Source organism: Desmodus rotundus, chromosome 1 (assembly GCF_022682495.2).
Source record: "Desmodus rotundus isolate HL8 chromosome 1, HLdesRot8A.1, whole genome shotgun sequence".
In the NCBI taxonomy this organism is placed as follows: domain Eukaryota; kingdom Metazoa; phylum Chordata; class Mammalia; order Chiroptera; family Phyllostomidae; genus Desmodus; species Desmodus rotundus.
The window spans coordinates 87,554,157-87,842,514 of record NC_071387.1 but is presented as its reverse complement, the minus strand read 5'-3'; the positions used below and the strand labels follow the sequence as shown (position 1 = coordinate 87,842,514).

Sequence of the window (288,358 nt, the reverse complement as noted above, 5' to 3'; positions counted from 1 at the left end):
TCTCTTTCCTACCATAAAGGGAAGGAGGATTTTAAGGCAAATTCATGGATGTGTTTTGCCATCTTGGGGAAGCCTGTGGTCCCACTGGTGAAGAACATGACCATTGGGTCTGTGGTCTTTGACAATACAGGTGTGATATGGGGATGCTGATCTACAAAAGGATTCAACAGAAAAGGAGAGAAGACATGTCTCCTGGCTCCCATCCTCAGGAGAGTCAGAGGAGACATGTGACTCCAGGTCAGAAAACTGGGGTTTTGCAACACAGGAGGTAAAACTAGTTCTCTGGGTCTGTGCTATAAAATGAAGTTTATGGGTGACTTGGATAAGAGGACTGACATTTATTCATTTAAAAATGGGGAAAATACAGTGGGTTACTTTTTAACTACAGAGTTTATTCCATCATATTTGTTAAGATATCTTTGTTCATTAAAGCTAAAAAAGATAGGAATAACTGGTTTTCACTTTCTGGACATTATGGTCTAGGAAGTTAATATTGTTCATTACCTGATGTTCTTGAATAAGTGATGTGGTAATAAGAGCCCTTTTAAAACTTAACAAACATTGAAATAGCATTTACTATGTTTCAGAAAATGCTCTCAAATGATTTACAAATAAGAGCTCATTTAATCTTCAGAGCAATTCTAAGAAATGAGTATGCCCACTTTGTTATGCTCACTTTGTGAATGAGGAAGCTGAGGCCCAGAGAGGTTAGGTAACTTGCTTGAAGACACACAGCCAGAAAGTGGCAGACCCAGGGTTCACACTCAGACTGATCTATAGACTGCTCTTAATCACACTGCTAAGCTTGCTTTTCACACAAAGTAACTGTACAGTAATTTAACTCCCTAACTTTGGGAATGGCGGGGGAAGGTAGAGAGAAAGAGAGGGAGAGTGAAAGTGAAAGAAATATATGAGTACATCACCCTGGTGTAAGCTTGAGATCACAAATGAAGTATGCATTTCCCTCAGTTGGCCATGATTCTTGGGAACTTCTAGACTCAGAGTCTCCTGGGCCTGCAATGATGGGAAGTGTGAACTTCCTGTGGTGTTTAAATAAACTGTGGATAAATCAAATGCTGGAGGAAACATTGGCTTTTGTGAGAAATGCTACCATCTTGACTCTGGGCAATTTAAGGAATATTTAAACAGTATTATTTATTTAAGCTTTTTAAATTTAACCCTCTGACTTTAGAATCTACTATATGACGTGATTTCACTGTAGTGTTTGCCTTTTGGGGTTGAAGTAACTTTTCACTTTAAAAATGGAACGGTCACTTTAAGGAAACAAACCCACTGAAATTTATATAGTGTTATAAACCAATGTCACTTCAACAAAATAAAAAAAAGAGAAAGGAAATAAACACTGCATATATGGTCTGTGTTGTGGATGGAAAAATAAAGGGGTTCTATGGAACTAACCTCACAAGGTGATATGATCATAAATTTTTGACTGGGCACATCATAGTGGGTCGTTAAGACCAGGCATATAATTTCCTCAGTAAAAAGTTTTAAGCCAGTCATGTCTGTTATTCCTGTGCATCTAGGATAATATGACCTTGAAATTTGAAAAGTAATACCCCTTTAAGGGAATATTAACCCTCAAGGCCACACATAATCTTAACTATCCTGTAATCCATTCCTTGTTGCTATATCACATGGGATATTTTTTCTGATTTCTGTTTCTGATGTTTCATTGTTGGTGAATGCCTTTGATTTCTGACTATTGACTTTGTATCCAGCTGTTTTGCCAAATTCATTTATTAGGTCGAGTAATTTTTTGGTGGAGTCTATAGGATTTTCCATGTACACTATCATGTCATCTGCAAACAGTGACAGTTTCATTTTCTCCTTTCTAATTTGGATGCCTTTTATTTCTTTTTCTAGTCTGATTGGTGTGGCTAGGACTTCCAGTACTATGTTAAATAGGAGTGGTGAGAGAGGGCATTCTTGTCTTCTTCCTAATCTTAGTGGGAAAGCTGTAAGTTTTTGTCCATTGAGTATGATGTTGGCTGAGGTCTCTCATATATGGCCTTTAATATGTTGAAGAGTGCTCCCTCTATTCCAACTTTGGTGAGTGTTTTTATCATAAATGGGTGCTGTACCTTATCAAATGCTTTTTCCACATGTATTGATATGGTCATGTAATTTTTTCTTTGCTTTTGTTTATGTGGTGTATATGTTTATTGATTTGAAAATATTGTACAATCCTTGCATCCCTGGGATGAATCCCACTTGATTATGATGTATGGTCTTTTTATTGTATTGATAAATGTGGTTTGCCAATATTTTGTTGAGGGTTTTTTCATTTATGTTCATCAGTAATATTGGCCTGAAATTTTCTTTCTTTGTTATGTCTTTATCTGGTTTTGGGATTAGGATGATGTTGGCTTCATAAAACGAGTTTGGGAGTCCTCCATCTTCTTGAATTATTTTAAATAATCTGTGGAGAATGGGTGTTAGCTCTTCCTTAAATGCTCTGTAGAATTCTCCTGTGAAACCAAGGCTTTTGTGTGTAGGAAGCTTTTTGATTACTGTTTCAGTTTTATCAGGTGTTATTGGTCTGTTCAGGTTTTCTGCTTCTTCTTCACTGAGTTTTGGAAGGTTATATTTTTTCCAGAAATTTGTCCATTTCATCTAGGTTTTCAAATTTCTTGGCATATAGTTCTAATTTCTTATAATCCTTTGTATTTCTGTGGTATCAGTTGTAGTCTCTCCTCTTTCATTTTTGATTGTGATTATTTGGGTCCTCTCTTTTTTTTTTTCTGGATGAGTCTGCTTAAGGGCTTGTCGATTTTGTTTATCTTTTCAAAGAACCAGCTCCTGGATTGATTGATCCTTAGAATTGTGCTTTTAGTCTCTATGTCATTTAATTCTGCTCTGATCTTGGTTATTTCCTTCTTTGTACTTGCTCTGGGTTGTCTTTGTTTTTGTTCCTCGAATTCTTGTAGGTATAGGGTTAGGTTGTTTATTTGAAAGGTTTGTATTCTTGTAGGTAGGCCTGTATCACTGTGAACTTCCCTCTCAGGACTGCCTTTCCTGTGTCCCATAAGTTTTGGGTTGTTGTGAGTTCGTTTTCATTTGTTTCCAGAAAGTTTTGATTTCTTCCCAAATCTCATCCTTGATCCATTCATTGTTTAATAGCATGCTATTCAATCTCCATGTTTTTGAGTGTTTTGGGTTTTTTTCCTTGAGATTTGTTTCTAGTTTCAGTCCCTTGTTGTCAGAGAAAATGCTTCATATGATTTCAATTTTCTTGAACTTGTTGAGGCTTGTTTAGTATCCTATCATGTGGTCTATCTTTGAAAATGTTTCATGTGCATTTGAAAAGAATGTATATTTAGCTTCTTTGTGATGAAAGGCTCTATATATATCAGTTATGTCCATTTGATCTAGGGCGTTGTTCAATGACACAATGTCTTTGTTGATATTTTATTTGGATGATCTGTCCATCTTTGACAGTGGGGTGTTGAAATCCCCCACTATAATTGTGTTGCTGTCAATATCTTTCTTGAAGTTCTCCAAGATTTTCTTTATTTATTTGGGTGCTCCTATGTGTGTGTATATATATTTACAATATTTTTGTCTTCTTGGTGGATTCTTCCTTTGAGTATTATGAAGTGACCTTCTGGGTCTCTCTTTATGATATCTATTTTGTCTGATATGAGTGTTGCTATCCCTGCTTTATTCCTGTCCATTTGCTTGAAAAATTTGTTTCCAGCCCTCACTTTCAGTCTGTGTAGGTCTTCTGTCCTGAGGTGGGTCTCTTCTAGGCAGCATATGTGTGGATCATGCTTTCTTATCCATTCAGCTGTTCTATGTCTTTTGATTGGAGCATTTAATCCCTTTATGTTTAAGGTTATTATTAATAGGTACTTATTAACTGCCATTTTTTTGTACCTCTGTTCCTCTGTCTTTCTTTCTTTTCCTTCATTTCCTTAAAGCAGTCCCTTTAGCATCTCTTGCAGAGCTGGTTTGGTCGATGTGCATTCTTTCAGACTTCTTTTTGTCTGGGATGCTCCTTTTTTGGCCTTCTTTCTTGATTGAGAGCTTTGCTGAGTAAAGTAGCCTTGGTTGAAGGCCTCTGGTTGTCGTTACTTGGAATATTCTTTGCCATTCTGTTCTGGCTTGAGGTGTTTCCATTGAGAAGTCAGCTGCTACCCTTATCGAGGTTCCCTTGTATATTACTTCCTGTTTCTCCTTTGCTGCCTTTAAGATTCTCTCTTTGTCTTGGAATTTCGCCATTTTAATTATGACGTGTCTTGATGTGGGCATCTTTGGGTTCCTCCTGATTGAGATTCTCTGTGTTTCCCAGATTTGCGTGACTTTTTCTGTCATCAAATTAGGGAAGTTTTCCATCATTACTTTTTCAAACAGGTTTTCTATCTCTTGCTCTTCTTCTTCTCCTTCTGGTACCCCTATCATACGGATATTATTTCTTTTCACGTTGTCCTTTATTTCCCTTAACCCCTCTTCTTTCTTTCTGAGCCTCTTTTGCTTTTCTTGCTCATTCTGGGTGTTTTTCTCTACCTTGTCCTCCAGTTTGCTGATATGATCCTCTGTTTCATTGAGCCTGCTTTTGATTCCTTCTACTGTGTTCTTCATTTCAGAAATTGTATTCTTCATTTTCTCTTGGCCGTTGTTAATAGTTTCTGTATCCTTTTTTGTGTTGATATAGTTTGCAGTAATTTCATTGTAGTTTCCCTGTAGGTTTTGGTAATTTTCTGTGTGCTCATTAAGATTCCTTATTACCATTGCTTTGAACTCAATATCTGATAGTTGACTTGCATCTTTTTTATTTAGCATTGTTTCTGAGACTTCCTCATTTTCTTTCATTTCAGGATTGTTTCTTTGTTTTCCCATTGTTTGTGAGACTCTTCTTATTAGCCTCTGCTTCTTAAGTTTCTCTGTTGACCCTCTGGATTTATGATGTAAATTTCTGTGGTACAATACCTGTGAGATTCAGTGGGACAGTCTCCTTCATCTCCTGAGGTTACTGATTTTGGGTTGTGGTTTATGTCGGGTCTTGTATGTCTTTGGTTTTTGGTTGTTTTGGGGTCTTTCTTTGGTGGGTCCTTCCCACCAGCTGGTTATCTGAGGGCCAGTCTGTCTACCACCTCTTGTTTTTTTGTTGTGCAGGTGTGGGCAGGTTGTGTTGGAACTTGTTCTTCTGTGTGTACAAGGTTTTGAGGCTTTTCTCTTGCTCTTTTTCAGCTGTTTGTTCTGAGTAATCTCTACACTATTTAGTTGTATTTCCAGATTGGTCTTGGGTTGAGTCGTTGTGGCTTTGACTCTCTTCTTCACCTTCTTCTGTTGTTATCTGTTGGTGGTTCCTTTGTTGGTTGGTTTCCTCTTCCAGCAGGTATCTTGGTGTTCACAGCTTCTACGTATTCACCTGTTTTTTCAGTTCCTCTATAATTTTTGGTGTCCTATCTTCATAAATGCTGGGGTCCTGTTGACTTATTTCTTTTTTCCTCAGTAGAACAGCTATGTGTTTCACCCGTGTGCATGGGTAAGTGGATTCTGCTTCCACCTGTCCTGTTGCCATCTTCCACTCTTCTGCTTCTACTCTTGAATTGTGGTTATCTCAGAGGGCTCAGCTCATGTCTTGGATTTCTAAAGGGCCATCTCTTAGCTCTCTAGATGTCACAGCTTCTTTATACTCTCTCTGCTTTTGCTGTTAATTTTTGATTCCATGTGACCTTGATGGATTAATCAACTATTTTATTTGTGGTAGCATATGAGAGAGTATGAGAGAGATGAGAGAGAGAGAGAGAGAGAGAGAGAAGGATATGGAGATAATGGATAAGCAAGAACATGAACAGATTGTTATGTGGCAACTGAAGTGGTTCAGAAATGAATCCATAAGTCCCATACTGATTCTAAATTTGATAGATAGGCAATTAAAAGGGAAAGGTGCCTCCTCACACAACCAGAACTGACAGAGAATCGAACAGCAAGGGGGACCAACACCAAGGAAATAGAAAATAAACATTCATCCAGACTGGTAGGAGGGGCGGAGACGGGCACCGGGGTGGAGAGGACTCGCGTGGCTGTGGTGGGACTGAGACTGGCGGAGTGTGGGACAAATGGTGCAGGCAGTCTGAGCACTAGCAGACCCTGCGGCCCCACATTTGCACAGATAAACCCAGAGGGCCGGATTCAGAGTGGCGGAGAACGGGACAGGCAGAGCAGCGGGTAGCACCCCGCAGCACCACATTCGCCCACAGATAAACCAGATGAACGGCGGGGAGTGAAACAGAGGGTGCAACCCAGGGCTCCAGCTCGGGGAAATAAAGCCTCAAACCTCTGATTGAAAGCGCCCCTGGGGGTTGGGGCGGCAGCAGGAGAGACTCCCAGCCTCACAGGAGAGGTTGTTGGAGAGACCCACAGGGGCCTAGAGTGTGCACAGGCCCACTTACTCGGGAACCAGCACCAGAGTGGCCCAGTTTGATTGTGGGTAGCGGAGTGAAAGATTGAAAGCCGGAGGAGAGTGAGGCAGGCGCCATTGCTCCCACTCAGCCCCTCCCCCACATACAGCGTCACAGCCCTGTGACCAGCATTGCCCCGCCCTGGTGAACACCAAAGGCTCCGCCCCTTAAAGTAACAGAAGCTCCAAGACAAACAAAAAAAAATGGCCCAAATGACAGAACACTTCAAAGCTCCAGAAAAAATACAACTAAGCGAGGAAGAGATAGCCAACCTATCGGATGCACAGTTCAAAGCACTGGTTATCAATATGCTCACAGACTTGGTTGAATCTATTTGAAAAACAGATGAAAAAAATGAAGGCTATGCTAAGAGAAACAAAGGAAAATGTACAGGGAACCAATAGTGAGGCCAAGGAAACTGGGACTCAAATCAATGATGTGGACCAGAGGAAGAAAGAAACATCCAACCAGAAAAGAATGAAGAAACAAGAATTCAGAAAAATGAGGAGAGGCTTAGGAACCTCCAGGACATCTTGAAACGTTCCAACATCCGAATTATGGGGATGCCAGAAGGAGAAGAGGAACAACAACAAATTGAAAACTTATTTGAACAAATAATGAAGGAGAACTTCCCTAATCTGGCAAAGGAAATAGACTTCTGGGAAGTCCAGGAAGCTCAGAGAGTCCCAAAGAAGCCGGACCCAAGGAGGAACACGCCAAGGCACATCATAATTACATTAGCCAAGATTAAACGCAAGGACCTACGTCCAAGATTACTGTATCCAGCAAAGCTATCACTTAGAATGGAAGGGAAGATAAAGTGCTTCTCAGATAAGGTCAAGTTAAAGAAGTTCATCATCACCAAGCCCTTATTATATGAAATGTTAAAGGGAGTTACCTAAGAAAAAGAAGATAAAAAATAGGAACAGTAAAAATGACAGCAAACTCACAGTTATTAACGGCCACACATAAAACAAAAATGAGAGCAAACTAGGCAAACAACTAGAACATGAGGGTTGTCATTAAGGGAGTGGGAGCGGGAGAGGGGGGGAAGGTACAGAGAATAAGTAGCATAGATGATAGGTGGAAAATAGACAGGGGGAGGGTAAAAATAGTGTAGGAAATGTAGAAGCCAAAGAACTTATAAGTATGACCTATGGACGTGAACTATAGGGGGGGAATGTGGGAGGGAGGGGGGTGGGCAGGATGGAGTGGAGTGGGGGGGGAAATGGGACAACTGTAATAGCATAATCAATAAATATATTTAAAAAAAACAAAGCAACTGGCTTAGACACATCAAAATGTCATTGTAATGCAGAAAAAGCTAGAGAATCATTCTATATTAAAGGAGACTGATAAGACCTGACAACTGAAGACAATATATGATCCTCAATTGGATGTTGGACTGAGAAAAACAAATGACATGGGAAAAGAAAACATCAACAAAATGGAAAGGGAACCAATGTGTATGGGAAAACACTTGCCAATGATACCTCAGAGAAGGGTTCGATCTCCAAAATATATAAAGAACTCACAGGATTCCACACCAACAAGACAAAAAAAAATCCAATTAAAAAATGGGCAAAGGACATGAACAGACACTTCTCCGAGGAGGACATACAGAGGGCCCATAGACACATGAAAAGAATGTTCAACATCACTAGCCATCAGAGAGATGCAAATTAAAACCACAATGAGATATCAGTTCACACCAGTCTCAATAGCCATCATTAATAATCAACAAACAACAAGCGCTATCCAGGTTGTGGAAAAAAGGGAATCCCAGTACAACTGGTGGTGGGAATGCTGACTGGTGAAGCCACTGTGGAAGACTATGGAATTTCCTCAAAAAAACTAAAGATGGAACTGCCTTTCAATCCAACAACCCCAGTGCTGGGACTATACCTTAAGAATCCTGAATCACCGATTTTAAAAATCTATGCACCCCAATGCTTATAGCAGCATTATAGACAATAACCAAGTGCTAGAAACAGCCTAAGTGCCCCTCAGCAAATCAGTGAATTAAAACACTGTGGTACACTGCTGGGATTGTATCGTAAGAACCCTGAAACACCAATGCACAAGAACCTATGTGCCCCAATGTTCATACCAGCACACTTTACAATAAGCAAGTGTTGGAAGCAGCCTAAGTGACTATCAATAAATGAATGGATCAAAAAGCTATGGTACACTTACACAATGGAATACTATGCAGCAAAAAAAGGAGCTCCTACACTTTGTGACAGCATGAATGGAACTGGAGAGCATTACGCTAAGTGAAATAAGCCAGGCAGTGAGGAACAAATACCATATGATCTCACCTTTAAGTGGAAACTAATCAACAAAACAAACAAGCAAGCAAAATATAACCAGAGACATTAAAATGAAGAACAAACTGACAGTAACCAGAGTGGATGTGTGAGGGAATAATGGTGGGGAAAGGGTGAACGATTTTCAGAAACAACTATAAAGGACACATGGGCAAAACCAAGAGGGGGTGGAAGCAAGGGAGGTGTGGGGATGGCTGGGGTAGGGGGGCATTGTGGGGGGTAAAGGTGGACAGTTGTAATTGAAGAACAATAAAATAATTTAAAAAATAAATTTAAAATAATTAAAAATAAAGATATTGAGGGGAAAAAATAAAAATCATAATTTAGTCCCTTAAATAACAGCAATAATTAAAACATCTCTTGATCAGAAACATTTTTCATTCATTGTAATTGAGAAAATTATGATACATTCCAATTCAGTACAAGTGACCATATTTTAAAGATAAATATGTAGCAATTAAAATAATGAATAAATTTTATATAATAGGAACAATGGATTGTATGTAAAGTTGTTAAATAATAAAAATTTAAAAAATCATCCAAAATAAAATAAAATCGTCACATGAGAATATATTTTTATTTATTTAAGAAAGGAAGGGGGAGACAGAGAGAGAAAGAGAGACAGAGACAGTGAGACAGAGACAGAGAGAGAGACAGACAGAGTAAGAAACATCAATGTGAGAGAGAAACATTCATCAGTTGCCTCCCATACACACCCCTACAGAGGACTGAACCTGAAGCCTAGGTATGTGTCTTGACTGGGGATTGAACCCACATCTTTTTCTTGTACAGGATGACACTCCAACCAACTGAGCCACCTGGTCAGGGCTGCAACTGATTGTTAAGTAACTCAGTGTGGGGCTCAAATATAGCAAAATTAATTGATGAATCTTAAAAAAGTAATAATATCTGAGACCATGGAAGAGAAAGTTGTATGTGTGCATGTATGTGTGAATGAAAGAGAACTATGATATTTTGCATTTGAGTATGTGTGACTGAGGGAAAGAGTAAGTGATAAGGAGTAAAAATATTTGAGGGAATCTGAGAAAGAGGAAGACTATGAAGAAGAAAGAATGTAGGGAAGAGAAAGCACCTAATATCCCAGGACCAATTGGCTCTGGGACATTCCTGAGGTCTCTAGAGGTCTCTTTGAGACACTGATCTGTTCGGATGCAGCCCAGGGCCACCAGCCACCCCTCAGGCACTAGAGGCAGAATCAAGGTTAGCCAGTCTTCCTGCTGCAGGTTACAGGTCTGTGTGAAGACATTGGCTGCATGGCAGGTTAAATCTGTCACCTCTCTGAAACTCCACTTTGCTTTGTCTCCTGGTCATTTCACCCACCACAGGCTGGGTTTAGGCTTCTTTTGCTTTCCTGCTCAAGATCACATATCATGTGTTACTTCCTGCTTCAAAGGAAAAGGGCACCTTTTCCTCCAATCCACTGTCATAGTCACATTCCAGTGTGAACATAGCTCAAGGACTGAGACTCCATTTTAAAGTATTTAAAAAGCCAAAGAGAAGTTAAAGGTGGTGTGTGATCCAGCCAACTTCTGGTCTACTGTAGCCACCTCCTCTTAAGCCACATAAACCATGAATAGCCTTCATGTCACCAACTGAAGATTTAAAGCTCCATTCTCTCATGTGTCTGCTTGAGTTCCATATAAAAAGTGGGTTCCTCTTTGTGCCTCAGTTTCATATCTACAAAATGGGTGCAATAATATTACCTATAAGGTACTCAAGTTTAAATTAGTTATTTAAATGAGTAAAGTGTAGACCACCTCCAGCTGGGCTAAAAAGGTTGGTGTAGCTGTTCTGGTCAGTGTGGAGACAACCTGGTTGGCCTGGCTCCAGCTCCCAGGCCTGGTGCACAAAGGGAGCTGCTCCTGGCTCTCATTAGCCACAGAATGCAATCTTCATTGAGAAATCAAAGTCTCAGGACCAGGACATGAATGCTGCTTTCCCTCCATTGACATTCCAGTGTTGGAAATACCAAATAAGGAATTAGTGTATATGATGCTGGAAATCATCATATGTAGAGATGAAAAAATCATGACTCAAAGGCCTAAAACAGGTGTATCTTTCCAGTTCTTATCAGAAATATGACAGTGAAGAAGATGATGGGCCAAGGCAGCCAGTGGGAAGCACCTTAGCAGAGAGCCACAGAGACGTACACTTCAGAAGAGAGATGTGATCGGAGAACTCAGAGAAGGATAGTGTATTGTGTGCACCCTCAGAATGGTCTGAAGATTTTTATTCATGTGCATGAGCTCACTCAAATAGATGATCACATATATCAGTGCCTTGAACGTGAGCAAAACTATGAAAACTTAGCTCTTATTATGTGTGAGAGAACCCACATTGGAGAGAAACCTTATTGATGTGTTATGTGTGAGAAAACCTTCATCTAATGCTCAGATCTCATTTCACACTAGAGGACCCACAATTATGAGAAACCCTATAAATGTAGAAAAAGTGAGAAGAGCTTCTGGCACCACTTAGCTCTTTCAGGACACCAGAGAACACATGCAGGTAAAAAATTCTATATGTGTGACATTTGTGGCAATAATTTTGGACAGAGTCTGATCTGCTTGTCCACCAGTGAAGCCACACTGGTGAGAAACTGTATCTGTGAAGTGAGTGTGATAACTGCTTCAGTTGAATTATGAACTTCATTCAGCACCAAATAACTCATGCCAGTGAGAAACCATTTAAGTGTCTGGTGTATGAAAAAGCTTTTAGTGGGAAATCGGATCTCATTAGGCACCAGAGAACTCACACTGTCAAAAGGCCATACAAATGTAGTAAGTGTGAGAAAAGTTATTGACACCACTCAGCCTTCACTGTTCATAAAAGAGTTCATACCAGAGAGAAGCCCTACAAGTGTGGTGCCTGTGAGAAGTGCTTCAGCCAGAAGTTAGACCTTATTGTCCACCAGAGAGTCCACACAGGGGAGAAGCTTTATGAGTGCTTGGAATGTATAAGAAGTTTCACTCACAGTGCCAACCTAATCAGGCACCAGGCAACTCACATGCACACTTTTAAATGCCTTGAATATGAGAAAAGTTTCAGCTGTGGTTCAGACCTTATTGTGCATCAAAGAATTTACATGGAAGAGAAGCCCCATCAGTGGTCTGTCTGTGATAGTGGCTTCCTCCTAGTTATGGGCTTTTTTGCACAGCTGAAAATGAGAACTCAGACACAGGGGCTGCGTTATCCATACAGTGCGTGTGACAAAGGCTTCCGCTAGAGCTCAGCCCTCCTGCAGCATCAGACAGTCCACAGTGGCGAGAAGCCCTGTATCTGTAATGCAGGGGAGAAAGGGCTTGAGCTCAGCCCTCCCCACGCACCAGAAGCCTCAGAAATGTCTTGGCCAGACAAGAAGTTATAACACCATAAAAAAATTTATGAGTCAGAGAACTCATTAAAATGAGGAACTTTAGGCAAAGCTTAGATTTTTCTAAGAGTTCAGACTTCAGTGGGTACCAGAGAATCTGCAATTGTAGGAAGTTGGGAAGTGGTTTGCCCAGAGAGCTGCCCTTACAGAATCCTACCAGTCACTCCAATGAGAAACCTTCAAAGGCACTGAGACTTGGAAAATATTTAGTCTGAGCTCCAATCTGGTCACTCACAGGAGGACTCATACCAGTGGGAAACCTTGAAGATGCTGAGAGGGAAAGAGCCTCCTAGCCAAGCTCACTCCTTTCCCTCCGAGGGAACTTGTATCAGAGGACAATGCCCTTGGTGTGCACAGCCCACCTGTTGGTATGCACAGCTTGCTGATGTCAGAGAGCCCACACAACCCCATCAAGTGTGGTAAAAGCTTCCAACAGAACTATGACTTTCCTAACCATCAAAGAAGCCGTATCAGTGAAAATTGAGGTATTTGTCTTGAGTGTGGAAAAAGCATTAGATGGAGAGACTTCTTGGGTTTGCATCAACAACAAAACCAATCTGAGAAGAGACCTTTTGAAGTCTGAGGGAGAAGAGCTGTCAGCGATCAGCTCCTTAGGTTGGCACACCAGAGAACTCACATGTGTGAAAACCCCCATAAATATCTTGAGTCTGAAAAAGCCTTACTAGAAACCTCCACCTCTGGGCCCCAAAGAACCTACTCTGCAGAGAATTGTGCTCTAGTGTGAGATCTAATTGGGGGTGGTGTACATATAATAGGCCTGACAATAACCATGCTCTCAGTTAGGTGACCCATGTGTAGAAGTGACTTTCATGGAATCCATACATGTATGGTTCTTAGATGCTCAGAAGCTTGTTGTGGGAGGAGCTCAGCCTGCAGTTCAGAGCAGGCCTGATGGGGAACACACGTAAAGATCCTTTTCTTTTATCTGAACCACTTATGATCACTTTACTTTCTCTTTTTAAAATGTGGAAATCCAATAAGTGAAATGACTGTGTCCTGTGGGGAAAAAATGAATAAGTGTATATAACAGTGCCTGACACAAGTATATGCTCAGTAAATATTACTGAGGAGGAGCAAGATGGCAGTGAAGTAGGTGACAGTGGAGCCCATTTCTCCCTGTGACCAGCTGGAACTTCACCAAGCTGATCTTCTGAGGAACATAGTGAACAGCCAATGGAAGCCCAGCTTATATGAAGTTTAGAGGCCAAAAAGTGTAGAGGACATTGAAAAACAAATGGTGAGGAGATTGTGCTGGGATGGTAAGGTCCCTGGGATCTGTGCAGGGAACTAGGCCACTGTGGCCCCTGGTCCAGTGCCTGCCTCAAGATAAGGGGAGGAGAGTTAGATCACCAGCTCCCTCCCCTACCAGAGCAGGGAGGGCAGCCGAGCACCAGAAGGAACCTGGATGCTGGAAGTTGCTGGGAGAATAGAGATCAAGTGGGAGACTCACAGAGGTGGTATATATCCCCTGGGATGGTGGATGCCAGCTAGGTCATTACCAGAGAAATTGGGGTGCCAAACAACACCTAGAGAAGGGAGAAGAGTTGGGCTGTGTCAGACACTGACCCATACACTCTCCAGACTGGTTAGAAAGTTGGGCTATTTGAAAAGCTGTGTGCTTGTTAAGAATGGTTGGCAGCTACTTTGTAAGGAACTCTCAAGCACCCAGCTGGCTCACCCTGAGGGTGATTTGAGCCATGCCTGAGCCTGACCCATGCTGTACACCCAGAGACTGAGTGGCTGATTGGAGCCTGGCAGCTCACGGAGGACCTGGGCTGGAGGCTGGGCAACTGTGAATATTGTGGCCCATATCTGGTCCCCATTCTCTCAAAAACATAGGAAGGGAGAAAAGCGAAGCCCAGTCTCCCTCTTCCTGTGGCATCCAGGAAGACCAGCCGAACTCGCTCAGTGGATTTAAGGTCAGCAGGAGGCTTATTTTTTCTTTCCTCTCTCTGTCTTTTTTTTTACTTTTTTTTCTTCCCCCATGTGAGACAATAAGATGTGGAGTTATGAAAGATCCAAAGGGGGAGCATAAGGCTAACCATTGAGAAACTGAGACAAATGTCACTTTGCTATCCCATAGAGCCGGCATTTTATTCTTTATTTGTATTATTATTATTTTTCATTATTTTCACTACTTTTATTTTATTAGTGTTTTTCTACTTCTCTTCCTTAGGTTTAGTTTTCTTCATTTTATTTCTCTGTTTAATTGCATAGTTTTACTGGTTTTCCTTATTCTCTCTTTATTGTATTTTAGTTTTCCTTCTTTCACTTCACTCATGTTCCAATAACAAATTACTCTTGATTGTGTACTTTCTATTCTGGTTATCCAAATCATATATTTATTGTTATATTATTGCTGTTCCAGTACTATTGTAAATAATTGTTGTTCCATACAATTGTAAATACTACACAGCAACCCTCCCTGATTTTGCCCAATTCACTTTATTCCTGAGCTTTATTGCTGCTATGGTTAACTCTATTCTCTCACACACTATGCCTACTTTCTATCCTTTACTCTCACTGTATCACATCATCTAAACTTGCATAAGTGCTCTGTTTTCTGGATTCTGTTCACAATCTTCTCTACCTCTAACAAGAGTCTTATCTCTCTTCCCCCTCTTATAAAAAGTGGTTAGCTGGGTAAAATGTCACAGTTAATGCTATTCTTATCCAAAGAATCTCCTATGTCTTCTGTACTTGCTGGTACCTTAAATCCCATAAAATACTCTTGCACTGTCTTAATCCATTTTGCCTATCCCTTCCCACTGATCACATATAAGAAATGGTGGGAGCTGTGAACATCAGTAACCTGTTGGAGGAGAGAAACCACCAACAAAGGAACCACCAAAAAGTAAATACCCAAGTACAACAAGAGAGCCCACACAAACAGACAAAAGGGAAAACCAAGAGCATCCAGACAAGGAGATCAAAGAGACCACACCACTGAATCCCATAGAATTACTACCATAGAAATGCACCCTACAAAGACAGCTAGCAAAGCAAAATATCAGGAGGCACAGAAAGAAACTAAAAGAGTCACCTAAAATGGGCAGACAAAAAAACCAACATACAATCAAAAGGAATGGCAGACTCCCCACTAAAAGAGCTAAATGAAATGGAGGTAAGTAAACTATCAGATATAAAATTCAAAGTAATGGTTACAAAGATGCTTAAGAAACTCACAGACAATTACAAGGAGCTCAGTGAGAACTATAACAGTAAGAAAAGGAAATAGAAACTATAAGCAAAAAAAAAAAAGAGAAATGAACAATAAAATGAATGATAAAATCTAAGAAATAGAAAACACACTAGAAGGAATTACAACCAGGCTGGATGAAACACTGGATTGAGTCAGCAAGCTGGAGGACAAGGTGGAAAAAAAACAAACAGACATCTACATAGAGCAAGAAAAGAAAAAGAGACTCAGAAAGAATGAAGAGGTGGTAAGGGAACTGCAAGACAACATGAAAAGTAATAATATCCATATAATAGAAATACCAGAAGGAGAAGAAGAAGAGCAAGGGATAGAAAATCTGTTTGAAAAAGTAATCATGGAAAATTTCCCTAATTTGATGAGAGGAAAAAGTCACAAAAATCCAGAAAACACAGAGAATCCCAAGCAAGAGGAATCCAAAGAGGCCCACTTCAAGACACATCATAATTAAAATGTCAAAATTCCAAGATAAAGAGAGAATCTTAAAGGCAGCAAGGGAGAAACAGGAAGTAACATACAAGGGAGCTCTGATAAGACTAGCAGCTGACTTCTCAGTGGAAACACCTCAAGCCAGAAGATAATGGCAAGGAATATTACAAGAATGAAAAACAAAGGTTTACAACCAAGACTACTCTATCCAGCAAGGCTTTCAATTAAAATGGAAGGCGAAATAAAGAGTTTTGCAGAAAAAAGAAACCTCAAAGAATACTCCTCATCCAAATGAGCTCTGCAAAAGATGCAAAAGGGTATGCTTTAAGAAAAGGGGGAAAAAAAAGTGTGTGTGAGAGAGGAACACAGGTACAAAAAAAGAGGCAATGCATAAGTATGCATCAACAATAATCTTAAACATAAATGGACTAAATGACTCAATCAAAAGACAGAATGGCTGAATGGATAAGAAATGACCCACACATATGCTGCCTACAAGAGACCCACCTCAGAACAAAGGACATACACAGACTGAAAGTGAAAGACTGGAAACAAATGTTCCAAGCAAATGGACAGGAAAAGAAAGCCAGGGTAGCAATACTCATATCAGACAAAATAGGATTTTAAAAAAGGGCCATAAAAAGAAACCCAGAAGGTCACTTCATAGTACTTAAGGGAAGAATCCTTCAAGGACATATAAACATTGTAAATATATATGCATTGAACATAGGAACACCCAAATACATAAAGAAAATCTTGGAGAAGTTGAAGAAAGATATTGACAACAACACAATTAAAGTAGGGGATTTCAACACCTTATGGTCAAAAATGGATATGTCTTCCAAACAAAATATCAACAAAGATATAGTGGCATTGAACAATGTCCTAGATCAATTTCACTTCACTGTTATATATAGAGAGAGCCTTTCATCCCCAAAAAGCAAAACACATATTCTTTTCAAATGAACATGGAGCATTTTCAAAGATAGACCATGTGATAGGACACAAAACAAGCCTCAACAAATGCAAGAAAATTGAAATTATATCAAGCATTTTCTCTGACCACAAGGGACTGAAGCTAGAAACTATCCTTAAGGAAAAAACTCAAAAACACTCAAACTCATGGACACTGAATAGCATACTATTAAACAATGAATGTGTGAAGAATGAGATCAAGGAAGGAATCAAAAAGTTTCTAATGAAAATGAACTCACAACAATCCAAAACTTATGGTATACCATGAAGGCAGTCCCGAGAAGGAAGCTCATAGCAATACAGGCCTACCTGAAAAAGACAGAAAAATTTCAATTAAACAACCTAACCCCACATTTACAATAACTATAGGAACAACAAACCAAGCTGAAAGCGAGAAGAAGGAAGGTAATAACCAAGATAAGAGCAGAATTACATGACATATAGACTAAAAGTACAATTCCAAGAAGCAATAAAACCAGGAGGTGGTTCTTCGAAAAGATAAAGAAAATCAACAAGCCTTTCAGGTGACTCATCAAAAAAAAAAAAAAAAAGAGAGAGAGGACCCAAATAAACACAATCAGAAATGAAGGAGGAGACATTATAACTAATATCACAGAAATACAAAGGTTTGTAAGAAATTACTATGAAGAACTACATGCCAAGAGATTTGAAATCCAAGGTGAAATGGACAAAAGTCTAGAAAAATGTAATCGTCCAAAACTGAATGGAGAAGAAGCAGAAAGCCTAAACAGAAAATAACAGCAGGTGGAATTGAAGTAGTAACCAAAAAACTCCTAACACACAGAAGTCCTGGACTGGACAGTTTCACAGGAGAATTCTACAAAGCATTTAAAAAAGAGCTAACCCCTATTCTTCACAGACTATTCCAAAAAATCCACAAAGACGGAGGACTCCCATACTCTTTTTATGAAGCCAGCATCATCTTAATCCCAAAACCAGATAAGGACACAACAAAGAAAGAAAACCTCAGGCCAATATCGCTGATGAACATAGACGCTAAAATCCTCAACAAAATATTGGCAAATCGCATCCAGTAATACATTAAAAAGATCATACACCATGATCAAGTGGGATTCATCCCACTTGGGTGTATCCCAAGGATGTGAAGATGGTACAATATTTGCAAATCAATAAACGTAATACATCACATAAACAAAAGTAAAGACAAAAATCACATGATCATAGTAATAGATGTGGAAAAGGCATTTAATAAGGTACAGCACCAATTTATCATTAAGACACTCAGCAAAGTGGGAATAGAGGGAGTGTTCCTCAATATAATAAAGGCCATATATGAGATACCTACAGCCAACATCATACTCAATGGGCAAATACTAAAATCTTTCCCACTAAGATCAGGAACAAGATAAGGTGGTCCACTTTCACTGCTTGTGTTCAACATAGTATTGGATGCCCTAGCCACAGCCGTCAGGCTAGAAAAGGAAATAAAAGGCATCCAACTTGGAAAAAAGGAAACAAAAGTTTCGTTGTATGCAGATGATATGATACTGTATATAGAAAATCCTACTGACTCCACCAAAAAACCTGCTGAACTTAAGAAATGAATTGGGGAAAACAGCAGGATACAAGGACAATATTCCCAAATCAAAGGCATTTTTGTACACCAACAATGAAACATCAGAAACACAAATCAGGGAAAAAATCCCATTTGACATAGCAACTAGAAAAAATCAAGCACCTAGGAATAAACCTAACCAAGGAGGTAAAAGACCTGTTCTCAGAAAACTACAAAACACTGAAGAAAGAAATAAGGAAGACACAAACAAATGGAAGCATGTACCATGCTCATGGATTGGAAGAATTAACATCATCAAAATGGCCATACTACCCAAAGTGATTTGTAGATTCAGTGCAATCCCTATTAAAGTACCCATGACATATCTCACAGATATAGAAGAAACATTTCAGAAGTTTATATGGAACCATAAATGGCCCTGAATAGCTGCAACAATTTTGAGAAAGAAAGACAAAGTAGGAGGGATCACAGTTTCTGATATCAAACTGTATTACAAGGCCATTGTAATCAAACAGCCTTTTACTGGCATGAGAACACACACATGTACCAGTGGAACAGAACAGAGAGCCGAGAAATAAACCCAAGTCTCTATGGTCAATTAATATTTGAGAAACAGGGCACAACCATAAAATGGAGTAAAAATAGTCTCTTCAACAAGAGGCTTTTTTTGCAGACCTGGACAGCTACATGCAAAAAAGTGAAACTCACACCATACACAAAAAGAAATTCAAGGTGGATAAAAGATTTAAATATAAGTCATGACACCATAAAAGTCCTTCAGGAGAACATAGGCAAGAAAATCTCAGATATTCCATTCAGCAATATTTTCACTGATATGTCCCCTAAAGCAAGGGACATAAAAGAAAGAATAAACAAATTGCATCTCATCAAAATAAAAAGCTTCTGCACAGCTAAAGGAAACAGCATTAAAATGAAAAGGGAACCAACTATATATGAAAGCATATTTGCCAATAATACTCAGACAAGGGTTTGGTCTCCAGAATATATAAAGGACTCACATGACTTCACTGTAGGAAGACAAACAACCCAATTAAAATGGGCAAATGACTTGAACAGACACTTCTCCAAGGAGGATATACAGAAGGCCCAGAGACATGAAAATATGCTCAGCATCGCTCTCTGTCAGACACATGCAAATTAAAACCATAATGAGGTACCACTTCATACTGGTCAGAATGGCCATCATAACCAAATCAACAAACAGCAAGTGATGGAGAGGATGTGGAGAAAAGGGAACCCTAGTGCACCGTTGGTGGGATTGCAGACTCATGAGTCCACTATGGAAAACAGTATGGAATTTCCTCAGAAAACTAAAAATGGAACTGCCTTTTGACCCAGCAATACCACTGTTAGGATTATACCCTAAGAGCCCGGAAACACCAACCCAAAAGAACCTATGCACCCCAATGTTCACAGCAGCACAATTTACAATAGCCAAGTGCTGGAAGCAACCTAAGTGCCCATCAGCAAATGAGTGGATCCAAAAACTATGGTACATTTACACAATGGAATTCTATGCAGCAGAGAGAAATAGGAGCTCCTACCCTTTGTGACAGCATGGATGGAACTGGAGAGCATTATGCTAAGTGAAATAAGCCAGGTGGTGAAAGACAAATACCATATGATGTCACCTTTAAGTGGAACCTAATCAACAGAATAAACAAGCAAGCAAAATATAACCAGAGACATTGAAAATAAGAACAAACTGACAGTAACCAGATGGGAGATGGGAGGGAATAATGGGGGGAGGAAGGATGAAGGGTTTTCAGGAACACCTATAAAGGATACATGGACAAAACGAAGGGCAGGTGGGATCAGGGGTTGGAGCTGGGGATGGCTGGGGTAGGTGGAGAGCTAGGGGGAAAAGACAGAAAACTGTACTTGAATAACAATAAAATTTAAAAGTATTTAAAATAAATAAATATTACTATTATAATTGCTATATAACAAAAGAGGCTAGTTTAGGTTCTGGAATATTTTGGGTAATTTTTCAAATATATTTATTGATTATGCTATTACAGTTGACCCATTCCCCCCCTCCTCACTCCACTCCATCCTGCCCACCTCCTCCCTCCCACATTCTCCTCCTATAGTTCATGTCCATGGGTCATACTTATAAGTTCTTTGGCTTCTACATTTCCTACACTATTCTTACCCTCCCCCTGTCTATTTTCCACCTATCATCTATGCTACTTATTCTCTGTACCTTTCCTCCCCTCTCCCCCTCCCACTCCCCTATTGACAAACCTCCATGTTATCTCCATCTCTATGGTTCTGTTCCTGTTCTAGTTGTTTGCCTAGTTTGCTCCTGTTTTTGTTTTAGGTGTGGTCATTAATAACTGTGAGTTTGCTGTCACTTTTACTGTTCCTATTTTTGATCTTCTTTTTCTTAGGTAACTCCCTTTAACATTTCATATAATAAGGGCTTGGTGGTGATGAACTCCTTTAACTTGACATTATCTGAGAAGCACTTTATCTGCCCTTCCATTCTAAATGATAGCTTTGCTGGATACAGTAATCTTGGATGTAGGCCCTTGCCTTGCATGACTTGGAATTCTTCTTGCCAGCTCCTTATTGCCTGTAAGGTCTCTTTTGAGAAATCAGCTGACAGTCTTATGGGAACTCCTTTGTAGGTAACTGTCTCCTTTCCTCTTGCTGCTTCTAAAATTCTCTCCTTCTGTGTAATCTTGGCTAATGTAATTATGATGTGCCTTGGCGTGTTCCTCCTTGGGTCCAGCTTCTTTGGGACTCTCTGAGCTTCCTGGACTTCCTGGAAGTCTATTTCCTTTGCCAGATGAGAGAAGTTCTCCTTCATTATTTGTTCAAATAAGTTTTCAATTTTTTGTTCTTCCTCTTCTCCTTCTGGCACCCCTATAATTCCGATGTTGGAACATTTCAAGATGTCCTGGAGGTTCCTATGCCTCTCCTCATTTTTCCGAATTCTTGTTTCTTCATTCTTTTCTGGTTGAACGTTTCTTTCTTCCTTCTGGTCCACACCGTTGATTTGAGTCCCAGTTTCCTTGGCCTCACTATTGGTTCCCTGTACATTTTCCTTTGTTTCTCTTAGCATAGGCTTCATTTTTTCATCTGGTTTTCGAACAGATTCAACCAGTTCTGTGAGCGTCTTGATAACCAGTGTTTTGAACTGTGCATCCGATAGGTTGGCTATCTCTTCCTCGCTTAGTTGTATTTTTTCTGGAGCTTTGAAGTGTTCGGTCATTTGGGCCATTTTTTTTTGTTTGTCTTGGAGCGTCTGTTACTTAAAGGGGTGGAGCCTTAGGTGTTGGGGGGGGAGCGGGGGGGTGAGTAACGTTGGTCTCTGCGCTGTGAAGCTGTACGTGGGGGAGGGGTCAAGAGGGAGCAATGGCGCCCGCTCCATTCTCCACCGGATCTCACTCTTTCACTCCGCTACCCACAATTAAACTGGGCCCCTCGGGTGCTGGTTCCCAAGTGGGTGGGCTTGTGCACACTCTAGGCCCCTGTGCGTCTCTCCAACGACCTCTCCTGTGAGGCTGGGAGTCTCCTGCTGCCGCCCCAACCCCCACAGGCGTTTTCAATCAGAGGTTTGAGGCTTTATTCTCCCCCCCCACCTGCGCTGGAGCCCTGGGTTACTGGTCTGCTTCGCTCTGGGCTGTTCGTCCAGGTTTATCTATGCGAGAATGTGGGGCCGTGGGGTCTGCTACTCACTGCTCTGCCTACCCTGTTCTCTGCCACTCTGAGTCCGGCTGTCTCGGTTTATCTGTGTGCGAATGTGGGGCTGCAAGGTCTGCTAGTGGTCAGACTGCCTGCCCTGTTTGTCCCACACTCCGCCAGTCTTGGTCCCGCCAAGGCAACTCGAGTCCTCTCTGCCCCGGCTGCCCATTTCCGCCCCTCCTACCGGTCTGGATGAATGTTTATTTTTTATTTCCTTGGTGTCGGACTTCCTTGCCGTTCGATTTTCTGTCAGTTCTGGTTGTGCGAGGAGGCGCAGTGTGTCTACCTACGCCGCCATCTTGGTTCTCTCCGGGTAATTTTTTTAAAATTAAGTTACCTATAAAGGTGAAATTCATAAGAAGCAGACTAAGAAATTCTCAGCCCCCATCCCTTCTTAGAAATATCAAGTATACAATAGGCGAAAATAGCTTTCTGGGAGCTCTTAAAACAGTCAAGGATCTGCAGCCACTAACAAAAGTTCAAACATTAAATGGCCACACTCAGATCAGTAGAGAAACCAGGAAAATGACTTGCAGGTCCAACTGCCTGCTGTCATGAAAGCCAAACTTGTGAGGCAGGTTCTTGTTGGGAACCACCCTGCCTGCTTTCAGAGGCTATAGCCCCCAATGGTTAAGGCTGAGTCAGAGTTGGGACCATAAGCCACTAAGGAGACAAAGCTTATCTCCCTGGCAGGTGTGCCACCTCTGCCCACTTTACCCTGCTTGGCCCTGAGCTTGTCCAGTTAGCCAATGACGCGTAAGAATCCTCAAGGGAGGGTCAACCTAAGACAGGCTCTGGTCACCAGGAATAAGCTCGCAGGGAAGGACTCAGGGGGCTGTGGCAAAAGGGGGTGATGGACCCTCGCCCCTCGGCTTTGAAATAGCCTGAGTCCTCATTCTGTCTTCAAGAAGTCCCCTAATCTCTTGGCTGCCTTACTTCCCTTGCCTGACTTAAGCCTGAAGCAATAACAGAGGGCAGTGCAGTCCTGTGCTGGGAGGGGTGGATTCCCTGGGGAATCAGGCCTAACAAAAATACATACATTCCTGTGAAACCTACTTAATTTGTACCTTCAGTTTAAGAGATAAGGGTCCAGACCTGAGATGAGTCTGGCGCCTAAAGTTTTATGGTCCTCTAACTAATTGGCTGTAACTCAGAATAAGCCCTCAGAGTTCTCTGTAAATCATGTATTGTTTAACCCTTACTGCCTAACAATGATTGATGAGCTTTATCTGTATTCCTGTGCAAAATGAACCTAATAAAAGCCCATGGAGGGAAAGGCTCTGGGCCCTTCTCCTTTGAGAGATCAGCCACCTCTCCTCCCCAAGCAGATCATGTCTTGGTAGACTTATTCTTCATCCATGGCAGACAGGGGGACTGCGTTAAAGCCCCCCAACAGGTTCTGGCCGGAAAGAAAAGGGTTTTATTCAGCAAACAACAACATGAAAAGATTGTATGCTCATCTTAGCATCTCAAGCATCCTGGCTAGGTTATATAGGGGAACCATGGGAAGACGGGAGCTAAGGAATTTCTGGTTATGTAGTTTCTCATCTCTGCTCTAAGGTGGTTTCATTGTTGTCTCCTTCTTGTGTCATAATGTAGTTCCATTGCTTTATCTACAATTTTACTGCTGATGTTCAGGAGCAGGATGTGCAGGCAACATTTTTGCTGCTTCTGATATAAATTTCTAATGCTTGTCTAGGTCCTGTGGTCAGTGTCATTCCTTGGTCAGGCAGGAACTGCAACTGCTTATGTCTACAAAATACTCATAAGGAAACAGTTAATGCATGATTTTTCTGTGAGTCTGTTAGTACAACTTATTCTATAATTACTATTTGATCAATATATTATGTTTTTATCCTATAATAATTACTTCATTAGTATATTATTTTTTTCATTACTGTTAGAAGTCCCCCTGTCAATTATCACTCCATTTCTATGGTGCCTCTTATTTATTTTTTTAGAGATTTTATTTACTTATTTTTAGAGAGAGGAGAAAGGAGGGAGAGAGAGAGGGATGGAAACATTGGTGTGTGAGAGAAACATTAAGTGGCTGAGTGTTTCACATGCCCCAGCAGGGAACTGGCCTGCAACCCAGGCATGTACCCTGACCGGGAATCAAACTGGTGACCTTTTGCTTTGTGGGACAATGCTCAACCAATTGAGCCATGCTGGTCAGGGATCCATGGTGCCTTTTAAATGACTAGTTTCTTTAACTTGCTGTGGAATAAAAGCTCTTGATAAGAAGTAAAGTTCTTTGCATCACAAAAAGTCATTTTTAAGGGTTTATTTTATTTTGTAATTTATATTTTATTGTTTATGCTATTACAGTAGTCATAATTCCACCCTCCCCATTTTCCCTTCCATCCAGCCTCCCCACTCCCTCAGGCAATCCCCATACTGTTGTTCATGTCAGTGGATCATTCATGTATATTCTTTGGCTACTATATTCTCTATGCTGTACTTTATATCCCCATGACTACTCTATAACAACAAATTTGTACTCTTCAATCCCTTCACCTTTTTCACCCATCGCCCGATCCCCCTTTCATCTGCCATCATCAAAACATTCTCTGTATCTATGATTCTGTTCCTGTTTTGCTTGTTCATTTATTTTTTAAATTATTGATAGATATGTATTTATTGTCATTTTAGTGCTCATATTTTTTATTGTTGTTAAGTACAGTTGTCTCCATCCCCTACCCCCTTGCCCATATTTTTAATTTTTTTCTTCTTCTTAAAGAGGACCTTTTAACATTTCATATAATACTAGTTTGGTGGTGATGAACTCCTTAAGCTTTTCTTGTCTGGAAAGCTCTTTGTCTGTCTTTCGATTCTAAATGGTAGCTTTTTTGAGTAGAATAATCTTGATTGTAGGTCCTTGCTTTTCATCACCTTGAATATTTCTTGTCAATCCCTTCTAGCCTTCAAAGTTTCTCTTGAGGAAACATCTGACAGTCTTATGGGGGCTCACTTATAGGTAACTGTTTTTCTCTTGCTGCTTTTAAGATTCTCTTCTTGTCATTAACCTTTGGCATTTTCATTATGATGTGGCTTTGTATGGGTCTCTTTGGGTTCATCTTGTTTGGTATTCTCTGTGCTTCCTGGACTTGCAGTCTATTTCCTTCACCAAGTTAGGGAAATTTTCTGTCATTTTGTCAAACAGGTTTTCAATTTCTTGCCCTATCGCTTCTCCCAGTACTCCCATAATAGTACTCCCATAATGCAAATGTTAGTACACTCGAAGTTGTCCCAGAGGTTCCTGACTTATCCTATCTTTTTAAATTCTTTTTCTTCTTGCTGTTCTGACTGGGTGCTTTGTTTTGTTTTGTTTTTTCATTTTTTCTTCCTTATATTCCAAATTGCTGATTTGATCTTGGCTTTATCCACTCTACTTTGATTCTCTGCAAATATTTCTACATTTCAGTTAGTGTATCCTTCATTTTTGACTAGTTCTTTTTTATGGTTTCATTTTTTGTTGCTGAAGTTTTCCCTGAGTTCATCCGCTCTTCCCCTAAGTTCACTGAGAATCCTTATAATCAGTGTTTTGAACTCTGCATCTAGTAATTGCTTGCTTACCTTTTGTTTAGTTCTTTTTCTGGAGTTTTGTTGTGTTTTTTCATTTAGGTCATGTTTCTTTGTCTCCCTGTGTTTGTTTCTATGTATTAGGTAGAGCTTCTATGACTCCTTGGCTTGTATGACTCATGGCTTAATGTAGTACGTGTCCTATATGATCTAGTGGCACAGTCTCCCCTATTACTCAAGCTGGGTACTTTAGGTACTCCCACAGTGTGGACTGTGTATAACCTCCTCTTGTAGTTGAGCCTTGATTGCTGCTGGCAGTCAATAAAAGGTTTTTATCTAGGCCAATCAGCTTCAAGAACTGGCTGAGGCCACTGACCACAAACCCCTGACCACCATGAGGATCAGCTGTGCAGGGTTCTGCTCCACAGAGCAGGACTTAATTCAGCAGGGCTCTGGTGACCACTGAGTCCATCCCTTGAGGGTGTTGTTTATGAAGATAATTGAGTGGTGGTGCTCTGATATGGTTGTTAGCTGTCTACTGAGAGCACAGGCTCTGGGGCCTCCTGGGAGGCACAAGCCAAGGTCAACCAGGGCCTGTGTTCTGTCCTGGGCCACTGGCATAAGCTAAAAAGTGATCTGCAGATGGCTGCTATTTGTGCTGGATTTGGAAGTGCACAAGCAAGGACAAGCTGTGAACCAAGGCCAGCTGCTGCTTGTGCTGGGCATGGGGCGACTTAGCAAGAAGTATGGGTCTCACTGAGGCCAAATGCTGCTTGTTTGAGAGAATTTAGGAAAATCTGAAGCATGAATCAAGACAAGTCATTCATATGGAAAAGCTCCTGGATGTTGGGCCTGATGGAGTGGGGCCTCAGGGAATTACCAGGGTGGGGAAAACAGTGTGAGCTAGGTTGAGGGAGTCTCAGATATGGTGCTTGCCTGCCAACTCTGTGGCTCTGTATGGGGAGGGTTCAGAAAAGGAACAGTGGCTACTGCCAACATTCTTTCTGGGAAAAAGCTGCCCCTCAAGCTCTTGGCCTGATGCTACTTCCTCCCAGTATGCCTCTGGTGCCTTTCAAGCTGCTGCTCCAGCACCAGAGCTCAGAGGGATTTAGTCTGAGTAAATCTGTGCTAGGTCCTTTAAGAGGAACTGCCTGGGACTCCAGAAGTTTCTGTCTTCCACAGCTCAATCCCCACTGATTTTTACCACCAGAAGTTATGGGGACTTATCTTCCTTGTACTAGAACTTTGGCTGGGGGCCTGGTGTGGAGCTGGGATCCCTCACCCCTGAGATATCCCTCATGATTTTTTTCTACCACATGTGGGTGTGGAACCAACCCATTCTGCATCTCTGCCCTTCCTACCAGTCTTGATGTAGTTTTTACTTGAGTTCCATAGTTTTTGGACTTCCATATAACTACAGCTCAATTTCTGATGGTTCTGGATGATGGTTGTTCTATAGTTTAGTTGTTATTTTGATGTGGTTGTGTGAGGAGGCAAGCTGTGTTTACCTACACTTTTTGGCATTTCTTAGTGTTTAGATACTGTCTTTCCAGTTTTGTTAAGAGAACAAGCAATTTTATTTTTTTTAATATTTTATTTATTTTTAGAGAGAGGGGAAGAGAGGGAGAAAGGGGGAGATAAATATTGATCAGTTGCATCTTGTATGCACCCTGGCCAGTGACCGAATCCACAACCCGGGCGTGTGCCCTGACAAGGAACTGAACCAGTGACCTTTCATTTTGCAGGATGAGGTCACGCCATCAGGGTGCAAGCAATTATTTTAATTAAACAATATATCAAAAGAACCTTAAGAAATATAGTTAAACCAAGTTTTAGGATTCCTCCTGGAACAGACTTGATTCCATCTGTTATCCATGAAAATAAAGAAGAAAACCAATCTGTGATATTTTCATCCATCCCTTAAGTAGAGGGGTGTGTGTGTAGCAACCATGTAGTTTGTTGTTAAATCTCAGCAACACTGGTTTCTTCCTGGGAAGAGGTATTGATATAAGTACAACAAGAAAAGTTAATAATCATGCAAACACCCTCTTATTTGGCTAAAATATAAGCTAATACTATTCAATTGTCTCATACACATTTAGTTTAAAAATCCAAAGATTTATGTAGGTTGGCAATTGAAGCAACAGCTTCATTGGCTATAATTATTAATTCTTTAGAGAGAATCCAGAGGATATGTTGGTGGACTTCCACTCCCCACAAGGGTAAAAGAGCATATCCAAAAAGTAATCGTCCATCTGGTACGCCTGCTAGGAGGTCTCTTTTGATTCTTTCAAATAAGTTGAGAGAGCCAGTCCGATTTGGTGTTTCATTTTGCAAGTGAACAGAGAGAGAAGTTACTAAAGTTCCTAAAAAACATTGTTTTTGATCTGTTTTATTCCAGAGGATATTGTAAGCCCATGGAATACATTGTGACCCACATACAAAAACATAGCCCTCAGGTATACATTGCATAAAAGAATTTGTACCCACAATGGCTAGAGCCATGCTAATTAACCAAGGAAGGAAAGTGTAATGATATGTAATTATCTGTTGCCAAGAATATGGTGATATAGGAGTTATTGCAAATAGGTTCATCTTCAGATGAAGATGACATCAGGTGGCATCAGGGTCAAGGTAGTCCCATCATTGCCCATAGTGATCAAGATAGAAAAACAGAATAATGCTGGGGTGTGGGGAAAAGTAACAACATGTACCCAATAACCAGTCCCGGTCTTATGGTGAGAAAATTAAGGGCTGAGGTTCTTGGTGGTGCAAGATGCCATAGCTGAGTAATCTAATACTGGGGAAACCAAGAGGTCAGTGTGATATAATTATGATCATGGTTTTGGGTGGAAAATCCAACATCTAATGAAGTTAGCAATTGAGACTATGGTTTGAGAAATTCTAAAGAAAGCACTGTCTATCTATGTGAATGTGGAGTTAGAGAATATGTGATAAATAGGAAGACTAGCCTTGTTACTTAGATTTAGCAGGGATCTGCCTTTTATTTTATTTATTTATCTTTCTTTCTTTTTCTTTTTTTATTATTTATTTATTTATTTATTTATTTATTTATTTATTTTTATTGTTATTCAATTACAGTTGTCTGAATTTTCTCCCCATCCCTCCACCCCACCCCAGCAGAACCCACCTCCCTCCCCCACCTCTAACCTCCCCCTTGATTTTTGTCCATGTGTCCTTTATAGTAGCTCCTGTAAACCCCTCTCCCCACTATCCCCTCCCCACTCCCCTCTGGCTATTGCTACATTATTCTTAATGTAAGAACAGAGACCAATGTCTCTGGTTATATTTTGTTTGCTTTTTTCTTTTGTTGATCAGGGCTCTGCCCTTTAAAAAGGTATCAAAGGTCTCCTTCAGGGATGCAGATAAAATTCTCTGGACTGGGGTGGGTGTCCTCTTCAGGTGGGTCTCTCTTTATTCTGGTATGATGTATCCAAGGTTTGATTCCTGCTAATTTTGCAGATAAATGGGTGATGAGTAATGTGTTCCATGGGCAATTCTATGGCTCAGCAAGTTCTTGTTCTGGTTCCTGGATCTTCCACGTCTTACATAGGACTCTGTTTTTCAGTTGTAAAAGGTGCAATGGCTCTTATGTGGAGAAGAAAGAACTGGAAAGGGCAAACTTATGAAAGGTTACTAAAACTTTCCCTAAGTACCACACATATTGCTTGATTTTACCCGATATGTGCCCTAGAGGAAGGGACATAAAGGAAAGAATAAACCACAGTTCTTGGATAATTGGTTTTTTGTTATGATTTTTAGAGTCAACCTGTTTTGAATTCAACTGCAAACACTCTAAAGCAGAACAAAGCTTGGCTTGAAGCTTCTATACAGATTATAATCCAAAATGCTCTCCTATACCATTTTGGGAAATCTTAATACATATTATCATAAAAGAGTATTTTGTGGGAAATGTTTTTAATTGAATTCAAGTGTACACATTCACAATGCATATAGACAGGTGGCAGAGATTAAGCTAATCATTCATAACTGGGAATATATGAGGTCTATCCAGAAAGTATCCAGCCATGTAATATGAAAAATAGAAACATTTATTGAAAAAGATGCAAGTAACATTGTACATAGGACAATGATTCCTCAGTCCCCTTCAAAGTAGGCAACATAGGACCTCACACAGTTCTCCAAATGACCATCAGCAGTCCCATTGTATTTTCCTTAATCTCATCGATGGTCTGAAATCTATTCCCTTTCAAAGATGATTTTAATTTTGGGGAAATCTATAATATGCATGGTGCTAAATCTGGGCTTTAGGAGGTCTGAGTCACCTGAGTGATTTGATGTCTCCCTAAAAAACTCTGCACGAGATGTGATGCATGAGTGGACATATGGTTGTGATGAAGCTGCCAATCACCTGTTATCCAGAGCCACAGCCTTTGGAATCATCCACATAGTTCCTGTTGATAAATGTTGATGCTTTATGCAAAATATGATGCAGATTCATTGCTCTACTTACTCAGTCATTTTGAATGCAATGGCCACACAGTACATATGCTCAATCAATGTCATCTTCTGCTCCCACTGACTACTAGTACAGTAAAGCCAAGTATGTGCATTCCAGTCCACTCTCCTTGGCAGCCAGGATACATCAATGTCACACAAGCCATTCTCATTATATTAACAATGGCTGGACTTTTTCCAGACAGACCTCTGTAATTATGGAACTTTTACTTCAAGTAATGGAGTAGTATCTTCCACAAGACCAACTCTCTGACAGACACCAACTATAAACTATGAACAAAATATAATAAAAACAATACAAGAATGTACCATAGAGCAACCAAAAGCTGTCAGAAAATGGAGAGTATACCCTCGAAGGAAATGAATGGCATTAGGCATGTTCCCCATTTTTTATAGAGCAAATTCAAGAAAGAGAGAACTGGAGAAGAGGATAGACAAATTCATGGCTTATCTATCAACTACACAGAATCTTTTCAGCTTCAGTGTAAAAAAACTGAAGAGAGGTTCAGTTTCTGGAAACAGACGAAATAACTACCAGTAAGGAAAAGAGAACAAAACCCAGAATCTTTGCAGCATATTATAGACAATGTTCAGCATAAAATCCAAAATTACTAGACACACAAAGAAACAGGAAAACATGACCCATTTTCAAGAGAAAAAGGACATCAATAGAGAATATGGATGACACATACTTCAGAATTAGTAAACAAGGATTTGAATAACTATGGTATAGCTTTAATAACTGTGCTCAAGGTCTAATGTAAAATATGCTCGTAATGAATAAATAAAAACATTGAGTGAAGAAATAGAATTTTTTTATTTACATTATTTTATTTACTGATTTTAGAGAGAGAGGAATGGAGAGAGAGAGGGAGACAGAGAGAGACAGAGAGAGAGAGACATACACACATCAATTTGTCATTCTATTTACTTATACACTCTTTGGTTGATTCTTGTATGTGCCCTGACCAGGGACTGAATCCTCAACTTGAAATATAGGGTTGATGCTCTAACCTGCTGAGCTATCTGGCCAGGGCTCACTCAGTGTAGTTTTAATAATTATTTTTCTTATTATTGGTGGACATTTGTATTTTTTTTATATATTTAAGGGTTGCTCACATTGGTATTTCTGTGAATAGTGTATATCCTTTGCACGTATTTTCTTTTTTAAAAATTAAATTAAATTTTATTTTATTTTTTTTATTGTTATTCCGTTACAATTGTCTGCATTTTCTCCCCATCCCTCCACCCCACCCCAGCCAATCCCACCTCCCTCCCCCACCTCCCCCAACCCCCTTGATTTTGTCCTTGTGTCCTTTATAGTAGCTTCTGTAAACCCCTCTCCCCACTATCCCCTCCCCACTCCCCTCTGGCTATTGTTACATTGTTCTTAATTTCAATGTCTCTGGTTATATTTTGTTTGCTTTTTTCTTTTGTTGATTATGTTCCAGTTAAAGGTGAGATCATATGGTATTTGTCCCTCACCGCCTGGCTTATTTCACTTAGCATAATGCTCTCCAGTTCCATCCATGCTGTTGCAAAGGGTATAAGCTCCTTCTTTCTCTCTGCTGCGTAGAATTCCATTGTGTAAATGTACCATAGTTTTTTGATCCACTTGTTTGTTGATGGGCACTTAGGTTGCTTCCAGTACTTGGCTATTGCCTCAGACAAGGGCCTGATCTCCAAAATATATAAAGAAATTTTGTTTTTTAATTGAGAGTCTTTAACTGAAAAACCCATTATGTTAAGTCAAAAATTCACTGAATGTCCTTTAAATCAGATTGGAGATCACCAAAGAACTTGGAAAATGTGCTCCCGTCAGGAGGATATACTTCTGCTGGGGAAAACCTATACAAACCTGGGCAACTGCTTCAATGAAAACAATCAGGTAGACCCAAAGAAGGAGAAAACTACCAATGTGAATATTAATCTGTGAATGTCATGTATATTCTGTTTCATTAGTGATTAGTTTGATGACATTGGGAAAGTAGCTTAGATTCTCTGAGCATCTAAAAATGAAGTGAACAGATAACAAGCCTAAAAATAATACCTTTTCACAAGTCTTTATGGGCAGGACAAGGAGTTGGCTCTTTTCTGTGCCTTTCAATGACTCAAGATGACATTCCAGTGGCTTATTGAACAGTTCCCAAGGAGGTAAAAGTGGTGGTGGGATTTTATTGTAAATCTTTCAGAAACAATCAAGAGTATATGGTTCTATTTATTCCACTCCAGATATTTTCTATCCCTGAAAGTAGAAAAAAAAATGCAATCACTTTGATTCTTACCTACTCAATTTTCTCTATACCATTTACCACAACCTATCATTTTCTATATTTTATCTTGAATACTGTCTGCTTCTTTCTTACCCCCTCTCACAACAAACTAGAATGTGAGTTCCATGAAAGAGGAAACTTTCTTTGTTAAGGCTATATTCTCCTTGAGTGGGACAATATTAATCCTAGGAATCACTTAACAGCTAGTTGTTGAATAAATGAATGCAAGACTTCAGTGCCATCTGGTAGAGAGACTGGTTATTATTCACATGCAATTGAGCTTTTCTGTTTTCCCTTTGCATCACTTTTGGTTCCATGTGCCTGGGAATCTTGTGGGAAGAGTGGGGATGATATCCAGGCCACGCACTTATCTTGAAAACTGAGCCTTATTAGATCATTTAACAGGTCTTGCTGGGCCCAAGAAGCTCAATCTTTGACTAGTTCCATCTCAAGAAGGAAATGGAGAACTTAAAGATATAGTCAAATCTCAATTCTTGATTGTCTTCCACCTCAAATAATTAAGTTCTTAACCAATTCATTCACAGAAAAAATGGCTTGGTTGTTGAACAAAACTTTTGTTCAACAATTGTTTCATAACGATACCTGTATGATCAGTGACACATCTTTCAGATGACAAACAGAGGAGAGAATATGTGAGTATGAGTCAGTTTACCATTAAGCCTTGCATTATTAACATCTCACGAAATTGTGCTTTGAATGCTTTCATGTTTTTTGCTTTTGTTTTTACTTATTATTACTAAATATGTACAGTAAATCACCATGGGTCCCAAGAAGATTAGTGATATAAACAAAGGGAAAAATGAGAGTTGTAAGAACAATGATAGAGCTTAAAAAAGAAATAATTACAAAATATGATAAGGTGTTCGCATGTCTGATCTAGCTATTTAGTATGGCATGGTGAAATCATTGATTAGCACAATTTTAACACATAAAGAGGCCATCAAGAGTGCTGATGTTGCTGATGTTGTTCTGCTCACAGAACAACAATCTCAGGCAATTGAAGATATAGAAAAATTGTTGTTGATTTGGATAAACAAAGAGGAGTTAGCTAGTGATAGCATTTTGGAGGCAATAATACGTGAAAAAGTGAAGATACTGTATGCTGACCCCCTGAAAGACATCCCTGGAATGAGTTCTGAATTTAAGGGTAGTAGGGAGTGGCTTGATACGTTTAAGAAAAGAAGTGGCATTCACAGTGTAGTGAGGCATGGGGAGGCTGCCAGTTCTAAAAATGTGGCTGCTGATAATTTTCTGACAGAATTTCAAGAATGCATAGAGGCTGAGGGATTTGTTCCCAAACAAGTATTTAATTGTAATGAGACAGGCCTCTTCTGGAAGAAGATGCCAAAGAAGACCTACAGCACAGAGGAAGAGAAGTCACTGCTAGGACACAAGCCAGTGAAGGGCAGGCTGACACTAGTGTTGTGTGAGAATGCAAGTAGGGATTTTAAACTGAAGCCTCTATTCTTCTGCCATTCTGAAAACTCATGAGTTTTCAAGAAAAATAATGTCATGAAAAACAAGTTGAATGTGATGTGGAGGGTTCGTACCAAAGCTTGGGTAACCAGGCAATTTTTTACTTAGAGGATCCATGAAGTGTTTGTTCCCGGTATGAAGAAATACCTCGAGAAAAACAACTGCCACTCAGGGCACTTCTTGTAATGGATAACCCCCTTGCTCACCCTCTAGGCCCGTAGGCCAAGTTGGTGGAGGTGGACAGCTTGATTACTCTTAAGGTTTTGCCACTTAATGCAACTCCTCTCATCCATCCCATGGTCCATTATGTCATTTCTAATTTTAAAAAGTCTACACAAAGGCACTGTTCCAGAGGTGTTTTGAGGGGACCTCTGAAACTAATTTAATCCTCAAGGAGTTCTGGGAGAAACATTTTAACATCTTCACTTGCTTGAGGCTCATAGACAAAGCATGGGTGGAAGTGTCTTCCAGGACCAAGCAGTCACCCTGGAGGAATTTGTTGCATGAGTCTGGTTTTTTTTTTAAATTTTTTATTGTTATTCAATTACAGTTGTATGCCTTTTCTCCCCATCCCTCAACACCACCCCAGGTGAACCCACCTCCCTCCCCCACCTCCACCCTTCCCCTTGGTTTTGTCCATGTGTCCTTTATAGTAGTTCCTGTAATCCCCTCTTCCCACTGTCCCCGCCCCCACCCCCACCCCCCCGCCCTGGCTATTGTTAGATTGTTCATAACTTCAATGTCTCTGGTTATATTTTGTTTCCTTTTTTCTTCTATTGATTATGTTCTAGTTAAAGGTGAGATCATATGGTATTTGTCCCTCACCTCCTGGCTTATTTCACTTAGCATAATGCTCTCCAGTTTCATCCATGCTGTTGCAAAGGGTATAAGCTCTTTCTTTCTCTCTGCTGCGTAGAATTCCATTGTGTAAATATACCATAGTTTTTGGATCCACTCGTTTGCTGATGGGCACTTAGGTTGCTTCCAGTACTTGGCTATTGTAAATTGTGCTGCTATGAACATTGGGGTGCACAGGTTCTTTTGGATTGGTGTTTCAGGGTTCTTAGGGTATAATCCCAGCAGCGGAATTGCTGGGTCAAAGGGCAGTTCCATTTTTAGTTTTCTGAGGAAATTCCATATTGTTTTCCACAGTGGCCTCACCAGTCCGCATTCCCACAAACAGTGCACTAGGGTTCCCTTTTCTCCGCATCCTCTCCAACATTTGTTTGTGGATTTGTTTATGTTGGCCACTCTGACTGGTGTGAGATGATACCTCATTGTGGTTTTGATTTGCATCTCTCTGATGGCTAGTGATGCTAAGCATCTTTTCATATGTCTCTGGGCCCTCTGTATTTCTTTCTTGGAGAAGTTTCTGTTCGAGTGATTTGCCCATTTTTTAATTGGGTTGCTTGTTTTCCTGGAATGGAGATGTGTGAGTTCTTTATACATATTGGAGATGAGAACCTTGTCTGAGGTATCATTGGCAAAGATGTTTTCCCATACTGTTGGTTCTCTTTGTATTTTAATGCTATTTTCTTTAGCCACGCAGAAGCTTTTTTACTTTGATGAGGTCCCACTTGTTTATTCTCTCTCTATGTCCCTTGCTTTAGCGGACATGTCTGTGAGGATGTTGCTGCATGGAATGTCTGAGATTTTCCTGCCAATGTTTTCCTCTAGGACTCTTATGGTGTTATGACCTATATTTAAGTCTTTCATCTACCATGAATACATTTTTTTCTGTTGTGTAAGTTGGTGATCGAGTTTCATTTTTTTGTACGTAGCTGTCCAGATCTCCCAACACCATCTGTTCAAGAGGCTGTTTTTGCTCCATTTTATGCTCCTGCCTCCTTTGTCAAATATTAATTGCCCGTAAAGACTTGAGTTTATTCCTGGGCTCCCTATTATGTTCCATTGGTCTATGTGCCTGTTTTTATGCCAGTATCCCACTGTTTTTTATTACAGTGGCCTTGTAATACAGTTTGATGTCAAGTGTTGTGATCCCTCCTGCTTTGTTCTTCTTTCTCAAAATTGCTGCAGCTATTCAGGGTTGTTTATAGTTCGATATAAATTTCTGAAGTGTCTGTTCTATATCTGTGAAATATGTCATGGGTACTTTAATAGGGATTTCATTGAATCTATAAATTGCTTTGGTAATATGGCCATTTTGATGATGTTAATTCTTCCAAACCAGGAGCATGGTACATGCTTCCATTTGTTTGTGTCTTCCTTAATTTCTTTCTTCAGTTTTGTGTAGTTTTCTGAGTACAGGTCTTTTACCTCCTTGCTTAGGTTTATTCCTAGGTACTTTATTTTTCTTCTTGCTATATCAAATGGGATTTGTTTCCTGATTTCTGTTTCTGCGGTTTCGTTGTTGGTGTACAGGAATGCCTTTGATTTCTGAGTATTGACTTTTTATCCAGCTGTTTTGCCAAATTCATTCATTAAGTCAAGTAGTTTTTGGGGGGAGTCTATAGGATTTTCCATGTACACTATCATGTCATCTGCAAACACTGACAGCTTCATTTCCTCCTTTCCAATTTGGATGCCTTTTATTGCTTTTTCTTGTCTGATTGCTGTGGCCAGGACTTCCAATACTATGTTGAATAGGAGTGGTGAGAGAGGGCATCCTTGTCTTGTTCCTGATCTTAGTGGGAAAGCTCTAAGTTTTTGTCCATTGAGTATGATGTTGGCTGTAGGTCTCTCATATATGGCCTTTATTATGTTGAGGAATGCTCCTTCTATTCCCACTTTGCTGAGTGTCTTTATCAGAAGTGGGTCCTGAATCTTATCAAATGCTTTTCCCACATCTATTGATATGATCATGTGATTTTTGTCTTTGCTATTGTTGATGTGATGTATTATCTTTATTGATTGGGAAATATTGCACCATCCTTGCATCCCTGGGATGAATCCCACTTGGTCATGGTGGATGATCTTTTTAATGTATTGCTGGATGCGGTTTGCCAATATTTTGTTGAGAATTTTAGCGTCTATGTTCATCATCGATACTGGCTGAAGTTTTCTTTCTTTGTTGTGTCCTTATCTGCTTTTGGTATTAGGATGATGCTGGCTTCATAAAACGAGTTTGGGAGTCCTCCATCATTTTGGATTTTTTCGAATACTCTGTGAAGGATAGGGGTTAGCTCTTCCTGAAATGCTTTGTAGAATTCTCCTGTGAAACCATCTGGTCCAACGCTTTTGTGTGTTGGGAGTTTTTTGATGACTGCTTCACTTTCGTCTGCTGTTTTTGGTCTGTTCAGGTTTTCTGCTTCTTCTCCATTCACTTTTGGAAGATTATATTTTTCTAGAAATGTGTCCATTTCACCTAGGTTTTCAAATTTCTTGGCATACAGTTCTTCATAGTAATTTCCTACAATCCTTTGTATTTCTGTGGTATCAGTTGTAATCTCTCCTCTTTCATTCCTAATTGTGTTTATTTGGATCCTCTCTCTTTTTTTTCTTGATGAGACTACTTAAAGGCTTGTCGATTTTGTTCATCTTTTCAAAGAACCAGCTCCTGGATTCATTGATCCTTTGAATTGTGCTTTTAGAGTCTCTATGTCATTTAACTCTGCTCTGATCTTCGTTATTTCCTTCCTTGTACTTGCTCTGGGCTGTCTCAGTTTTTGTTCTTTGAGTTCTTGTAGGCGTAGGGTTAGGCTGTTTGTTTGAAATTTTTCTATCTTTTTAAGGTAGGCCTGTATTGCTATGAACTCCTCTCTCAGGACTGCCTTTGCTGTGTCCCATAGGTTTTGGGTTGTTGTGAGTTCATTTTCATTTGTTTCCAGAAAGTTTTTGATTTCTTCCCTAATCTCGTTCTTGACCCATTCATTGTTTAATAGCATGCTATTCAGTCTCCATGATTTTGAGTGTTTTGGGTTTTTTCCTTTGGGGTTGGTTTCTAGTTTCAGTCCCTTGTTGTCAGAGAAAATGCTTGATATGATTTCAATTTTCTTGAATTTGTTGAGGCTTGCTTTGTGTCCTATCATGTGGTCTGTCTTCCAAAAAGCTCCATGTAAACTTGAAAAGAATGTGTATTTTGCTTCTTTGGGATGAAAAGCTCTATATATATCAGTTAAGTCCATTTCATCTAGGGTATTGTTAAGTGACACGATATCCTTCTTGATATTTTGTTTGGAAGACCTGTCCATTTTTGATAGTGGGGTGTTGTAGTCCCCTAGTGTAATTGTGTTGCTGTCAATATCTTTGTTGAAGTCCTCCAACATTTTCTTTATGTATTTGGGTGCTCCTATGTTGGGTGCATATATATTTACAATGTTTATGTGTTCTTGTTGGATTCTTCCTTTGAGTATTATGAAGTGACCTTCTGGGTCTCTCTTTATGGCCCTTCTTTGGAATTCTATGTTTTCTGATATGAGTATTGCTACCCCTGCTTTTCTTTCTGTCCGTTTACTTGGAAAATTTGTTTGCAGCCCTTCACTTTCAGTCTGTGTAAGTCTTTTGTCCTGAGATGGGTCTCTTGTAGGCAGCATATGTATGGGTCATGTTTTCTTATCCATTCAACTATTCTATGTCTTTTGATTGGAGCATTTAATCCATTTACATTTAAGGTTATTATTGATAGGTAGCTATTCATTGCCATTTTTTCCTACCTGTGTTCCTCTGTCTTTCTCTTTTCCTTCCTTTCCTTAAAGCAGTCCCTTTAGCATCTCTTGCAGAGCTGGTTTGGTGGAGCTGTATTCTTTTACTCTCGGAAACTCCTTATTTGGCCTTCTATCATGATTGAGAGCCTTGCTGAGTAAAGTAGTCTTGGTTGCAGGCCTCTGGTTGTCGTTACTTGGAATATTTTTTGCCATTCTCTTCTGGCTTGGAGCGTTTCCATTGAGAAGTCAGTTGCTAACCTTATTGGGGCTCCCTTGTATGTTACTTCCTTTTTTCCCTTGCTGCCTTTAAGATCCTCTTTTTGTCTTGGAAATTTGCCATTTTAATTATGATGTGTCTTGCAGTGGGTCTATTTGGGTTCCTCTTGATTGGGACTCTGTGTGTTTCCTGCATTTGTGTGACTTTTTCTCTCCTCAGATTAGGGAAATTTTCCATCAAAACTTTTTCAAACAGGTTTTCTATTCCTTGTTTCTTCTTCTCCTTCTGGTATTCCTATTATATGGATATTGTTACGTTTCATGTTTTCCTGTGTTTCCCTTGACTCTTCATTCTTTCTGAGCCTGTTTTGCTTTTCTTGTTCTTTCTGGGTGTTTTTTTCTACTTCGTCCTCCAGGTCGCTGATCCGATCCTCTGCTTCATCAAGTCTTCTTTTCATTCCTTCTACTGTGTTCTTCATTTCAGGAATCGTATTCTTCATTTCCTCTTGGCCCTTGATGATAGTTTCTATCTTCTTTTTCATGTTGATATAGTTTGCAGTCAGTTCATTGTAGTTTCCCTGTAGTTTCTGGTAGTTCTCTTTGAGCTCGGAGAGCTCAGTGAGCTTCCTGATGACCATTGCTTTGAACTCAGTATCTGATAGTTGACTTGCCTCTTTTTCTGTTAGCGTTCTTTCTGAGGTTTCTTCCTTTCCTTTCATTTGGGAATTGTTTCTTTGTCTTCCCATTGTTTGTGAGACTCTTCTTGTTAGCCTCTGCTTCTTAAATTGCTCTATTCTGACTCCCTGGGTTTATGGTATGAACTTCTATGGTAGAATGCCAATGGGATTCAGTGGTGCTGCCTCCTTAATCTCCTGTGCTCACTGGTCTTGAGCTGAGGTTTATGGGTGTAACACGGTCTTACTCTGGTCTTTTCAGCACTCCAGGTTTTGTTGTCTCACCTGTGGGAAAAAGAGCAATGGGGGCAAGAAAAAAAAATGGAAGGAGGGAACAAGGGAATAGAAAAGGAAAGGAAGGAAAGGAGTAGGAATAAAGAAAGATCGGGGGCAAGATCAGAAGGAATTTTTTAACAAAAGTTAAAACAAAAGAATAAATAAAAGAAGGCAGGAAGAAGAAATAAAAAAGGGAAAGGATGGAAGGAAGAAGGAATAAAAAAAGAAAGAAGGACCGAAAGGAAGAGGGAATTCAGGGGGAAAGAAGCAAAGAAAAAAGAAAAGAAGAAAAGAGAGAGAGAAAAAAAAGAAGGTCTTCTGCTGGCTTTAAACTGGTCAGGTTAGTTCTGCTGGTCTTCCTGTCTGTGGAACGGGTGGGGGTGGTTGGAAGGATTGGTTTCACTTTTCTCCCTTCCTGAGCCACACTCTTTGCTGTTGTTCAGCCTTCAGTCTAGTTCCTCCAGGTCCTTCTGCTCCCCAATAGGCCTTTAGTTTACCAGCTGTGCTGTCCTTGAGTTGCAACAATTAGGGGCAACTCACATTCCACCTTCTTGCTCTTTGCTGTCTTAGATGCTAGGGGCTCTCGGTGCTGCTATGGGGTATTTCAGCCTCCTACTGGTAGTGTTTCCGGAGAATGCAGTCTCTCCTAGTCCTGCAGCTCTCCTCTGCTGGGCGTTCTGCCTTCCTCCTAGAGAGCCAGTAGGCCCTGCAGAGTTCTATGCGCAGGGGCTACGTAGGAGTTTTTTAGAACCAGTGCTTTTGTCTGTGGTAGCCTGCAGGCAGCCAGGCCATTGATCAGGTTGTGTGGCCGATCTCTGATTTGGACTTCGGTTGGTTGCTGATCCCTGCTTTGTGTCTGTGCACGGGGGCAGCCAGCCACTGATCCGGTTGCGTGCTCACCCAGGAGCTTTTCGTCTGTGCTCCCAGGCAGCTGGGCGCTTATCAGGGCTCCCGCTCACCCGGGGTTTCAGGTGTGACCCCCTAGACACACGCCAGCCGGGCTTCAGGTGATTGCTGGGGCTGCTTTTCAGCGCTCACAGTCCAGGGCTGAGGGGGGAGGGGCACCAGAGGCCGCGGCTGCTGCGGAGAGTTCTCTAACTAGCTACTACGTGCCTCTATTTTCTTTTCCTTTTTGAGAAATTCTTCCTATTCAAGCCCCCCTGGTCCATACAAGCACCTGGCTGCTCACACAGCCCAGCCTGGCTCTCTCCGAAGAATCCTGCAGCAGACCTGTGCCCGGGCGGGGGCTTCAATTGCCCTCATTCCCACGCGGGTCCGGGGATCTTATTGTCCTTAAGCACTCTTCTTACTGTCTGATCTTTCGATGTCCTCTATCTTTGGTCTCCGATCTTCATAGATGCTGGAATACTGTCGGCTGTTCGCTCTGCTCCTCAGATCAGCTAGGTATTTCACTGGCGTTGAGGGGAAGTGGACTCCACTCCCACCTATCTCGCTGCCATCTTCCAAGTCCTGGTTATAATTTTGATATGGTTGTGTGAGGAGGCAAGCCAGGTTTACCAGTGCTACCATCTTGACTGGAAGTCCACCACAAATTGCTTCTTGAATGGCCTTCCTGAATGAATTAAATTTGAGAACTGAGGGGCAACTGGAGCCTCCTCACTTATCCCTTGTCCTTGGACTATGCCTCTGTCCCACCGTTTCTACACCAAGAGCTATTTCAGGGAGGTAGACTTGGGAGATAAGGTGATGTTGAGACCTCTTGCATGGAAGACTGAAACTGTTCCCAGCTTCTATATAAACTGTAAGAGTTTGTTGGGCCATTGTGAAGGTCTATTGTTTTTGCAGCTCCCAAAGACAAGTTCATGTAGGCACTGCAATGATGACTGCTCATGGGTGATCAATCAAGTCTCTTAAATCCTTGGTGAATCAGGAGAAGTATAGAGCTGTTCATTGTTTAAAGAAAAAAAATCAAACAACTGTTGGAATTTTCTTCATAGACTATACAATGATAGCAACTTTTTATATGTGGTGAAGATACAGACATAGGTACAGAATGCTAAGAGTTTAGGAGGTTGTGGCCAAGATGGAGGCATAGGTAGAAATGCTTTGCTTCCTCACACAAACAGCAGAAGGTAAAAACCAATTTAAAAACAGGAAAACAACCAGAACCGCCAGAAAATCAAACTGTACAGAAGTCAGAAAACCAAGGAGTTAAAGAAATGTGAATCCAGACTTGTAGGAGGGTGGAGATGGGCAGCAGGGCAGAGAGGATGTGTGGCAAGGCAGCAGCTGGAGGACCAGGTGGGAGAGGTTGGGGCTGGTGGACCGGGATTCCCACCTTCATGTGTGGATAAGCTGGGAGGAACAAATGGGGAGTGAGACAGATCATGAAACCCAGGGTTTTAGTGTGGGAAACTAAAGACAAAACCTCTGGCTATAAACATCTGTGGGGGTTTCGGTGGTGGGAGAAACTCACAGCCTCACAGGAGAGTTTGTTGGAGAGGCCCACAGGGCCCTAGAATGTTCACAAACCAACCCGCCTGCACATCAGCACCTGAAATGCACAATCCACTTGTGGGAAGTTAGGGAAGTGACAGAAAGTGGGGTGAGAGCCCAATAAGCTGCATTGTTTCCTCTCTGACCCCTCCCCCACAGACAGTATGACAATGAAGCAATCACGGTTGTCCCACTCTGGTGAATACCCCTAAGATTCTGCCCCTTATGACATAACAGGTGCATCTAGACAAAGAAATATGACCCAAATGAAGAGCCAATCAAAACTCCAGAAAAAGAACTAAGTGATGAGGAGATAGACAACCTATTTGATGCAGAGTTCAAAACACTGGTAATCAGGATACTCACAGAAATAATTGAGCTCAGTAGCAAAATGGAAGAAATGAAGGCTATACAAAGTGAATAAAGGAAAATATACAGGGAACAAATAATGAAGGGAAGGAAACCAGAACTCAAACCAACAATTTGGAACAAAAGGAAGAAATAAACATCCAACCAGAACAGAATGGACTAATAAGAATTCAAAAAAATGAGGAGAGGCTTAGGAACCTCTGGGACAACTTTAAATGCTCCAACATCAAATCATAGGGGTGCCAGAAAGAGAAGAACAAGAGCAAGTAGTTAAAAACTTATTTGAACAAATAATGAAGGAAAAAATGCCCAATCTGAAGAAGAAAATAGACTTCCAGGAATTCCAGGAAGCTTAGAGATTCCCAAACAAATTGGACGTAAGGAGGAACACACAAGGACACATCATAATTAAGTTACCCAAGATTAAAGATAAGGAGAGAATCTTAAAAGCAGCAAGAGAAAAGGAGACAGTTACCTATGAAGGAGTGCCCATAAGGCTATCAGCTGATTTCTCAAAAGAAACCTTGCAGGTAAGAAGGGGCTAGAAAGTATTCCAAGTCATGAAAGGCAAGGACTTACACCCAAGATTACTCTACCCAGCAAAGCTATCAATTAGAATGGAAGGGCAGATAAAGTGCTTCCCAGATAAGGTCAGATTAAAGGAGTTCATCATCACCAAGCCACTATTATATGAAATGTTAGAGGGACTTACCTAAGAAATAGAAGAAGATAAAAAAGATGAACAGTAAAATGATAATAAACACAACTATCAACCACTGAACCTAAAAAACAATAAAAAAAAAAAACCCTAAGCCTACAACTAGAACAGGAACAGAACCAGAGAAATGGACACCACATGGAGGGTTATCAGTAGGGAGGAGGAGGGGGAGAATGGGGGAAAAGGTACAGGGAAGAAGAAGCATAATAGGTAGGCACAAAATAGATGGGGGACGTTAAGAATAGTATAGGAAATGGAGAAGCCAAATAACTTATACGTACAACCCATGGACATTAACTAAGGGGAGTGGGGAATGCTAGAGGTTGGGAGTGTGCAGCGACAAGGGTGATAAAGGGGAGGAAAAATGTCACAAATTTAATCACATATTCAATGAAATATACTTAAAAATAAAATAAATAAATTTGAGAACTGAGGTCCCACTGTAGTCTGATGCAAACAAGAGGCTTATAGTAATAGGAAATTCACTACTTCCTAAGCAGCACAGAACATTGGGGGAAATATGTCATTTTCAGAAAATTCTGAGATTGTTCAAGTTGTGATCTGCTTTCACTTTTCCTATATCATTCCTGAAGCCATGCAGGACCAATTTGCTATCTAGGTACTTAGGTGTCCCATCCTGAGTTCCTTGGGAAGTAAGTGTCCCTCATCCTGAGCCCCTTGGGACGTAAATATTCCTGGACTTTTGCCCTCCCAAGTGACCATGACCAAGCAGGAGGACCAGCTGCTGAACACCAGGATAGTATCTGGCTTTTAGGGTAATGTTGACTGAAATACTGACCCACAAGCACAGTCAAGACCACAGTGATGTAGATTCCTGAGGCTTTTCTTTTTCCACCCACCCTACTGGGGATATAAAGAAAGGACCTAAGGGACGGTGAATTCTATTATAGGGGTTGGCCAGATGGAGCTCCAATGGGGTGCAAATTTTAACACAACCTGAGTGAGGAGGGAGAAAACCAACTAAGTTGTCTACCCTCTGTGTCTCTTCAAATACCCTCAGATATCTTTGATAGGATCCACAAAAAGAATTGGCATTATTTTCCTTTAGGGAGAAGAATTGTGATTGCAGTGTAGGTGATTTTTAGTGGATACCTTTTATTCCAGAACATTTTTGGCATTACCCTATTGCAAAGGTAAGTAACATTTTAATTTTTAATCTTTTTAATGCTTTGTAAAATTCTCCTGTGAAACCATCTGGTCCAGGGCTTTTGTGTGTTGAGAGTTTTTTGATTACTGCTTCAATTTTATCTGCTGTTATTGGTCTGTTCAGGCTTTCTGCTTCTTCTTCATTCAGTTTTGGAAGATTATATTTTTCTAGAAATTTGTCCATGTCACCTAGGTTTTCAAATTTCTTGGCATGTAGTTCCTCATAGTAATTTCTTACAATCCTTTGTATTTCTGTGGTATCAGTTATAATCCCTCCTCTTTCATTTCTGATTGTTTTTTTTTTTGTGGGGGGGGTCCTCTCTCTTTTTTTCATGATGAGTCAGCTTAAAGACTTGTCAATTTTGTTTATGTTTTCAAAGAACCAGCTCCTGGATTTATTGATCCTTAGAATTGTTCCTTTAGTCTCTATGTCATATAATTCTGCTCTGATATTGGTTATTTCCTTCTACTTGCTCTGGGCTGTCTTTGTGGTTGTTCCTCCAGTTCTTGTAGTTGTAGGGTTAGGTGTTTATTTGAAATGTTTCTATCTTTTTTTAGGTAGTCCTGTATTGCTATGAATATTTACTCTCAGGATTGCCTTTGCTATTTCCCATAAATTTTGTATTGTTGTGAGTTCATTTTCATTTGTTTCCAGAAACTTTTTGATTTCTTCCTTGATCTCATTCTTGACCCATTCATTGTTTAATAGCATGCTATTCAATCTCCATGAGTTTGAATGTTTTTGAGGTTTTTTTCCTTTAGGTTGGTTTCCAGTTTCAGTCCCGTGTGGTCAGAGAAAATGCTTGATATGATTTCAATTTTCTTGCACTTGTTGCGGCTTTTTTTGTGTCCTATAATGTTTATTTTTGAAAATGTTCCATGTGCATTTGAAAAGAATGTGCATTTTGCTTCTTTGGAATGAAGGGCTCTCTCTCTCTCTATCTCTATCTATATCTATCATATATATGATAGATATAGATATAGATATACATAAAATATATATCTATATATATCTACATATATATATAAATAGCTATATATCTATATCTATATCTATATCTATATCTATATCTATATCTATATCTATATCTATCTTCTTGAAGGATTCTTCCCTTGAGTATTATGAAGTGTCCTTCTGGGTCTTTTTTATGGACCTTTTTTTGAAGTCTATTTTGTCTGATATGAGTATTGCTACCCCAGCTTTTTTTCCTGTCTTTAAAAAAAATCTTTTAAAAAAGATTTTATTTATTTATTTTTGGAGAGAGGGAAGGGAAAGAGAAAGAGAGGGAAAGAAATACCAATGTGTGATTGCCTCTTGCATGCCCCAAACTAGGGAACTGGTCCACAACACAGGCATGTGCTCTGACTGGGAATTGAACCGGTAACCCTTTGGTTTACAGGCCCGCACTCAATCCACTGAGCTACACCTGTCAGGGTGGTAAATAGCATTTGAATGATAAAAGGAAATAACAGAGGTTCTTTCAGGATGGTGCCCTCTTATAGGGCCCTTTTGTGCATTACAAGTTTCTGATATCACATTCTTTCACATCATCTGTGAAGCTTGCTGGGTAATCTGAAACTCCCAAAAACAATTTCAGGGAGCGCTTTTTATTCAGCTCTCAGCCCCAAGGGTCTCTCTTTCTCTTATCCCAGGACCCTCTTCTCCTTAGAATACCTAGATATTAGAGGGTTGTGGGCAATGGAGTGGTACCCATCAGTGTATAGAATAGAATGACAAAAAACCAACAACTCATGACTCTGTAACCACAGAACCAGCTCAGACTGGCCCTATCCTGTTTCATACAAGAAGCTGAGTTGTTTTTCAGAGACAACACATCAAAACTGCAAGTCATGCATCAGAGGAAAAATGTTGCAAATTATACCTGGAACCAAAGTCCACTTCACCCCACCACAGGATCAAAGGACAGGGACATGACCAGAACCTGAAAGCACTCCAGCTTTCAGGATCCATTGTCCAGAAAGATCCAGTGCTGACCCCTTAAATCATGCCCCAAACCCTAGATCTGGGAGGTTGAACCATGCATTGTCTCCTGTCTCCTTGTTGGTGACTTCATAATAGAGTTTTTTTCTTCTTTAAAAAGCTGGTGCCATGGTATATTGATTGGCTTTAAGCACATTGGACGTTGGACAGCGAGTCCTTGTTTGGTGACAGCTCCATCACCCAGCTGTATCTTAGTTTCTATAAACACCCCTGCTCTTCTGAGAAAACACTCCTTTTCTGCTCACTTCTCTCTTCTGTCTCTCCTGTGGGCATACTGGCTCTCTTGGTGAACTGAAGTTTTAGTAAAAGTAACTCAAATTAAATCAGATGTTACTTTTGCTCAGAGTTCATGCAGCCAGTTTGCTATGCCCAGACTGACTGCACCTCTGATTGTGCAGGCAGTGGTCATTCTTCTGGCCCCATCCCTGGCCCTCACATTAATATCTTTGTAGTTGTCTCTCTGAACCCTGAGAGTTGCTTCCACAGGCATAATATCTGCAAATCACTGCTTCATCCCTGTGATGTTGTTGGAACACTCCCATTTCCCAGATGAAGAAACTGAGGCTCAGAGTGAGCAGGGCACTCCTCTGGAGTAACAAAGTAGAACTCAAACTCATAGCCTTCAATTCCAAAGATTAGCCACTTTTCTATTTGATCCTTGGCTACTTCATTTTAGGTAAAAATTACACAACTTGCCTTTTCTTTTGGGTTTTCATTTGGGTCGCAACCTTACCCTTCCCTTTGTAATTTTGTCCCATTCTTCTCTAGTGTCTCTCAAACTCCAGCCATACATGCTTCATCATCATTTTCTTTTTCTTTTTTTCAATAACTAGCTGTTACCTGTAGTCTTACCTGATTTTTCTTTACATCGATTACTTTAAAAATTAAATAAAAAACAAAAATATATTAATTATCTAAATGAAACTGTACCACTGCTATAATTAAAAAAATAAATTTAATTGCCACAACAGAATAAACAAAAAATGAATACAATGAAAGCACAAATTGTTAGTTTTTAAAAAGATTTTATTTATTTATTTTTAGAGAGAGGGGAAGAGAGGTAGAAGGAGAGGGAGAGAAACATTGATGTGAGAGAGAAACATTGATTGGTTGCCTCTTGTATGTGCCCTGACTGGAGACTGAACCCGCAACCCACACATGTGCCCTGACCAGTAATTAAACTGGTAACCTTTTGCTCTGTGGAACAATGCCTAACCAAGTGAGCCTATGTGAAGTCCTGTTCAAGGTCGTGAGATGGGGAGCCATAGCCTTTTAATTGTTTCCTAAAATCTAGTTTTCTGTTTGATTTGATCACTGTCTGTTCATCTGTCCACCTGTGGGAGTAACCATAAGTTTTCCCCCTCCTCCTTCTCATCCTTCTTGTCTTCCATTATTTTTATTTATCAGTTTCTATTTTATCAATTTCTTTCGTTTCTTTTTCTTATCTGCTTCCTTCCTTCCTTCCTTCCTTCCTTCCTTCCTCCCTCCCTCCCTCCCTCCCTCCCTCCCTCCCTCCCTCCTTCCCTCCCTCCTTCTTTCTCTTTTTTTCTTTCCCTACAATTCATTTTATCTTTCCTCCCTGCCTCCATCCCAGTTTCCTTCTTTTTTTCTTAATTGCTATTTTAATCCTTCTCTCTCTCATTTTATTCCTTTTTTTCTGTTCCCCTCTCCTTTCCTCACTCCCAGTCCTGCCCTCCGTTTCTTCCTTCAACATCTAACAATGCAAGATTTTGAGCTAATAACCAGGGAAAGACAAAAATCAGATGTCTTGTTATAAAGAATCTCATATCTCCATAGGAAGGCAGATCACCCAAAGGGAAATGGAAGATGAATAAGGAAAAGGCCCAAAAGAAAAGCTCCTTGCAGTTTTCACTGGGCCCTGGCTGGCCCAGACCTCTTCCACTCCTTATCTTGAAGCTTCTTCCGTTGGATTTTCCCTGAGACAGTTTTGGGCAGGTCCAAGACAAACTCTATCTGTTGAGACAAATCAGTCCAGGGTTGGCCATCCATGACCTCAATAGGGTTGAGAAATTTCTCTAGGGTAAGGGGAAGCTCTTGAGGTTGGAGGCTCCAGGTGACTGACTACTGAGCCTGGAAGACTCCTGGGGAGTCCCCTGTGCAAATAAGAAAGTTCAGAAAGTGCTCTTGGACAGAAAAAGGAGAAAATGATCAGAATAGGACATAAAAGTCAGTCAGCTGGTCTCTGACACACTCTAGGACAGGGGGAAGCAGTGCAGTGTACTGACATAATAGAGTAGTCACACACCTAAGCTTTGACATCAGACTCTGAGCTCTATTCTCTTCTCTACCATTTACCTGGTTTTGAATGGTCACTAGGCTTTTCTGAGACTCAATTTTCCCACTGAGTAAACTGGAAAATAACAGCAACTTTGTTGAGTTGTTGTGAGGATAGAATGAGGTTATGCAGGCTGAGTTCTTGGCATGGGTAAATGCTCCAAAATATTCGCAGTGGTTATGAATATAGACTACACACAGTAGACAGCTAAGAGTTAGGAAGCCTGGTTTTGAATTTTCTCCATTACTTCCTATTGGTATGTCCTTGGCAGAACTAAAAATCCTCTCTAATTTCACCTTTCTCACCTGTGGGAAGGAATGTTTGATTCTGAGGACCCTTCCATCTCTAATATTCTTGAATCCTAAGATACGGGTAACAAAGAGAACTCACTGAGGCTTCTGGTTATATGGTCCAGCTTGCCAGAGCATTGCTCTGGAAGTCAGATGATTTTGGGTTCAAAATGAAGAAAAATGGTAACATTGGGGTTCATAGGTTCTTTGGAACCCCAATGTTCATAGCAGCACAACTTACAGTAGCCAAGTGCTGGAAGAACCTAAGTGCCCATCAGCAAATGAGTGGATCAAAAAACTATGTCACATTTACACAGTGGAATTCTATGCAGCAGAGAGAAAGAAGGAGCTTATACCTTTGTGACAGCACAGATGGGACTGGAGAGCATTATGCTAAGTGAAATAAGCCAGGTAGTGAAAGACAAATACTGTATGATCTCACCTTTAAGTGGAACCAAATCAACAAAACAAGTAAGCAAACAAAATATAACCAGAAACACTGAAATAAAGAACAAACTGACAGGAACCAGAGGGAGGTGGGAGGGGATAATGTGGGTAAAAGGGGAAGGATTTTCAGGAACAACTATAAAGGACACATGGGCAAAACCAAGGGGGTTGGGATCAAGGGAGGGAGGCTGAGGTAGGGAGGAGTGGAGGGGGGGAAAGGCAAAAAACTGTACTTGAACAACAATAAAATTAAAACAAAATAAAAATAAATACATAAAATATATTTTAAAAATTAAAAAAAAAAAGAAATGCAATGACAATAGGGATACTGACATGGAAAAAGTATCTTCTTAGCAGCTTCCTTGCCATGAGGCAAGAATAACTTTGTTAAGGAAAGAGTTTATTAAAATCATAGTGGGATAGAATAGTGGAGTTGGCAAACTAGCTTGTGGGCAAAGTCCAGTCCTTCTCCTGTTTCAAAATTTTATTGAAACAACAACTATACCTATTCATTTACAGTTGTTGCTGGCTACTTTCTCATTGCAAGGCAGATTTGAGTAGTTGCCACAAAGACAGTGTGACCTAAAATATATACTCTTTGGTCCTTGGGTATAGGAAGAGAGTAGTAGAAAACCACAGAGGAGATCCAGATTTAATTCTAAGAAGAAAACAAATATGCATATCATGAAGAAGGGAGCAAAACTGTGTGGTTTCTGGGAGGAGAGGGGGGTGGGAATAACCTGCTACCCAGGCCATTCTAGAGGGGAGACTTATGAAAAAAGACACATCTATTGAGTAATAATATACTGTTATACTGTATGATAGGACCTCTCCACTGGATCTTCAGAAATATTCAGTTGTAATTCAAAATTCATAATATACTTGGTGTGATTGGTTTTCTAGTCTCTTTAAAATACTTATTAAATTCTTATTAAGGTACCTTACAAATGTTAACTGTTTTATTAACAATCTGTGAAGGAGTAACACCATGATCTCCATCATATGGATAAGAAAACCGAGGCCCACAGTGATTGTTAAGTGATGGAGGTGAATGCAACAGTCTGTTTCAAGAGACTGCTAGACTGAGCCACTATCACTTTGAGGATGAAGTCTGTGTGATGGACTCTTTGATGTCCTTCCCAGAACCACCCCCCCACACACACACACAGGAATGAAAGACTAACTCTCCCAATGCCAGGCCCCTTTGGGGAATGCAGCTGCTATGGTGAGTTGTCTCTCCCACAGCCACATCCCATGGACACAGGGTAGGCTGTGTCCATGTCCGACCTACATAGGCTGTAAAGACCCTCCTCCTTGCTGCTGCTTAGGAAACTCTGAAAGGTTGTCCTAGTTTCAAAACTCCCCATGGGGTTGACTGAAGCCCCCACTGAAACTACATCACATTGAAACTTTACCTTCTGCTCAATGCTGCTCTTTTCCTCACCTTCTCTCCTCTTTCATTCCAAAGAACTCCTTAATAAACCTCTTGCACGTTTATCTCCTTCCCAGAGTATGCTTCTCAGAAACCCACCAGTGTCAAATAGCCTGTGCTGACAAATTCTCAGTGAGTATCTGGGTTACATGAGAATCTGAGGTGTTTTAGGCTTAATGTGGTTGCTCTCACCTTTGAAAGAGAGAGAGAGAGAGAGAGAGAGAGAGAGAGAGAGAGAGAGAGAGAGAGGGAGAGAGAGAGAGAGAAAGGAAGGAAGGAAGGAAGGAAGGAAGGAAGGAAGGAAGGAAGGAAGAAAAATAGATGAACTCTTTCCTTGGGATAAACTCCTATCCTGTACCCAACTCCAAAAACTGGGTCCCTCTTTCATGTTCACCTCTCTGCCTTAGTTCCCCACCCCACAGTGAAAATAGCTGAAAACATATGTAATAGATTCTATGGTTTTGTCTTTTCTGATAACAGCACTTGCATTTTCCTACAGGGATCCACCCTTCCCTCACTCAGTCCATGTCCTGGATGTAGGGTAGCTCTTCCTCCCATCTTCCTGCATTCTATCCAGGGGTGATCATATGACCCAGAACTGGACACTCAGAGTGTTTCATCCCTTGGTTACAGGGATTGGTTTAAAAATGGACACATGACCTAAAGTGATCCAATGAGAATCAACTTGAAGATTTTCTGGGACATTTGAAGGAAAAGCTGTTCTTCTTCTACTGGGATTTGCTTAAATGCTAAAAAAATATATGTGTGAAGCTATTGGGAGCCATCACAAAGAGAGAGCACTTCAAGAAATGAAGTCAATACAGAAAGGAGAATCAAGGTGTGAAAGAGCCATCCTTGACCACATCATTTGAATACCTGTTACTAGCCATGACTAAGGCTTCATCCATCCTGGACTCAACAATTGTGTGAGCAAGGGACTTTAAGTTGGATTATTTTCCCCTGAAGGTGAGAGAATCCTGAGTAATATAGCAAGACCTTGGTGCAGAGAGTAGGAATATAAACCTGATACTGGATAGAAGTTGTTTTTATGGGAGCATTTGACTTTCAAGGAGAGTGAGCTGAATGTTGAGGCCAACTTTCAAGCATCTATAATAGTTGCTGGATTGTATTTTGGGGCTTTCTTGGTCATAGGCAGGCAGATTTGAAATTAGAGTCCTTATCCACAACCAGAAGAGGGAAATATGAGAAGAGGTCATCTCTGCTTCCTCAGGTTTGGGGAGTCCTGAATCTCACCTTCCTTGGGTACTTGTATGGGGCTGTCACTGACTTCACATGCTGCTGCAGCTTCTTGGTGAGCTGGCCTGGGTCATAGGACAGAAACTGTGGTGCCAGGACCACAAATGCTTTCACCACCTGTGACAAGGATCAGGGTCAAGAGAGAAGGGATCAGAGTGATTATCGTCTCCTGGGATATGTTAAGTGTTAACACTTCCACTATAACCACCACCTGTATAACCTCGCAAATGTACCTCCAGATATTGGGGGCCAGGGAAAGGGAGAAACTGGGGATAATAGTGGTCAACAGTCCAATTCTCTCTCAAGTAGGTTATTGGATGAGTATGCAAGATTGTAGGGTGAGACCTGGATCACCTTATAGTCCAGGAACAATAGGGAGTTATAGGGAGAAACTAGATAAAAGTGAAGAGAAGAAAAGAAAGGCTGAAGACCATAAATCAAATGACTTCTTTAACCTCTTCAAAGCACAGTTTGCACATTTATATTCTATAAAATGGAGATCCAATTGTGGTACTGAATTCATGGGAAGTACAATGAAATAATAAATGGCCTGGCTTAGCTCTATGCTTGGCACAAAGAATTTTCCCAGTACAGAGTCCTCTCTGAGTCCAATTTGCCTAGTGGATCCTATGATTTCTATGGTGATATGTTATAGGAGATCGTTCTGTGTGACATGGGCCCAGCTCCCACTCAGGAAGGATAGTGGAAAGTGAGGTCCAGCACACAGGACCCACACCCATGGATAGGTTCTCCCCTGGGGAATCAGGCCTGCATTGTACCTAGGCCACTTTGAGACTTGCTTTTTGCTAAAACTCCCTCACCCTAAATTGAGGCAGCAAACCCTTTACTGCATATCTTTGAAGAAACTTCCTAAAATCTATGCTAAACCTTCCAAGGACTAGTGCAACCAGTTCAGCCACCTTTCCCTTTACATTTGCAAATATCCTTCCTTCCTTTTTGATGTAATTAGCAACATCCTCTCTTTTGTTTTCTGTAAAAGGTAACCACCTAAGGTGAACCTGTGCATAGTAAATGAGGACCATCCTCAATGTAATGTGCCCAGAAAAGCAGTAAGTCCCATACCTGACACAGACATGATATTGTCAACTTGCACCCTGCAGAAATGTACTTGGACATTGACTCACACCTCTGCACCTTCACTGTTCTCCACACATACACCAAGCTCCATTAGACTTTCTCTGGATCTTTTTCTATGGCCCTGGCATTATAAATGGTCCTTTATCTTTCTCATATTCTAAGTGTAAACCCCATGGCTTAGGGGCTCTATCTCTTTTCTTAAATCCTTCCTCTATTCTTCTGGTCAGGGATCAGATTTTGACTGATGTGCCAATAATACTAGACCTTGTGAGGTGCTTGCTATGTGCTAGATCTTATTCCAAACACTTTACAAACATTCATTGACTTAATCATCACAATAACTGCTAACTTACAGATGGGAAACTGAGGCTCAGAGGCTAAGTAACTTGCCCAAGGTCACACAGCTAGTAAGGAGTAGGGTAAAGATTTTGACTCAGGCTGTCTAGTCCTCTGAGTACATACTCTTAACCATCATACTAAATGCCCTTGTTTCCCAAATCTGCCCTCCCCCAGGCTGCTGCTCCCCATCACCTCTCCTCGGATGGGGTCTGGACTGCTGATAACAGCTGTCTCCACCACAGCAGGGTGCTCCATCAGTGCATTCTCCACCTCTGCGGGTCCAATCCGGTACCTGTAGAAGAACCGGCCCTTCAGAGAAGACTGGACCCAACCTCTAGGCAAGACGCAAGGTCTAGAATCAGTCAGTATAGAGATCCAGATTACCCTTCCCATCCCAGAAACCAAGCTCACCCACTGGAGTTAATGATCTCATCTGCCCGCCCCATGAACTGGAAATATCCGTCTTGATCCTTGATGGCCCGGTCTCCTGTGAGCCAAAAATCCCCTCGTATGTTGGCTGCTGTCTTCTCCAGATTGTCCTGGTGACCACAGAAAGACAGTCATTGTAACTACAAAGCCTAAATCCTCTGTCCCAGGGCTTCTATGAACAGATGTGCAGGTTGTGCCCTTTACAGCTTGAATCTGTCAACCCCAGCCCCCAAGTGGAACTGGATTTTCCCCACCCTTTATTTCAGTTATTCCTCCCAGGGCTTCTTTCTTCCCTGCTCCCCTGGTTCCAGTCTAAGGGATAATATTAATGCATTCATTCACCCATGCTCTAGGGCATGTTTCCTGACTGATTCCACCTTTCCTTCAATGATCAGCCTAACTCCTGCTCCATTCCATGACACAGTTTAAGGGGACCAAGTTTTATTAGACATTTTTCTCGGCTTTTTGTTAGATTTGAAAGTTCTAGAAATATACCAGCAAGCCGCCAGGGCCCCACCAGTGGGCATATTTCTGCAATGGCTGGGACCCTCCATTCAACCATAGCACTTGTTTTTGAACAGTGAGAAGGTTGGGGGTTCACCCCTTGTTAGTGCATCCCTGTATCTTGTTCAAGTGCAGGAGTGTGGGCTCCCTGATGGATACTCAGTCACTGGGTTTGAAGGTGGCATAAGTTCATCAGCTAACTTCTTCATTTGGAAAATAAGGGTATTGAAGACCAGAGAGATCAAGAGATGTGTCCAAAGCCAAATAGCCATTGCAAATGACAGAGGTGTGACCTAAAGTCAAATCTCTTGACCCTCACCTTGACTCTTTCTCCTGGTCACCATTCAGCCTCTGCTGGCATTATCTCTGTGGGCCATAAGTCACTCTGCTTTCCTGTACTGTCAAATGGGGAGAATCCCATGCCTTAGCTTCCTCACTGGCATGTAAAAGTGGAATGGGACAGCACCCAGGAAATACCTGCAGAAGTGCGTGGTGTGGCTGTGCCCTCATCTCTTGGGCTCATTTTTCCTCATCTGTATAATGTGAGTGATAATTGACATCTCCAGTAACTCTTTTCTTTTACATACTCTTACATAGCACTGTTCTAAGTGTTTCACAAATATTAATACCTTTTGATAGCCATAGGAATGCTATGAGATATTATAGTACACATTTTACAGATTAGGAACTTAAGAGAGATCAGTCACTTGCTCACACATTAAATAGTGGAGTAGGGTTGGGAGGATTAAATGAGTTTAATGTATGCGAAGTGCTTCAGGACTGTGCATATCATGTATTAAGCATACAATAAATGACAGTAACTATTATTAGTGAATTTATTATTTGAACTGGGTTTGAATGAGTCTTATAATCTCTGATTCACCATCCTCACCTCTGAAGGGAGGACTCAAGAATTGTCTATTTCTAGCAGTCCAAGCTTTGAAGATAGGAATGCCTCCAAATATATGGTGAAGCCTCAATGTGACATGTCTAACATGGCTCTAAAGAGGATCAATGGCATGGAGTAGACAGATGATACTTGGTAGAGGCACAGGGCTGCCCTTTGGAGAATGCTGCCATATATAGTTCAGGGTCAATAAGCTTTCTGTTATGAAACATTTCTTGTGGGTGGAAAGATGTATCTAACTGAGGATAATTCTTCAAATGAGATCTTAGTGATAGGCTGAGGATGGCAGGGGTGAATTGCCCATCTTTTCTGTTGGAAAAGCGCCCATTCTTAGACACTGGATACTCCTCGCCAATGCCTCTTGGTAAGTTCATGACTTTGGGGCCTGCTCCCACTCATCTTAGAGCCCCATGTTTCCACCAGGGAACAAAGGTAGAGGAGCACACATTTCTTACCACGTAGCCAGAGAAAATGCCTATGGGCTTTATGGGTTTGATCCTGATGCCCAAGTCTCCTTCTGCACCAGGGGGCAGGACATGGCCCTTGTCATCTATGACCTGGAGGAGGAAGCAGGTTGGAAGAATGATCAGAAGAATGATCTAGATAACAGGAGGTGCCTTGGATAGCACCATGGAAGAGCTGAGGTGGTCAAGTGGAGACCTTCTTGCTCCTGCGGTGACTGAAAACAAGAACCAGACAGCAAAGAAAGCCAAGAGATTGAAGCCCAAATCTCTAATCCCTCTGCCTGGAATGGTTTAGGTGAAGCCCTTATTGAGGCTGAACCAGATGAACTCGGGAAACTTCTGGCTTTAGGAGCTCAGGAAACATAACACTGTCCCATTGTCTTTGAGGCCCAGGGAATCGAATATCGGACAGGTCAAAACACAAATTACGACTCTGCTACTACCTTACTTGTTGTCTGTGAGCTACTTAAACTTTATGAGGGGGTAACCCAGAAGAAACTGGAATTTATTTATTAAAAATTGTGCATTTATTCTTTCATGTTTAAACTTCAGTCACCTTCAAAGTACTCTCCATTGGATGCAATACACCTATCAAGATGTTTTTGCCAAGGATAAAAACAGTTATTTGAACTCATCAATTTTTTTCATTTTTAATATGCTTTATTGATTATGCTATCACAGTTGTCCCATTTTCCCCTCTTTATTCCCCTCCACCTTGCACACACCCTCCCACTGCATTTACCATGTTAGTTCATGTCTAAGGGTCATACATATAAGTTCTTTGGCTTCTACATTTCCTATACTCCTCTTGACCTCCCCCTGTCTATTTTCTACCTACCATTTATGTTATTTATTTCCTGTACCTTTTTTCCCACTCTCCACCTCCCCTTCCCTTCCCCACTGACAACGCTCCATATGATCTCCATTTCTGTGAATCCATTCCTGTTCTAGCTGTTTGCTTAGTTCGTTTTTGTTTCTGTTTTTTTTTAGGTTTGGTTGCTGATAGTGGTGAGTTTGTTGTCATTTTATTGTTCAAATTGTTGATCTTCTTTTTCAACGCCCTTTAAAATTTCATATAATAAAGGCTTGGTGATAATGAACTTCTTTAATTTGACCTTATCTGGGAAGCACTTTATCTGCCCTTCCATTCTAAATGATAGCTTTGTTGGATAGAGTAATCTTGGATGTAGGTCCTTGCCTTTCATGACTTTGAATACTTCTTTCCGGCCCCTTCTTGCCTGCAAGGTTTCTTTTGAGAAATTAGCTGATAGTCTTATGGGAAGTCCTTTGTAGTTAACCCTCTCCTTTCCTTTTGCTGCCTTTAAGATTCTCTCCCTCTCTTTAACCGTGGCTAATGTAATTATGATGTGCGTCGGTGTGTGTGTCCTTGGATCCAACTTCTTTGAGACTATCTGAGCTTCCTGGACTTCCTGGAAGTCTATTTTCTTGGCCAGATTGGGGAAGTTCTGCTTCATTAATTTTTCAAATAAGTTTTCAATTTCTTGTTCTTCCTCTTCTCCTTCTGGTACCCCTATGATTCGGATGTTGGAATGTTTAAAGTTGTCCTGGGGACTCCTAAGCCTCTCCCCATTTTTTTAAATTCTAGTTTCTTCATTCTGTTGTGGGTGAATGTTTATTTCTTCCTTCTGCTCCAAATTGTTGATTTGAGTCCCAGTTTCCTTCCTTTCACTGTTAGTTCCCTTTATTTTGCTTTGCATATTCTTCACTTTTTCCTCTATTTTGCAACCATACTGAACCAATCCTGTGAGCATCCTGATTACCAGTGTTTTCAAGAGTTTTGATCTGTTCTTTCATTTGGGTCTTTTTTTTTTTTTTTTGGTCCTGGCAAGCCTGTTACATAGTAAAGGGCAGAGTCTTAGGTATTCACCAGGGCACGGCAACCTACGTCACTGTGCGTGGTGCTGTATGTGGGGGAACAATGAGGCCCACTCAGCTCTCCGCCAGCTTCCAGTCTCCTCCACCACTACCCACAAGCAAATTCGGCCCTTCTGGTGCTTATTTCCATGTGGGTGGTTTTGTATACCTTCTAGGACCCTGTGGGTCTCTCCAACAAACTCTCTCGTGAGTCTGGGAGTTTCTCCTGCCACCTCAACCCCCACAGGTTTTTTCAGTCAGAGGCTTTGAGGATCTATTTCCCTGCACTGCAACCCTGGGTTGCTCAGACTGACTCGCTCCCCAGTTGTTCCTCCCAGTTTATCCGTACAAGAATGTGGTACTGCCCACTCCACCAGATTCTGTCTCACCTGCCCCAGTCCTCCAGCAGCCACCTTGTTGTGAATCCTCCCCACTCGGCTGCCCATCTCCACTCCTCTTACTGGTCTGGATGAATGTTTCTTCTTTAATTCCTGGTCATCAGACTTCCATGCAGTTTGATTTTCTGTCAGTTCTGTTTGTTTCTTGTTTTTAAATCTGTTGTTGTCCTTCTTTTGGTTGTTGAAGGAGGCACAGTGTATCCACCGATGCCTCCATCTTGGCCAGAAGTTGGAAGTTTTCTCTGAACTCATTGATTTTGATGCCTTTCAGTGTTTTTGCTTTTTTTTGCTTCACCTCTTCCACATAGGCAAAACATTTCCCTTTCAGGCCTTTTTTCATCCAGGGAGACAAAACAGAAAAAAGTCTCATGGGGTGAGATCAGGTGAATAGAAAGGGTGGGTCATGGGGGTTATGCCATTTTGGGCTACAAAATGCTAAATACTCAGTGCGATGTGGGCAAATGTGCTCATAAATCATGAAATGGGCAAATGTGTTAAAAGAGTCTTCAAAAAAAATTCGCTGAAGCTGAATGCAGTCTCTCACAACAATGCCAGCTGGTATGCTGATATAGATGGGTTCCTAGAACACTCATCTAGCACGGGAAGCCTGTACTACAACGGACCTGCTGCCCTCCAGAAGGCAATCCTGTTTTTCCGGGTCCCCCCTCATACATCTCAATGCCTTCATCTGGGAACCTGAAATAATATCAGCCTATTTCACAGAACTGTTATCAGAATGAAATAGAGTACTACAAAAAGAGTTCCATAAAGTCACCGCAGTTGGTTACCATAGTTAGAGCAGGCAATCATAGGTAACACTGAATAGAATATAAATTTTTATACTCTAGGTCTGCATATCTATACACAGAACCATAGATACACATACACAAATTCTACTTCTTGGAATTTAGCTTAAAGAAATAATAAAGGAAGGGAGCAAAATTTTAGCTACAACATCTTTTTTTATAATTTCATGTTTTTAATATAAAAATTTCAAAGCAATTCAATGGAGGATTAAAATCTATTAAATAACGGTTACTGGATATCTATAGAGGAAAAAAATAAACATCAAACCCTACCTCAGGAAATACACAAAATATACCTAAATAAGAACCAGTTAAGATGGTTCCCAAATCTAAACATGCAAGCTAAAATCAGAAACCTTTAAAATAACAAGTGGGGCTTCCTCAAAACTATTATCATTTGCTCAAATCAGACACTGTTAGGGATAGAATTAGGCAAGCTACATAGAAAATTGTTGCAAATCATATTTGTGTCAAGGACTGGTATCCAGATTTATAAAAACCTCTACAACACAACAAACTGAGTTAAAAAAAAAATCAATAAAGTAGGTAAAAGTTTTTCACAGAAAATTTTACAAAAGATGTTATAAAACACCATCTATGAATGGAAAATAAACACATGAGGAAATGTTCAAAATATTAAGTTGTCATAGAACTTAAAATTAAAACCAAGATTTGATACCCTCCATATTAGTTAAATTCAAAAGACCAACAGTACCAAATGTTGTCTAAATTGTGATGCACCTGGAAATCTCACACACCGTGGGTTAGAATGAAAAATGATACAATCACTTTGTAAACTATTGGAAGTTTCTTTTTCTTTTATTTTTTAACATTCTTTATTGTTGTTCAAGTACAGTCTTCTGCCTTTTCACCCCAGCCCTCCCCACCACCCCAGCCCTCCCCACCTCCCTCCTGTTTCCACCCCCCCCCCTTGTTATTGTCCATGTGACCTTTATAATTGTTCCTGCAAAACCTTCACTCCTTTCCCCTATAATCTCCTCCCCTCTTCCCTCTAGTCACTGTCAGCCTGTTCTCAATTTCAGTGTCTTTGGTTATATTTTGCTTGCTGGTTTGTTTTGTTGATTAGGTTCCTGTTAAAGGTGAGATCATATGGTATTGCTACAACATCTTCATTGTAGTGTTGTTTTTACCAGTGAAAATCTTAAAAATCATCTATTGATTAACAAAATGCATAAACAGTGGTGGAAGCACACTATCAATTATTATATAGTCATTAAAAATCATGGCACATGTCAGCATTAATTGACTCAGGAAGATGGTCACCCAAGATTGTTCAACAATAAAAGCAAGTAACAAAATGATATGCTAAAATTTACCCCTATTTTTGTTTTAAAAATGTATATATTTATCAGACTAACTAGCCAACTAATTTGCTGGCTATTCAGAGTGTTTTTCTCTGCACAGTAAGAATATAAAAAGGTCCCTTTTCTTTTCTTCCTTCTTCTCGCCTTTCCTTCCTTCCTCCCTTTTCATATTGTTTTAATATCTTTCTTTTCATTATTTTTCCTAAATGAAAAATGTAATAAATAAGTTACTGAAAAATTTGTGTTTTCCCCCTTCTCCCTCCCTCCTGAGTGCACCAAACAAACCTGCACATCGTAATGGGGAATCGCAGTCCCCAGGCAGCCAGGCTTGACTTTCATTGTCTTGGAAACTCTGCACGTGAGTCCCTGTGGGAAGCAGTAGACAGATGGGCAAACTTCAGGAGGGTTATGAGGTCATAGGAAAAAAATTCAGCAGAGCAGGTCCTGACACAGTCTGAAGATGGCTCACATTTGGTGGTTCCCTTCCTCCCCTTTCCTGGGCTCTCTCCCCTTTACTGTAACCCCCATCCGATGTGTTACACTAAATTGTTTGGAAAGCAATCTGATTGACTACTCCCCAGGAAAAAGGAACTAACAACCACATTATAGACCTTTTAAGGGGAGCCATACTTTTTTAAGGGACCATGGACACCAAAAGTTGTTTAAAACCACGTCGGATTAAATTACCTTCCATAAGAGGGCCAGTTCTGTTTGAATCCTGAAATAAATTCTCCTACAGAGATGCTGGTGTCCAAGGGAACATGTTCTAAACAAGGCTCCCTCTGAAAAGCTGCACTCCTGCCATGACTGCATTGTCCTATGCCACATTTGCAAAGTTCCTCTATATCACAGCACTGCCATGAGCCCTCTTGGGAGTTCTGCAGGGGTACTGGGGACCCTTAGCCATAGAAGGATGTGGAGTAAAAGAGTGCAAGGAGGAGGAAGAAGACCCGAGAGTCACAAGTAAGAGGCACTGGGGAAATACTCCCCAGGTTGTTTTGATAAGTGTCACAATGAATCCACATTGTGCTCAAGCAGCCCCAAGAGTTCCAAGAAGATATCTCAGCAGGTGAGGTGGGGGTCTAGTGGGTTCTTCTCCTAACTCTCACTTCAGTATGAGCAGCTTAGTATAGTGCCTGACACATTTGATAAACTCAGGTCTCTACTAAAATGTTACCCCACTACAGAGGACTTTCCTGACCACCATTTTTGAAAGTCCAGGCTTTCATCTCACCTCACCTCCTCTCACTTATCTTTACTTTTCTCCATAGAAGTTCTCACTGTCTTCCATGTCATATATTTACTAGTCTATGTCTCTTTCCCCCACTTGCATGAGAATGCAATCTCCATGAGAGCAGAAGTTTGGCCTGTTTTATTCCCTGCTTAATTTTCAGTACCTGTTCCACAGATAGATAAATATAATAGAATAAATAGCTCAATGAATATTTACAGAATAAGCACATGATAAAAGGTAGCTCTTTTTTAAAAAAGAAATTCAAGGAGACTTTTGAAGCCCACCAGGCTGAACAGCTTATGGTTCCCCCTAGGAGCTGGTACCGTTTCTGTCTGGCCATAAAACTCTCGAATGTCCAGTCCTGTCTGAGACTTCCAGTTCTTCAGAGTGTCTGGGAGGAGGGTCTCTCCTCCACTGAAGCAGTTCTGTAGGTGTGGGAACTTATAACTGAAGAAGAGAAGAGAAGTAATTGTTCCCCCGCTTATCCTCCTGGAACCAAACTCTGCCCATGCCTAGATCTGGATTCTGGGTGCTTTGGTAATGATGTTGACTTCATTCGGTAACTCAGATAGATGAGAATGTGTGTAAGTAAGGGAAGCAGGAGGAAATATCAATAGATCCAGAGGTTCTTACCAACCCCCAAAGCCCTATCACCTGGAAAGGTCCTGTTGTACCAACATTCGGTAAACAATGGGTGCTCCTACCAGGTTGTTGATTGGGTAGCTGGACAGCACCTGGAGAAAGAGAGCCAACTGAGATGCCGATCACCAGGTCAAATGCTGAACTTACCCATATGCATAGTGGTTATGAGCATGGACTGTGACACTGCAGTGTCTAGATTTAAATCCCAGTTTCTTTGCTATGTCTATTTCAGGCCAAATGAGCCTCAATTCTCATGGACCCTTAAGCCAAAAGTAACAGAGAAATGACCACCTATCACTTTCTCTGTCATTATAGAGAAAAGGTCCAGAATTAATTTGGGACATTTTTGTCAAATCGAGCTGCCTATTCCTGGAAGTTCAATGACTAGTTTTCATAAACATACCTTTAGGACACAGGTGGCAAACACAAGGCCTGCGGGCTGACTATGGCCCTCCATCTTGTTTTATCTGGCCCAGCACCTTGTTCCCACCCGGCAGCAGCGCTGAGCTCCTTGCCCCTCGTTAAGGAGTAGTTACACTTATACAGTCCTAAAATTATATTCAGCCCTTTGAAGGCAACCTCCAGGCTGATGTGCCTCCGGTGAAAATGAGTTTGACCCTCCTGCTTTAGGATTATGTAAATCCCCAGTCACCAAGGGAAGGAGATCAACTGCTGTTGCAAATTGGCTATGTGTTTTGGTTAAGTCTTTTAATCTCCTGTGGCCAGCTTTATAATAGATTAATTTTGGTAGAAAAGTGCTTTCAAAAGTTAAAAGTGCCTTATAGACATCCCAGAAGTACTATTAAAATTTACCCTACACCAGAAGATCGCTGGTCAGGGCACGTAAGGGAGACAATTGATTGCTGTTTCTCTCTCTCTCCCCCCTTTATTCCTCTTTCTCTAAAATCAATAAACATATTCAGATGAGATAAAAAATATTTAGCTAGTACCAATACCTCCCACACCCTGTGCTATCTCATTTAACGTTCACAATAACCTCATGGAGTTTGTATTATCATCCCCACGTTACAGAAGGGAAAATGGTGACCCAGAGGATTAAATAACTTACACAAGGTCACAGAACCAGCCAGTTGTGCATCTGGAGCATCTGCAGCTGGTGCTCTTAACAGTTATGTAACACAACTTTTGCCCCGTGCTTTGTTTTGTACAGAATTTATTTAAGTATAGAACTTATTAGAAAAATGACTTGATAAAAATGTCTAGAAAAAATGATTAACATTAGTAAATCATGCAATTATTTCCTCCAGGTATTCTTGATGAACTGGTATAAGCTATGAAAATCAGGCCATTTCCCTTATTGCCTTGCCTTACAGGAAGTTCAGTATGCAATTAACTATTTTGCTTTCTTTCTTACTCTTATTAGTCTCCCCACTCCACAACTCCAATCTATATTTTCCTAATAGATTTTATAATTTTTTTTATCTGTTTTTCCTGTTGTTTTATTTTTGTTCTCATGGCACTTAACAGAAGCCACATCAAATCATGTTTGGAAAGAGGCAGAGTAAGAATTTGTTTAAATCAGAGAATGACAATCATTTGAAGAGAATCACCTGAGAGATTGCAGACGATGCCTGACTTTTTTGACATTGAGGATGTCATTCATGCCTCACTTTGCTCCTGAGGTGTCTGTTGCCAGCCAAAAAGAAGTCTGGGTGGGCCCTGAACTTTTACAGAGATCTGGAGGCCCCAGGATGTCAATGGTCCAACTCTACATTACACATATAGTTCAACATTGAGTGTGCTTTTGCAAGCAAAATGAGCCCATTTCCACTGTTTTGTTTCTCCCAGGTCAAGACCATTTTTAGATTTTATTTAATGGCTTGCAGTCTCTTTCAACTCATCTAATTTTGACTTACCCTTGCCCTATGGATAGACAGTGTTCAGTAAGCAAGATGGAAATGGTCCCTGGCCTTATAGAGCTCATGGTCCAGGGAAGTGGACAAACCCACATACAGCTAAAAAGAATATATCAGGAGACAGGCATCATGGGTAATTGGTTCAAGTTCTACAAGTAAAAGACCCTATTTATTCTTCAAAACTCTTCATAGATTATAGTCCCAAACTGGCAATAACCCTAATGTCCATCAACAATAAGATAGAAAAAAATTACGACTGATACACAGAATGAAACACTACAGGATTTGAAAAGAGCAAACTTGTCATATGTGCAACAATAAGGAGAGTATTAACAGAGAATATGTTGAGTGAAAGAAGCCTGGTGCAAAAGTTTACACGTTGGATGATTCCACTTATATGAAGATCAAAAAGAAGCAAAATTAATCTATGGTGATGGAGGTCAAAAGAATGGTTAATTTATGGAGTGTAGACAATGGCATGAGGTGGCATGAGCACTTTCTGCCGTAAGTGGGAATGTCTTATATCTTGATAAGGCTGTGGTCACATGGGTGTCTTTTATAGATTGAATGCTATGTCCTCTGCCAATTCATATGTTGAAGCTATAACCTCCTTGTGATGGTATCTGGAGGTGGGGCCTTTGGGAGATAATTTGGTTTAGATGAGGTCATGAGGGTGGAGCCCCTATGATGGCATTAGTGCTCTTATAAGAAGAGGAAGAGACACCAGAGCTCACTCTCTCCATCATATGAGGACACAGAATGAAGTCAGCTGTTTGTAAATCAGAAAGAGAAATGTTACCTGATCTTAGACTCCTAACCTCCAGACCTGTGAGAAAAAAAATGTCTGTTGTTTAAGCGTCCCAATCTAAGGTATTTTGTTATAGCATCCCAAACGGGCTGATACAGTGTATAACATAGATAAATTATTTACAAGCTGTACACTTAAAATAATTGTATTCAATGCACTTTACCTTAAGTCTGTGCTGTACTTCAAATTAAAAAAAGAAAAAAGAAATGATACACACACACAACATCACCTCCAATAGTCCATCTCTCCCTATAGATGGACTATATAGATGGTTCACCACCATCTGTCTGATACTTGGCACCAGAGCAATAGTCCATTAAGTGTGTGTCGAGTGAACCAATTATGCATGATGCCTGTCTCCTGGTATATACTTTTTATCTGTATGTGGGTTTGTCCACTTCTCTGGACCATGAGCTCTATAAGGCCAGATTTCCATCTTGCTTACTGAACACTGTCTATCTATAGGGCAAGGGTTAGTAAAAATTAGATGAGTTGAAAGAAACTGCAAACCTTGGACTGACTCTGACCATCTGGTGTAAACTGGATCTTCTCTTACCTTTAGAATGACCACTGGGTCAAACTTAGGCAAGAGATGGATAAATATGCATGCTCCTGATGTCCAGGGTTCCAGAAATGAGCTCAAGATGTTCAGTATCCAACCTGTGTCTGATATGGTCCATACCAGGTCCGAGGCTTGCAGGCCTGTCCATAGGCTGATAAAAGAGAGGAAACACACATACGTATATGTCAGGGCATGCTGGGGTGAATGGAGCTTGAGCATGAGTGTGTATGTGTGTGTGAGTCAGGGCAGATATGTGTGCTCAGGAGTGTGTGAGCCTGAATGTTTGAATACCTCGTAGAAGTGTATATAAGTATAAACTGGAGTTGTTCTCTATCCATACCTTCTGTCTCAAGAAGAGGAGAACACTCTGAAGGTGTGACCCTAGTGGACACGACTGAGCAGATAATTGGGTCTCATTTTCACTTTATCCCCAGAACATAGTATAGTTTTCGATATGTGGTAACTAGTCAGGAAATGTCCACTATGTTTATGCATAAAGGAAACTCTTAAGTGATTATTCTAACAAGTAGCTTTGCTAAATTCAAGTTCATTTGAATAGACCACTGGTTTTCTATTCTTTTTTTCTTAGTTTTCTTTCCTTTTTTTTTTTTTTAATTGTTGTTCAAGTACACTTTTCTGCCTTTCCTCCCACCCCTCCCCACCATCCCAGCTCTGCCCACCTCCCTCCCCTTTTCCCACACCTCTTGTTATTGTCCATGTGTCCTTTATAATTGTTCCTGAAAACCCTTCACCCTTTTTCCCTGAAATCCACTCCCATCTCCCCTCTGTTCTCAATTTCAGTGTCTTTAATTATATTTTGCTTGCTTGTTCATTTTGTTGATTAGATTCCTGTTAAAGGTAAGATCATATGGCATTTGTCTTTCACTGCCTGGCTCATTTTGCTTAGCATAATGCTCTCCAGTGCCATCCGTGCTGTCACAAAGTGTAGGAGCTCCTTCTTTCTTTCTGCTGCATAGAATTCCATTGTGTAAACATACCATAGTTTTTTTAGCCATTCATTTACTGGTGGGCACCGAGGCTGCTTCCAGCACTTGGCTATTGTAAATTGTGCTGCTATGAACATTGGGGTGCATAGGTTTTTTGGATTGGTATTTCAGGGTTCTTAGGATATAATCCTAGCAGTGGAATTGCTGGGTCAAAAGGCAGTTCCATTTTTAGTTTTTTGAGGAAATTCCATACTGTTTTCCATAGTGGTTGCACCAGTCTGCACTCCCACCAACAGTGCACTAGGGTTCCCTTTTCTCCACAACCTCTCCAACACTTGTTGTTTGTTGTTTTGTTTAATGATGGCCATTCTGACAGGTGGGAAGTGGTATCTCATTGTGGTTTCAATGTGCATCTCTGATAGCTAGCGATACTGAGCATCTTTTCATATGTCTCTGGACCCTCTGTATGTCTTCCTTGGAGAAGTGTCTGTTCAAGTCCTTTGCCCATTTTTTAATTGGGTTGCTTGCCTTCTTAAGAGTGGAGTCCTGTGAGTTCTTTATATATTTTGGAGATCAAACCCTTGTCTGAGGTATCATTGGCAAATATGTTTTCCCATCTGGTTGGTTCTCTTTTCATTTTAATGCTGTTTTCTTTAACCGTGCAGAAGCTTTTTATTTGATGAGATCCTATTTGTTTATTCTTTCCTTTATGTCCTTTGCTCTAGGGGACATATCAGTGAAAATATTACTGCGTGAAGTATCTGAGATTTTCTTGCCTACGTTCTCCTCTAGGACACTAATGGTGTCACAAATTATATTTAAGTCTTTTATCCACTTTGAATTTATTTTTGTGTATGGTGTAAGTTGGTGGTCAACTTTCATTCTTTTGCATGTAGCTGTCCAGCTCTCCCAACACCATTTGTTGAAGAGGCTGTTTTTACTACATTTTATGCTGCTGCCCCCTTTGTCAAATATTAATTGACTATATAGACTGGGGTTTATTTCTGGGCTCTCTATTCTGTTCCATTAGTCTATGTGTCTGTTTTTATGCCAGTACCAGCCTTTTTTGACTACAGTGTCCTTGTAATACAGTTTGATATCAGGTATTGTGATCCCTCCTACTTTGCTCTTCTTTCGCAAAATTGCAGCAGGTATTTGGGGTCATTTGTGGTTCCATATAAATTTCTGAAGTGTTTGTCCTATATCTGTGAAATATGCCATTGGTACTTTAATAGGGATTGCATTGAATCTATAAATTGCTTTGGGTAGTACGGACATTTCGATGATGTTAAGTCTTCCAATCCATGAACACGGTATATGTTTCCATTTGTTTGTGTCTTCCTTAATGTCTTTCTTCAGTGTTGTGTAGTTTTCCGAGTACAGGTCTTTTAACTCCTTGGTTAGGTTTATTCCTAGGTATTTTATTTTTCTTGTTGCTATATAAAACGGGATTTTTAGCTGATTTCTGTTTCTGTTGTTTCATTGTTGGTGCACAAGAATGCCTTCAGTTTCTGAATATTGACTTTGCATCCTGCTGTTTTTCCAGATTCATTTATTAGGTCGAGCAATTTTTTGGTGGGGTCTATAGGATTTTCTATGTACACTATCGTGTCATCTGCAAACAATGACAGTTTTGTATCCTCTTTCCCAATTTGGATGCCTTGTATTTCCTTTTCTTGCCTGATTGCTGTGGTTGGACTTCCAATACCATGCTGAATAGGAGTGGTGAGAGAGGGCATCCTTGTCTTGTTCCTGATCTTAGTGGGAAAGCTCTAAGTTTTTTTTCCATTGAGTATGATGTTGGCTGTACATCTCTCATTTATGGCCTTCATTATGTTCAGAAATGCTCCCTCTACTCCCACTTTGCTGGGTGTTTTTATCATAAATGGGTGCTGTACCTAATCAAATGCTTTTTCCACATCTATTGATATGATCATGAGGTTTATGTCTTTCCTTTTGTTTATGTGATGTACTACATGTATTGATTTGCAAATATTGTACCATCCTTGCATCCCTGGGATGAATCCCACTGGGTCATGGCGTATGATCTTTTTAGTGCTGGATGTGGTTTGCCAATATTTTGTTGAGGATTTTAGCATCTATGTTCATCAGTGATATTGGCCTGTAGTTTTCTTTCTTTGTTATGTCTCTAACTGGTTTTGGGATTAGGATGATGCTGGCATCATAAAAAGAGTTGGGAGTCTTCCCTCTTTGTGGATTTTTTCGAATAGTCTGTGAAGGATAGGGCACTTAAGCTCTTCCTTAAGTGCTTTCCTTAGATGCTCTCCTGTGAAACCATCTGGTCCAGGGCTTTTGTGTGCTGGCAGTTTTTTGATTACTGCTTCAATTTTGTCTGCTGTTACTGGTCTGTTTAGGCTTTCTGCTTCTTCTTCATTAAGTTTTGGAATATTATATTGTTCTAGAAATTTGTCCATTTCTTCTAGGTTTTTGAATTTCTTGGCATATAGTTCATCATAGTAATTTCTTACAATCCTTTGTATTTCTGTGGTATCAGTTGTAATCTCTCTTCTTTCATTTCTGATTTTGTCTATTTGGCTCCTCTCTCTCTTTTTTTTTTTTTCTTGATGAGCCTGCTTAAGGGCTTGTCGATTTTGTTTATCTTTTCAAAGAACCAGTCCGTGGATTTATTGAGTTTTACAACTGTGCTTGTAGTCTCCATGTCATATTTAATTCTGCCCTGATCTTGGTTATTCCCTTTGTTCTTCTTGCTCTTGACTTGGTTTTTTGTTGTTCGTGGAGTTCTTGTAGGTGTAGGGTTGGGTTTTTTATTTGAAATGCTTCTTTCTTTCTTTTTGTCTTTTTTCTTTTTTTTTTTAGTTGGGCCTGTGTCACTATGAACTCCCCTCCCAGGACTGCCTTCACTTTTTCCCATAAGTTTTGGATTGTTGTGAGTTCATTTTCATTTGTCTCCAGAAACTTTTTGATTTCTTCCTTGACTTGCCTCTATTTCATTCAGTATTCTTTCTGAGGCTTCCTCCTTTCCTTTCATTTGGGGGTTGTTTCTTTGTCTTCCCGTTGTGTGTGAGACTCTTCTGGTTAGCCTCTGCTTCTTAAATCGATCTGTTCTGACTCCCCGGGTTTCTGGTGTGAAATTCTATGGTAGAAGATCTGCGAGATTCAGTGGTGCAGTCTCCTTAATCTCCTGAGCTCGCTGGTCTTGGGCTGTCGTTTATGTTGGGGCTCTGTATGTCTTTGGGTTTTGATTGTTGTTGGGTCTTTCTTTGGTGGGTCCTTCCATCCCGCTGGTTAACTGAGGGTCACTACATCCACCCCATCTTGTATTCTGTTGTGCAGGTGTGGACAGGTTGTGTTGAAGCTGATTCTTATGTGTTTACTGGGTTTTGAGGCCTCTCTCTCCCTCTCGTTCAGTTGTTTGTTCTGGGTAATTTCTCCACCATTTAGTTCTATTTCCAGATCGGTCCTGGGTTGAGGTTATTGTGGCTTCCACTCCCTACTTCAGCTTCTTCTGTTGTTATCTGTTGGTGGTTCCTGTGTTGGTGGGTTTCTTCTTACAGCAGGTGTACTGGTGTTCACAGCTCCCACCTACTTGTCTGATTTTTCAACGTTCTCTACAATTGTTGGTCTCCAATCTTCATATATGCTGGGATACCATTGGCTGTTCGCTCTGTTCCTCGGAAGATCGGCTAGGTGTTTCACCCATGTGCAGCGGGAAGTGGACTCCACTCCCACCTGTCTCGCTGCCATCTTCCTCCCCTGGTTTTCTATTCTTGAAGCATCACAAATTGCCTTGTTTCATTTCTTTTGGGGGGCAAGAATAAAAGGTATGAGGCCATTCTTTCCTTTTTATTGAATTTAATGGGATGACACTGGTTAACAAAATTATACATGTTTCAGGTGCACAATTCTATAACACATCATCAGTATATTATATTGTGCGTTCACCACCACAAGTCATGTCTCAGTCCATGCCATTTATCCCCCCCATACCTTCCTCCACCCCCTCCCCTTGGCAATCACCACACTGTTGTCTGTGTCCATGAGATTTTTCTCTTTCCCTTTTTTGCTTAATCCCTCCACTCCCAGCAGCCCCCTCCCCTGCCAATAGCTGTCAGCCTATTAGGCTTATCTTAAAGCAAGAATGATTTAGGCTAAACATGAAGAACTTCCTTGTGGCCGGGAATCATCATAATATGTGTCCCTTGCTGAAAATGATTTATACTTTCAGTGCTGTAAGAGAATTAGGTCATAGCTTATTAGAAACAAATTTAGAAGGTGGGGTAGGGATTTATATCTTAGTTATATTTAAGTGATTTGCCTTACCCGATTTTAGAAACTGTATTTTACTATAGCTTTTCTATTCAATTGTTTCTGTTAAATAATTTAATTTTATGTTAACACAGATTCGCAGATGGGACACTTGGGTTTTTGTGGTTTGCTTTTGCATTAAGATATTTTTCCAGTTCTAATAATAACATGAACATGGTAAACAGGATCCACTGAAAAATCCCCTGAAGATCTCTTGTTATAATTGCAAAACAACATTGGCACAGTATTTTTTGATTCCACTGATGGGGTTGATGTAGAGCAGAAGGAAATTCTGAATTTTGGCATCTGAGATCTCATTTCATCTAATTAATCCAATTATAGCTCCCACTTCAATGAATTTGAAAAGTAATTTTCTGCTGACAAAAGTGCCCTTGTGGAATGTGGGTAGCGTGAAAGCAGATTACCAGCACCTCAAAGGACAAGAAAGATATGGATCAGTATAGGATGAAATTGCATATAAATCTTGTGCGAATCATTAAAACTAGTAGGCATGCAGCTCAAAGCCCTAAAGAGGTTTCCGGATTTCACATTATCAAAAATAAAAATGTCACATTGAAGGTCACTGAATACCCAGTATGCTGACATATGCTCCCTCTTGCCCCCCTTCCCAACTGTCTTTTCAGAAGTACCAGGTTGTAGCCAATCTCAGGAGAACTGGGTTTGAGTTAAAAAAAAAAAAAAAAAAGTCTCAAGGTCTGGTCATGTAGTTGTCTGTAAAGAGAAAGGGGTCTTCTTACCCAGCATCCATCTTGGCCTTGATGCCCAGGCTTGCATGGGAATGTTCTGCCATTTTGGGAAGGCCAGTGGTTCCACTGGTGAAGTAGATAGCAGCTGCTTCTTGGCTTCCTGTCTCCACACAGTGATGAGTGGTAGACGCTCCTCTGACAGAGACAGAGTGTCACTTTCTCAGATCTACACTGGTACCAGATGTCCTGGTGGTTGGTGGCCTCTCCTTCCCACCTTCCCTTATTCTGGCAAGGGCAAGTCAGCCAACCCACTCCAGAAAGGAGGCTTATAAATGATTAAGATCATGAGATTCTGAGTCACCCAGACCTGGGCTTAAAAGCCACTCAGATTTGATACTTTATCAACTATGTAACTTTGGGCTACTTATTTAACACCTCTGGGTCTCACTTTGCATATCTATAAAATGGGATGAGGACGTTAACTGTAACACAAAGGAAACACATGACTTGCTTAGCAAGAATCCAACAAAAGTTCATTTAATTATTTAGATCCCTAGCACAATACTAGATAAAGAGGAGGTGATCAATTAATCCCTTCAAGCATTTGCACCTCTCTCAGCACCTCCTCTAGTGTCCTGATTTCAAGCCTCTTGGAGCTGGTCTCACGTTTGCTTCTCTGACAATTATCTTAAACACCGTGCATGTCATTAGAAAGAAAAAGCTTGTGTTCTCCCTAGGAGTTTCCTAAAGTATGTGTCTCCAGTGGAGGGATTTCAGACATGTGACAGCAAACGAATTCCTCCAGCTTGTGCTGTCATGGGCTGCAGGAAGAAACCTGGTTTAGTGACCCAGAGGGTGGGGAGAGGGGCCTGGAAACTCAGTATATGAACCATCTCTCGTTTTATCTCACATGCTCTTAGCCTCACTTCTGATTCCATTCATTGAACATCTCTGGATGACTTTCAACCCACATAGTGTTTTTTATAGTGTGGGCCATGGGTGATTCTCTGTAAGCCCAGGGCTTCTCTGTTGCCACCATTGATGGAACTCTGGGCCTACTCTGCATGCATGTATGCAGACAAGAAGTGTGGGGTAGATGATATCTCCTGCCTCAGCAATGCTCTATCAATGGGAGTCAGGTGCTTCTCAGTTCTTCCTGGAACAATCCTGAGAGGCATTCTCTGTGCTCTCAGAAGGTCCCACTTATTCCCTGCAGTAACTCTTGTTGTATTAATCTTTTCTTCTTCCCTCCACAGTTCCTCTCCACAGTCCCACACTCTACTCCCCGGACCTCCCAAATAAAGCACCTGCACATAAGTGTTTGGTTCAGTTTTCACTTTTGATGAAAATCCATACAGATACTCACTGTAATAATGTCTTGAATTCCAGCCACCCATCCTGACTTTTTTCAGACACGAGTATCTTTGTTTTCAGAGAAGGGCAGTCAGGTGCCACAGTGTCCACTGCCTGGGCCACTTCATCCCCAGCCACAATGGCCCTGGCCTTAGACACCTGCAGCCTGTAGAGTATGTCTTTGGCTTTCAACTGGATAGTCCCAGGCATGAAGACGAGGCCTGAAGAAGTGAAATGGCTTAGAGAGAACTGGAAGATGGGTTGTCTCCTTCCCTAGAGAAGTGTGATGTAGCAGCCAGTGGGTTCCAATGTGGGAAGAGAAGCTGGGGTAGGGAGTATCAACAGTGACAGACCATTGACCAGAGAGTGATTTAAACACAGATTTCTCTGTATTGTCAGAGCTATGAGGAGTTTGATGGCACACCGTTGACAGTCTAAGGCCAACAACCCCTCTTACCCTCCTGCACGCACACACACACACACACACAGAGTCCTTCAGGAGTTTTCTGTATCCAAACACTTTCCTATAGTAATTAAAATAAGAAGGAAAGACACTTGTAACTGTCCGTGGTACTGCAATACCACATTGACCACAGTGACCTAACCGGGGACCCTAGATGCATTTTCTTAGGCCAGAGTGCCCTTAGCTCTTGTTTTCTATCTTGATGAGACTCCTGTGGATTTGTTTTGTTCTTCTGGAGAATAACAACACTTGTAACACTTTTTATGAAGCTGATTTCACATGTTCCTCTTGTTAAATAGCTTTACCTCTGGTTCACTTTCTTCCCACCCTCAACACTTTAGGATCCACACTGCAGACCTGTTGACTACATCAGATGTGTCACTATCATGACAGCCCTACTGAGTCTGAGTTCTGCTTTTCTTCAGACTATAATCTATCATAATATCTCATAGCCTGTTCACTCTTTCTCTCATAGCCTGTTCACTCTTTCCATAGGGCTTCAAGATCCTACTATTGTGCTCAAATTCCTCTGATTACTCTTCCTTTTTGACCACATGTATGTCTTCCCCCTTACTGATGAGAATACCTGTTTTGTGTAAGGAAGACCATGAAGGGTGGCATGTGCATAAGGGTTGATATGCTGGAGTTTCTTGAGGCTCTTTTTTACACCTCTTCACTTCCTATTTCTTGTATCTAAAGGTTGACGATTCTCAAATTTCTGACTCCATCTTAGATGTTGTGTCCTTAAATCCAACTTCTTCTCACTTTTTTCCATGCATATTTTTAATGAGATATAATTGGCATATAACATTGTACTAGTTTAAGGTATATATGTCAAATATACATAGGTATATATATATATACATATATATATATATGTATATATATATATCTCACATATATCAAATATACTAATTTGATATGTGTATATATTGTAAAATGATTACCACAACAATTTAACAAAATTGCAATTTTTTCTGGTGATGAGAACTTTCATGATCTATTCTCTTTGCAACTTTCAAATATACAACACAGTATTGCTAACCATAGTCACCATGCTTTACACTACATCCTTATGATTTATATGTTTTATAACTGGAACTCTCATCCCTCTTGAATAGAAATGGGTACCCCTGACTCAACAGTTACCAAATTGAACTTCTTATTTTCCCTTGACAACCCATATCTGCTTCTCCCTGTGTTCCTCACTTCAGTGAAAGGCAGCCGTGTCCACACAGTTGCTCAAGCATCTGTGACTTCTTCAACCCCCTGGCTTTCTTCCTCTACCATATGTCATCCATCAGAAAAAAAACAAAACAAAACCCTGCTATCACCTTCCTCCTAATCATGTCTCAAATCTATCCACTTATCTCCATGTCCTTCACCTCATCCAAGCCAACATCATCCCTCCTCTCTTATCTGGGTTTCACACCTTGGCTCTTGCCCTCTCGATTTCATTCTCTAAGCACTATTTACATTGACTTTTATAAAAAACATATGATCATGCCACTCGGTTCACCCATGGTTTTCTATCCTTCATGGCATAAGAGTCCAGAACCCTTATCATGGCCCCCCAAGTTTCTGCCAGTTTACCACCTGCCCATCTATTCAGGCACCTTTGCCACTATTTTCTCCTTGCTGCCTAGATGCCAGGCACACAGACATCCTTTTAGGTTTCCTCATAATTTTCAAGCTTCCCTACTCCCTGTGCTGTTCACTGTGCTTGGAGCACTGCTCTCTGCCTTCTTTCCTGGCCAAATTGAATTCATCCTGCTGTTCTCAGTCCAACTATCACTTCTGCTGAGACATCTATGACCCCTGTAGATCAATCAGTTCATTATACTAGTGCAAAAGCAGGTGTGGACTGTATGTAACCAGGGCATGGTTGTGTTCTAATAAAGCTTTATTTACAAAAATAGGATGTAGGCAAATTTTTAATAGGTTCTTATAAAATTCACATGCTACTTATCAAAATTGTTATTAAATAATTATGTGTACTATTAATAGTTTAGTGGCTGTCTTTCTCCAAGGATGTGTAAGTTCTATGAGTACACAGGCCATGCTGTGTCCACCCTGTACTAGCCACCTCCATCATGATGCTTAGTAGATAGTTTGCTTAAATAAATAGAAAGGTGGTTTCTGCACATGAGGAAGGAGAGCACGTTGTGTGAAGGGGGCATCTTTGGAGAGGAATGGTTGTATTTCTGCCATCAGTTTCTTTCACAACAGAGACAGTGCCAGCCCAGGTGGTGAATTACCAACCTGCTCGCATGCAGCCCAGAGTCACCAGCCACCACTCAGGAACTCGGGGCAGCACCACTGCTACACGGTCCCCACGCTGCAGGCCACATGCTCCCGAGAGGACATTGGCCACCTGTTGGCTGAGTTCACTCAGTTGACTGAAGTTCCACCTCACTTCATCCCCATCACCACTCACCCACCAGAGGGCTGGGTCCAGGGGTCTGTTGCCAGCCTTAAGGAAGAGAAGACCAGAGACATTGAAATAAAGAACAAACTGACAGTAACCAGAGGGGATGGGGGAGGGACAATGGGGGAAAATAGGGGAAGGTCTATCAAGTAACATGCATAAAGGACACATGGACAAAGCCAGAGGGTGTAGGTTTGAGGGTGGGAAGCAAGGCTGGGTGGGGCGAGGGAGTGGTGGGGTGAAAATGGAGACAATTGTACTTGAACAACAATAAAAAAAAAGAAAGAGAGAAGACCTACTGTTTGGTGGGGGCTGGTGTGTAAGTATGGGGAAAATTCCAAGTCTAAGAATTGCCACAACTATGCTTAGTAAGCTTTTTTGACCTCAGGATCCTTATTCACTCTTAAAAAGTATGAAAAACCCCTACAGAGTTTTTATTTACATGGGTTCTCTATAACAATATTTAAGTTAGATTTTATAAAATAATAATATTGCATATCAATTTGGTTGTGAATGTTGGAAAAATGAAATAATCATAAAGCATAAAGCTAAAGTGGCCCTCCTGAACTTTCACAATATTGCTGTGAAATGTCTTCTGCTTCTTAAAGAACAATTGTGATACACAGTCGGATTGGTATTTCTTTCTCAGCTCTCATGCATAAAAAAAAAAAAAAAAACTGCCAATGGAACTGGAGAGCATTATGCTAAGTGAAATAAACCAGGTGGTGATCTCACCTATAAGTGGAACCTAATCAACAAAGCAAACAAATGGGCAAATGGGACCAGGGACTTGAAAATAAAGAACAAACTGACAGTGACCAGAAGGGAGGGGGGAGGGGCATAATGGGAAAAGAAGAGGAAGTTGCAAGCAAAAGAACACAAACAGAGGACTCCTGGGCACAGACAATGGGGGGGGGGGATCGACTGTGAGAGTGGGGGAGTGACAGGATAGTGGTGAGCAATGGGGAAAAAGGTGGGACAACTGTAACTGAACAGGAGTAAATAAAAAAATAAATGAATGAATAAACCTCCAATACATAATTAATGTAAATAATGAAAATGAAATCTATGGTGTGGACCAGAAGGAAGAAACAAACATCCAACCAGAAAAGAATGAAGAAACAAGAACTTGGAAAAATGAGGAGAGGCTTAGGAACCTCCAGGACACCTTGAAACATTCCAATGTCCCAATTATAGGGGTGCCAGAAGGAGAAGAGGAAGGACAAAAAATTGAAAACTTAATTGAACAAATAATGAAGGAGAACTTCCCTAATCTGGCAAAGGAAATAGACTTCCGGGAAGTCCAGGAAGCTCAGAGAGTCCCAAAGAAGCTGGACCCAAGGAGGAACACACCAAGGCACATCATAATTACATTACCCAAGATTAAACGCAAGGACCTACATCCAAGATTACTGTATCCAGCAAAGCTATCATTTAGAATGGAAGGGCAGATAAAGTGCTTCTCAGATAAGGTCAAGTTAAAGAAGCTCATCATCACCAAGCCCCTATTATATGAAATGTTAAAGGGAGTTACCTAAGAAAAAGAAGATCAAAAATAGGAACAGTAAAAATGACAGCAAACTCACAGTTATTAACGACCACACATAAAACAAAAACGAGAGCAAACTAGGCAAACAACTAGAACATGAGGGTTGTCAATAAGGGAGTGGGAGGGGGAGAGGGGGGGAAGGTACAGAGAATAAGTAGCATAGATGATAGGTGGAAAATAGACAGGGGGAGGGTAAAAATAGTGTAGGAAATGTAGAAGCCAAAGAACTTACAAGTATGACCCATGGACATGAACTATGCGGGGGGGGGGGGGGGGGGGGATGTGGGAGGGAGGGGGGTGGGCAGGATGGAGTGGAGTGGCGGGGGAAATGGGACAACTGTAATAGCATAATCAATAAATATATTTAAAAAAAATGAAGTTTATTGTTAAAAAAAAAGAAAATGAAATCTGAGGCCTTCTTCTATTAAATTTCTATTAAATTTTGATTGTCCTTAATATCTTCCTATTTAAGCATTTTAATCTAAAAATTATAATACAGTTTGAATTTAGGCATTCTCTTTGTGCTTATAATGTTAAAGTCAGAAAATTTGTTTGAGGTTTCTACAATTAGGCTGGAGGCAACTTGAATAAAGTTGTTAGTAAGTAATGAACAGTCACTGTTAATATTAATTTACATATACTCATCAATCTCCAAAGGCTATTTTTATTCAATTTTAAATTTCAAAGCTAACTGGAAGTCATGGAAGTTGATAAATATGGGAAATAAGGCTAATATTGTCATAGCATTCATTCCTTTTTATCTGTTTACTTACTTACTTATTTACTTATTTATTCCAATTGTGTAATGAAGAAGTATCCGAATAATTTCTCTCTGTACGTAGTACATCTTTTATTACTATTCATGGCTGAATCACAATATTTATAGGAAATCGGCCACTATTTAAGTAGTATCTCTATTTCCTTATAATTAAAATTCTGCTCATAATTATAATCGAAAGAACCATTCATTTTTCAGGAGTTATAATGTAAAAAAAAATTGGGACTAAACAAAATAAAATGTTAAAAAAATACCACATGATCTCACCTATAAGTGGAATATAATCAACAAAACAAGTGAGAAAAATAGAACCAGAGGCATGGAGATAAAGAAAAAACTGAAAGTGACTGGATCGGAAAAAGGAGAGAAATAACAGGGGAAAGAAGGGGAAAGGTCAAGTCAAGGAACATGTATAAAAAAAAACATGGACAAAGACAACAGGGTGGGGGAGGATGAAAGTGGAAGGAGGGAGGTGGGTACGGCAAGGGAGAGTAATGGGAGGAAAATGGGGGCAACTGTACTTGAACAACAATGAAATGAATAAATAAATAAAGAACATTTCCATCACTCTAAAAATTAAAAACAAAAACAATACTTACTATGTGAGAAATTAAAACTGGGAAATTTTATAAATGTGTGCTTTAAAAAATAACAGCCATAAATCCATTATATATTACCAGAAATAAAATGTGGTTTAGTAAGGAAGTATACTTTCTGAAACAACAAAAAATGAGTAGAGTGGCATTGTTTCACAGTTTTGCAAGTCTCTTTAATGTCTTCTTTAATAGAAAACAAATTCTCTTTCTATGTGTGCATTCATTTCCTTTTGTATCACCTGTGTGTAGCCTCTGATAAATGTCACTGTATACTTATAAGAGAGTGAGAATGAAAAAAAAGATAAATGTTATCATAGATTGATCCATCTATCATATATATATATATATTTATATATAATCATCTACCTATATCTATCGTCTATCCATCACCTTTGTTTTCCTTTTTTATTGTGGCAAAATATATATAACATAAAATTTACATTCTGTTTCCTTAGTGTATAGAGTTCAGCATATTCTTATTGTTGTACAACCATCACCACCATCCATCTCCAGAAATTTTTCATCTTCCAAAACTGAATCTCTGACCCCATTATACAGTAACACCCTTGGTTTCCCATCTCCCAACTCCTGGTAACATCTTTTACTTTTTATCTAGGGATCTCATCTAAGTGGAATCACACAATATTTGTTCTGCTGTGTCTGGCTTATTTCACTTAACATGGTATGTTCAAGGTACATCTATGCTGTGGCATAAATAGAATTTCATCCTTTTTAAGGCTGAATAATATTCTATTATGTGGATATGACACTTTCTGTTTATTCATTCATCCGTTAATGAACATTGGGTTTTCCTACATTTAGTCTATTGTAAATAATTCTGTTATGAATAAGGGTGTACAAATATATCTTCAAGACCTTGCATTTGATTTTTTTTTGAAATAAACACCCAAGAGTAGATTGCTGGGTTATATGGTAATTCTATCTTTAATTTTTTTGAGAAACTGCCATCTTGTTTTCCACAGAAGCTATACCATTTTACATGCACACCAGTGATAAACCAGGGTTCCCCTTTGTCTTAGTTTTATTTTAAAATAATTTTGATTTTAAAAATTCTCCTGAAGTTTCAGGTATCCTTGGGGGTTCCCATATTATACAATAGTTTGAGAGCAATAATGAAAAGTCAAAAAGAAAACTTATTGGTAATGGTGTGAGATTTTTCCCAAGTTCTCAATAGGAGTTGCATCATTTTGCATTTTGACCAGTAATGTGTGAGAGTGTCTATTTTTTCATAGCCCTGCCAACAGAATAGGTTGTCAGACTTCTGTATTTAACTAAATGGGTAGGTAAAAATATGATTTCAGTGAAGTTTTAATTTGCTTTACTCTTATTATGAATGAGGTTGAGCATTTTTATTATATTTAAGGGACATTTTAATTCATTCTTCTGTGAACTGTTCTTACACTTCACCTGTTTTTCTAATGGGTTGGCTTTTTATTCTTGATTTCTAGGGGCTCTTTTTGTATTAAGAATATCAACTATTTTTCTATGGTGAGTTGAATAGTTGAATATTTTCCCCCTGGTTGTCACTAGTTTTTATTTCTTTGCTTATGGTGCTTGTCAGTGGAGCAGTTTTTAAATTTTTATGGATCAAATTTATTAAATCACTTCTTTTATGGATTCAGGATTCTGAGTAATGGCAATAAAGAACTTCCTCATTATTCCAAGGAGGTATAACTTTTAGAGAAAAGCAGAATGTAGAGTTTTATCTGAAAAATTCCAAGTTTAAGATGTTGAATGAATTTTATGTTAAGCATACCCTACACCATAGGCCATCTTCAGCCCAGAGACCCAGCATTAGCAATTTCTGCACTAGGGGACATGATATGAGGACTTCATGGTAACATCATGTTATTACTCCCTTTGAGAGCCATTCTTTTAAGTACATGCTGGCAGATACACCTCTTCCCCTATCCAGACCAAGAGGAGTCCTTCCATCCTCCAGAAAGGCACAGAACCTCAGAGGGAAGGCAATGGTGGGGTCAGCATCAGATAAGGTGGGGTTCTGGAAGTATAGGGTAGTAAAGGAAATAGAACTTTTCTCATCACTCCTTTTCTGATGCTTTATGCTGGAGTCCTTTTGACAGTCTCTTCCTAGTGACCATCCTGCTTGCTTATTCTTAATGACAGAAAAGACTGTTGTTTCTGTCTTATTAAATCCAAATCTGCTTCCTCTATGACCCCTAACTCACTAGTCCTTTTCTCACCCTGGGAGATCATAACAGAGCACGTGAAATATGTGTAGGCAGAGCATGTGTTAGCTACCCTGGGACTTACCGTATTGCTTCACCTATACCAATTTCCCAAGCCCTTCTTTTTGCCCACCTCATGTTCTCTGGTTCCGACCCCATGCTGCCTTCATGAGATATGAACCACATAGCTCATCATAGTACCTGACATGTAATGCATTCAATACATTAAATATGGATGAATTAATAAAATCAGCCCAACCATCAAACTCTATGTCTCTCCTTCATTTCATTACCTTCTCCATGCCAGCCCAGTAATCCATCACATCACTCGCAAAGTTAAACTTAGCAGGAACTTCCTGGTGGCCCCACTGCAAAGATGCAAGTTGCTTGGTATGAAAGTGGACAGTGCGACAGGACATCTGAGTCCCCCATAACATGCAAATCCCCTGGAATTTTTGTAGCCAGTGCATAGTCAGACCTGTGAAGGAAAGATGACACAGAGGTGAGTCTTTTCTATATAGCTCTACTAGTCAGCTGCTTATGGAGATTAACCCCAACCTTACAAAGTTCTTCCAGAAATGAATTTGTTGTGGTTATGAGTCAATTGGAACTCAGCATTTATTTCTGTCTTGCATGCCATTCTCCAAAAGTACAACACCCAGTCTACATCCCACCTCTCTAGCACTTCTGACAGTTTTGTGAGAACACTCAATTCCATGTAACAAATCCCTTTATGCTTAAAATACAGTGGTATGGTAGACTGAATTGTTATTCCCAACAATTTACCCCTTCCTTGTATTAGGATTATATATCCCCATTTATTTTCACATGACTTGCCCAGGGCCTCTCACTGACTGTGTCTTGCCCATAAGATATGAGTGGATGTGACTATGTGGTTGGTCAGAAACTCTTGCATTTCTGCCCTCTATCATGAGTATAGCATATCCCAGGTGGGTGCTTTATCTTCAGCCTGGTCCCAAAATCAAAATACATGTGGAGTGAAGTTGAGTCTAGCATCGCCACAGCCTACCCATAGACCCATGGGGGAAAATGTGCATGGTTCTAAGCTCCTGAGATGTTTGGATGTTGGTTACTATAGTAAATGTTGACTAATACAATTAATATCTATTTCCTTCTACTGAACCTAGCACACAGCACCTAATACACGGAATCACTTCAGAAATTATAACTGTTGTCATTGTTGCTTTCATCTCTTTCTTGACTCCAGGGACAGCAGTATCAAGGCTGTGTAGGCTGGCTTCTGAGTACCAACATGTATACCTTGATAGAGATGGAGAATTTAAGTCTAATGATCTTTAATTTAAGGGATCTAACCAGGAGTCCCACCAGTTAACTGGATTCCCATTCCCTATTGTCTGGTTAGCAACAGCCAGAATGTTCAAGGTCTCTGAAACTTGTGCCTCTTCTCTTATATTCTGAAAGAACAGAAGTGCAGAATTCTTTAGCAACTTCTCAGCAAGAATATTCATTGTTTTTTTCCTTGCTGGTTTCTCTCTCTTTCCATGACTGATTTTCTCATTCTTCAGGTCTCACCTCCTCATAAGGGCCTCCTTCCTCAAACATCACTCAATTCCCGTCCCCCTTTGACCGGCCTTCTCCCAGCCACCTCATTATCTCCCTTTTGTCATGTTAAGGACACCTTCTCCTTTGCCCAGTTCTGCCTCCTCAATAAGACCTGGCAGATACTCCCTTTCCAGAGCCCTACAGATTGCAAACTGGTTTTTCCTGAATATTATCACTCTCCTGGAGAGCTCTGGCTTCTAAAGACAGGTCAGTGCTATTAAGAGGCATGATCCCATCAGTCCATTCCCTGAAATGGTGCTCACCTGCCAAGTCCTCTTAGGAAGTCTCTCTAGGATCTCTTGGTACACTCTCCTCCTGAGCAGACAGTTCCAGAATCCCTGTAACCTTGGAGGAGAGCACAGCTTACCAGGCAGACAGATTAAGAGTCCCTAGAAACTTCAGGGAGGGCATAGCTAATAATTACCTGTGGACAGTCCAAGAACCTTACTTAGGGTAGTGTAAATCCTCCTAGCCATGCATGATGCAGAGTAAGCACTCAGTAAATCCTAGTGACTGCAGTTTAGAATGGGAGACTTGCATCTGGACTCAAATTTGCACACTTTCATGGAATGAGGGTCTAAGGTTATTGACTGTTTCTGCTGATCACATGGGTGCAGCAGATTTGGGGAATGAGGGTCATGGTCCTGGAAACAGTAAGTAAGGTCCCACAAATAGAAAGAAACTCAAGAAAAGTCATTTGTCTTCCAAGAAATAGGGGCAAAATAACACATGGGCACATTTGGTTTGAAAATGATAGGGGACTCAAGAGTTGGAGAATTTTAGTTTAAGGTCAATAGTTATAAGCCTAGTAAGTAATGCATATGTTAAAGCTATTGTTTCAGGAACTGCAGATAAGGCCCACCACTCCTGAGAGAGACAGCTAACCTCCTGGGAACCACTAAAGATTAATGCCTGAGGAACAAGTGGAGGCATCTGGGCCATTGTGTTCCATAGAGAGACAGACGGCCACCCACCCCTGGGAATGGCTAACTCCCAGGGTGATAATGCTGCAGTTTTCTTTGATCTAATTTTCCCTGAATTTCAAAACCCCTCACCATACCTTGTATATTTCCTGTTATAAAAAGGCTGGCTTGAAAGAAAATGTAAGATGGTCTGTTAGGATATGAACCTGCTGTCTTCTCAGAACACTAGCCATCTGAATAAAATGCCCATAAAGATTCAATCCCTGTCTCTGCTTATTGGGTTCAGTATGTGATAGGCAGAATGAATGCTGGTCTTTTCTGGTTTCAAAAACCCTGGAGCCAAGTTTCCCAGGATAAGCCATGGAAGATTGTCTTCCCCTGTCAATTAGTCAATAGTCAATATATACTTACTGCTGCTCTCAGGGGGACACAGAGGTGACCAAGACAGATACCTCCCAGTCTGGGACTGAGACAGCTAAAAACATGTCAAATGATTAAGTTCATTTTATATACTGTTAAGGGTAGTCAGAGGTCAGATCATATCACACCTCTGCTTAGCACTAAGCAGTGAGTCCCGATTTCATGCAAAAAAAAAAAGTCAAAATATTTACCACATCATCCAAGGCCATATGTGGTCTTAACACAGCCTCCTGTTCTCCCTGGCTGATTGTCCTCTTCCTTTACAGCTCACTCACTGCACATCAGCCCACTGGCCTTCTTCTGTTTCTAGAAGGCACAGCTTGTGTCAGTGCATTTGTACATGCTGATTTCTCAAACCACTTTCCTCCAGATATCTATGGATAGCTCCTTCTACTCCTCCTTTAAATCTTTGCTAAAGATTTTTACCATCTTCTCAATGAAACTTATCTTGATCACCTACCAAATTATGACCCACCTCCTAACTGATTCCCCCTCCCGCATAACCTAGCACTATTTTTTCCCTAATACTCATCATTCTTTAACATTATCTTTTGTCTCTGTAGAATCTAATATGAGATCAGAACACTTTGCCTGTTTTGTTCATCAGTTTAGTTCAAGAACCTACAGGGGTGTCCCACCTGTGGCCTGTGGGCCACATGCAGCCCAGGATGGCTGTGAATGTGGCCCAACACAAAAGTGTAACTTTACTTAAAACGCTATGAGATTGTTTTTGATTATGTGTTGCAATGTATTTAATGTGTGGCCCAAGACAACTCTTATTCTTCCAGTGTGGTGCGGAGATGCCAAAAGGTTGGAACCCGTGATTTTAGCAGGTGCTCAGTTAACATCTGAGTGAATGAATAAGGGCTCTGAAGAAAAACACAGGCTGAGGAAATGGGAAAAAAACACAACACACACTGTGAGTAAGGCTGAGATGGGGAAGAGGAGTAGCTTTAACCTAGATTTAAATTTAGATTTAGAATGGACTAAGCAATTTAATACATGAAAATGAAGTGGCTTGAGAAGGAATAAAATTATAAAGAATCTTCCTAAGCATACACAGTCCCTTGAGTGGGGAAGAGAGAGTAGACATAGTAAGTCTAAATATCCAATGGTAGAAGGAAAAATTATACAGCTATATTCTGACTGTAGTTTATCAATATTGTCATGATTTCTGCCACAAATGTGGTTAGGTAGGGTATCCTGGGATCCCAAAAAATATTCCTGACATGGGTATTAGGGGAAGATTTGTGGAAGAAATGATTTAAAAGCTGAGTCACAGGTATAGTTGAGCCCTCAGGCCAGGAAGAGGCATATGAAAGAATGAAGGTGAGTCCAGTAAGGAAAAGAGATTGGAAAGGGAGGCAGAGGTCTTGGCAGGGTCTCAACTTGATAACAGAGGGAGGGAAGACTCAGAAAGAGGTTTCTAGGCCAAATTCCCCTGAGATTCAGTATTTCATGTATTAAATGGAGATTCTAATATGATGCGGACACCACCCTGCAGTGTCCACAATGTCGTGGCTGAGACGAGACAAATTCACACAGACCTGAAGAAAAGGGATGGCACAGCCACTCTCAAGGGGAGATCACTTCAGAGCGCCTCACCACTCTCTCAAGAGAAAAGTGCCCTGACCCTTGCCTTGACAGGCTTTTATTGCTTTTCTGGGCACATTATATTGAGGTTGGTCCTCATTTACTATACACAAATTCACTTTAGGTGGTTACCTTTTACAGAAAACAAAGGAGAAGATGTTGTTAATTACATCAAAAAAGAAGGATATTTGCAAATATAAAGGGAAAAGTGGTTGAACTGGTTACACTGGTCTTGGAAAGTTTAGCATAGATTTTAGGAAGTTACCTTAAAGATATGCAGTAAATATTTGCTGCCTCAGTTCAGGGTGAGGGAGTTTTAGCAAAAAGCAAGTCTCAAAGCGGCCTAGGTACAATGCAGGCCTGATTCCCCATGGGAGAAGTATCCATGGGTGTGGGTCTTGTGTGCTGGACCTTGCTTTCCACTGGCCTTTCTGAGTGGGAGCTGGGCACTCAGAAATGGTCTCCTATATTTGCCCTCTTGTTTTCAGTTAGGACCGCTATAGATCCCACAAAGCTTGCTACTTGCTGGTCTCTCATACGACCCTGGGAAAATAATTTGCAAATGCACCAAAGTACACAGAGCATGATTATAATCAGTAAGCAACCAGTGGTTCCAAAGACCCATATTCTCAAATTAAGCCCATCAATCATTGTCAGGCAGTAATGATCAAACAATAGATAATATTCAAAGAACTATGAGGGCTTATTTAGAGTCAGGGTCAGATGGTTAAAGGGACATGAGACTTTGGGGAAACCAGCTCATTTCAGGTTTGGACCCTTATCATTTAAATTGAAGGTATTAGCAAAGCAGATGTCACTGGATTTTATGCACTCTTTCTTAGGTCTGATCTCCCCAGGGAACCAGCCCTTTCCAGCACAGGGCCGCACCCACCTCCAGCATTGTTTCAAGTTTAGGTTGAGCAGGGGAAGTAAGGCAGCCAAGAGATTAGGAGACTTCTTTCAGACAGAATGAGGACTCAGGCTATGGCAAAGCTGAGGGGCGAGGGTCCAACACCCCCTTTCTCCATAGCCCCCCAAGTCCTTCCCTGAGGGTCCCCTCGTGATCATGCCTGCCTTAGGTCATCCCTCCCTTCAGTAATCTTACCCATCATTGGCTAACTGATCATGTACTGGGGGCCAGGCAGGGTGAAGTAAAGTGGGCAGAGGCAGTGCTCCTGCCAGGGAGATAAGCTTTGTCTCCTTAGTGGCCTAGGGTCTGAAGGTCTCTCATTCAGCTTTAGCCATGAGGGGTTACAACTTGTGAAACCAGGCAAGGCAGTTCCTAACATCTCCCCTTTTTTTTGTGAACGCAATTGTAGTTGTTAAGCCTGTGAAACCTACTATTGGCTGTTCCGGAATGCAATCTTGAGCAAACAACCTCCAGATACATCATAAAGCACAAATAAGGATTAAGACAAGGAGGCATCCAAGGGCTGCCATGACCCAAACTCGTAAATTCAGTCTATTGAACCAATTTTTAGAGTTCAGCCATTGTAGATTATCATGGAGGGTCTTGAACACTTTTTGTTCAGTAAGACCTTTGTTCAAGCATTAAGAGACTTGATGTCCCCCCATGTGGTGAGGACATGCCTAAAGGGAACATTATTGGGCACTGAGGGGTTGTTGCCCTCTGCAGGAGGCACTTGAGCCTTGGCCCCTGTCATTGGGGCAGGCCCCATCCTCCTCCGTTGGCAGACCCAGGCCCCTGAGTGATGCTGTGGGTGTCCATTTTCCTTCTGGTTGTTCAGGGTCAGCTGGGCCATCTGGCCTGTCAGTCGATCAGTTCTCGCCTCCAGGTAGCAGAGCTTGGTGTCTATTTTGCTCATGATAAGGCTTCATTCTTTTGGCTGGTAGCCAGACAGGACCTGTAGGAATGGAAACACATGCATACCCTCTTTCCCATGTAAAGAGATCTACACGGCCCTGCCAAGAGCCATCTCCCAGCGGATCTCTATATAAAACTTCAGGGTAAGATGACTTTGGCTCTTTATTCTGAAAATGTTTCTCAATTGGAGTACAGAGTGATTCACGACAATTTAGAAAATTATATGTAAACATAGCTAACATAATCAAATTTTGGGGGGAGGACTCATGACTCTTCCTTTTTTGTTTTTTAAGAAGATTTTTTAAAGTATGATGGGCCTGTTCTACAATTGCCTGACTGGTTGGATTGTAAGGTATTCCTGTTTTATGTTGGATATTCCAATGCTGAAGAAAAACCTGAGTAGAATGGACGAGGTATCCAGGGCCATTATCAGTTTTTATTTGCTGAGGCCGTCCTAAATGACTAAAGGCCTCAAGCCAATGGACTTATATATTTTTAGCAGATTCTCCCATTAAAGCAGATGCATGTAGGGCACCAGGGTAAGTATCAATAGAAATATGAATGCATTTGAATTTCCCAAAGGGAGCGTAATGAGTAACATCTCTTTGCCAAATTATTTGAGAACTTAGTTCTCAAGGATTAACTCCTGTAGATGGGGGTGCCTTGCTAAGCGCTTGGCAATCAGGACATTCTTTAATAATTTGCTTAGCTTAGGAGCAAGGAATGTCAAATTGTTTTCAGAGTGCCTGGCTATTTTGATGAAATAACTGATGAGAAGTTGATGGAAGGGAGTAAGGACACTGACTAAGGCATCTACATTATTGTTACCATCCACCAGGGGGCCAGGCAAGCCTGAATGGGATTGAATATGAATAATGAAGAGGGGGTGTTCTCACTTGTCAAGGAGGGACTATAGGGTCAAAAATAGGTTAAGTAGATTGGGGTCAATAGAAGTCTTAATTAATGCCTGATCTAGTTGCAGAATAGTATAAACTGTATACCCTGAGCCACAGACTACATTCAAAGGTTCCTGGGGCCATTGCCGCAAGGCCATGCATGATTGTAGCGAAAAGCTCAGCCCTTTGAGTAGAGGAATGTCCTGAGGATACAAAACTTCTCCAGTTTTTGTCCTCTTGCTGGGTAATAGCAGCCCGTCTGTTTTTTCTGGACCTGTCAAGAAACACAGTTCTCACCCCAGTTATGGGCGGACCTTTTCTGCTAGCCTTGTTTGAAGGGATGGAATGTCTTGAAGCAATCTATCTGAGGGCAGGTTAACTTCTAGTCCTCGTACAATATCAGCTATGGCACACTGAAATTCTAAAGATTGAGTTGCCAATTGTTGTAAATAGACTTGAGTTAAGGGGATCTTAATAAAGGCAGGATCATATCCAAATAACTGCTGTGTTCGCTTACGTCCTTTTGTAAAAGGATGGCACAATGCAGTTATATAGGTGGTAATAGTACGTTGTGCTTGATGAGATAGAAAAAGCCACTCTATCATAGCTAAGTGGGGTGATGGCTGTCCTACAAGACCTGTTGGGGTGCCGAAGGTTGGGAAACAGAAAAGCTGGACAAGAAACTGTGAATTAATTCTAGTTAGTTGTTGCTGCTGGATATGTTGATTTATTATATTTAATTCTTGTAGGGCCTCAGAGGACAGTTTTCTGGGGAAATTAAGATCTGGGTCCCCTTTAAGGGCATTAAACAAATGAGTTAATTGTTGAGTAGGTATTCCAAGGCTGGGTCCCACCCAGTTGATTGCTCCCAGGAGTTGGAGGTGATTAAGAATTAAACCCTTGGGTGGATTAATTTGAAGGACTTGAGGCCGGATTGTCCTATTAAAAAGGGTATAGCCTAAATATTTCCCAGGTTCTGAATGCTGGATTTTTTCTGGAGCAATTACTAGCCCAGCAGAGTCTACAGAATTTTTAAGAAAAGAAGCAGTTTTTGTGGGCTGTTAAGCATTCCCCAAGGCAAAACTCTCCATTGAAACTGCTGAAAAAGGCTGAGAATTATTAATGACTGTGAGGAAAAAATGGAAAAGGCTCCCAATCCTTTTCTGCTAAAGGGATTGTAAAGAAACAATCCCTTAGGTCAATAATTAAAAGTGGCCAATCCTTTGGACTGCAAGCTGGATTGGGGACTCCCGGCTGTAGGGGGCCCATAGGTTGGAGGGATTCATTGATTTTCCTTAGATCATGAGAAGCCTCCATTTGCCAGATTTCTTTGGTACAACAAAAATAGGTGTATTCCAAGGGCTGTTAGAGGGTTCAATATGATCTTCTAATAGTTGTTTAACTAAAATGCAGGTCCGTTCAAGTCACTTTCCTTTAAGTGGCCACTGATCAACACATACCAGCATATTGGAGAGCCAGGTAAGTGGTAGGGGAGTTATGAGAGCAGTGGCCATTAGGGAAAATGCAGAATAGAAATTTGCATCCCCCACTGACTGAGGAGATCACAGCCCCAAATATTAAGGGGCATAGGCAGGATATATGGTCAAATTCTCCCTACCTGTCCTTCTAGTCAGTAACATTTAAGAGACCATACACTGACTTGTGGTTGAGAAACTCCTCCAACACCTGTCACAGGTGTTCTGCTGTCTGTTAGGGGCCACTGTGGAGGCCAAAACTGATTTGAGATAATGGCGATGTTGGCTCCTGTATCTATGAGGCCCTGAAAGGTCTTATCCTTTATCTTTATTTGTAAGATTGGTTTATTTAATTTGATTGATTCTGTCCAAAAAATTGATTGATTGTCTGTACTACTGAAGCCTCTCTGTATTTTGAGTCTCACTGTATTTTGAGTCTTTGAGATACCTAGGGGAGTAGGAGCAGCTGGGCAATACACATCTGGGCAGGAATAATATGATAACCAGAAGCTTAAAGCATGATTTTAATTTCCCCTTGATAGTCTGAGTCAATGACCCCTGGCTGAACAAAAATGCCTTTGGTAGTAATATGGATCTCCCTAAGATTAAACTGACCATTCCTGAAGGCAAAGGTCCCCACACACTGGTGGGAGCCATAATTACTTGATCCTGTTCCTTTAAGATGAGCTCGCTGGCGGTGACCAAGTCCAGCCCTGCACTTCCGCAGGTGGCTACTCGAAGGTCAGAAACTGTGCATTTCCCTGCATTCCGTGATATTCTGAAAGCTCCAATTGGGGCTGGGGTCACTGGAGCAGGTGCCCCCTCAGAAGTTTCCCTGAATAGGTTGGCCATTTTTGTCAAATTTAGAGCGGCCTTCCTTTGCCCAATGTCTGCCCTTGCCACACCATGGACAGTCCTTTAGGGGAAGCTTGTAATTACCCTTTCCCCCTTCCAGTGTGGAGGAACAGTCCTTGCACAGGTGACTGGGCTTTCCACAGTTGTAACATCTGGGATCTCCCTTAATTGCAGCAACTAAGAGAGAAGCCTTATGCTGCTCTGTGCTGGCATCTTGGCAAGCCTTGATAGGTTCACTGATGTCTTTGGTGGTAGTTCACAGGGTTGCTATAATGGCCCTGCAGTCTTTGTTAGCATTCTCATAAGCTAGCTGCCACAAAAGAGATTTGGCTGCCCTGTCATTATCTGCCTTTCAATAGCTTCTTGGGGGCAATCAATAAAGTCAATATAAGCCTCCGCAGCACCCTTAGTAAAGGAAGAAGTTTCCCTGGCCTGAGGATCAGGCATAGCCTTCATGGCTATGAGAGCAATCTGAGCACTTTGATTAAAAGCATGAGGATCAAGCCTAGTCTGATCTGCAGCAGTGGCAAAATCCCCAGACCCAAGCAGCATAGGGAGGGTGACAGGATTATTCATGTGTGCATTCTTGGCTGCTCGGTGGCAGGCTGACTCAAAGTACTCCGAATGCCAGACTGTGAACTGAGCTGGGGTTAAGACTGTCCTGGCCAGAGCAATCCAGTCACAAGGCGCCATTCTGTAGCTGTCAGTGATGGCTTGGAATAGCCCGTTAGTATAAGAAGACTGAAGCCCATTTTCTCTAATGCTCTTTTGTAGATCCTTATACAGGGAAAAAGGAAGGGGCTCATGGACATTTCTTTGACCCTTGACTATAATGGGGGAGGCTGAAAGGGCATCTAAATCCCCAACCTCTGCTGCTTGCCAAAGGCACTGTCAAATGGCCCTAACAGGATATCTGTCTAAATTTTCTGGCTCGCTTGGTGGTGAGTCCTCCTTTCAGGAGGAACACTCCCAGGGTTGAAGTAAGGAGTGGTGGCTATGAAGCAGGCCCTCTGGTGGGGCTGTAGGCAGAACTTTCCTAGCTGGTTCTTCTACTATATTACATATGACTTCCTCCTCTGAACTAGACTCTTTATCTTCTTTTGTGACTAGTTCTGGTCTCCTGGCCCATATGGGCAGGAGATCACTCCTGTTAGCCCCCAAGTTATTAAGTTTTGAGTCCCGATAGAAACACCACTGTCCTGTAAAAATCTTAACCTATCGCCTACATCTTCCCAAACCTTTCCATCTATGGTTCCCTCATCACGAAAAGCAGGGTAGTATTCCTTTATAGTTTGTAAAAGCTGAATGAGATGCTGTTCCTTCACCTTCCAACCCACTTCTGTTAAAGAAGACATTAAAGAGACTTGCAAAACTGTGAAACAATGCCACTCTACTCATTTTTTGTTGTTTCAGAAAGTATACTTCCTTACTAAACCACATTTTATTTCTGGTAATATATAATGGATTTATGGCTGTTATTTTTTAAAGCACACATTTATAAAATTTCCCAGTTTTAATTTCTCACATAGTAAGTATTGTTTTTGTTTTTAATTTTTAGAGTGATGGAAATGTTCTTTATTTATTTATTCATTTCATTGTTGTTCAAGTACAGTTGCCCCCATTTTCCTCCCATTACTCTCCCTTGCCGTACCCACCTCCCTCCTTCCACTTTCATCCTCCCCCACCCTGTTGTCTTTGTCCATGTTTTTTTTTATACATGTTCCTTGACTTGACCTTTCCCCTTCTTTCCCCTGTTATTTCTCTCCTTTTTCCGATCCAGTCACTTTCAGTTTTTTCTTTATCTCCATGCCTCTGGTTCTATTTTTCTCACTTGTTTTGTTGATTATATTCCACTTATAGGTGAGATCATGTGGTATTTTTTTAACATTTTATTTTGTTTAGTCCCAATTTTTTTTTACATTATAACTCCTGAAAAATGAATGGTTCTTTCGATTATAATTATGAGCAGAATTTTAATTATAAGGAAATAGAGATACTACTTAAATAGTGGCCGATTTCCTATAAATATTGTGATTCAGCCATGAATAGTAATAAAAGATGTACTACGTACAGAGAGAAATTATTCGGATACTTCTTCATTACACAATTGGAATAAATAAGTAAATAAGTAAGTAAGTAAACAGATAAAAAGGAATGAATGCTATGACAATATTAGCCTTATTTCCCATATTTATCAACTTCCATGACTTCCAGTTAGCTTTGAAATTTAAAATTGAATAAAAATAGCCTTTGGAGATTGATGAGTATATGTAAATTAATATTAACAGTGACTGTTCATTACTTACTAACAACTTTATTCAAGTTGCCTCCAGCCTAATTGTAGAAACCTCAAACAAATTTTCTGACTTTAACATTATAAGCACAAAGAGAATGCCTAAATTCAAACTGTATTATAATTTTTAGATTAAAATGCTTAAATAGGAAGATATTAAGGACAATCAAAATTTAATAGAAATTTAATAGAAGAAGGCCTCAGATTTCATTTTCTTTTTTTTTAACAATAAACTTCATTTTTTTTAAATATATTTATTGATTATGCTATTACAGTTGTCCCATTTCCCCCGCCACTCCACTCCATCCTGCCCACCCCCCTCCCTCCCACATCCCCCCCCCCCCCCCCCCCCGCATAGTTCATGTCCATGGGTCATACTTGTAAGTTCTTTGGCTTCTACATTTCCTACACTATTTTTACCCTCCCCCTGTCTATTTTCCACCTATCATCTATGCTACTTATTCTCTGTACCTTCCCCCCCTCTCCCCCTCCCACTCCCTTATTGACAACCCTCATGTTCTAGTTGTTTGCCTAGTTTGCTCTCGTTTTTGTTTTATGTGTGGTCGTTAATAACTGTGAGTTTGCTGTCATTTTTACTGTTCCTATTTTTGATCTTCTTTTTCTTAGGTAACTCCCTTTAACATTTCATATAATAGGGGCTTGGTGATGATGAGCTTCTTTAACTTGACCTTATCTGAGAAGCACTTTATCTGCCCTTCCATTCTAAATGATAGCTTTGCTGGATACAGTAATCTTGGATGTAGGTCCTTGCGTTTAATCTTGGGTAATGTAATTATGATGTGCCTTGGTGTGTTCCTCCTTGGGTCCAGCTTCTTTGGGACTCTCTGAGCTTCCTGGACTTCCCGGAAGTCTATTTCCTTTGCCAGATTAGGGAAGTTCTCCTTCATTATTTGTTCAATTAAGTTTTCAATTTTTTGTCCTTCCTCTTCTCCTTCTGGCACCCCTATAATTGGGACATTGGAATGTTTCAAGGTGTCCTGGAGGTTCCTAAGCCTCTCCTCATTTTTCCAAGTTCTTGTTTCTTCATTCTTTTCTGGTTGGATGTTTGTTTCTTCCTTCTGGTCCACACCATAGATTTCATTTTCATTATTTACATTAATTATGTATTGGAGGTTTATTCATTCATTTATTTTTTTATTTACTCCTGTTCAGTTACAGTTGTCCCACCTTTTTCCCCATTGCTCACCACTATCCTGTCACTCCCCCACTCTCACAGTCGATCCCCCCCCCCCATTGTCTGTGCCCAGGAGTCCTCTGTTTGTGTTCTTTTGCTTGCAACTTCCTCTTCTTTTCCCATTATGCCCCTCCCCCCTCCCTTCTGGTCACTGTCAGTTTGTTCTTTATTTTCAAGTCCCTGGTCCCATTTGCCCATTTGTTTGCTTTGTTGATTAGGTTCCACTTATAGGTGAGATCACCACCTGGTTTATTTCACTTAGCATAATGCTCTCCAGTTCCATTGGCAGTTTTTTTTTTTTTTTTATGCATGAGAGCTGAGAAAGAAATACCAATCCGACTGTGTATCACAATTGTTCTTTAAGAAGCAGAAGACATTTCACAGCAATATTGTGAAAGTTCAGGAGGGCCACTTTAGCTTTATGCTTTATGATTATTTCATTTTTCCAACATTCACAACCAAATTGATATGCAATATTATTATTTTATAAAATCTAACTTAAATATTGTTATAGAGAACCCATGTAAATAAAAACTCTGTAGGGGTTTTTCATACTTTTTAAGAGTGAATAAGGATCCTGAGGTCAAAAAAGCTTACTAAGCATAGTTGTGGCAATTCTTAGACTTGGAATTTTCCCCATACTTACACACCAGCCCCCACCAAACAGTAGGTCTTCTCTCTTTCTTTTTTTTTATTGTTGTTCAAGTACAATTGTCTCCATTTTCACCCCACCACTCCCTCGCCCCACCCAGCCTTGCTTCCCACCCTCAAACCTACACCCTCTGGCTTTGTCCATGTGTCCTTTATGCATGTTACTTGATAGACCTTCCCCTATTTTCCCCCATTGTCCCTCCCCCATCCCCTCTGGTTACTGTCAGTTTGTTCTTTATTTCAATGTCTCTGGTCTTCTCTTCCTTAAGGCTGGCAACAGACCCCTGGACCCAGCCCTCTGGTGGGTGAGTGGTGATGGGGATGAAGTGAGGTGGAACTTCAGTCAACTGAGTGAACTCAGCCAACAGGTGGCCAATGTCCTCTCGGGAGCATGTGGCCTGCAGCGTGGGGACCGTGTAGCAGTGGTGCTGCCCCGAGTTCCTGAGTGGTGGCTGGTGACTCTGGGCTGCATGCGAGCAGGTTGGTAATTCACCACCTGGGCTGGCACTGTCTCTGTTGTGAAAGAAACTGATGGCAGAAATACAACCATTCCTCTCCAAAGATGCCCCCTTCACACAACGTGCTCTCCTTCCTCATGTGCAGAAACCACCTTTCTATTTATTTAAGCAAACTATCTACTAAGCATCATGATGGAGGTGGCTAGTACAGGGTGGACACAGCATGGCCTGTGTACTCATAGAACTTACACATCCTTGGAGAAAGACAGCCACTAAACTATTAATAGTACACATAATTATTTAATAACAATTTTGATAAGTAGCATGTGAATTTTATAAGAACCTATTAAAAATTTGCCTACATCCTATTTTTGTAAATAAAGCTTTATTAGAACACAACCATGCCCTGGTTACATACAGTCCACACCTGCTTTTGCACTAGTATAATGAACTGATTGATCTACAGGGGTCATAGATGTCTCAGCAGAAGTGATAGTTGGACTGAGAACAGCAGGATGAATTCAATTTGGCCAGGAAAGAAGGCAGAGAGCAGTGCTCCAAGCACAGTGAACAGCACAGGGAGTAGGGAAGCTTGAAAATTATGAGGAAACCTAAAAGGATGTCTGTGTGCCTGGCATCTAGGCAGCAAGGAGAAAATAGTGGCAAAGGTGCCTGAATAGATGGGCAGGTGGTAAACTGGCAGAAACTTGGGGGGCCATGATAAGGGTTCTGGACTCTTATGCCATGAAGGATAGAAAACCATGGGTGAACCGAGTGGCATGATCATATGTTTTTTATAAAAGTCAATGTAAATAGTGCTTAGAGAATGAAATCGAGAGGGCAAGAGCCAAGGTGTGAAACCCAGATAAGAGAGGAGGGATGATGTTGGCTTGGATGAGGTGAAGGACATGGAGATAAGTGGATAGATTTGAGACATGATTAGGAGGAAGGTGATAGCAGGGTTTTGTTTTGTTTTTTTTCTGATGGATGACATATGGTAGAGGAAGAAAGCCAGGGGGTTGAAGAAGTCACAGATGCTTGAGCAACTGTGTGGACACGGCTGCCTTTCACTGAAGTGAGGAACACAGGGAGAAGCAGATATGGGTTGTCAAGGGAAAATAAGAAGTTCAATTTGGTAACTGTTGAGTCAGGGGTACCCATTTCTATTCAAGAGGGATGAGAGTTCCAGTTATAAAACATATAAATCATAAGGATGTAGTGTAAAGCATGGTGACTATGGTTAGCAATACTGTGTTGTATATTTGAAAGTTGCAAAGAGAATAGATCATGAAAGTTCTCATCACCAGAAAAAATTGCAATTTTGTTAAATTGTTGTGGTAATCATTTTACAATATATACACATATCAAATTAGTATATTTGATATATGTGAGATATATATATATACATATATATATATATGTATATATATATATACCTATGTATATTTGACATATATACCTTAAACTAGTACAATGTTATATGCCAATTATATCTCATTAAAAATATGCATGGAAAAAAGTGAGAAGAAGTTGGATTTAAGGACACAACATCTAAGATGGAGTCAGAAATTTGAGAATCGTCAACCTTTAGATACAAGAAATAGGAAGTGAAGAGGTGTAAAAAAGAGCCTCAAGAAACTCCAGCATATCAACCCTTATGCACATGCCACCCTTCATGGTCTTCCTTACACAAAACAGGTATTCTCATCAGTAAGGGGGAAGACATACATGTGGTCAAAAAGGAAGAGTAATCAGAGGAATTTGAGCACAATAGTAGGATCTTGAAGCCCTATGGAAAGAGTGAACAGGCTATGAGAGAAAGAGTGAACAGGCTATGAGATATTATGATAGATTATAGTCTGAAGAAAAGCAGAACTCAGACTCAGTAGGGCTGTCATGATAGTGACACATCTGATGTAGTCAACAGGTCTGCAGTGTGGATCCTAAAGTGTTGAGGGTGGGAAGAAAGTGAACCAGAGGTAAAGCTATTTAACAAGAGGAACATGTGAAATCAGCTTCATAAAAAGTGTTACAAGTGTTGTTATTCTCCAGAAGAACAAAACAAATCCACAGGAGTCTCATCAAGATAGAAAACAAGAGCTAAGGGCACTCTGGCCTAAGAAAATGCATCTAGGGTCCCCGGTTAGGTCACTGTGGTCAATGTGGTATTGCAGTACCACGGACAGTTACAAGTGTCTTTCCTTCTTATTTTAATTACTATAGGAAAGTGTTTGGATACAGAAAACTCCTGAAGGACTCTGTGTGTGTGTGTGTGTGTGCGTGCAGGAGGGTAAGAGGGGTTGTTGGCCTTAGACTGTCAACGGTGTGCCATCAAACTCCTCATAGCTCTGACAATACAGAGAAATCTGTGTTTAAATCACTCTCTGGTCAATGGTCTGTCACTGTTGATACTCCCTACCCCAGCTTCTCTTCCCACATTGGAACCCACTGGCTGCTACATCACACTTCTCTAGGGAAGGAGACAACCCATCTTCCAGTTCTCTCTAAGCCATTTCACTTCTTCAGGCCTCGTCTTCATGCCTGGGACTATCCAGTTGAAAGCCAAAGACATACTCTACAGGCTGCAGGTGTCTAAGGCCAGGGCCATTGTGGCTGGGGATGAAGTGGCCCAGGCAGTGGACACTGTGGCACCTGACTGCCCTTCTCTGAAAACAAAGATACTCGTGTCTGAAAAAAGTCAGGATGGGTGGCTGGAATTCAAGACATTATTACAGTGAGTATCTGTATGGATTTTCATCAAAAGTGAAAACTGAACCAAACACTTATGTGCAGGTGCTTTATTTGGGAGGTCCGGGGAGTAGAGTGTGGGACTGTGGAGAGGAACTGTGGAGGGAAGAAGAAAAGATTAATACAACAAGAGTTACTGCAGGGAATAAGTGGGACCTTCTGAGAGCACAGAGAATGCCTCTCAGGATTGTTCCAGGAAGAACTGAGAAGCACCTGACTCCCATTGATAGAGCATTGCTGAGGCAGGAGATATCATCTACCCCACACTTCTTGTCTGCATACATGCATGCAGAGTAGGCCCAGAGTTCCATCAATGGTGGCAACAGAGAAGCCCTGGGCTTACAGAGAATCACCCATGGCCCACACTATAAAAAACACTATGTGGGTTGAAAGTCATCCAGAGATGTTCAATGAATGGAATCAGAAGTGAGGCTAAGAGCATGTGAGATAAAACGAGAGATGGTTCATATACTGAGTTTCCAGGCCCCTCTCCCCACCCTCTGGGTCACTAAACCAGGTTTCTTCCTGCAGCCCATGACAGCACAAGCTGGAGGAATTCGTTTGCTGTCACATGTCTGAAATCCCTCCACTGGAGACACATACTTTAGGAAACTCCTAGGGAGAACACAAGCTTTTTCTTTCTAATGACATGCACGGTGTTTAAGATAATTGTCAGAGAAGCAAACGTGAGACCAGCTCCAAGAGGCTTGAAATCAGGACACTAGAGGAGGTGCTGAGAGAGGTGCAAATGCTTGAAGGGATTAATTGATCACCTCCTCTTTATCTAGTATTGTGCTAGGGATCTAAATAATTAAATGAACTTTTGTTGGATTCTTGCTAAGCAAGTCATGTGTTTCCTTTGTGTTACAGTTAACGTCCTCATCCCATTTTATAGATATGCAAAGTGAGACCCAGAGGTGTTAAATAAGTAGCCCAAAGTTACATAGTTGATAAAGTATCAAATCTGAGTGGCTTTTAAGCCCAGGTCTGGGTGACTCAGAATCTCATGATCTTAATCATTTATAAGCCTCCTTTCTGGAGTGGGTTGGCTGACTTGCCCTTGCCAGAATAAGGGAAGGTGGGAAGGAGAGGCCACCAACCACCAGGACATCTGGTACCAGTGTAGATCTGAGAAAGTGACACTCTGTCTCTGTCAGAGGAGCGTCTACCACTCATCACTGTGTGGAGACAGGAAGCCAAGAAGCAGCTGCTATCTACTTCACCAGTGGAACCACTGGCCTTCCCAAAATGGCAGAACATTCCCATGCAAGCCTGGGCATCAAGGCCAAGATGGATGCTGGGTAAGAAGACCCCTTTCTCTTTACAGACAACTACATGACCAGACCTTGAGACTTTTTTTTTTTTTTTTTTAACTCAAACCCAGTTCTCCTGAGATTGGCTACAACCTGGTACTTCTGAAAAGACAGTTGGGAAGGGGGGCAAGAGGGAGCATATGTCAGCATACTGGGTATTCAGTGACCTTCAATGTGACATTTTTATTTTTGATAATGTGAAATCCGGAAACCTCTTTAGGGCTTTGAGCTGCATGCCTACTAGTTTTAATGATTCGCACAAGATTTATATGCAATTTCATCCTATACTGATCCATATCTTTCTTGTCCTTTGAGGTGCTGGTAATCTGCTTTCACGCTACCCACATTCCACAAGGGCACTTTTGTCAGCAGAAAATTACTTTTCAAATTCATTGAAGTGGGAGCTATAATTGGATTAATTAGATGAAATGAGATCTCAGATGCCAAAATTCAGAATTTCCTTCTGCTCTACATCAACCCCATCAGTGGAATCAAAAAATACTGTGCCAATGTTGTTTTGCAATTATAACAAGAGATCTTCAGGGGATTTTTCAGTGGATCCTGTTTACCATGTTCATGTTATTATTAGAACTGGAAAAATATCTTAATGCAAAAGCAAACCACAAAAACCCAAGTGTCCCATCTGCGAATCTGTGTTAACATAAAATTAAATTATTTAACAGAAACAATTGAATAGAAAAGCTATAGTAAAATACAGTTTCTAAAATCGGGTAAGGCAAATCACTTAAATATAACTAAGATATAAATCCCTACCCCACCTTCTAAATTTGTTTCTAATAAGCTATGACCTAATTCTCTTACAGCACTGAAAGTATAAATCATTTTCAGCAAGGGACACATATTATGATGATTCCCGGCCACAAGGAAGTTCTTCATGTTTAGCCTAAATCATTCTTGCTTTAAGATAAGCCTAATAGGCTGACAGCTATTGGCAGGGGAGGGGGCTGCTGGGAGTGGAGGGATTAAGCAAAAAAGGGAAAGAGAAAAATCTCATGGACACAGACAACAGTGTGGTGATTGCCAAGGGGAGGGGGTGGAGGAAGGTATGGGGGGGATAAATGGCATGGACTGAGACATGACTTGTGGTGGTGAACGCACAATATAATATACTGATGATGTGTTATAGAATTGTGCACCTGAAACATGTATAATTTTGTTAACCAGTGTCATCCCATTAAATTCAATAAAAAGGAAAGAATGGCCTCATACCTTTTATTCTTGCCCCCCAAAAGAAATGAAACAAGGCAATTTGTGATGCTTCAAGAATAGAAAACCAGGGGAGGAAGATGGCAGCGAGACAGGTGGGAGTGGAGTCCACTTCCCGCTGCACATGGGTGAAACACCTAGCCGATCTTCCGAGGAACAGAGCGAACAGCCAATGGTATCCCAGCATATATGAAGATTGGAGACCAACAATTGTAGAGAACGTTGAAAAATCAGACAAGTAGGTGGGAGCTGTGAACACCAGTACACCTGCTGTAAGAAGAAACCCACCAACACAGGAACCACCAACAGATAACAACAGAAGAAGCTGAAGTAGGGAGTGGAAGCCACAATAACCTCAACCCAGGACCGATCTGGAAATAGAACTAAATGGTGGAGAAATTACCCAGAACAAACAACTGAACGAGAGGGAGAGAGAGGCCTCAAAACCCAGTAAACACATAAGAATCAGCTTCAACACAACCTGTCCACACCTGCACAACAGAATACAAGATGGGGTGGATGTAGTGACCCTCAGTTAACCAGCGGGATGGAAGGACCCACCAAAGAAAGACCCAACAACAATCAAAACCCAAAGACATACAGAGCCCCAACATAAACGACAGCCCAAGACCAGCGAGCTCAGGAGATTAAGGAGACTGCACCACTGAATCTCGCAGATCTTCTACCATAGAATTTCACACCAGAAACCCGGGGAGTCAGAACAGATCGATTTAAGAAGCAGAGGCTAACCAGAAGAGTCTCACACACAACGGGAAGACAAAGAAACAACCCCCAAATGAAAGGAAAGGAGGAAGCCTCAGAAAGAATACTGAATGAAATAGAGGCAAGTCAAGGAAGAAATCAAAAAGTTTCTGGAGACAAATGAAAATGAACTCACAACAATCCAAAACTTATGGGAAAAAGTGAAGGCAGTCCTGGGAGGGGAGTTCATAGTGACACAGGCCCAACTAAAAAAAAAAAGAAAAAAGACAAAAAGAAAGAAAGAAGCATTTCAAATAAAAAACCCAACCCTACACCTACAAGAACTCCACGAACAACAAAAAACCAAGTCAAGAGCAAGAAGAACAAAGGGAATAACCAAGATCAGGGCAGAATTAAATATGACATGGAGACTACAAGCACAGTTGTAAAACTCAATAAATCCACGGACTGGTTCTTTGAAAAGATAAACAAAATCGACAAGCCCTTAAGCAGGCTCATCAAGAAAAAAAAAAAAAGAGAGAGAGGAGCCAAATAGACAAAATCAGAAATGAAAGAAGAGAGATTACAACTGATACCACAGAAATACAAAGGATTGTAAGAAATTACTATGATGAACTATATGCCAAGAAATTCAAAAACCTAGAAGAAATGGACAAATTTCTAGAACAATATAATATTCCAAAACTTAATGAAGAAGAAGCAGAAAGCCTAAACAGACCAGTAACAGCAGACAAAATTGAAGCAGTAATCAAAAAACTGCCAGCACACAAAAGCCCTGGACCAGATGGTTTCACAGGAGAGCATCTAAGGAAAGCACTTAAGGAAGAGCTTAAGTGCCCTATCCTTCACAGACTATTCGAAAAAATCCACAAAGAGGGAAGACTCCCAACTCTTTTTATGATGCCAGCATCATCCTAATCCCAAAACCAGTTAGAGACATAACAAAGAAAGAAAACTACAGGCCAATATCACTGATGAACATAGATGCTAAAATCCTCAACAAAATATTGGCAAACCACATCCAGCACTAAAAAGATCATACGCCATGACCCAGTGGGATTCATCCCAGGGATGCAAGGATGGTACAATATTTGCAAATCAATACATGTAGTACATCACATAAACAAAAGGAAAGACATAAACCTCATGATCATATCAATAGATGTGGAAAAAGCATTTGATTAGGTACAGCACCCATTTATGATAAAAACACCCAGCAAAGTGGGAGTAGAGGGAGCATTTCTGAACATAATGAAGGCCATAAATGAGAGATGTACAGCCAACATCATACTCAATGGAAAAAAAACTTAGAGCTTTCCCACTAAGATCAGGAACAAGACAAGGATGCCCTCTCTCACCACTCCTATTCAGCATGGTATTGGAAGTCCAACCACAGCAATCAGGCAAGAAAAGGAAATACAAGGCATCCAAATTGGGAAAGAGGATACAAAACTGTCATTGTTTGCAGATGACACGATAGTGTACATAGAAAATCCTATAGACCCCACCAAAAAATTGCTCGACCTAATAAATGAATCTGGAAAAACAGCAGGATGCAAAGTCAATATTCAGAAACTGAAGGCATTCTTGTGCACCAACAATGAAACAACAGAAACAGAAATCAGCTAAAAATCCCGTTTTATATAGCAACAAGAAAAATAAAATACCTAGGAATAAACCTAACCAAGGAGTTAAAAGACCTGTACTCGGAAAACTACACAACACTGAAGAAAGACATTAAGGAAGACACAAACAAATGGAAACATATACCGTGTTCATGGATTGGAAGACTTAACATCATCGAAATGTCCGTACTACCCAAAGCAATTTATAGATTCAATGCAATCCCTATTAAAGTACCAATGGCATATTTCACAGATATAGGACAAACACTTCAGAAATTTATATGGAACCACAAATGACCCCAAATACCTGCTGCAATTTTGCGAAAGAAGAGCAAAGTAGGAGGGATCACAATACCTGATATCAAACTGTATTACAAGGACACTGTAGTCAAAAAAGGCTGGTACTGGCATAAAAACAGACACATAGACTAATGGAACAGAATAGAGAGCCCAGAAATAAACCCCAGTCTATATAGTCAATTAATATTTGACAAAGGGGGCAGCAGCATAAAATGTAGTAAAAACAGCCTCTTCAACAAATGGTGTTGGGAGAGCTGGACAGCTACATGCAAAAGAATGAAAGTTGACCACCAACTTACACCATACACAAAAATAAATTCAAAGTGGATAAAAGACTTAAATATAATTTGTGACACCATTAGTGTCCTAGAGGAGAACGTAGGCAAGAAAATCTCAGATATTTCACGCAGTAATATTTTCACTGATATGTCCCCTAGAGCAAAGGACATAAAGGAAAGAATAAACAAATAGGATCTCATCAAATAAAAAGCTTCTGCACGGTTAAAGAAAACAGCATTAAAATGAAAAGAGAACCAACCAGATGGGAAAACATATTTGCCAATGATACCTCAGACAAGGGTTTGATCTCCAAAATATATAAAGAACTCACAGGACTCCACTCTTAAGAAGGCAAGCAACCCAATTAAAAAATGGGCAAAGGACTTGAACAGACACTTCTCCAAGGAAGACATACAGAGGGTCCAGAGACATATGAAAAGATGCTCAGTATCGCTAGCTATCAGAGATGCACATTGAAACCACAATGAGATACCACTTCCCACCTGTCAGAATGGCCATCATTAAACAAAACAACAAACAACAAGTGTTGGAGAGGTTGTGGAGAAAAGGGAACCCTAGTGCACTGTTGGTGGGAGTGCAGACTGGTGCAACCACTATGGAAAACAGTATGGAATTTCCTCAAAAAACTAAAAATGGAACTGCCTTTTGACCCAGCAATTCCACTGCTAGGATTATATCCTAAGAACCCTGAAATACCAATCCAAAAAACCTATGCACCCCAATGTTCATAGCAGCACAATTTACAATAGCCAAGTGCTGGAAGCAGCCTCGGTGCCCACCAGTAAATGAATGGCTAAAAAAACTATGGTATGTTTACACAATGGAATTCTATGCAGCAGAAAGAAAGAAGGAGCTCCTACACTTTGTGACAGCACGGATGGCACTGGAGAGCATTATGCTAAGCAAAATGAGCCAGGCAGTGAAAGACAAATGCCATATGATCTTACCTTTAACAGGAATCTAATCAACAAAATGAACAAGCAAGCAAAATATAATTAAAGACACTGAAATTGAGAACAGAGGGGAGATGGGAGTGGATTTCAGGGAAAAAGGGTGAAGGGTTTTCAGGAACAATTATAAAGGACACATGGACAATAACAAGAGGTGTGGGAAAAGGGGAGGGAGGTGGGCAGAGCTGGGATGGTGGGGAGGGGTGGGAGGAAAGGCAGAAAAGTGTACTTGAACAACAATTAAAAAAAAAAAAAAGGAAAGAAAACTAAGAAAAAAAGAATAGAAAACCAGTGGTCTATTCAAATGAACTTGAATTTAGCAAAGCTACTTGTTAGAATAATCACTTAAGAGTTTCCTTTATGCATAAACATAGTGGACATTTCCTGACTAGTTACCACATATCGAAAACTATACTATGTTCTGGGGATAAAGTGAAAATGAGACCCAATTATCTGCTCAGTCGTGTCCACTAGGGTCACACCTTCAGAGTGTTCTCCTCTTCTTGAGACAGAAGGTATGGATAGAGAACAACTCCAGTTTATACTTATATACACTTCTACGAGGTATTCAAACATTCAGGCTCACACACTCCTGAGCACACATATCTGCCCTGACTCACACACACATACACACTCATGCTCAAGCTCCATTCACCCCAGCATGCCCTGACATATACGTATGTGTGTTTCCTCTCTTTTATCAGCCTATGGACAGGCCTGCAAGCCTCGGACCTGGTATGGACCATATCAGACACAGGTTGGATACTGAACATCTTGAGCTCATTTCTGGAACCCTGGACATCAGGAGCATGCATATTTATCCATCTCTTGCCTAAGTTTGACCCAGTGGTCATTCTAAAGGTAAGAGAAGATCCAGTTTACACCAGATGGTCAGAGTCAGTCCAAGGTTTGCAGTTTCTTTCAACTCATCTAATTTTTACTAACCCTTGCCCTATAGATAGACAGTGTTCAGTAAGCAAGATGGAAATCTGGCCTTATAGAGCTCATGGTCCAGGGAAGTGGACAAACCCACATACAGATAAAAAGTATATACCAGGAGACAGGCATCATGCATAATTGGTTCACTCGACACACACTTAATGGACTATTGCTCTGGTGCCAAGTATCAGACAGATGGTGGTGAACCATCTATATAGTCCATCTATAGGGAGAGATGGACTATTGGAGGTGATGTTGTGTGTGTGTATCATTTCTTTTTTCTTTTTTTAATTTGAAGTACAGCACAGACTTAAGGTAAAGTGCATTGAATACAATTATTTTAAGTGTACAGCTTGTAAATAATTTATCTATGTTATACACTGTATCAGCCCGTTTGGGATGCTATAACAAAATACCTTAGATTGGGACGCTTAAACAACAGACATTTTTTTTCTCACAGGTCTGGAGGTTAGGAGTCTAAGATCAGGTAACATTTCTCTTTCTGATTTACAAACAGCTGACTTCATTCTGTGTCCTCATATGATGGAGAGAGTGAGCTCTGGTGTCTCTTCCTCTTCTTATAAGAGCACTAATGCCATCATAGGGGCTCCACCCTCATGACCTCATCTAAACCAAATTATCTCCCAAAGGCCCCACCTCCAGATACCATCACAAGGAGGTTATAGCTTCAACATATGAATTGGCAGAGGACATAGCATTCAATCTATAAAAGACACCCATGTGACCACAGCCTTATCAAGATATAAGACATTCCCACTTACGGCAGAAAGTGCTCATGCCACCTCATGCCATTGTCTACACTCCATAAATTAACCATTCTTTTGACCTCCATCACCATAGATTAATTTTGCTTCTTTTTGATCTTCATATAAGTGGAATCATCCAACGTGTAAACTTTTGCACCAGGCTTCTTTCACTCAACATATTCTCTGTTAATACTCTCCTTATTGTTGCACATATGACAAGTTTGCTCTTTTCAAATCCTGTAGTGTTTCATTCTGTGTATCAGTCGTAATTTTTTTCTATCTTATTGTTGATGGACATTAGGGTTATTGCCAGTTTGGGACTATAATCTATGAAGAGTTTTGAAGAATAAATAGGGTCTTTTACTTGTAGAACTTGAACCAATTACCCATGATGCCTGTCTCCTGATATATTCTTTTTAGCTGTATGTGGGTTTGTCCACTTCCCTGGACCATGAGCTCTATAAGGCCAGGGACCATTTCCATCTTGCTTACTGAACACTGTCTATCCATAGGGCAAGGGTAAGTCAAAATTAGATGAGTTGAAAGAGACTGCAAGCCATTAAATAAAATCTAAAAATGGTCTTGACCTGGGAGAAACAAAACAGTGGAAATGGGCTCATTTTGCTTGCAAAAGCACACTCAATGTTGAACTATATGTGTAATGTAGAGTTGGACCATTGACATCCTGGGGCCTCCAGATCTCTGTAAAAGTTCAGGGCCCACCCAGACTTCTTTTTGGCTGGCAACAGACACCTCAGGAGCAAAGTGAGGCATGAATGACATCCTCAATGTCAAAAAAGTCAGGCATCGTCTGCAATCTCTCAGGTGATTCTCTTCAAATGATTGTCATTCTCTGATTTAAACAAATTCTTACTCTGCCTCTTTCCAAACATGATTTGATGTGGCTTCTGTTAAGTGCCATGAGAACAAAAATAAAACAACAGGAAAAACAGATAAAAAAAATTATAAAATCTATTAGGAAAATATAGATTGGAGTTGTGGAGTGGGGAGACTAATAAGAGTAAGAAAGAAAGCAAAATAGTTAATTGCATACTGAACTTCCTGTAAGGCAAGGCAATAAGGGAAATGGCCTGATTTTCATAGCTTATACCAGTTCATCAAGAATACCTGGAGGAAATAATTGCATGATTTACTAATGTTAATCATTTTTTCTAGACATTTTTATCAAGTCATTTTTCTAATAAGTTCTATACTTAAATAAATTCTGTACAAAACAAAGCACGGGGCAAAAGTTGTGTTACATAACTGTTAAGAGCACCAGCTGCAGATGCTCCAGATGCACAACTGGCTGGTTCTGTGACCTTGTGTAAGTTATTTAATCCTCTGGGTCACCATTTTCCCTTCTGTAACGTGGGGATGATAATACAAACTCCATGAGGTTATTGTGAACGTTAAATGAGATAGCACAGGGTGTGGGAGGTATTGGTACTAGCTAAATATTTTTTATCTCATCTGAATATGTTTATTGATTTTAGAGAAAGAGGAATAAAGGGGGGAGAGAGAGAGAAACAGCAATCAATTGTCTCCCTTACGTGCCCTGACCAGCGATCTTCTGGTGTAGGGTAAATTTTAATAGTACTTCTGGGATGTCTATAAGGCACTTTTAACTTTTGAAAGCACTTTTCTACCAAAATTAATCTATTATAAAGCTGGCCACAGGAGATTAAAAGACTTAACCAAAACACATAGCCAATTTGCAACAGCAGTTGATCTCCTTCCCTTGGTGACTGGGGATTTACATAATCCTAAAGCAGGAGGGTCAAACTCATTTTCACCGGAGGCACATCAGCCTGGAGGTTGCCTTCAAAGGGCTGAATATAATTTTAGGACTGTATAAGTGTAACTACTCCTTAACGAGGGGCAAGGAGCTCAGCGCTGCTGCCGGGTGGGAACAAGGTGCTGGGCCAGATAAAACAAGATGGAGGGCCATAGTCAGCCCGCAGGCCTTGTGTTTGCCACCTGTGTCCTAAAGGTATGTTTATGAAAACTAGTCATTGAACTTCCAGGAATAGGCAGCTCGATTTGACAAAAATGTCCCAAATTAATTCTGGACCTTTTCTCTATAATGACAGAGAAAGTGATAGGTGGTCATTTCTCTGTTACTTTTGGCTTAAGGGTCCATGAGAATTGAGGCTCATTTGGCCTGAAATAGACATAGCAAAGAAACTGGGATTTAAATCTAGACACTGCAGTGTCACAGTCCATGCTCATAACCACTATGCATATGGGTAAGTTCAGCATTTGACCTGGTGATCGGCATCTCAGTTGGCTCTCTTTCTCCAGGTGCTGTCCAGCTACCCAATCAACAACCTGGTAGGAGCACCCATTGTTTACCGAATGTTGGTACAACAGGACCTTTCCAGGTGATAGGGCTTTGGGGGTTGGTAAGAACCTCTGGATCTATTGATATTTCCTCCTGCTTCCCTTACTTACACACATTCTCATCTATCTGAGTTACCGAATGAAGTCAACATCATTACCAAAGCACCCAGAATCCAGATCTAGGCATGGGCAGAGTTTGGTTCCAGGAGGATAAGCGGGGGAACAATTACTTCTCTTCTCTTCTTCAGTTATAAGTTCCCACACCTACAGAACTGCTTCAGTGGAGGAGAGACCCTCCTCCCAGACACTCTGAAGAACTGGAAGTCTCAGACAGGACTGGACATTCGAGAGTTTTATGGCCAGACAGAAACGGTACCAGCTCCTAGGGGGAACCATAAGCTGTTCAGCCTGGTGGGCTTCAAAAGTCTCCTTGAATTTCTTTTTTAAAAAAGAGCTACCTTTTATCATGTGCTTATTCTGTAAATATTCATTGAGCTATTTATTCTATTATATTTATCTATCTGTGGAACAGGTACTGAAAATTAAGCAGGGAATAAAACAGGCCAAACTTCTGCTCTCATGGAGATTGCATTCTCATGCAAGTGGGGGAAAGAGACATAGACTAGTAAATATATGACATGGAAGACAGTGAGAACTTCTATGGAGAAAAGTAAAGATAAGTGAGAGGAGGTGAGGTGAGATGAAAGCCTGGACTTTCAAAAATGGTGGTCAGGAAAGTCCTCTGTAGTGGGGTAACATTTTAGTAGAGACCTGAGTTTATCAAATGTGTCAGGCACTATACTAAGCTGCTCATACTGAAGTGAGAGTTAGGAGAAGAACCCACTAGACCCCCACCTCACCTGCTGAGATATCTTCTTGGAACTCTTGGGGCTGCTTGAGCACAATGTGGATTCATTGTGACACTTATCAAAACAACCTGGGGAGTATTTCCCCAGTGCCTCTTACTTGTGACTCTCGGGTCTTCTTCCTCCTCCTTGCACTCTTTTACTCCACATCCTTCTATGGCTAAGGGTCCCCAGTACCCCTGCAGAACTCCCAAGAGGGCTCATGGCAGTGCTGTGATATAGAGGAACTTTGCAAATGTGGCATAGGACAATGCAGTCATGGCAGGAGTGCAGCTTTTCAGAGGGAGCCTTGTTTAGAACATGTTCCCTTGGACACCAGCATCTCTGTAGGAGAATTTATTTCAGGATTCAAACAGAACTGGCCCTCTTATGGAAGGTAATTTAATCCGACGTGGTTTTAAACAACTTTTGGTGTCCATGGTCCCTTAAAAAAGTATGGCTCCCCTTAAAAGGTCTATAATGTGGTTGTTAGTTCCTTTTTCCTGGGGAGTAGTCAATCAGATTGCTTTCCAAACAATTTAGTGTAACACATCGGATGGGGGTTACAGTAAAGGGGAGAGAGCCCAGGAAAGGGGAGGAAGGGAACCACCAAATGTGAGCCATCTTCAGACTGTGTCAGGACCTGCTCTGCTGAATTTTTTTCCTATGACCTCATAACCCTCCTGAAGTTTGCCCATCTGTCTACTGCTTCCCACAGGGACTCACGTGCAGAGTTTCCAAGACAATGAAAGTCAAGCCTGGCTGCCTGGGGACTGCGATTCCCCATTACGATGTGCAGGTTTGTTTGGTGCACTCAGGAGGGAGGGAGAAGGGGGAAAACACAAATTTTTCAGTAACTTATTTATTACATTTTTCATTTAGGAAAAATAATGAAAAGAAAGATATTAAAACAATATGAAAAGGGAGGAAGGAAGGAAAGGCGAGAAGAAGGAAGAAAAGAAAAGGGACCTTTTTATATTCTTACTGTGCAGAGAAAAACACTCTGAATAGCCAGCAAATTAGTTGGCTAGTTAGTCTGATAAATATATACATTTTTAAAACAAAAATAGGGGTAAATTTTAGCATATCATTTTGTTACTTGCTTTTATTGTTGAACAATCTTGGGTGACCATCTTCCTGAGTCAATTAATGCTGACATGTGCCATGATTTTTAATGACTATATAATAATTGATAGTGTGCTTCCACCACTGTTTATGCATTTTGTTAATCAATAGATGATTTTTAAGATTTTCACTGGTAAAAACAACACTACAATGAAGATGTTGTAGCAATACCATATGATCTCACCTTTAACAGGAACCTAATCAACAAAACAAACCAGCAAGCAAAATATAACCAAAGACACTGAAATTGAGAACAGGCTGACAGTGACTAGAGGGAAGAGGGGAGGAGATTATAGGGGAAAGGAGTGAAGGTTTTGCAGGAACAATTATAAAGGTCACATGGACAATAACAAGGGGGGGGGGTGGAAACAGGAGGGAGGTGGGGAGGGCTGGGGTGGTGGGGAGGGCTGGGGTGAAAAGGCAGAAGACTGTACTTGAACAACAATAAAGAATGTTAAAAAATAAAAGAAAAAGAAACTTCCAATAGTTTACAAAGTGATTGTATCATTTTTCATTCTAACCCACGGTGTGTGAGATTTCCAGGTGCATCACAATTTAGACAACATTTGGTACTGTTGGTCTTTTGAATTTAACTAATATGGAGGGTATCAAATCTTGGTTTTAATTTTAAGTTCTATGACAACTTAATATTTTGAACATTTCCTCATGTGTTTATTTTCCATTCATAGATGGTGTTTTATAACATCTTTTGTAAAATTTTCTGTGAAAAACTTTTACCTACTTTATTGATTTTTTTTTTAACTCAGTTTGTTGTGTTGTAGAGGTTTTTATAAATCTGGATACCAGTCCTTGACACAAATATGATTTGCAACAATTTTCTATGTAGCTTGCCTAATTCTATCCCTAACAGTGTCTGATTTGAGCAAATGATAATAGTTTTGAGGAAGCCCCACTTGTTATTTTAAAGGTTTCTGATTTTAGCTTGCATGTTTAGATTTGGGAACCATCTTAACTGGTTCTTATTTAGGTATATTTTGTGTATTTCCTGAGGTAGGGTTTGATGTTTATTTTTTTCCTCTATAGATATCCAGTAACCGTTATTTAATAGATTTTAATCCTCCATTGAATTGCTTTGAAATTTTTATATTAAAAACATGAAATTATAAAAAAAGATGTTGTAGCTAAAATTTTGCTCCCTTCCTTTATTATTTCTTTAAGCTAAATTCCAAGAAGTAGAATTTGTGTATGTGTATCTATGGTTCTGTGTATAGATATGCAGACCTAGAGTATAAAAATTTATATTCTATTCAGTGTTACCTATGATTGCCTGCTCTAACTATGGTAACCAACTGCGGTGACTTTATGGAACTCTTTTTGTAGTACTCTATTTCATTCTGATAACAGTTCTGTGAAATAGGCTGATATTATTTCAGGTTCCCAGATGAAGGCATTGAGATGTATGAGGGGGGACCCGGAAAAACAGGATTGCCTTCTGGAGGGCAGCAGGTCCGTTGTAGTACAGGCTTCCCGTGCTAGATGAGTGTTCTAGGAACCCATCTATATCAGCATACCAGCTGGCATTGTTGTGAGAGACTGCATTCAGCTTCAGCGAATTTTTTTTGAAGACTCTTTTAACACATTTGCCCATTTCATGATTTATGAGCACATTTGCCCACATCGCACTGAGTATTTAGCATTTTGTAGCCCAAAATGGCATAACCCCCATGACCCACCCTTTCTATTCACCTGATCTCACCCCATGAGACTTTTTTCTGTTTTGTCTCCCTGGATGAAAAAAGGCCTGAAAGGGAAATGTTTTGCCTATGTGGAAGAGGTGAAGCAAAAAAAAGCAAAAACACTGAAAGGCATCAAAATCAATGAGTTCAGAGAAAACTTCCAACTTCTGGCCAAGATGGAGGCATCGGTGGATACACTGTGCCTCCTTCAACAACCAAAAGAAGGACAACAACAGATTTAAAAACAAGAAACAAACAGAACTGACAGAAAATCAAACTGCATGGAAGTCTGATGACCAGGAATTAAAGAAGAAACATTCATCCAGACCAGTAAGAGGAGTGGAGATGGGCAGCCGAGTGGGGAGGATTCACAACAAGGTGGCTGCTGGAGGACTGGGGCAGGTGAGACAGAATCTGGTGGAGTGGGCAGTACCACATTCTTGTACGGATAAACTGGGAGGAACAACTGGGGAGCGAGTCAGTCTGAGCAACCCAGGGTTGCAGTGCAGGGAAATAGATCCTCAAAGCCTCTGACTGAAAAAACCTGTGGGGGTTGAGGTGGCAGGAGAAACTCCCAGACTCACGAGAGAGTTTGTTGGAGAGACCCACAGGGTCCTAGAAGGTATACAAAACCACCCACATGGAAATAAGCACCAGAAGGGCCGAATTTGCTTGTGGGTAGTGGTGGAGGAGACTGGAAGCTGGCGGAGAGCTGAGTGGGCCTCATTGTTCCCCCACATACAGCACCACGCACAGTGACGTAGGTTGCCGTGCCCTGGTGAATACCTAAGACTCTGCCCTTTACTATGTAACAGGCTTGCCAGGACCAAAAAAAAAAAAAAAAGACCCAAATGAAAGAACAGATCAAAACTCTTGAAAACACTGGTAATCAGGATGCTCACAGGATTGGTTCAGTATGGTTGCAAAATAGAGGAAAAAGTGAAGAATATGCAAAGCAAAATAAAGGGAACTAACAGTGAAAGGAAGGAAACTGGGACTCAAATCAACAATTTGGAGCAGAAGGAAGAAATAAACATTCACCCACAACAGAATGAAGAAACTAGAATTTAAAAAAATGGGGAGAGGCTTAGGAGTCCCCAGGACAACTTTAAACATTCCAACATCCGAATCATAGGGGTACCAGAAGGAGAAGAGGAAGAACAAGAAATTGAAAACTTATTTGAAAAATTAATGAAGCAGAACTTCCCCAATCTGGCCAAGAAAATAGACTTCCAGGAAGTCCAGGAAGCTCAGATAGTCTCAAAGAAGTTGGATCCAAGGACACACACACCGACGCACATCATAATTACATTAGCCACGGTTAAAGAGAGGGAGAGAATCTTAAAGGCAGCAAAAGGAAAGGAGAGGGTTAACTACAAAGGACTTCCCATAAGACTATCAGCTAATTTCTCAAAAGAAACCTTGCAGGCAAGAAGGGGCCGGAAAGAAGTATTCAAAGTCATGAAAGGCAAGGACCTACATCCAAGATTACTCTATCCAACAAAGCTATCATTTAGAATGGAAGGGCAGATAAAGTGCTTCCCAGATAAGGTCAAATTAAAGAAGTTCATTATCACCAAGCCTTTATTATATGAAATTTTAAAGGGCGTTGAAAAAGAAGATCAACAATTTGAACAATAAAATGACAACAAACTCACCACTATCAGCAACCAAACCTAAAAAAAAACAGAAACAAAAACGAACTAAGCAAACAGCTAGAACAGGAATGGATTCACAGAAATGGAGATCATATGGAGCGTTGTCAGTGGGGAAGGGAAGGGGAGGTGGAGAGTGGGAAAAAAGGTACAGGAAATAAATAACATAAATGGTAGGTAGAAAATAGACAGGGGGAGGTCAAGAGGAGTATAGGAAATGTAGAAGCCAAAGAACTTATATGTATGACCCTTAGACATGAACTAACATGGTAAATGCAGTGGGAGGGTGTGTGCAAGGTGGAGGGGAATAAAGAGGGGAAAATGGGACAACTGTGATAGCATAATCAATAAAGCATATTAAAAATGAAAAAAATTGATGAGTTCAAATAACTGTTTTTATCCTTGGCAAAAACATCTTGATAGGTGTATTGCATCCAATGGAGAGTACTTTGAAGGTGACTGAAGTTTAAACATGAAAGAATAAATGCACAATTTTTAATAAATAAATTCCAGTTTCTTCTGGGTTACCCCCTCATAAAGTTTAAGTAGCTCACAGACAACAAGTAAGGTAGTAGCAGAGTCGTAATTTGTGTTTTGACCTGTCCGATATTCGATTCCCTGGGCCTCAAAGACAATGGGACAGTGTTATGTTTCCTGAGCTCCTAAAGCCAGAAGTTTCCCGAGTTCATCTGGTTCAGCCTCAATAAGGGCTTCACCTAAACCATTCCAGGCAGAGGGATTAGAGATTTGGGCTTCAATCTCTTGGCTTTCTTTGCTGTCTGGTTCTTGTTTTCAGTCACCGCAGGAGCAAGAAGGTCTCCACTTGACCACCTCAGCTCTTCCATGGTGCTATCCAAGGCACCTCCTGTTATCTAGATCATTCTTCTGATCATTCTTCCAACCTGCTTCCTCCTCCAGGTCATAGATGACAAGGGCCATGTCCTGCCCCCTGGTGCAGAAGGAGACTTGGGCATCAGGATCAAACCCATAAAGCCCATAGGCATTTTCTCTGGCTACGTGGTAAGAAATGTGTGCTCCTCTACCTTTGTTCCCTGGTGGAAACATGGGGCTCTAAGATGAGTGGGAGCAGGCCCCAAAGTCATGAACTTACCAAGAGGCATTGGCGAGGAGTATCCAGTGTCTAAGAATGGGCGCTTTTCCAACAGAAAAGATGGGCAATTCACCCCTGCCATCCTCAGCCTATCACTAAGATCTCATTTGAAGAATTATCCTCAGTTAGATACATCTTTCCACCCACAAGAAATGTTTCATAACAGAAAGCTTATTGACCCTGAACTATATATGGCAGCATTCTCCAAAGGGCAGCCCTGTGCCTCTACCAAGTATCATCTGTCTACTCCATGCCATTGATCCTCTTTAGAGCCATGTTAGACATGTCACATTGAGGCTTCACCATATATTTGGAGGCATTCCTATCTTCAAAGCTTGGACTGCTAGAAATAGACAATTCTTGAGTCCTCCCTTCAGAGGTGAGGATGGTGAATCAGAGATTATAAGACTCATTCAAACCCAGTTCAAATAATAAATTCACTAATAATAGTTACTGTCATTTATTGTATGCTTAATACATGATATGCACAGTCCTGAAGCACTTCGCATACATTAAACTCATTTAATCCTCCCAACCCTACTCCACTATTTAATGTGTGAGCAAGTGACTGATCTCTCTTAAGTTCCTAATCTGTAAAATGTGTACTATAATATCTCATAGCATTCCTATGGCTATCAAAAGGTATTAATATTTGTGAAACACTTAGAACAGTGCTATGTAAGAGTATGTAAAAGAAAAGAGTTACTGGAGATGTCAATTATCACTCACATTATACAGATGAGGAAAAATGAGCCCAAGAGATGAGGGCACAGCCACACCACGCACTTCTGCAGGTATTTCCTGGGTGCTGTCCCATTCCACTTTTACATGCCAGTGAGGAAGCTAAGGCATGGGATTCTCCCCATTTGACAGTACAGGAAAGCAGAGTGACTTATGGCCCACAGAGATAATGCCAGCAGAGGCTGAATGGTGACCAGGAGAAAGAGTCAAGGTGAGGGTCAAGAGATTTGACTTTAGGTCACACCTCTGTCATTTGCAATGGCTATTTGGCTTTGGACACATCTCTTGATCTCTCTGGTCTTCAATACCCTTATTTTCCAAATGAAGAAGTTAGCTGATGAACTTATGCCACCTTCAAACCCAGTGACTGAGTATCCATCAGGGAGCCCACACTCCTGCACTTGAACAAGATACAGGGATGCACTAACAAGGGGTGAACCCCCAACCTTCTCACTGTTCAAAAACAAGTGCTATGGTTGAATGGAGGGTCCCAGCCATTGCAGAAATATGCCCACTGGTGGGGCCCTGGCGGCTTGCTGGTATATTTCTAGAACTTTCAAATCTAACAAAAAGCCGAGAAAAATGTCTAATAAAACTTGGTCCCCTTAAACTGTGTCATGGAATGGAGCAGGAGTTAGGCTGATCATTGAAGGAAAGGTGGAATCAGTCAGGAAACATGCCCTAGAGCATGGGTGAATGAATGCATTAATATTATCCCTTAGACTGGAACCAGGGGAGCAGGGAAGAAAGAAGCCCTGGGAGGAATAACTGAAATAAAGGGTGGGGAAAATCCAGTTCCACTTTGTTGGGGGCTGGGATAAGCCTGAAACAGGCTGATACAATCAGACTTGAAGGTTGCACCGGAATAAACAGGATGCTGCGGTCAGGAGCCATGGAATCCCTCCCCCCTGAACATGCAGGTGGCACACCAATCAGTGCCTTGATCACGCGCCCGCCATGCACCCCCCGGCCAATCGCAGGCTAGAGCACGCTTTGAAGCCACCTATCCACTGCACTTCCTCTACTGCCCTCCTCTATATAACTCCCTCCGTTTTGAAATAAATTTGCAGCTTGATCAGAATCCTTTGTCTTGCTGCCGTTCTTTCGCGCCTCCTGTCCCATCCCTTTTCATCCGTTGCAGGTATATCGGCGGACCCCGTTGACTGCCTCGCAGGCCGAGGCACCACTTGGGGGCTGGGGTTGACAGATTCAAGCTGTAAAGGGCACAACCTGCACATCTGTTCATAGAAGCCCTGGGACAGAGGATTTAGGCTTTGTAGTTACAATGACTGTCTTTCTGTGGTCACCAGGACAATCTGGAGAAGACAGCAGCCAACATACGAGGGGATTTTTGGCTCACAGGAGACCGGGCCATCAAGGATCAAGACGGATATTTCCAGTTCATGGGGCGGGCAGATGAGATCATTAACTCCAGTGGGTGAGCTTGGTTTCTGGGATGGGAAGGGTAATCTGGATCTCTATACTGACTGATTCTAGACCTTGCGTCTTGCCTAGAGGTTGGGTCCAGTCTTCTCTGAAGGGCCGGTTCTTCTACAGGTACCGGATTGGACCCGCAGAGGTGGAGAATGCACTGATGGAGCACCCTGCTGTGGTGGAGACAGCTGTTATCAGCAGTCCAGACCCCATCCGAGGAGAGGTGATGGGGAGCAGCAGCCTGGGGGAGGGCAGATTTGGGAAACAAGGGCATTTAGTATGATGGTTAAGAGTATGTACTCAGAGGACTAGACAGCCTGAGTCAAAATCTTTACCCTACTCCTTGTTGAGAGCTAGGAAAGAGGGCTAGCCAATTTTAAGCATTGCTAAGCAGAAAACCTCTTGAAGGTCACCAGAATAGATAGGGGAGAGAAACAACATTGTTGGCCAAAGTAAGGGTAAAGGTAAAAGTAAGGGTAAAGGTAAACAATACGTGATTTGCAGAGGGCTTATTCTGAGTTACAGCCAATTAGAGGGCCATAAAACTTTGGGTGCCAGACTCATCTCGGGTCTGGACCCTTATCTTTAAACTGAGGGTACAAATTAAGTGGGACAGACAGATGGTTCTTATCAACAGGAGACAGACAGATAGTTCCTCCTGACCCCAGAGCTATGCAGAGATAACCGCAACTCCCGCTTTTGTAGCTTGCTTGCTTGCTTCTCACCGTATAAAAGAGCTAGCCTGTGAGCGTTCAGCGCGACTCCCCTTTGCAGCCTTAACGGGCACCCTGGGAGTTCGCCCCTGCGCAGGTAAAAATAAAGTACCATCTAAGTGCACTCCACACGTCTCCATTTGATTTTCTGCTCGCGTACGGGATACAACATTTGGAGGCCCCAGCGGGATCTCCCTTTTGGGAGTTTTGCTTTCGGAGACTGGGTGGACAGTTCGAACTCAGTAAGTAATTTGTCAGGATCCTGTTTTGGTTTTGGTTTCAGTCCTCCGGAGGCTTTGCCCTGAGGTAGTAGGCAGGACGCTGCCGTTACCCTACCCAGGGGTTCGGAGAATAGTGGGACGCCACTTCCGAATATAGGTTTTGTCTCTGTGCCGCGCGGCCTTGTCGTGTTTGTCTGTGTTATGTTGTCGGAGGTATGTTATTAATGTAGTGAGAATGAGAGTGTGATTGTGTCTGTGGCTCCACCGGCATCAGCCTACGGAGCGTGCGTGGGCCCCAACCTGCGGTTCCTTAGTCTGTCATACGGCATAACGGCTGGGAGTTTAACCCGAATTCTACGCGGGCAGCCTTAGCTAAGACAGACCTAAGTCCTCGCGAGAGGAGAGGCCAGGCGGGCGAGGCGAATATCCTCCGACCTCGTTAGCTGTTTGTCTCGATATTGTGCTTGTCTCAGTTACGTGAAACTAACCCTTGTGAAAATGGGCCAGCGGGAGTCCACCCCCGAACTCCCCGCTTGATTGCATCTTGAATAACTTTTCTGATTTCCAGCGTCGTGCACGCGGCTACGTGAGTGTGCAGCTCGATCCGGAGTTCCTGCGGACTCTTTGCCAGCTAGAATGGCCGACTTTTGGTGTCGGATGGCCTGCAGAGGGGACTTTCGACCTCCCGGTATTGTTTGCAGTTCGGGCCACAGTTTATAGAGCCCCACACCCCGATCAGATAGTTTACATCAATGTGTGGGTAGATATAGCCCCAGACAAGCCAGGCTATATTCAGAAATGTCTAAGAAGGGGTACTTCCCGCGGAAGAACAGTTCTGTTAGCCGCGGGAAGAGGAAAACAAAAAGAAATTCCCGGAGCCCTCCGCGCCGAGAGGGCGGAGGGTGCCTAAACTCTACCCCCACCACTACCAGGACCTGGGGAGGACATGTTAGACCCCTTGAATGCGCTCCCTCCCTACCCTAGGAGGGAAGTGCCGCATTCTACCCAGCCGGAGGAGGGAGGGACACTCTCGAGCCCTCCTCACACCCGAGGGGGAACTAGAGAAGGGGAGGAGGCTCTAGTATTCCCAGCACCTCCGGCACTTCTGCCACTCCGTGAGGCACCGCCCGGACCGGGTGCCCCTGCTGGAGCACCCCCTCGGTTGATATATGTTCCTTTCTCCACTAGTGATCTGTATAATTAGAAACACCAGAATCCCCCATTTTCTGAGAAACCGCAGGGATTAATTTCCCTACTAGAAACTATATTTAGGACTCACCAGCCAACCTGGGATGATTGTCAGACTCTATTTACCTCAGAAGAAAGGGAAAGAATTTATAGGGAGGTTGCAAAGATTGTGTTGGGAGAAGGGGAGGGAGGAATCTCCCGCTGCTTTCCTAGAAAGATTACTACAGGCAGGTGCGGTAGTTCTTAGGAGCAATAGGATATTGCCGCCTCTGGATTCTTGGGTTTGCAGAATTGGCCAAGCCTCTCCATGAACTTACGAGGGGAAAAGAGGGAAATATAACTTGAACTGAAAAAGAGAACCAAGCCTTTGAGGCGCTTAAGGCAGCTTTGGTATCTGCACCTGCCAAATTTAGGAAAGCCGTTCCAGCCGTTTGTGGCAGAAAACGGAGGCATTGCAAAGAGAGTGCTGAGCCAGGCTTTAGGACCCTGGAGAAGGCCCGTGGCCTATTTGTCCAAGAGATTGGACCCAGTAGCCTCAGGGTGGCCAGCCTGCTTACGAGCTCTAGTTGCCACAGCCATGCTAGTGAAGGAGGCCAGCAAGCTCACCCTTGGACAGAATTTGCAGATAATTGGGGAGCATCATATAGAGAGAATTTTGAAATCCTCTCCTGATCGCTGGTTGTCTAATGCACGGCTAACTCAGTACCAGGTGCAGTTGCTGAATTCCCCATCAGTCCAGTTCCTGAAAAGTGCCGCCTTGAATCCAGCCACCCTGCTTCCAGCCCCTGATCCAACCATCATGCATAGCTGCCATGAAATATTAGAGCAGGTCACAGGCGTGCGCCCAGACTTGTGGGATGAGGCATACGAAAAACCAGAGCTCACTCTGTTCTCGGATAGCAGTAGTTTCCTTAGGGAAGGGCAGCGGTACACGGGGGCTGCGGTAACCAAGGAAACTGAAGTCCTTTGGCAGCAAGCCCTGCCAAAAGGAACTTCAGCCCAGAGGGCGGAGTTGATGGGGCGTTTGCAAGGTCTAATCTTAAGAAAGCTGCAGGATATCTCTGCATATCTAGGGACTTTGAGTAGAAGATGCCTGTACTGGTAGGGACTTTTGGCTGCCACGTACTGAGTTTAAGTGCTGAGTTTAAGTACAGTCCTTCCCAGGGTGGGAAAGGAGCAGGGATTAAAGGTAGACTGTAGTTAAATCTGGATGGGCAAAAATATGTAGAAAGGCTGTGAAAGTTTTAAACCTGGAGGAAAGGAAACCTTAACTACTTGTTTTCTGGTTTTATGGTAATGTAGTTTCATTTTGCTTCCGTTTCTAATCAGAAACCCCCTGTATCTGAAGACCTAGTTAGGGTCACCTGAAGACCTAGTGAAGGTCGCCTGTAACCGGTTGGAGAGAATGCCTTTGCCACTCAGGACCCAGGAAGGGTCATTTGGGCCTGATGTGTGTTTCAGCCTGAGGCAAAGGAGCATGTCTCTGCCAAGAGACCGGACCTGAATGGCATGTCTCTGCGGAGGCTCCAGTAGACACACCGGTGCAAGAGGATGCCTCTACCTGTGTGCTGTTCTTATAGAACTCCGTCTGTGTTTTAGATTTTGTTCTGTATCTGCTCTGAAAAGAAAATTGAGGATTCCAGGGATAGTTAAAACTTCACACTCTGTAGGAAAGTGAACAAGGGAAAGTGCAAGATATGTAAATGAAGATGTATGAAAGGATACAGAAGGTTGGTGGATGTTGCAGAAGGTCTATGGGAAGCTGTAAAGATAGAAGAGGGTTTGTAAAAAGGTGTGTAAAAGGTTATAAAAGTTTGTGAAAGTTTTGGAAAGAAAGTGTGTGGGGCCAGTAATAGAAGGTATAAGGCATAGAGATGCAATCTTAGTAGATATCAGAAGGAAAAGGATTTTCCTTCGCACTTGGTATTTTTCTCCCTACCTGATCCCTCCAGAATTTGGCATTCTGAAGGAGTGAGTAATGACATAAGGTTTCTCTGCATAAATCCATTAAGACCAGTCATTAATAGTTTGTTAACCGATGCTTTGACTGGAATGTCACGCCTGAAGGAGGCATGTCTGGGTTCTGGTTGTCACCAGGAAGCCCCGAGGAACTGGGATTGACTTGAGAAGCTAGCAAAAGCCCACAGGAAGAAGCCTGGCACCTTGGTTGATTGTGTGGTTCGTGGCAGTCTTTCCAGGGAAGGAACGAAGGTTGCTTTCCTGAAAGATGGATAAAAAGGAACCTGTAGGCACAACGAAAGCCTCAAGGATTTAAGTGAAACAACTGGTACAGGTGAAGCCAGGTGGCAGATGTGTGGCTCTGCTTCTGTGCCCTGAGGGGCAGACTAAAAGTCAGTCTAAAGGTTCCCTGAGTTCCAGCGAAGCAAACTTAAAGATCATAGGCGATCCAGGCTGCTCTTGGTGTGTTTATGCAAACAGACAGGCAGAATTAAAAGTTGGACTCAAAGTAGTCTCTTTAATAACGATGAGGGTGATCTTAAGGAGAAAAATCATGGTCTAAGGAAAATCACAATGCTCAGTATTGGATATAGGAATCATGCAGCTGTCTTGAAAGTTTGCTTTCATTTGAAAGTTGAAACTGGGTTTGTAATATTACCGAAGATGTTCAATTTACAGGCACGAAGGGCCTGTCAAATTGCCATTGCTGTATGTCATCGCAGCAAGGGCCTTGCAACTGAATGTCTTCCCAAAAGACAGTCTCACCAGCATAGAGACTGGCTTGGGAGTGGTTGTGTAAATTAACCTGCGTGTTCCTCCTTCTGTTTTCATAGGGCGTGGGACTATGGCCTCATTACCTGAGAGAATGGTTGCAATATAGGCCTCACTTAAGGATCCCATCTTCATCATCTACCCCTGAGACTCAACTAGTTTGGTTAAACTAGGTAGTTGGGTTGGTAAAGGGTTTGAGAGATCTGTGGGCTTCACTTCAGAGCTTATCTTCCCTTTTCTGTCCTAATAGCCAAGACAGAAAGGGCCCAGAGATCTGAAAGGAGAGAAATCCTGATATATTCCCCTCAGCCTGAGTGAAGTGTAGTGAGCCACAGGGTTTTGGATAGGTGTAGCATGTCTCATACACCTTCCCTTCCTCCAGATAAGCCATTCTTTACCTAGGTGCCTGCCTTTCTGATTCGGTAATTATGATTTAATTGTGCCTTCCAACTCTCTTGCCAAATCTGTCACCTCCAGAATACGACGAGGATGCCAACTGTCCAGTAATGCCAGCCTTTGGACACCGAGCTTGCAACTTCGCAGTGACAGCCAACTGACTTGGATTAAATAAGGTCCTTCCCCTTACAGGAAAGGACTACCTCCGTGCTGCACCCCCTTTCAGGGCACCCCTGACCCAAGGTTAGGTAGGACAACGTCCATGTCCAGCCGGAAGCAGTTACAAGAAGATGAGACCTTCGCCCATTGTCCTTTATATAATTATAAAGGGGTTATATATCTGAAAGGAAGGATTGAAGCAGGGTGCAGCCAAGAGGAGGTCCCAGGAAGGGATTTGTAATAGGGTCCAGAACTCAAGGTGTACCATTCCTAGGCCCCTTACTCATAATTCTTCTGGGGATTAAGCCTAGGGCCTTGCATCCTACAGACCCTAGTTCAGAATCTAGAAGCCACAGTCACTCGTACTGCAGTAGCTAAGGTGCTGGCCCTTCAGAATTATCAGCATCAGTACCAGAAACTAAGGCAGTTTACTGATACCCAGAACTATGGCCAGCTCTATAGTGATGCTAAAGGAGCCGAGAACAACTTTTTGCATCAAAAGGGGGGAATATAGTAGATAATGGTTTAGTTAGTATGCTGCTTCCAGTTACTATGCTGCTTCCAGGTTGCCCCTGGCTGCTCACTTACAGGTTCAGTGAGCCCAGGTGGCACTAAGGGAACCTGTGCTCAGGTTTGGGGAGGAAGTGAACCCCTAGGCTCTATAAGCTGAGCCTGCATGAATATTAGGAATTGGATACTAAGCCATGTAGGTACACCACCATTTTAGGTAAGCCGATTATAGAAATCGTTGTTTAACATCAAGGAACATGACCCACTCCTCCGAAAAGAATCCAGGATTACTGAAAGCCCCTGAGGGCATTTGGTTTATATGCCTCCAAGGAATATATCTTTGTTTGCCACCAATTTCTTATCAAGAATTTCGTGTAACTGGGTACATAATTCCCCAAGTGTATCTCTATGCAGGAAACCCAGATTTTGTTCTCCCCTCTAGGACTAGAAAAAAAAAAACTCCCCTTCTTATACCCATAGTAGCCACTGTTAGGATCTTAGGGTCCCCCGCACTCAGTGCTGCAGCCCTCATTCGGGAGATTTAGAGTTAAGGCAGCTTTTGCAGACTTTCTCTAAGGACATATCTCTGCTGCAAGATCAGGTAGCTGATTTAGAAAGACTGGTAGACTCCTTAGCAGAGGTAGCTGTCCAAAATCGGAGAGGATTAGATGTATTGTTCTTAAGGAAAGAAGGATTATGTGCAGCATTAGGAGAAACTTGTTGCTTTTATGCTAATCATTCAGGGATAATTAGAGATAGTATCAAGGTCTTAACCCAGAGACTAAAAGAATGAGAAAATCTAGAAGAACCAACGCAGGAATCTATTAAGATGTCCCCATAGTTGACTACCCTGATTTCCTCTATTAGTGGGCCTTTATTAATTATACTCCTCTGTTTAACCTGTGGCCCCATCATTAGTATGATTCAAGGATTTGACTCATAAGTGCCAACAAGGAAATGGGGGAATGTTGAGAGCTAGGAAAGAGGGCTAGCCAATTTTAAGCATTGCTAAGCAGAAAACCTCTTGAAGGTCACCAGAATAGATAGGGGAGAGAAACAACATTGTTGGCCAAAGTAAGGGTAAAGGTAAAAGTAAGGGTAAAGGTAAACAATACGTGATTTGCAGAGGGCTTATTCTGAGTTACAGCCAATTAGAGGGCCATAAAACTTTGGGTGCCAGACTCATCTCGGGTCTGGACCCTTATCTTTAAACTGAGGGTACAAATTAAGTGGGACAGACAGATGGTTCTTATCAACAGGAGACAGACAGATAGTTCCTCCTGACCCCAGAGCTATGCAGAGATAACCGCAACTCCCGCTTTTGTAGCTTGCTTGCTTGCTTCTCACCGTATAAAAGAGCTAGCCTGTGAGCGTTCAGCGCGACTCCCCTTTGCAGCCTTAACGGGCACCCTGGGAGTTCGCCCCTGCGCAGGTAAAAATAAAGTACCATCTAAGTGCACTCCACACGTCTCCATTTGATTTTCTGCTCGCGTACGGGATACAACACTCCTTACTAGCTGTGTGACCTTGGGCAAGTTACTTAGCCTCTGAGCCTCAGTTTCCCATCTGTAAGATGAGCAGTTATTGTGATGATTAAGTCAATGAATGTTTGTAAAGTGTTTGGAATAAGATCTAGCACATAGCAAGCACCTCACAAGGTCTAGTATTATTGGCACATCAGTCAAAATCTGATCCCTGACCAGAAGAATAGAGGAAGGATTTAAGAAAAGAGATAGAGCCCCTAAGCCATGGGGTTTACACTTAGAATATGAGAAAGATAAAGGACCATTTATAATGCCAGGGCCATAGAAAAAGATCCAGAGAAAGTCTAATGGAGCTTGGTGTATGTGTGGAGAACAGTGAAGGTGCAGAGGTGTGAGTCAATGTCCAAGTACATTTCTGCAGGGTGCAAGTTGACAATATCATGTCTGTGTCAGGTATGGGACTTACTGCTTTTCTGGGCACATTACATTGAGGATGGTCCTCATTTACTATGCACAGGTTCACCTTAGGTGGTTACCTTTTACAGAAAACAAAAGAGAGGATGTTGCTAATTACATCAAAAAGGAAGGAAGGATATTTGCAAATGTAAAGGGAAAGGTGGCTGAACTGGTTGCACTAGTCCTTGGAAGGTTTAGCATAGATTTTAGGAAGTTTCTTCAAAGATATGCAGTAAAGGGTTTGCTGCCTCAATTTAGGGTGAGGGAGTTTTAGCAAAAAGCAAGTCTCAAAGTGGCCTAGGTACAATGCAGGCCTGATTCCCCAGGGGAGAACCTATCCATGGGTGTGGGTCCTGTGTGCTGGACCTTGCTTTCCACTGGCCTTTATGAGTTGTAGCTGGGCCCATGCCACACAGAACCTTCTCCTATACTAATACTTTTTTTCTTAGGATTATAGTGAGAACTGGCTTAGATCATTTTCCCTAATGTGTGTTTGGCAAGGTCATATTTTTCATGTTCATGATTATTTTGATGTGCATTAGAAAAAAGTGAACAGAACTCTAGACTCATCCCTAAATGACTATCATATTGTTCATGGGGAAGAGATTTTATTTTAAATATGAGCTGATTTGGATTTCGATCTAGTTGGTGAAATAGGTAAATGTGATACTAGTTATCCTTCCACCACCACATCAAAATTACAATGAAACTTCAGAGCAACCATCATTTGGAACCACCTGAAGTCTAGCTAAACAGAATTCCTAAAACTAAGGATTCACAGAGGAAGCCACATTGAGACTGGAAAGAGGGGCAGAAACAGAGAATGGGCTGGTCCCACACCCATGTGTCATAGTTAAAAATCAGGAGAGATATCTTGGTTGTGGAGGTCCTCACTAAGGAGTGAGGGTCCCAGTGCCACAGTAGGCCCCTCAACTCAGGATTCCAGTGCCAGGAAGTCCCCATAACTTCTGGTTCTGAAAACCAGAAGGAATTGTGGCTGAGTGAGATGGAGTGTTTGTGGAGTCCCAGGCAATTCCTCTTAAAGGGCCCATCTGTGTATAAACTTACCCAGACTTACTTATTCTGACCTTCAGAGCTGTGGCAGTAGCTCAGAAGGCACCAGGAATATCAGGGGAGGGACTAAATATATATTTTGGGTGGGCCAAACAGTGTGAGCAAGGTTGATGAAGTCAGATATGGTGCCCACCTGCCAGCTCTGTTGCTCTGTAGGGGAGGGGCTCAGAAAAGGAATGGTGGCCTCTGCCAGCACTTCTGTCTAGTAGAAAGCTGCTCCCCAGCTTTCACCCTGATGCCGGACAATTCAATTCTTCCCCATATGTCTCTGGTGCCTTTCGTCTGCTGCTCCCCACTGGAACTCAGAAAGAGTGAGTCCAAGTAAGTCTGTGCATGGGCTCTTTAAGAGGAATTGTCAGAAACTCTAGCAGATTCTGTTTTCTGCAGCCTCAATTCCTGCTGTTTTTTCTAATCAGAAATTATGGCAACTTCTCTTTCTGACTCTGGAACCCTGGACTGGGGGTTTAGTGTACGACTGTGACCCTTTTCTCCTAAGATATCCCTCCCAATTTTTATCTACCACACATGGGTGTGGGACCAGCCTGTTCCCGCATCTCCGTCCTGCCTACCAGTCTTGATGTAGTTTCTTCTTTAACTCTGTAATGTTAAGACTTTCATTCAGCTTGATTTCTGATGGTTCTGAATGATGGTTGTTCTACAGCTTAGTTGTAATTTTGATGTGGCTGTGAGGGGAGGCAAGTTATGTTTATCTATGCCCCAAAGATGGAATTTCTAAGCTAAAAGTGTATGGCCAAATTTTTATGGCCCTGAATATGATTACCAAGTGTTTTTTTCAAAATGTTCAAGTGGTTATACTCCCACTGTCATTGAATGAGCTCACAACTGTCTTGAGGCTATGGTGACCTCTCCTTCAGAGGGCCAGCTGACAGCTCTCAGGCAGTAAGCTCCATGCACAGTTGCTAAAGATTCCTCCAGAGTGGGAGTCAAGGCCTCAAACTTTTTGCCTGGACAGTGGTTAGACACTTTGGGTCAGTGCTGCTCCTCTGCTCTCTTTCAGGATCATCCAGTGATTCAAGAGAGGCCCATTTGGAAACTGAAAGCCTTTGATGTCATTAAGGTAGAAGGGATTCTACCAGGTGGGGATTAACCAGTGATCCCACCAATCCCTCTTAGCACCATCAGAGGCTTGTAGGACCTTTTGGGGGTTGCATCACATCTCTCCACTCTGAGCTCCTCTATTTACTCTTTTGGATCTTTCCAGCAACCATCATTGGCAGTTCTGAAACAAAGGCCACATAGTGACCATAAAACAAAAATCAAAATACTTTGAAATTATCATTTCCCAGGAAGACTTTTGGCTTGAAAGGACCAGTGCCCCCCTGCCACTTCACTGGAAGGCCTCCAAAATTGTTGTTTTCTCCAAAAGCAACAATCAAAGCAGCTAGACCCTGGAGCACAGGGTCTAGTATTTTAGCAACTCCTCTAATCAGATTTATGGTCACCTCTTAGATTGGGGAAAAAATCTGCTTTGGGGAGTGCCCAGTGCAGAAACAGGGAGAAATGGCTGAAAGTACAGGTTAGGGTTATTTGTGTACTCATCTCCTCAGGGCCGAGACCTGAAGAACTGTGCCCACTAGATTTCCCACCTTATTATGTCCTAGAGCTTTACCTTGCTGGGGTACTTCTATGGAGGGAGACATCACTCTTTTCATGTGCTCCTGCAGTTCCTGGGTTAGTTCCTCTGGATCATAAGAGGAGTAGGCTAGATAAAAGACTCTATATTCCTCTACAATCTACAAGAACAAAAACAATAACAAAACAAAACAATAGGGCCTTGGATGATAACTCTTAACCTCACCTTGTGAATAAAGGGCTCACATTTACCAGCACAACAATGAGGTTCTACCAGTTCCTTGGGCTCAGTCAGTAAGATGGACAAACAGCATTTCTTCTTCTGTTGCCTGCCTTTCCAGATCAACTATTGGGAAGCACTGGCTTTTGTGAAATGATTTCAGACTCTCACCTATTTCCAAACTACTCCCCAGACACCATGAGGAGTCAACATGTCTCTCTCAAAATGCAAATGCTTTGGATAAAGGAGTTCTAAAACTCTTAGAGCTCATTACTTACAGATTGTCCTGACAAGTAGGATTGGGAAGAAATGCAGGTGGGTTTTCTATCCTTCACAGAGTATTCTGAAAAATCCAAGAAGAAGGAAAACTCCCAAACTCTTTTTATGAAGCCAGCATCATCCTAATCACAAAACCAAATAAAAACACAAAAAAGACAGAAAATCTCCTCCATTTACTGATGGGTACTTAGGTTTCTTCCAGCACTTGGCTATTGTAAATTGTGATGCTGTGAACATTGGGGTGCATAGGCTTTTTGGATTGGTGTTTCAGGGATCTTAGGATATAATCCCAGGAGTGGAACTGCCAGGTCAAAAGGCAGTTCCATTTTTACTTTTCTGAGGAAATTCCATACTGTTTTCCATAGTGGTTGCACCAGTCTGCAATCCCTCCAACAGTGCACTAGGGTTCCCTTTTCTTCAAGACCTCTCCAACACTTGTTGTTTGTAGCTTTTTTTATGATGGCAATTCTGACAGGTGGGAAGTGGTATCTCATTGTGATTTTAATTTGAATCTCTCTGACGGCTAATGATACTGAGTATCTTTTCATATGTCTCTGGACCCTGTGCATATCCTCCTTGGAGAAGTGTCTGTTCAAGTCCTTTGCCCATTTTTTAATTGGGTTGCTTGTCTTCTTAGAGTGGAGTCATGTGAGTTCTTTATATACTTTGGAGATCAAACCCTTGTCTGAGGTATCATTGGCAAATATGTTTTCTCATATGGTTGGTTTCATTTTCATTCTAATGCTGTTTTCTTTAGCTGTGCAGAAGCTTTTTATTTTGATGAAACCCCAATGGTTTATTCTTTCCTTTATGTCCCTTGAGAACAGGCTGTCAGTGATCAGAGGGGAGAAGGGAGGAGTTGGAGGAAAACAGTTTAGGGTTTACAGGAACAATTATAAACAACATATGAACAATAACAAGGGGTGGAAATGGGGGAGAGAAATCGGGAGGGTTGGGTTGGTGGGGAGGTGTGGGGGGGAAGGCAGACACTGTACTTGAACAATAATAAAAAGTAAAAATTAAAAAAATAAAAAGAGAAAAAAATCTAAAAAGAAATAAAAGAAAACTTCAGGCCAATATTCCTGATGAACATAGACACTGAAATCGTCAACAAAATATTGGGAAACTGCATCCAACAATACATTAAAAAGATCATACACCATGACCAAGTGGGATTCATCTGAGGGATGCAAGGATGGTAGAATTTTTGCAAATCAATAAATGTAATACATCACATAAACAAAAGCGAAGACAACCATCATATGATCATATCAATAGATGTGGAAAAAGCATTTTATAAAGTATAGCACCCATGATAATGATAAAAACACTCAGCAAAGTGGGAATAGAGGGAGCATACCTGAACATAATGAAGGCCATATAGGAGAGATGTACAGCCAACATCATACTCAATGGGAAAAACTAAAAACATTCGCACTAAGATCAAGAACAAGACAAGGTTGTCCACTTTCACCACTTATATTCAACATAGTATTGGAAGTCCTAGCCACAGCAATCAGACAAGAAAATAAAATAAAATGCATCCAAATTGGAAAAGAGGAAACAAAACTGTCATTATTAGCAGATGACATAAAAATACTATAGACGCCACCAAAAAACTGCTCAACCTAATAAATGAATATGGCAAAACAGCGGGATACAAATTCAATGTTCACAAATCAAAGACATTTTTGTATACCAACAATGAAACATCAAAAGCAGAAATCAGCTAAAAATCCCATTTTATATAGCAACAAGAAAAATAAAATACCTAGGAATAAACCTAACCAAGGAGGTAAAAGACCTGTACTCAGAAAACTACACAACAGTGAAGAAAAAAATTAAGGAAGACACAAACAAATGGAAGCATGTACCATGCTCATGGATTGGAAGAATTAACATCATCAAAATGGCCATACTACCCAAAGCGATTTATAGATTCAATGCAATCCCTATTAAAGTACCCATGACTTATTACACAGATATAGAACAAACATTTCACAAATTCATATGGAACCATAAATGATCCCGAATAGCTGCAGCAATTTTGAGAAAGAAGAACAAAGTAGGAGGGATCACAATACCTGGTATCAATGTGTATTACAAGGCCACTGTAATCAAAACAGCCTGGTACTGGCATAAAAACAGGCACATAGACCAATGGAACAGACCAGAGAGCCCAGAAATAAACCCACGTCTTCATGGTCAATTCATATTTGACAAAGGAGGCAGGAGCATAAAATGGAGCAAAAACAGCCTCTTGAACAGATGGTGGTGGGAGATCTGGACACCTACCTGCAAAAAAATTAAAGTCAATCACCAACTTACGCCATACACAAAAATAAACTCAAGATGGATAAAAGACTTAAATAGAAGTCATAACACCATAAAAGTCCTAGAGGAAAACATTGGCAGGAAAATCTCAGACATTCCACACAGCAACTTCCTCACAGACATGTCCCCTAAAGCAAGGGACATAAAGGAAAGAATAAACAAATGGGACCTCATCAAAATAAAAAGCTTCTGCATGGCTAAAGAAAACAGCACCAAATTACAAAGAGAACCAACAGTATGGGAAAACCTATTTGCTAATGATACCTCAGACAAGGGTTTGATCTCCAAAGTATATAAAGAACTCACATGACTCCACTCTAAGAAGACAAGCAACCCAATTAAAAAATGGGCAAAGGACTTGAACAGACACTTCTCCAAGGAGGATATGCATAGGGTCCAGAGACATATGAAAAGATACTCAGTATCATTAGCCGTCAGAGAGATTCAAATTAAAATCACAATGAGATCCCACTTCCCACCTGTCAGAATTGCCATCATAAAAAAAGCTACAAACAACAAGTGTTGGAGAGGTCTTGAAGAAAAGGGAACCCTAGTGCACTGTTGGAGGGATTGCAGACTGGTGCAACCACTGTGGAAAACAGTATGGAATTTCCTCAGAAAAGTAAAAATGGAACTGCCTTTTGACCTGGCAGTTCCACTCCTGGGATTATATCCTAAGATCCCTGAAACACCAATCCAAAAAGCCTATGCACCCCAATGTTCACAGCATCACAATTTACAATAGCCAAGTGCTGGAAGAAACCTAAGTGCCCATCAGCAAATGAATACATGAAAAACTATAGTACATTTACACAATCGAATTCTATGCTGCAGAAAGAAAGAAGGAGCTCCTACCCTTTGCGACAGCACGGATGGGACTGGAGAGCATTATGCTAAGTGAAATAGGCCAGGTGATGAAAGACAAATACCATGTGATCTCACTTTAACAAAAACCTAATCAACAAAATGAAGAAGCAAGCAAAATATAACAAAAGACATTGAAATTGAGTACACTGTGGCAGTTACCAGAGGAGAGAGGGGAGGGGATTATAGGGGAAAAAGGTTAAGGGTTTACAGGAACAATTTTGAAGGCCATATGGACAATAACAAGGGGGGTGGAAATAGGGGAGGGAGGTGGGGAAGGCTGGGGTGGTGGGGAACAGGGGGAAAAGGCAGAAAACTGTACTTGAACAACAATAAAAAAAAAGTTTTAAAAAATGCAGGTGGGTTTTTATGAGTGCTTGCAATCAGTAAACATTTTGCTGGTCAGCAAACATTTTGCTGCTCAGCTTCTATCCAGCATCTTGAGGGATACCATGAACTGGGGCCTTCTCTGACCCTATGTTTCCTGCAGGCTGCTTCCTGTCCAGCAGAAGAAGGAGGAGCCCCAAACTGAAGCACAATAGAACATGGTTTCTGATAGGAATGGTAGATTTCTAAGGCCAGGAGGTTGCTTATCCATACCAGCATAAAATTCTGTCAATAACATCTTGTTAAGAGTTGGCTCACTGTCCTCATATACTTCCAAAGGGGAGCATCTCACTACTACTTCATGCTCAAACAGATCACAGATCTGGTTTTTAGAAAAGGCTAAAACTACCAAACATTTTTGAGCTCTTTTTCTGGGCTGGGGTCTGTTCAGAACACTACACATGGAGGAACTCTGAGCACACAGCCCTGTCTCACAGTTAACTCTCAGCATGCAGAACCAGTAATATTTTCCAGGTGTAACTTCTTCAGTACTTACATGGGACTCTCACCATCTTCACTGTATATCAGCGACCTCAAATTGTGGTGGACATCAGAATCACTTAGGTAGGGGCTTTGGTCAAAATGAAGATTCCTTGGGCTGCATCCCCAGTCACTCTGATTCAGTGTCTGACTTGTGGTCTAGAAATATGTGTTTTAAACAAGAATGCCAGATGAGATATGAGGAGTTCAGGACCCAGACCTAAGAATCACTCCTCTGGCCCTGATGCTTCTGAGAATGCAGCTTGATGTTACACTAACATTTGTCATATAATTGCACTATAAAATAAGGATTATACCAGGAAAATTTACATAGGTCTGCCTCCCATTCTATCTACTCCTCTGGAACCCATGGAAGGAATTTGCATTTCTCCTGAGAAAGGCCAGTTTATTAAATTTAGTCTATCTTTCTGATATGTCAATGTTACTTATTCTTTCATCCCTCAAATTTGCTCTTCCTCTCAGGTTAGAGCCACCAGCAACCATGTCTGCTCATGTTATATCCTCATCTGAAAATGGAAAGGAACTTTTTATTGGACAGGAGAAGATGACAAAGTCTGCACCTGCTACCAAGATCTGCTATCCAGCAGTCGGTCAGCTTTGTGTCTACTTGACACTGAAGTGTTGGTTTCTGTACACTGTGTTCCTCTAGTGAGTATTTATGTCTCTAAAACATGAGGGCAATACTTAACCAAAAGGAATGTGTCTGATGGCAGCTTTCAGACTTTACACTACCTGGATGGAGGTAAAATATACAGGAGTCTGGGCCTTCTAGCTCACTCTGCTGGGCTAATAGGCACAAAGCCAGAAGGCAGAGTTCTTGAATGAACTCATTACTTCTCTGATGTGGTCTGGGCTGCTGACCACAGCAGACTCCAGGAAAGCTGAGTGCTCAGCGAGGGCACTTTCCACTTCAATGGGCCCAATCTGGTAGCTGGAAGAGAAAAACAAACTCTTCCAAGTTCCCCCCACTCCTATGAAGCTTCAAAGGGAGAATGAAAGAGAAGACAGCTTGACCTGGAGGAATTTGTTATGTTGTTATTTTTGCCCATGAACCAAAGTTAGCCATCCCTGTCCATGAGGGCTTGGTCCCCTCTGATGTCAAAGTTCCCTCATTCTGATGTCGCTGTCTTCTCAGGAAAACAAAGAAAACCCATAAGGGTGCCATTAGGATACAGCCTCTCAGGCCAGCAACAGCTCGAGCAGCCCCATACTGGAGGCTGGGGACCCTTCACAGGAAGTCTAGAAATTTCGAAACACCAAGCTGGCCAGAATTCCCCACTGGACAAAAAGCTATGAATTTGTGGGCTTTCCCTAATTGGAAGAAATCTGTCATGAAATGATTAAAGCCATCTACTACTATCATGGGAAGAGTCCTAGGAAGCCTAGTTAAATGTAGGTGGGTGGACACAGGGCCATTGGCTCTGGTTTTTTTTTGGACAGAAGAACACTGATACTCTTCATGCTCAGGAATCACTGAAGATAAATGGGAGGGGCTGGTCCAAATGCAGAATAGAGGAAAGAGATAAAAACCATACTCTGACTCCCAACGTTTTAAAGAAAAAGCTACCACTCAGAAAGAGAAGGAAACAAATTACTGATACATGCATGTCAGTAAGATGATGGGGATGCCTCTCAGACACACATGTGTAAATCCCGTGTTCTGCTCATACTAGTTGATCAACATCAGATAAGTCACTTTGTTTTTCTAGCTTCTTTATCAATAATAGAACTTTATCAATAATGGTTTCAACCTACCCCCCATAGTTATTGAAGGGTTAAACAAATAGGTGTTTATAAAGCATGGGGCACAATGCTTGGTACAGAGCAATTAATGGCCCTTCCTTTCCACTTATCAAATAGCAATTGAAGAAACAGAAGGCATATAGGTCTGATCTGAGCAGCCATATTCCCCTCGTCTCCTGAGGGCAAGATGTTGCCCTCATCGTCCACAATCTGGCACAGCCAGGCGACTTACTAGCCAAGCCTGGTGTTGGTGACCTAAACATGGGTTTTGCCCTCCTCTTCCAACTGAGCCTCACCAACAGCTGGGGGAGGCTGCCTACTTACACATTGTGAGGTGAGGGCGTTTTCTACATGGAACCAGACTTAATTTTAGTGCCTTTTGGATCAGCACAGATTACCATCTAGAGAGAATCCGGTACCAATAAAAAGGAGCCTCATACCCTTAGCTTCCTTCCTGGTCCATGCGCTTCCTCTCACTCTGCCTTCTACTCATTCTCACTCCCTCTTTCTTCTCCTATCCTCTCCTTCTTTCTCCATCCTTCCCTTCCCTCCTCCTCCTTTTCTTTCTTCTCTGTTTCTATAGTGATCAAATATTTATTGAACACCCTTATGGTTACTTATGCATGAAGAACTTGTGTCACTAAGCTAAAGGACTCAGCTAGTCCCCAAATCTCTGCTCAGATGGCTATAGAGAATACTGTTTAAGATCATGGGCTCTGACCAGAAACAAAAGTACACTCTCATGGTGGAGCCAAACGCCATCATGAGAGTGTGGTGTTTGGCCATGAGAGTTTGACCTGAGAGTTTGTTTTCTGGCTGATATCATAGTGAAGTTACCCTTAAATTCTCTTTAAGTCAAAGAGAAGAATAGCTGATGGAGTTTTATCAGTGTTTCCTTCTTGTGTTACAGAAAGGCAGGAGGCTTTAAGGGTGACATCTGCACTGACTGGCTGAAGGCTCAGTCAGAGATGACTTGGGGAAAGGACCTGGCCAGCAGCGCCCATGTATCAGGTTGGCCATAGATTCATGCAGCTCCAGGCCTGTCTGGCTCTCCCACCTCTCCGTCATATCAGGCTTGAGGGCCTTTACTCTGGTCAAACAGTGCTTCAGGCTTTGAAATGGGTTCCTTTCTCAACTGGTGAAACAAAGCTGCCAGGTCAGGACTCCTGTCCCCACTTCACCCTCCAGAACTGTTGCATAAGCCCAGACACTGAAAAACACTAGAGAGCACTCTCCAGGCTATTTAATCTGCTCCAAATGTCCCATCCTCTTGGCAGGCATGTTCCTAATGGACAGATAATTTAAAAAAAAATATCAATCTTATTTGAATTTGGAATAAAACCAGAACCTCATATAATAGATTTTGGCATAACATGGTGAATTCCAAGTGATTTGGCCAAAATAATTCAGTTGGAAACAAAGTGATTGATAATAAATTACTTGGGACAACCACCTGGTTGAGAAAGATAAATTGATTAAAAAGATAGAAAGTAGCTCTCTAGGAACCTTAAAATTCTGAGAAATGGGCCAGACCCACAGATATTAAATATATTGCAAAACAACCCCTCCAATTCAATGAATCATTCAAAGTGTTAGAAATCAGTAATCGCAGGTACATTTTCAACCATTTTCCCTTTGAATCAAATTGGTGTGACTGTTACTTGGTATTATTATCTTTCAACTAAGTTGTTCCTGAACAAATCATTCAAAGAATGCTTTGGGTTGAAAATCATGATGTGGAGATGCAAGTGAATGGGATGCAAGGATGTAGGAGTTATAGAAGGACTGACCTTGAGACAATCATGTAAGAACTCCTGTCTTAAGTGTTTCATGGAAGATACATGGAATTAGGGAAGATGAAGTCAGGGCAGTGACAACGCCCATGCCTCAGGATAGGATAGAAGAGGGGGACATAGATCAGGGTTGGTAGGTAACTAAAGATTGAGGGGTCTTTCTCCATATGCCCCAGCAACTATACTAGTCCTGCTAACAGATGTTGCTTTGGATTCACCCAGGATGGGAGCCATCCACAGTGTCTTGCTACTTTCTCTTGGGTGCCCAATGGCATACACACTACTGAAAGTGGCTTGATGGAATGAGTTTGAGGCTGAGGGATGGAGCATCTATTGTGGTGGGTTTGTTAGTCCCACTAGACCTAAGGCCATGATCACAAATTCCAATCTACATGTGGTTAACTATTATTCAAGAATTTCTGTATTCTCACAGAACAGTGAAGACATTGCTAAAGGAATGGTCTATGGGTATATGGTGGGAAGACAGTCCAGCTCAAGTGCTGATATCTCAGACCCTTAAATCTATTCACTTCCACCTGGATACAAATTCCTGGGGCCAGAAGTTTATTCTTTTGGTGTGTCAGCAAAGGATGTGGATGTGTATGTTTGAATGTGTGTGACAGATAGAGGCAGACCATATACATACACACACATATACAGGGACCAGCAGAAGTAAGGCCTGCTTGAGTGTGGTTGGTAGGGCAATAATATGGGTGGAACAACTTATAGTTTTAATTTGAACATTTCATTTCACCTAAAATGTCACATGGTGGGCTTGAGTATGATATTGTTATGTTACAGAATTACATGCTTATGATTTTGTAATAAAAAAGGAGCATTATTTTTATCATACCCTGTGTGTGTGTATGTATCTATCCAGAAAAAGTCCAGCCATTGTTAATATAAAGAGGATGTTTTGTGTGACATCAGTGTAACCTGGCATCCAAGGAGAGTGGGATGGAATGTGTGAGCAATGATAACTTCATTGTACCAGTCAGTGGGGGTGGTAGATGCTATTGACTGAGTATGTGGACTGTGTGGCCTCACATTCAGAATTACTAAGCAAGTAGAGCAATGAATCTGCATCACATTTTGCATTAAGCTTGAACATTCCCTTTGGAAACTATTCAGATGATTTGGAAGGCCACAGCTATGGGTGATTGGCAGCTTCATCACAACAACGTGCCCCCTCATGCATCACATCTCCTGCAGTTTTTTGGTGAAACATCAAATCACCCAGGTGATTCAACCCCTCTACAGCCCATATTTGGTGCCCTATAACTTCTGGATTTTTCCAAAATGGAAATCACCTTTGAAAGGGAAGAGATTTCAGAGCATTGATGAGATTCAGGAAAATATGATGGGGCAGCTGATAGCGACTGGGACAACTGTGTTAGGTCCCAAGCTGGCTACTTTGAAGGGGACTGAGGCATCATTGTCCTATGTACAATGTTTCTTCTATCTTGTATCTTCTTCAATAAATATCTCTATTCTTTATATCACATGGCTGGATACCTCTTGGACGAGCTATATATGTGTATGTGTATATACACACATATATACATATATATTATAGATAGATGACAGAGGAATTTATAGATAAAGAAACAGAGAGACAGAGAGTTGAAATGAGAGGATGAGTGTGCATGTGGTACCTGTGTTCTATGTTCACATACTTAGGCTACCAAAGCACCAAAAAGACAGGTTGTACCTGGTCATATCCTCCTGCAGAAGAAGCCAGATGGTGGGGATACAACCACAGAGGGTGGTGACCAAGAACGTGGAAAGAATCTAAACTAAAACAAATGGTGGAAGATCTTAGAGTTATTGAGATGGGACTTCATGGAGATGGAGTAGGTGAACTGGACAATTATTCATGCCTTTTCTCCTACAAACTTAAAACTTATATTCCACTCATCTCATTTACTCTCAACTCAAAAAAAGTATTTTTGTCTCTTACATTCAGGATGACATTGGCATCAACTTGGGGAAGCTCATGCTAAAAAATGCAAAATCCATTTGGCCAAGCAGAGAAGAGGGTCCAGGCTGCCTTCACTCAGCCAGTGCCAGTCACATTCCAGATGTCCAATTCAGTCAAGGCCACTTACCATATGCCCAAAATTAAAGAAAGCCAGAACCCTCAGTAATGCTTCTATCTTTGAAAATAATTGCACTAACTCTGATACATTATTTAGAGCCTTACACACAGTGGGTACTCACTCATGCCCCTTATAAAAACTATAAAGTCAACCTTTGTTTCAACAAATATTGATTGAGCATCTTCTATAAAATGTGCCCGAGGCTAAGTACACAGAATTAAAAAGACAGATGCCACACTTCCAAGGAATTTGTAGTCTAGTGCGAATGATATGTAAAGGAACAAATAATCTCAATGCAATATGATAAGGGCACTTTATTTATTCAGCCAACATTCATGTAGTACTTATTCTGGATGTAGTGTTAGAGATAAGGAGATGAGATATAGAGATAGAGAGATCAGTCTTGTTTTGAGGAGCTTATGGTTTACTAAGTATAAAAATCTAGGAAGCCGCTGGAGAGCATGCTTTAATAGTGTTAGCAATAGAGCCTAATGCGAATACAGAGAATGGGCACTTAACCCAGTGGAAGAATGGAGTTGGTCTGAGAAATGCTTTCACAGAGGAAGGAACATCTGAGCTAGATGTAAATGATGCATAAGGATTACACAGGTGAAACAGAGAAGGAAGAGCATTCTAGGAAGGGGAAACAGTTCCTGCAAGCATGGAGGACAGAAAAGTGGTCCTATTCTACACTTGGATTCTGGGACACATGCTCTCCTGGTCCTTGTCCTTTTCACTGGCTGCTCCTCCTCTGAGTTCTCTTTGCCTCCCGGTTCAGTGTAGGAATGCCTCAGGTGCTCATGTCTGAACCTCTTCTCTTTTAAATTCCCATTACTCTTTACTAATCTCATGCAATATAATAGCCTTAAATACCATCTTTATGCTGATAACTTCAGCGTGAATCTTCTTTGTTAACTCTAGACAGATATATTCAAATGCCTACTCAACATGTCTACTTCTAAATCATGGGATGGAGAGGTCTAATAAGCATGTCAAACTTATAATGCCAAAAATGAACTCATTTTCTCCCACTAGACAGCTCACCCCACAGTCTTCTTGTATATATTAATGCTTCTGGTTGTTCAGACCTTAAAAGTTGGCATCATCCTTGACTATTCTTTTTCTCACTTCATATCAAATCTTCAATAAATCGTACTAGGCTTACATTCAAAATATGTTCAGAATCATGCTGCTTCTTGCTCCTTCCCCTACTACTCCCCTGGGCAAGACTTCACCCTTGCCTCTTAAGGCACTGGCCTCTTAGGTGGACCTCAGTTCCATCCCTTATTCCCTATAGTTTGTTCTGAACCCAATATCTTTAGTGATCCTCCTTAAAAACAAATCTAATCATGTTACTCCTCTGATCAAAATACAGCAATGTGCCTCAAAAAATTAAACATAAAATGGCCATATGATCCAGCAATTACACTTGTATTTTGAGTTATATACCCAAATAATTGAAAGCAGTTCTCAAAGAGATATTTGCACATCTATGTTCATAACAGCACTAGTCACAAGAGCAAGAAGGTGGAAGTGACCCAAGTCTCCAACAATGGATAAATAGATAAACACAATATGGCATATCCATACAATGTAATATTACTTAACCTTGAGAAGGAAGGAAATTCTGACAAATGTTACAACACAGATGAACCTGGAAGACATTATACTAAGTAAAATGAGCCAGAATCAAAAGGAAAAATGCTGCATAATTCCACTTATACAAGTTTCCCAAGTAGTCAAATTCATAGAGACAGAAAGTAGAATGGTGGTTGTCAGGGCCTGGGCCAAGAGGAAGGAAAAGTTAATGTGTACTGGGTACAAAGTTTCAGTTTTGCAAGATCTGGGTAATTCCTAAAATTCTGTGAACTGGTGAATCTTCTCACTCAATGATTCTCAACCTTGCTTCACCTTAGAGCTACCAGGTAACTTTATAAAAAATACCATTGTTGGGAAAAACTGAAAGCAGAATGACAGTGGGCCTGGGCTTTATATTTTATTTAAAAACTCCTTGGGTAACTCTAATGACAGCCAAGGAGAACCACTGACCCACCTGACAGCTCATCAAAATCATCTGGGCAGATCTTTTAAAACATATATTTCTGGGGTCCTTGCATGCCTGGATAAGTAGGTCAGCTGTGGCACTTAGGAATCTGTATTTAAAACAGCATCAATCAGTTAATCAATCAATCAATAATAATTTCCTATAATGTTGTGGTAGAAAGTTGTTATTTTAGTGCAGGAAATCACAATCTAAAAAGTATTTCCCATATTCTAAAACTGTTTTTTTAATCCTCACTTGAGGACATGTTTATTGATTTTAGAGAAGGAGAGGAAGGAGGGAAAAATGAGAGAAACACCGATGTGAGAGAGAAACATCAACTGGTTGCCTCTCATATGCTCCTCCACCAGGAATGAAATCCACAACTTAGGTATGTGTCCTGATTGGGTATTGAACACATTCACAGGACAACACTCTAACCAACTGAGCCACCTGGCCGGGGCCCCAGGAAAAGTTTCATGTCCTGAAACTTTGAAATATGTCTTTTGTGCTTAATACTTAATACTTACATATATTGAATATTTTTCTATTCAAGTTTCTACTGCTAATCATTATATAAAAATATAACAAAATATATTACAGAAAACACCATCTGTTAGAAATATATTTTGGAAAATACTATATATACCTTTACACATATGTATACATATATAAACATATATATCATACACACACACACACACACACATTACTGATTTCACAGAGAGAGAGGAAGGGAAAGACAGAGACATTAATTGTTGTTCCACTTATTTATGAATTCATCGATTGATTCTTTAAAAAAAAATTTTTAATGTTATTCAATTACAGTGGTCTGCCTTTTCTCCCCATCCCTCCACCCCACCCCAGCTGAACGGGCTCCCAACCCCACCTCCACCCTCCTCCTAGATTTTGTCCATGTGTCCTTCATAGTAGTTTCTGTAATCCCTTCTCCTTGCTGTCCCCTCCCCACCTCTCTCTGGTTATTGTTAGATTGTTCTTAACTTCAATGTCTGTGATTATATTTTGTTTCCTTTTTTCTTCGATTGATTATGTTCCAGTTAAAGGTGAGATCATATGGTATTTGTCCCTCACCTTCTGGCTTATTTCACTTAGCATAAAGCTCTGCAGTTCTATCCATGCTGTTGCAAAGGGTATAAGGTCCTTCTTTCTCTCTGCTGCATAGAATTCAATTGTGTAAATATACCATACTTTTTGGATCCACACATTTGCTGATGGGCACTTCGGTTGCTTCCAGTACTTGGCTATTGTAAATTGTGCTGCTGTGAACCTTGGGGTGCACAGGTTCTTTTGGATTGGTGTTTTAGGGTTCTTAGGGTATAATCCCAGCAGTGGAATTGCTGGGTCAAAGGGCAGTTAAATTTTTAGTTTTCTGAGGAAATTCCATACTGCTTTCCACAGTGGCCTCACCAGTCTGCATTCCCACCAACAGTGCACTAGGGTTCCCTTTTCTCCACATCCTCTCCAACATTTGTTTGTGGATTTGTTTATGTTGGCCACTCTAACCGGTGTGAGATAGTACCTCATTGTGGTTTCAATTTGCATGTCTCTGATGGCTAGTGATGCTGAGCATCTTTTCATATGTCTCTGGGCCCTCTGTATGTCTTCCTTGGAGAATTGTCTGTTCAAGTCCTTTGCTCATTTTTAAATGGGTTGTTTGTCTTCCTGGAGTTCAGGGGCTTTTGTGTGTTGGGAGTTTTTTGATGACTGCTTCAATTTCGTCTGCTGATATTGGTCTGTTCAGGTTTTCTGCTTCTTCTTCAATGAGTTTTGCAAGATTATATTTTTCTAGAAATGTGTCCATTTCACCTAGGTTTTCAAATTTCTTGGCATACAGTTCTTCGTAGTAATTTCTTAATATACTTTGTATTTCTGTGGTATCAGTTGTAATCTCTCCTCTTTCATTTCTAATTGTGTTTATTTGGATCCTCTCTCTTTTCTTCTTGATGAGCTTACTTAAAGGCTTTCATTTTTGTTTATCTTTTCAAAGGACCAGCTCCTGGATTCATTGATCCTTAGAATTGTGCTTTTAGTCTCTGTGTCATTTAACTCTGCTCTGATCTTGGTTATTTCCTTCCTTCTACTTTCTCTGGGCTGTCTTTGTTGTTGTTCCTCAAGATCTTGTAGGCATAGGGTTAGGTTGTTTGTTTGAAATGTTTCTATCTTTTGAAGGTAGGCCTGTATTGCTATGAACTTCCCTCTCAGGACTGCCTTTGCTGTGTCCCATAGGTTTTGGGTTGTTGTGATTTCATTTTCATTTGTTTCCAGAAAGTTTTTCATTTCTTCCCTAATATTCTTCTTGACCCATTCATTGTTTAATAGCATGCTATTCAGTCTCCATGATTTTGAGTGTTTTGGGTTTTTTCCTTTGGGGTTGGTTTCTAGTTTCAGTCCGTTGTGGTCAGAGAAAATGCTTGATATGATTTCAGTTTTCTTGAATTTGTTGAGGCTTGCTTTTTGTCCTGTCATGTGGCCTATCTTTCAAAATGTTCCATGTACTCTTGAATAGGATGTGTATTTTGGTTGTTTGGGATGAAATGCTCTACATATATATCAGTTAAGTCCATTTCATCTAGGGTGTTTTTCAGTGACACAATATCCTTGTTGATATTTTGTTTGGAAGATCTGTCCATTTTTGACAATGTGGTGTTAAAGTGCCTTGCTATAATTGTGGTGCTGTCAATATCATTCTTGAAGTCTTCCAAGATCTTCTTTATGTATTTGGGTGCTCCTATGTTGGGTGCATATATATTTACAATGTTTATGTCTTCTTGGTGGATTCTTCCTTTGAGTATTATGAAGTGACCTTCTGGGTCTCTTTTTATGGCCCTTCCGTTGAAGTCTATTTTGTCCGATATGAGTATTGTTACCCTTGCTTTTTTTTTTCCTGTCCATTTCCTTGGAAAATTTGTTTCCACCCCTTCACTTTCAGGTTCTTTTCCTGAGGTGGGTCTCTTGTGTGGGTTCTTTTCCTGAGGTGGGTCTCTTGTAGGTAGCATATGTGTGGGTCATGTTTTCTTATCCATTCTGCTATTCTATGTCTTTTGATTGGAGTATTTAATCCATTTACATTTAAGGTTATTATTGATAGGTAGTTATTCTTTGCCATTTTATCATACCTGTGTTCCTCTCTCTTTCTCTTTTCCTTCCTTTCCTTAAAGCAGTCCCTTTAGCATCTCTTGCAGAGCTGGTTTGGTGGAGCTGTATTCTTTTAGACTTCTTTTGTCTGGGAAACTCTTTATTTGGTCTTCTATCTTGATTGAGAGCCTTGCTGGGTAAAGTAGTCTTGGTTGCAGGACTCTGGTTCTCATTATTTGGAATATATTTTGCCTTTCTCTTCTGGCTTGGAGCGTTTCCATTGAGAAGTCAGTTGCTAACCTTATTGGGGCTCCCTTGTATGTTACTTCCTGTTTCTCACTTGCTGCCTTTAAGATCCTTTTTTTGTCTTGGAATTTTGCCATTTTAACTATGATGTGACTTGCAGTGGGCCTCTTTGGGTTCCTCTTGCTTGGGACTCTCTGTGTTTCCTGGATTTGGGTGACTTTTTCTCTCATCAGATTAGGGAAATTTTCCATCATTACTTTTTCAAACAGGTTTTCTATCCCTTGCTTTTCTTCTTCTCCTCCTGTATCCCTATTACACAGATATTATCATGTTTCATGTTGTCCTGCATTTCCCTTAATCCCTCTTCATTCTTTCTGAGCCTCTTCTCCTTTTCCTGCTCTTTCTGGGTGTTTTTTTCTACTTTGTCCTCCATTTCGCTGATTCGATCTTCTGCTCCATCACCTCTGCTTTTGATTCTTTCTACTGTGTTCTTCAGTTCAGAAATTGTATTCTTCATTTCCTCTTGGCCCTTGTTCATAGTTTCTGTTTCCTTTTTCACGTTGGCATAATTTTCAGTGAGTCATTGTAGTTTCCCTGTAGTTTCTGGTAGTTCTCTGTGAGCTCAGTGAACTTACTGATAACCATTACTTTGAACTCTGTATCTGATAGTTGAATTGCCTGAATTTCATTTAGCATTTTTTTCTGAGGGTTTCTCCTTTCCTTTCACTTGGGGATTGTTTCTTTGTCTTCCCATTGTTTGTGAGACTCTCCTTTTAGCCTCTGCTTCTTAAATCGATCTGTTCTGACTCCCTAGGTTTATGGTATGAACTTCTATGGTAGAATGGCATTGGGGTTTAGTGATGGCGTCTCCTTAGTCTCCTGTGCTCACTGGTCTTGAGCTGATGTTTATGGGTCTAACAGGGTCTAACTCTGGTCTTTTCAGAGCTCCAGGTTTTATTGTCTCACCTGTGGGAAAAGGAGAAAGAAGAAAAAAAAGGAAAAAAAAAAGGAGATGGGAAGGAAGGAAAAAGGAATAGGAAAGGAATTAAGGAAGGAAGGAAGGAAGAAGAAGAGAAGATTGAAGGAAAGATAAGAAGGAATTTTAACAAAAATTAAAATAAAAAAATTAATAAAATAATGCAGGAAGATGTAATAAAAAAAAGAAAGACAGAAAGGAATAAGGAATTTAGGGGACTAGGAAAAAAAAGTCTTCTGCTGGCTTTAAACTGGTCAGGTCAGTTATGCTGGTCTTCCTGTCTGTGAAACGAAAGGGGGTGGGTGGCGGGATTGGTTTCACTTTTCTCCCTTCCTGAGCCACACTCTTTCTGCTCCCCCCTGGGCCTTTAGTTCACCAGTTGTGCTGTCCTTGAGGTGCACCAGTTAAGGGCAACTCACACTCCACCTCCTTGCTCTTTGCTGTCCTAGATGCTAGGGGCTCTCGGAGCTCCTACAGGGCAGTTCAGCCCCCTACTGAGTCAAGTCTTTGATGTGACTGCAGTCTCCCCTAGCCCTGTAGCTCCCCTCTGCTGGGTTTTCTGCCTTCCTCCTAGAGAGCAAGTAGGCCCTGCAGGGCTCTGTGCACAGGTGCTACGTGGGAGATGCTCAGTCCCAGGAGCTTCAGGTGTGTTTGCCTGAGGGCAGCCAGGCTGTTGATGGGGTTGTGCACTGATCCCCGGCTTTGGGTCTGTGTGCCTGGACAGCTGGGACACCGATCATGGTGTGCACCCACCTGAGGTTTCAGGTGTGGGCATCCAGGCCACTGTTTGGGGTACGCACCCATCCGGATGCTTTGGGCCTGTGCACCCAGGCAGCTGGGCCACTGATCTGGGTGCACACTGATCCCCAGACTTGGGCCTGTGTGCCTGGGCAGCTGGGCCACTGATCAGAGGGCTCTCCCACCAGCGTTTCAGGTGTGGGTGCCCAGGCTCCTGATCTGGGTGGTCGCCAGCCAGGTTTCAGTTGTATCCCGGGGCTGCTTATCTGGCGTTCACAGTCCAGGGGCTGAGGGGGCAGGGGTGCAAGATGCCATGGCTGCTGTGGAGAGTTCTCTAAACAGCCACTGAATGCCTCTATTTTCTCTTTTTCGTTTCGAGAAATTCTTCCTATTCAAGCCCCCTGGTCCAAACAAGCACCTGGCCTCTCACACACCCAGCCTGGCTCTATCCCAAGAATCCTGCAGCAGACTCTGCGCCCCAGCCATAGGCTTCTGCAGCCCTGGTCCCTGCGCTGGTCCCAGGGACCTTATTGTCCTTAATACCTCTTCTTACTGTCTGATCTTTCAATGTCCTCTATCTTTGGTCTCCAATCTTCATATATGCAGGAATACCGTTGGCTGTTCTCTCTGTTCCTCAGATCAGCTAGGCATTTCACTGGTGCAGAGGGGAAGTGGACTGCGCTCCCACCTATCTGGCTGCCATCTTCTCCTGATTGATTCTTATATGTGCCCTGATGGGAGACTGAACCTACATCCTTGGTGTATCTGGACATCACTCTAACCAGTCAAGCCACTCAGCCAGGACTGTAGTGTATTATTTATAATGCATTCTTATGGATCTTAAAATCCTATTGTAATACATTTATATGAAAGTGACACATAGTTCTCTCTTAAATAAAGCTACTAAGAGACAAATTTTGATACTAGTAAAAAATAATATAGAAAATAAATAGCACAGAGGTGAATGTGATGCAGTTGATCTATGGGATGTATGGGCCTTGTGATTTAATGGTGTAGACCTCTGAGGGAGCCCCTTTTGGTTGTGGCCTCTGATCAGGACAAATTCTCAAAGTTTTAGATGAGTTTCCACCAGGACCTTGCTCAAAAGCATATGGCTTTGGTTCTATCCCAACCTTGACTTGACTACTTGTTAGCATCTTGAGCAACTCACTTCACTTTTCCAAATTTCAGTTTTCTCATCTGTAAAAGTGGGTTAATGTAAACTTTGTAGAGGTTTTCCAAGAATTAAAGAAGATGATGTCTGATTCTCTATTGTGTTTTGAGCACCAAACACAAAGCTTGTCCCAAAATAGATACTCATTAAATCTGTGTTGCATGCTTATCTAGCATAAGACCTAACAAACACTAAGTATTCAGTACAGGGAAACTATTATTATATTACTAACTGACCACCTACTATGTACTAAATACATCATAGGTTATTGCATTTACTCTGGCTGAGCTCTATAACCATCACCATTATAGGGGCAAATGCATAAAAAAGCTAGTGACAGTCTAGTACTGACTGAGTAAGTGATTTTGAAGATTGTCATCAGAATTAGGTCACAGGTCCCTCTGGTTTCTAAAGTGAGTGCTCCTTTCTGATTTACTCTCTCAATGCACTTTATCTGTTGTTGCTTAAAGGTGAAATTCCTTGACCTCATTTTATGCTGTTCTCTGGCGAGCTTCAACTTACCAGAGGTGTTCCCTGAAGTTCATCCAGCCTAACCAACTGCCTTCAGACACCAGCAGCTTAGTCTGGAGGCAGGGGCAGTCAGGGATAATGGCTTCCACCTGCAGAGCCAGGGAGTCCTTTGTGATAATAGAAATGGCCCTGGATGCCTCCAGCCGGTAGTTAAGGTCATTTTCCAATAGCCGAGGGCTGCCCAGAATCATGATAACCCATGACACAACACAAAGAAAGGATATTAACTGGGCAGCAGGAGAAGACCCCTGTAAAAGGGTCCAGACCAGATGTTTTCACAGAGAGAGCAGCAGGAAGGGGCTAGGGAGGGTTGAAATGCCTGGACCAGAAAAGGTAACAATAATGATAATAATAAAATCCATAAGATATTAATAAATCCATAAAATATTTACAGAGCACTTACATGTGCTAAGAACTTTACACAAATTATTTAATTTAATTCTCATATCCTTGGTAAGTAGAATCTATTGTTATATCCATTTTCCAAATAAAGAACTAGGACTTAAACCTTTATGCCTCAAATGAATGAAATAATTTGTTGAAGATCACACAGCTAACATGTAGTAGAGCTGGCATTGTGAGCCAGGCAATGGTAAACCTAGAGTTCATGATCTTGACCACTGCATTATATTGTTTTAGAAATTGCCTGGCTTGGTGGTTTGCCATGCCTTTCAAACAGAAGGCTCCTTAGTGGTGGGTGTGGGTCACTTTGGGCAGAGTGGAAGGTACAGCAGTGGGGGTTCCAAGACCCCCTGTTATTTCAAGCAAAACCATTGTGAAGGTAGCTGAGTGTATATCCTCCAAAGGGGAAGAAAAGAGAAAGCAGAAATTGGGCCAATTTTGATTGGACACTTGAAACACCACTAGAGTATCTCAGAATACAGGCTAACAACACCCCATTGAGGCCAGCACTCTTATTTCACAGATGAGAGAAGAAAGAGGTCCTTCAAGAATCAGACATCCTGCCATCCAGAGAATGAGGGCAGAAGATAGAGGAAGAGGCCAATTCCAAATAGGGTGAAAGCCAAACTGAAGTTTTTGTTACCCTTTGTTCTATCTCCTAAATTTTCACGAGTTAAACCCCATCAGGAACACTTTTGGAGCTGAATGATATGGTTCTTCTCTCCATCTCTCTGTTCGAGCTGTCTCCAGCAGAAGTCTGTTACACCTGATTTATGTGAGGTGCTTTGGGGGTCCAAGCCCATGGTAGACAGCCAGAGCTGTTAGCAACAGAAATAAGCCCAACACCATAGACTGGAAGCAAGGTGACAAGTACATATCAAAACATAAGAATGTGAAAATGCATACTTTAGTAAGTTGATGAGGATGCTAGACTTGACATGGTAATATGGGATATGGCCTTGAGTTATTCTATCTAAATATCGAAGAAAGGAGTGAACCTGTGTAATTGGGGGAACTAGAGACATTTTGGTAACAGAAAAATAATGATAATAATACTCCAACAAGAAGCCTTTATTATGCAAAATGCTTAACAAAATGGCACATAGTAGATCCTCAAGAAAAATAGAGGAGTTCTCTTACCATACCCTTTGCCTAAATGGACCTAATATATCATGGAAGAATGTGGATAACTCCCCAGACCTGTGTGCCTGTTTCTTCTCCTAATAGCTGAGTACACTAGAATGGTGTTCACTTTTAGAGATTGTGCAAAAAATATGAAAAAATAAAATTAAAGTTTCTGCCTTTGAGGGGAGACAATCCATTCACCAGATAGTAGAGTCAAGCTTGTTCATATAGAAAGGTTAATTCTCTGGTGTGAGTTTGTATCCCTCTATTTTATTTATTTTTTACTTATTTATTTATTTATTTTAGATTATAAAGCTTTATTTTAAAGGATTGTGAAATCAGTGGTCAATTGATTTGAAAAGAGAGCTTGGTACATTTACAAAATAGAAGGTATCCCTCTATTTTAAAAACATTATTTTGGGAGGGAGGTGGGACTGGCTGGGGTGGGGTGGAGGGATGGGGAGAAAGTGCAGACAACTGTAACTGAATAAAAATAAATTAATTAATTTAAAAATAAAAAATAAAATAAATAAATAAATAAATAAATAAAAACATTATTTGTAAAAACATCTGTATTCCAGGTAGATTGTTCTATAGAAGGGGGTGGATAACATTCCAGATGGTGCAAAGTTTCCAGGGAGTGGAGAAATCAGCTCTCCACTAAAAGTAGCTGTCTTGATTTTGTAAAATCAGTGTAAGAATTCCAACTCTTCCACTAAGAGCATTGGGCAGGGTCAGCAGAAGCTCTCTGGGCTGTGTTCTTTGCTTCCCCTACTCCTTTGCTGGAAGAACCATCCCAAGAACAGATCAGTGGTCTGCTGCCTTAAACATGCATGACAGCAGGAGAAGAAACCTTCAAGGGCTAATCTTACTTTTTTGATTATTTTGTTCTTTTCTTTCTTTCTTTGAGAGCTGGAAGATGCTGTGATGATGGTAACCATAAAGTCTAAGAGTAAACCCATATAAGGTCCTTATGAAGATCTCACATCCATAACTGCATTGTTCTCCATATACTGGCAGCTCCCAAATCACAATCAGCAGAAAATACGTTTGGTTTGTCCGACTCAGATTTAAAAAAATTTTAGTTGTCAACATTAAAAGACTGAAAGGTTTAAAATAAAAATCCAGTGTTTTCTATGACAACATCTGAAGTTTTGGAGATGCTGGCCCTCATCCACATATGGAAACATTTGGATGGAGTGAGAAGCACTTGGTTCTGTTTAACAAAGCAGGTGAGTGCTTGCTCAGTACAGTCCTCCCACTGACCTGTTTTAATTGGCTGCATTTCTGTCTAGCACAGGTACATAAGCAGCGTTGTGATTTTGGTCAAAAGAGTAAACAAAACCCAACACAGAATTTGATTGTCTCCATCTCCCAAGCCTTTTGGGCATGACCTGCCCACACGTAAGCCATGCTGACCAGTCCCCAATCAGGGACTCTCAGGAGCTCCAGCATCATTCTGTCCCCAGGCTACAGGTCACACATGCCCCATTGTGTTAGCTGCCTTCCTGGACTGTGTCCCCAGCTTCTCTTGGCCTCTGTTGCCATGCCATTGTCCCACCAGAATGCATGGATAGGGGCCAATGCCCAGCCTAGGCAGTAGTACAGGCAGAAAAGAAATAGAACCAGTTGTTGAGGATTTCTGTTTGCTTGATGTTATTTATTCTCTAATTTTATTTTTTAACAAAAGTTATTATAGTTACAAGCTTCAAAAATCAAAACAATATGAAAAGGCTTGTTTTTATCTTTGTTCCCATCTCCCCTGTTTCCTACTTTACCTCCCTCAATGAGTAATCGATATTATTAGGTTTTTTTTAATCTTCACCCAAGGACATGTTTTCTTTTGTTTTGTTTTGCCTTTTTCATTGCTTTTAGAAACAGAGGAAGGGAGAGAAAAAACATCCATGTAAGAGAGAAGCATTTACTGGTTGCCTTCCACGCACTGCTGGACCAGCAATCTTACACATCCAGACTGGGGGTTCCATGCACCCGTGCCCGGACCAGAAATCGAACTGAAACCCAGGTATGTGCCCTGACCAGGAATTGAACCTGCAATCTTTTGGTTACAGGGCAATGTTCCAACAAACTGAGGCACTCTGGCCAGGGCTTGTTTGTTTTTTGTATGTTTCCAGTGTTTCTTTAGGCAAACACAAATATATTCCTTTTATCATGCCACTTTTTTAATGCAAAAGGAAGCATACAATTTGCACCATTCTTTGTTCTCCCCCTTTTTACTGAGATAAAATTCTCATACCATAGAATTTACCATTTTAAAGTACACAATTCAATAATTTTTAGTACACTCAAAAAGTTGAGTGACCATCACCACTATCTAATTCCAGAGTATTTTTTTTAACCCTAGCCTCTTCTTCCCCAACCCCTGCAACTACTAACCTGTTTTCTGTTCCAGGGTTTGCCTATTCTATATATGTCATATAAGTAGAATCATAGAATATGAAGCCTTTGTGTCTGGTTTCTTTCACTCAGCATAATGTTTATCTATGTTGTGCATATCAGTGCTGCATTCTTTTTAATGGTTAAATAATATTCCTCTGCATTGATATACCACTTTTGTTTATCCTTTGATCAGCTGATGATGAACATTAGGATTGTTTCCAATTTTTGTCTATTATAATGTTGCTATAAATATGTGTGCACAATTTCTGTATGGCCATATGTTTCCTATTCTCTGGGGTATATACCCAGGAATGGAATTGCAGGGTCATATGGTTACTATATGTTTAATGTTTTGAGGAGCTGCCAAACTGTTTTCCACAGCACCTGCACAATTTTACATTCTCACCAGCAATGTATGAGGGTTCTAATTTTTCTACACCTTTCCTAACACTTGTTATTATACTTTTCTGTTTGTTTGTTTTTTGTTTTTAGCCATGTCACTCTGTGTGAAGTGATATCTCATTGTAGCTGGAATTGCTCTTCCCTGAAGAATAAGGGTATTGAACGTCTTCCCATATGTCAATGGACCATTTGTTCATATTCTTTAGACAAATGCCTATTTGAATCCTTAGCCCATATTCGAATTGCATTATTTGTATTTTATTGTTGAGTTTGAGTTCTTTAGATAGATAGATAGATAGATAGATAGATAGATAGTAGATCCTTATCAGATGTGTGATTTGCAAATATTTTCTCCCTTTCTATGGGTTTTCACTTTGATATATGCAAATGTTATTAATTTTTATGAAGTCCAATTTATTTTTGCTTATGTTGCTTGTGCTTTAGAAACTATTATCTAATCCAGTCAGTATATATGACTATGTTTTCTTCTAAGAATTTTATAGATGTTGCTCCTCCATTTAGTTTTTGATCCATTTTTTTAATCTTCACCTGAGGATATTTTTTTTTTATTTTAGAGACAAAGGAAGAAAGGGTGGGAGGGATGGAGAGAGACAAACCTCAATGTGAAAGAAACATCAATTGGTTGCCTCCCATGTGTGTCCTCAATGGGGATCAAACCTCCAACTGAGGTATATGCCCTGATTGGAGATCAAGCCCTCAAATTTTTACTGTATGGGATGATGCTCCAAACAATTGTGCCATCTGTCCAGAGCTTTAACAAGTATTGTTTTTTAATAAATGCTCCTTATGTTACTCTAGCCTTTGCTTAGTTTCCAAAGTTCTGAAAAAGTGGTTTGAACAACTTTCCTAAGGTTTTTGTTGTTACCGTTTCTTGCACAGAGGAAAAACATTCTGAAAGTCTTTATTCCACTAATTCTGTTGCTTACTTAACACTGTTTTTATTATCAGGTGAAGCCTTCTAAGGAGGACCCTGTGTGATAGAAAGACTGTAGACTTTGTGGACAGAAATGGAGCATACTGGCTCCATCTCTTACATACACTTCTCATTTAATTCTCACAACTTTGAGTGGCATATATGGTATCACTCCCATTTTTTGATGAGAAAACTGAGGTCCAAAGATCTTAGGGCATTTGACCAAAGTCACACTTCTTTATTTTTTTTGAAGATCTAATATATATTTAAGAATGTAGAGAATATAAGAAAAAATTACTTTTACTAATATATTTTACTTAACCCAATATATCCAAAATATTATCACTTTATTATCTTTTATTGTTGTTCAACTACGGTTGCCTCCATTTACTCTCCACCATTCCCCCCACCCCAGCCATCCCTACTCTCCATCCTCGATCCTATCTCCATTTGGCTTTGTCCATGTGTTCTTTATACATGTTCCTGAAAACCCGTCACCATTTCCCCCCATTATCCTCTTCCACCTCCCCTCTGGTTACTGTCAGTTTGTTTTTAATTTCACTGTCTTTGGTTATATTTTGATTGCTTGTATTGTTGATTAAGTTCCACTTATAGGTGACATTATATTGTTATTTGTCTTTCACTGCCTGGCTTATTTCACTTAGCATAATGCTCTTCAGATCTGTCTATGCTGTTGCAAAGGGTAGGAGCACCTTCTTTCTTTCTGCTGCCAAAGTCACGCTTCAAGTGGGTGAACCATGTCTATCTGACTGCAATGTCTGTCTTTACATCTCAGTTATTTTCACACCATCTTCATAAATGTTAACATATCTGCTAGCAGTATATTTTCATCATATCTGTAACATATATTTTACCTTGTAATTTTTTAAACAAGCACTGCTTAAAATAAACATAAATGTTTTAAAATAGTTTATATTTCACTACTACAAATAAAAAAGTTAACAGCATTAACATGAGTAAAAGATGACTATAAAATACTGAGAGACCCAAAAGACAATAAGGAGGGAAAATCAAGAAGGAAGTACAGGCACAGAGACATACATAGAGATCGGCGGAGTCTCTCACTCCAGGAAGACAAACAACCCAATTAAAAAATGGGCAAAGGACTTGAACAGACACTTCTCTAAGGAAGACATACAGAGGGCCCAGAGGCATATGAAAAGATGCTCAGCATCACTAGCCATCAGAGAAATGCAAATTAAAACCACAATGGGGTACCATCTCACACCAGTCAGAGTGGCCAACATAAACAAATCTACAAACAAATGTTGGAGAGGATGCGGGGAAAAGGTAACCCTAGTGCACTGTCGGTGGGAATGCAGACTGGTGAGGCCACTGTGGAAAACAGTATGGAATTTCCTCAGAAAACTAAACATGGAACTACCTTCTGACCCAGCAATTCCACTAAAGAGCCCTGAAACAACAATCCAAAAGAACGTATCACCCCAATGTTCATAGCAGCACAATTCACAATAGCCAAGTACTGGAAGCAACCTAAGTGCCCATTAGCAAATGAATGGATCTAAAAACTATGGTACATTTACACAATGGAATTCTATGCAGCAGAGAGAAAGAAGGAGCTTATACCCTTTGCAATGGCATGGATGGAATTAGAGAGCATTATGCTAAGTGAAATAAGCCAGATGGTGAGGGACAAATACCATATGATCTCACCTTTAACTGGAACATAATCAACAGAAGAAAAAAGCAAACAAAATATAACTGGAGACACTGAAGTTAAGAACAATCTAACAATAGCCAGAGGGAGGGGGGGAAGGGACAGTGGGGAGAAGGGTTTTCAGGAACTACTATAAAGGACACATGGACAAAACCAAGGGGGAGGGTGGAAGCACGGGAGGAAGGTGGGGGTAAAATGCAGACAACTGTAATTGAACAACAATAAAATAATTAAAAAAATAAAATTATAAGTTAAAAAATAAATAAAAAAAGAAATCAGGGGAGTCTCATTCAAGTCTACATATCTGCTGTAATCTGTTCACAGCTTTGAGCTTGAGCCCTTATCTGTCCTTATTTAATAGGTAAGTGTGTGACAAGGAGAGAGTTATTAAAGGCAGAGTCAGAGAAAAAACACTTTCTCCTTCGTTTGACTAGCATAACTAAAAGGAAATCAAGGGGGTATAATGCCTCACTGTGTGAGTTGGGTTCGGGGTTGGGCAAGGGGGTCTAAGACTTGTAGACTTTGTCATATATTTCTTCCTAAGGCTCACAGTTTACATTGTAGGACACATAAAATTCCCAAGTTGAAATGCCCACATTAACAAGTTCTGTAGCCTTGAGTCTCATTGGGGTACCTGAGGGCAGCCTCTATTGCCCAAGGTGGATGCTAGAATAGCAGGCTCCAATTCTTCCAGCTGACTCCACATATCCAGCACGCCATAGACAAAGCTGAAGGACTTGGGCACTTACTGCCTCTCCAGGCTAATGGCTTCCCAGGTGAGCACAATCTTCCGAGAAACAGGTGGAGGTGGTGGCTGCCCATGAGGCCCCACAGAATCCCTGGGGACTCCTCAGTGCTTGGGTGGACCAGGCGTCTCAGCCATAGCCTCATGTTTTTGCTTTCTGCCTGTCACCAATGACAGGGGAGAGAGCATTGTTCTGAATTCTTGGCTTTGGGGAGAAATTGAAGTTGGAGAGAGAAACCTATCCTCAGCCATGATGGTGACTATATTACATATTGACTTGTAGATCAGCCTTAGTTCCACTGTGTGATTTTGGTCATCTTTCCTCTCTGAACCTGAGGTTACTACCTGTGAATCTCTGTAGATCTGAGACCAGTAGCTCAGAGCCCACTTCTCAAGGCAAATTCTGAACTGGCCTGACAAAATTGGAGAAAGCTCAAGGACAGAGCTGTCTAATAGAAATATAATGTGAGTGGCACATGTAATATACAGTTTTCTAGTAGCTCCAGTCAAAGAAGAAATGGGTAAAATTAATTATACATTAATTAATGTATTAACTATACATTAATACGTTTTATGTAACCAGCTATATAGAGTGTACTTTCAACATGTATTCTATGTAAAAATAAATTATTATGGAGCTATTTTACTTTCTTTCTTGTCAGCAAGTCTTCAAAATCCAAGGTGTATTTTATAGCTACCAGCACTTCTCAGTTTGGATGTGCCACATTTCAAGTACTCAACAGCTACAAGTGGCCTGTGGCCACTGTATTGGACAGCACAGTTTTAGTGTCTTAATACTCAAAGTGTGGTCTGTGGACCAGTACTGTTAGTGTCACCTGAGAGTTCCTCAGACTCCACCTGAGACTGTGGAATTAGACTCTGCACTTTAACAGGAACCCCAGAATATGGCAATGATAGCTGCGATAGAGTAAATGTCTGTGTTTCCTGAAAATTTATATGTTCAATCCTAACCCCCATGTGATAATAACAGGAAGTAGAGACTTTGAGAGGGGGTTAGGTCTTGAGAGTGCAACCCCTATAAAAAAGACCCCAGAGAGCTCTCTTGCCCCTTCTACCTGGTGAGGACTCAATGAAAAGAGAGCCATCTATGAATGTAGAAGTGAGTCCACACCAGACATCAAATCTGCTTCTGGTGCCTTGATCTTGGATTTCCCAGGCTCAAGAACTGTGAGAAATAAATGTTGTTTAAACCACCCAGTATATGGTATTGTTCGTATAAAAGCCCAAATGAACTGACGCAACAACCAACAATAATTGCTATCTACTGAAGGCTTCCTGTGTCCCAAGCATTTCTAAAGTGCTTTATGAAACATTATTTCCTTAAATCCTCATAACAGTTGTATAATGTAACGGCTATTTTCTCCATTTTACAAATAAAGAAAGTGAGGCTAAGAGGGACAAGTAACTTCCAAGTTTCACCTCTCTCTCTTTTTTTTTTCACCTCTCAGAGAGTCCTTTGCCGTGGCCACCAGCCCTGGACCTTAGACTCCCCTACCTTGACTGGTGGCTCCACTACTCCTCACCTCTCCAGAACTCTGCCCAAAGCCTTGTCCTCTGCCTCCCATCCCTGGATTCCTTGAGCCCCTTATCAGCTGTTAATTAGAATCCCCACACCTCCTTTTAAGTGCTTAAGGCCGCTTTCAGCATGGCTGAATCAGCAAAGGCCTCAAGGGCATTTGACACCTGTCACCAAAGTATTTTTCTCTGTAGCACCTTGTTCTTGAACAAAAGAAATGCAAAAAGCTTTTATGCTTCTTTAGCTGAATGCCGGCCTTAATACCTGTAAAATATTCAAGTTCCTCAGAACATTGGTGCAGAGAGCAAGACCAATAAAATGGCATTGGTCTAATCAAGATAGCATATATAACACAAAGTGGAGTCGATTCACTCGTGTCAAACAAAATGACTGTCCATCAGCCATGACACTTTGATTCAAGAGGGAGACTACCTAAGTCAGAGCAGACACATCTGGCAAGGAGACACACCTAAGATATCTGTACACATGATCAGAATAACCATGTCTGCAGAGTGGGACCACCCATGGATAGGGTCCTGGGGAAATTTCCCACTTGCCATCGGGGATACCCAGACACTTATCAAAAGACCCAGAAGGGTAGAGTACACCACTTTCAAGGTATAACTGAGGCAGGCCCAGACCACTGCTAAGAGCTGAGCTCCACACACCAGAATGTTGCTCCATGCCATGTTGATCTCCCTTGGCATCAGCCACCAGAGGCTCTGCCCTGCTGGACTGAGGACTTCGTCTGCCCTTCTGCCCAGCTGGCTCCGGAGATCCTTCCCTGCAAGATGCTGACAACTCTTTTGCCTACTGTGCTGTCTCCTGGACATGCAGACTGAGACTCTGGGACTTGGGTTTGTTATCCCCTATTGATTGCTCTGTGTGTGTGTTATAATTCTCTTAGATGTTAGAGTGTGAGTAGGCTAATTAATGTATGTTGATATTGTACTTTGAGTGAACCTGCATTCAATAAAAGCTGAGTGAATAGCATAGTTACTATGTGTGACTCATGTATTCATTGGTGCTGGGCTGCTCAACAGGCAGCTAGCTGAGCGATTGCCTGGCTGACTTATTGGAAAGGCTATATTATGAACATACACTTGCGACAATTGGTGAAGGCAATTTTCTGACTCAGCCTCCCACAGGGAACTTTGCAAACAGAGCCAAAAGAAGACAAAGCCTGAAACCAGCAGAGGCCAGGGTGGCTGCCACTGGCCAGCACATTTGCAAGCTGTTGAGTGGTCCCAGCCAGCTTTTCTCACAGCTGACAGTGTCTGGGAGGTTAAACTCCAAATCAAGTGCCTGGAGGGGGTCCTGGACCTGTGGATGTTTTCCCTGAAAATTCAGGTTACAACCTAATCTGAGAAAAGAACAGGAACTTTATTACATATTAGCAGAAAAGATTCATTAGTGGCAATAATGCATATCAAGCCATATATCCTTTCTGTTTCTGTTCCAAACCCTCCAGCAAGTAGACAGAAAGCAGGTTAGTGGTTGCCTGGGGCTGGGTCCATGGCACAAAGGGTCTCTGTGAGACAATAGAAATTGAAATTGTGGTCCTGACTGCACAACTCTGTAAATTTATTATTACTACTACTACTAACAACAACAAACAACCACAGCAACAACTCTATGAGAAGCCACACTGGTCTTCCTGCTGTGTTTATTTTTTGATGCTCTGGATTGCAGCATGGCTTCTAGTCACTGGCTTCTCTGAGAACAACAAACATGTCTTCTCTTGAGGTGTCTGCTAATATCTGCAGTTAAATATTTCCACTATGGCCAATTTCAAGATGCCAAAATGTTAACAATCAACTTGCAAAGTTTTTGAATATTAACAGTCTCTAACATGCCCTGCAACCTGGCCCAGCCAGCACTACTTCTTGCCTCTGTGCCAGAATGTTCCTTGCTGTGGTTCACTGCCTCACTGCCCAAGGTCTCAGTACAAGGTTCCTTCAATAACATCCCTCTCCCACCTGGCACTACTAGTCCCCATTCTCTGCTTGATTTTTCTTCTTAACTTTTATCACTTTTTAACATTTAATATACTTTTATTTTTTATTTTTATGCTATATTATTTTATTTACATAATTTTTAAAAAATGTTTTCCAACTTTATTAAGGTGTAACTGACATATAACATTGTGTAAGCTTAAGATGTACCACATAATGATTTGAAATGTACATATTGTAAAATGATTACCATAATAAGGTTAGTTAACACATCGATCCAAAGTTATAATTTTTTGTGGTAAGAACTTGTAAGATCTACTCTCTTAGCAACTTTCAAATATACAATGATTTGTTAAATGAGAGGCTGTCTGCTCTTGAATTATAGTCACCATACTGTACATCATGTCCCCAAAATTTATAAGTGGAAGTTTGTACCTTTCACCACCTTCACCCATTCCCTCTCAACAACCCCTGACCTCTGGAAACCACCAATCTGCTCTCTATTTTTATGAATTTGTATTTTTTAGATTCCATATACAGGTGAAATTATACAATATTTGTCTTTGTCTTTGTCACTTAGCATAATGCCCTCAAAGTTCATCCACATTGTCAAAAATGGCAGAATTTCCTTCTTTTATGGCTGAATAATATTCCATTGTGTGTATATACAATACCACATTTTCTTTATCTGTTCATCTGTTGATAGACAATTAGGTTGCTTACATGTCTTGACAAGTGTAAATGATGCTGCACTGAACATGGGGGTGTAAATATATCTTAAAGAGAGTGATTTAATTTCCTCTGGATATATGCTCAAAAGTGGAATTGCTGTTTTTATGTCAGTACCATACTGTTTTGATTACTATAGCTTTGTTTTTTGTTTATTGAATATTGAATTTTTTAAAAAAATTTTTTTTTAAATTTATTTATTGCTATTTAATTACAGTTGTATGCCTTTTCCCCCATCCCTTCACCCCACCCCAGGTGAACCCACTTCCCTCCCCCCTCTCCACCCTCCCCCTTGGATTTGTTCATGTGTCCTTTATAGTAGTTCCTGTAATCCCCTCTACCCACTGTCCCCGCCCCCACCCCCCACCCCCGCCCTTGCTATTGTTACATTGTTCTTAACTTCAATGTCTCTGGTTATATTTTGTTTGCTTTTTTCTTCTATTGCTTATGTTCCAGTTAAAGGTGAGATCATATGGTATTTGTCCCTCACTTCCTGGCTTATTTCACTTAGCATAATGCTCTCCAGTTTCATCCATGCTGTTGCAAAGGGTATAAGCTCCTTCTTTCTCTCTGCTGCGTAGAATTCCATTGTGTAAATATACCATAGTTTTTGGATCCACTCGTTTGCTGATGGGCACTTCGGTTGCTTCCAGTATTTGGCTATTGTAAATTGTGCTGCTATGAACATTGGGGTGCACAGATTCTTTTGGATTGGTGTTTCAGTGTTCTTAGGGTATAATCCCAGCAGCGGAATTACTGGGTCAAAGGGCAGTTCAAGTTTTAGTTTTCTGAGGAAATTCCATATTGTTTTCCACAGTGGCCTCACCAGTCTGCATTCCCACCAACAGTGCACGAGGGTTCCCTTTTCTCCGCATCCTCTCCAACATTTGTTTGTGGATTTGTTTATGTTGGCCATTCTGACTGGTGTGAGATGATACCTCATTGTGGTTTTAATTTGCATCTCTCTGATGGCTAGTGATGCTGAGCATCTTTTCATATGACTCTGGGCCTTCTGTATGTCTTCCTTGGAGAAGTGTCTGTTCAAGTCCTTTGCCCATTTTTTAATTGGGTTGTTTGTCTTCCTGGAGTGGAGTCGTGTGAGTTCTTTATATATTTTGGAGATCAGGCCCTTGTCTGAGGTATCATTGGCAAATATGCTTTCCCATATTGTTGGTTCTCTTTGTAATTTGGTGCTGTTTTCTTTAGCCATGCAGAAGCTTTTTATTTTGATGAGGTCCCATTTGTTTATTCTTTCCTTTATGTCCCTTGCTTTAGGGGATGTGTCTGTGAGGATGTTGCTGCGTGGAATGTCTGAGATTTTCCTGCCAATGTTTTCCTCAAGGACTTTTATGGTGTTACGGCTTATATTTAAGTCTTTTATCCATCTTGAGTTTATTTTCGTGTATGGCGTAAGTTGGTGATCGAGTTTCATTTTTTTGCACGTAGCTGTCCAGATCTCCCAACACCATCTGTTGAAGAGACTGTTTTTGCTCCATTTTATGCTCCTGCCTCCTTTGTCAAATATTAATTGATCGTATAGATTTGAGTTTATTTCTGGGCTCTCTATTCTGTTCCATTGGTCTATGAGCCTGTTTTTATGCCAGTACCAGGCTGTTTTGATTACCGTGGCCTTGTAATACAGTTTGATATCAGGTATTGTGATACCTCCTGCTTTGTCCTTCTTTCTCAAAATTGCTGCTGCTATTCGAGGTCGTTTATGGTTCCATATGAATTTCTGCAATGTTTGTTCTATATCTGTGAAATATGTCATGGGTACTCTAATAGGGATTGCATTGAATCTATAGATTGCTTTGGGTAGTATGGCCATTTTGATGATGTTAATTCTTCCAATCCATGAACATGGTACATGCTTCCATTTGTTTGTATCTTCCTTAATTTCTTTCTTCAGTGTTGTGTAGTTTTCTGAGTACAGGTCTTTTACCTCCTTGGTTAGGTTTATTCCTAGGTACTTTATTTTTCTTGTTGCTATATCGAATGGGATTTTTTCCTGATTTGTGTTTCTGCAGTTTCGTTGTTGGTGTACAGGAATGCCTTTGATTTCTGGGTATTGACTCTGTATCCAGCTATTTTGCCAAATTCATTTATTAGGTCGAGTAGTTTTTGAGTGGAGTCTATAGGGTTTTCCATGTACACTATCATGTCGTCTGCAAACAGTGACAGTTTCATTTCCTCCTTTCCAATTTGGATGCCTTTTATTGCTTTTTCTTGTCTGATTGCTGTGGCTAGGACTTCCAATACTATGTTGAATAGGAGTGGTGAGAGAGGGCATCCTTGTCTTGTTCCTGATCTTAGTGGGAAAGCTCTAAGTTTTTGTCCATTGAATGTGATGTTGGCTGTAGGTCTCTCATATATGGCCTTAATTATGTTGAGGACTGCTCCCTTTATTCCCACTTTGCTGAGTGTTTTTATCAGAAATGGGTGCTGTATCTTATCGAATGCTTTTTCCGCATCTATTGATATGATCATGTGATTTTTGTCTTTGCTGTTGTTGATGTGATGTATTATGTTTATTGATTTGCGAATATTGTACCATCCTTGCATCCCTGGGATGAATCCCACTTGGTCATGGTGGATGATCTTTTTAATATATTGCTGGATGCGGTTTGCTAATATTTTGTTGAGAATTTTAGCGTCTATGTTCATCAGCGATATTGGCCTGAAGTTTTCTTTCTTCGTTGTGTCTTTATCTGGTTTTGGGATTAGGATGATGTTGGCTTCATAAAAAGAGTTTGGGAGTCTTCCATCAGTTTGGATTTTTTCGAATAGTCTGTGAAGGATAGGGGTTAGTTCTTCCTTAAATGCTTTGTAGAAATCTCCTGTGAAACCATCTGGTCCAGGGCTTTTGTGTGATGGGAGTTTCTTGATGACTGCTTCAATTTCCTTTGCTGATATTGGTCTGTTCAGGTTTTCTGCTTCTTCTTCAGTCAGTTTTGGAAGATTACATTTTTCTAGAAATGTGTCCATTTCATCTAGGTTTTCAAATTTCTTAGCATATAGGTCTTCATAGTAATTTCTTACGATCTTTTGTATTTCTGTGGTATCAGTTGTAATCTCTCCACTTTCATTTCTAATTCTGTTTATTTGGATCCTCTCTCTTTTCTTCTTGATAAGCCTACTTAAAGGCTTGTCGATTTTGTTTATCTTTTCAAAGAACCAGCTTCTGGATTCATTGATCCTTACAATTGTGCTTTTAGTCTCTATGTCATTTAGTTCTGCTCTGATCTTGGTTATTTCCTTCCTTCTGCTTGCTCTGGGCTGTCTTTGTTGTTGTTCCTCCAGTTCTTGTAGGCATAGGGTTAGGTTGTTTGTGTGAACTGTTTCTATCTTGTTAAGGTAGGCCTGTATTGCTATGAACTTCCCTCTCAGGACTGCCTTTGCTGTGTCCCATAGGTTTTGGGTTGTTGTGAGTTCGTTTTCATTTGTTTCCAGGAAGTTTTTGATTTCTTCCCTAATCTCGTTCTTGACCCATTCATTGTTTAATAGCATGCTATTCAGTCTCCATGATTTTGAGTGTTTTGGGTTTTTACCCTTGGGGTTGGTTTCTAGTTTCAGACCCTTGTGGTCAGAGAAGATGCTTGATATGATTTCAATTTTCTTGAATTTGTTGAGGGTTGCTTTGTGTCCTATCATGTGGTCTATCTTTGAAAAATTTCCATGGACACTTGAAAAGAATGTGTATTTTGCTTCTTTGTGATGAAAAGCTCTGTATATATCAGTTAAGTCCATTTCCTCTAGGGTATTGTTAAGTGACACAATATCTTTGTTAATCTTTTGTTTGGAAGACCTGTCCATTTTTGATAGTGGGGTGTTAAAATCCCCTACTATAATTGTGTTGCTGTCAATATCTTTCTTGAAATCCTCCAAGATTTTCTTTATGTATTTGGGTGCTCCTATGTTGGGTGCATATATATTTATAATGTTTATGTCTTCTTGGTGGATTCTTCCTTTGAGTATTATGAAGTGACCTTCTGGGTCTCTCTTTATGGCCCTTCTTTGGAGGTCTATTTTGTCTGATATGAGTATTGCTACCCCTGCTTTTTTTTCCTGTCCGTTTGCTTGGAAAATTTGTTTCCAGCCCTTCACTTTCAGTCTGTGTAAGTCTTTTGTCCTGAGATGGGTTTCTTGTAGGCAGCATATGTGTGGGTCATGTTTTCTTATCCATTCAGCTGTTCTATGTCTTTTGATTGGAGCATTTAATCCATTTACATTTAAGGTTATTATCGATAGGTAGTTATTCATTGCCATTATTTCCTACCTGTGTTCCTCTGTCTTTCTCTTTTCCTTCCTTTCCTTAAAGCAGTCCCTTTAGCATCTCTTGCAGAGCTGGTTTGGTGGAGCTGTATTCTTTTAGACTTCTTTTGTCTGGGAAGCTCTTTATTTGGTCTTCTATCTTGATTGAGAGCCTTGCTGGGTAAAGTAGTCTTGGTTGGAGGCCTCTGGTTCTCATTACTTGGAATATTTTTTGCCATTCTCTTCTGGCTTGGAGCGTTTCCATTGAGAAGTCAGTTGCTAACCTTATTGGGGCTCCCTTGTATGTTACTTCCTTTTTCTCCCTTGCTGCCTTTAAGATCCTCTCTTTGTCTTGGAAATTTGCCATTTTAATTATGATGTGTCTTGCAGTGGGTCTCTTTGGGTTCCTCTTGTTTGGGACTCTCTGTGATTCCTGGATTTGGGTGACTTTTTCTTTCCTCAGATTAGGGAAATTTTCCATCATTACTTTTTCAAACAGGTTTTCTATCCCTTGCTCTTCTTCTTCTCCTTCTGGTATTCCTATTATACGGATATTGTTACGTTTCATGTTGTCCTGCATTTCCCTTATTGCCTCTTCATTCTTTCTGAGCCTCTTTTCCTTTTCTTGCTCCTTCTGGGTGTTTTTTTCTACTTTATCCTCCAGCTCGCTGATCCTATCCTCTGCTTCATCAAGTCTGCTTTTAATTCCTTCTACTGTGTTCTTCAATTCAGAAATTGTATTCTTCATTTCCTCTTGGCTCTTGTTGATATTTTCTATTTCCTTTTTCATGTTGATATAGTTTGCAGTGAGTTCCTTGTAGTTTCCTTGTAGTTTCTGGTAGTTCTCTTTGAGCTCAGAGAGCTCAGTGAGCTTCCTGATGACCATTGCTTTGAACTCAGTATCTGATAGTTGACTTGCCTCTTTTTCGGTTAGTATTCTTTCTGAGACTTCCTCCTTTCCTTTCATTTGGGAATTGTTTCTTTGTCTTCCCATTGTTTGTGAGGCTCTTCTTGTTGGCCTCTGCTTCTTAAATTGCTTTGTTCTGAATCCCTGGGTTTATGATATGAACTTCTATGGTAGAATGCCAATGGGATTCGGTGGTGCTGTCTCCTTACTCTCCTGTGCTCACTGGTCTTGAGCTGACGTTTATGTGTTTAACACGGTCTAACTCTAGTCTTTTCAGCACTCCAGGTTTTGTTGTCGCACCGTCAGATCTTTCAATGTCCTCTATCTTTGGTCTCTAATCTTCGTATATGCTGGAGTACTGTTGGCTGTTCGCTCTGCTCCTCAGATCAGCTAGGTATTTCCCTGGCGCTGAGGGGAAGTGGATTCCGCTCCCACCTATGTTGCCGCCATCTTCCGTCTCCTAAAATTTTTATTCAGTTACAATTGTCTGCATTTTCTTCCCATCCCTCCACCCCACACCAGCCAGTCCCACCTCCCTCCCCCACCTCTACCCTCCCCCTTGACTTTGTCCTTGTGTCCTTTATAGTAGCTCCTATAGACCCCTCTCCCCACTATCTCCTCCTCATTCCAAACAAAGTAAAATATATATTAATATACTTTTAAATATGTTTTACTTTGTCCAGCTTTATTGAGGTATATTGACAAATAAAATTGTATACATTTAAGGTATAAAATGTGATGTAAATGATTACCATAATTAAGTTAATTAGCACACCATGTAATAAGCATTCAATATTTTTTAATGAATCACTGTCTGCCACCTCTCTCCCCATACATACACACTAGAATATAACCTCCACAAGGACATAGATTTTTGGTACTACCATATCCCCAGCACTTAGAGTACAAGAGTTCAATAAATATTTGTTAAGTCAGTGAATAGTAAATGATAACTAACATACTTAATTATCTGCCAGATATTGTGCTGAGACTTTCCATGTGTAGCGTGTATAAATTGACCTCTGACTCTCTAAGTGCAAAGTTGTTATTTTTTCCATATTAAACATGGTGCAAACTCTCAGTCTCCAGGACCTATGGGAACTTCAGTCTCATTTAATCTTCAGAACATTTTACTTATTCCTAGAATTGGCCCAAAGTCCCACTGATGGAGGAGGAACTCTGTGTTGGCCTCATTAACTGCTTGTCTTTGTAGGAATTCAGGAGCACACTGGGTGCTCATCCCTCACTGTATTTTGTTCCCATGGGGCTCTGTCTCATTTCCTACCCAGGCCAGGGTGGCCCATTTCCAAAAAGGCAGGTACTTTCCCTCCTGCCAAGCTTGGCTACAAGGAATCATCTCCTTGGCCTTCAAAGTGTACTTCCCCTGTGTCCAGTACTCATACTGGATCCATACAACCTTCCTTATCTCTGAATTTGCAGCCAGATCTAAATACAATCTACGTTCAGGGAGGTGGGTGGACTACTGACTTGTTATTCAGGCAATTGGATCTCTACATCACTCTCTCCAATGGTATTTGATAAGACCTGGGCTGCACATCGCTGGCAACTTCAAACTCTGACAGTAACAATGATGATGCTAATAATAGTAACTGTCTTTCATTTATTCATTCCACAGACATTTCTGAACACCTACTACCTGCTAGGTAAAGTAAATTAGATGAAATTTAGAAGATGATTAGTCCTAGGAAGAAAAATAAAGCCTAGAGAGAACAGGAAGTGCCTGGGGTGGAGGTAGTAGATTTGGGCAGTTACCATTTTAAATAGAGTAGGTGGGAAAGGCCCAGCTGAGAAAGTGATGTCTGAGTGAAAACTTGAAGGAGATGAGAGTGAAAACTTGAAGGAGATGAGAGTGAAAGTGCACACACCTGGTCCAAGAGCTGCAGGCAGAGCAGGCCCAGAGGTGCAAGTGTCATATGGGAGGATTTGTTACCAAACAACCAGTGGAGTCCTACCACTAACAGGAAAAAACTCTGGAGGCAGAGTTCAGCAGAAAGGAAGGAATCATTTATTCAAAGTCTATACAGTTTGAAATAAAGGCAGATTTCTCCCTCAAAGCCTGTTTCCCACAGAAAATCACCTTGCTACCCTCTGCCAGCTCAGTTCAAGGCTGAGCAAGGAACCTCTTTCCCCACCCAAAAGTACCATCCTTTAAGAAACATAGGTAGCTTAAGTGGTTTCCAATTGCTGTCTGGCTTTCAGAGTCTGTGCATCCAGTTGTCTGCTCACTGGTGTGTTCTCCTCTTCTTCCAGCTGCTGCCCTCTGGTGTGTCCTATGCAGCACAGTTCCAGGTACTGCTGCTTCTCATGTGGAGAGAGAGGTGCAGGGCTTGCTGCCTGACCACATGGCACCCAGGATCCGCCAGCATGGGCCTTCTCCCCTTCACAACTCTGTCTGCTGTGCTACCTCCAGGACCAGCACCAACTAGTCCTCTAAGCTTGCCTGGACTGGATCAGGCAGAGTGGCAGCAGCATCTGGATACTGCCACTGATGTGCCCATGATAGAGGCATGGGTGCAGTCAGGTGGCTGCTACTACAGCTTCCCATGCAGGGGAAGGGGTAAGCTCCTCCTTGCACATTGGGTCTGAGACCCTGCTCAGGCAGAAGCAGGTAGAGAAGCAGCAGCAGTGGTAGAAAACGACCACTGACAGGCCCGTGCTGATTGTCCAGCAGACAGCTGCCACCATGGCTTCCTGTGTCGGGGAGAGATGCAGGAATCGCCACCCCGCCATGCTCCCCAGGGCTGCCAGCCTGTGATGTAACAGGGGACCCACACCAGAAATAGGGAAGAGGTTGAGTGGTGCTGGAGTGCGCAAGGGATTCTGGAAGTGAGGAGATTCATTTAAAAAAAAGGAGCACATGGAAACATGGCTCCTTTTGATCTCCAATCCTTCCCAGCTGTGGTGGGAAGTCCTGAGCCCCAGGCATTAGGGGAAGAAAGAAAGGAAGAGAGAAGGCTTGAGCCTGTTAGCAGCAGACCCCACAACTCAAAATAAAAAATTCATTACAATACAGCATGGGCCTATCATCAGCTGGCCCTGTGTCCCTCCCTTGTGTGGACCTGTCAACAACTGCAGACTTCCCACCCCTCACCCGGTAGGGGCCTGTTAATGGTCATGAACTGACCTACCAATGGTCACCAGCATGGGCCTGTGAGAAGCGGTAGGAAGAGGACAGTGTGCCACAGGTAGGAGGGCTGGACACACAGACTCCAAAAGATGCCTGAAGCTAGACAGTGACTGGAGACCAGCTAAGCTACCTACGTTTAAGACACTTTTGGGCAAGAGAAGAAGTTACTGGCATAACCTTGAACTGAGTTGGCAGAGTGACAGGGTGATTTTTCCATAGATGTCTTAGAGGAAACAGGCTTTGAGGCAGAAACTAACCATTATTTCGAGTTAATGTATTTTGCCATGTATAATGTGCACCCATGTTTTTGCCCAAACTTTCAGGAAAAAATCTTTAATTTTAATTTTTAATTCAATTATTTATTTATTTATATTTAGAAACAATTGATGATCATATTCTAGGGTATTATTATTATTTTAAAGTATATTTTATTGCTTATTCTATTACAATTTTCCCAGTTTTCCCCCTTTATCGCCCCTTTGCCCTGCATCTCACAACCCTCCAGCATTCCCCCTACTTAGTTCATATCCATGGCTTGTACATATAAGTTCTTCAGCTTCTCTGTTTTCTATACCATTTTGACCTCTCCCCATCTATTTTATGCCTACCAATTATGCTTCTTCTTCCCAATACCTTCTTCCCCCTACTCCTCCCCTCTCCCTCCCCACTGAAAAACCTCCACGTGATCTTCATTTCTCTGATTCTGTTCCTGTTCTACTTGTTTGCATAGTTTGTGTTTTTGTTGATTTTCTTTTTTCTTTTAGGTTCACTTGTTGATAGTTGTGTTTGTTGTCATTTTACTGTTCGTAGTTTTTGATCTTCAATTCTTACATGAGTCCCTTTAACATTTCATATAATAAGGGCTTGGTGATGACAAACTCCTTTAACTTGACCTTATCTGGGAAGCACTTTACCTGTCCGTCCATTCTAAATGAAAGCTTTGATGGATAGAGTAATCTTGGATGTAAGTCCTTGCCTTTCATGACTTTGAATACTTCTTTCCATCCCCTTCTTGCCTACAAGGTTTCTTTTGAGAAATCAGTTGATAGTCTTATGGGTACTCCCTTATAGGTAACTCTCTCCTTTCTTCTTGCTGCTTTTAAGGCTCCCTCCTTATTTTTAATCTTGAGTAACTTAATGATGATGTGCCTTGGTGTGTTCCTCTTTGGGTCCAACTTCTTTGGGAATCTCTGGGCTTCATGGACTTCCTGGAAGTCTATTTCTTTCACCAGATTGGGAGAGTTTTCCTTCATTATTTGTTCAAATAAGTTTTCAACTTCTTGCTCTTGTTCTTCTCCTACTGGCATCCATATAATTTGAATATTGGAATGTTTAAAGTTGTCCCAGAGGTTCCTAAGCCTCTCTCCACTTTTTTGAATTCTTGTTTCTTCATTCTGTTCTGGTTGGATGTCTATTTTTTCCTTTTGTTCTAAGTCATTGATTTGAGTCCTAGTTTCCTTCCTGTCACTGTTGGTTCCCTGAATATTTGACTTTAGGTATCTTTCATTTATTCTTACATTTTTAGACCAAGCTCAATCAGTTCTATGAGCATTTTGATTACCAGTGTTTTGAACTCTGCATCAGATAGGTTGGCTATCTCCTCATCGCTTAGCTCTCTTTCTGAAGGTTTGCTCAGTTCTTTCACTTGGGCCCTATTTCTTTGTCTTGGAGCACCTGTTAAGTTGTAAGGGGGCGGGGCCTTAGGTATTCACCAGGGCAGGGCAACCCTCCTTGCTGTGCTGCAGTGCTGCCTGTGGGGGAGGGGCCAGAGAGGGAACAATGCAACTCACCTGCTCAGCTCTAGCCCCACTTTCCAACAAACTCCTGTGAGACTGTGAGTTTCTCCCACCGCAGCAACTCCAGCCATAGTCCACAGTCAGCTCTGAGTCTCAATTTCCTGTTCAGCCAGCCCTGCCCTAACATTCAGCTACCTTGCCGGAGGTTTGCTCCCTCTTCCCATCTTACTGGTCTGGTTGGTCTGGTTAGGCTGGTTGACTGTTTATTTAATACCTGAATAGGTGAAGTTCCATGCAGCTTGATTTTCTGGCATTTCTGGTTGTTAATTGATTTTAGACTTGTTGTTATCCTCCTTTTAGTTGTGTGAAGAAGCGAAGGGTTTCTACCTATGCCTCCATCTTGGCCGGAACTCCCAGGGTATTATTTTGTATATGGCTATTGTTATTGCTTTCTAGAGTTACACTTTTAATGCATAGGCATAAATAAAAGAATTAAAAACATTTATATAGAGATCACAGCCAAGATGGAGGCACAAGTAGAAATGCTTCACTTCCTCATACAACCAAAAGGATAACAACCAATTTAAAAACAATAAACAACCAGAAGTGCCAGAAAATCAAACAGCATGGAAATCTGACAACAAAGGAGTTAAACGTTCATCTACTAGTAAGAGAGACAGAGACAAGAGATCTGCAGCCAAGCTGAGAGGATGAGCGGACTATGTGGATAAGGTGGGGCTGGCTGAATGGGAACCTAAAGACTCAAAACTAGCTGTAAAATACTCTGGGGTTTGTAACAGCAGGAGAAACTTCCATTTTCACAGGTGAGTTCATTGTAAAGTGGGCTAGACTAGAGGAAGCAAGTGGCATTGTTCCCTTTCTGAACCCACCCCCACAGACAGCACCAAAATGCAGTAGAGAGGGTTTCCCCACACTGGCAAAAACCTAAGGCTCCATCCCCTTACAACATGAAAGAACAGATCAAAACTCCAGAAAGACAGCTAAGGGACGAGGAGATAGCCAACTTATCTGATGCAGAGTTCAAAAAACTGGTAATCAGGGTGCTCACAGAACTGATTGAACTTGGTTGCAAAATGAAGGAACAAATGATGGCTACCCAAAGTGACATAAAGCAAAATATACAGGGAACCAACACTGAAGAGAAGGAAGCTGGGACTCAAATAGATGATTTGGAGAAGAAGGAAGAAATATACATCCAACTGGAACAGAATGAAGAAACAAGAATTCAATAAAATGAGGGGAGGCTTAGGAATGTGTGGGACAACTTTAAATGCTCTAATATCACAATCAAAGGGGTGCCAGAAGAACGAGAGCAAGAAGTTGAAAACTTATTTGAACAAATAATGAAGGAAAACGTCCCCATTCTGGCAAAGGAAATAGACTTCCAGAAAGTCCATGAAGCCCAGAGATTCCCAAAGAAATTGGACCCAAAGAGGAACACACCAAGGCACACCATCATTAAGTTACTCAAATTAAAGATAAGGAGAGAATCTTAAAAGCAGCAAGAGGAAAGGAGAGAGTTGCCTATAAGGGAGTGCCCATAAGACCATCAGCTGATTTCCCAAAAGAAACCTTGTAGGCAAGAAGGGGATGGAAAGAAGTATTCAAAGTCATGAAAGGCAAGGACTTACATCCAAGATTACTCTATCCATCAAAGCTTTCATTTAGAATGGACGGACAGATAAAGTGCTTCCCAGATAAGGTCAAGTTAAAGGAGTTTGTCATCACCAAGCCCTTATTATATGAAATGTTAAAGGGACTCATGTAAGAATTGAAGATCAAAAACTACGAACAGTAAAATGACAACAAACTCATAACTATCAACAACTGAACTTAAAAAACAAAAACAAAAACAAACAAACAAGTAGAACAGGAACAGAATCAGAGATATGGAGATCACACGGAGAGTTTTCAGTGGGGAGGAAGAGGGGAGGAATGGGGGGAGAAGGTACGGTGAGGAAGAAGCATAATTGATAGGCATAAAATAGATGGGGAGAGGTTAAGAATAGTATAGAAAACAGAGAAGCTGAAGAACTTATATGTACAGCCCATGTACATGAACTAAGAAGGGGTGGATGCTGGATAGTGGAGTGGTACAGGGTGGGGGGGAATAAAGGGGAGAAAAAAAGGGAAATCTGTAATAGATAATCAATAAAATATACTTAGGAAGAAAAAATAATTTAAAAAGATATTGCATGTATAAAAACATATATGTATATACACACACACACACACATACACAGAATTAGTACTATCCATGTATAATGGACATCCTTATTTTTCCCTCAAAAATTTGGGCAAAATGTCCAATATACATTGCAAAATATGATATATGATTGTTACACATATTTAAATATCTATTTTTTCCATTTACTTTTGCTATGATTGTTAAATAAAAGATTCCCTTCCTTTCCACCAAACTCTGTCTCTGGAGATTTGCATGGTAGGCAGCACGTGGTAGTATCTGTCCCCTTACAGGTGGGGTTTGGAACAGAAAATGTCAATTCCACTTGGATCCTAGCCACTCATGGAAGGTTTACCCTGCCCAAGAAGTGGGACTGTAGGGTTTCCTAGTTGCTGAAAATTTCTCTGCACACACTCTAGTGGTGTCAGCTGCTTAAACATGCCTGGCAGGTGGAAAGGAAATGGGTCTGTAAAGGGAACAGACTCTGGGGTGGAGGAAGGATCACCTGAGTTTTGGGGCTGTGAACTGGGGTCTGGGTGAGAGCTGGCCAGATTTTGGGGAGACCATTGCTTGGAGGCCACTGTTTGTGAGATTGGTTGGTAGAAGGCTTGCTTGTGAGTACCCTTTGGAATAATGGAGTTGTGGGTTCAGGTTTTGCTTCTATGTTCCCAGTTTCCCAGCAATCATAGCTTTAGGTCTATATGTCCAAATCAATAGGGGCTGTTCTGTGTTGGCTCCTGGAGGGAGTCCACTGGGTAGAATTTTGGCAGACTGGAGCATGTATTACCATTATCCAAAGTCAAAGGAGGTCTTATTATTGTAATACTGTGTGACCTATGCATGTTTTGGATTATGGAGAAAGGTGGCCCATGGATGGTTCCCTAGATACTATAATTATGCAATTGGAATAGTATTGCTAATGGTTAGGTAGATGGGCTGAAATCTGTTATGTCAGTGCTTTTATGTTGTTGCACAATAGGGTTTTACCAGAGACGGATATGCACTTGATGGTGCAGAGAAGGAAAGGGTCCTTGAAACCTCTTTCTGAGAATAAGACATAGGAAGAAAAGGAGAATAAGGAAATAAACCTCATCAATGCCCTGACTCAGCATTGGTGGCAGGAAGACTTCCTTCATTACCACCCTTTTTGCTAGCTACTCTTATCATGGAGTCCACAGGGCTGATGGCTCCACCTATGTATGACAAGGGACAAGTCTCTCCCCCAAAGACCCATCAGGGCACCAAATTTGGCCTGGAAGCCTCCTTACCTGGAGCAAGGCAGTTTGCTTTGAGGCAGTACTCTATAGGCAAATAACTCAGGAAGGCCAGCCCACTGGCTACTATTAGGCCCCTACTCCATTCTCCACTTCAGATTTAATGAATTGGAAGAATTCTAACCCCTCATATATGCAGGATCCTCAGGGAATGGCAGATCTTATTGCCTCCATTTTTGCCACTCCACCATCCAAAGTGGGCAGACATATAGGCACTTCTTAACATCTTGTTAACCACAGATGAGAGAAGCCTGGTTATAAATAAGGGTAATGAAGAGGTCCAATGTCTCCACCAAGAGAATTCCAATGGGGCATCAACCCAGCTGTAGCAATTCCCTTAACAGAGCCTGACTGAGACCCAAACTGTGGGGGCCTAGCCTTCCTGGAACATTACAGAAAGAGCATACTGGAAGGGCTTAAGAAAGGGGTGCCCACGCAAAAGAGCCTGAATATGATATGCACACTTCAACAAAACACAAATGAAGACCTTACTGAATTTTTAGAAAGGCTCTACCAAGCCTATGGAAAGCACACCAATGCTGACCTGCGGGCACCAGAAGATGTGTGGATAGTGAACATGACCTTTATTCAGCAAAATGCATGGTGGCACCAGACTGGGATCTGTACACAGATGGGAGCAGCTTCGTGGAAAATGGCCAACTATGAGCTGGGTATGCAGTAGTCACCATTGACAAGGCAATAAAAGACCAAGCCTTCGTACTGAGAACCTCAGCAGAGAAGGCTGAACTGATAGCCCTCATGATACCCTTGGTACTGTCACAAGGAGGAAGGTTAACATCTATATGAATTACAAATATGACTTCATGATAGTTCATGCCCATGGAACAATATGGAAGGAGCAAGGAATCTAAACCTTGGGGAACTAAGTTGTTGAACATGCAGGGGACATTTTACAATTGCTAAAGGCAGGGAATATACTGGATCAGGTTGCCATAATTACTGCTCAGGACTCAAAAGGGATGGTTCCCAAACAAGCCAGGGAAATCAAACTTCTGATAAGGTAGCAAGACAGGCAGCTGGAGGGCTGCCATGACAGGGAGTTTTGATCCTCAGCTTGGACTTGTCAAAATTTAAACCCCATTACACATAACAAGATGAGAATTAGACTCATGAATGAAGGTTCTCCAAAACTGACCCTAATTCTGTATGGAATATCAGCACCCATGGTATGATCTTACTCCCTGAGGATCTACTATATCCCATCCTCAAACACCTACATGAAGGGACCCATTATGGAAGGGATACTTTGATGGACTATATTAGGCCACATTTGAAGGGTCCTCATTTGCAAAGTCCCATTCAGAGGATCACTCAAGCCTATCAGATATGTGCTAAAAACAATCCTTAGAGCATGCACACCCAGAAAGGAGTACAATATAAAGGGTTATGGTCATTTGGGGACTTGCAGGTGTATTTTAGACAAATGCTTAAAACAAAAGGGAATTTCAAACTCAGTACAAACGCGTTTTTGTGGACACTTTTCTGGGATGGGTAGAGGCATATTCACTAGAATTGAGAAGGTGACTGAAGTAGTGAAACTATTTTTTTTGTATTTTTAGTTTTTATCATTTTTATTGTTGTTCAAATACAATTTTCTCCATTTTCCCACCACCACATTCTCCCAGTCCACTCCCCCACCTCCCACCCTCCATCCTTCCCGCCTTTGGCTTTGTCCAAGGTTCCTTTATACATGTTCACTGATGACCCTAAACCTTCCTCCCTGTTTTCTCCCTCCCCCCTCAATTTTGGTTACTGTCAGTTTGTTCTTTATTTCAATGTCTCTGGTTATAATTTGCTGGCTTGTTTGCTTTCCTGATTAGGTACCACTTACAGGTGAGATCTTATGGTATTCGTATTTCACTGCCTGGCTTTTTTCACATAGCAAAATGCTCTCCAGATACATGCTATCACAAAGGGTAGGACCTCCTTCTTTCACTCTGCTGCGTAGAAATCCATTGTGTAAATGTACCATAGTTCTTGGATCCACTCATTTCCTGATGGGCACTTAGGTTGCTTCCAGTAATTGGCTATTGTAAATTGTGCTGCTATGAACATTGGGGTGCACAGGTTCTTTTGGAGTGCTGATTCAGGGATCTTAGGGTATAATCCCAGCAGTGGAATTGATGGGTCAAAAAGCAGTTCCATTTTTAGTTTTCTGAGGAAATTCCATACTGTTTTCCACAATGACCTCACCACTCTGCATTCCCACCAACAATGTACTAGGGTTCTATTTTCTCCACATTCTCTCCAACATTTGTTTGTTGATTTGTTTATGTTGGCCATTCTGACTAGTGTGAGATGGTGTCTCACTGTGGTTTTAATTTGCATCTCTCTGATGGCTAGTGATGCTGGGCATCTTTTCATATGTCTCTGGACCCTCTGTATGTTTTCCTTGGAGAAGTGTCTGTTCAAGTCCTTTGCCCATTTTTTAATTGGGTTGTTTGTCTTTCTGGAGTGGAGTCCTGTGAGTTCTTTATATATTTTGGAGATCAGACCCTTGCATGAGGTATCATCGGCAAATATGTTTTTCCATCTGGTTGGTTCTCTTTTTATTTTAATGCTGTTTTCTTTAGCCATGCAGAAGCTTTTTATTTTGATGAGGTCCCATTTGTTTATTCTTCCCTTTATGTCCCTTGCTTTAGGGGACATGTCTTTGATGATGTCGCTGTATGGAATGTCTGAGATTTTCCTGCCAACGTTTTCCTCCAGGACTTTTATGGTGTTATGAATTATATTTGTCTTTTATCCACCTTGAATTTACTTTTGTGTATGGTGTAAGTTGATGGTCAACTTTCATTCTTTTGCATGTAGCTGTCCAGATCTCCCAACACCTATCATTGAAAAGGATATTTTTACTCCATTTATGCTCCTGCCTCCTTAGTCAAATATTAATTGACCATAAAGACTTGGGTTTATTTCTGGGCTCCCTGTTCAGTTCCATTGGTCTATGTGCCTGTTTTTATGCCAGTACCAGGCTGTTTTGATTACCGTGGCCTTGTAATAGTTTGATATCAGGTATTGTAATCCCTCCTGCTTTGTTCTTCTTTCTCAAAATTGCTGCAGCTATTTGGGGTCATTTATGGTTCCATATAAATTTCTGAACTGTTTGCTCTATATCTATGAAATATGTCATGGGCACTCTAATAGAGATTGCATGGAATCTATAAATTGTTTGGTTAGTATGGCCATTTTGATGATGTTAATTCTTCCAATCCATGAGCATGGTACATGCTTCCATTTGTTTGTATCTTCCTTAATTTTTTTCTTCAGTGTCGTGTAGTTTTCTGAGTACAGGTCTTTTACCTCCTTTGTTAGGTTGATTCCTAGGTGCTTTATTTTCTTGTTGCTCTATCAAATGGATTTATTTTCCTGATTTCTGTTTCTGCTGTTTCATTGTTTGTATACAAGAATGCCTTTGATTTCTGACTATTGACGCTGTTTTGCCAAATTCATTTATTAGTCCAAGTGGTTTTTTGGTGGAGTCTGCAGGATTTTCCGTGTACATTATTGTGTCACCTGCAATGACAATTTCGTTTCCTCCTTTCCAATTTGGATGCCTTTTATTTCTTTTTCTTGTCTGATTGCTGTGGCTAGGGCTTCCAATACTATGTTAAATAGGAGTGGTGAGAGGGGGCATCCTTGTCTTGTTCCTGATCTTAGTGGGAAAGCTCTAAGTTTTTGTCCATTGAGTATGATGTTGGCTGTAGGTCTCTTATATATGGCGTTTATTATGTTGAGGAATGCTCCGTGTATTCCCACTTTTCTGAGTGTTTTATCAAGAAAGGGTGCTGTACCGTATCAAATGCTTTTCCACAACTATTGATATGATCAAGTGGTTTTTGTCTTTGCTTTTGTTATGTGGTATATTATGTTTATTGATTTGCAAATATTGTACCTTCCTTGCATCCCTGAGATGAATCCCGTGTGATCATGGTATATGATCTTTTTAATGTATTGCCGGATGTAGTTTGCCAATATTTTGTTGAGAATTTTAGCATCTATGTTCATCAGCGATATTGGCCTGAAGTTTTCTTTCTTTGTTATGTCTTTATCTGGTTTTGGGATTAGGATGATGTTGGCTTCATAAAATGAGTTTGGGAGTTTTCCATCTTCTTGAATTTTTCAAAATAATCTGTGGAGGATGGGGGTTAGCTCTCCCTTAAATGCTCTGTAGAATTCTCCTGTGAAACCATCTAGTCCAGGGCTTTTGTGTGTTGGAAGATCTTGATTACTGGTTCAATTTCATCAGGTGTTATTGGTTTGGTCAGGCTTTCTGCTTCTTCTTCATTGAGTTTTGGAATGTTATATTTTTCTAGAAATTTGTCCATTTCATCTAGGTGTTCACATTTCTTGTCATATAGTTGTTTAAGTAATTTCTTACAACCCTTTGTATGTCTGTGGTATCAGTTGTAGTCTGTCCTCTTTCATTTCCAATTGTGTTTATTTGGGTCCTCTCTCTGTTTTTCTTGATGAGCCTGCTTAAAGACTTCTCAATTTTGCTTACCTTTTCAAAGAACCAGCTCCTGGGTGCATTGATCTTAGAATTGTGCTTTTAGTGTCTATGTCACTTAATTCTACTCTCATTCTGCCTCCTTACTTCTTTATACTTGCTCTGAGTAGTCTTTGTTTTTGTTCTTTGAGTTCTTGTAGGTGTAGAGTTAGGTTGTTTATTTGAAATATTTCTGTCTTTTTTAGTTAGGCCCTTATCACTATGAATTTTCCTCCCAGGACTGCCTTTGCTGTGTCCCATAGGTTTTAGATTGCTGTGAGTTCATTTTCATTTGTTTCCAGAAACTTTTTGATTTCTTACCTAATCTCATTCTTGACCCATTCATTGTTTAATAGCATGCTATTCAATCTCCATGTATTTGATTGTTTTGGGGTTTTTTCCTTGAGATTTGTGTCCTGTTTGAGTCCCTTGTGGTCAGAGAAAATGCTTGATATGATTTCAATTTACTTGAAATTGTTGAGGCTTGTTTTGTATCCAATCGTGTGGTCTATCTTTGAAATTGTTCCAGTGTATTTGAAAAGAATGTGTATTTTGCTTCTTTGGGATGAAAGTCTCTCTCTATATATATCATTTAAGTCCATTTCATCTAGGGTGTTGTTCAATGCCACAATATATTTTTTCATATTTTGTTTGGAAGATGTGTCCATCTTTGACAGTGGGGTGTTAAAATCTCCTACTATAATTGTGTTGCTGTCAGTATCTTTATTGAAGTCCTCAAAGGTTTTCTTCATGTATTTGGGTACTACTGTGTTGGGTGCATACATACCTACAATGCTTATGTTTTCTTGATGGATTCGTCCTTTGAGTACTATGAAGTGGCCATCTGGGTCTCTCTTTGTGGCCCTTTTTTTTTGATGTCTATTTTGTCTGATATGAGTATTGCTACCCCGGCTTTTTTTTTCTTGTCCATTTGCTTGGAAAATTTGTTTCCAGCCCCTCACTTTCAGTTTGTGTAGGTCTTTTGGGCTGAGGTGGGTCTCTTGTAGGCAGCATATGTGTGGGTCATGTTTTCTTAACCATTCAGCTATTCTATGTCTTTTGATTGGAGCATTTAATCCATTTACATTAAAGGTGATTTGTGATAGGTACTTATCCATTGCCATTTTTTCATAGCTGTGTTACCCCCTCTCTGTTTTCTTTCCTTTCCTTAAAGCAGTCCATTTAACATCTCTTGCAGAGCTGGTTTGGAGGAGGTGTATTCTTTCTGACTTTTTTTTGTCTGGGAAGCTCCTTATTTGGCCATCTGTTTGATTGAGAGCCTTGCTGGGTAAAGTAGACTTGGTTCCAGGTCTTTTGTTCTCATTACTTGGAATATTGTTTTGCCATTGTGTTCTGGCTTGGAGCATTTCCATTGAGAAGTCAACTACTAACATTATTGGGGGTCCCTTGTATGTTACTTCCTGTTTCTCTCTTGCTGCCTTTAAGATTCTCTCTTTCTCTTGGAATTTTGCCATTTTAATTACGATGTGTCTTGAAGTTGGACACTTTGAGTTCCTCTTGATTTTTACTCTTTGTTTCCTGGACTTGTGTGACTTTTTCTCTCACCAAATTAGGGAAGTTTTCCATCATTACCTTTTGAAACAGGTTTTCAATCCCTTGCTCTTCTTCTTCTCCTTCTGGTATCCCTATTATATGGATATTGTTACATTTCATCTTGTCCTGCATTTCCCTTAATCCCTCTTCATTCTTTCTGAGCCTCTTTTCCTTTTCTTGCTCTTTCTGGGTGTTTTTTTCCTACCTTGTACTCCAGTTTGCTAATCCGATCCTCTGCTTCATCAAGTCTGCTTTTCATTCCTTCTACTGTGTTCTTCAGTTCAGAAATTGTATTCTTCATTTCCTCTTGGCCCTTGTTGATAGTTTCTATAACCTTTTTTTGTGTTGATATAATTTTCAGTGAGTTCATTGTAGTTTCCCTGTAGTTTCCGGTAATTCTCAGTGAGCTCATTCTGCTTCCTGATAACCAATGCTTTGATCTTAATATCTGATAGTTTATTTGCCTCTTTTTCATTTAGCATTGTTTCTGAGACTTCCTCCTTTCCTTTCATTTGGGGAGTATTTATTTTTCTTCCCATTGTTTGTGAGACTCTTCCTGTTAGCCTCTGCTTCTTACGTTGCTCTGCTCTGATTCCCTGGATTCATGGTGTAAACTTCTGTGGTAGAATTCCTGTGAGATTCAGTGATACAGTCTTCTTGATTCCTGAGCTTACTGATCTTGGGTTGTGGTTTATGTTGGCTCTGTGCATGTGTTGTGTTTTGTTTTTTGTTGGGTCTTTCTTTGGTGGGTCCTTCCCAGTAGCTGGTTAACTGAGGGTCAATCTGTCCCCCACCTCTTGTTTCCTATTATGCAGGTGTGGGCAGGTTGTATTGGAGCTTGTTCTTCCATGTGTACAATGTCTTGAGGCTTTTCTCTTGCTCATGTTCAGTTGTTTGTTGTGAGTAATTTGTCCACTATTTAGTCCTATTTCCAGATAGGTCCTGGGTTGAGTTAGTGTGATTTCCACTCCCTCCTTCACCTTCTTCTGTTCTTATCTGTTGGTGGTTCCTTTGTTGGTGGGTTTCCTCTTCCAGGATGTATCCTGGTGTTCACAGATTCTATGTACTCTTTTTTGTGATAGGTTGGAGGGGGAAGGCTAAATGGTTTAAGACAGCAGGAGTGTATTCTATGATATTTAAATTGCCAGCCTTTAGAGAAGAGATAGGAGATCCTTTCGATATGTATAGTGTTAACCATGATACTTCACCCACCTAGCCACTTTTTAGAAAGCGTGGAAAGATGATAAGACTGTAGTTGCGGGGGGGCAAGGATTGTGATTCAGATCCCCAAAACAGTGAGCTTCTGGGAGGTCAGATTATGAGGAAAACTGAGAGTAAAGTGTAGAAAATAGAGGTAATGTGCTAGAGAATAGAGTTAAGCACACCAGTAATAAAGTTCAGGAAACAGTGAAGTGGCTGAGATCTGGGAGGGGTTCTGTGTAGTATTTACAAATGTATGGAACAGCTGTTATTTACAGTAGTAATGGAGCAACAATCATATGACAGAATCTATGTGATCTGGATAACTAGAATAGGGAGTATAGGTCCTAGATTAGTGTGCTAACAGAACCCAAGTGAAGTGAAAGACAGTTAATGAACAATACACTGTGAAAGAGAGAACAAGGGGAAACTAGTCAAACAATGCAAATTAACCAGTCAAGCAAAGAAGTTTAAACAGAAAGAAGAGAGATACAAAAATACTAATAAAATGAGTGATGTAAGAATGAAAAAATAATAATTAATCAAATAAACAATAACTTGCAAGTTCTTTGGAGTAGCAAAGTGAAATTTGTTTCACTGTCTCAGCTGTTGTGATGCCGCCTCTTTGAGTACCACTCTAGTCTTTTCACAGTTCCAGGTTTTATTGTCTTACTTGTGGGAATTAAAAAAAAAAGATGAAGATGGGGAGAAAAGGCATATAACAGTAATTGAATAACAATAAAAATTTTAAAAAATTAAAGAGAAAGATGAAGAAGAAGGAAGGAAGAAGGGATATAAATGGAACGAAAGAAGGAATGGAACAAGAAAGAAGGAAGGAGAGGAAGAAGATGTTAAAAGAAAAATAATAATAATAAAGAATTCTTTATTATTAAAGTAATTCTTTAATTACTTTATTATTATTAAAGTAATTCTTTATTATTTTTAATAATCAAGAATTCTTTATTATTAAAGTAATTCTTTAATTACTTTATTATTATTAAAGTAATTCTTTATTATTTTTAATAATAAAGAATTCTTTATTATTAAAGTAATTCCTTAATTACTTTATTATTATTATTAAAGTAATTCTTTATTATTTTTAATAATAAAGAATTCTTTATTATTAAAGTAATTCCTTAATTACTTTATTATTATTAAAGTAATTCTTTATTATTTTTAATAATAAAGAATTCTTTATTATTAAAGTAATTCCTTAATTACTTTATTATTATTAAAGTAATTCCTTAATTACTTTATTATTATTAAAGTAATTCTTTATTATTTTTAATAATCAAGAATTCTTTATTATTATTATTTTTCTTTTAACATCTTCTTCCTCTCCTTCCTTCTTTCTTGTTCCATTCCTTCTTTCGTTCCATTTATATCCCTTCTTCCTTCCTTCTTCTTCATCTTTCTCTTTAGTTTTTTAAAATTTTTATTGTTATTCAATTACTGTTATATGCCTTTTCTCCCCATCTTCATCTTTTTTTTTTAATTCCCACAAGTAAGACAATAAAACCTGGAACTGTGAAAAGACTAGAGTGGTACTCAAAGAGGCGGCATCACAACAGCTGAGACAGTGAAAAAAAAAGCCTCCTGCTGGGTTGAAACTGGCCAAGCCAGTTTAGCTGGTCTTTTTGGCTGCAGCAGGCTCAGGGGGCCTAGCCCAGCTCTTCTCTGTCCCTGACCAGCACTGGGCCAGCCTCCAGCCCACCTCTCTAGAGGCCCCAGGTCTCACAGGTTCAGGCGTGCACCCTCCTCAGGGCTATGGGTGTGCTGGTGGGGCCTTCACATTCTTCCTGGTGCCTTGGATGTGGTCTCAGGTCCCTCCGAGTTGTGTACTCTCCCTGGTGCCTTGGATGTGTGCCTGGGGGCTCTCCAAGGTGCGCACACTCCCTAGGGCCTGGGATGTGGCCCTGGTGCCCACCCCCGCGGGGGCACCAGGCAGCTGGGTGGAGAGGAGGCTGGAGCTGCTGCTGCTGCAGAATTCCCCAGACTGCCCCTGAGTGTTTCTTTTTTTTCACTTTTTCTTTTTGTGAAATTCCTCCTGCTCAATCCGGCTGCTCCATACAAGGAAGAGCCTGTCCTCTCATACAGCCCACCTCTCCAGCTAGACCGGGGACTGTCCAGGTCAGGGCCCGACACAGCCTAATTCTCAACTCTCCCCGGCCTGCCCACATGGTTTCCATGGGTTTGCCACTTCATACTTTATTCCCCTCCCTGCGACTTCAAGCAACCAGGTCTCTCTCGGTGCTGCTCAAACCTTGTTTGGCAGGGGAGGGAGCCGTTAACCCAGCTCTCTCCCAGAACTCCTGGGGCAGGCCCAGCAAGCACCGGGCCTGGGGCTACAGTCACCCTGGTCCCTGCACTGGTCCCAGGGACCCTATTGTCCTGAAGCAATCCCCTACCATCTTTTTTTTTCAGTGTCCTGTATACTTTTTGTTCTCCTGTCTTCATAAATGCTGGGGTACCACTGGCTGTTCACTTTGTTCCTCAGTAGGTCAGCTAGGTGTTTCACCTGTGTGCAGGGGGAAGTGGACTCTTCTCCCACCTATCTTGCTGCCATCTTAAAAATTGAGGTTTCTAAAGGTTAAAACTTCACATTAAGTTGAAAAGTAGAGTAACAAAGATATATGGCATAGAGATAATTATGAATAGTGGACTTTAGTACAGGTTACTGTCCTCAAAGTTTGTTTTCAGTTAGAAGTTGAACTTCATAGAAACTAAAACATTTTAGTTTCTATGAAGGATTTACTAAAACATTTTAGTTTATATGAAGGATTTGTCAAATTGTTACTGCTTGACATCATTCCAGCAAATGTCTTGCAGCTGAAAATGTTGCCCACTTGAGAAGCCCACCTGCATTACCACCTCCTAAGACTCAATTGTTTGGCTGGACTAGATGGTTGATTGGTGAATTATGAGGTAGCCTATCATTTTTGAGAGACAAGGTTCTAAACCTAGTTCTAGTCCTTCCTTATTTCCTTCTGCTGTTTTGTTTTGAAAATAAATTGAGGTTTCTAAAGGTTAAAACTTCATGTTACATTGGAAAGTAAAGTAACAAAAGATATAAGGCCTGGTGATAGTTGTAAAAATTGGGCTTTAGTGCATCTAACTGTCCTCAAAGTTTGTTTTCACTTTGAAGTTGAACTATTTTACACGTCATTTCTTAATACCTTTCCAGCAAAGGCCTTGAAGATGAATATCCTCCCCAGCTGAGAAGCCTACCCACTTCATTCTTCCTAAGACTCAACAGTTTGGCTGGACTAGGTGGTTCAGGTAGTGAAGTATGGGGTGACATTTTGGCTTTCTTTTGAAACTGATTTTCTTCTCTCCCTTAAAGGTTTGGACAGAAAAGATCCAGAATTGTTGAAAGGGAGAAAATGTAACAGTCCCTGCCTTTGTTATTTAGTTGTTGTGGTTTTGACTGTGCCTCTAACCCTCTGCCAAATTTATCACCTCCAGAGCAAAACCAGGTTGCCAGTCTTTCCATCAATGCAATCCTTTGGACATTGCACATGCCACTTTCAAGGGAAAACCAACTGAAATGGACATTGCAGTGTTCTTCTCCCTCTCATGAAGACTCTCCTCCACTCCTGAACCCCCTTTGTTAGGGACCTCTGGACCAGGCTATAGGTCAGACTACATCCTTGGCCAGAAGGAAGTATTTACAGAAGAACAAGACCTTCGTTCATATGCCCTTGTAAGATTACAAGTATCCAGAGTGTTAAAAGGAGAGAGTTTTAATGAGGGTCCCCACCCCTGGAAATGGGAGAGGGGTTGAGTGATGCTTGCATGTTTTGCCCTGGCAACCAGGGTGAAATGCACTGGGACATGCAAGGGATTCTGGGAGGGAGATTCATTAAAAAAAATAGAAGCAGCATCATGTGGAAATGTGGCTCCTTTTGATCTCCCTCCTTCCCAGTTGGCTGGAATTCCTGGGCTCAGGACATTAGGGACAGGAGGGGAGGAGATGAGCCTTGGGCCTGTTAATGGTAGGTCTCACACCTCAAAATCTATAATCCATTACAATGCAGAACGTACCTGTCAGCAGCTGGCCCCTTACCCACATAAGCCTGTCAATAGTTGCCAGTGTAGGCCTGTCAGGGGTAGAGCCCATGCCACACTCACCCCTGCATGAACCTGTCAATGGCCACAGGCCCCACACCCCTCTCCCAGCAGAGGGCATGTTGACAGTCATGAACAGGTCTGCCAACAGTTGCCAGTGTGGTTCTGTGAGCAGCAGTAAGAAGAGGAAAGAATACTATGGGTAGAAGGCCTGGATGCAGAGACTCTGAAAGATGCCTGAAGGTAGACAGTGACTGGAGACTAGCTAAGCCACCTGTGATTAAGATACTTTGGGGTGGGAGAAGAGGTTCCTGATGCAACCTTGAACTGAGCTGGCAGGGAGTGACAGGGCGACTTTTCTTTGGGTGTCTTAGAGGAATTGGGTTTTGAGGCAGAAACTAGCCATTATTTCAAATATATGATTGTTTCAAATATTTAAATAGCTATTTTTGTTTTTTTCCTCCTTTGCCTTTGTTATAATTGTTAAATAAAGAGCCTTTCCACTGAACTCTGTCTTGGTAGGCAGCAGATGATAGTACCTCCCCCTCTTACTGTTTGGGTTCAGTAACAGAGCATCCTCTCCTTTTCTCTTACTGGCTGAGTGCCTGCTGTATCCAGGCAGAGTCTGGAGTTCTCAGGGAGGGGACCTGGGAATGTTCCTGGATCACAGGATCCTTAAGGCCTGGGGCCCAGCAACTCCAGTTCCCAGTGGCTGGGAATGTTTGTAAATCCTAAAGGGTGGTGTTTCTGTGTGCTCTCCCTTTTAAAGGCTTCTTCTGCCCCCAGAACTTCCTGCGTTGCCAGTGTATGTTGCCCTGGTTGTCAGGTGACATGTGGTGGTTTGGCACTTTCCAAACCCTTCCCAATTTCTGGGGTTGGGGGAGGTTCTCCCCATTACAGAACATCAAGAAAGCCAGTGTGGCTGGTCAGACCTGAAGGGTACCAGGAGGGGAGGCCTGGGCAGGGCTTCTGCCTTCTAGGTACCATGCTGCTCACTTTCCACATTCCCTCTTTAACATTTACAACACCCCTGTGAGTTGTATGTAATTTTATTGGAGAAGGGACTAAGCCTCAGAATACCCAGTGACACACCCAAGGCCACATAGCTGGTTAAAGACAGAGCTTGGGATTCAGTTTTCAATATTTAGGCACCAAGTTCAGGAATCTTCCATGTCCCCTAGAGTCCCATAGTTTGTTTTGTTTCTGACTTCTAGGAGATCTCCAACTCCCTGCCAACTCCATGACCATGCTCCTCCCAGCAAAGGTAGGGCAGGACTCTCTCTTACTTCACAATGGCACATTTTTCTCCAGGCCATCCAGTCCTCCAGAACCCAGAACTCAGAACATTGCTGCTGAGGCCATTGTGGCCTCATGTGTCCAGGAAGGGATGTCATTTCTGCCTCTGAATTTCTTTAGAACAGCCAGCTGCCTGTTGGTCCTGCTCTGATCACAAAGGGAAGCAAGAAGTTGCCCTTTGGACCACGACTTCACTCCTCAAGTGCCACAAAGTTTGCTGCCCCAACTCAGTTTAGCCCCAGAAGTCCTAAAAGTGGCCAGGCTTTCTGCAGGTATGAGTTTGCATAAAATGGCAATTCTGACAGACACTGATAACCCCTATCCTGTCAGCCTTCCTTCTGTCAAGCTGGTTACAAAATTTACGTGTGGATTTCAGCATAGGTGGCTAAACATCAAGATCACCTGGGGGCTTTAAAAATGCTCAGAATCACCCCACACCAGGTCAAAGAAATATGACCCTGTTAGGTGTGGTTTCCAGTACCAGTATTTTTTTAAACCTCCTTAAGAGATTTTAATGCTTGGTCATGGTTCAGAATCACTGAAATTGACCACAGAGCTTATGGAGAATGAAATTAGGTAACTTGATCATTGAAGATTTCAACAAACATTTGTTGAGATCAAAATCTGGGTCAGGCACTGTTCTAGGTGGTGAGGAAACGAAAATGAACAGTGACACATACATTTTTTTAAAAAAAATTAAATTCTTATCATTATTCAATTACAATTATCTGCCTTTTCTCCCCATCCCTCCACTCTAAATCAGCCAAACCCACCTCCCTCCCCTGCCACCACCCTCCCCCTTGATTTTGTCCATGTGTCCTTTATATTAGTTGCTGTAATCCCCTCTACACACTGTCCCATCACCACTCCCCTCTGGTTATTGTTAGATTGTTCTTAACTACAATGTCTCTGGATATATATTATATATATATTCGTTAGGTTTTTTCTTCTGTTGACTATGTTACAGTTAAAGGTGAGATCATATGGTATTAGTCCCTCACTGCCTGGCTTATTTTACTTAGCATAATGCTCTCCAGTTCCATCCATGCTGTTGCAAAGGGCATAAGCTCTTTCTTTCTCTCTGCTGCATAGAATTCCATTGTGTAAATATACCATAGTTTTTGGATCCACTCATTTGCTGATGGGCACTTAGGTTGCTTCCAGTACTTGGCTATTGTAAATTGTGCTGCTATGAACATTGGGGTGCACAGGTTCTTTTCGATTGGTGTTTCAGGGTTCTTAGGGTATAATCCCAGCAGTGGATTTGAGGGGTCAAAAGACAGTTCCATTTTTGGTTTTCTGAGGAAATTCCATACTGTTTTCCACAATGACCTCACCACTCTGCATTCCCACCAACAGTGCACTAGGGTTCCCTTTTCTCTGCATTCTCTCCAACATTTATTTGTGGATTTGTTTATGTTGGTCACTCTGACTGGTGTGAGATGGTACCTCATTGTGGTTTTAATTTGCATCTCTCTGATGGCTAGTGATGCTGAACATCTTTTCATATGTCTCTGGGCTGTCTGTAAGTCTTCCTTGGAGAACTGTCTGTTCAAGTCCTTTGCCGATTTTTTAATTGGGTTGTTTGTCATTCTGGAGTGCAGTCGTGTGAGTTCTTTATATATTTTGGAGATCAGGCCCTTGTCTGAGGTATCATTAACAAATACGTTTTCCCATACTGTTGCATCTCTTTTTATTTTAATGGTGTTTTCTTTAGCCATGCAGAAGCTTTTTATTTTGATGAGGTCCCATTTGTTTATTCTTTCCTTCATGTCCTTGCTTTAGGGGACGTATCTGTGAGGATGTTGTTGCATGGAATGTCTGGGATTTTCCTGCCAAAGGTTTGCTCTAGGACTTTTATGGTGTTATGAATTATATTTAAGTCTTTTATCCACCTTGAATTTATTTTTGTGTAATAGGTAAGTTGGTGATCGAGTTTCATTTTTTGCCAACACCATTTGTTGAAGAGGCTATTTTTGCTCCATTTTAGGCTCCTGCCTTCTTTGTCAAATATTAATGGATCATAGAGACTTGGGTTTATTTCTGGGCTCTCTGTTGTGTTCCATGGGTCTGTGTGCCTGTTTTTATGCCAGTACCAGGCTGTTTTGATTACAGTGGCCTTGTAATACAGTTTGATATCAGGTATTGTGATCCCTCCTGCTTTGTTCTTCTTTCTCAAAATTGCTGCAGCTATTTGGGGTCATTTATCATTCCATATAAATTCCTGAAATGTTTCTTCTATATCTGTGAAATATGTTATGGGTAGTTCAATAGGGATTGCTTTGAATCTTTAATCACTTTGGGTAGTATGGCCATTTTGATGATGTCAATTCTTCCAATCCATGAGCATGGTTCATGCTTCCATTTGTTTGTGTCTTCCTTAATTTCTTTCTTCAATGTTGTGTAGTTTTCTGAGTACTTAGCATCTATGTTCATCGGCGATATTGGCCTGAAGTTTTCTTTCTTTTTTGTGTCTTTATCTGGTTTTGGGATTAGGATGATGCTGGCTTCATAAGAAGAGTTTGGGAGTCTTCCATCAGTTTGGATGTTTTTGAATAGTCTGTGAATGATAGGGGTTAGCTCTTCCTTAAATGCTTTGTAGAATTCTCCTGTGAAACCATCTGGTCCAGGGCTTTTGTGTGTTGGGAGTTTTTTGATGACTGCTTCAATTTCATCTGCTGTTATTGGTCTGTTCAGGGTTTCTGCTTCTTCTTCATTCAGTTATGGAAGATTATATTTTTCTAGAAATGTGTCCATTTCACCTAGGTTTTCAAATTTCTTGGCATAGAAATTCCATACAGTTCTTCGTAGTAATTTCCTACAATCCTTTGTATTTCTGTGGTATCAGTTGTAATCTCTCCTCTTTCATTTCCAATTGTGTTTATTTGGTTCCTCTCTCTTTTTTTCTTGATGAGCCTACTTAAAGGCTTGTCGATTTTGTTTATCTTTTCCAAGAACCAGCTCCTGGATTCATTGATCCTTAGAATTGTGCTTTTAGTTTCTATGTCCTTTAACTCTGCTCTGATCTTGGTTATTTCCTTCCTTCTACTTGCTCTGGGCTGTCTTTGTTGTTGTTCCTCCAGTTCTTGTAGGCATAGGGTTAGGTTGTTTGTTTGAAATGTTTCTATCTTTTTAAGGTAGGCCTGTATTGCTATGAACTTCCCTCTCAGGACTGCCTTTGCTGTGTCCCATAGGTTTTGGGTTGTTGTGAGTTCATTTTCATTTGTTTCCAGAAACTTTTTGACTTCTTCCCTAGTATTCTTCTTGACCCATTCATTGTTTAATAGCGTGCTATTCAGTCTCCATGATTTTGAGTGTTTGGGGTTTTTTCCTTTGGGGTTGGTTTCTAGTTTCAGTCCCTTGTTGTCAGAGAAAATGGTTGATATGATTTTGATTTTCTTGAATTTGTTGAGGCTTGTTTTGTGTTCTATCATGTGGTCTATCTTTGAAAATGTTCCATGTATACTTGAAAAGAATGTGTATTTTGCTTCTTTGGGATGAAAAGCTGTAAAGAAATCAGTTAAGTGCTTTTCATCTAGGGTATTGTTATGTGACACAATATCCTTGTTGATATTTTGTCTGGAAGACCTGTCCATTTTTGATAGTGGGGTGTTAACGTCCCCTACTATAATTGTGTTGCTGTCAATATCTTTCTTGTTGTCCTCCAAGATTATCTTAATGTATTTGGGTGCTCCTATGTTGGGTGCATATATATTTACAATGTTTATGTCTTCTTGGTGGATTCTTCCTTTGAGTATTATGACGTGACCATCTGGGTCTCTCTTTATGGCCCTTTTTTTGATGTCTATTTTGTCTTATATGAGTATTGCTACCCCGGCTTTTTTTTTTTTCTTGTCCATTTGCTTGGAAAATTTGTTTGCAGCCTTTCACTTTCATTCTGTGTAGGTCTTTTGTCCTGAGGTGGGTCTCTTGTATGCAGCATATGTGTGGGTCATGTTTTCTTATCCATTCAGCTATTCTTGTCTTTTGATTGGAGCATTGAATCCGTTTATGTTTAAGGTTATTATTGATAGGTAGTTATTCTTTTCCATTTTTTTCTACCTGTATTCCCCTCTCTTTCTCTTTTCCTTCCTTTCCTTAAAGCAGTCCCTTTAGCATCTCTTGCAGAGCTGGTTTGGGGGAGGTGTATTGTTTCACCCTTCTTTTGTCTGGGAAGCTCCTTATTTGGCCTTGTGTCTTGATTGAGAGCTTTGCTGGGTAAAGTAGACTTGGTTCCAGGCCTCTTGTTCTCCTTACTTGGAATATTGTTTTGCCATTGTGTTCTGGCTTGGGGCATTTCCATTGAGAAGTCAACTACTTACATTTTTGGGGCTCCCTTGTATGTTACTTCCTGTTTCTCCCTTGCTGCCTTTAAGATTCTCTCTTTGTCTTGGAATTTTGCCATTTTAATTATGATGTCTCTTGCAGTGGGCCTCTTTGGGTTCCTCTTTGGGGACCCTCTGTGTTTCCCTGTTTGGGACTCTCTGTGTTTCCTGGATTTGGGTGACTTTTTCTCTCATCACATTAGGGAAATTTTCCATCATTACTTTTTCAAACAGGTTTTCTATCCCTTGCTCTTCTTCTTCTCCTTCTGGTATTCCTATTATACAGATATTGTTACATTTCATGTTTTCCTGCATTTCCCTTAATACCTCTTCATTCTTTCTGAGCCTCTTTTCCTTTTCTTGCTCTTTCTGGGTGTTTTTTTCTACTTTGTTCTCCAGCTCGATGATCCGATCCTCTGCTTCATCAAGTCTGCTTTTCATTCCTTCTACTGTTTTCTTTAATTCAGATATTGTATTCTTCATTTCCTCTTGGTCCTTGTTGATAGTTTCTGTTTCCTTTTTCATGTTGATATAGTTTGTAGTGAGTTCATTGTAGTTTCCCTGTAGTTTCTGGTAGTTCTCTTTGAACTCAGGAGCTCAGTGAGCTTCCTGATAACTGTTGCACCCACTGACGCAAGAAACAGATGTTCGGAGACTTTCAGGACGTTTTCAGAGATGTTACTTTAATGGCCAACTCTTTTAACCTGCGCAGGGGCGGACTCTCGATGTGTCCCGGAGACACGGTGCTCTGAAGAGCTGCAGATGAGAGCCGCGCCTAGCGCTCACAGGCTAGCTCTTTTATACAGTGAGAAGCAAGCAAGCAAGTTACAAAAGCGGGAGTTGCTGTTATTTCTGCATAGCTCTGAGCTCTGGAGGAGTTTTGCTCTGGGTTCAGGAGGAACTATCTGTCTGTCTCCTGTTGATAAGCTTATTTCGGATGATGATTTGTTTCTCTTCCTTATCTATTCTAGTGACCTTCAAGAGGTTTTCTGCTTAGCAATGCTTATAATTGTCTAGCTCTCAACAATAACCATTGCTTTGAACTCAGTACCTGATAGTTGACTTGCCTCTTTTTCAGTTAGCATTCTTTCTGAGGCTTCCTCCTTTCCTTTCATTTGGGAATTGTTTCTTTGTCTTTCCAGTGTTTATGAGACTCTTCTTGCTAGCCTGTGCTTCTTAAATTGATCTATTCTGACTCCCTGGGTTTATGGTATGAACTTCTATGGTAGAATGCCAATGGGATTCAGTGGTGCTGTCTCCTTAATCTCCTGTGCTCACTGGTCTTGAGCTGATGTATATGGGTGTAACACGGTCTAACTCTGGTCTTTTCAGCACTCCAGGTTTTGTTGTCTCACCTGTGGGAAAAAGAGAAAGGGGGGAAGAAAAAAAAAGAAGGGAAGGAGGGAAAAAGGGAATAGGAAAGGAAAGGAAGGGAGGAAGAGGGAATAAAGAAAGATTAGAGGCAAGATAAGAAGGAGTTTTAACAAAAATTAAAACAAAGGAATAAATAAAAGAAGGCAGGAAGAAGACCTAAAAAAGGTAAAGGATGGGAGGAAGAAGGAATAAAAAAAAGAAAGGAAGAAGGAATTCACAGGGAAAGGAGGAAAGGAAAAAAAAAAGAAGGTCTTCTGCTGGCTTTAAACTGGTCAGGTTAGTTCTGCTGGTCTTCCTGTCTGTGGAATGGGTGGGGGTGGTTGGAAGGATTGGTTTCACTTTTCTCCCTTCCTGGGCCACACTCTTCGCTGTTGTTCAGCCTCCAGTCCAGTTCCTCAGGGCCCTTCTGCTCCCTACTAGGCCTTTAGTTCACCAGTTGTGCTGTCCTTGAGTTTTACCAATTAGGGGCAACTCACACCCCACCTTCTTGCTCTTTGCTGTCTTAGATGCTAGGGGCTCTCGGTGCTCCTACGGGGTAGTTCAGCCCCCTACTGGGTCGAGTCTTTTTGGGGAATGCAGTCTCCCATAACCCTGCAGCTCCCCTCTGCTGGGTGTTTTGCCTTCGTCCTAGAGAGCCAGTAGGCCCTGCAGGGCTCTGTGCGCAGGCGTTAGGTAGGGGTTGTAGGTGTGGTCCCTCGCAGGCATCCAGGCCATTGATCAACCAATCTGCTGCTTTGGGCCTGGGTTGCGCACATGGGCGGGGCCACTTTTGGACTGAGTCAAGCTGTGCTCGGGTCAGCTGTTTTGGGGTGGGGCGGCTAGCCTCTGCTCCAGATGCACACGCACCTGAGGTTTCAGGTGTGGGCCCCCAGTCTGCCAATCTGTGTGCGCGCAACCGGGCTTCAGGTGAGCTCCGGTGATGTTTATCATGCATTCACCGTCCAGGGGCTGAGGGGGGAGGGGCGCCAGAGGCTGTGACTGCTGCGGAGAGTTCTCTAACTAGCCCCTGAGTGCCTCTATTTTCTTTTTCTTTTTGAGAAATTCTTCCTATTCAAGCCCCCCTGGTCCAAGCCAGTACCTGGCTGCTCACAGCTCAGCCTGGCTCTCTCCCAAGAATCCTGCAGCAGCCCCTGCGCCCCGGCTGGGGCTTCAGGTGCCCAGGCCGGGGCTTTAGCCACCCTGGTCCCTGTGCGGGTCCCGGGGACCTTATTGTCCTTAAGCACTCTTCTTACCGTCAGATCTTTCAATGTCCTCTATCTTTGGTCTCTGATCTTCATATATGCTGGAATGCTGTTGGCTCTTCGCTCTGCTCCTCAGATCAGGCAGGTATTTCACTTGCGTTGAGGGGAAGTGGACTCCGCTCCCACCTATCTTGCCGCCATCTTCGACATTCCTCCTTTGATCTCTAAAATAACAATTTGAAAGATCAAAAACTGCAGGAATTGGTTCTTTGAAAACATAAACAAAATTGAGAAACCTTTAAGCAGACTCATCAAGAAAAAGACTGCATGGATGGAACTGGAGAGCATCATGCTGCGTGAAATAAGACAGGTGGTGAAAGTCAAATACCATATGATCTCACCTATAAGTGGAACTTAATCAAGAAAACAAACAAATTAGCAAAATAGAACCAGAGACAGGGAAATAAAGAACAAAGTGATGGTGACCAGGGTGGATGAGGAGTGGGATTATGTGAGAAAAAAAGGGAGGGGTTATCAAGGAACATGTTTAAAGGACACATTAACAAAGCCAAAGGGGGCTAGGATCAAGGGTGAGAGGTGGGGATGGGTGAGGCTGGGGGGAGTGGTTGGGAGGTAAATGGAGACAACTCTACTTGAGCAACAATAAAAAAAATGGAAAGAGGGAGGGAGATGAACAGAGAGTGAAAGATACTGAGAAACACTGAGAAAGTGAAAAAGAGATAGAAGAGAGCATGCCTGAGGAAGGAAGGGAGTGGGTAGTTGCAGGCCTGAGAGAGAGAGAGAGAACTGAATCCTTGAGGATTTTTATCTGCTTCTCTAAAAGTATGGATTTTAGGGTAGGCCTCAGCTTTCCAGGTGTGTCTTCTCAGGGTCACGGTCTCTACTGATTGGTTGGTGCTGGGGTAGTTGGTCATTAGTCATCACAGCTGGTCCTGATATCAGCCATGTCATCCCTTTCTGGTTTTGCTGCTTTACTGGATCTGGAGCTGAAACATAACTGAAGCTTAAATGTCATTTCTAGTTTGATTAAAATTCTGTCTTTGTAATTAACAGACTAGAAGCTATGTTCCTAAGATGATTCGATGCGGGTCTGAACCTCATTGTCCTGGGGGCTTAATGTTTAAGGGCGTCATTGTTCAAAGGCTTGTATGGCAGTCATATGAGGTTCTTCTCTGGTCCCCTTGTTCCTTCTCTAACGGTGTCTAAAACACATAACTAGAGATATGCCAGGGGAGGAATGACCAGCAATATGAAAGGTCAAGAGGTGTAAATCACATGACCAGTGATATGCTAGGGGAGGAAAGGTTGTCCTGGGAAGTGAGGTTCCACACTGTAATACTTCTGTTCCCAGTTTTGCTTGTTGCTAGGCTCCCCAGGGCTTTCTGTCCTGGTGACCTTGTGTATCTGGCCTATAGTTCCTACTCTGCTCATGTCTGTCTAATTGCCTACTTCATCAAAATTGACTTACCTGGAAGGCTTAAGAGACACAATAGCCAATGTTAATACATGGGTCTTGTTTGAACCCCAATTCAAACAAACTTAAAATTTATGAGACAATCAAGGTAATTCACATACTGTCTGGATAATTGCTGATATGAAGGAATTATTTTTAATATTTAGGGCAGAAGCCCAAGCTGACATTTATTGAATCATTTGCCATAGTGTTAGAAACCAGCTCATAGACCTAGTTAGCTTCATAATATTTAAAAACAAAACAAGACATACCACATAAGTCTACATTTCCAGCTTCTTTTAGCAAGAACACCCATTCAAAAGGGTATCTGCATTCCTGTTACCACAGCCCTCAGCACTCCCTGTCCCTTGGCTATCTGGCTCCTACTGGCCCTTGAGTTCATGATCTCTGGGTCAGAAGCTGCAAAGGAGAAGATGCCCACTCCCTCAACTAAAGTATGGTGATACCACTGTCCTCTCAGCAGGCAGGTATTACAGAGCTGTTTTCTCCTGGTAAGGACTCCTCACTGGGAGGGTTCAGGAGACCTGCATCAGCTCAGGTTTCCGAGGCTTCAACAACTCCTGAAAAGAAATCGATTGAGCCCCACCCTGACCTGACCTTCAGTCTCTCTTGTTCTTTTCTTTCTTTTCTTTCTTTCTTTCTTTCTTTTCCTTTCTTTCTTCCTTTCTTCCTTTCTTCCTTTCTTCCTTTCTTCCTTTCTTCCTTTCTTCCTTTCTTCCTTTCTTCCTTCCTTCCTTCCTTCCTTCCTTCCTTCCTTCCTTCCTTCCTTCCTTTCTTTCTTTCTCTTTCTTTCTTTCTTCTTTTTTTTTGCTCTCTGGTCAGCGCTGACTCTGGATCTTTTCTCCTCTGCTTGCTGCTGCCTCCTCCTCTTCCCTCTGCTGCTTGAGCTCTCCCTAGTGCCATTCCCTCATGTTCATTCCTTATAGCCAAGACATCTTCCTCTTGATGCTGCTGTCTTTTCTTGCTTTTACTTTTCTTATCACTACATGCTCTGCTTTCTGCTTCCCAGGCCCCACTATCTACAGCAGCCTCAACTTCTTTATCCTCTATGTTCTTCCTCTTCATGCTGCTTCCCCCTGCTTCTGCTGCATGGAGCAGTGTGTGCTCAGCTCTTTACCTCTGTTCTGACAACTACATAGAACCTCTTTACCTCCTCCTTTATCTAAGGTCCTCAGCTTCTCTTCCTGGTGCTGCCTCTTCTTTTTTCTTCCTTTTCATGGAGCACTGATTAGTTTGTTCTCTGCTCTTCAGTTTCCCAAGATCTTTTGTTCCTGTGGATTCTTCCCCAACAATTATTCCCTCTCTCTCATCTGTGACCCTTACTTCTTGATGTTGTCTTTTCATCTTCTTGCTTTTCCTGATACTATGGTCGGTGTGTTCTGGGTATTCCTTTTCTGCATTCCTTTCAATTGCTGTAGCCTCTTCCTCCTCTTTCTGCTTCCTTTTCTTTTTCCTTTTTTTTGAGAGGCTTGCAGTTGAGGGATCCCAGGATGCTGGCCTTTGAGATGATCCAGGAAGGCCTACCCCTGGGCTTCCAACTGAATAAGCTTAGCCTTCATTGTAATCCCAAGATGGGCAGCCTTGTGTGCTCTTCACCCCTCACAGGTTTGGAGCAACATCTCATCAGTCAAGCTGTTGGAGGATCGGGGGAGAAGTCAGGAATTACAAACATCCGGTAGATAAGCTTGACCTCTCCTACCCCTAAAACATTCTTTCAAAACTGAGTTCCTGTTCAGGACCTGGCACTTTTCTGACCTCAGGACTAAAACAAAGTCTCACATTTTGGGAGGCCCCTGGTTGTTGCCATCACTGCAGCTTTCCAAGTCCTTGTCTGGCTTCTCCCCACCTGAAGTTAGTGTGGCCATCTTCAGAAACTTTTGATACAGTAAGTTGGGCTTGGGGTGATTATGATGGGTGGTCTTCTTAGAAAGGTGCTTTGTCTGTACTCCATACTGTCTAGTTTCAACTACCAAGCTGGCTGCAGTTTTGTTGAAGAGCTCATTCCACCAGTAGTTTGTGAACTCCTTGGCAGGGTCATGTCCCAATCCATGAGTGTCCTGCTTTAGCCTTATCCTGAGCACCTGGGTGATGCCATTCTCCTTCTGGCCCAAGCCTTTGCCTTGAGTCCATCCATGCTTTAGCAGCTGCTCCTTAGCAAACTTCATCCCATGACTCTTGACCTCTGGGGTGATGACACTCATGGTGAAAAAAGAGTAACTGTCTTTGAGTACTCATCAAAGAAGAGGTCACTTATCCTGTCAGACACTACAAAGCCCTCTCGGCAACACATGTGCCAGATCTGACCAATGTGCAACCATCATCCCGGAAGTGTCCGGAGTTATTGTTAATTTTTAAGTAGGATGATGGTATTGTGGTTGTGTTTTATTTAAAACCCTTATATTTTAGAGTTGCATGATGAAATATTTATGGATGAAATAATGCGATGCCTGGGACTGGCTTCAAACTAATCCAGGGCAGCGAGAAGATAAAATTATAAATGAAATAAGATAAACCACAAACTTTTTAGCATATAAAGAGGCTGTTCACTCATTCCAAAGAAGCGAGTGCTAAGTTCTGGTAGTGGATTTTGTACACTACACAAGCAAATGGCTCATTGTTTGAGGAGGATGTGAGATCTGATCCAAAAATCTAAATTGTTAGGGAAGATATATGTTATTAGGAAGAGAGGCAACTTCTGACCAGACCATCATCCTGACAGTTAAGAATTGACAAAAATACCCCTTGGGGATAAGCCTAAACTTCACATATGGTCTTCGTTTGTTGGGGGGCTTTAACGCAGCCCCCCGGTTCTGCCACGGACGAAGAAAAAGACTACCAAGACATGATCTGCTTGGGGAGGAAAGGTGGCCGTTTCTCTCAAGGGGAGAAGGGCCCAGAGCCTCTCTCTCCAGGGGCTTTTATTAGGTTCATTCGCATAGGAATGCAGATAAAGCTCATCAATCATTGTCAGCCAGTAAGGGTTAAACAACACATGATTTACAGAGAACTCTGAGGGCTTATTCTGAGTTACAGCCAATTAGTTAGAGGGCCATAAAACTTTAGGCGCCAGACTCATCTCAGGTCTGGACCCTTACTCTTAAACTGAGGGTACAAATTAAGTAGGTATTAAAGTAGGTATTAAGTATGTATTAAAAATACATACACAGGAATGTATGTATTTTTGTTAGGCCTGATTCCCCAGGGGATCCGCCCCTCCCAGCCCAGGACTGCACTGCCCTCTGTTATTGCTTCAGGCTTAAGTCAGGCAAGGGAAGTAAGGCAGCCAAGAGATTAGGAGACTTCTTGCAGACAGAATGAGGACTCAGGCTATTTCAAAGCCGAGGGGCGAGGATCCATCACCCCCTTTTTCCACAGCCCCCCGAGTCCTTCCCTGCGGGCCTCTTCTGTGACCAGAGCCTGTCTTAGGTTGATCCTCCCTTGAGGATTCTTACCCATCATTGGCTAACTGGCCAAGCTCAGGGCCAAGCAGGGTGAAGTGGGCAGAGACGGCACCCCTGCCAGGGAGATAAGCTTTGTCTCCTTAGTGGCTTATGGTCCCAACTCTGACTCAGCCTTAACCATGAGGGGTTACAGCCTCTGAAACCAGGCAGGGCGGTTCCCAACATTCGTTCAGACAGAGGAGGCTTAGCAATTACATGTAAAAAGCTCATGAGTTAGGATAGAAATGTTCTTAAATGGTTCAAAGGATTGTAACCAGATGCATATTCAACATATTAATGATTCTACTTCCAAGTTTAATTTTACCTGCAATTATAATTTATTTTACAAGTTTTCCCAATCTTCCACTGATGTATTTGGCATCTGCAGATGCCACATATAGTGGCAGTATTAACTCTGTGCATAATAAGCAATTGGAAAATGTGCAGAACTTAGTTTTCTCATTTATTATATACACCTTATTTTCAAATTTAATGAATAACTTTCAGTATTCAAATTAAATATTTATAACTAAAAGGGAGTCAAAATGTCTAACATTAATAGTACATGTTTCTTAACAGTAATTTTCATAAACTACTAACAAAAATAAATATTTATAAAGTTTAATTGTAATAATTATTTTTCTTAAACCATTAATATTATTTTTTGTTTTTTTGTTTTTTTAATTTTTATTGTTATTCAATTAGAGTTGTGTGCCTTCTCTCCCCATCCCTCTGCCCTACCCCAGCTGAACCCACCTCCCTCTCCCACCTCCACCATCCCCCTTGATTTTATCCATGTGTCCTTTATAGTAGTTCCTGTAATCCCCTCTCCTCACTGTCTCCTCGCCACTCCCCCTTACCCATTGTTAGATTGTTCTTACCTTCAATGTCTCTGGTTATATTTTTTGCTTTTTTCTTCTGTTGATTATGTTCCAGTTAAAGGTGAGGTCATATGGTATTTGTCCCTCAAGGACTGGCTTATTTCACTTAGCATAATGCTCTCCAGTTCCATGCATGCTGTTGCAAAGGGTATAAGCTCCTTCTTTCTCTCTGCTGCATAGAATTCCATTGTGTAAATATACCATAGTTTTTTGATCCACTCTTATACATTCAATGCAATCCCTATTAGAATACCCATGACATATTTCACAGATATAGAACAAACATTTCAGAAATTCATATGGAACCATAAACAACCCCGAATAGCTGCAGTAATTTTGAGAAAAAAGAACAAAGCAGGAGGGATCACAATACCTGATATCAAACTGTATTACAAGGCCACTGTAATCAAAACAGCCTGGTACTGGCATAAAAACAGGCACATAGACCAATGGAACAGAACAGAGAGCCCAGAAATAAATTCAAGTCTTTATGGTCAATTAATATTTGACAAAAGAGGCAGGAGCATAAAATGGAGCAAAAACAGCCTCTTCAACAGATGATGTTGGGAGATCTGGACAGCTACATGCAAAAAGTGAAACTCAATCGCCAACTTACGCCATACACAAAAATAAAACCATTAATATTCTAAAATAAAATTTGAGAATATGATACAAAAAAAAGACTTGACCAAAAGTAAATTTAAACAAAGAGGAAAGGAAACTATGTTATAGATCTAATATGTACTTTTATGGGAAGACATCTAGGATGTATTTCATATTATTAAGAAATCATAAAAACTGAATGGTGAACCAAGATGGAGGTGTAGGTAGACACACTGCACCTCCTTGCACAACCAAAAGAAGGACAACATTTAAAAACAAAACCAACCAGAACTCACAGGAAAATCGAACTGCACGGAAGTCCCACAACCAAGGAGATAAAGAAGAAACATTCATCCAGACCGGTAGGAGGGGCGGAGATGGGCACCGGGGTGGAGAGGACTCGCGTGGCCCTGGCGGGACCGAGACTGGCAGAGTGTGGGACTAAAGGGGCAGGCAGTCTGACCACTAGCAGACCCTGCAGCCCCATATTCGTGCACAGAGAAACTGAGAGGGCCGGACTCAGAGTGGCGGAGATGGGGCAGGCAGAGTGGCGGATAGCACCCCACGGCCCCACACTCACTCACAGATAAACTGGGATGAACAGAGGGTAGCGAAGCAGACCACGTAACCCAGGGCTCCAGCGCGGGAAAATAAAGCCTCAGACCTCTGATTGAAAGCGCCCATGGGGGTTGGGGAGGCAGCAGGAGAGACTCCTAGCCTCAAAGGAGAGGTCGTTGGAGAGACCCACAGGGGCCTAGAGTGTGCACAAGCCCACCCACTTCGGAGCCAGCACCAGAGGGGCCCAGCTTGATTGTGGGTAGGGGAGGGAGTGATGAAGTCCTGTGGAGAATGAAGCGGGCGCCATTGCTCCCTCTTGACCCCTCCCCCACGTACAACATCACAGCGCAGCAACCAACCTTACCCTGCCCCAGGGAACACCTAAGGCTCCGCCCCTTTAAGTAACAGAAGCACCAAGCCAAAAAAAAAAAAAAAAAAAAGGCCCAAATGACAGAACACTTCAAAGCCCCAGAAAAAATACAACTAAGCGAGGAAGAGATAGCCAACCTATCGGATGCACAGTTCAAAACACTGGTTATTAAGACACTCACAGAATTGGTTGAATTTGTTCGAAAAGTAGATGAAAAAATGAAGCCTATGCTAAGAGAAACAAAGGAAAATGTACAGGGAACCAATAGTGATGAGAAGGAAACTGGGACTCAAATCAATGGTGCAGACCAGAAGGAAGAAAGCAACATCCAACCAGAAAAGAATGAAGAAACAAGATTTCAGAAAAATGAGGAGAGGCTTAGGAACCTGTAGGACATCTTGAAATGTTCCAACATCCGAATTATAGGGGTGCCAGAGGGAGAAGAGGACAAACAAAAAATTGAAAACTTATTTGAACAAATAAGGAAGGAGAACTTCCCTAATCTGGCAAAGGAAATAGACTTCCAGGAAGTCCAGGAAGCTCAGAGAGTCCCAAAGAAACTGGACCCAAGGAGGAACACACCAAGGCACATCATAATTACATTACCTAAGATTACACAGAAGGAAAGAATCTTAGAAGCAGCAAGAGCAAAGAACACAGTTACCTACAAAGGAGTTCCCATAAGACTGTATGTGGATTTCTCAAAAGAGACCTTACAAGCAAGAAGGGGCTGGCAAGAAGTATTCCAAGTCATGAAAGGCAAGGACCTACATCCAAGATTACTCTATCCAGCAAAGCTTTCATTTAGAATGGAAGGGCAGATAAAGTGCTTCTCAGATAAGGTCAAGTTAAAGAAGTTCATCATCACCAAGCCCTTATTCTATGAAATGTTAAAGGGATTTATCTAAGAAAAAGAAGATAAAAAATATGAACAGTAAAAATGACAGCAAACTCACAGTTATTAACAACCACACCTAAAACAAAAATAAAAGCAAACTAAAAAAACAACTAGAACAGGAACAGAACCACAGAAATGGAGATCATATGGAGGGTTATCAACAGGGGAGTGGGAGGGGGAGAGAGGGGGTAAAGGTACAGAGAATAAGTAGCATAAATGATAGGTAGAAAATAGACAGGAGGAGGGTAAGAATAGTATAGGAAATGTAGAAGCCAAAGAACTTATATGTATGACGCATGGACATGAACTATGGGGGGGGAATGTGGGAGGGAGGGGATGGGCAGGATGGAGTGGAGTGAAGGGGGGGAAATGGGACAACTGTAATAGCATAATCAATAAATATATTTTTAAAAAGAAATCATAAAAACCAAACAATAAGCATATCTGATTCCATTTATGTTTAAAAACATTCATCCACGTAGGCCATTTAAACCCCTATAAAGATTCATTCCAGATGGTTCCTAGTATCTTTCTTGGGGGTGAGATTATGGGAGAGATTTTTATTTTTTACTTAACATATTTTATTGTATTGGTTGGCATTTTTACAAGTGTGTACTCTAGTCACAACTTTTAAGTATATTTTATTGATTATGCTATTATAATTTTCCCAATTTTTCCCTTTATCCCCACTTTGCTTTGCACCCCCAACCCTCCAGCATTCCCCATCCCCTTAGTTCATGTCCATGGGTTGTTAATATGAGGTCTTTGACTTCTCTATTTCTCACACCATTCTTAACCTCTCCCCATCTATTTTATGCCTACCAATTATGCTTCTTATTCCCTGTACCTTTCCCCCCACTCTTCCCCTCTAGCTCCCCACTGAAAAACCTTCATATGATCTCCATTTCTCTGATTCTGTTCCTGTTCTAGTTGTTTGCTTTTTTTTTTTTTTTTTTAGGTTCTGTTGTTGATAGTTATGAGTTTGTTGCCATTTTACTGTTCATAGTTTTTGATCTTCTTCTATTCCTTAGTTAATTCCCTTTAACACTTCATATAAGGGCTTGGTGATGATGAACTCCTTTAACTTGACCTTATTTGGGAAACACTTTATCTGTCCTTCCATTCTAAATGAGAGCTTTGCTGGATACAGTAATCTTGGATGTAAGTCCTTGCCTTTTATGATTTAAAATACTTCTTTTCAGCCCCTTCTTGCCTGCAAGGTTTCTTTCAAGAAGTCACCTGATGGTCTTATAGGCACCCCCTTATAGGTAACTCTCTCCTTTCCTCTTGATTCTTTTAGGATTCTCTCTTTATCTTTAATCTTGAGTAACTTAATGATGATGTGCCTTGGTGTGTTCCTCTTTGGGTCCAATTTCTTTGGGAATCTCTGGGCTTCCTGGACTTTCTGGAAGTCTATTTCCTTTGCCAGGATGGGGACGTTTTCCTTCATTATTTGTTTAAATAAGTTTCCAACTTCTTGCTCTTGTTCTTCTTCTGGCACCCCTATGATTCTGATATTAGAGCATTTAAAGTTGTCCCACACGTTCCTAAGCCTCCCCTCATTTTATTGAATTCTTGTTTCTTCATTCTGTTCCAGTTGGATGTATATTTCTTCCTTCTTCTCCAAATCATCGATTTGAGTCCTGGTTTCCTTCTCTTCAGTGTTGGTTCCCTGTATATTTTGCTTTATGTCACTTTGGGTAGCCTTCATTTGTTCCTTCATTTTGCAACCAAGTTCAATCAGTTCTGTGAGCACCCTGATTACCAGTTTTTTGAACTCTGCATCAGATAAGTTGGCTATCTCCTCGTCCCTTAGCTGTCTTTCTGGAGTTTTGATGTGTTCTTTCATTTTGGGGCATATTTCTTTGTTTCAGTGCACCTGTTATGTTGCAAGGGGGCATGGACTTAGGTATTCATGGGGTGGTGAGGCAGCCCTCTTTGGTGCATTGTGGCATGTGTGTGGGGGAGGGGTCAGAGAAGGAACAATGTGGCTTGCTTGCTCTGCTCTATCCCTACTTTCCAAAGAATTCTCTCATGTGAGACTGGGAGTTTCTCCTGCTGTGGCAACCCCTGCAGTATTTTATAGCTAGTTTTGAGTCTTTAGTTTCCCATTCAGCCAGCCCTGCCTTGCCCTGCATCCTCTCCACTCAGCTGCCTGTCTCCTACTGGTCTGAATGTTTCTTTAACTCCTTGGTTGTTGTATTTCCATACAGTTTGATTTTATGGCATTTCTGGTTGTTTATTATTTTTAGATTGGTTGTTGTTATTCTTTTGGTTGTGCAAGAAAGAGAAGTGTGTCTACCTACATCTCCATCATGGTTGGAACTCTTAGTCATAACTTAAAAGACATAATTTCACTTGAGGAAAACATTTGTTCTAAAACCAAGTGGAGTGCACTGTGAGATAGTAAGCTTTCTGGGATAAGGGGCATTCAAGCAGGAGCTAGAGGAGCATGAAACAGAGGCTGTGAAGTGGGATTAGGCTGGTTGTCTCTGAGATCCAGAGGCTCAACCTGGGACTTATCTCTTCAAAAGTCTTGCCTGGTGTCTGGGCAACCAGTGGCCTCAGAGGTTGGTACATGATTAGGCTTCTTGCTGCTCTGAGTGGGGTCCTGTGTCTCTGAGCTATCCCTATACAGTTTAAATGAGCCCTGAAGTTAACCTGATGTTTTGCCTCTCCTCTAAGACCACTGCCAAGCTGTGGGCACTGCTAGGGAGACAGTGGGCCATGATCAGGCCATAGTCTGCATACAGGGATTGGTGGGCAGGAAAGAAGAAGGGGAGGGTGTCATGATGTGGGGCCCACCACCTGTGTTTTTTTTTCCTCCTGCCCTGCAGGACAGCCATGGAGCTACTTTGGATATGGCTGCTGGTGGTGGCATTTTGTGTATCTTCAGTCCAGGGCTCACCAGAGGATGACATCAAGGAGAATATCAATGTCAACGTGTCCCAGCCCTTGCACATCATGGAGGAAGGCCACCTGATGGTGCTGACACCCCCTAGCCTGACCCAGATGCTCAACCAGACCCGCTTCCTCATGGTGCTTTTTTGTGAGTGTTCCCTCAATCCTTGGGGAAAGATTGATGGGTTGGGTGAGACCTGCATCCTTGCTCCTGGAGGACAGAAGATTTTTATAAATTGCTAAACATATGAGAACACATATTATTAATATTTTAAAAAATAATGTGTATGTAACATCATTCCCAATTTCCAGGTAAGAATACAAGTGCAGGGAAGTTAAACAGTTTGCAAGATATTGTACAATGTTGCCACAACAGTTTTGATTTATATGTGGCTCTTCTGTCTCACTGAAGACAAGGAGCCAGGCTTTACCTTCAGTTGTCCTTAGCATTCTGAACCTCAGTCATTTTTTCTTCTGTAAAATTTACATGAAGAAAATGACCATACAGAATTATTGTTTAGTTTAAATTAGGTAATATGTTAAGCTTCTGGAACACAGCCAGAGAACAATAAATGATGGCAGCAATGGGAAAGCTCTCAAGAAGAGAGTTTAGACCATTATCTTTATCATCTGAAATGCATGGCCAGTCTTACTCTTTGGGCTTTTGTTCTTTGCATGAGCAGATATTCTGGGGGGAAGAGCAGGTAGTCCTTTTCCTGAGGCATTGGCATAAAGCTATGCCTGGGGATAGGGTGGAAGGTTTTTTCATGACAGCTCCCACATAGTGATCACTTCCTTTGTGCTGGGCACTGTCCTTAGTGCCTTACTAAATGTTAAGTCATTTAATCCTCACAGCAACCCAGTGTGGTGGAACTATACATTTTGTTTTATAGCTGAGGAAACAGAAATTCAGAGAGGTCAAGTGATTTGTCTGAGGTCACACAGCTCACAAGTAAGCAATGAAAACCCTGGGTTCTAACACCTCCCATGTACAAAAATTGGAATGATACAGAAAGTAAATGTGAATATTTGATTCCAGAATCCTGACTTCAGAGTCACTTCTGGAAAGTGTCTGGCTCCATTTCAACCCCCAAGGTCCACTTCCAGGATGTTCCAGGCTTGCCAGTACCCATCCAAGTTTCCAGAGGAGAGGCAGTGCCCAAGTTTCCATTACTAAGCAGGCCTATGTAGGTCAGGTGCCTTTCACTTCTTGGTTTCTACCTCTTCCCATGCAGTCCCCCACCCACATTCCCCTTCCTCCCTCCTCTTGACTACTGTGCATGTGTAGCTATTTTCCCCCCTCTCTGTTTGCCCTCCTGTAACCATAGCCCTTTAAAGATTCCCTACTATCTCCAGTCTGAACACTGCATGGGAAAAAGTTGGCTGTAGAGGGTCACAGTCATGCTCAAGTGCTGGGCTCTGCCACTTATTAATGAGGTGACCTTGGGCAAGTGACCTTGGTTATTCTGGGAACCTTTATTTATATAGCTGTGAAATAGAAGTATTAATAATGTAATATAATTCCTAGGGTGTTTATCACAGTGCCTGGTACATAATAAGAGTTTAAGAATAAATTGCCTTCCATTCTCTTTATTCTTATTACTGTCTTCCTTGTCTGTATAAAAGGGTCAGTAATTTCTCCCTTGCAGGTGGTTGGGATGATGGAAATGGATTCAGATAGGCAGTCATTAGCTCTTAGTGATCACTCATTGGGCAGAGCTATTACTGTTGAATTCTGATTTACCCCACTTTTACACAGTCCTACTCCATTCTAGGCCTTGAGTGGGTCCTGTTGGGGCCCCTGAGAAAACGGGCCTTGGTTTCTGCCCTCAGAGATTTTATAGTTTAAGCTAGAAATATCACAGGCATAAGAAGCTCTTTAAAATGTTATTCATGCTATTAGAATAGTCTAAACTCTATACTTTGGGGCCCCCAAGGAGAAGTGACAGCTTGGACATGTCCTTGAAATGGTTCTTCCATCTGCAAATCCACTAAGCAGTTTTCTGTGGCTTGGTTCTCATGCCCTCGTGTCTTAACATACACAAGGGCTTCCCAGGCCAATGCAAATGCATCTGAAGCTTGAAGTTTGGCTTCAGGTGAGAGAAATCCTTGCTATTTGGATCCCCAGTGATGACCAGTGATGGGGGATCTTCAGCCAGAGCTGTAGAGTCAGCAGAAGTCTTTGGAATCTATGGTTGCTGATGCCCAAATTTATCAAAGACCCTATGCCAAAGTACTGGTAAACCCAAAGAGTTTCTCTTAAACTGAGTCATGTACATACTTTGGTCCTTAAGTGACATCAAGGTTTGGTGTAAAGGACATGGGTTTAAGAATTGAGCCAGCCTGAGTGTGAAGCTCTATTCTGCCAAGAACTAGATATTAATATGTGGCCTTGGATACATGCCTATGTCTCAATTTCCTCATCTGTAAGGTGGAAATAGTGAAACTGGTAGAGTCATTATAGGGATCAACTGGGAGTGTCTGGAAGGACCTGGCACATGGAAGGTGCTCAGCAAACATGAGTTCCCATTCTCTGACCCTGTGGCACCTGAACATATGCAACTCATCAACTTCCTGTCAGTAAGGACTGGGTTCAGCTGCAAATAATAAAGAATCTGCTAGTTATGGCTTAAATTCAAGAGTTTATCTCATATCCTATGTGGGCCATAGATAGGTGGTCAATGACTAAGCTCCACAGTGTCCAGGACCCAGGCTCCTTGTACCTTCTTGCTCCTTTACCCTTGACATGTTTTACCTCAGGGTCACAAGATGGCCGTGGCATGCCCTGCATTGCATTGCACATCTAGCTAGGAAGAAAGGGGGGACAGGTAAACTGCTAATGGACAGATATGTACCATCCAGGTGTGGTACTTAAAAAAAAACCTTTTCCAGGATCCCCACCACTGACTTTGGTTATACCTTATTGGTTAGGGCCCATGGCTGCTCCTTACTGAGGTGGCTGGAATGATGAATGGTTTAGGTTTCTAACCTCTATGGTTGAGAAAACAAGAGAAAAAGAGGGCTGTGAATGGCTGATTCACATATTTGCCACAATATCCAAGGTAGTAGGCTAACTTAAATATGCAATTGTCTTATTAGCACTTTGTATATTGTGGATTTATAATGCTAGTGAAATCCTTTAAAGAAACAAATTCTAAAATTGATTGCCCACTTTTACACTCAAACTCCTTCTTTCTTCTGATTCTGATTAGATGTTTTAAAGATCACTGTACTATCAGGGAAAGCTAAACTTTATAACCCCTCAAATCCTGGTTCATAAAGTGTCATTTCATGCTTGTGTTTTAATTCCATGAAGGTTTTCAGAGGAGCTGTGCTCCACATAGTCATTCAGGCACCCCAGATCCTCCCATCAAGTGACTCAAGCATGATTTAGGGCCTAGAGTACTCCACTGAACCCTCTGTCTCCAGGCAGCCAAAGGAGAGGGAGAGAGAGCACATGTTTCTGGACCAGGCCAGCCATGAAAATGGCGGACATCAGTGCTACTCAAAGTGTGGTCCATGGACTAGAAGTGTCAGCATCATTGATGAGCTCACTAGAAATGCAGAATCTCGGGACTCACCTCAGACCTACTGAATCCGAATCTGCACTTTAATGAGATCCCAGGTGATTCACATACACTGTAAAGCATGAGAAACACTGTTATACATCATTTCTAAACACATTCCATTGGCCACATCTCTGCCATTGGCTGTACCTCCCATTGTCTGAATGGGAGGCTGGGGAAAGGTACTCTAGCCATATAAAAGAAGAGGAAAAAACAGGGTTTGGGGAGAACATGACATTGTCTTCCTTAATCTCACTGTGTCTACTTTTTGATATAGAAAACTTGAATGGCTTTTGGTCAAAAAACTTGAAGTGGCTGAGAAATACCCTTGGTGGTATAAGGTCTTCCAGACTGTGAACCACCAGGAAAAGGTTATCTTATGGGCACACATTTCAGGATCTATTTTAGACCCTGTTTGGCTCAAGCTAACATTCTAAGGACATGTGGCTCCCAAATCCATGGGGTACTTGCTGCTCCTCACCTTCCGTAACCTCTTTGCAGCTCCATGCTGAGACCCTGTGCCCATGAGCCCATTATGTTCTGGTTCTCTCTGATCTCTCTGGCTCTCTTTCTCAGTTCTTCTTTATGTCTACTCTTCTTTCCCATAATCCTGAAACCAAAACTGTAACAGGCAGATCATGGGCTGAAGATGACCAGTAGGTGAGTTAGGTTTAGTGTGCACAGTGTTTTAAAAATTGGAAGATTTCACAATTAAAATTGAATTTATATTTGCTCTTGAAAAAACCAGAAGATCTGGAAGCACTATTTTCACACTTTGACAATTGGCTGGAACTGACTAATGATTTTCCATTTTGATCAGAAAACTTGCCTGTCAGTTTGCCACATCCCTAGCCAGCCAACTCCACAGAATCATACCCCTATCTTAACTTTGAGTTTGAATCTCCTGTCTGACATTCAGGCCTCCCAGTTTTTTCTCAATCTCTGTCTCTTCTCATCTGATACATCCTCTCTGAGTGATGCCACTTCCATGATGGAGTTTGGGTATGTTACATTATCAGTAACTCAGTTGCCCTTGTCCCAGTGCCTCCTCAGTGGTCTCGTGCAGCCATGCCATACCCTACTCTGCTTCTTGTGGAATTAATTGTAAGGTAATGGTTTATACAGTCAGACATCCAAGCTCTCTTCTCTTTTTTGCTGTGGTTCTAATTGCTGAATCCTGGACCCTCAGTAGAGTTGCTGAAGAATTTAGAGCCACACATTTTTGCATGACACAACACACATATCAACACACATTTAACCTTCCAAAATGGTACCGCAGATGGACAAGACTAGGGAACACATCTGGTCCACGTGAGAATGCAGGAGTACTCTGTTTTAAGCAGGGCAGAAGGGCAAGTTCATGACTCTTGGGGATTTTAACTGACCTTTTATCACTTAGAGATTGACACTGAATCCAGGGCTATACAGAGAGCCAGTCAATTTTAAATTCTTTAATTACTTTTGATAACAACCAATTTGAACACTTGAAACCTAAAGCATTCCCACCAGTGGGTATTTCCAAGCAGTGAACACCAGCACAGATTCTTATGTAAAAGAGACACTCAAGGAAAATGGAGACAACTGTACTTGAACAACAATTTTTAAAAAGTTAAAAATAAAATAAAATAAATAAAGAGACATTCAAACTCACTACATTTGAATATTTAATTCCTTCTAATATACAATTTAAACCAAAAGTGAGTTCTGAAACACTTACAATCTTTCTAAAGTGACTTTTGGAAAAACTAATCACTTGGTAAAAGTAGTATAAAAGCTTTTTTCCATGAGTAAATGGGCTCCTTACAGAAAGGATATTTCTAATATTATCACAGAGAAATATTTATTTGGTAACTCTCAAATCCTTAGTGGCTGTCCACTTTCTCCTCTCTCCAAGGAGTCCAAGCTCAAAAGCCAGTGGTCAGGGGGATCTTTGCTCTTGGATATCCTTTGCAGATCTTAAATGCTGTGTGTGTCCAAAAATAGACCCCATCATCTTTGATGTTCTCCCAGCCACCTTCTTCTCACATCCTGCCTTAACTGACAGCACCATAATCTACCCAATGTCAAAGTCAGAAATCTCAAAGTCATTCTTGGCTCCTGTCTATTTTTACCTCTTATCCATCACCAAGTCCTGTTGATACCACCTCCCAAAGCCCTCTGCAATCTTCAGTTTTTTCTATCTCCCCTGCCACTGCCCTCATTCTAGACTCATAATTCGTCACCTGAACCACTGCAGCATCTTCCTAGATGGACTCCCTTCTCCTTTCTATCCTGTCTCTACAATGAACCCAGACATATTTTTTTTCTAAAATGCAAATCTGATGGTGTTGCTCCCTGATTAAAAAAACCCTAAAGATTCTATAAGACCCCATTCTCCTTAAAATAGCTATAATATCCTCTGATTGATCTAGCCTAGGCCAACTTCCCCATTTCTTTTGAAAACTATGTTCTAGACCCTGAATTATTTCCAGATAGGTCACACTGACTCAGGCTTTGGGGACTTTGCATTCACATTTGCCTCTGCTTGTAGTATCCTTGTGTACTTCTTCATTTGATTTGGGAGAGTTAAACTCATAAAATCACCTTGTCATGAGGCTGTCTTCACCTCACTCTTACCTGGAATGGCTATTCTTATATCCTATGTGCTCACATAGCCCTTGTACCCACCCTTTCATAGGATTTGTGACACTGTATTGAAACCGTTTTTAAGATTGTGTGCTTCAGGGAGGATAGGGACCAAATCTTATTCATCTTTTGATTCTTAACATTTGTCATTGTGCTTGGAGCATGGTAAGTCTGTAGAGATGTTGAAAAAAATAAATGAATTAGTGAATGAGTGTTCCTTTGGCCTATAGTGTTCCTGAGAAGGTGTCAGTGAAGGTAGTAAGGCAGCAAACCCTGTAGATATCTTGGAGTAGAGCATCTCAGGCAGCAGAAACAACAAGTGCAAAGGTCTTGAGGCAGAAGTGTGCCAGAGTGGATGGAGCTAAGTTGCTGAAGAGAAGAGTAGCAGAAAATGAGATTATACGGATAAACAGCAGAACCCTTGGAGCTTTGTAGGTGATTACAATGGTCAGAGGAATTTGTTGGCTGGCCCCTGAGGAACTAGAAAGGGTTGATGACCATGCTGAAGTCCTCACCACCTGTGAGCACCTTTGTGCTCTGTAAATGGCCGTATGGAATGGGAAAGAGGCTGATTCTCAGAATAATTTTCCATACTTGATCTGGAGTTTGGTTTAAAATAGGGATTCATATCCTCAGCAGTATTGACATTTTTGCTGAATCATTCTTTGTTGAGCATATTGGGAGAGGGGGTAGAGTCTTGTCCATTGTAGAATGTTTAGCAGCATCCACAGTCTTTTCACACTAGAGACCAGTAGCATTCCAGTTGTGACAACCAGAAATGTCTCCAGACATGGTGAAGTGTTCTTCATTGAGACCCACAATCTAAAGAAAGGCAGACTCCAGCTCCCTGTGCTGAAAACTAATCTCCAGTCCTTGTACTCACACCTCCCTGATTGATCAGCCTCTACTCTGACTCATACTGGCAGCTCAGAAAAGGGAACCCAGGGTTATCTGAATACTAAGGACCAAGGAAAATATTGACTCTAGGTCTGTTACCCATGAACATGTCTGTACTTCACTGAGGCAGGCAGAGAACAACCTATTCCCATTTGCTTACCCTAAATCCACTTGACAGCCACATGGCAGGCCAAAGCCTTGAGTTGGGTGACTTGATGCCAGTCACCCTTGTCTTCATTTCCCCCAAAACTAGAAGATCTGCTGAGGATCCTGACATGTCCATAGGACCCTCCATTCCCAGAGACAACTCTATAAGAACAAGGCCAAAGATTGCCCACCTACATCATCATGATGGTTCATGTTTATTGGGCACTTCTGTGCCAGAATTTTACTTACCTTCTCCTACTATGTTGGGTCATCCTCTGGTATAGGATCTATTAATATCCCCATTATATAGATAAAGAAACCAAGACATGGAGATATTTTAAAAATACCTCATCTGGGCCTCAAGTACTGTTAATCACCATAACTGTTTTATGAGTTAACCTAAAGAATTCACACTCACTGAGTACCAAGTATGTGCCAGACAATGACCTAGGTGGAGCTCAGGACCTAAGGAGGTCTGTGCTCAAGCATCGATGTATATGTAAGTGTCTCCATGCCCTACCCAAACCAGAATTTCCAGTTGGCCAGGGCAGGATATAGGCTCTGAGACCTGAGGGGTGTATGCATTCATCTCACCTTTACAAACTCAGAACTCAAGCTTCCAGAGCCTCAGAAACCAGAAAATATGCTCTAAAGAATCTATCTGCTTTGATGGGAACCACCCAAAACAGGGGATATGGGAAATACACCCCAAAACTCCCCTTGAGGAAGAAGGAATATTTTTCAGGCTAGCTTAACTATAAGATCAGTTAGAGCATGGATATTGGAGCTGAAACTCAGCATAGCTACTTACTAGCATAAAGACATCTGGGCTTTTGCTTCCTTGTCTGTAAATTTCCTCACCTGTAATAGTAGCTAACTCATAGGTATTGTTCTGAGGATTAACCGACAAAACACATATAACACTTAGCAAAATACTTGCTATAGTAAGTGCTCAATAAATGTTGGTGTTATCTTTCTATCATTACTATCATCTTCCTCCTCCTCATCATATCATCATCATGATCATCATGATCATCATCCTTCTGGTTGCTCAAGTAAAAAACCATGATTCCTCTCTTCCACTTACACTCCATATTCAATCTATCAATAAATTCAGTTAGCCCCTCCCAACTATCTTTAGAGTCTGACCACTTCTCACCCCCTCCATTGCCATTACCTTAGTTTAAGCCATTTCCATCTCTCACCTGTATTATTGCAGTGACTTCCAACTTGTCTTCCTGGGTCCACTCCCTTTCCATTTTGGGTTACTTTCCATTTAACATTCAGAAAAATCCATTTAAAAAGTAAGTCAGATCACATCTCACTCTGCCCGCAACCCTTCAGTATCTTCTACAACCCTCAGAGGAAAGGTCATAGTCTACTCATTTGCCTTCATGTTCCTACCTCAGGGCCTTTGCATTTATTGTTCCTCTGCCTAGAACATGTCCCTTCAGATATCCACATAGCTTGCTCTTTCACCTCCTTCAGGCTTTATTAAAATGTCCCTTCTTAGTGAGGCCTCTTTTAGCTCCCCTACTTAAACTCAATTCCTCTGACACTCTGAATCTCCAGCTTTGCTTCTTCTTTTTTCCTATAGCACTCAGCCTCTAACATAGAATACATCCTACTTTATTTTGTTTATTTTCTGTGTTCTCCAATGAGAGCAGGGATTTTTATCTGTTAATTGTTAAATCCCAAGAACCTAGAACAGTCCCTGGCACATTGCAGGTCATAATATAGATTTGCTGGCTGGCTGGTTGGATAGATAGATGGATGAATCCCCATTACTATTATTGGTAGGTCATTCCTCTTAGCTGTCAGATCCCAGCATTCAAGCTGTCACACCTCTTTCTTTCTTTCATTTTGGACACTTGGGAGCTCTGAGCTATGTGTGGAACCTCTAAAACTCTATCTTTGGACAACCATTCCATGTGTTTCTCTTACCCTGTGCTCCTTCCCTTAGAAACTCAGATTTGGAGGCTATGTCAATAGACAATCCTGAGTCAGGCACCACTGAATCTACAAGAAAGCCAGGGGAGAGGCCTGCAGGACAGAGCATCTGGCAACAGGCCAGTGTCAGCAGGTGGTGACTGATAGGGGTATTGAAGGCAATTGTGGTAACAAAGCAGGCAGCAAACAAGCATTGATCTATCTATGAGGAAGTGAAAGGTTCTACTTTCCATTCATTGATTGAGTGTCTAATAAAAATAATCCTTCACTTTCAGTTTCCATTGTAGGAACAGGTGTGCTGATTGGCAATGGGGCACATGCCAGCTGTCCCAGGCCTGGCTTTTCTGGGTTTTGTTGAACTTGGACCTTGTCCACAGCAGTGGAGGTGATTTGCTCTTTCTCTCATGCTGTAGATGGACAAGGGTGTTTGAAAAAGATAGAGTTCTGGCTGGAAAAGGTGCCTTGGCTCAGCCCACCTGCCTTAGACATCAGGTGGTGAGGGGGCCAGATGAGGGACCCACAATGTTATCAGTAGGGAGAAAAGCAAACTTGACTGCTTTTTAGTCCTCCTCCTTTAGGCCAGGAATACCTCATCTGCTTCCAGGATCATATGCCAGCTCCCTGAGGCTGTTTCCAAAGAAGGGCTCCCTGTCCTACCTCCACCCACTGCCCAATAATGTGAGGGGCAAAGAAATTTAATTTAAATTTTTAATTATAGTTGGCATAAAATATTATACTAGTTTCAGGTGTACAACATAGAGATTCTATATTTATATGTGTTATGGTGTGATCACTAGTCTAGTAACCATTTGTCACTGTACAAATCTTAATCTAGAGTGTGAGATCTCTTTGACCACCCCTCCCCACAAGAGAAGGTAGGAGAGCATCATAACCTCTCCCTAACCAACAATTCCCACTCATGGCCTTCCTTACTTGAGAGTCCCCTGCCACATTTTATGGAGGCCAAATTTAGCCTGTTAGCTACAAGACTTTCTACCAGATGGTGATCGTACTCTCTTGTTCTGTCTCTCTGTTGGTCCCCTATAATTTCTCACCATAGAAATTTCATAATAACAACAGTAATCATCATATATGTGTATTATAATATATAACATTAAATTTTATATTTTATATATTATAATGTATGGTACATTTATATGTATATGTTTATATATTATATATTATATAGTTATATATAATATTAATATGTTAATATATAATAACAGTGGGTGCTAAGGGTTTGACAGGGCAGGTGGAGGTTAGAGAGCCAACAATGTGGGTTGGGATCCTGGCTCCATCTCTGCCTGCCACATGGCCTTGGGTGAATAGGTCATTTTGTTGCACATCAGTTTCCTCTTCTATAAAATTGAGATACAATACCCTGTAGAGGTACTAGGAGGATTAAATGGCTTAATCCATGTAACTCTCTTAAAGATAATAAGCACTATACAACTGATTGCTAAGCAAATCCTTTGATTGTGACAACTCCATGAGGTGCCACCATTTCCCCCCTTCACTCTTGAGGACATTGGAACTTAGAAAGATTAAGTTGCCTAAAGCTGCGTAGTTTCCAGTGATGCTGAAAACTTCTCCCCGCAAAAGACCCTAATGTGTGTCTCTCAAAGTGGCCAACTTCATGAACCATGTGTCACATTTCTGAAAATTCACCCTGAATCATTAGAGTATGAGAAAGGCTCAGGAGCTAAGTAGCCAAACCAAGCTTCCTCCTTGGGAGTCAGGAGGGGGAGAGGCTCTAGCAAGTTCTGCTTCACACTGGCTCTTTCAGACAACTCATCCTCAAAGCAATCCTGGAACTTAGCTGAGGAGCTGGGCAAAGCCGTGGAGATGATGGGCAAAGGCAAGAATGGGGTCAGCTTTGGCAAAGTGGACATTACAGTTGAGACAGAACTTCGGAAGGAGTTTGATGTTCAGAAGTCCCCGGAGTTGAAGCTGTTTTTTGAGGGCAACAGGTTGGATCCCATCAGCTGTGAAGGTAATGGTGCCTGCATGTTGGTCAAGGTAACATTAGCTATGGAAACACATAAACACCAGCATTTTAATGGCTTAACAGAATTATGAATTTAATTATTACCATGTAAAGCTCAGTTGGCAGCCAGAGAATAGAGATGGTGTACCACACAATCTTTCAAAGACCCAGGCTCCTTCCAGCTTGTGTCTCTGTCTTCCCTTACAGCCTCTGAGTCCTGTGCTCTTTCCTCTGTATCATGTCAGCAACTGGGGCAAGGAGGCACAGAACCACCACTGGTTGTATTCATGGTCTAGGTCTGGAAGTGGCATCACTTCTATTTTCATTCCATTGACCAAGATTCTATTATATGATTCCACTCATGAACAAACTGAGAAGGCCAAAAGAAAAAGAAGTGAGATTTTGGTAAGCATGTAAACTATATCTCTCTATAGCTTGCATCTCATCTGGTGGGTCTTAGAAGCACCAAGAGGTGGGTTAGTGAGTTGCATGGTTTATAAACCACCACAGAGACTAGAGAGTAAGTTCCTAATTTTACCTAAGCCCTTTCCACCCCAATCTTCTCTCTGGAATAACTTTAGAATAATTTTGTTCCCAGGTCAATGAAGCACTGCTTTCTAAAAGGTAGACTGAGAGATGATGGAATAAGACAGATCTGGTTCATAGTGACTACCAAACTCTTGTTTCTATCATGATACATTTTATCCATTAACTCAGTAATTCACTTATTTAATGCCCTTTTATTCAGAACTCAACACGTGTCAAGCCCTATCTTGATGTTGAAAATGCTCGAAGAAGCAAGCAAAATATAACCAGAGACATTGAAATTAAGAACAATCTGACAGTAACCAGAGGGGGAGGTGGGAAGGGCTAATGGGGGGAAGAGGAGAAGGGTTTTCAGGAACAACTATGAAGGACACATGGACACAACCAAGGGGAGGGTGGAAGCAGGGGAGAGAGGTGAGGATGGTTGGGGTTGGAGTGGTGGGGGCTAAATGCAGATAACTGTGCTTGAACAATAATAAAATAATTTAAAAGAAAGAAAATGCTTGAAGAATTATGTGCCTCGGTGTGGCACATGATAGGCTTTAATTTAATTTAATTTTTAAATTTATTTAGTTAGTTAGTTTTAGAGAGAGGGTAAGGGAGAGAGAGAGGGAGAGAAACATCAACCTGGCCTGCAACCCAGGCATGTGCCCTGACTGGGAATCGAACTAGCAACCCTTTGTTTCCCAGGCCCATGCTCAATCCACTGAGCCATACCAGCCAGGGCACAGGCTTTAATTTTAAAAGATGTTAACTATATGAATGCATAAATGTTTGCATAACGGGTGAATGGATGGAAAACACTAATAAGCACCTATAAGCCTAGCACAGCCTGTACTATGCTGGTAGAATATTCCCATTATTTGTGTGTGGAACGGTTGTATCTCAGAAAACTGAGGTTGTCTTTTACAGGGCCTGGTGTTCTGCAATAAGCCTGAGTGAGTATTGTTGCAAAAACCAAGAGGCTCAGGGAATGCCACCAGCTTCAGGGGCTGCAGGATGCCTTGCAGCTCTCAGAATGGACACAAGGGGGCACAAGACACACAGGCCAGAGGAAAGTGCAAGGAAAGCACCAGTCTCAGGACAGGTTACACAAGAGACCTGGCAGTACTGTAGCACTGGATCTGCCGGCTTCTGGGAGGTGGTGTATGAGTGGGGAAAGAGAATAGATGAGGAAAGAGGGCTGGAGCAGAGTGAGGAGGACAGAGAGAGCTGCTTCCTGTGGATACCGACTGCATGACAACCCTCAACAATGGTGACTTATTGATCACAGACAAGCAGCTCTTTGTGGGGCAAAAACTGAGAAGTCCCAAATTACATTGTCAAAGACCTGACTCCACTTAGAGGCAATAATGTGGCAACTTCTACACTGCCTGAGCCCCATTATGGTGGAAGCCTGTGCCAGGGACCTCCTCTGCCTTGCAGGAGACTTCATCATCACCTCCCCCTGGCACTCCTCTCTGACTGTGTGGTAGGGTCAGGGTGCCTGCCCCTCTTGTGGGGTTACACAGCATTTGTGATTCCCCCTCAACCTCTCACTTCACAGAACTGTATCTGTTCCTCATTGTCTTGTCTACTGAGTGCAAGAGGTCAGGGGTCAATGCAGGCAACCGGGCTTCAGATTCTCACTATGTGCCTGAGGAACAATCAGTTTTTCTTGTTGGATTTTGATTTCCTTGTTTGTCAAACAAGGACAGTGAGTGTATCTATCTCCTGAGGTTACTAGGAAGATGGAATAACTTTGCAAGGCACAAGCTGTGTGCCACATATCTGAAGCATTTACTGGGTCCCAGGCACTGTTCTAGTCCCTTCTCATGTGTCACAGTGACCCACTGTAGTACGTGCTTTTACAGATGAGGAAATGGGTACAGTGAGGTGGAATAGCTTCTTCAAGTCTCCATGGAATCCACAACTATTTTCTATACAGGGCAAATAATAAATATTATTTATTAAATAAATAAATTTAAGCCTTATGGGCCAGACAACCTCTTCCACAACTACTTAACCATTGATGCAGTGGGAAAGCAACCCTGCATGAGCAAATGGATGTGGCTGTGTGCCAATTAAACTTTATTTATAAAACCAACCAGCAGGCCCGATTTGGCCACGAGCTGCAGCTGACTAAGCCCTGCTGCACGCTATGTCACTCTCTAAGTAAGTGGCAGGTATGGTTATCATTAACCTATTAGTGTCCTGACCCTAGTCCATTGCCTGGAACATTTAGATCAGGGGTGTCAAACTCATTTTCACTGGGGGCCACATCAGCTTCATGTTTGCCTTCCAAAGACCAAATGTAATTTCAACTCCTTTATCAGTTAAGGAGTAGTTATATTTATGCAGTCCTAAAAGTAACGAGGTCACCCTTCTTAGCTCAGGGCAGCCCTGACAAGTTGGAAGAACTGGCATCCACTATTCATCCTGTTTTCGAAATGAGATGTTAAAAGGCTGGGTCAAGTTCTCATAGCTAGTGCTTGTCCTAAAATCCAGTCCCTGGCTCCATCCCATTATCCCACTACTTCTTTCCCTGGTTGGGGGTAATACTGAGGAAGGAGGGAGATGGGTAATCCCAATAAAAATATGGCTGGCTTCTTACCACAAGCCTGCCTGTAGAAAGGACTGGGCAAAGGACTTGAACAGACACTTCTCCAAGGAAGATATACAGAGGGCCCAGAGACATATGAAAAGATGCTCAGCATCACTAGCCATCAGAGAGATGCAAATTAAAACCACAATGAGGTACCATCTCACACCAGTCAGAGTGGCCAACATAAACAAATCCACAAACAAATGTTGGAGAGGATGCGGAGAAAAGGGAACCCTAGTGCACTGTTGGTGAGAATGCAGACTGGTGAGGCCACTGTGAAAAACAGTATGGAATTTCCTCAGAAAACTACAAATGGAACTGCCTTTTGACCCAGCAATTCCACTGCTGGGATTATACCCTAAGAACCCTGAAACAGCAATCCAAAAGAACCTGTGCACCCCAAGGTTCATAGCAGCACAATTTACAATAGCCAAGAACTGGAAGCAACCTAAGTGCCCATCAGCAAATGAGTGGATTCAAAAACTATGGTACATTTACACAATGGAATTCTACGCAGCAGAGAGAAAGAAGGAGCTTATACCCTTTGCAACAGCATGGATGTAACTGGAAAGCATTATGCTAAGTGAAATAAGCCAGATGGTGAGGGAGAAATACCATATGATCTCACCCTTAACTGGAACATAATCAACAAAAGAAAAAAAGCAAACAAAATATAACCGGAGTCATTGAAGTTAAGAACAATCTAACAATAGACAGAGGGGAGTGGGGAGAGGACAGTGAGGAGACAGGATTACAGGAACTACTGTAAAGGACACATGGACAGAACCAAGGGGGAGGGTGGAAGCAAGGGAGGGAGGTGGGTTTGGATGGGGTGGGGGGGAGATGTGGGGAAAAAATGCAGACAACTGTAATTGAACAACAAGAAAATAATTTTTAAAAAAAGAAAAAAAGAAAACCTCTGTAGGAGGCAGGTGAAAACTAATTCTTGTTGGGTCAAAGCTCCAGACCACTTCTCTAGTTTCCAAGGATTGACGGTTGGGAGACTTGGCCTTGGCTGTCTCCCTGGAGGGAGGGAGATTCAGGTTGCCTCCAGGGCCTTAGTTAAGGATGCATTCACAGCTTGGCTCCAGTCAGTCACTGACATATCATTCACACCTCAGTTGTCACCTTGTTCTCTGGCTCAGACCCAAGCACCAGGGACAGAGCCTAATTTTCAGGCACTTGGGATGGAACTATTTGTCAAGCTCAGAGGTACTACCTCAGTCCCATGAGATCCAGAGGTACAAAAGGAGTTCATGTATCCCAGAGAGGAGGGACTCAAATCAAGTTCCCACAGGCCAATTTATCTGATGATTCATTCACCTCATTCATTGATCCTACCATGATTTCTCTAGCACCCAGTATAAGCTAGACATGTCAGGAACTAATTAGCAAGTTAGTCAAATATCAAAATTCCAAGAAGAGATAGATTTAATGAAGAAAATAAAACAGGCCATAAAACAGCGAAAGGTAGCAGGGGGAGGGTTTAGAAAAGACCCAAATTGAATAAGCAGAAGGAGGTGTCCTTGACAACTGAGGAGGGGGCAACCCAGAAGAGGGACTGGCAGGTGCAAAGCCTGGTGAAGTGATGGGAGGGGGAGGAAGAGGGCCAGGTTTTGGACAGTGGCAAAGTGGCACAAAGTGCAGTGTGACGGAGCAACAGATCTGAGGACCTGAAAGTTAAACCAGTTCACAGGGTTTTTGTTCACTTGCTTTGGTATTTTCAGAATTTTAAAACCCATTCCTTTCAGGACAGTTACAACATAATTTTTTTCAGGCAAAAGACTACAAGAGAAACTTTGTTTCCACGATAGGTGCTTGTTTTCTTTTTGTTTTGTTTTTTTCCTGAAAAATGGTTCAGAGCTCTGTGAAATTAGAGACTCAGCCTTGGGTCTAAATCCAGGAGGTGGGAGTGACCACAGTGGGATGGAGTGCTTTAGTCTCAGTATAGCAGGAAGCCTCACCCATCTTTCTCTGTCCTTTGAGACCACCACATCATTCTTTTATGAACTTCCATAGGCCTGACTCATTGTGGCTTTTAAAATGGCCCAATCTGTATCTACGAAAGCTGAACATATTATCCCCTATGACCAGAAATTTTACACCTGGGCAAACATCCAACAGAAGCACAGAGCTCTAAACTGAAAATAACTCAAATGCCCATCAACAGGGAATGGCTTATAAATTGTGGAATGGTCATACAACTGAAGATAAGTAGCTGTGTGAACAAATCTACAAGTACAGGCAACATGGATGACTCTCACAAACACCATGAAACCAGTCCTGAAAATACACTCTGTATGATTATATGACTCAAGAGCAGGCAGACGAGAATCAGCATCACCAGAAGTTACCCCTAGGTGGAGACAGGGGGAGGGTCTGGGAGGGGCAAAATGAGGACTCCTGAGGGACTGATAGTGTTCCATCTCTTGATTTGGGTAGTCACTACCCAGACTCAGGTGTGTTCATTTTGTGAAAACTCACCAAACTATACATTATAATTTATGCACCTTTCTGTATGTAACTATTCTTCATTACAAGTTTTTTTTTAATTTTTATTGTTATTCAATTACAGTTGTATGCCTTTTCTCCCCATCCCTCCACCCCACCCCAGCCGAACACCCCTCCCTTCCCCACCTGCACCCTCCCCCTTGATTTTGTCCATGTGTCCTTTATAGTAGTTCCTGTAATCCCCTCACCTCACTGTCCCCTCCCCACTCCCCCCTTGCCATTGTTAGATTGTTCTTAACTTCAATGTCTCTGGTTATATTTTGTTTCCTTTTTTCTTCTATTTATTATGTTCCAGTTAAAGGTGAGACCATATGGTACATGTCCCTCACCACCTGGCTTATTTCACTTAACATAATATTCTCCAATTCCATCCATGCTGTTGCAAAGGGTATAAGCTCCTTCTTTCTCTCTGCTGCGTAGAATTCCATTGTGTAAATATACCATAGTTTTTGGATCCACTCATTTGCTGATAGACACTTAGGTTGCTTCCAGTACTTGGCTATTGTAAATTGTGCTGCTAGTTTTTTAAAGGTCTAATGTTATTGGGAAATAAGCAAAAGACCCTGAAAATAGTCCTTTCTAGTTGATTTACTAACTCAATGTGCATTCATCAAGCCCCATGAGCAATCTGTCATGTTGCAGGGCATTTGCACAGGCTGTTTGCTCTGCCTTTCCCTCTCCTTATTGCCTCCTGTGTAATTCCTACACATCCTTCAGTTTTCAGCTCTTAAGTAATTTCCTTCAGGTAGCCCTCCTTGGCTTCACAGACTATATCATGTATCTTTGCTACTGGCTCATTGAACTTCACCTTCAAATACTTATCTGGTTGTGCTTATACACTTATTTGTATAATTATTATATGTCTTGAACAGGATGAGAACTGAAAAACAGCAGCAATGTGTTTGTTTCTGCTGAACATTGTATCCTCAAGAACAAACACAGCACTTGATAACTTAATAGGCACTCAATGTATATTTATCAAGTGAATGAAGACTGAAAGAATGAATGAGTGAATGAATAAAGCCCTATAAATGTAGCCCAAAGCTACTCACAACAAACATTGCTTTATCTCATAAACTCATTTAAAGTGTTCCCTTCTATTCTGTAGCAGGCTTTGATATAAAATATTTTCATTATCCACCATCATGTGAAATTGATGATGCCAGGAAACACATGTTGGTCTGTGGCCTTGTGTGCATTCTGGCATGGCATTACATCTCTCCAGATATGGTACATATCTTAGAATTTTAGAAGCTAAGATTTTTTGTGTACTTGGCACCTCCCACAGGATAGCTGAGAAATGGAAGTCAAGATCTATTACCTTAGCATACATTTGTGTCTCAGCTGAGGTATTGGAAATACAAAGATATGATCGAATTTTCCCAAGGTTGCAGAGCTAGCTGGTCTTTTGATTTATATTTGACTTATTTATATTTTAAAATATATATCTTACTGTCAATTTGGAGAGTGAATAATAAACAGGCTGGGCTTGTTTCCTCCTGGGTTTGATCCCCAGGTTTGCTAGTGGAGTGGCCATTGGCAAGCTGAATCTCAATTTCCTCTTTTACAAAAAGAGGAGAGTAATAATGTTAATATCTACCCCTTAGGGCAGTGTTGTTGTGGGGATGTAATATATATGAAACACTCAGTGCTCAGCACAGTGCCTGGTCCTTAGTAAGTGCTAAATAGTTTACCTGCTGTTAATGCTCATGCCTTGGGGCTTCCATAAAAGAAGTTGGAGAGTTGACTGTGGCCTTCAAGAAATGTGAGCCCAAGATAAGAAGCTTCTATACATTAAACTTGGGAAACACCGGTCTTGCTGCAGTTCAAAAGAAAACTTCTGTGGGATCCATTTAATTGTCTGTCTGTCTCTCTCTCCAGGAGTGATTGAATCTGCTGCCTTGGTCGTTTGGTTGAGAAGACAAATTAGCCAGAAAGCATTTTTGTTCACTGACACTCAACAGGTGGTAGAATTTGTGAAAGCCAGGCCCTTGGTCATTATTGGCTTCTTCCAGGTACTGAGTTCAACAGGCGGGAGGTGGTTTTTCAATTAATGAGAAGTCCCATGTCTGGGAGGGGAGTGGGGTAAGGAGAGGTCCTACACTTGCGATAATTCCATATACATGCTTCATTTTCCAATAAGCTAGTTTTCTGGAGGACCTGCTAAAATGAAGAAAGAAAAAAGGAAAGCTGAATATGGTAGGAAAAGTTAATTAGAATGGAGGACAGGAGTGGAGTGAGGAGATTTAGTTAGTTTTGATAGTATAACTGATGACTTTGGGGCCTGTTTAGAACAGCACCAAATGATAACTTGAAAATTGTTTTTCCTGTTGGAGAATGAATGTCTTGTATATCTTAATTCATTTTCTATAACTCTGATGACTCCTTTCCTCCTCCCAATGAAGTCAGAATTTTGGCATTAAATTTATATCTGGGGAGAGGATATACCTTTCTCTCCCATTCCATTTTTTGACAGTGTTTTTGGCCCCGATTTTCTTTTAAGCTAAAGAATTAAGGCTGAAACTACAGCCATATCTTGACACCAAATATAATATATATTTCCTCATTTACATATATACATATATTTTTTTAGAAAAAAAGGAAGGGAGGGAGAAAGAGAAGGAGAGAAATATCAATGTGAGAGAGAAACATCAATCTATCTCCTCTTTTACACACCCCAGCTAGGGACTGTACCCACACATACTCCCTGACCAGAAATTGAACCAGCAGCCTTTCACTTTGCAGAATGATGCTCAACCAACTTAGCCACACTGGTCAGGGCCCAAATTTATATTCGATACTATCAATACATGTGGTCAAATGAATTGACTCTTCTGAAAGCAATTAAGGAATAAATATTAAATAGTCTCTTCCCATTCTAATACTTGGAAAAGGTCAAGTTTTTCAATTCTCTCTACTAATCTCTGTAGATTTGTCTATTTTGGCTTTAGTCATAACCATACAAGTAGTCTTGGCATGAAACATTCTTTGAAATTTAGAATTTCATGGTTCTAAATGAAATGGTTTGAGGTTTTGCTAAGTCACCATAAAATTTAGGTGACTCAGCAAAACCTCAGAAGTTGTAAAGATAAGGAGACAAATTAGTTACTATTTCTACCTTGCCCTTAAATGAGCCTAGCATTTTGCCTTCTATCAAAACCTTACCAAACATTCTTCCCCAAATAGGATTTAGAAGAAGAAGTAGCAGAGTTATTCTACGACGTGATCAAAGACTTCCCAGAGCTAACATTTGGAGTGATATCGATTAGTAATGCCATGGGGCGTTTCCATGTCACCCTTGACAGTGTTCTGGTGTTCAAAAAGGTAGGTCTTTGATCCTATTGCTAGTGAAGTGTCTCTAGTTCAAAATTGGGGACTGTGAGTGTATGTCTTGATTTTGGGTACATATTCTGGTTCTGCCACTTGTGAGCTAAGTGGCGCTAGACTAGTTGGCTCTTGCAGAATCAGTTTCCTTGTGTTTTCTGGTCTTTCCAGTCATTCTCCTATAAGCTCATCCTTATTTTTTAACTAGTAAGTGTCATTAAATCTCAGTTCTCTGCCTTGTATTTTCTTCTGGTCCATGCTGCCCCATCCACCCTCTATCAGCAATTAATATCCAGACACCCAGTGGCTTATAAATCTCCACCTCCAGCCAGACTTCCCTTATCTCTAGACCTTTGTATCTATTACCAGATGTCTCAACAAGGCCAAGTCTCAATCTCCTCTCCAAATCATCTTCCAGTGTTTTTTTTTTTTTCTGTCTGAATGAATGGAACCATCATCTCTCTCATTTCCCATTTGAGCAAATCAAGATCACCTGGGCATCATTCTAACACCTCTCTCTATTCTGCACCCCTTACAACTACCCCATAGCTCCAATCATATTGATTTTAAATTCAAAATATCCCTTGCATTTATCCATTTTTCTTTATTGGTTCATTCCTAGATCAAGTGACCATCATCTCCCACAGTCTAATGCAATATCCACCCAACTGATCTACCACATTCTCTTTTGTCTTCTAATGATCAATCTTTCCAGAATTCAAGCCTATTGGTTACTTTCCTCCTTTCCACTGAAAGTCCTTCTATGGTTTCCTAATATTAATCCTATTATTACAGGATAAAAACCCAAGTTCTTAGTGAGACACACATGGCCCTCCACAGTCTAGCCTCTATTATATACCTTCCTCCTCACCTTCTCTGGTATCTAGATCTGAGCTATCCAATATGGCAGCTTCTGGTTACCTGTGACTGCTTAAATTAAAATTTTAGTTCTTCAATCAAACTAGCTTCATGTGGTTAGTGACTATTCTATTGAACAGCATAGATTCATAGAGCATGTCTATCACCACACAAAGTTCTATTGAACAGTTACTCTAGACACTGTGGCCTGGTTGGAACAAGCCTTACTCCTTCCCCACAAAAAGCCAAAACATTACAATAACCATGTTACTTACAGATATGGCTGAGAGAGGTTAGATTGCTTGCTCAAGGCCACACAGGAAGTAGGTAGAGTGATACCCAGATCTGCTTGAATTTTAGCAGGTCTAAAATTTGGATATTGCTTGAAATTCTTTGTAAACACAAAGAATTTTTACAGAGGCCCATTGAAGTCACTGAAAGGCTTTAATTTGGATAATAAAATAAATTGATTTGTGTTTCCGAATGGGACAGTGCAGAGTCAAGAAATAGATCCAAATATGTATGGAAATATAGTATATACTATTTTAGATCAATAGGGAAAATATATTTTATCTAATGACTAGTGTTGAGAGAATTGGGTAGCCATTGAAAACAAAACACTAAAGCTAAATACATATATCACCTCTTTCACCAAATTAAATATCATTTTGATCTCTGATTTAAAAATATAACAATGAGACCATGGAAAACTAGAAAATGCTACAGGAGATTTTGCTTTGTAGTCTTGAAGTACAAAAGCACCTTTTTAAACCATGACAGAAACTCTAGAAACAAGGAAAAGAAATACTGATAAATTTGAACTACATAAACATTTAAAAGTTCTGCAGAATAAACTTCATGAAAGAAAAAAAAAGCCAAGTGGCAAACTTGGAAAATGCATTTGAGAAAGATTTGGTCTATTTTAATGTTTAAACGTATGGTCACTGAAGTCAGACTGCCTGGGTTGGAATCTAGGCCCTACCTGTTACTAGCTTAGAAACCTTGGGCAAGTCATTTCACTTCTCTGTGCCTTAATTTCCTCAACTGCAAAATGGGAGAAATAATACCGCATAGCTCAATAAGATGTTTTGAGGATTAAATGAATTAGGGCATATAGCATGTTTAGAGTGGTGGCTGGTACAACATGAGCTCTCAATAAGTCTAGTTAGTATTATTAGACTGTTTGTATGACCAGAAATGAGTTTGGATTTTATCTGGAGGGTAACAAGATCTGTGAAGTGTTTAAGCAAGAGAATAACAGGATCAGATTTGCATTGTAACCACATCATTCTGGCTGAAGTGTGAGGGATGGATTGGAGGAAAGCAAGGAGAGAAATTGGAAGACAATTAAGAGACTTTTTTAGGAGTCCAGGAAAGAGGTATGGACTAAGAGGGTGGGATTGGTGGAAATGAAGAGAAGAAGATAAAAGAGAGAAATTAGGAGATAACTACTTTCTTTTCCCCTACAGACTTTGAACCTGGGCTACAGAGAATTATAGCATTCCCAGTATTGATCCAGATCTTTCTGAGAAGAAGTCATCAAACAGTATTAGACACACAGAGATTATGTCACAATGTCACAGACACAATGTCAGACAGAGATTAGGGAAAATGCCTGTGAAAAGAGAGAGGGAGATGGGGAGACTCTTAAGATCATGATGTAGACCTGACCCAAAGGAAGGAAGGAAGGAAGGAAGGAAAGGGAGAAATGGAGAAAGAGTCCTTGACTGCAGTGAAATTATTAGAAAGTTCACCAAAGTCACTTGGCAGAGAAGTCCTTCATCTCACAGAAATGGGCTTGCCTTAGTATCCCTGACATATTCTGTCACTCAGAAACCACTCACCATCAGCACCAATACATTGATGGATTTCAGAGTAAGGCAGCTGGGATGTTGGTCAATTACTGTGGGTGAATTCTGACCAGCAGAGCTCTCCTGGCCACCGAGGTTGAGAATAAATCTATCAAGACATGATCTGCTTGGAGAGGAAAGGCTGGCCAATCTCTCAGAGGAGAAGGGCCTCAAGCCTCTTTCTCAGTGGGCTTTTATTGAGTTTAGTTTGCATAGATATACATAGCATGCATGTAAATCTCGTCAATCAATGTCAGACAGTAATGATCAAAGAAAGGAGATAAGGTTAACATATAGCATTCTTAGGATCACAAGTGCCTTTTCTGAGTTAAGGTCTCCTAGACAGAGTGACGCCAATCGGCTGTAAAACCTTGGGAAACAAACTCATTTTGTGTTTGGACCCTTAACATTTAAATTGAGGGCATTCTTAACAGCAGGTTTCACAGGATTTTATGCATTCTTTCTCAGGCCTGATTGCCCCCTTTTGCTGGGAACTGCTGGTTTGGCACAGGGCTGCACCCCCCTTCAGCATTGTTTCAGGCCTGAATCAGGTGGCGAAAGCAAGGCAGTCAAGAGATTAGGAGACTTTTTACAGATAGAATGAGGACTCAGGCTATGGCAAAGCCAAGGGGTGAAGGTCTTTTGTCCCTCCTCCATAATACCCCAAGTCCTTCCCCGATGGCCCCCTTGCCACTGTGCCTATCTTAGGTTGTTCCTTCCTTGAGGAATCTCATAATTGACTCTCATAATTATGGGTCTAAGGACCCATAATTGACTATCCAGCCATCCTCCAGGGGCCAAGCAGGGTGAAGTTAAGGGGGCAGAGCTGCACCCCTGCCAAGAGGATAAGTTTTGTGTCCTTAGTGGCTTATGGTCCCCAGGTCCCCTAGCTTTGGGGCCTTTTCACCTGTTGGCAAGTTTACAGCTCCTGAAACCAGGCAGGATGGTTCCCAACATATACACTCCCCGACTTTGTAGATCAGAGATTTTCATGGCTGCCACATATCCATGGTCTCACAGGCAAATCTGCCCAGCTGTCCATACTTCTGAAGTGCCTAAATTATGGATTACATCGTCACCACAGTATTTTCTTTTTTATCCAAGGGGAAAATTGTGTTATTTATATTTAGTGCCTATATTATGGAAACTACTGCCCTCCAATGTTTTTTTTTTTTCTTTTGTTCAAGGGAAAAATTGTGAACCGCCAAGAGCTTATTAATGACAGTACCAACAAACATGTCCTCAACCAAGTCATAAAACAGCACCTCACAGGTTTTGTTATTGAATACAACACTGAGGTCAGTGAGCAAAATCTCCTCCAGGAGAAGTGTAGGTGGGATAGCTGTGTGTGTGGGATGACTTGTTTTTCTTTTCATTTCAGAATAAGGATCTGATTTATGAACTGCACATCCTGAATCACATGCTGCTTTTTGCCTCCAAAAGTTCCAAGTCGTTTGGTATGATAATGCAGCATTATAAGTTGGCGTCTGAGGAATTCCAAAACAAGGTTTGTGAAGCATCATTTCTCTTCGGGGATCATAAACTTGAAGACTCTCACCCCATCTGCTTGTCTTGTTGATTATAAATTAAGCCAGGGATAATTTCATACCATTTGCATACTAATTTACTGATTTGACTATCAATGCTATGTGTTATTAGCTATTTATATTTAAATCAACCTCCTCCATTCCTGTCTAGTGTCTCTTCCTCTCTTGCCAATCCTATGCTCCTTCTTCTCTCATCTTTGATAAGCCTACTATGGGAATATGATGGTTTGGCTGCTTTTTTGATGGACCATGCTCCAGTAAGAGTGGGAACTGCTGTGTGGGTAGCATTTGACCTGGAGATGAGGGGGAGGCAAGCCCAGTCCCGCCTGAGGTCAGAGGGTGTGAAAAGCCTAGAAATGTAAAACAGCACAGACTGATGACTAAGTTTCTAGGCTTTAGCATCACACAGACTTTGTTTCAAATTCTCTTCCTCTTAGAAGTGGGTTTTTTCTTAGGTAAGTTTCTTAACCTCTCAGCCTCAGTCACCTCATGTGTAAAATGAAGATTTGTGGTTAGAATTAGAGGTGTTTTATGTAAAGCAATGAGCAAATGTTCAATAAACAGTGCTTATTATCATTGTGGTTATTATCATCATTAGAAACCAATTCAGTTTTCCTAAGCACTATACCTATATTTCTGCAGTTGTCACTACCTGGACTATGAGGGCTATTTACCTCATTTTTCTCCTTATTTTTACAAGAAGTACAGTAATGGTAAATTTTTTCTTTTGAAGAAAATGACTGAAATGTAAACAAAACCATCAGAAAAACTTATAAGCTAAAATAAACATGGAATAAAGACTCTAGGTCACAAACATATTTAATTGTTCATGCTCATTCCACATTATTCCCCAGGAATAATGCTCTAATCACAGCAATACAACTTATAGGTATATTTCCTGGTTTATTTTATTTTAAACTTTAAGATTTTGGTATAGTTAAATTGATCACAATTCATTTGCTTCCCTTCCAAATTTATTAATTTGTTCACTCATTTGTTGTCTGACTTTTGCACTAGAGCTTATACTCTGTGAGGGTGAGGATTTTGTCTGCCTTGGGCAGCAGCACAGCCTCAGGCTTAGCAAAGTGCCTGGTAGGCTCTCAATGAATATTTGTGAAATGAATGAGTGAAGTCATGAATTTCCTTGATAGAGGAATAATTTAGAATCATAATGAGTGAATGTATATACAGCATTTTCTACCTCCCTGTCACTGAAATGAGCCTTTATATACATAGTCCTGTTCAATTTTCATAGCAACCCTATCAGGTAGGAGCTATCATCATTTTGCAGATAAGAAAACTGAGGCACAGAGAGGGAAAGTTACTGTTTTGCCCAAGGTACTGGGATGAAAGCTCAGGACCTCTTGACTTCCTGCAGTATGCGGATGGTGATGCCAGGCTGGCTGATGGCTGTCTGTGCATTAGGGTGCAAGGATGCACCTGCCTAATGAAAGGGAGCTGTTATTAAGTCTTTCAGTGGCACTCCATAGACCCTGTTGTTTGCACTCCATTAGTGCCCTCATCCAGCTTCCCAACATTTTCTCTCCCTCTGTAAGGGATTCCTTACTCAGCTTCAATTTTTTAACTTCTTGATGACCTTCAATCCAAAACAACATAGGTTTCATTTGATTTGACAGATCCTGTTCATCTTCGTGGATGCAGATGAACCCAGAAATGGACGTATCTTTGAATACTTCCAGATCACAGAGGTCAATATCCCATCTGTCCAAATCCTAAACTTAAGCTCTGATGCAAGGTACAAAATGCCTTTTGAGAACATAACCTTTCAAAACCTCAAGAAATTTGGCCGCAGCTTTCTGACTAGAAATGCCAAGGTAAGTTTGTTCTTGAAAAAGGTTTATTCACAACCTCGATGTCAATTCTTTTTTGTAATTCTGCTGGCTTTGTTCATTTGAATGAGGTGAAGAATAAGGGTCAACCTCAAGGTTCAATGTGGGGAAATATTCCCACATCTTCACCTTTAATCTATTCAACTTTTGATCTTTCCTAATCATGCAATTCCACTATTAATTCTTTATTCTTTAAGTAAAGGCATTTTCTTTGCAGAAAGTTCCAATTGAAATGCAGACACTCCCAGGGTTAATACCTTTTTTTCAGACTCTAATGTGAATGAAAGATTTAATTGGCCTAAGGTTAGATGCTTCGTTTGGATGCAGGGAATGTATTAAGTAATCAGGATTCAACCTCAAAGGCTTCAGGGACCTTTTTTTTGGAGGGTTGCGAGTCTATTTTGTTAAGAGGGAAGAGAGGCTGCATCACCTGTTGCAACATCATGTGTTATTTGCTTAGCACTTGTTATATCCTCAACCATCCTGCTGAATTAAGTGACCATACTTTTTTATTTTCTAAATGGAGGTACTTTTGAGATTATTGGGGACATTCTTTAAAAGTATTCTGGAACAACAAGAATAATTTGGGATTCTCTAGTCAAATCAGAATGTATGGCGACCTTTCCTTTGAGGGCTTCTGTTCATGGCCTTCTGTCCATATTCCCACGGATAGTATTTTCCCTGCAGACTTCTCAAGTGAAAGCTGTAATTTCTCTTATGCACATTATTCCCCACCAATTGGTGAGATCAGGGTCCTCCATGGTACTTCCAAACCATTTCTCCTCCTTTACCTTCAAGAATGCTCCATTTTCCCAGATCCTTTGGATCCCATGCTTTGGACTTCACCTGCTCCTGACCCCTGTTACAGTTGTTCTCTGATCATGTGCCTTTCACTCTCTGAGGACTTAAGCACCTCATTACAGATTGTCCTCCATCCCTGCTCTGCCAGCATTTCCAGGGATATCACTATTCAAAACCCTGGTCTCTCTTCTCTCATAATTAGTGTGTCAATGCCACCTGTTTATGGCCACACTCTAGAGATGGCAACCCTTCTGAAAGCCTGGTTCAAGCTTCCCATTTGCTTAGTTCCTTTCTCTAGTACCCACTTTGCTTTAATCTCTTTTTCATGGTCTCCAATCTCCTGATCCCATTTCACAATCTCTCTCTTTTCTTAACTGTATTTTTATTCTTGACATTATTAAAGATGTCCCCACTCCTTCCCCCCTCTTTGGTTACCTCCACATAGCCCCCAATCCCCTTTCCTCTGGCTATCACCACAGTTATCTGTATCTATGCATATATGTTATTTGGGTAATCCCTTCACCTTCTTTCATCTAGTACCCCTTAATCCCCTCCTCTGACAGCTGTCAGTCTGTTCCATGTATCCATGCCTCTGTTTCTATTTTGGTTCATTAGTTAATTTTGTTTATTAGATTTCACATATAAAGGAAATACACATGCTATTAGTCTTTCTCTAATCAGCTTGTTTCCCGTAGTATAATAACCTCTGAGTCCATCCATGCTGTTGAAAAAAGTAAGCTTTCCTTTGTTTTTACTGCTATGTAGTATGCCATTATGTAAATGCACCACAGCTTTTTTAGCCACTCTTCTACTGCTGGGTACTTGGGCTGCTTCCAAATCTTGGCTATTGTAAAGAACATAAGGGTGCATATATTCTTTCAAATTAGTGTTTTGAGATTCTTAGTATATAATCCCAGGAGTGGGGTTACTGGGTCGAAAAGTAGTTCTGTTTTTAATTTTTTGAGGAAACTCCACACTGTTTTCCACAGTGGTTATACCAATCTGCATTCCCACCAACAGTGCACTAAGATACTGTCTTCTCCACATCCTTGCTAGCACTTTTTGATTGTTGATTTATTGATGGTAGCCATTCAGGCAGTTTTGAAGTGATATCTCATTGTGGTTTCAATTAGCATTTCCCTGATGATTGATGACATTGAGCATTTTTTCATATGCCTATTGGCCATCTGTATGTCCTCTTTGGAGACGTGTCTATTCAGGTCCTTCGCCCATTTTTAAATTGGATTGTCTTCCTGTTGTTGAGTTGTATAAGTTCTTTACATATTTTAGAAATTAACCCCTTATCAAATGTATCATTGGCAAATATGTTCTCCCATATACTGGATTCCCTTTTCATTTTGTTGATGCTTTCTTTTGCTGTGCAAAATGTTTTCAGTTTGATGTAGTCCCATTTGTTTATTTTTTCTTTTGTTTCCCTTTCGCCAGGATATATATTGGCAAAAAATATTGCAACAAGACTTGTCTGAGGTTTAACTACCTATGTTTTCTTCTAGGATTTTTATGGTTTTGTAACTTACATTGAAATCTTTTATCCTTTTTTCTTGTTCAACTACAGCTGTCTCCATTTTCACCCCACTATGTCCAACAACCCCACCCATCCCCACCTCCATCCGTCAAACCTACCCCCTTTGGCTTGGTCCACGTGTCTTTTATACATGTTCCTTGATGGCCCTTCACCTATTATCCTCCATTATTCCTCACCCCCTTCCTCTCTCATTACTGTCAGTTTGTTCTTTATTTCAATGTCTCTGGTTGTATTTTGCTTGCTTGTTTATTTTGTTATGTTACACTTATAGGTGAGATTATATGGTATTTGTCTTTCACCGCCTGGCTTATTTCACTTAGCATAATGCCCTCAAGTTCCATCCATGCTGTTGTGAAGGGCAGGAGCTCCTTCTTTCTTTCTGGTTCATAGCAGCACAATTTACAATAGCCAAGTGCTGGAAGCAACCTAAGTGCCCAGCAGTAAATAAGTGGATCAAAAAACTGTGGTACATATATACAGTGAAACCATTTATCCTTTTTGAGTTTATTCTTGTGTATGGTGTAATTGAATGTTTAGTTTCTTTTTTTTTTTCATGTACCTGTCCAATTTTCTACCTACACCATTTATTGAAGAGACTATCTTTACTCCATTTTAGGCTCTTCCCTCCTTTGTCAGATAACAATTGAATATATAGGCATGATTTGATTTCTGGCATCTCTTTTTTTGTCCCATTGATCTATATGCCTATTCTTATGCCTGTACTAGGTTGTTTTGATTACAGTGACCTTGTAGTATAGTTTGATATCAGGTTGCATGATACCTTTAACTTTATTCTTCTTAAGATTGCTGATGTTGTTTGGGGCCTTTTTTTGGTTCCATAAAAAATTTTGGAATATTTGTTCTAGATCTGTGGAATATGCCATTGGTATTTTAATAGGAATTGCATTGAATCTACAGAATGCTTTGGGGAGTATGGACAGTTTAACGATGATAACTTTCTAATCCATGAATACAGAACGTGCTTCAACTTATTTGTATCCTTCCCATTTTCTTTCTTCAATGTCCTATAGTATTCCAAGTACATGTCTTTTACCTCCTTGGTTAAATTTATTTCTGTGTACCTGTTTTTTTCTTTTTGTTGTTGCAATAGTAACTTTTTGGTTTCTCTTTCTGATAGTTCATTTTTAGTTTAAATTTCAACTATTTCTAAATATTAACTTTGTATCCTGCCATTTTACTGAATTAATTTATCAATTCTAGTAGTTTTTTGGTGGAATCTTTTGGGTTCTCTACAGAGTATCATGTCATCTGCAAATAATGACAGTTTTATTTCTCCTTTTGAATTTGAATGCTTTTTACTTCTTTCTTTCTTTCTGATTGTTTTAGCTAAAACTCCCAGTACTCCCTGTCTTTTTCCTGATCTTAAGAGAAACATATTTAGTTTTTTCCCATTGAGTATGATGTTAGCTGTGAGTTTGTTATATATGGACTTATTGCACTGAGGTATGTTCCCTCTATTTCCACTGTGCTCAGAGTTTTTATCATAAGTGGGTCTTGGATTTTATTGAACACTTTTCTGCATCTATTGATATGATCATGTGATTTTTATCCTTCATTTTGTTCATGTGATGTATCATATTTATTGATTTGGAATATTATACCAAACTTGCATTCCTGGAATAAATCCCTCTTGATCATGGTGAATAATATTTTTTAATGTATTGTTGGATCTGGTTTGCTAATATTTTGTTTAGGATTTTAGCATCTATTTTCACCAGGGACATTAGCCTACAATTTTCTTTCTTTATAGTGCCTTTATACAGTTTTTGTATTAAGATAATTCTGGCCTTGCAAAAAGGTTTGGAATTGTTTCCTTCTGTTGAATTTTTAAAAATAGTTTGAGAAGAATAAGCGTTAGCTCTTCTTTGAATATATGGTAAAATTTGCTTTTACAGGCACCCAGTCCAAGACTTTTGTTTGCTGGATTTTTTTGTTTGTTTGTTTACTTCTTCAATTTAGTTAGCTGTAATCAGTCTATTCAGGTTTCCTGATTCATCCTGATTCAGGTTTGGAAGACTATTGAGTTCTCTAAAAAGTTTATTTGCTTTTTCTCTAAGATGGGTCTAGAAGTGTTTAGTTGTCTTTAACTTCATTTGGAACAATTTTGTTAGATTGTATTGTGACAGCTGTCATATCAGCATGTATTTAAAAAACTTATCAAAAGTGGTGAATTTTTGTGTGGCCATTTTAATATTGAAAATGGAAGAAAATACACAACATTTTTGGCATATTATGCTTTATTATTTCAAGAAAGGTAAAAATGCAACTGAAACAAACAAACAAAAAAGATTTGTGCTATATATGGAGAAAGTGCTGTGACTGATAGAATATGTCAAAAGTGGTTAGAAAAGTTTCACACTGGAGATTACCTGCTGGATTATGCTCCATGGTTGGATAGACCAGTTTAAGTTGATAGCAATCAAATAGAGACATTAATTATAAATAATGAATGTTCTAGCACACAGAAAACAATCAACACATTCAAAATATCCAAATCAATAAAATTATTGATGAACATGATAAATGTGCCTTTTATTTTACAGAAAAAATCTTATGTACTTTTTAGCCAATCCAATATAAAGGACAGTAAAAAAATACTATGAACAACTATGTGACAAATTGGACGACCCTGATGAAATTAATAAATTTCTAGAAAGATATGTTTTTTTCCTTTTTTGTTTCTTTTAGGGCCTTTGTTTTGAAATCTGTTTTTCTGATAGATGTATTGCTACTCCAGCTTTTTTAAAAAATTATTGTTCAACTATAGTTGTCCAGCTTTTTTTCATGTGCATTTTCTTAGAATGTTTTTTTCCATCTCTTCACTTACAGAACTGTGTAGATCTTTTGTTCTGAGGTGAGTCTCTTCTTGACAGCATATATGTGGGTCCTGTTTTCTTAACCATTCAGCTACCTTGTGACTTTTGATTGGAGTATTTAATCCATTAACAGTTAAGGTTATTATTGATAGGTACTTATTCATTGACATTTCATCACTGTCTATCTGTGTTCCTCTTTCTCTCTCTCTCTCTCCTCTCTCTTTCTCCATATTCTTAAAGCATTCCCTTTAGCATCTCTTGCAATGCTGGTTTGGTAGAGATGTATTTTTTTAGCTCCCCCAACCTTTTTTTTTTTTTTTTTTTTTTTTTTGGTCTGAGAAACTCCTTATTTTGCCTTCCATTTTTAATGATATCCTTGCTGGGTAGAGTTGTCTTTGTTGCCAGACTTTGCTTTTCATTACGTCAAATATTTCTTGCGTTTCCCTCCTGGATTGCAGTGTCTGTTGAATAATCTGCAGATAGCCTTACTGGAGATCCCTTGAATGTAACTAGCTCTTTCTCCCTTGCTGCCTTTAAGATTCTCTCTTTGTCTTTAAATTTTGCCATTTTAACTGTATGATGCATCTTGGAGTATACCTCTTTGTGTTCTTCTTGATGTAATCCTCTCTGCTTCCTGTACATGTGTGACTTGATGTGTAACATCAAGTTAGGGAAGTTTTCTGTCATTACTTTTTCAAACAGGTTTTCTTTCCATGGCTCCTCTTCTCCTTCTGGAATCCCTGTGATCTGGATATTATTATGTTTCATGTTGTCCTGAAGCTCCCTTAAACCCTTTTTGTTCTTTTTGAGTCTTTTTTTTTTTCATCTGCTCTCTCTGGGAATTTTTTTCTACCTTGTCCTCTGGCTCACTGATTCAATCCTTTGCTTCATCTAGCCTACTTTTGTTTCCTTCTACTGTGTTCTTCCTTTCAGTTATTGTATTCTTAATTTCCTCCTGGATCTTATTGATAGTTTCAACATCCTTTTGCATGGTGGTATAGTTCGCAGTAAGTTCCTTGTTGGTTCCCTGGAGTTCTTTGTAGTTTTCACTGAGCTCATTGAGCATCCCTATAACCATTATTTTGAATTCAGTATATGATAGTTTGCTTGCCTCTTTTTAAAATATATTTTATTGATTATGCTATTATAGTTGTCACGTTTTTTTCTCCCCTTTCATTAGCACTCTATTCCCTATTTCATTAGCACTCTTTCTGGGATTCCTCCTTTCCTTTAGATTGGGAGCTGTTTCTTTGTTTTCCCATTTTAGATGACTCTTCTTGATTGATCTGCTTTGACTCCTTATCTTCATTGTATGACCTTCTGTGGGAGGAGACCTGTGAGATTCAGTGGTGCAGTCTCCTTAGTCTCCTGAACTTGATGCTGTTGGAATGCCCTTTATGCCATTTATGTGGGCTCTGTGGTTGTAATTAGGTTTTGGTTGTTGGGTCATTCTTTGGAGGGTCATTTCCTCTGGCTGGCTGACTGAGAGTCACTCTTCCCACCATGTCTTATATGTTGTTGTACAGGTGTTTCCAGAACAAAACCAAACAGCCCAGGAAAGAAAACTACACCCACAAAAGAAATCCCCAATCACAACACACTATCAACCATCAATAAGCCAATATTAATAAAGGTGTAAAGAGATTAAGACTATTATAAGGAAGGAAAAATGAATATGAGAGGATTAACTGAAATAAAAATGATTTTGAGAGGTTAGAAGGAGGAAAAATAGTAAGAGTAGGGAATAAAGACAAGATGAAGAAAGAAGGTAAAATTTACATCATAAGTAAAAAAAAGGGAGGGATGAAAGCAGAATGGAGTAAAAGATGGGAAGCATATAGTGTTGGGTTTAAACAGAAATGTAAAAAAAAATAGAGTGTGAAAGAGAAAAAGAGTGTGGAGAAAGAAAAACTAGGTACCAAATTTGAGGAAAAGATCCATCAGAACACTGCCAACAACATATGAGCAAAGATTAATATAGGTAGGATGGGAATAAGGGAAAAAAAGAAAGAAAGAAAACCTTAAGAGATGCCTAGAGGAAAGAGAAATGATTTTGAGATGATAGAGGGAGAAGAAAAACTAAGAGCAAGGAATCAAAGCCATGCTAAGACAGGGAAAAACTAAAATTTAAAATGAAAAAAGTAATAAAGGAAATAAAGAAGGCAAATGGAGTAAGAGAGGGGAACAGTAAAATTTGAGGGTTTTAAAAATTTTTTATTGTTATTCATCAGCAAATGAGTGGATCAAAAAACTATGGTACATTTACACAATGGAATTCTATGAAGCAGAGAGAAAGAAGGAGCTTATACCCTTTGCAACAGCATGGATGGAACTGGAGAGCATTATGCTAAGTGAAATAAGCCAGGTGGTGAGGGACAAATACCATATGATCTTACCTTTACTGGAAAATTTAAGATTTTAAATACAAATTTAATAAATATCTAGAAATAATTGAAGAAATGACTCCATGACCACCATATCCACAACTGATGAGCAAAGATTTATAAAGGTGGAGAGAGAATAAGGGTATTTTAAGAATGGGATAAGAATGTGAGATGACTAATGACAAAAAAATGGTTTTGAGAATCTGAAGGGTGGATAAATAGTAAGAGTGCAGAATGGAAATAATGTAAGATTGCAGAATGGAATCATAGTAAGGTAGAAAATAAAATTTAAAACAAAAATAATAAGAAGAAATAAGGTAAATGGAGTAAGTGAAGGGATGAGTAAAATATCATATTTGAAATAAACTATAATATAAAAACTACTGACTTAATAAGCACAAACTTGAAGGACAAGAAATGAACGTTAAGCTATGCAGGAGAGAAAATAATTCAAATCATAAAGAAGACCATGATGAAATTCATCTCATTGTTTTCTCTTTCTGGATCTGCCTGACTATGTCAGAATATGTCCCAGTCTGGCCCTAGGCAGCCTTTTCTAGACTACCAGCATCCACAGCCTGTGGCTGTCTCCACCACTTATTAACCACGTCATTCTGTAATCAGCAGTCAGGCTTAAGCACCACAGGGTAGGGTAGAGTAATTCCTGTGGGTGGGGCTATTACTTCTCAGGTTGATGCCACTTCGAGGAGACTGCTCTGCATGAGCAAGATGATTCCTGTAGTAAGGGGAATGACCCACTGCAGGGATCCTAGTGGCTCCTCCATCAGTTCTCTCCCAAAGTCTCTCTCAAGTGTCCCTAGTCCATTCTGCCACCCTAGACTCTCCTCAAGCATCTCTGGTCCATTCTGCCACCCCCATGCCCAAACCCAGGGTAAGTGGCTACAAATGAAATTTTATGCATTGGCTCTTTAAGAGGCTGTCTGTATCTCCAGCCATCTCTCTCTGGCAGACAGAAACCCCAGCACTTTTAATAGCTGTATGTTATCTGGGTTTCTTAGTGGCTCTGGTGCTGTAGGCTAGGGAGGTCTACTTGTAGTTTAGGCTCCACACTTCTCAAGGGGAATCCCTGGCCACTAATATTTCTCTCCCGTACTTCAGCTGTCACCCATGGGAGCCCAGTCAGCCCTCTTGCATCTCCTCTGCACTCTGTACCAGTCATGTGTGGTGAAGTGGTTTCTTCTGTCTGTCCATAGTTATAAGGATTCTCTCCAGCTATTGTTCCATTGTTTATTCCAGATGATTTCTCTACAATTTAGTTATAAATCCAGATTGGTCCTGGGAGAAGGTTAATGTATCTTTCACCTACTCCTCTGCCTTCTGGCATCCCCCTCACATTTTTACCTTTCTTGAAATAAAAAAGCATAATATGCCAAAAATATTGTATATTTTCTTCCATCTTCAATATTAAAATGGATACACAAATTTCACCAATTTTGATAAGTTTTTTAAAATGCACCTGATATGAAAACTGTCAAAATGCAATCTTACAAAATTGTTTCAAATAAAGTTAAAGACAACTAAGCACTACTAGAGCCATCTTATGGGAAAAAAAATAACTTTTTTGGCCAGTCCAATATTTCTGTGATGTCAGGTGTTATTCCTTCCTTCTACTTACTCTCATTTTGTTTTTGTTCCTTTATTAGTTTTTGGTGTTTATGTGAGATGTTTAGGTTGCTTGAGTTTTTTCTTGCTTCTTGAAGTAGACCTGTAATGCTATGAACTTTTCTCTCAGAACTGCTTTCACAATGTTCCTTAGTTTTTTGTGTTGTTGTGTGTTCATTTTCATTTGCTTCCAGATACTTTTTTATTTCTTCCTTGATCACATTGGTAACCCATTCATTGTTTAATAACATGGTATTTAGCCTTCAATTATTTGAATGTTTTTTAGCTTTTTTTAATTGTAGTTTATTTCTGTTTTCATACCTTTGTGATCCGAGAAGATGCTTGATATGGTTTCAAGCTTTTTGAATTTGTTAAGACTTATTTGCATCTTGACATGTTTATCTTTGTGAGTGTTCTACGTGCACTTGAGAAGAATGTATATTCTGCTGTTTTGATATAAAATGTTCTATAAATATCAATTAACTCCATCCAATCCAGTGTGTCATGTTAAGGTTATTGTTGCCTTGTTCATTTTTTTTGTCTGAAAGATCTATCCATTGATAACAGTGGGGCGTTAGAATCCCCTACAATGACAATATTGCTGTTGATCTCTCTTAAACTTTACTAAGATTTTCTTTATATATTTAGGTGCTCCTATATAAGGTGCATATATGTTTATGAGGGCTGTATCCTTTTGTTGGATCAATCCCATTAGTATTATGTAGCGACCTTCTTTGTCTCTTGTTATGGCCTTTGTCTAAAGTTTATTTTGTCAGATATAAGTATTGCTATTCCAGCATTTTTTATGCTTTCATTTGCATGGAGTATTTTTCCCATCCCTTCACTCTTAGTCTGTGCATACCTCTTTTTAAAATTATTTTATTTCTAGAGAGAGGGGAAAGGAGAGAGAAAGGGAGAGAAACATCAATGTGTGGTTGCCTCTTGCACATCCCCTACTGGGGACCTGGCCCGCAACCCAGGCATGCACCCTGACTGAGAATCAAACTGGTGACCCTTTAGTTTGCAGGCCGGCACTCAATCCACTGAGCCACACCACCCAGGCATACCTCTTTTTTTTTAGGTGGGTCTCTTGTAAACATTATATATATGGGCCATTTTTTCTTATCTATTCAGCTGTCCTGTGTTTTTTTAATGGAGCATTTAATCCATTTACATTTAATGTTATTATTTATAGGTAGTTATCTATTGCCATTTTTAAATACCTATGTCCCTCTCTATATTTCATATTCTTCTTAAAGCAGGGCCTTTCACATTTCTTGCAATACTAGTTTGGTGGTATTGAACCCCTTTAGCTTTCTTTTTTTTTCCTAGTATGTGATTTATTTCAACTTCATTTTTAAATGATAGCCTTGCTGGATAGAGTATTACTGGTTGCAGGTCTGTTGGGGAGCTTTGTCCAGCACAGCTCTCCTGGCCATTGTGGATAAGAATAAGTCTACCAAGACATGATCTGCTTGGGAAGGAAAGGCTGACCAGTCTCTCAAGAAAGGTCTCGAGCCTCTCTCAATGGGCTTTTATTGAGATTAGCTTGCACAGGGATGCATATCAAAGAAAGGAAGCATGGTTTACAGATAACATTTCTAGGATCATGGGAGTCCTTTTGAGTCAGGGTCTGGTAGACAGGATGATGCCAATTGGTTGTAAAACTTTGGGAAGCAGGTCTACTTCCTCCTGCACACAGATGGAACACCTAGCCAATCTTCTGAGGACCACACTGAACAGCCAATGGTATCCCAGCATATATGAAGGTTGGAGGCCAAAAAATTGTAGAGGACATTGAAAAATCAGGTGGTAAGGAGATTGCTTTGGGACAATAAGGTCCCTGGGACCAGTACAGGGACCAGGGCGGCTGCAGCCCCAGGCCTGGTATCTGCTGGGCCTGCCACATGATTCATGGAAGAGAGCCAGGTCCACGGCTCCCTCCCCTGTGAAACAGGGAGGATAGAGAGGCACCAGGATGGACTTGGATGCTTGAAGTTGCTGGGGGCAATAAAGACAAAGTGGCAAACACACAGGGGCAATATCTACCTGCTGAGACGGTGGACACCAGCTGGGTCATTACCAGAGAAATTGGGGAGCCAGGTGACATCTAGAGAAGGGAGGGGAGTTGGATCATGACACACCCTGAACTGATAGTCTCCAGTCTGGTTGGAAAGTTGGGCTGTGAGAGAGGCCAGCCACTTGTTTGGAGCTGTAACTTGAACAGGAGGAATTTGTTCAGAGAAAAAAAAATAAAAGGGAGGCCGTCCGTTGAAGTTTAGGGAGTTCTCCCATGGTGGCTTCCCCCACCTCCCCCGCTGCAACTCCACAGACACTGCAGCTTTGCCACAGGCCCACCCCTGATGCCACAGGCAGGGCCATTGCCCTGAACTCCTACCTGATGCAGAAGTGAAAGGCACCCACTGGTGCCCACGGCCCCACAGTGCTCTCCTGAGCCTGCTGCCCCACAGCTGCACAGCATCAGAGGCTGTGCACCCAGGACCACTGCCACAGCTGGGCACACCCACGACCACCATACAGGAGCTGCAACCTGCACCCACCTCAGCAGCCATTGCAGTGCTCCAGCCCTGTGGGGCCAGACTGGCTTGCTAAGAGGAAGGAGGAGATGCCCCCACAAAGGAGAGCAGCAGGAGTCAGGGAGTTAGCAGTTCCCAGAAAGCCTTAACTTAGTGGGGGAGCTGAACTACCTTGAACAGACTTTGAGAGTTTTTAGCACCTAGGACAGCAAAGAGTGAGAAGGTGCTATGTGAGTTGCCTCTAATTAGTGCACTTCAAAGACAGCACAAATGGTGGACTGGATGCATAGGCCTGGTGCAGAAGGGCACTGGGGACCCTGCAGCAAACTGAGGAACTGGGCTGGAGGCTGGGCAACTGTGAAGAGTGCGGCCCAGACCTGGTCCCCACCTCTGAAAAACCACAGGAAGGAGGAAAACAAAACCCAATTCCCCTCAGCCTGCTGCAGCTAGGAAAACCAGCAGAACTTGCTTGGCTGGTTTCAAACCAGGAGGAAGCTTTTTTTCCCTTTCTTTCTCTTTTCTTTCTTTTTTCTTTTTTTCCCCCACAAGTGAGACAATAAGACCTGGAGTTGTGAAAGGACCAGAGTCAGACCCAAAGAGGGATCATCACAGCAACTGAGAAACTGAGACAAATTTCACTTTGCTATTCCAGAGAACTTGCAAGTTATTGTTTAATTGTATTATTATTATTTTTCAGTCTTTTACTTCTTTTATTTTATTAGTATTTTATTTATTTCTCTTCTTTTTGTTTCATTTTCTTCATCTTGTTTGTTTAATTACATTATTTGAATGGTTTTCCTCGTTCTCTCTTTCACAGTGTATTTTTAGTTATCCTTCTTGCACTTCACTTGTTTTCTAGTAGCACACTACTATAGGCCATCTACTTCCTATTCTTGTTATTCAGATAACATAGATTCTGTTATATGATTGTTGTTCTAGTATTATCATAAATAATTGTTGCTCCATACAATTATATATAATACACGGCACCAGGATCTTAGCCCATTCCACAGTCTTCCAGAAATTTATTACCATTCTGGTTAACTATATATTTTTTGTACACTACACATATTTTCTCTTTTACTCTCACCATATCTCATAATCTGACCTCCCACAAGCTCACTGTTTTCTGAATCCAACTCATGATCCTACTCCCCTCAAACAAGAGTCTTAACTTTTCTATACCCTTTCTAAAAAGTGCCTAGGTGGGTGAAATATCATGGTGAACACTACACATATCCAAAGGTCCTCCTGTCTCTTCTCTATGGATGGGTACTTTCAATACTAAACACACTCCTGTTGTCTTAATCCATTTTGCCTTCCACCTCCAACTGATCACATAAAAGAGTAGGTGGGAACTCTGAACACCAGTATACCTACTGGAAGAGAGAACGAGCCAACAAAGGAACCACCAACAGATAATAACAGAAGAAGTTGAAGGAGTGAGTGGAAGCCACACTAACTTCCACCCAGGACAAATCTGAAATTACAACCAAATGGTGGAGATATTACCTAGAGCAAACAACTGAAGAAGAGCAAGAAAGAAACCTCAAAACCCTGGACAGACAGAAGAACCAGATTCAGTAAAATCTGTCCACACACACAGAATAGCATACAAGATGTGGTGGGTGAAGTGATCCTCAGTTAACCAGCTGGAGGGAAGGACCCACCACAGAAAGACCTAACAACAATCAAAACCCAAAGACGTCTAGAGACCCAACATATATGACAGCCCAGGAGCAGAAAGTTCAGGGGACCAAGGAGATTGCACCACTGACTCTCACAGGTCTCCAACTATAGCACTTCACACTATCAACCCAGGGAGTCAGAAAACATAAATTTAAGAAGCAGAGGCTAACAAGAAGAGTCCCACAAACAATGGGAAGATGAAGATACAAAGTCCAAATGAAAGCAAGGGAAGAAACCTCAGAAAGAAAGCTAAATGAAATAGAGGCAATTCAACTATCAGATATTGAATTCAAACCAATGGGTAAAATGAAGCTCAATGAGCTCACTGAGAATTACAAAAAACTACATGGAAACTACAATGAGCTCACTGCAAACTATATCAACATGAAAAAAGAAATAGAAACTATCAATAAAGGCCAAGAGAAAGTGAAGAATACAATTTCTGAATTGAAGAACAGAGCAGAAGGAATCAAAAACAGGCTAGATGACGCAGAGGGTTGAATCAATGAGCTGGAGGACAAGGTAGAAAAAAACACCCAGAAAGATCAAGAAAAGGAAAAGAGACTCAGAAAGAATTGAGAAGTGTTAAGGGAACTGCAAGACAACATGAAACATAATAATATACATATTATTGGGATACCAGAAGGAGAAAAAGAGCAAGGGATAGAAAACCTGTTTGAAAAAGTAATCATGGAAAACTTCCTTAATTTGTTGATAGAAAAAGTCACAAAAATCCAGGAAACACAAAGAGTCCCAATCAAGAGGAACCCAAAGATGCCTACTTCAAGACACATCATAATTGATATGACAAAAGTCTAAGGCAAAGAGAGAATCTTAAAGACAGCAAGGGAGAAAAAGGAAGTAACATACAATGGAGCCATGATAAGTCTAGCAACTGACTTCTAAATGGAAATGCTCCAAGCCAGGAGGGACTACCAAGGAATATTCTAAGTAATTGAAAAGCAAAGGCCTGAAACCAAAGCTACTCTACCGAGTAAGGCTCTCAATCAAGATAGAAGGCCAAATAAAGAGTTTCCCAGACAAAAGAAGTCTAAAAAAATACACATCCACCAAACCAGCTCTGCAAGAGATGCTAAAGGTGCTGCTTTAAGAAAAGAAAAATCTGAGAGAGAGGAACATAACATACCAGGACCCAAATACATAAAGAAAATCTTGGAGGACTTCAAGAAAGATATTGACAGCAACACAATTAAGGTAGGGGATTTTAAAACAAGACTGTCAAAAATGGAGAGATCTTCCAAACAAAATATCAACAGATATTGCAACACTGAACAATGTCCTAGATCAAATAGACTTACCTGATATATATATAGAGAGAGCCTTTCATCCCAAAGAAAAAAGGGCAAAGAACAAGTACCTATGAATAATGCCCTTAAATATAAATGGCTTAAATGCTCCAATCAAAAAACATAGAATAGCTGAATGGATAAGAAATCATGACCCACACATATGCTACCTACAAGAGACCCACGTGAGAACAAAGTACTACACAGACTGAAAGTGAAGGGGTGGAAACAAATATTTCAAGCAAATGGACAGGAAAAAAAAAAGCCTGGGTAGCAACACTCATATCAGACAAAACAGACTTCAAAAAAAGAGGGCGATCTGGCTGCGACATCTGTCACCCCATTGATGGCCAGGGTTGATTTGGCTGGTCTGGCTGGCTGGGCGGGTGACCCCTTCCTCCCTCGCTGACCTGTGTGTGTCCCTCCAGAGGCTGCATGCTCGGTCAAGGAGGATGACCTTCCCAACTGGAGGAGAGGACCGGCCTTCAGTCAAGGGTTTACAACTAGCTGCGCTCCCCTGCTAGAACCTCCAAACAAGCTCTCAAAAAAAGGACCATAAAAAGAGACCCAGAAAGTCACTTCATAATATTCAAGTGAAGAATCCATCAAGACATAAACTTTGTACATATATATGCACCCAACATAGGAGCACCCACATACATGAAGAAAATTTGAGTTGACTTCAACAAAGATATTGACAGCAACACAATTATAGTAGGGGATTATTACACCCCACTGTTGAAAATGGATAGATCTTCCAAACAAAATATCAACAAAGATATTGTGACATTGAACAATGTCCTGGATCAACTGGATTTAACTGACATTATATATATATAATGTCAGTTATATATATATATATATATATATATATATAGAGAGAGAGAGAGAGAGAGAGAGAGAGAGAGAGAGACCCTTTTATCCCAAATAAACAAAATACACATTCTTTTCAAATGCACATTGAACATTTTCAAAGATGGACCACATGATAGGACACAAAACAAGCCTTAACAATTTCAAGAAAATTGAAATCATATCAAGCAGTCTCTCTGAATACAAGGGACTGAAACTAGAAACAAATCTTGAGAAAGAAACCCCAAAACACCCAAAAACATGGAGATGGAATAGCATGCTATTAAACAATGAATGGGTGAAGAATGAGATTAAGGAAGAAATCAAAAAGTTTCTGGAAACAAATGAAAATGAAGTGACAACAATCCAAAATTTATGGGACACAGTGAAGGCAGTCCTGAGACAAAATTCATAGTGATACAGGCCTACCTAAAAAAGATAGAAACATTTCAAATAAACAACCTAACCCTATACCTACAAGAAGTTGAGGAACAACAAGAAAGACAGTCCAGAGGAAGTAGAAGGAAGAGAATAGCCAAGATCAGAGCAGAATTAAATGACATAAAGGCTATAAGAACAGTTCCAAGGATCAATAAATCCAGGAGCTGGTTATTTGAAAAAGATAAACAAAATCAAAAGATCTTTAAGCAAACCCATCAAGAAAAAACAGAGAGGGGACCAAAATAAACACAATCAGAAATGAAAGAGGAGAGATTACAACTGATACCATAGAAATACAAAGGATTGTAGGGAATTACTATGAAAACCTATATGCCAAGAAATTTGAAAACCTAGGTGAAATGGACAAATTTCTAGAAAAATATAATCTTCCAAAACTCAATGAAGAAGAAACACAAAGCCTGAGCAGAACAATAAGAGCTGATGAAATTAAGCAGTAATCAAAAAGCTCCTGACACACCAAATCCCTGGACCAGACAGTTTCACAGGAGAATTTTTAAAGCACCTAATAAAGCACCTAAGGAAGAGCTAACCCCATATCCTTCACAGACTCTTCCAAAAAGTCCAAGAAGATGGAAGACTCCCCGACTCTTTTTCTGAAGCCATCCTCATTCTAATTCCAAAACCAGATAAAGACATAACAAAGAAGAAAACTACCGGCCAGTATCACTGATGAATATAGATGTTAAAATCCTGAATAAGATGATTGCAAACTGCATCCAGTAATACGTTAAGAAGATCATACACCATGATCAAGTGGGTTAATCCCAGGGATGCAAGGATGGTACAATATTCGCAAATTGCTAAATGTAGCACATCACATAAAAGGGAAGACGAAAATCACATGATCATATCAATAGATGCAGAAAAGCATTTGATAAGGTACAGCACCCATTTATGATACAAACACTCAGCAAAGTGGGAATAGAGGGAACATTCCTTAACATAATGAAGGCCATACGAGAGACCTACAGTCAACAACATACTCAATGGGCAAACACTTAAAGCTTTTCCAACAAGATCAGGTACAAAACAAGGATATCTGCTTTCATCACTCCTATTCAAAACGGTATTAGAATTCCTAGCCACAGCAATCAGATAAGAAAATGAAATAAAGGAATTCAAATTGGAAAGGAGGAAGTAACACTGTCATTGTTTGCAGATGACATGGTAGTATACACAGAAAACCCAGTAGACTCCATCAAAAAACTACTTGATCGAATAAGTAAATTTGGCAAAATAGCAGGATACAAAGTCAATATTCACAAATCAAAGGTATTTTTGTACACCAACAATAAAATATCAGAAGCAGAAATCAGCTAAAAATCCCATTTGATTTAGCAAGAAGAAAAATAAAGTACCTGGGAATAAACCTAACCAAGGAAGTAAAAGACATTTACTGAGAAAACTACACAACACCGAAGAAAGAAATTAAAGAACACATGAAAGCATATACCATCTTCATGGATTGGAAGAATTAACATCCTCAAAATGCCCATACCACCCAAAGCAATTTATATACTCAAGGCAATCCCTATTATAGTACCAATGACATATTACATAGATATAGAAAAAATTTATATGGAACCATAAACACCCCCAAATAGCTGCAGAAATTTTGAGAAAGAATAACAAAGTAGGAGTGATCACATACCTGATATCAAACTGAATTACAAGGTCACTGTAATCAAAATAGCCTGGTACTGGCATAGGAACAGACATATAGACCAATGGAACAGAATAGATAGTACAGAAATAAACCCAACTCTCTTTGGTCAATTAGTATTTGAGAAAGGGGGAGAAGCATAAAATGAAGTAAAAATAGTCTCTTCAACAAATGGTGTTGGAAGAGCTGGACAGCTACATGCAAAAAAATGAAAGTTGACCACGAACTAACACCATACACAAAAATAAATTCAAGGTGGATAAAAGACTTAAATATAAGCTGTGATCCCATAAAAACTCTAGAGGAAAACATCATCAGGAAAATCTCAGACATTCCATGGAGCAATATTTTCAGTGATATGTCACCTAGAGCAAGGAACATAAAATAAAGAATGATCAAATGTGACCTCATCAATTAAAAATCTGCATGACTAAAGAAAACATCATTAAAATGAAAAGAGAACCAACTATATGGAAAAACATATTTGTCAGTGGTACCTCAGACAAAAGTTTGATCTTCAAAATATATAAAGAACTCACACGACTCCTGCAGGAAGACAAACAACCCAATAAAAAAATGTGCAAAAGACTTGAACAGGCACTTTCTCAAGGAGGACATATAGAGGGCCCAGAGACATATGAAAAGATGCTCTGCCTCGCTAGCCATCAGAGAGATGCAAATTCAAACCACAATGAGATACCACTTTACAATGGTGAGAATGGCCATCATAAACAAATCAACAAACAACAATTGTTGGAGAGGATGTGGAGAAAAGGGAACCACAGTGCACTCTTGGTGGGAATGCAGACTGGTGCAGCCACTGTGGAAAACAGTATGGAATATCCTCAGAAAACTAAAAATGGAACTGTCTTCTGACCCGGCAATTCCAAGGCTTGGATTTTATCCTAAGAACCCTGAAACACCAATACAACACAACCTTAGCTCCCCAATGGTCATAGCAGCACAATTTATAATAACCAAGTGCTGGAAGCAATCTAAGTGCCCATCAGTAAATGATTAGATCAAAAAAACTATGGTAAATTTACACAATGGAATTCTATGCAGTAGAAAGAAAGAAGGAGCTCCTATCTTTTGTGACAGTGTGGATGGAACTGGAGAGCATTATGCTAAGTGAAATAAGCCAGGCTGTGAGGGACAAATACCATATGACCCCACCTATAAGTGGAACTAGTGAGCAAAACAAAGAAGCAAGCAAAATATAACCAAAGATATTGAAATTAAGAACAATCTGACAGTAACCAAAGGCGAGGTGGGAGGGGATAATGAAAGGGAAGGGGGTAAGCATTTTCAGGAACAACTATAAAGGATGCATGGACAAAACTAAGGGGGATGGGAGTGGGGGTAGGAAGTGGGGATGGATTGGGTGGGGTGGCATGGTGGGGGGTAAATGCATACAAGTGTATTTGAACAACAATAAAACAATTTAAAAAGCATGTAGGAATGTGTATCCATTTCTGATAAAGTTAACGTGACCCTTATATACTCGTCTGAATGCTAACCTGTTGCCATTTTAGCACTTTGCTTATATCAATTACTTTTAACAAAACAGCCAATTTATACCTGTAAATTAAAAAAATAAATACCTTGGTAAGCAAACTTACTTTGTACTTGGACCCTTAACATTTTTTAGGACATTCTTAGCAAAGCAGCTTTCACAGAATTGAATGCATTCTTTCTTAGGCCTGATAGCCCCCATTTCAGGAACTGCTAGTTCCAGCACAGTGCTGCACCCACCTTTGGCATTGTTTCAGGATTGATTCAGGTGGGGGAAGCAAGGCAGCCAAGAGATTAGGAGACTTTTTACAGATAGAATGAGGACTCAGGCTATGGCAAAGCTGAGGGGTGAGTGTCTTTTGTTCCTCTTCCACAATCCCCTAAGTCCTTCTCTGATGGACCCTTAGCCACTGTGCCTGTCTTATGTTGTTCTTTCCTTGAGGAATCTTATCCATAATTGACTCCAGCCATCCTCCAGGGGCTGAGCAGGATGAAGTAAAGGGGGCAGAGGCTGCTCCCCTGCCAGGAGGGTAAGTTTTGTCCCTTTAGTGGCTTATGGTCCCAAGATCCCAGAACCAAGGGGCCTTTTCACCTGTTGGCGAGGTTACAGCTCCGGAAACCAGGCAGGATGGTTCCTAACACAAGGCTTTGCTTTTTTATCATTTTAAATACTTCATGCCAATCTCTTTTTGCCTGAAGTGTTTCTGTTGAGTAATCAGAGGACAGCCATATTGAAACTCCCTTGTAGGTAACTGTCTCTCTTCTTACTGCCTTTAAGATTTTCTCTTTGTCTTTAACCTTTGCCTTTTTTATTATGATGTGTCTTGATGTGGATCTCTTTAGATTTATATTATTTGGGACTCTCAGTGCTTCCTGAACTTCTGTGAGTTTTTCCTTCACCAGGTTAGGCATTTTTTCCAGCCATTATTTCTTCAAACTGGTCTCTATCCCTTGCTCACTCTCTTTTGTTTCTGGTACCACTGTGATGCAGATGATGTAGTACCTGATGTTTTCCCAGTGGTCCCTTAAACTTTCCTCATTTTTAAATCCTTTGGGTTTTTTTTTTTTATTCTATTTGGGTTCTTACTGTTATCTTGTCCTCTAAATAGCTGATTTGGTCATGTGCCTCATCTAACCTTCTGTTCATTCCTTCTATTGTATTCTCATTTCAGATGTATTCTTCATTTCTGACTGGTTCTTTATTATGGTTTCTATGTCTTTTTAATGCTTACCAGCTCTTTGTTTAAGTTCTCACTGAGATCATCCATTCTTACTCTAAGGTTCTTAATCATCTTTATAAGTACTTTTTAAAAACTCTTCATCTGGTACTTTCATTGCTTCCATTTCATTTCATTCTTTTTCTGGGGCTTTCTCTTGTTCTTTCATTTGGGGACTATTTCTTTGTCTCCTCATTTTGTTTCTGTTTATTAGGTAAATCTTCTATGACTCCCAAACTTGTTTTGATGGCTTTATCATGAAGGTATTTTGTTTGGCTCAGCAGCACAATCTTTCAGATAATCTGAGCTCTGTGGTCTAGGAATATTTCTTGTAGGTTATGTGTACCTTCCTGTTACAGTTGAGTCTTAAATGCTATTGGCCCTTTTGTGGTGAATTTAATCCTTCAGGCTGGGTGACTATAAGGATACACCTTCTCATCTCTGTGTATAAGTAATTGTGTAAGGGCTGTCCCCTGAGTCAGTGCCGTTTCCATTTGTGTCTGGTAGCTGCTCAAATCCCTCTTTGGGGGTGCCACTTGTGTGGCTAGTTGGGTTGAGCTCTGTTTCTTTCTGAAGCCAACCACTGGTTGTGTTGGTTCTGAGTCCACTTGAGTGGGGTTCAAGCACAGGTTGGTGTCAGACATTGTGTATAACTAGCTTTGGACTCCCTGTCTGGAACTGCTACACTGTTCAGTGCTTGTAACTGCATCTACTAGACCTCAGTGTGCATGGAAGGGCAAATCTGTGTATAAAAGTTGGCTTCCTCCAGCTTAGAGCTGAGGGCAGAACTGTAAAAGGACCAAGGCTCTCTGAGGTCTGCCTCCCCGAGGTTGCCTGGTATTCCTCCAGAATCTTCTGAAGTAAGACTGTAGAATGAATCCAGTGTAGCCACTGTCCACAGGCCTTTCCACAGGTTGTGAGCTTGGTAGTGCAGGGTAGGTAGCCCTTTCCACAGGGCAACTGGTATTGGGAGGACATGACTAGTGGGTTCCCATACTGGGGAAACAGGCAGACAGGGACTCAGTTGGGGAAAGTTGGCCCTGCTTTAAAGCAAAACCACTCAGTCTATGCCAGAGTTTCCAACTCTATTTCCCCCTAGAGGGGCTTGCTGAAGGTTCAGTTGTATTCCACCACATTGTACCCTCTGCAAGGAGCAAACTTAGCAGCTCCAGGCTCAGTGGGATAGATCAAAAGAGTCTTCCATTTAGGGATGATGCTGGCCCATCCCACTGAGGTGGGTTAAGTATTTCATCCCAGTCCCAGGCAATAATCTCTGAGGGTCTCACACTTTGAATGTCCCAGCTCTGAGCCATTGCCATCATCCTTTCCTCGACTGAGCCTGTTGGGGTTGGGTATCTGAGACTTGTTAGGGCTGATCCAAATAGTCTCTCACTGGGGGTGGTTCCTGAAGGCCTTGTAGGTTGTTCCTGAAGGTTCCTGTAGGGGAGTTGTTGGCACTTCCCAAGCTAGCAGATGCTGAACTCACAGGGAAGATTGGATTTGTACCCCTGCAATGTAGACACCCACCTTACACTTGCCTGTCTGGTTTTGGACAAAAGCTTCCCTGGGAGACACAGTCCAAAAGTTCCATCTCTGTGTGTCACTCTGTTCCTTTTGCACTGCTGAACTCAACAAGATGGTACTAGTCAAGTGATTCAATAGGTTTGGAGAGGGGCTCCAGCTTTGCCCTAACAGTGAGGGAGACTGGCCTTCTTTCCCAAACCACATAATTTAGTCACTGTCTGAGCCTCTGCCAAAAGTATCCCCAGAAAAAGGGCCCCAAAATTCACTTCTGGGTGTAGCCAGAAGACCCCTCTGCAGGACCCAAGTATGGTAGAGTGGCCTTACTAGCAGTTGGGGACCAGGCAGTGCACTCCCCAGGCTGGTGTTATAACAATGGGAGTGCTCATCCCTGTGAAGGTAGGTTCTGGGTCCCCCAGGAGGACCGAATCCCCACTGATTTCCCCATCAGATGTTACATGGGCTCTTTTCTCCATTTCTGAGTTGGGTATATCTGTGTGGTATTGAGACCCCACAATCCTAAGGAGAGGGGCTTTGCAACTGTGATATCTCTCTGGCTTCTCAACCACCACCACACCTGAATAAGGGTGCTATCCATTTTTGCATCTCTTCTCTTCTTATCAGTCTTTTTATGGCTTCTTCTGTAAATTCTTGGTTATTGTATTTCAGTTCAGCTAGCCTTCAGTTGGTTACTTAGGTTGATTTTTCTGTAATTTAGTTGAAAATCTGGTTTGGGGCCGGGAGCAGGTGGCTGTAGATTCCACCTACTTTGTAGCCATCTTGGAATCTTCCACAATCTCTTTAGAGCCCTCCTTTGTGAATCTGAACTCCATGGCTCATTGCCCTGTTGATGATTCTTTTAACTTCTCTATCCCCTCCACCTTGTACCTCTCTACACCCTGTAGCATTTACCAGGCAAAACCACAACATTGGTTGAAGCCATTTAACTTTCCCATTCTTCCCAGGCCAATGCCAGAGAAAAAGAACATCATTGTGAGGCAGGCTGGTTTCATGGGTCCAAAACCAAGCTTCCCATGGTCTCTTAGAAACTTTCTGACATCTCAATATAAATTTCTTAGTGTGTTCATTCTCTTAATCTCTGAGCTTAGCTCTTATATCCCCTTCCCACTTTCAGTATCAAATGAGCACTCTACTCATGTCATAAAAAATAGAAGTTTTTAGATAGGGGCCTCCTCATTTTCCATCATCACATCTACAAACCTACATAGAACTCTACCCATCCTTCCTCCAGTTACATCTCAGGAGGTGTCTGTTTCCTTGTCAAAGGCCAATAGGTAATCTTATGCTTTTGGTGTAGAGTCGGACATCCTTCATATGAACTATGATATCTACCTGATCTTGCCAATTCTTAATTCTCCATCATTTTCTCTATTTCTCATCCCCATGCCCAACCCCCATTCCATTTATGTTCCTTTGGGAAGAATCTTCAAGTCCCTTTCAGAGGTTGAGGTGGGGATGAGTGAGGGCATTGTGAGAGATGAGGCTGTTGAGCTGGACAAAAGCCGGATAGCAAGAACTTGTAAGCATATTGAGGATTTGATATCCCAATAGCACCGGGAAGCCAGACTTGCATGGCAAAAATGGAACACCGCTGATAGGAGAATAAAGGTGTGGAGAGGAAGAGGAGGAGACGTGAGAGAACACAATGGGGCTATCACAGTGATTTAGGTGAGAGATGGAGGCTTATATGGACTAGGGTAGTAGCAGTGAGGATGAAGAGAAGGATGTGTATTCAAGGAATATTCAGAAAGCAATGGTTATAGAGAAATATGTATGTTCTGAGATTTACACCACTTCCTTCAAAGATAAGCAATAGCTGGGTTTGTTATTTCATACTTTCACTCACAAACTATTTACTGAGGTCCTACTGTATACCCATCAGTGGATACTCAATGATGAGAGAAGAAATATCCCTTGTGACATTCTGTCTAGTGTGGTGGAGACACATTAATTAAATAACCAGGAAAAGAAATATGAATGATAATGTTGAATAAGGGATAAAAGGATCAGTACCAAGTGTTATTAGAATGTGTGATAGCATGAGCTAAGCTAGTCTTGGGAAAAGTCAGGGAACTTTTCCCTTGAGGTTATTATGAAGCATAAATGTGAATTAACTAGTTAGAGAAGGGAGCAGAGGGATAATAAGTGGGGGAGGCTTTCCAAGCAGGAGAACATCATAAGCAAAGGCCTCAGGGGGGAGGAAGATTAACCCTTTGGGTAAATAGAAGACCAGTGTGGCTGAAGAAAGCAAAGAAAAAGGGCAATGAGCTTGGAGAGGCTAGCAGAAACCAAAGTGTTTGGTAGCAGAAAAGATAGGTCATGTAAATTATCTTGGTGTTGATTCTAGGTGTAATTGAGGACAGCTAATTTTTTATAGGGGGAACAAACTCTCAAGATATTAAAGATATGAACCTAGCTTTCATCTAAGAATTAAAAGAATAGTGTATTTGAAATGCTAGTCTCCATCCCAGTTTGGAGCCTGGCCTCCTTTTTGGCCCTCTGTTCCCCATTTGCCCTGGACAATTGAGTTTGACTCAAGCTCACAACTGACCTCAGAATCACATACTCTTCTCCAAAGCTTTCCTAAGAACGAGAGCAAATGTTCCACTGTTTCCAGTCAGGGCAGGAGGGTGGGGGGTGGTACAAAAAATGGGCCTGCCAACCCTTTTCTGGAGACTATTAGACCTCTCAAATTTTCATTTTAGAATCATCAATCCAGTGAAGAGATCCCAAAATATTGGGACCAGGGGCCAGTTAAGCAGCTGGTTGGGAAGAACTTCAACCTCATTGTCTTTGACAAGGAAAGAGACGTTTTTGTGATGTTCTGTAAGTAACTCCACAGAGGCCATAGGAGGCAATGGCCCTGATGTTACTTTTCAAGTGTTGCTCCTAAATTCTTGGGCACCAAAATCTCCAAAATCTAAGCATAATGCCAGGATGGTCTTCAGACATATAGAGGTTGGGTCAAGATGCTATCAGCTACAATGCAACTGTGCCCTCAAGTTGAATTCTTGGGATGTGTGGAATACCTTCCTCATACACAATGCTAGTGGCTTTTAATAATAATAGTGCTGATCGCTGACAGTGATTGAATGCTGCAGTACACCAGGCTTTGTGCTGAGCCATTCTATACATGATTTTATTTAATTCTCATAGCAAACTTCTGAAAGTAGTTGCTGTTATTATTCCTACTTTACAGATGACTAAACAGAAACCCAGGGAGGTGAAGAAATTTTCCAAATTTAGGTACCTAGTAAGTGCAAGAACTGAGGTTGGAACCTAGGTAGCCTAACTCTAGTGCCTACACTGGTAACTGCAGTATTCAGCAGTGGTTTTGATTTTATTAACTGACTGAATGGTCTATATTTAACCCACTTGAGTTGGTATGGCCAATCTGGGGACTCAGATAACTCATGAAAAGAACTTAGCAAATGTCTAGCATATTATAAGCAACAGCTTATAAGTAACAGCTATTATTGCTGTTACCATTCCTTTTGTTATAATTATTTCCTGTGGTCATATTAAAACTATTGCCCTTTCCCCACTGTTTCTGACCTGAATGTGACATCCAAGGCTGGGACCTTCTCTCCTGTCTTTACTGTGACACAGTAAAGGTACTTCATACATTCCTTTAACAGATGAAGTTTCCATTTACTGAGCACTTATGATGAGCCAGGCATGAGTTTGCTATTTACACACTTGTCATTTTCTCCTCAAAACAAGCTCCTTAGGAAGGTTCAGTGGATATTCCCAAGACACAGATCAGGGAACCTAGCCTCAGAGAGGTTAATTACCTTATCCAAGTTTATACAGTAAGTTGCAAGGGAAAAAGTTCAAGCAAGCTCTGACACAGTCACTTCCTGTGGGGTGAAACAAGGGATGGATGGTTATCATGAAGGTCTTTTAAAATCTCATGGAAATGAGTCAGGGCACATGCCTGGGTTATGGGCCAAGTCTCCAGTAAGGGATGGCGGCAAGATAGGTGGGGGCAGAGTCCACTTCCCCTCGGCACCATTGAAAACACTTAGCTGATCTGAGGAACAGAGCGAACAGCCAACGGTATTTAAGCATATATGAATATCAGAGACCAAAGATAGAGGACATTGAAAGATCTGACAGTAAGAAGAGTGCTTAAGGACACTAAGGTCTCTGGGACCAGCCCAGGGACCAGGGCGCCTGAAGCCCCCAGCCAAGCTGCAGGGTCTGCAGGATTCATTGGAGAGAGCCAGGCTGGGCTGTGTGAGCAGCCAGGTGCTTGTTTGGACCAGGGGGGCTTGAATAGGAAGAATTTCTCAAAAAGAAGAAGAGAAAATAGAGGCACTCAGCAGCTAGTTAGAGAACTCTAGGCAGCAGCCACCACCTCTGGCACCCCTCCCCCCCTCAGCCCCTGGACTGTGAACTGAGATAAGCAGCCCCAGCTCTCATCTGAAGCCTGGTGGCGTGCACCCAGGTCTGCAGACTGGGCACCCACAATGGAAACTCTGGGTGTGCACACGCCCTGAGAAGTGGTCCAGCTGCCTGGGTGTCAGACCCAAAGTGCCCCAGTGAGCACGTAACCCAATCAGTGGCCTGGGGCCCACACCTGAAACCAAGGGTGGGCACACGCCCTGATAAGCAGCCCGCCTGTCTGGGCACACAGACACAAAGCGCCTGGGTTGGCACGCACCTCCATAAGTACTCTGGGCGCCCACACCTGAAACCCCGGCTGGGTACCCACACCTGAAACCTCGGGTGGGTGCGTACCCAGATCAGTGGCTGGCTGCCCAGCGCACAGGCTCAAAGTGGCGTATCAGCCACACAACCCAGGCCCAAAGCCACACAATGTCTGCTCAACCCGATCAACAGCCTAGCTGCCTTCGAGCCACCACACCTAAAACCACCGGTTTCCCACCTAGATCCTGCACACAGAGCCCTGCAGGGCCTACTGGCTCTCTAGGAGGAAGGCAGAATGCCCAGCAGAGGGGAGCTGCAGGGCTACTGGAGACTGCATTCCCCGGAGAGACTTGACCTAGTAGGGGGCTGAACTACCCCGTAGGAGCACCAAGAGCCCCTAGCATCTAAGACAGCAAAGAGCAAGAAGGTGGGGTGTGAGTTGCCCCTAATTGGTAAAACTCAAGGACAGCACAACTGGTGAATTAAAGGACTAGTAGGGAGCAGAAGGACCCTGAGGAACTGGACTGGAGGCTGAACAACAGCGAAGAGTCTGGCTCAGGAAGGGAGAAAAGTGAAACAAATCCCTCCAACCACCCCCTCCCTTTTCAGAGATAGGAAGACCAGCAGAACTAACCTGACTGGTTTAAAGCCAGAAGAAGACTTTTTATTTTCCCCCCTTTCCCCCTAAATTCCTTCTTCCTTTCTGTTCTTCTTTCTTTTTTTATTCCTTCTTCCTTCCATCCATTACCTTTTTTATTCCTTTTTCCTGCCTTCTTTTATTTATTCTTTTGTTTTAATTTTTGTTAAAATTCCTTCTTCTAATATTTCCTCCAGTTTTTTTTATTCCTTCTTCCTTCCTTCCTTTCCTTTCCTATTCCCTTTTTCCCTCCTTCACTTCTCCTTCTTTTTTCTTTTTTCCTCTTCTTTCTCTTTTTCCCACAGGTGAGACAATAAAACCTGGAGACAATAAAACCGTGAAAAGACGAAAGTTAGACCGTGTTAGACCCATAAACGACAGCTCAAGACCAGTGAGCACAGGAGATTAAGGAGACAGCACCACTGAATCCCATTGGCACTCTATCATAGAAGTTCATAACATAAACCCAGGGAGTCAGAACAGATCAATTTAAGAAGCAGAGGCTAACAAGAAGAGTCTCACAAACAATGGGAAGACAAAGAAACAATCCCGAAATGAAAGCAAAGGAGGAAGCCTCACAAAGAATGCTAACTGTAAAACAGGAAACTCAACTATCAGATGCTGAGTGCAAAGCAATGGTTATCAGGAAGCTCAATGAGCTCACAGAGAAATACCAGAAACTACAGGGAAACTACAATGAACTCACCGCAAACTATATCAACATGAAAAAGGAAATAGAATCTATCAAAAGGAAATGAAGAATAAAATTCCTGAGTTGAAAAACACAGTAGAAGGAATCAAAGCACACTTGATGAAGCAGAGGATCGGATCAGTGAGCTAGAGGACAATGTAAAAAAAAAAACACCCAGAAAGAACAAGAAAAGGAAAAGAGTCTCAAAAGAATTAACAGGGATTAAGGGAAATGCAGGACAACATGAAACGTAACAATATCCATATAATAGGAATACCAGAAGGAGAAGAAGAAGAGCAAGGGATACAAAACCTGTTTGAAAAAGTAATGATGGAATATTGCCCTAATCTGATGAGAGAAAAAGTCACCCAAATCCAGGAAACACAGAGAGTCCCAATCAAGAGGAACCCAAAGAGGCCCACTGCAAGACAATTCATACTTAAAATGGCAAAATTCCAAGACAAAGAGAGGATCTTAAAGGCAGCAAGGGAGAAACAGGAAGAAACACACAAGGGAGCCCCAATAAGGTTAGCAACTGACTTCTCAATGGAAACGCTCCAAGCCAGAAGAGAATGGCAAAAAATATTCCAAGTAATGAGAACCAGAGGCCTGCAACCAAGACTACTTTACCCAGAAAGGTTCTCAATCAAGATATAAACCCATATAAAGAGTTTCCCAGACAAAAGAAGTCTAAAAGAATACACTTCCACCAAACCAGCTCTGCAAGACATGCTGAAGGGACTGCTTTAAAGAAAGGAAGGAAAAGAGAAAGACAGAGGAACACAGGTAGGAAAAAATGGCAATGAATAACGACCTATCAATACTAACCTTAAATGTAAATGGATTAAATGCTCCAATCAAAAGACATAGAATAGCTGAATGGATAAGAAAACATGACCCACACATATGCTGCCTACAAGAGACCCACCTCAGGACAAAAGACCTACACAGACTGAAAGTGAAGGGCTGGAAACAACTTTTCCAAGCAAACGGATAGGGAAAAAAGCTGGGGTAGCAATACTCATATCAGACAAAATAGACTTCCACAGAAGGGCCATAAAGAGAGACCAGAAGGTCACTTCATAATACTCAAAGGAAGAATCCACCAAGAAGACATAAACATTGTAAATATATATGCACCCAACATAGGAGCTCCCTAATACATAAAGAAAATCTTGGAGGACTTCAAGAAAGATATTGACAGCAACACAATTATAGTAGGGGAGTTTAACACCCCACTGTCAAAAATGGACAGGTCTTCCAAACAAAATATCAACAAGGATATTGTGTCACTTAACAATACCCTAGATGAAATGGACTTAACTGATATATATATAGAGCTTTTCATCCCAAAGAATCAAAATACACATTCTTTTCAAGTGTACATGGAGCTTTTTCAAAGACAGACCACATGATAGGACACAAAGCAAGCCTCAACAAATTCAAGAAAATTCAAATCATATCAAGCATTTTCTCTGGCCACAAGGGACTGAAAGTGGAAACCAACCCCAAAGGAAAAAACACAAAACACTCAAAATCATGGAGACTGAACAGCATGCTATTAAACAATGAATGGGTCAAGAACGAGATTAGGGAAGAAATCAAAAACTTTCTGGAAACAAATGAAAATGAACTCACAACAACCCAAAACCTATGGGACACAGCAAAGGCAGTCCTGAAAGGGAAGTTCATAGCAATACCGGCCTACCTTCAAAAGATAGAAACATTTCTTTTTTTTTTTTTATTGTTATTCAATTACAGTTGTATCCCTTTTCTCCCCTTCCCTCCCCCCACCCCGACTGAACCCACCTCCCTCCCCTACCCCCACCATCACCCCCGATTTTGTCCATGTGTCCTTTATAATAGTTCCTGCAATCCCCTCTTCCCACTGTCCCCACCTCACTCCCCCTGGCCACTGCTAGACAGTTCCCCACCTCAATGTCTCCGGTGGTATTTTGTTTGCTTTTTTCTTTTGTTGATTTTGTTCAAGTTAAAGGTGAGATCATATGGTATTTGTCCCTCAACGCCTGGCTTATTTCACTTAGCATAATGCTCTCCAGTTTCATCCATGCTGTTGCAAAGGGTATAAGCTCCTTCTTTCTCTCTGCTGCACAGAATTCCATTGTGTAAATATACCATAGTTTTTGGATCCACTCGTTTGCTGATGGGCACCTAGGTTGCTTCCAGTACATGGCTATTGTAAATTGTGCTGCTATGAACACTGTGGTGCACAGGCTCTTTTGGATTGGTGTTTCAGGGTCCTTAGGGTATAATCCCAGCAGCGGAATTGCTGGGTCAAAGGGCAGTTCCATTTTTAGTTTTCTGAGGAAATTCCATACTGTTTTCCACAGTGGCCTCACCAGTCTGCATTCCCACCAACAGTGCACTAGGGTTCCCTTTTCTCCGCATCCTCTCCAACATTTGTTTATGGATTTGTTTATGTTGGCCATTCTGACTGGCGTGAGATGATACCTTACTGTAGTTTTAATTTGCATCTCTCTGATGGCTAGTGATGCTGAGCATCTTTTCATATGTCTCTGGGCCCTCTGTATGTCTTCCTTGGAGAAGTGTCTGTTCAAGTCCTTTGCCCATTTTTTAATTGGGTTGTTTGTCTTCCTGGAGTGGAGTCCTGTGAGTTCTTTATATATTTTGGAGATCAGGCCCTTGTCTGAGGTATCATTGGCAAATATGTTTTCCCATACTGTTGGTTCTCTTTGTAATTTGGTGCTGTTTTCTTTAGCCATGCAGAAGCTTTTTATTTTGATGAGGTCCCATTTGTTTATTCTTTCCTTTATGTCCCTTGCTTTAGGGGATGTGTCTGTGAGGATGTTGCTGCATGGAATGTCTGAGATTTTCCTGCCACTGTTTTCCGCAAGGACTTTTATGGTGTTACGACTTATATTTAAGTCTTTCATCCATCTTGAGTTTATTTTCGTGTATGGCGTAAGTTGGTGATCGAGTTTCATTTTTTTCCACGTAGCTGTCCAGATCTCCCAACACCATCTGTTGAAGAGGCTGTTTTTGCTCCATTTTATGCTCCTGCCTCCTTTGTCAAATATTAATTGACCGTAAAGACTTGAGTTTATTACTGGGCTCTCTGTTCTGTTCCATTGGTCTATGTGCCTGTTTTTATGCCAGTACCAGGCTGTTTTGATTACAGTGGCCTTGTAATACATTTTGATATCAGGTATTGTGATCCCTCCTGCTTTGTTCTTCTTTCTCAAAATTGCTGCAGCTATTCGGGGTCTTTTATAGTTCCATATAAATTTCTGAAATGTTTGTTCTATATCTGTGAAATGTGTCACAGGTACTCTAATAGGCATTGCATTGAATCTATAAATTGCTTTGGGTAGTATGGCCATTTTGATGATGTTAATTCTTCCAATCCTTGAGCATGGTACATGCTTCCATTTGTTTGTGTCTTCCTTAATTTCTTTCTTCACTGTTGTGTAGTTTTCTGAGTACAGGTCTTTTACCTCGTTGATTAGGTTTATTCCTAGGGACTTTATTTTTCTGGTTGCTAGATCAAATGGGATTATTTTCCTGATTTCTGTTTCTGCAGTTTCATTGTTGGTATACAGGACTGCCTTTGATTTCTGAGTATTGACTTTGTATTCAGCTGTTTTGCCAAATTCATTTATTAGGTCGAGAAGTTTTTTGGTGGAGTATATAGGATTTTCCACGCACACTACCATGTCATCTGCAAACAGTGACAGTTTCATTTCCTCCTTTCCAATTTGGATGCCTTTTATTGTTTTTTCTTGTCTGATTGCTGTGGCTAGGACTTCCAATACTACGTTGAATAGGAGTGGTGAGAGAGGGCATCCTTGTCTTGTTCATGATCTTAGTGGGAAAGCTCTAAGGTTTTGTCCATTGAGTATGATGTTGGCTGTAGGTCTCTCATATATGGCCTTTATTATGTTGAGGAATGATCCCTCTATTCCCACTTTGCTGAGTGTTTTTATTAGAAATGGGTGCTGTACCTTATCAAATGCTTTCTCTGAACCTATTGATATGATCATGTGATTTTTGTCTTTGGTGTTGTTGATGTGATGTATTATGTTTACTCATTTGCGAATATTGTACCATCCTTGCATCCTTGGGATGAATCCCACTTGGTCATGGTGGATGATCTTTTTAATGTATTGCTGGATGCGGTTTGCCAATATTTTGTTGAGAATTTTAGCGTCTATGTTCATCAGAGATATTGGCCTGAAGTTTTCTTTCTTCGTTGTGTCTTTATCTGGTTTTGGGATTAGGATGATGCTGGCTTCTTAAAAGGAGTTTGGGAGTCTTCCATCAGTTTGGATTTTTTCGAAAAGTCTGTGGAGGATAGGGGTTAGCTCTTCCTTAAATGCTTTGTAGAATTCTCCTGTAAAACCATCTTGTCTAGGGCTTTTGTGTGTTGGGAGTTTTTTGATGACTGCTTCAATTTCCTCTGCTGTTACTGGTCTGTTCAGGTTTTTTGCTTCTTCTTCATTAAGTTTTGGAAGATTACATTTTTCTAGAAATGTGTCCATTTCATCTAGGTTTTCCAATTTCTTAGCATACAGGTCTTCATAGTAATTTCTTACGATCCTTTGTATTTCTGTGGTATCAGTTGTAATCTCTCCACTTTCATTTCTAATTCTGTTTATTTGGATCCTCTCTCTTTTCTTCTTGATGAGCCTACTTAAAGGCTTGTCGATTTTGTTTATCTTTTCAAAGAACCAGCTCCTGGATTCATTGATCCTTAGAATTGTGCTTTTAGTCTCTATTTCATTCAACTCTGCTCTGATGTTAGTTATTTCCTTCCTTCTGCTTGCTCTGGGCTGTCTTTGTTGTTGTTCCTCCAGTTCTTGTAGGTATAGGGTTAGGTTGTTTGTTTGAACTGTTTCTATCTTGTTAAGGTAGGCCTGTATTGCTATGAACTTCCCTCTCAGGACTCCCTTTGCTGTGTCCCATAGGTTTTGGGTTGTTGTGAGTTCGTTTTCATTTGTTTCCTAGAAGTTTTTGATTTCTTCCCTAATCTCGTTCTTGACCCATTCATTGTTTAATAGCGTGCTATTCAGTCTCCATGATTTTGAGTGTTTGGGGTTTTTTCCTTTGGGGTTGGTTTCTAGTTTCAGACCTTGTGGTCAAAGAAAATGGTTGATATGATTTGAATTTTCTTGAATTTGTTGAGGCTTGCTTTGTGTCCTATCATGTGGTCTACCTTTGAGAAAGTTCCATGTACACTTGAAAAGAATGTGTATTTTGCTTCTTTGGGATGAAAAGCTCTGTATATATCAGTTAAGTCCATGTCCTCTAGGGTATTGTTAAGTGACACAATATCCTTTTTGATATTTTGTTTGGAAGACCTGTCCATTTTTGATAGTGGGGTGTTAAAGTCCCCTACTATAATTGTGTTGCTGTCAATATCTTTCTTGTTGCCCTCCATGATTTTCTTAATGTATTTGGATGCTACTATGTTCGGTGCATATATATTTACAATGTTTATGTCTTCTTGGTGGATTCTTCCTTTGAGTATTATGAAGTGACCTTCTGGGTCTCTCTTTATGGTCCTTCTTTGGAAGTCTATTTTGTCTGATATGAGTATTGCTACCCCTGCTTTTTTTTCCTGTCCATTTGCTTGGAAAATTTGTTTCCAGCCCTTCACTTTCAGTCTGTATAAGTCTTTTGTCCTGAGATGGGTCTCTTGTCGGCAGCATTTGTGTGGGTCAGGTTTTCTTATCCATTCAGCTGTTCTGTGTCTTTTGATTGGAGCATTTAATCCATTTACATTTAAGGTTATTATCGATAGGAAGTTATTCATTGCCTTTAATCCTACCTGTGTTCATCTGTCTTTCTCTTTTCCTTTCTTTCCTTAAAGCAGTCCCTTTAGCATCTCTTGCAAAGCTGGTTTGGTGGAAGTGTATTCTTTTAGACTTCTTTTGTCTGGGAAACTCTTTATTTGGCCTTCTATCTTGATTGAGAGCCTTGCTGGGTAAAGTAGCCTTGGTTGCAGGCCTCTGGTTTTCATTACTTGGAATATTTTTTGCCATTCTCTTCTGGCTTGGAGCGTTTCCATTGAGAAGTCAGTTGCTAAATTTATTGGGGCTCTCTTTTACGTTACTTCCTTTTTCTCCCTTGCTGCTTTTAAGATCCTCTCTTTGTCTTGGAAATTTTCCAGTTTAATTAGTATGTGTCTTGCAGTAGGTCTCTTTGGGTTCCTCTTGATTGGGACTCTCTGTGTTTCCTGGATTTGGGTGACTTTTTCTCTCCTCAGATTAGGGAAATTTTCCATCATTACTTTTTCAAACAGGTTTTCTATCCCTTGGTCTTCGTCTTCCTCTTCTGGTATTCCTATTATACGGATATTGTTACGTTTCATGTTGTCCTGCATTTCCCTTATTGCCTCTTCATTCTTTCTGAGCCTCCTTTCCTTTTCTTGCTGTTTCTGGGTGTTTTTTTCTACTTTGTCCTCCAGCTCGCTGATCCAGTCTTCTGCTTCATCAAGTCTGCTTTTCATTCCTTCTACTGTGTTCTTCAATTCAGAAATTGTATTCTTCATTTCCTCTTGGCTCTTGTTGATAGTTTCTATTTCCTTTTTCATGTTGATATAGTTTGCAGGGAGTTCATTGTAGTTTCCCTGTAGTTTCTGGTAGTTCTCTTTGAACTCAGAGAGCTCAGTGAGCTTCCTGATGACCATTGCTTTGAACTCAGTATCTGATAGTTGACTTGCCTCTTTTTTGTTAGTATTCTTTCTGAGACTTCCTCCTTTCCTTTCATTTGGGAATTGTTTCTTTGTCTTCCCATTGTTTGTGAGACTCTTCTTGTTAGCCTCTGCTTCTTAAATTGCTCTATTCTGTCTCCCTGGGTTTATGGTATGAACTTCTATGGTAGAATGCCAATGGGATTCAGTGGTGCTGTCTCCTTAATCTCCTGTGCTCACTGGTCTTGAGCTGTCATTTATGGGTCTAACACGGTCTAACTCTGGTCTTTTCAGCACTCCATGTTTTTTGTCTCACCTGTGGGAAAAAGAGAAAGGGGGGAAGAAAGAGGAAAAAAAAGGGAAGGAGGGAAAAAGGAAATAGAAAAGGAGGAGAGGAAGGAATGAGGAAAGAAGGAATAAAGAAAGATCGGAGGCAAGATAAGAAGGAATTTTAACAAAAATAAAAACATAGAAATAGATAAAAGAGGCAGGAAGAAGACATACAAAAGGTTAAGGATGGGAGGAAGAAGGAATGAAAAAAAGAAAAAAAAAGAAAGGAAGAAGGAATTCAGGGGGAAAGCAGGAAAGGAAGAAAAAAAAATCTTTTGCTGGCTTTAAACCGGTCAGGTTAGTTCTGCTGGTTGTCTTGTCTGTGCAATGGGAGGGGGTGGTTGGAAGGATTGGTTTCAGTTTTCTCCCTTCCTGGGCCACACTCTTCGCTGTTGCTCAGCCTGCAGTCTCCCCTAGTCCTGCAGCTCCCCTCTGCTGGGTGTTCTGCGTTTGTCCTAGAGAGCTAGTAGGCCCTGCAGGGCTCTGTGCGCAGGTGTTAGGTAGGTGTTGTAGGTGTGGTCCCTGGCAGGCAATCAGGCCGTTGGTCAGCCAATCCAGCAGCTTTGTGCTTTGGACCCGCACAAGCGGTTTTGTGCTTGGAATGGGCTCAGCCAGTGGATCCAGCCGCTTGGGCTTGGGAAGCAGGTAAGCGGCTTTGTGCTTGGAGCTCACGCAGCCGGCCGATCCAGCTGCTTTGTGCTTGGGGGGCTGATCCAGCCGCCCTGGACATGAGTCTCTCGGGCGGGCGGGGCCACCCTGGGACTGAATCACCAGGCACTCGGGTCCGAGGTTTTGGGCCTGTGGGTGGAGCAGCTAGCCTGTACTCCAAATGCTCTCCCACCCGAGGTTTCAGGTGTGGGCGCCCCTCCGGGGTTTCATGTGTGGGTCCCCAGTTCGCTAATCTGCATGTGCGCAACCGGGCCTCATGTGAGCGTCGGGGCTCATGGGCTGCTTATCCAGCGCTGGCAGTCCAGGGGCGAAGGGGTGAGGGGCGCCAGGGGCCGCTGCTGCTAGGGAGAGTTCTCTAACTAGCTCCTGAGTGCCTCTATTTTCTTTTTCTTTTTGAGAAATTACTCCTATTCAAGCCCCCCTGGTCCAAACAAGCACCTGGCTGCTCACAGCTCAGCCTGGCCCTCTCCCAAGATTCCTGTAGCAGCCCCTGCACCTGGGCTGGTGCTTCTGCCACCCTTGTACCGCGCAGGTCCCGGGTCCTGGGGACCTTATTGTCCTTAAGCAATCTTCTTACCGTCAGATCTTTCAATGTCCTCTATCTGTGGTCTCTGATATCCATATATGCTGGAATACTGTTGGCTGTTCGCTCTGCTCCTCAGATCAGCTAGGTATTTCCCTGGCGTTGAGGGGAAGTGGACTCCACTCCCACCTATGTTGCCACCATCTTCAAAAACCAGATAAAAACATTTCAAACAAACAACCTGCCCAACGCCTACAAGAACTGGAGGAACAACAACAAAGACAGCCCAGAGCAAGCAGAAGGAAGGAAATAACCAAGATCAGAGCAGAACTAAATGACATAGAGACTAAAAGCACAATTCTAAGGATCAATGAATCCAGGAGCTGATCCTTGAGAAGAAAAACCAAATTGACAAGCCTTTAAGCAGACTCATCAAGAAAAAAAGAGAGACGATGCAAAAAACACAAACAGAAATAAAAGAGGAAAAACTACAACTGATACCAAGAAATACAAAGGATTGTACGGAATAACTACGAGGAACGTATGCCAAGAAATTTGAAAACCTAGGTGAAATGGACACATTTCTAGAAAAATATAATCTTCCAAAAGTGAATGGAGAAGAAGCAGAAAACCTGAACAGACCAATATCAGCAGACGAAATTGAAGCAGTCATCAAAAAACTCCCAACACATGAAATCCCTCGACCAGATGGTTTCACAGGAGAATGCTACAAAGCATTTAAGGAAGAGCTAACCCCTATCCTTCACAGACTATTTGAAAAAATCCAAACTGATGGAAGACTCCCAAACTCTTTTTATAAAGCCAGCATCATTCTAATCCAAAACCAGATAAAGACAGAACGAAGAAAGAAAACTTCAGGTCAATATCGCTGATGAACATAGACGCTAAAATTCTCAACAAAATATTGGCAAACCACATCCAGCATTACATTAAAAAGATCATCCACCATGACCAAGTGGGATTCATGCCAGGGATGCAAGGATGGTACAATATTCGCAAATCAATAAACATAGTACATTACATAAATAACAGCAAAGACAAAAATCACATGATCATATCAATAGGTTCAGAGAAAGCATTTGATAAGATACAGCACCCATTTCTGATAAAAACACTCAGCCATGTGGGAATAGAGGGAGCATTCCTCAACATAATAAAGGCCATATATGAGAGACCTACAGCCAACATCATACTCAATGGACAAAAACTTAGAGCTTTCTCACTAAGATCAGGAACAAGACAAGGATGCCCTCTCTCACCACTCCTATTCAACTAGTATTGGAAGTCCTAGCCACAGCAATCAGACAAGAAAAAGCAATAAAAGGCATCCAAATTGGAAAGCAGGAAATGAAACTGTCACTGTTTGCAGATGACATGATAGTGTACATGGAAAATCACATAGACTCTACCAAAAAACTACTCGTCCTAAGAAATGAATTTGGCAAAACAGCTGGATACAAAGTCAATACTCAGAAATCAAAGGCATTCCTGTACACCAACAATGAAACTGCAGAAACAGAAATCAGGAAAGAAATCCCATTTGATATAGCAACAAGAAAAATACAGTACCCAGAAATAAACCTAACCAAGGAGGTAAAAGACCTGTACTCAGAAAACTACACAACACTGAAGAAAGAAATTAAGGAAGACACAAACAAATGGAAGGACGTACGATGCTCATGGATTGGAAGAATTAACATCATCAAAATGGCCATACTGGGAGAACCAAGATGGCGGCGTAGGTAGACACACTGCGCCTCCTCCCACAACCAGAACTGACAGAGAATCGAACAGCAAGGGGGACCAACACCAAGAAAATAGAAAATAACCATTCATCCAGACTGGTAGGAGGGGCGGAGACGGGCACCGGGGTGGAGAGGACTCGCGTGGCTGTGGTGGGACTGAGACTGGCGGAGTGTGGGACAAATGGCGCAGGCAGTCCGAGCACTAGCAGACCCTGTGGCCCCACATCAGCGCAGATAAACCCAGAGGGCCGGGCTCAGAGTGGCGGAGAGTAGGGCAGGCAGAGCAGCGGGTAGCACCCCGCAGCACCAAATTCGCCCACAGATAAACCTGACGAAGGGCAACGAAGCAGACCGTGCAACCCAGGGCTCCAGCTCCGGGAAATAAAGCCTCAAACCTCTGATTGAAAGCGCCCCTGGGGGTTGGGGCGGCAGCAGGAGAGACTCCCAGCCTCACAGGAGAGGTTGTTGGAGAGACCCACCGGGGCCTAGAGTGTGCACAGGCCCACTTACTCGGGAACCAGCACCAGAGTGGCCCAGTTTGATTGTGGGTAGCAGAGTGAAGGATTGAAATCCGGAGGAGAGTGAGGCGGGCGCCATTGCTCCCACTCAGCCCCTCCCCCTCGTACAGTGTCACAGCTCAGCGACCAGCGTTACCCCGCCCTGGTGAACACCTACGGCTCCGCCCCTTAAAGTAACAGACGAGCCAAGACAAAAAAAAAAAAAATGGCCCAAATGACAGAACACCTCAAAGCTCCAGAAAAAATACAACTAAGCGACGAAGAGATAGCCAACCTATCGGATGCACAGTTCAAAGCACTGGTTATCAATATGCTCACAGACTTGGTTGAATCTATTCGAAAAACAGATGAAAAAATGAAGCCTATGCTAAGAGAAACAAAGGAAAATGTCCAGGGAACCAATAGTGATGAGAAGGAAACTGGGACTCTAATCAATGGTGTGGACCAGAAGGAAGAAACAAACATCCAACCAGAAAAGAATGAAGAAACAAGAACTTGGAAAAATGAGGAGAGGCTTAGGAACCTCCCGGACGCCTTGAAACGTTCCAACATCCGAATTATAGGGGTGCCAGAAGGAGAAGAGGAAGAACAAAAAATTGAAAACTTATTTGAACAAATAATGAAGGAGAACTTCCCTAATCTGGCAAAGGAAATAGACTTCCAGGAAGTCCAGGAAGCTCAGAGAGTCCCAAAGAAGCTGGACCCAAGGAGGAACACACCAAGGCACATCATAATTACATTACCCAAGATTAAACACAAGGACCTACATCCAAGATTACTGTATCCAGCAAAGCTATCACTTAGAATGGAAGGGAAGATAAAGTGCTTCTCAGATAAGGTCAAGTTAAAGAAGCTCATCATCACCAAGCCCTTATTATATGAAATGTTAAAGGGAGTTACCTAAGAAAAAGAAGATCAAAAATTGGAACAGTAAAAATGACAGCAAACTCACAGTTATTAACGGCCAAACATAAAACAAAAACGAGAGCAAACTAGGCAAACAACTAGAACATGAGGGTTGTCATTAAGGGAGTGGGAGGGGGAGAGAGGGGGAAAGGTACAGAGAATAATTAGCATAGATGATAGGTGGAAAATAGACAGGGGGAGGGTAAAAATAGTGTAGGAAATGTAGAAGCCAAAGAACTTATAAGTATGACCTATGGACATGAACTATAGGGGGGAAATGTGGGAGGGAGGGGGGTGGGCAGGATGGAGTGGAGTGGGGGGGGAAATGGGACAACTGTAATAGCATAATCAATAAATATATTTAAAAAAAAGAAAAGAAAAAAAAATGGCCATACTACCCAAAGCAATTTATAGATTCAATGCAATCCCTATTGAACTACCCATAACATATTTCACAGATATAGAAGAAACATTTCAGGAATTCATATGGAACGATAAACGACCCCGAATAGCTGCAGCAATTTTGAGGAAGAAGAACAAAGCAGGCGGGGTCACAATACCACACATCAAACTGTATTACAAGGCCACTGTAATCAAAACAGCCTGGTACTGGCATAAAAACTGGCACATAGACCAATGGAACAGAACAGACCTCCCAGAAATGAACTCAAGTCTTTATGGTCAATTAATATTTGACAAAGGAGGCAGGAGCATAAAATGGAGCAAAAACAGCCTCTTCAACAGATGGTGTTGGCAGATCTGGACAGCTACGTGGAAAAAAATGAAACTCGATCACCAACTTACGCCATACACAAAAATAAACTCAAGATGGATAAAGGACTTAAATATAAGCCGTAACACCATAAAAGTCCTAGAGGAAAACATTGGCAGGAAAATCTCAGACATTCCATGCAGCAACATCCTCACAGACACATCCCCTAAAGCAAGGGACATAAAGGAAAGAATAAACAAATGGGACCCCATCAAAATAAAAAGCTTCTGCATGGCTAAAGAAAACAGCACCAAATTACAAAGAGAACCAACAGTATGGGAAAACATATTTGCTAATGATACCTCAGACAAGGGCCTGATCTCCAAAATATATAAAGAACTCACACCACTGCACTCCAGGAAGACAAACAACCCAATTAAAAAATGGGCAAAGGACTTGAACAGACACTTCTCCAAGGAAGACATACAGAGGGCCCAGAGACATGAAAAGATGCTCAGCATCACTAGCCATCAGAGAGTTGCAAATTAAAACCACAATGAGGTACCATCTGACACCGGTTAGAGTGACCAACGTAAACAAATCCACAAACAAATGTTGGAGAGGATGTGGAGGGAAGAGAACCCTAGTGCACTGTTTGTGGGAATGCAGACTGGTGAGGCCACTGTGGAAAACAATATGGAATTTCCTCAGAAATCTAAATATGGAACTGCCCTTTGATCCAGCAACTCCACTGCTGGGATTGTACCCTAAGAATCCTGAAACACCAATCCAAAAGAACCTATGCACCCCAATGTTCATAGCAGCACAATTTACAATAGCCAAGTACTGGAAGCAACTTAGGTGCCCATCAGCAAATGAGTGGATCAAAAACTGTGGTATATTTACATAACGAAATTCTATGCAGCAGAGAGAAAGAAGGAGCTTATACCCTTTGCAACAGCATGGATGGAACTGGAGAGCATTATGCTAAGTGAAATAAGCCAGGCGGTGAGGGACAAATACCATATGACCTCATCTTTAACTGGAACATAATCAATAGAAGAAAAAAGGAAACAAAATATAACCAGAGACATTGAAGTTAAGAACAATCTAACAATGGTCTGGGGGGGATGGGGGTGGGGACAGTGAGGAGAGGGGATTACAGGAACTACTATAAAGACACATGGACAAAATCAAGGGGGAGGGTGGAGGTTGGGGAGGGAGGTGGGTTCAGCTGGGGTGGGGTGGAGGGATGGGGAGAAAAAGCATTCAAGTATAATTGAATAACAATGAATTTTTTTTTAAATCTCATGGAAATGGACTCTTATCCATAGTATGAGTTGTTAAGGTCTGCATATCTGAATAAGCATGATCTACTCCCTTTAAATGAGAGTCTGAGTCAGACTTTCTGTACTTACCTGACTGTTGGAATTATGAGAATGCTCATTTGGTTCTAGTAAAAGGCAAAAACAGACTTGTTTTCTCGGAAACAGGACTGTGAATTTGGTCCCCTGGGACTGCAACCATTCTGCTCCTTTCTGTTCCTGTTCTAACCCAGGGCCCAGTGGGCTCCAGAGAATCTGCACAGGTGCTGCTGGTCCTGGTGATCCTGGAGGCACTTGGCTTTAAAATGGAGGGATGATCATCCAGATGTAGAGTGTTGGGGGGACATTGAGGTCACTCTTTATGCAGAGTAAAGAAATTTTAATGGAATGATAGAAGGCAAAGTATGAGTCCCTCTCTGTGTTGAAGCTGGTCTCTGGTTTCTCTCCAGAGGGCTAGGTACTTAGGCCAGACTCAAAACTCAAGAAAATGTTTGTAAGGAGTCCAGTGCTCCTTTTCAGAGGTAGACCTACTGATTACAATTTCTTCTCACTTCTTGGGCAGTCTCCTCCACTGGACTGGAAGGGAGTGTGGTATAATGGTCACAAAACAAAGCAGCCTCTGTAAATCACACTTACTCTGCTTAATTAATTGTGTGACCTTGAACTAGAGAAACTCTTGTATTTACACACATAAATATTTTTGTTGGTTTTCTTCTTCAACTGGAGTGGAAATTTATGTTAAAGAAAACAAAGAACAGAAGAAAATGTCCCAACATGCTAAAGGTATTGGTGTCTCAGTGAAAAGGATAAGGTTAACTTTTTCTTAATGTCTTTAATAGTGATCAGGTTGTATGTTTGAGATGTAAACTGACCTGACACACTATTAAACGAAAGAGAGGGAATAAATTTCAAAGCCGCAGAAACATTGGTAGAACACAGTGCCAGTGTTTATAGGGTAATCTCTATCAGTGTGAGTCTAAGCCATGGCCCTTCTCTTGCAGATGCACCCTGGTCTAGCAAGTGCAGGACACTGTTCCCCGTGTTGGAAGATTTGGGCATAAAGTATAAAAACCACTCCACAGTCACAATTGCCAAAATTGACATCACGGCAAACGATATTCAGTTGATGTATCTGGACCGGTATCCCTTCTTCAGGCTCTTCCCTGCCAACTCGCAACAAGTAAGGGGCTCCTGGACTGTTAAAATGAAATCTGATTGTTATTATCACAAACACAATTTCTCCCTATGCCAGCTCTGCCTTCTACCTAACCAGCTTCATGCTCAGCTTTAGGCCCTATTATCCTCTTCTGTTCAATTTAAAGAGTGTTTTCCACTGGATTTCACAAAAGTCCCAAGACTTACTCTCATTGGTTCCAGCTTAAATTCACTACTCATACCTGACCCAATCACTGTGGCCAAGTGGATGTGGGTATTTGATTGGTCAGGCCTGGGTTCCATGGTTCCCTCTGGTACCCAGACTATATGGGGGAAATTGCCACATGAATATTGGGGATGGGGTGCTACTGAAATAAAAAAAATAATGCATGATAGAAAAACAACCAATGTCTTTGACACTTTGGCACTATGGTAAGCAAATGTCATCAGTGTTCAAGGAACACACTCTCCATGCTGCTTGGGTTACTGGGGTGGCTGTCAATAAAAGAATTACAAACCAAGGTCCCTGCTCCCCAGAAGAGTCTGACTGAGTATGGGGAAGAGTCATGATGTAGGTCCATCTTCAAATGCAAATGGAATTAGAAAGGACAGATTATGGAGGGCAGATATGATGGAAGTCTTCACACAGACATGGGATTTTGAAAAGTGGTAAAAATAAAAATTAGATTAGGAGAGGGATGTTAATTATAGGTAGGAAGTATAACAAGAATAAAGAGGTGGGCAGAAGGGTGGCCACAGCCCTGTGAAGGACATGCCGTCCTCCTGGTACAAAAGATGCATGTTGGAGGAGTTGTGGAAAATGAGGCTAGATTGAGAGGGTTTATCTGTTACAGATTTTCAGTTATCTGACATGTGGTTTAGACAACCAGTGGGAAGTAAGCAGCTTCCTAAACTTTTTAAACACTGTAAGAGTAAGGGGCAGAAGGGCAGTAGTGATGGCTGAGCAACAAACATGTACTAGATGCTTTGTAAAATAATTATTCTTATTTTTCTTGTAATAATAATAACAACAAATACAAATAGCACTCACTATGAGTCAGGCACTGTTTTAAATGCTTTTTATACGGGAACTCATTAAATCCTCTAATAACACTATTAAATAGGTACTGTTATGATCTTTATATTATAGGTGAGGAAACTGAGTGAGAGAGAGGTTAAGCAACCAGGCCACACTGCTAAGTGATGAAGCCAGAGTTTGAGCTCTGACAATGCGGCCCCATAGTCCCTGCTCTGAGGAATTTTTATTATCTTTATCATAGAGCCATGGTGATGGAAGCTTAGAGAGGTTAAGGAACCTGCCCATTATAATCAGATTATTAAGAATTTGACCCTGGGTTTATCTGTGTAGCAATACCTGAGCATTTTGCAAGAAAGGGCTATCATTTTGACTCTGTTTCATTTTCTTCCTAGATTGTGCTATATAAGGGAGAATATACCATGGAAGGCTTTTCTAACTTCCTGGAAAGTCAGGTCAAGAGAAGGATTGAGGATGAAGATGAGGTAAAGCAAAACAGCAGAACCCTGGATTATTTTGTCCCACACAGAATTAAGAACTCAATAGACTAAGAAAGTGTGTGCCAAGAGTCCCATAATCTTGTGCTCTCTGGAAATAGTTGAGGATGAACAGCCATCCAGTTTTGATGACTTTACTTCAAGGGCACTTACTACAAGGAAGCAGAAATGGAAGACTTTAGAAACACTGGGAATAGCAAAGGCTCTTAGTTCTCACACAACCCCTAAGGCTGCTTTTCTGAGTCTACTGTTCCTGAGTAGGTAACCAGATGGGATCCTGCTCTTTGACATTATTCCCCTGAGGAATAAGATAACAATCCCCATTCTCTCTTAATCTCATTGAGGTTTCAGTGAGGCTATCTCTTGGATGGTGCTATCTGTATTAAGACCCTTTCTGTCACAAATGTTAGAAACACTATTCTTTGTCTTAAACAACAATGTGAAATTTTCCCACATAACTAGCAGAACATCAGGCAAAGATGGATCCAGAAACTAAAACTTGTTTTTGTGTTTCCCTATCACTGTACTGTGTTCCTCTATGTTGGCTTCATTTCCAAGCCATCACTTTCACATAGAGCATCAAAGATTGCCCCATAGCTCCAAACTAATACCCTCCTAGCTTAGAAAGTACCTACTTCTCAGTAGACATAGAAATTGTCCTGGACAAGTATCTCATTAGCTAAGCCTGGGTCACGAACCCAGTCCTTGAGCTAATTACGGGACAGCCAGACCTGTGGACTGAGTGGGGAGAAAGGGTGATTCCCAAAGGTCCTCTTACTGGTGAGGCAAAATCACAGTTGGGCACTTCCCTATCCAAGACAAATGGATCTTTGTATTAATTGGGATTCTCCAGGTGACTCTCTTTGGATAATTCCAGAAAAAGAAGGTTTGGCAATTACCATCAGGATTATCACATATTTATTGCCTCTTTATGCATCTCCTTCCCTCCCTCCTTTCTTTTCTTGGATAGCTAATATTTGTTGAGCAAAATGAAGTGATAGAAGAGAAGGTATTAGCTAAAGAAGAGTTACCTGAACAGAAGTTGCCTGAACAAAAGAATGCAGCTGAGCTGAAAGAGCCAGTTAGGCAGAAGGAAACAGCTGAGGAGGAGAATGATGAGGTGGCTAAGCCAAAGGGACCACCAAAACAAGAGAAGAGACTGGGAATAAAGGAAGAATTGTAGGTTTTTCAACACCAGGAAGGAAGATGCCATTTTCCAGGTCCTGGAATCATTTTCTAAATGGATCTACTCCAATAAAATTATATCTCATTATGATGGGTGGGTGGAGGCTGAGTAATAAAAGACTCTGAATGTCCTCTGTTCTGTTTTACTCATTACTTGTTTTTTCTGATTGGTGTAGCCTTGGAGGAGCTGTATGGCCTGGAATTCAGATGGGTCTGCAAGGGAACCCATGCGAGCAACACTCTAATGAGTATTACAACAGGCTGAGCATTATCTTACAACATCACTGGGAGCTAGGTTTCATTATCTTCATTTTACAGATGAGGAAACTGAGGCAAAGAGAGGTTAAGCAACCAACCAAGATCATACCTTATGATGTGGTCCCAGGGAATCTCACTCCACAAACTACATTTAACCACAATGCACACATCATCTACACCAGGTTGAGTTCTCCAGAATTTGGCTAAAACTTTCAAATGAGGTGAATTTATTTGTTTTACACTGCATTTTGGCATGGTAATACAGAGATCTAACCCCAAAAGTGTACTCGCTCTTCCACATCTCAATTAGTGACCCAATCTCTTAAGCAGCAATGTCCTAGGATAATCCTCAAATCTCATTTTTCCTTTTAATACCATAAGAATAACTTCACTAGTCCATGTGACTACATTCGCTTCCCTCCATCTCCACTCACCATTCTCAGCTGCGATAGTCTCTAACCAGTTACTTTACTCCCACTCTGTACCTTCCCCTTCCCTCTACTCCAATGTCCATACTCCATAATGGCTGCTGAAATGATCTTTTAAAAAGCCGTAGCCAGGAAGGCTTACAATACTACCTTGTTTTAAACCTCTAATGGCATCTTCACTGCTGTTAGAATAAAACCCAGTTTGCTTATATCATGTCTCCAAGGCCCAGGAAGCTCTGATTCTGCAGATCTCCTTCGCCCTCTCATTTTGTAGGCTTCAGCCTATTCTTTAAAATTCAAACTCTCTCTTCATGGTTATTTCTTCTGCCTAAATGCAAACATTATACACTGTCCTCCCCACATCTTTATGCAGCTGAGTCCTTTTTATCCTTTAAATCTCAGCCCAAATATCACCACCTACTTCCAAGAGGCCTTCCTAGATGCAAGTATGTGAAAACACCTCATTATTTTGCTGAGCACTAGTCTATCACCCACTGGAGTGTAAGCCCCAGGAGAGCAGACCTATATGTTCTTCCTTGTTGCATTCTCCAGCCTAGAACTCTGCTTAGATACAGCTGATGTTCAGTAAGTAAGTATTCATGGATCAAGTGAAATTCCACAGGAGGCAGCACTCTATCTCTTGAGACACGTGATTTCAGTTATCCAAAAGTGGAGAGGTGCTGACAGTGTTGTCCTCAGACCCAAATTAGATTCTGTATTAGTTTCCTAATATTGGTCTGACAGATTAGCACAAATTTAGTGGCTCACAACAACACAAATTTTTCTTTTACAGCTGTGGAGGCCAGAAGTCAGACAGCTGAACTAAAGGTGTCATCAGGGCTGGTTCCTCTGGCAGAATTCCGTGATGTGTTTTTTCCAGCTTCTGGAGGCGGCCAGAATTCCTTGGCTCGCGGTTTCTTCCTCAAATCACTGACTTCTTGTTTCCATCTTCACATCTCCTAATTCCTCTGGCTCTAATTCCTCCTACAACTCCCTTTTAAGCACCACTGTGATTGTATTAGGCCTGCCCAGATAGCCTCTTCATCCCAAGATCCTGAACCTAATCATATCCTCAAAGTCCCTTTTCACAGGTTCTGGGGATTAGGATATAGACATATTTGGGGGTCATTATTCAGCTGACACAATCTCATGCTGCTCATTTGTGACATTTGTTTCGGCCAGGTGATAATAGACCTCTTGGGAAAAGGAGAGGTGTATTATTTTAGGAACCAAAGTCTCTACAACCTTCCAGGTCTCTCCACTTTTCACCTGTCATGTAAGGCAAAGGCTGTCTGTGCTCTTTCAGGCCTCCAAGGCCAGTTCCCACACCATTCCCACCCCAAAGCTGGCCTGTTCACATCCAGATGAGGTAGGGAACAGCCTGGGATTCATGGAACTTGTCTGAGCCAGATGGTCTGACAGGGGCAGGTGTTAGTATTCAGTACATGATGGAAGGCTCACCTGCCTCAGCCTTAAGGCCATGTGGCTTCTGGTTGAAGGAAGGGTACACAGGGAATGCTAGGACAAAAATCATGTGAAACAGAGTCTTTGGTCACAAGCTGGATAATGTATGCCACCTGCAGGTCCCTCAGGTGTAACAGAGGCCTCAGGAAATGGGGACTCAGATTGAGATGAGCAGAATATGTAGGGCCAGGTGATACCCTTCAATTGGGAGGGTCTTCTCTCCTGGCATTCTGCCTTCTCCCAACACACACTGCTCTCACAAAAATTTGTTGTGTTCAGTTTGATCAGTTTCTTTTATTTCTTTTTTTTGGTGCCATGTTAATCTTTTCTTTTTTTTTTTTACATTTTTCTCAAATAAATTTATCATAATAAGTTCACAAAAGGCAAAATACATGTAAAAGTAGAGCTTCCACACACAAGTAGAAAATAAAGTGCCTGCATTTTTAGTAATACAGCTGTGGAGAATGTTTGAATTAATTTCTGACTAAATAAAATGCACAACCCCAAATATTTGAGAGACATATAATTTTTGAATGAACATGGCATTTTAATTAAAATATAGGTGTTGACAAGAGTATACATTTATAAAATGTGCCAATATCAGGTGATTTTTTTTTGCTTTGTTTTTGTTTTTTTGACAGCAGTTATTTTTTTTTATTGTTATTCAATTACAGTTGAATGCTTTTTCTCCCCATCCCTCCACCCCACCCCAGGTGAACCCGCCTCCCTCCCCCCTCTCCACCCTCCCCCTTGGTTTTGTCCATGTGTCCTTTATAGTAGTTCCTGTAATCCCCTCTACCCACTGTCCCCGCCCCCCCCCACCCCCGCCCTGGCTATTGTTAGATTGTTCTTAACTTCAATGTCTCTGGTTATATTTTGTTTGCTTTTTCCTTCTATTGCTTATGTTCCAGTTAAAGGTGAGATCATATGGTATTTGTACCTCACTTCCTGGCTTATTTCACTTAGCATAATGCTCTCCAGTTTCATCCATGCTGTTGCAAAGGGTATAAGCTCCTTCTTTCTCTCTGCTGCACAGAATTCCATTGTGTAAATATACCATAGTTTTTGGATCCACTCGTTTGCTGATGGGCACTTCAGTTGCTTCCAGTACTTGGCTATTGTAAATTGTGCTGCTATGAACATTGGGGTGCACAGATTCTTTTGGATTGGTGTATCAGTGTTCTTAGGGTATAATCCCAGCAGCGGAATTACTGGGTCAAAGGGCAGTTCCATATTTAGTTTTCTGAGGAAAGTCCATATTGTTTTCCACAGTGGCCTCACCAGTCTGCATTCCCACCAACAGTGCACGAGGGTTCCCTTTCTCCACATCCTCTCCAACATTTGTTTGTGGATTTGTTTATGTTGGCCATTCTGACTGGTGTGAGATGATACCTCATTGTGGTTTTAATTTGCATCTCTCTGATGGCTAGTGATGCTGAGCATCTTTTCATATGTCTCTGGGCCCTCTGTATGTCTTCCTTGGAGAAGTGTCTGTTTAAGTCCTTATCCCATTTTTGAATTGGGTTGTTTGTCTTCCTGGAGTGGAGTCCTGTGAGTTCTTTATATATTTTGGAGATCAGGCCCTTGTCTGAGGTATCATTAGCAAATATGTTTTCCCATACTGTTGGTTCTCTTTGTAATTTGGTGCTGTTTTCTTTAGCCATGCAGAAGCTTTTTATTTTGATGGGGTCCCATTTGTTTATTCTTTCCTTTATGTCCCTTGCTTTAGGGGATGTGTCTGTGAGGATGTTGCTGCATGGAATGTCTGAGATTTTCCTGCCAATGTTTTCCTCTAGGACTTTTATGGTGTTACGGCTTATATTTAAGTCCTTTATCCATCTTGAGTTTATTTTTGTGTATGGCGTAAGTTGGTGATCGAGTTTCATTTTTTTCCACGTAGCTGTCCAGATCTGCCAACACCATCTGTTGAAGAGGCTGTTTTTGCTCCATTTTATGCTCCTGCCTCCTTTGTCAAATATTAATTGATCGTATAGACTTGAGTTTATTTCTGGGCTCTCTATTCTGTTCCATTGGTCTATGTGCCTGTTTTTATGCCAGTAACAGGCTGTTTTGATTACAGTGGCCTTGTAATACAGTTTGATATCAGGGATTGTGTTCCCTCCGGCTTGGTTCTTCTTTCTCAAAATTGCTGCAGCTATTCGAGGTCGTTTATGGTTCCATATGAAGTTCTGAAATGTTTGTTCTATATCTGTGAAATATGTCATGGGTACTCTAATAGGGATTGCATTGAATCTATAAATTGCTTTGGGTAGTATGGCCATTTTGATGATGTTAATTCTTCCAATCCATGAGCATGGTACATGCTTCCATTTGTTTGTATCTTCCTTAATTTCTTTCTTCACTGTTGTGTAGTTTTCTGAGTACAGGTCTTTTACCTCCTTGGTTAGGTTTATTCCTAGGTACTTTATTTTTCTTGTTGCTATATCGAATGGGATTTTTTTCCTGATTTCTGTTTCTGCAGTTTTGTTGCTGGTGTACAGGAATGCCTTTGATTTCTGGGTATTGACTCTGTATCCAGCTATTTTGCCAAATTCATTTATTAGGTTGAGTAGTTTTTGAGTGGAGTCTATAGGGTTTTCCATGTACACTATCATGTCGTCTGCAAACAGTGACAGTTTCATTTCCTCCTTTCCAATTTGGATGCATTTTATTGCTTTTTCTTGTCTGATTGCTGTGGCTAGGACTTCCAATACTATCTTGAATAGGAGTGGTGAGAGAGGGCATCCTTGTCTTGTTCCTGATCTTAGTGGGAAAGCTCTAAGTTTTTGTCCATTGAGTGTGATGTTGGCTGTAGGTCTCTCATATATGGCCTTAATTATTTTGAGGACTGCTCCCTTTGTTCCCACTTTGCTGAGTGTTTTTATCAGAAATGGGTGCTGTATCTTATCGAACGTTTTTTCCGCATCTATTGATATGATCAGGTGATTTTTGTCTTTGCTGTTGTTGATGTGATGTATTATGTTTACTGATTTGCGAATATTGTACCATCCGTGCATCCCTGGGATGAATCCCACTTGGTCATGGTGGATGATCTTTTTAATATATTGCTGGATGCGGTTTGCTAATATTTTGTTGAGTATTTTAGCGTCTATGTTCATCAGCGATATTGGCCTGAAGTTTTCTTTCTTCGTTGTGTCTTTATCTGGTTTTGGGATTAGGATGATGTTGGCTTCATAAAGAGAGTTTGGGAGTCTTCCATCAGTTTGGATTTTTTCGAATAGTCTGTGAAGGATAGGGGTTAGTTCTTCCTTAAATGCTTTGTAGAAATCTCCTGTGAAACTATATGGTCCAGGGCTTTTGTGTGATGAGAGTTTCTTGATGACTGCTTCAATTTCCTTTGCTGATATTGGTCTGTTCAAGTTTTCTGCTTCTTCTTCATTCAGTTTTGGAAGATTATATTTTTCTAGAAATGTGTCCATTTCATCTAGGTTTTCATATTTCTTAGCATACAGGTCTTCATAGTAATTTCTTACGATCCTTTGTATTTCTGTGGTATCAGTTGTAATCTCTCCACTTTCATTTCTAATTGTGTTTATTTGGATCCTCTCTCTTTTCTTCTTGATGAGCCTACTTAAAGGCTTGTCGATTTTGTTTATCTTTTCAAAGAACCAGCTCCTGGATTCATTGATCCTTAGAATTGTGCTTTTAGTCTCTATGTCATTTAGTTCTGCCTGATCTTGGTTATTTCCTTCCTTCTGCTTGCTCTGGGCTGTCTTTGTTGTTGTTCCTCCAGTTTTTGTAGGCATAGGGTTAGGTTGTTTGTTTGAACTGTTTCTATCTTGTTAAGGTAGGCCTGTATTGCTATGAACTTCCCTCTCAGGACTGCCTTTGCAGTGTCCCATAGGTTTTGGGTTGTTGTGAGTTCGTTTTCATTTGTTTCCAGGAAGTTTTTGATTTCTTCCCTAATCTCGTTCTTGACCCATTCATTGTTTAATAACATTCTATTCAGTCTCCATGATTTTGAGTGTTTTGGGTTTTTACCCTTGGGGTTGGTTTCTAGTTTCAGACCCTTGTGGTCAGAGAAAATGCTTGATATGATTTGAATTTTCTTGAATTTGTTGAGGCTTGCTTTGTGTCCTATCATGTGGTCTACCTTTGAAAAATTTCCATGGACACTTGAAAAGAATGTGTATTTTGCTTCTTTGTGATGAAAAGCTCTGTATATATCAGTTAAGTCCATTTCCTCTAGGGTATTGTTAAGTGACACAATATCTTTGTTTATCTTTTGTTTGGAAGACCTGTCCATTTTTGATAGTGGGGTGTTAAAATCCCCTACTATAATTGTGTTGCTGTCAATATCTTTCATGAAATTCTCCAAGATTTTCTTTATGTATTTGGGTGCTCCTATGTTGGGTGCATATATATTTACAATGTTTATGTCTTCTTGGTGGATTCTTCCTTTGAGTATTATGAAGTGACCTTCTGGGTCTCTCTTTATGGCCCTTCTTTGGAAGTCTATTTTGTCTGATATGAGTATTGCTACCCCTGCTTTTTTTTCCTGTCCATTTGCTTGGAAAATTTGTTTCCAGCCCTTCACTTTCAGTCTGTGTAGGTCTTCTGTCTTAAGGTGAGTTTCTTGTAGCAGCATATGTGTGGGTCATGTTTTCTTATCCATTCAGCTGTTCTATGTCTTTTGATTGGAGCATTTAATCCATTTACGTTTAAGGTTATTATCGATAGGTAGTTATTCGTTGCCATTATTTCCTACCTGTGTTCCTCTGTCTTTCTCTTTTCCTTCCTTTCCTTAAAGCAGTCCCTTTAGCATCTCTTGCAGAGCTGGTTTGGTGGAGCTGTACTCTTTTAGACTTCTTTTGTCTGGGAAACTCTTTATTTGGTCTTCTATCTTGATTGAGAGCCTTGCTGGGTAAAGTAGTCTTGGTTGCAGGCCTCTGGTTCTCAGTACTTGGAATATTTTTTGCCATTCTCTTCTGGCTTGGAACGTTTCCATTGAGAAGTCAGTTGCTAACCTTATTGGGGCTCCCTTGTATGTTACTTCCTTTTTCTCCCTTGCTGCCTTTAAGATCCTCTCTTTGTCTTGGAAATTTGCCATTTTAATTATGATGTGTCTTGCAGTGGGTCTCTTTGGGTTCCTCTTGTTTGGGACTCTCTGTGATTCCTGGATTTGGGTGACATTTTCTCTCCTCAGATTAGGGAAATTTTCCATCATTACTTTTTCAAACAGGTTTTCTATCCCTTGCTCTTCTTCTTCTCCTTCTGGTATTCCTATTATACAGATATTGTTACGTTTCATGTTGTCCTGCATTTCCCTTATTGCCTCTTCATTCTTTCTGAGCCTCTTTTCCTTTTCTTGCTCTTTCTGGGTGTTTTTTTCTACTTTGTCCTCCAGCTCGCTGATCCGGTCCTCTGCTTCATCAAGTCTGCTTTTCATTCCTTCTACTGTGTTCTTCAATTCAGAAATTGTATTCTTCATTTCCTCTTGGCTCTTGTTGATATTTTCTATTTCCTTTTTCATGTTGTTATAGTTTGCAGTGAGTTCATTGTAGTTTCCTTGTAGTTTCTGGTAGTTCTCTTTGAGCTCAGATAGCTCAGTGAGCTTCCTGATGACCATTGCTTTGAACTCAGTATCTGATAGTTGACTTGCCTCTTTTTTGGTTAGTATTCTTTCTGAGACTTCCTCCTTTCCTTTCATTTGGGAATTGTTTCTTTGTCTTCCCATTGTTTGTGAGGCTCTTCTTGTTGGCCTCAGCTTCTTAAATTGCTCTGTTCTGACTCCCTGGGTTTATGATATGAACTTCTATGGTAGAATGTCAATGGGATTCAGTGGTGCTGTCTCCTTACTCTCCTGTGCTTACTGGTCTTGAGCTGACGTTTATGTGTTTAACACGGTCTAACTCTAGTCTTTTCAGCACTCCAGGTTTTGTTGTCTCACCTGTGGGATAAAGAGAAAGAGGGGGAGGAAGAAAAGAAAAGAAAAAAAAAGAAAAAAAAGAAAAAAACGAAGATGGGAAGGAGGGAAAAAGGAAATAGGAAAGGAGGAAAGGAAGGAAGGAGGGAAGAAGGAATAAAGAAAGATCGGAGGCAAGATAGGAAGGAATTTTAACAAAAATTAAAACATAGAAATAGATAAAAGAAGGCAGGAAGAAGACATAAAAATGGTAAAGGATGGGAGGCAGAAGGAATAAAAAAAAAAGAGAGAGAGGAAGAAGGAATTCAGGGGGAAAGGAAAAAAAAAATCTTCTGCTGGCTTTAAACAGGTCAGGTTATTTCTGCTGGTGTCCTGTCTGTGCAATGGGAGAGGGTGGTTGGAAGGATTGGTTTCACTTTTCTCCCTTCCTGGGTCACACTCTTCGCTGTTGTTCAGCCTGCAGACTCTCCCATCACTGCAGCTCCCCTCTGCTGGGTGTTCTGCGTTTGTCCTAGAGAGCTAGTAGGCCCTGCAGGGTGAGCACTTGTTAGGTAGGCGTTGTAGGTGTGGTCCCTGGCCGGCAATCAGGCCGTTGATCAGCCAATCCAGCAGCTTTGTTCTTGGGACACGCAAGCCGCGGCTCCAGCCGCTTTGGCTTGGGTCGCGTGCCGCGCGCAGCAGGGGAATCCAGCTGCTTTGGGTTTGTGATGCTCTCAAGCTGCTTCGTGCTCTGAGCGCGCAGCCGGCCGATCAAGCCGCCGGGGCTTGGGACGCTGGCGCGCAGGCGGCGGATTCAGCCGTCTTGGGGTTAGGACACTTGCCAGCAGCTTTGTGCTTGGAAAACGCGCATCCAGCTGGCCCTGCGCTTGGTGAGCGCGCAGCCGGCCGAGCCAGAGGCTCTGTGCTTGGGGGCCCATCCAGCCGCCCTGGGTTTGCGTCTCTCGGGCAGGCGGGGCCGCCCTGGGACTGAATCACCAGGCACTCGGTTCCGAGGTTTTGGGCCTGTGGGTGGAGCAGCTAGCCTCTGCTCCAAATGATCTCGGAGGTTTCAGGTGTGGGTGCCCCTCCAGGGTTTCATGTATGGGCCCCGGTCGCTAATCTGTGCGCGCGAGCGTGACTGGACCTCAGGTGAGCGCCTTGACTCCGGTCCTGCTTATCCCATGCTCGCAGTCCAGGGGCAGAGCGGGGAGGGGCGCCAGGGGCCTCGGCTACTACCGAGAGTTCTCTAGCTAGCCCCTGAGTGTCTCTATTTTCTTTTTCTTTTTGAGAAATTCCTCCTTTTCAAGCCCCCCTGGTCCAATCAAGCACCTGGCAGCTCACAGCTCGGCCTGGCCCTCTCCCAAGACTCCAGTAGCAGCCCCTGGGCCTGGGCTGGCGCTTCTGCCGCCCTTGTACGGCACGGTCCCGGGTCCGGGGGACCTTATTGTCCTTGAGCACTCTTCTTACAGTCAGATCTTTCAATGTCCTCTATCTTTGGTCTCTGATCTTCATATATGCTGGAATACTGTTGGCCGTTCGCTCTGCTCCTCAGATCAGCTAGGTATTTCCCTGGCGTTGAGGGGAAGTGGACTCTGCTCCCACCTATGTTGCCGCCATCTTCCTAGCCTCTGGTGCCATGTTAATCTTTATTTATACTGTTCGGTATAAAATCAAAATTATACCCATATTATAAGCATGATGATTGTGGTAGTGTATAAAATCTGAGTTAGAATCAGAAAAGGATTTAACAACACATTAAATAGTATTTTAGTCAAAATTCAACTTTTTTTAAGCTAGGAATATGTGAAACTCCTGGCTACTTGAAATGACCTTTACTTTTATGGTTCTTTTTTTGATTCCTGTTCAAGTACAATTTGATCAATTTTTTTAAAACCTTCATTCTTTCAAGATCTAAAACCACTTATCCCTGTAAGTCTCTTTCATAACTGAGCATAGTATGTTCTTTACTCAAGGAGTACAGTGCATCATAGGGGTAAATATGAGTGACATTTGAGCTTTAGTATGGATTCAACACTAGCTAACTGTGCAAACTTGGGGAACTGCCTCAACCTCTCTGAACTACAATCTTCTCTGTCCCTGTGTTTTCATACAATGACATGCAAAAGCACTTGGCACAGTGTCTTACTCAAGAGAGGCACTCAGTGACAGCTGTCAAAATTATGAAGATCAAGTCTAACCCATTTTTAAAAGTTAAAAGAAAATTGTTCTAATAAAATAGAAACTGCTGAGTAAGTTTCATTCAAAAACAACTATTTTTGAGCACTCCTCCAGAAGTAAGATAAAGAGGTAAATATTGATTGAATTTGGCAATAGAGCTATCTTTGGTGATCTTGGTGAGCAATGTCAACAGAGCTTCAGTTCAGAAAACAAATCAGTGTGAATTAAAGTGGTCAGTATACAGAAGAATTTTTTGACACATTTGGTGTGAAAGGGTGGAAAATTGAGTGGTGGCTGGAGGGAATATGGGGGTCCAAAAAAGGTATCTGTAGAAGGAACTAGTAGATGAGAATACTCCAGTGGCTAAGAGAAAGGTGAAAAGGGGGTAAGTGAGGGTGAGAAAGAAGGACAGACAATAAATGGCTGATCAGGATTCAGATGGACTGACTCTAAAGTCAATTCAGTCATGAAGTTTTCCAGCTGCCAAGGAACCTTCCCTCATGGGAACTCAGATTTCTTGTTTCATAGAGTAGACCTGGTCCCATGATGTCTGAATTTCTTTCTGCCTCTGACTTTCAGCTATTTTCAGCTCCTCTCCTGCTCATATCTGGACCCATGAAGATAGGGATTCTTTGGAAGGGTGACAGGAAACCATAGTGATCACAGGTACATATCCTAGTGGGGGCAATGAACACTGCTTTTCTCATAGATACTGGCCTGTGTGTGCTTGGGTCCACCTAATTCTTGTCAATGCCCAAGAAAAATCTTGGTACCTCGGCACTGCTTTCCCAGTTAATTACTAACTAAGGAATCTCTGGGTGCTAAAAGTTGCAAGACAGAGGTCTTGTATTTGTGGGCAAAAGTGTGACTGCTCCCGCCCCGGGTGTCAATCATTTGATAACAGTCTCACAGCCTAGAAATGGAAAGCACTATGCCAAAAGGGGAAAATATTCCATCCCCCAAGAAAACAATCCCAAGAAATGGAACTGTAAAATAATTGGAGGAGAGAGAGCCAGACAGGGACAGATGTATATACAAGAGTACACACTTGTAAACAGATTGATTCTACATCTCTGGCTTCAGGTAAGGCTACCTGCAAGTCTCTCTTCTCCTAGTCACTACTCCCCTACATAGTCTTCTGTTGGATTCCATTCTGTTTGGGAAAGGAGGGATAGAAAATTAAGAGATTGAACACATGGCTCAGACCTAGATTAAGTCATCACTCTGCTGACTATTGGCTTCATGATTCTTTGTAAGTCAATCTACCTTTCTTTGAGCTTATGCTTTCCTAATAACAATGATTACTACTTTTTTTCACACCTTCAACAAATATTAAGTGCCTACTGTGTACCAGGCACTGGGAATGATACAGTAGAGCACAAGAGTAGTTGCAATGTGCTGGGTACTGCTTTGCATATATCATTTTAGTTAATACCTGTGACAGCAATATATATTCAGTTATTACCCACCATCACGTTTTTCAAACTATAGATCAAACCATTAGCAGGTAATGAAATTATCTGTGATTATATCCAGAATTTTCTTTTAATTAAATACAATATATCAGCAAGCCATGTGCACAGTAATGATAAGAATTGCTTTATAATCATTTTTAGATACTTCAGGAAAGATGGTGGCAAAATATGTGGGAATGGAGCCCACTTCCCATCGGTGCCAGTGAAATGCCTGGCTGATCTGAGGAATGGAGTGAATGGCCAACGGTATTCCAGCATATATGAAGATCAGAGCCCAAAGATTGTAGAGGACATTGAAAGATCAGATGGTAAGAAGAGTGCTTAAGGACAATAAGGTCCCTGGGACCAGCATGGGGAACAGGGTGGCTGAAGCCCGGCCGGGGCACAGGGTCTGCTGCAGGATCCTTGGGAGAGAGCCAGGCTGGGCTGTGTGAAAGGCCAGGGGCTTGTTTGGACCTGGGGGGCAGGCTCGAATAGGAGAAATTTCTTGAAAACAAAAGGAGAAAATAGAGGCACTCAGCGGCTGTTTAGAGAATTTTCCACAGCAGCCGTGGCCTCTTGCGCCCCTACCCCCTCAGCCTCTGGAATGTGAACACCAGGTAACAGCCCCAGCACACAACTGAAGCCCGGTTGGTGCACATCCAGATCAGTGGCCCGGCTGCTCACGTGCACAGGCCCAAACCCCGGGATCGGTGTGCACCCGATCAATGGCCTGGCTGCCCACAGGCAACCACACCTGAAGTACTGGGGACTGAACATCTCCCACCTAGCCCCTGTACACAGAGCCCTGCAGGTTCTACCCACTCTCTAGGAGGAAGGCAGAACGCCCAGCAGAGGGGACCTACAGGTCTAAGGGAGACTGCAGTCCCCGCAAAGACTCGACTCAGTAGGGGGCTGAACTACCCTGAAGGAGCAGCGAGAATCCCTAGCATCTAGGACAGCAAATGGCAAAAAGGTGGAGTGTGAGTTGCCCCTAATTGGTGCACCTCAAGGAGAACACAACTGGTGAACTAAAGACCTAGGGGGGGAGCAGAAGGACCCTGAGGAACTGGACTAAATGCTGGACAACAGTGAAAAGAGTGGCTCAGGAAAGGAGAAAAGTGAAACCAATCCCTCCACCCACACCCTTTCATTTCACAGACAGGAAGACCAGCATAACTGACCTGACCAGTTTAAAGCGAGGAGAAGATTTTTTTTCCCATAAATTCTGTCTTCCTTTCTGTCCTTCTTTCTTTTTTTATTCCATCTTGCTTCCTTCCTACCCTTTTATATTCCTTTTTCCTTCCATACCTTTTCTTTTTTTTCTTTCTTCTTCTTTCTCCTTTTCCCACAGATGAGACAATAAAACCTGGAGGTCTTAAAAGACCAGAGTTAGACCCAGGTAGACCCATAAACATCAGCTCAAGACCAGTGAGCACAGGAGATAAAGGAGACGGCACCGCTGAATCCCACTGCCATTCCACCATAGAAGTCCACACCATAAACCCAAGGAGTCAGAACAGATCAATTTCAGAAGCAGAGGCTAACAAGAAGAGACTCACAAAAAATGGGTAGACAAAGAAACGATCCCCAAATGAAAGGAAAGGAGGAAGCCTCAGAAAGAATGCTAAATGAAATAGAGACAACTCAACTATCACATACTGAGTTCAAAGCAATGGTTATCAGGAAGTTCACTGAGCTCACAGAGAACTACCAGAAACTACAGGGAAACTACAATAAACTCACTGCAAACTATATCAACATGAAGAAGGAAATAGAAACTATCAACAAGGGCCAAGAGGAAATGAAGAATACAGTTACTGAACAGAAGAACACAGATCATCAAATAGACTTGAAGAAGCAGAGGATCGGATCACCGTGCTGGAGGACTAAGTAGAAAGAGCAAGAAAAGGAAAAGAGGCTCAGAAAAAAGAAGAGCAGGAAATGCAGGACAAGATGACATGTAATAATATCCATATAATAGGGACACCAGAAGGAGAAGAAGAAGAGCAAGGGTTTAATTGTTCCCTAATCTGATGAGAGAAAAAGTCACACAAATACAGGAAACACGGAGAGTCCCAAACAAGAGTAACCCAAAGAGGCCCACTGCAAGTCACATCATAGTTAAAATGGCAAAATTCCAAGACAAAGAGAGGATCTTAAAAGCAGCAAGGGAAAACAGGAAGTAACATACAAGGGAACCCCAATAAGGTTAGCAACTGACTTCTCAAAGGAAATGCTCCAAGACAGAAGAGAATGGCAAAAGATATTCCAAGTAATGAGAACCTGAGGCCTGCAACCAAGACTACTTTACCCAGCAAGGCTCTCAATCACGACAGAAGGCCAAATAAAGAGCTTTCCAGTCAAAAGAAGTCTAAAAGAATACAGCTCCACCAAACCAGCTCTGCAAGAGATGCTAAAGGGACTCCTTTAAGGAAAGGAGGGAAAAGAGAAAGAGAGAGGAACACAGGTAGGAAAAAATGGCAATGAAAAACTACCTATCGATAATAACCTTTAACGTAAATGGATTAAATGCTCCAATCAACAGACATAGAATAGCAGAATGGATAAGAAAACATGACCCACACATATGCTGCCTACAAGAGACCCAACTAGGAAAAAAATAACCACACAGACTGAAAGTGAAGGGATGGAAACAAATTTTCCTAGAAAACACACAGGAAAAGAAGCAGGGGTAGCAATACGCCCATCAGGCAAAATAGACTTCAAAAGAAGGGCCATAAAGAAAGACCCAGAAGGTCACTTCATAATACAAAGGACGAATCCACCAAGAAGACATAAACATTGTAAATATATATGCACCCAATATAGGTGTACCAAAATACATAAAGAAAATCTTGGAGGGCTTCAAAAAAATATTGACAGCAATACAATTATAGTAGGGGACTT

The 288,358-nt window shown here is 41.2% G+C and overlaps 3 protein-coding genes and 4 pseudogenes across 3 annotated transcripts; 3 read left to right on the top strand and 4 right to left on the bottom strand.

Annotated features, from left to right (window-relative positions):
• The first annotated feature begins 9,675 nt into the window (after positions 1-9,675).
• LOC139440686 (zinc finger protein 322-like) lies at positions 9,676-12,146 on the top strand (annotated as a pseudogene).
• Positions 12,147-48,008: 35,862 nt separating this feature from the next.
• LOC112304838 (acyl-coenzyme A synthetase ACSM2B, mitochondrial) lies at positions 48,009-82,598 on the bottom strand. Its single transcript, XM_024560514.3, has 14 exons — positions 82,497-82,598; positions 80,943-81,127; positions 75,351-75,561; positions 72,639-72,846; positions 71,324-71,467; positions 65,326-65,482; positions 62,097-62,176; positions 61,766-61,889; positions 60,494-60,574; positions 55,796-55,897; positions 53,912-54,039; positions 53,693-53,792; positions 52,061-52,180; positions 48,009-48,315 (listed from the first exon to the last, which is right to left on the bottom strand). Exons 2-14 carry the CDS (start codon positions 81,117-81,119, stop codon positions 48,211-48,213), a joined length of 1,737 nt encoding a protein of 578 aa, XP_024416282.1. The 5' UTR covers positions 81,120-81,127; positions 82,497-82,598; the 3' UTR covers positions 48,009-48,210.
• A 4,800-nt stretch (positions 82,599-87,398) lies between these two features.
• On the top strand, positions 87,399-124,071 carry LOC128779381 (acyl-coenzyme A synthetase ACSM2B, mitochondrial-like). Its single transcript, XM_053912613.2, has 13 exons — positions 87,399-87,407; positions 94,629-94,839; positions 97,344-97,551; positions 98,723-98,866; positions 104,708-104,864; positions 108,014-108,093; positions 108,301-108,424; positions 109,616-109,696; positions 114,293-114,394; positions 116,537-116,664; positions 116,784-116,883; positions 118,163-118,282; positions 121,990-124,071. The coding sequence occupies exons 1-13, from the start codon at positions 87,399-87,401 to the stop codon at positions 122,017-122,019; spliced, it is 1,494 nt and encodes a 497-aa protein (XP_053768588.1). The 3' UTR covers positions 122,020-124,071.
• A 2,691-nt stretch (positions 124,072-126,762) lies between these two features.
• Positions 126,763-133,913, bottom strand: LOC112304698 (acyl-coenzyme A synthetase ACSM5, mitochondrial-like; annotated as a pseudogene).
• Positions 133,914-146,193: 12,280 nt separating this feature from the next.
• On the bottom strand, positions 146,194-154,056 carry LOC139440260 (acyl-coenzyme A synthetase ACSM5, mitochondrial-like; annotated as a pseudogene).
• A 2,179-nt stretch (positions 154,057-156,235) lies between these two features.
• On the top strand, positions 156,236-273,798 carry PDILT (protein disulfide isomerase like, testis expressed). Its single transcript, XM_024560304.2, has 12 exons — positions 156,236-156,304; positions 202,244-202,455; positions 213,279-213,485; positions 221,002-221,135; positions 222,307-222,444; positions 226,340-226,450; positions 226,534-226,659; positions 228,337-228,534; positions 253,230-253,350; positions 270,929-271,107; positions 272,514-272,603; positions 273,586-273,798. Exons 1-12 carry the CDS (start codon positions 156,279-156,281, stop codon positions 273,796-273,798), a joined length of 1,755 nt encoding a protein of 584 aa, XP_024416072.2. The 5' UTR covers positions 156,236-156,278.
• Positions 165,733-194,857, bottom strand: LOC112304670 (G patch domain-containing protein 4-like; annotated as a pseudogene).
• Positions 273,799-288,358: the final 14,560 nt, after the last annotated feature.

Excerpts from the sequence above, each read along its gene's own strand:
- LOC128779381 (XM_053912613.2), top strand. Across the intron at positions 97,552-98,722 it reads GAATTCAAGACATTATTACA|AGGAGCGTCTACCACTCATC; the intron begins GTGAGTATCTGT and ends TGTCTCTGTCAG. Across the intron at positions 116,665-116,783 it reads GAGATCATTAACTCCAGTGG|GTACCGGATTGGACCCGCAG; the intron begins GTGAGCTTGGTT and ends GTTCTTCTACAG.
- PDILT (XM_024560304.2), top strand. The coding sequence starts at position 156,279 with ATGCAGACTGAGACTCTGGGACTTGG. Across the intron at positions 253,351-270,928 it reads AGACGTTTTTGTGATGTTCT|ATGCACCCTGGTCTAGCAAG; the intron begins GTAAGTAACTCC and ends CTTCTCTTGCAG. Across the intron at positions 271,108-272,513 it reads TCCCTGCCAACTCGCAACAA|ATTGTGCTATATAAGGGAGA; the intron begins GTAAGGGGCTCC and ends TTTTCTTCCTAG.
- LOC112304838 (XM_024560514.3), bottom strand. The coding sequence starts at position 81,119 with ATGCACTGGCTACAAAAATTCCAGGGGATTTGCATGTTATGGGGGACT. Across the intron at positions 75,562-80,942 it reads ACTGGGCTGGCATGGAGAAG|GCTGGCAACAGACCCCTGGA; the intron begins GTAATGAAATGA and ends CTCTTCCTTAAG. Across the intron at positions 48,316-52,060 it reads CATACAAGTACCCAAGGAAG|ATAGAGTTTGTCTTGGACCT; the intron begins GTGAGATTCAGG and ends TTGTCTCAACAG.